General features: G+C 39.6%; 1 protein-coding gene and 3 long non-coding RNA genes across 7 annotated transcripts; 1 reads left to right on the top strand and 3 right to left on the bottom strand.

The window, feature by feature from the left end:
* Positions 1-4,230: 4,230 nt before the first annotated feature.
* Positions 4,231-11,337, bottom strand: LOC116576742. The gene is made up of 3 exons (XR_004280268.1): positions 11,258-11,337; positions 8,373-8,486; positions 4,231-4,642 (listed from the first exon to the last, which is right to left on the bottom strand). It is a non-coding gene; the product is annotated as an uncharacterized LOC116576742 (long non-coding RNA).
* A 42,176-nt stretch (positions 11,338-53,513) lies between these two features.
* LOC116576744 lies at positions 53,514-60,248 on the top strand. Its single transcript, XR_004280270.1, has 3 exons — positions 53,514-53,593; positions 56,367-56,480; positions 60,216-60,248. It is a non-coding gene; the product is annotated as an uncharacterized LOC116576744 (long non-coding RNA).
* A 4,144-nt stretch (positions 60,249-64,392) lies between these two features.
* LOC116576743 lies at positions 64,393-72,989 on the bottom strand. The gene is made up of 3 exons (XR_004280269.1): positions 72,926-72,989; positions 64,707-64,709; positions 64,393-64,408 (listed from the first exon to the last, which is right to left on the bottom strand). It is a non-coding gene; the product is annotated as an uncharacterized LOC116576743 (long non-coding RNA).
* Positions 72,990-83,605: 10,616 nt separating this feature from the next.
* Positions 83,606-250,347, bottom strand: PLA2G4A (phospholipase A2 group IVA). 4 transcript variants are annotated; one of them, XM_032317888.1, is made up of 19 exons: positions 250,228-250,347; positions 250,057-250,136; positions 216,081-216,182; positions 200,181-200,262; positions 177,969-178,117; positions 176,963-177,076; positions 164,245-164,282; positions 159,327-159,468; positions 141,454-141,590; positions 133,645-133,867; positions 132,790-132,904; positions 126,232-126,369; positions 126,053-126,145; positions 121,988-122,059; positions 114,389-114,631; positions 106,360-106,544; positions 94,540-94,735; positions 92,907-93,064; positions 83,606-84,434 (listed from the first exon to the last, which is right to left on the bottom strand). In XM_032317888.1, exons 3-19 carry the CDS (start codon positions 216,111-216,113, stop codon positions 84,303-84,305), a joined length of 2,250 nt encoding a protein of 749 aa, XP_032173779.1. In that variant the 5' UTR covers positions 216,114-216,182; positions 250,057-250,136; positions 250,228-250,347; the 3' UTR covers positions 83,606-84,302. The 4 variants fall into 4 exon arrangements, with proteins under 4 accessions (XP_032173779.1, XP_032173782.1, XP_032173781.1 ...); XM_032317891.1 differs by lacking the exons at positions 250,057-250,136; positions 250,228-250,347 and adding exons at positions 213,732-213,877; positions 240,714-240,833; XM_032317890.1 differs by lacking the exon at positions 250,057-250,136.
* Positions 250,348-288,358: the final 38,011 nt, after the last annotated feature.

Genomic DNA, 288,358 nt, shown 5'->3' with positions numbered 1-288,358 from the left:
CTGGGGTATCCCCCATTAAAGAGACCTGTGAGGGCCTCAGTTGCAGCAGAAACTTGGGACCTTATCAGGTAGTCATTCTAGATGGGGCTGAACTGTTGCTCCTTCAGCGGATGACTCAGAGCCATTTTGGGGGTTGGGCTCCCTCTGTCCTTGAGGCAGTGCAGGTTTGGGGATGGGCCCTATCTCCACAGGTTAGAGGGCCCCAGCTGTGCAAGAGCAGCTGAATGGGTGATCTGCATGATATATGTGTGATATGTGTGACATATATATGAGCCATGCAAGTGCAGTAGTTAGGGACCTAGAACAGGGCAAATATCAGGAGAGGGAGGGGCACAGGAGTGGGCTCTTCTGTGTATAAAACATCAGCCCAAATGGCAAGGCCTTCTCACCCTTTGTGGACTATTCCCCCCGAAGGAAGAAGTGGTATAGGTTTACAACTGCTTTTCCAAGGAAAAGCAAACAAGACAGAGTGTCCTCCGTAAGGAAATGCCTGAGTCCTGTTTCCTGGAGAAGTCCTGGACCCACCAGATAGCAAGTTTACATATGGAGCCACTATTGTCTGTTTGGAGCTGTCCGCTCAGACTGATTGTTGGAAGGTGACGTCCCTCCATGCTGGAGGCTTTACAGGTAGTTTGTGTCTGGTTGGAGCTCCACGGGCGTGGAGCACCAGGTCTGCACAAGGCTGGCTTCTAGGTGGTAGGTACTGCCCATGTGCAGGCCGTGCAGAGCAGGGTCGGCAGGAAACTGGAACAGAACAAGCATCGGAGGCAGAGTCCTAGAAGTGCTCTGTCGAGGTTACAAGGCATCTGCCTAATCTGAAGTCTTACTCCACACAAAATGGGCATAGTCCCCCTGATGGCAAACTAGGAGTAACTGGACTGTCTTGCCAGGGTGGGGCAAGGTGGGATGGCCAGGGCACCCTTCGGGAACAAACACATGGGAACCTTGATTGCTAGTGAAGTTCTCGACCTCATCAGGCAGCCACTACAAATGGGGACAGTTTGTCAACAGTTAAAAAGCTGCTGCTTAAACAAGATGTTCAGGGAGAAAAAGCTTTCTCCATCCTAAGAATTTTCAGGATGGGTGTGGGCTGAGTGGCACAGGCCCGTCAACGCTCTCTGCCGACGGCTGGCTGACAAGGTGCAAATAGCACCTGCGTGGGAGGTGCAGGTCAGGACAGTCTGGGACCTGGAACGGGCCAGTGTCCTGCAAGGCTGGAGACGGACCCGAGATCCACAGGTCTGGAGGACCCCCCCCTGGCCAAGGGCCGTTGGCAGGATTCTGACTGCTCGTGCCCACCAGGAGAGGTCAGGGGATCCAGGGACCTGGAACACGGCAATGGCAGGCAAGGACACAGGCTGGGTGGGGGTCGGTGGGGGTACTGGGGGTACCTGGCATCTGCCTTCTTCCAAGCCTTAACCTATACAGATGCCTGTATTTCCCCTGAAGGAAGAGCCACAGGAATCCAAGCTGCTTTCCCATGGCTGGATTGGGTAGGCTGGCCCAGGCATGCCCCCAAAGGGACACTGAGGAGCTTGAGTCCTGCAGAAGCCCAGGCTCCTTCCAAACAGTAAGTGCCAGTGGAGACTATCACTCATTGCAGTGGTCCCCTCAGAATGATTCTGGAAGAGTGGGCTTCCTCCACCGTTGAGGCAAGGCAGGCGCTTAGAGAGGGACCCTAGATTCACAGGCTTGGATGGCCCCAGCAGACCAAGAGCAGTTGGTAGGGTTCTAGCATCGGAGGTCAGGGTAGGTAGCCAGGGACCTGGAACAGGGCAATGGCAGACAAGACCAGGACACAGGAGCAGGCTGGTGGCAGTAACTGGCAACCTAATTCTAGGTCCTGTGGTCAACGCAAGAGTACGAGTCTCCCGTTGCTAGAGCACATTGCTAAGGACTGACAGTGCCGGTGTAGACAGACAAGATGACCGTCGTCAAGGGGTGACTGCGTAGCTCTTGCCACTGCAGGTGAAGGAGTTGCCTTTACCAGGCAGGAGCTAATTACTCCCTGGCCTTCAGAGAGCTATTTCAGACGGGAGAAGTGTAGCCTCGCGCGGACTGAGCACGCTCTCCGCATCCTCAGAAACCCTTATTTACAGCCTGATGGTGCCTTGCACGGTTGCTGCTTCATAGGTTTTTGTTTGTTTGTTTTATTAACAAGCCCCCAGCAGGGCCCCTCCTGAGCTGAGCTACAGAGTTCTTAGGGGTGAGAACAGATGAGAAGGACAGCCAACACAACTTACTTCATTCTTGTGTCAGAACAACTTTAACCCACTTTTTGTCTTTGCCACAAACAAGCTGATTTGAAATCCTATTAAACCAATACATAATATCCACTCTGTGATTTTCAGATCTTCCCCACTAAGGGCTTAACGCCCAATACAGATCTTAGTTCACAAAAATCTTCCACCTTGTGGTTCTACATCACTTACAATCTTAATCACAAACATTTTGTTAAACATTCTCTTTAACTTCCTTGACCAACATGTTTCTAAATCAAGATCACTTTTATAAAGCTTCAGGGGGTGCAAGCTTGCATCAAACCCTATCAAGGGCGTGCCAGTTGCCGTAACATGAGAATTCAAGGCAATCTTATTTTAGGGAATGTGTGTTTCTGTTCTCTTTTCAATTCCTGACAAGTCACTTTGACTTTATTAGTCTCATCTTTCAAGTATGCCTTAAGTTTTCTAATATAGAATTTTCATTTATTAGATTTTAGGAGGTTCCGTGTGAAGTATGTCTCTGGTTATTTTCATAGTTCCTTTATCTTCCATTGACCACAACCAACTTGTTTTATCATCTATGGTCAGAGTCACTACCTTGTTTTACACATTCCATCATGTTGTGTTCTTTGATTTGCCTTGATTCCAGTAGCTTAGGCTGAAAGCAAATGTTCTAATCCAGCTTCCTCCTGGTTGAGGAGGCATCAGGGCTACAGTTATGGGTACCTGTACCACAGTCTAGTGGGAATAAAGGTATTTTGGTTCTGCTCAACAACACATCCTTAAGAACAGGCTTTCCTTCTATCATAAGGAGACTTTCTGTGGCCTTAACTCTCCCTTTTGATATTACAGAACCTCAAAAGTTTGGTAACCCATGTCCTATTTCCTCCTTTAAGTGCCAATATTCATGTTACAGCTGCCCAAGGAATCACAGTCATTAGGATGTGTGGTATCTACTTGACTTCTGGTGGTGTGTTATCTCAGATGACCAGTGTTGCCCTCAGATTATAGCTGTTCTAAGGGTATTCCCCACATCAACCAAATATTAACTGCAACATTAACAACCTGCTCTTTTAGGGAAGCATCTTTAAAATCCTTTCTTACTATTTCATTATTTTTAGTGTTTTATGTGACTGCTTTATGTCGGATTTCTACTGCTCTGTTTCCTCCAGAGTGAAATTCATTTACATTGCCTATTATGTCCACCAATATACCCAATGATGACAGAGCTGTTAATGCGTGTGTGTTAAACTGAAGCTGTTTGGTTTCAATATTTTTTTAATTTATTAGGTCAATTTGGAATTCCAAAAAAGTGGCTGTCACTGTTCCTCCAATGGAACTCCTATCAGTGGTATATGAACAGTAAGGTTTTTCCTTCCTTTTGGTATAAGTTTGGTTTAAGTTATAAATTGGGCACAGATGAAGGTGGATAAAACTAAGCACAGATTGGAGATCTATATCTGAATCAAAGGTCAGGTACACTAAATGTCAAGGTATTGGCTACTGTTGCAGGTTCCAGTATAACCAGGAAAAGTTTTACTAACAAAGGTTCCCATATTCTTAGGGTAGGAATCTGTGGTATGAGCTAGGAGTCTGATGTATTCTGAGTCCTCTTTACCTCTTGCAAGGTGTCCCTGTTCTGTTAAGATCTGGGCATACAGTCCATGGATCTATTCATTTCCTAATAGGTCACTATGGATAGTGTAAGTCAGAAGTATAGTAAAGAATCATATTTTGCCCATTTAAAGATATAATCGCCCATTCTGTGTATTCAGCTTTTTTTTTCTTTAAACAAACTGTTCAATTACAAAGTAAATCGGAAATTAGTCACATGTCCAGTGCTATACTCAATTCAGTAAGATAGCAGGGAAAAAGCCAGTACCAAGTTGTCTTGATATGTATGCTGGGCTCTACTGCCAAGAGACTTTTCATAGTACAGACCAGTCATCACCTCCCAAGTCAGTGTCTGTTGGGCATGGTGTTTGGGATCCATGTTACGTCTTGCAGAGATTGAAGTGGAGGTTTCCACTTCAGCTTCCCTCCATGCTTGGTTTCTCCATTGGTTGAAGGCTTCCCAGGGAAAAGATGGTGCACATAGTGAAGAGTGGGGCGAGAGTTGGGCTAGGACACACTGGTGATGTTGACAATGCTGTTGAGTCCTCAGGTACAAGAAGGTGACCGGGATGGAGGAAGTAGAGGATGTCACAGACAGTGGAGTTATACCTGGATCAGAGGGTGGCATCCCACTTTGGAATGACGGCACAGCTGCTGTGGCTGAAGCTGTCACCAGTACCCATGGCTGCAAAGAATATGGTATCCAATAGTGAGCAACAGGCAGGCCAAAATAGCCAGCAGGCAACTTACTGGACTGACCAGTTTACTAATCTTGGCAGGGTCAAATATGCATAGCAGATTCATGCCTGCAAAATAAAGATAGTGTCCTATAAATATTTCTTTCTTGTTCTTTCTATTCTATGATATCTTAGTTATTGTGGACATTATTGACAGTATTTCCCCAAGTGTAATAGCCCTAAATAGAGCGAGTCTAAATATTAGACATCTAGTGTTGATACAATGAAAGTTAGAGTTCAGGCCTGAAATTTTTATAAACGCATCTATTTTAACTGGATGTAATATGCTTTTTCCTTCAGTTACCCAGTAAGTTCTATTAGTGACAGGTGCTATAATTTCCCCAAACTGTATGTATCATTATTTTTAAGTTAATGCCTTTCCTTTTAACATCTATTCTGGGCTGCTGTTAGTGCTAATGCTTATTTCTGTGGGTGCCTGAAATGTGAATGCAATAGGAGTTTTTCCAGTTTTTCCATAGCTAGGGTTTAGATATTTTGATGTAATCCAAGCTTTGATATCTAGATTATTAGTAAGCAACCTAAGCTTTTGCTTGAGCAAGCATTAGACCTTTCAATGAACCCGAAGCAGTTGGGTTGTAGGGTAAATAGAAGTTCCACATTATTCCTTTTTCCTTAGCATATTTTTTATGTTACCTTTCATATGAACTGGGTACCCTGATCTAATTTTATAATGGTCAGTATACCATAGCCAGCAATCTAGGTGTCTAATGCTCTGATGGTGGACTTTTGATCATTTTTCTTGCAAGGATTGGGTAGTCCTATGCCTGACCCTGTACCTACAGTTGTGTGGGCACATAGTTTATTCTCTGAGGTAGGTAAGGGTTTTATCTAATCAACTTGCATAATTTGGAAGAGTCCTATTTTCTAATTTATTATTTTTTAATTTTTTATTTTATTTATTTTTATTATTTTAATATACTCTTTATCAGAGTATATTCATTCGTGACCTACAAGCTTTAAACATTTGGCAGTTCTTACATTTCTTAATCCGAAATTGGGGATGTTTGGTAGGCATATACATACATGTTTTTTTTCTCTAGCTGAGTTCTGCAGCCATGTGTGCAGCAAGACCTGCTTGGTGATGTGCCCATGCAGTGATCCTATCTACTGGCATGTCTGTGGGTTCAATGTATATGTTGCATTGCCCCTCTTGTATAGGTGTGGTTCTATTTTGTGCTGGTTCCCTCCTTAGCAATGAATCACTCCCCCTTTAAATTTTAGGAATCTTTGCCTCTTTAGTTTTCCTTAGTGAATTTGTCTACCTGGTTACTAAATTGGGGTACTTCAGCATTGTCCTTTTGATGTGTGGAGACTTGTGTGATGAACACAGAGATGTCAGCCTGTGCCATGCATTCTGCCATATGTCCTTCTCCCATATATTCTTCTCATTTTCCAGTCATTTCCTCAACATGTTCCTGACCAAAACTGTTCTATGAGCTACTGCTCATTTGTCTGAGAAAAAATAGACCACATTCTGATTTTCATTAACAGATCATTCAATGCTTTGTCAGGATGCTCTGTTTAGCCTATCGTGCTGATTCTCTGAGCTTGATTTTGTCAGGATCAGACTGTCATTAGTCCTCAAGGCCACAACTGCCAACATAATTCACATGGTGCTATGGAGGTGATCTATTCATAGACCTGTGTTGTTGAGCCATAAGTCGGGGTGCTTCTGATTTCCCAACTTCTTGAGCTTGGATGGGCTCACCCCTTGAAAATTCTGGCACCACTACTGGCTTCACTCATGAAGGATTGAGGTTACTTCAATCCATGCAGTAGGTTGATCCTCCATTCACTTGTTCCATCGAGAAATAGACCATTTCCATGTTAAGACTTTATGGTCAGGAATAGTTTCCCTCTGCCAGGAGCATTTTACCCATTCCAGAATAAGGTGTCGATGTTTAATTGGTTTATTTTCTGTTAGTGGCTCTGTATTCTGTAGGGCCTCCTAGATCACCCAGGGAGACTTTCAATTGACTGATAAGCAATCTATGCTCTTTATGACTGCGTCTGATATTTTCCAATCATGCCTATAAATTTTACTGTACTATGGGGTCCTTGGACATTGGATTAATGACCATCCTCAGGGGGATGGAATTCAGTTAACTATTTTTGACCCTTTCTGTTCTTCCATATAAGGATGTCATTCACATGGGAAATGCTGGTTTATGTGTGTTATGTTTTCACTGAAGGCCTGAATGTCTTGTGTTAGGTGGTTCTGGGCTATCACTGAGCTATTAAGGTATCATTGTGGTGCACTAGTAAACCTTTATTGTTGGCCTTCCCATGTGAATGCATTCATGGGTTGGCTCTCCTTTTCAATTACAATAGTAAAGAACATGTCAGATAAATCTATCACCAGGTAATCAGTTCCAGATCCAGTGGTGATATCATTTGTGATAGCACCTATATTTGAGAGTGCTACCTCAATTTGGGGAGAGGGTTTGTTTAATTCTGATTTCAGGCTGATTTCATGGGTGATCGGAGTTTGGTAGGTAATCAGCTGACTTTGGGGTACCGGCTGAAAAGGCGCCTCCTCCTACTCCCCTGCCATCTTGTCCCAAGAGAGGGTTTGTTTAAATGCATATCCTCTATTGTAAATTGATATGATCTGTCTTTTTTTTTTAAAAGATTTTATTTATTTATTTGAGAGAGAGACAGTGAGAGAGAGCATGAGAGGCGAGAAGGTCAGAGGGAGAAGCAGACTCCCCATGGAGCTGGGAGCCTGATGCGGGACTTGATCCCGGGACTCTGGGACCGTGACCTGAGCCGAAGGCAGTTGCTTAACCAACTGAGCCACCCAGGGGCCCTGATCTGTCTTCTTAACAGGCCAGATTGGGTTAATATAATATAAAACTCTTACCAGTTTGATAATTGACTCTCTCTGCTTGACTTATTTCACTCAGCATAATCTCTTCCCAGTCCTGTTCATGTTGCTACAAAAGTTGGGTATTCGGGGGCGCCTGGGTGGCTCAGTGGGTTAAGCCTCTGCCTTCGGCCCAGGTTGTGATCCCGGGGTCCTGGGATCGAGCCCCACATGCGGCTCTCTGCTCAGCGGGAAGCCTGCTTCCCCCTCTCTCTCTCTGCCTGCCTCTCTGCCTACTTGTGAGCTCTATCTGTCAAATAAATAAATAAAATCTTAAAAAAAAAAAGTTGGGTATTCGTCCTTTCTGATGGAGGCATAATACTCCATAGTGTATATGGACAAATAGCATGGAGGACATGGGGAGATAGAGAAGAGAAGGGAGTTGGGGGAAATTGGAAGGGGAGGTGAACCATGAGAGAGTATGGACTCTGAAAAACAATCTGAGGGTTTTGAAGGGGCGGGGGTGGGAGATCGGGGTACCAGGTGGTGGGTATTATAGAGGGCACAGATTGCATGGAGCACTGGGTGTGGTACAAAAACAATGAATACTTTTATGCTGAAAATAAATTAAAAATAAAATTTTAAAAAAACTGTTACCAGTTTAAGAGTGTGGGGTCCCTTTGCCCTTTTTTACCCTTTTCCCTCCAGTCTATGTAGGTGGTTGGGAACTGGCCTCAGTTCCACAGGACCGGAGGGCCCTAGCTACCCTTCGTGGACGAATGGTCTGCATACCAGCCAGCACCAGCCATGCAGGTCAGAGTAGCCAGGAACCTGAAACTGGGTAATGTTGGGAGAGTTCAGATCTCAAGAGTGGGCTCTTGGGTATGCATGACATCTGCCTAATTCTAAGCCCTAACCTACACAAATGTTCATATTCCCCCTAAAGGCATCATTGAAAGAAAGGAGACTGACCTTCCAGAACAAACTCAGTAATGAAAACTCCTAGGGGTGTCTCTTATTGGAGGATACCACAACAGTCATCCAGTCCACACCTTGCCAAGGCAGTTCAGTTTCCTCCAGTTCCACCTTCAAGAGGAAAACACACATTCAGGTAGGATAGAGCTTGCGATTAAGTGGATGCCTGCTACCATCCTACAGCCCATTCCTGTGACCCAGCCTCTCGTGATAGATGCTTGCCTTTAAACAGGTCCCTGGCTACCCTAAGCTCTGTGGCCCATACTTGTGCAATGCAAGCCTTGGGCAGCCTACAGCCTTCAGGGATGTGTAGTACTGGTCATCCCAGACTCTCTATACGTCCTTCAGAGCACAGGGAGCCCTCCCCCTAAAAATTTTTCTGAGATGGCAGCATTAAACTGGCAATAGTCTCCATTTGGTCTGGCTACCTGCTGGAGTCCATTTGGTCTGGCTACCTGCTGGCTTTCAGTGTAGGGACTCAGAGGAGGCCACCCAAAACATTTCCACAGTAGCATATTATTTTGAATTAAAGTTACCTAAAAAATGGCCAGTGAACTTCCTTCATTTCTTGAAAACAGTGAATAAATCTCCCATGTGAATGATAACCTCCCTGCACCAGGAGGAAGAGAGACATCCTAATCCTCAAAAACAGGTAATTTTGGGCTAAAAAAAACCTGCATAAACAAACCGTTTTACTAATTTATTACCCCAGCCCAAATCTTGTTTAGAATTCTTTACTAATTGAAGCTCTTGAACATAAGTTTTGTCTGTCCTGTCCAATCCTCAGATTTATATTTGTGTCTAAAACATTTTTAAAAAACTGCCTGCCTTAGTCATTTCTTTGGCTCTATGCACACATAATTTGACATTTTTTTCTCCTGTGAATCTTCTCATGTCACTCTCAATGTCAATCGAACTCTTAAGCCCCCTAGAAGAGTCTTTAAAGATAGAGAAAAAAAATTACCTCCCCAACAGTTTGCATAGGGGCAGGATAATTTTCCAGGCTGGACACTGTTTATTTTGAGGCTGCAGTAGCTGAGACATCCCAGCTCATCTGACAGACAACTAGCAGAAGGTAAGAATCTACCCCATCAGCCTCCTGGCTCTCTGCCTACAGCATCTAATGGAGCAAGAATGGGGGGAGGGTGCTTTTTCTCTTTCTAAATTTAGATCAGCAGAAGAAAATATTTGTGTAACTAGTTCTTTGGGCTTAGCCACTTTTGTAAATTTGATGGACTACTCTTGGTTTGAATAATGCATCTCCTCCTAAAGATGGAATAACTCTTTTGTTTGTTTGTTTCATAAAAAGGAATTACCATACAGAAAGAATGCAGGTATAGGCCCTTGTAAGTCTGCTGTTTGAGTCAGCCTTACAGGCTGGGGAATTCATAGTTCTCATCACATTAGTATCTGTTTAGACAAACTTTGCTGTGGGTCCTCTATGGGAAAAAAAAAATCTGTGAAGATTTTCCTTTTGTCTTGTGTTCTAGCATTGAGAGCTTGGCTTTGTGACTAGTGGGAATACTCTCTGGTTTCCACCAGCCAGAGAATGCACTTAAGTGTACCTTGTGTACACTTAATGCACCAAGTATACTTTGGTGGCCAAATAGATTGAGGTTTGAAGACACGCAATTACAAGAAGCATTCTTTTTCTGGTCATTCCAGCTCTCAGCAGAGTTTCCCCGTAAAGCACATCTTTCATCTCACCTTTTGTTGATATTTATGTTAGTGCTGGAATGTACCCTTCTAGTGGTGCCTGTTCAGTATCATAGACTAGCATGTCTGTGACTGGAGAGGTCTCATATTTTCACAGGAGACCAGAGACACTATCTTGACTACATCATTTTTACTGCTTGTGCAGTGAAGGCACAAGCTTTCTTATACTATTTTGGGGAATAAAATTTTTAATAATGTGGGTCAAGGTCTAAGACTGGAAAGTTGCCTCAGTCTTTCCATTAAAAAAGTGTTTATGGGTTTGAATCACTATTAAGATTAATAAGATCCTAGTCATCAATGGCCAGATGATGGATGCTTTAAAGAAAAAAAGAAAACTTTTGTGGAATGGCTGGCCTTAAGGACTCCTTTAATAAGTCTAATGTCTGTTTTTTTTGTTTTTTTGTCTTAATATCTACAGTCAATGTAAATTCTCCTATTTTAAAAAATCTGGCCTCCAACTGCCTTTTCCTATAAGATTTACAGAGAGCACTCTGGTCTAATCTTTATGCCAAGGTTACTCAGGTAAATGCTGAAAGTCACAAAGTGAATTTAACAGAAGCTGGTCCTCAAAATTCCTCCTACTTTTCAGGGCTCTGTAATCAGGTTCTGTCAGCTTTAGGCATTCCTATGCAATGTCCTTTGCAGATAAATCCTAGACGCCTCCCTAAAAAGAAATTCGTGTCCCCTGGAAAGCAGATCTTTTACCTGCACTTTCAGAAGATCCTACAAAATTTAGAGAAAAATCAGAAAGATTTGTGACCATTCACAACACCCCCCTAACAGAGAAAGAGTTGACCAAAATTCCTCCTAGGCCCTCCTACAAATGATCAGCCAAAGGCCAATATCTGGAGGCTGATAGAAGCCAAGGCTGAATTGTGTACTTAAAATGCTCTAAATAGACTTTACAAAGGCATAAATCTTATATATCCTTGATATAAAAAAGTTAGAAAGGTGGGTTAGTCCCTTGAGGGGTTGTAATCCAGGTTTTTTGCCTTGCAAATCCCTACAAAACTGGAAATGCAGATCTAGGAGAAAGGTCAAAACCCAGCTATCTTTACCAATCCCTAAATGTGACCCATTCCTCTCAAAATGCTTATAGATATTATAAGAGATCAGGATTTTGAAACAAAATTGACGTGTACTTAAAGGAATACTTTAACACTCACCTTAAAACACTTAAGAAAACACAGATTCCTTCCTTCTCCATTGTAGAAATTTGATTGCATCTTTGAGGCGTGAACACAGCCCAGAACCACCTGAAAGAGCGGGGTGGGGTGGGTGGGGTGGGTAGGGAGTGCGGGGAGCAGCCTTGTTAAAAATATAAAGTACATAGTGTCTTGTACATAGTGTCTAACTCTAGACCACAGTTTCCTTAAGATTACTTCCAGGGACAAACACAAATCTTAACAGTCCTCTCCAAAAATAGTGAAAGACTTGAATCATCTGAGTAAACTTAACTTACTCTAACGACTGTTCACAAACTAGTGAGTTTTATATTGTTTTAAAACCGAAGCTATGAGATGTTTGGCTAGATGTATATGTGTGTATGTCATTTATAGATATATTTTTATTGCCGAAATCTGTAAAAGAGTTCTATTTAATTGGCGTAAAGAAAATTCAAGCATTTATATAAATTCAGTATTCATAACTCTCAAAACTAAAATAAAAACTTAATCCAAATAAATTTCAGGTTCATGATCTGTAAAAACATGGTATTAAAAGTAATTTAAGGTTTTTGATTTAAAGTAAGCATGTCTTATAGTTATCAGATTTAAAATGAAAACCTCTCTGCTTAGTTACTAAAATTTAAATTCTTATTATAAAAACAATAGCTTAGGAGAATGGCTGATTTTGTCTGATAGCTCATGAGGTTTTTGTGGATGATTTAAATATAATTGTTAAGAACAAGTAAATTGAATTAGGTATAAATAAGTTAAAAAACTTTTAGGTTTCAATAGTTTCCCAATGTTCCTGGTAAGCTGAAACTGTAAGGTTTTAAGTATCAATTAATTCATTGAATATCTAGATCATTTCTAAATAAGATAAAATATTAATTACTGAATAAAAGTTTACCTAGTTTTGGCTTCCTTATTAGAGATTAAAGATTAATTTAGATCTGTTATGAAATACTTTTTATGCTTTATTGAAAGATTGTATTAAGAAGCATATGTTTCTGCACCACACCCAGTGCTCCATGCAATGGTGCATAAATGATGAATTCTGTTATGCTGAAAAGAAATAATAAAAAATTTTTAAAAAAGGATTAAAAAAAGCACGTTTCTAGAAAATATATTCATAAATTTTCAATCTAAAGAATGCTGGCATAAGAGATTCACAATTGTTTGCTATCTGGATTTTGCCAGAAGTTAAATTTCTAAGGGTTAAATATTTGATTAATATATGTGGTTAAACCTAAAAAAATAATAAAGGAAACATATCCATATGTAAGAAAAGTAAAATGTGTGCTTTTGGTAGAAGAAGTTATGAGGAATGGGAATGTATTTTTGGTTGGAGAAAAAAACTAATCTTGTCCTAACATGAGGCTGGTTATTTAAAAAGGAAAAAAACTTAGGACAAATCTGAACACAAAACAGGAAAGTTACAAAAAATTTGTGAAAAGGGAATCTTAATTTTAACATGTAGCCAAGTTAGTTAAGATTAAAATGAATTTATTTAAAAATGAGTTTAATATCAAAAGCAACCTGGACAGGCTCTGGTTTAAGAATGCTGATGTAAGATGACCCTGAACTCACCTCATCCATAGACACACCAAATTTACACCTATTTATAGATTAGTTCTTCCTACATCCAGATGGCCAACAGACACATGAAAAAGTGCTCCACATCACTCGGCATCGGGGAAATACAAATCAAAATCACAGTAAGACACCACCTCACACCAGTCAGAATGGCTAAAATTAACAAGTCAGGAAATGACATGCTGGCGAGGATGCAGAAGGGAAATCCCCCTACACTGTTGGTGGGAATGCAAGCCGGTGCAACCACTCTGGAAAACAGCATGGAGATTCCTCAAAAATTTGAAAATAGAGCTACCCTATGACCCAGCAATTGCACTGCTGGGTATTTACCCTAAAGATACAAATATAGTGATCCCAAGGGGCACGTGTACCCGAATGTTTATAGCAGCGATGTCCACAATAGCCAAACTATGTAAAGAGTCCAGATGTTCACCAAGAGATGAATGGATAAAGAAGATGGGATATATATATATATATATATATATATATATATATATATATACAATGGAATACTATGCAGCCATTAAAAGAAATGAAATCTTGCATTTGCGATGGTGGATGGAACTAGAGGGTATTATGCTGAGTGAAATAAGTCAATCAGAGAAAGACAACTATCATCATCTCCCTGATATGAGGAAGTGGAGATGCAACGTGGGGGGTATGGGGGGTAGGAAAAGAATAAATGAAACAGGATGGGATCAGGAGGGAGACAAACCATAAGAGAATCTTAATCTCACAAAACAAACTGAGGGTTGCTGGGGGGAGGGGGGGTCGGGAGAGGGTAGTGGGGTTATGGACATTGGAGAGTGTATGTGCTATGGTGAATGCCGGAAAGTGTGTAAACCTGGTGATTCACAGACCTGCACCCCTGGGGCTAATAATACACTATATATTTATAAAAAAAATTTAAAAATTATTAAAAAAAGATTAGTTCTTCCTGGAGAACTGAGGGCTGACTCAACAGCTAGATTGAAAGAATGGCAGACACCACATGAAATGTAGTCCCACCTTGATGCTAGAAATTGGAGCAGGGAAGAATAACACCAAGGGACTAGGAGCAGATCTCTTTGCCCTGGGGCATGGTGGGGGGAACTCAGTTTAAAAGATCAACTACAATATAAAGGAACAAGCCCTGGAACCCTGCCAAATGGTGAGGGATCTGCTGGAACTCTCTGGGGTGACAGGCTGTCAAGCACCATGATATACATTCCCACATCTACCTTGATAATGCAGATGGAAGCAGGGTCCAGGGCCATAGCTGGTCTGCTGCTTCAGCGAGCCCTGGGCCCTAACCACATACCAGCCCTGGATCCCCTGGAGTATTGGCAAAAAGCTGTGATTTAAAAGAACAACTAGAATATAGAAGATCTAGTCTTAGAACTCAGCCAAATGGAAAGAGAGCTGCTAGAATTCTGGGCCAGAGGGGCTGTCAAGTACCACACTTTATGTTCCTCTTCCACCTTGACAGCATAGAGGAGAACAAGGGTCTGGGAGGCATACCTGGCCTGCCACATCAGCCCAAGGTACCCTGGAACATAGAAAAAAACCCTACATTTAGAAGAGCAACTAGAATACAAAGGAACTAGTCCTAGAACCCTAGTAAATGGTTGGAGAGCTGCTGGAACTCTCCCTGGGTCAGAGGGACTGCCAAGCCATAGTGTATGTTCCCCCTCCACCTTGACAACAAGGATGGGAGTACAGGGTCCAGGTGCCCTGGCTGGCCTACCACCTCACTGAGCCTTCAGCCCTGAGCCCACACCAGCCCCAGTCATCTCACTAAGGGACCCCAGTGTCACACACACCCCTGGTAGTGTTTACTGCAGTTCTACCCATTGCACCAAGGTGGCACAGATGCAAAGCATTCCAGAGCACTCCAAGATCATACCACTTTGGCTCCAGTTGGCTTATAGGGCTCCCCTAGTGCCCAGCATTCTGGGACCTCCCAGCTTATGCTTGCCTGTGCTCCACCTGCCCCATCAGGGCACCCTCTGCACAGAGAACGCCAGGACCACCAAGCCCATACCCACTTCAGCTGTGGCCATCCCGCCAAGGCAGGCTCAGAATGGTGTTCTGGGACCCACCCGCCATAGTTCCAGCCAAAGTCACCAGGCACACAGTCTACATAGAAGTTGACCGTACATAAGACCACTTTCTCAAGTTTAAGAGATGTACCTGTTCCATCTAATTCACAGAAGCAAAACAGAAAGTGAGGCAAAATGAAGAGAGAGAGGAATGTGCTCCAAATGAAAGAACAAGACAAAACCTCAGAAATAAAACTAAATGAAATGGAGAAAAGCAACATGCCTATAAGGCATTAAAGTAAAGATCCAAAGATGCCCACTGGACTGGAGAAACGAATGGAAGTACTGAGCAAGAGCTTCAACAAAAAGATGGAAAATATAAAAGAATTAATCAGAGTTGAAGAATACAGTAACTGAAATAAAAATATTCAAATGGGAATCAACACTTTAGCAGATGCAGAAGAATGGATTAGTGATCTGAAGACAGGGTAATGAAAACTCCTAAGCTGAACAGTGAAAAGAAAATAGAATTTTTTAGGGCCCCTGGGTGGCTCAGTGTGTTAAGCCTCTGCCTTTGACTTAGGTCATTCTCAGAGTCTTGGGATCGAGCCCCATGGCAGACTTTTTGATCAGCAGGGGGCCTGCTTCCCCCCCCCCCAACCTCTGCTCCCCCTACCTGCTTCTCTGCCTACTTGTGATCTCTGTCTGTCAAATAAATAAATAAAATCTTTTTAAAAAATAGAATTTTTAAAATGAGGATAGGTAAGGCATCTCTTGGACAGCATCAAGTGAACAATTATTTGCATTATAATGGTTCCAGACAGAGGGGGAAAAAAGAGGCAGAAAATGTATTTGAAGAAATAATAGCTGAAAACATCCCCAATTTGAAGAAGGAAACACATCCAGGTTGAGGAAGAATAGAGATCCAAACAAGATAAACCCAAAAGGGCTCACGCCAAGACACATAATAATTAAAATGTCAATGGTTAGGCTATCTTGCATCCTCATGTGTGCACCTAATCTCAGCTGGTCTACCTGAAACCCCTGAGCACCAATCCTACCTAGTCCCCCGAGGGACCTCGTTTCCACCCCAAGATGGAAGAAACTTGGGGAAACTTGAAGAAACAAGAAACTTGCCTAATTGCAAGCACACATGCACATTGATGGGAGGGGGTAAAAGCTGCTCACTGCGAGAAGGTAGTTCATAGACTGGCTACAGCAGATGATAAAAAATTTCAGTTCTCCTTAAAGAGGTTGGGGCAAACAATATTTCTGGTATTGAAAAGGTGAATATGTTCACAACCCAAAGACAGCGATCCACTTTAACAACCCTGAAGTTCAGGCATCCTGGCAGCAAACACTTAGAGGCCATGCTAAGACAAAGCAGCTGACAGAAATGCTAACCAGTATCTTAAACCAACTTGGTGCAGACAGTCTAACTCCTTGAAGATGACTGGCTGAAGCTCTACCCACACAATCTGTGGATGGAAAAGTATCACTTACTACCAGGAAGGATGATGATGATGAAATTCCAGACCTTACACAGATTTTTGATGAAGTTTCCAAGAATAAAGCAAATTGAACTGAGTCAACTTCTGAAGAAGGTAAAACTTGAAGTTACTGGGAGCTGCTATTTTATATTATGACTGCTTTTTAAATGTTTGTTCATGGATCTGATACAGTCTAGATCTCCAATATTTTTAAAGTCCAAACTCCTTGGATATTATAGCTCTTTTCAGTTTTTGCTTATACACAAGTCATTCTTTGCAGGGAATAAAATTTGAAACAAAGTTAATTGAGTTCTTTGCCTAGTTAAAAAAAAAAAAAAAAGCCCAAGGTTAAGGAGAATTTTACAAGCAGTGAGAAACAAAAGGTTTTGTACAAGGGAAACCCCATAAAGATATAAAAAATGATTGTTTTCAGGGGAAACTTTGCAGACCACAGCGGAGTGACTTGATATAGTCAAAGAACAGAAAGAAGAAAATCTACAACCAAGAATACTTAGTTAGCATTGTTATCATTCAGAAATGGGTAAATAGTTTCCCAAGCAAAAATTAAAGGAGTTCTTAAGGTAGAAAAGAAAATACTGTAATTAGAAGAAAAATCTGAGTAAAAAGATGTGAAATATGACAACATATACATAAAACATAGAGGGAGAGTTAAAAAAAAGTTTTTAGGGACGCCTGGGTGGCTCAGTTGGTTAAGCGGCTGCCTTTGGCTTGGGTCATGATCCCGGCATCCTGGGATCGAGTCCCACATCGGGCTCCTTGCTCAGCGGGGAGCCTGCTTCTCCCTCTGCCTCTGCCTGCCATTCTGTCTGCCTGTGCTCGCTCACTCTCCCTCTCTCTCTCTGATAAATAAATAAAATCTTAAAAAAAAAGTTTTTAGAATGTGTTCACACTTATGTGACCATCAATTTAATAGAGGCTACTATAAACTTAGGATGTTATATATAAACCTCATGATAACCACAAACCCCAAACCTATAACTGATACACAAAAAATATTGAGAAAGCCAAACACAACACTAAAGAAACAAATCAATCACAAGGAAAGAGCAATAAGAGAAAGGAATAAAGACCTACAAAAAACAACCAGGAAACAATACAATGACAATAGGAACATACTATCAATGACTTTAAATGTAAATAGTCTAAATAGTCAACTCAAAATTCATAAGATGGTAGAAAGATAAAAACACATGACCCACCCATCTAGTGTCTCCAAGACACTCACCTCAGACCTAAGACATGTACAAACTGAAAGTAAAAGGATGGAAAAATATTTCTTAAAAATGAAAGCAAGGGAGGAAAATCCAGGGTAGCAATATTTATCCCAGACAAAATAGACTTTAAATCAACGGCTATAAGAAGAGAGAAAGAAAACGTGACATAATGATAAGGGATCTATCCAACAAGAAAGTATAATAATTATAAATATTCACCCAACATTGGAATACTAAATACATATAGTAAATACTAACAGACCTAAAGGGAGAAATCGGTAGTCATAAAATAACACTAGGGGTCTTTAACAGCCCACTTACCTCAATAGATGGACTGTCCAGGCAGAAATCAATAAGGAGGGAGGAGCAAGACGGCGGAGGAGTAGGAAACCCAAATTTCATCTGGTCCCAGGAATTCAGCTAGATAGTTTTCAAAGCATTCTGAACACTTACAAACTCAACAGGGGATTGAAGAAAAGAATAGCAACAATTCTATGAACAGAAAAGTGACCACTCTCTGGAAGTTTGGGTGTGCAGAGAAGTGAATCTGAGGTGATTTACAGGAAGACAGACCACAGGAGGAGAGAGCTTCCATCAGCTGGCTACTGGCAAGTGAGAGCAGCAAAGCACAAAGAACATTTAGAAGTCTCCTCCATGAGGGGACATTGCTCCAGTAGCTAAGTTGGGGGGTGGGGTGGAATCCTTGCTGGGTCAGTGTGGTCTTGGGACCCTCAGGGTCACCAAAAGACTGGGGGTGCCTGAGTGTGGCAGAGCTCCCAGGTGTCAGAGCAGGGAAGCCAGCTGCAAAGATGGAATCAAGGAATGGGCTCTTTGGGTTGCCATAAACTGCGATCCCTGGCACAGTTGGGCCACTGGCCTTTGAGCAGAGACCCTACAAGTGGCATTTCCAGGGAAACTACCCCCACAACCCCACTTCCTCCACTGGGATGAGTGGCACAGGAGCATGCTGCAGAAATCTCTCTAAACAGAGCTATGTGCCAGAGATAGAAATGCTCAGTCACAGGCTGGGTGAGCTTGGGGTGTGGCCAGAGACCAGGGAGACAGGAGTAACTGACTGCTCTTCTCTGAGGGCTCACTGAAGAGGGGGCCCCTGAGCTCTCAGGAAAGAATGAATGAATGGAAAGGATGCCCAATGGAGAAAAGATAATCTTTTCAACAAATGGTGTTGGGAAGCTTGGATAGTCACACGCAGAAGAATGAAACTGGACCATTTCATTACATCACACACAAAAATAGACTCGAAATAGATGAAAAGACCTCAATGTTAGATAGGAATCAAAACACTAAGGGAGGACACAAGCAGCAACCTCTTTGACCTCAGCCACAGCAACTTCTTCCTAGAAACATCGCCAAAGGCAAGAGAAGCAAGGTCAAAAGTGAACGCTTGGGATTTCATCAAGATCAAAAGCTTTTGCACTGCGAAGGAAACAGTTAACCAAACTAAAAGACAACTGACAGAATGGGAGAAGATATTTGCAAACGACACATCAGATAAAGGGCTAGTATCCAAAATCTATAAAGAACTTATCAAAACTAAAAGACAACTGACAGAATGGGAGAAGATATTTGCAAACGACATCTCAGATAAAGGGCTAGTATCCAAAATCTATAAAGAACTTATCAAACTCAACATCCAATGAACAAATTATCCAATCAAGAAATGGGCAGAAGACATGAACATACACTTCTGTAAAGAAGACATCCAAATGGCCAATAGACACATGAAAAAGTTTTCCACATCACTCAGCATCAGGGAAATCCAAATCAAAACCACAATGAGATACCACCTCACACCAGTCAAAATGGCTAAAATGAACTAGTCAGTAAACAACAACTGTTGGCAAGGATGTGGAGAAAAGGGAACCCTCCTACACTGTTAGTGGGATTGCAAGCTGATGCAGCCACTCTGAAAAACAGTATGACGTTTCCTCAAATGTTGAAAATAGAGCTACACTATGACCAAGCAATCACACTACTGGGTATTTACCCTAAAGATACAAATGTAGTGATCCAAAGGGGCACATGCATCCCAATGTTTATAGCAGCAATATCCACAATAGCCAAACTATGGAAAGAGCCTAGATGTCCATCAGCAGATGAATGGATAAAGAAGATCTGGTATATATATGCAATGGAATATTATGAACCCATCAAAAAGATCTTGTATTTGCAACAATGTGGATGGACCTAGAGGGTACTTTGCTAAGTGAAATAAGTCAATCAGAGAAAGACACTTATCATATGATCTCACTGATATGAGGAATTTGAGAAACAAGACAGAGGATCATAGGGAAAGGGAGGGGGAAATGAAACAAGATGAAACCAGAGAGGCAGACAAACCGTAAGAGACTCTTAATCATAGGAAACAAACTGAGGGTTGTTGGAGGGGAGGGGAATGAGTGGGTTGGAGTGCTGGGGTGATAGACACTGGGGAGGGTATGCGCTATAGTGAGTGCTGTAAATTGTGTAAGGCTGATGAATCACAGACCTGTACCCCTGAAACAAATAATACATTTTATGTTAATTTAAGAAAAAAAATCAACAAGGAAACAGTGTCTCTGAATGACACATTAGACCAGGTTGACTTAAGAGACACATAGAACATTTCATCCAAAACAACAGAATACACATTCTTCTCAAATGCACATGGAACATTCTTCAGGATAGATCACATATTAGGCCACCAAAAAAGTCTCAATAAATGTGAGAAGACTAAAGTCATATCCTACATCTTTTCCAACCACAATATATAAAACTAGAAATCAATCACACACACACACAAAAAGCATGTGAAAGCTAAACAATGTACTACTAAACAATCAATGGGTCAATGAAAAAAATCAAAGGGGAAATTAAAAAATACATGGAGACAAATGAAAGAGAGAACAGTCCAAAAACTTTGGGGCATGGCAAAAGCAATTTTAAGAGCAGTTTGTAATGGTATAGTCCTACCTCAAGAAATTCGAAAAATCCCAAATAAACAATGTAACCTTACACCTAAAGGAACTAGTCAAAGAACAAGCAAATCCAAGGTTGGTGGGAGGAAGGCAATAGAAAGATTAGAGTAAAAATAAATGCAATAGGGCTATAAAAACAATTTTTAAAAGATGAATTAAAGCAACAGCTGGTTCTTTAACAAGACAAAGTTGATAAACCTTTAGCCAGACTCATCAAGTGGGAAAATAAATGAAATCCAGAATGAAAGCGAAGTAATAACCAACACCAGAGAGATACGAAGGATTTTAAGAGACTATTATAAAAAATTATATGTCAACAAATTGAATAAACTCTTCCTCAAGGAGATTCAGGGGAAAGATTCTGACAAGTACTATATAGTACAGGTAATAGGTAGCACCTTTAAGATCATGCTACTGTACTGTATAAGGATTTATAGACCTCTAAAGAAGAAACTGATGGCTTCATACAACTACTAACAAAAAATCAAAATCAAATACACAGGATTGCACAAACTGAGGAGGATGATTATACTTTTTATGACTTTTGCTTGAAATACTGCTGGATCTTTAATCTTTTGTTTCTTAAATATAAGAAAATCTTTCATCTTAATCTAATTATGACTTATACTAATCTGGTAAATCATACCTTTGTAAGCAGGATTGAAACATTTATCTTTCTCCCTACCTGATCCCTCTAGATTCAAACTCCAGAGAATATAAATTTTTATTTATTTCAGGATAATATATTTATTTCCATGTTCAATTAGAATCTCTTCTCTTTGTGACGGACACAATTGGTAATATTGGTTATATAACCAAGGCTTTGACTGGAATGTCATATTTGAAAGAGATACACCATTTCCTGCCTTCGTTCCATATAAAAATACTTTGATACTGAGGGAGACAAACCATGAGACTCTTAATTTCACAAAACAACCTGAGGCTTGCTAGGGGTTGGGGAGTAGGGATAGGTGGTTGGGTTATGGACATTGGGGAGGGTATGTACTATGGTGAGTGCTGTGAAATGTGTAAATCTGATGATTCACAGACCTGTACCCCTGGGGCAAATAATACATTATATATTAATAAAGATGATTTTTTAAAAATACTTTGATCCTGACATCTGGAAATCTCCTCAACTGGCTAGCCTCAGAACTTGGGATCTGGTTCATAATGTGCTCCAATCATTAACCATTGTTTTATTTTATTTCCATTGACATGTCTCTTATTTAATAAGATTACTTATTATTGATTACTTGAACCATAGGCCTAACTTTGGAGAAACACCTGGACACTGCCTCCTGAATTGAGTTTAACTGAACTGACCTCTTGTCAGGACTAAGGGACTGGTTCAACAAGAACCAATATTAGTATGAAAAACTTCTAGGGAAGTTTGAAAAGAGGGAACCATAGGAATTAAAGGCAGGCTATCCCCCAAAATGTGCCCCTTTGGCAAACTGATTATTTTGAACTAAAGTTACTAAGAGAGACTACTGTATGGACACTCTGACACTCCTTTATCTCCAGACAGCAAGAAATAAATCTCCCATGTGAGAGGTACCCTCCCTGTACCAGGCAGAGATATCTGAATCATCAGAGCTAAGGAATTCAGAGTCAAAAAGGCTGTATTATCAAACTTTGTTACTTTTACTAATTTACCACATCAGCCCAAATGTTATTTAGAATTCTCTACTAATTAAGCTCCAGAACATAAGTTTTATTTCTCCTGTCAATTACTCACATATTTTATGTCTTTTTGGATAAAAAAGTTGCATAACCTGGTCATTTTTTGAGCCTCAATTTCATCATCAGGCATCTATATACACATAATAAAGCTTCAGGTTTTTCTTCTCCTGTTAATCTGTCTCATGTCAATTTAAGTTTTAGATCATTTAGCAGAATATTGAAGGGTAGGGGGAAAAATTTCTTCTCCAAAACCAGTAATCAGTGCTCTCAGGTATCTCTTAATGAAGGTTGCCCTGACCGGCCTGCTCAGCAGTGCCCTGGCAAGGCAGTTCAGTTTCCTCCAGATTTGCCTTTAGGAAAAATATACATATTTATGTATATTAAGGCTTAGATTTGGCAGAAGTCACAGGTGCCCAGGATCCTGCTGTTGAAACTTGGACCCTCATGACACTTGTCCTCTTCCAGATCCCTAGCTATTGTGTCGTACACAGGCCATGCATGCATCATATACACCTGTTGGCAGCCCTGGGAAGCCAGAAGCCCCAAGGCCTGTGGAACTTCAGCTGGTCCCCAACCATCTGTATCACCTCTTGGGAAGTGGAAGTCAATCTCTGACAATATTTCTGAGGCATCAGCTTTAAATTAGGGACACCAGTCTACATTTGGCTGGCTTTCTGATGAATTCTGGAGTTCAGCAATGGAAGCTCCCAGACGTCCCTTATCAGAGGCTGCACCAGCTGGTCTGCCTGCCATTATCCTGGTAAGTCAGTCCAGTTTTCTCCAGTGCTTCTTTGTTGTGAATATACACATTTGTATAGATGAGGGCTTGGAATTAGGCAGATGACTTGTAGTGCTCCTATCACCAGGCTTCTACTGGAATGTTCCCTGTAATAAGTGCCTGGCTACCCTGACCTGCATGGCCCACACATGCACTATTTGCACAAGCTCTACAATAAAACATTTAAAATACAGGTGTGAACAACAGGAGAGTAATTCATAGGACTCATTCACTGACTTTACCAAAATTATCTGTGAGGTGATTTAAGGGTAGAATTGATTATACATTTATTTCTGAGGATCACTGGAGACCTACTGAAGACTTATCAAGACAAAACTTAAAATTAAAGAATCTCCAGATGTTGGCCTGATTACACAACCCAGGGAGTTATATTCTAATAAAAAGAGCAACTAAGGAAAACATCTCAATACCTTTATTAGGAGCGTGAAGTAACACAGATGCTGACAGGCAGAAAGGAGAAGTACCTGCACAAAACAACATCTCCAGAGTAGGAAGAAACCCAAAACCCATTGCTTCCAAGGGCACCAATCCACACCCCAGGACAAAGATTATTTCCATGCTTTTGACCCTGGTAACTGTAACTAGAAACTAGGGCCAAAAACAAACAAACAAACAAACAAACAAACAAAAAACATAGAAAACCATAACAAATGAGAATATAGAACCAATCAGATTCACTGAAGAACAAGCTTATACCAGACAAGAAATGATAAAAATTAGAATTCCAACAAATTTAAATGGATGCAGAAACCCAGTGGCTATTAGATTTATGGTCCAAAGACAGCCAAAACATGGTGTTCAAGGAGCAGAGATTGTACAACTTGGATCTGTCACCATTGATGCTAAATTGAATCAACACCTTATAGCATTTGGATAAATTAATACTATTTTACAGAGATCTTTGTTTAGGTAGCACCAACCTGGAGATCAAGATGGCCTGTGTGTAATATATTACCTCTTAAAACATCTTCATGGATGTTAGAACACAAGATGCTGGTGGAGTAGGAGGACCCTAGGCTCATCTCATGCCATGAACACATCTAAGTAACTATCAAATCATCCCAAATACCCCAGAAATCAACCTGAAGACTAATAAAACAAACTCCACAACTAAAGGGAGAGAAGAGGTCACATCTAAGTAGGTGGGAAGTATGGAAACATGGTTTATGGGAGAACCGTACTGCAGGTGCTGCAGAGGGGAGGGAACCATGGTCATAGAGGAGTGAGAGAGGGGATCTCACAGGGGAATGCACAAGGAGAAGGTTTCCCCAAAGCCATTGGCTTGGAAAATGAGAGGGGCTGGGTTTCTTGAATTCTTGCAACCATCAGGGCTTAAAGCCTGAAGTTCTAAAGATCAGCTGGCTTGGCTGGGGTAGAGCCCAGAGAGTACTGCCTTGCTCCTTGGAAGAAGGCAGACAAACAACCCAAGGGACAGACAGTGTGGAAACAGCAATCTGAAGAGCACCTGGGACACACAGCAGAGAGATTATTTGCTCATCTCAGCATCCCTACAAGGCAACGAGGCAACGTTCATAGAGACATCTCTCTGGGAATAAGGGAGCTGGCCAGTGCCATTTCCCTTCCCCGCCTATCAACATAAACACAGAGCCACTAGCAGGAGGCAGCATAGAGCCAACACTGGCTGCTTCACTTGCTTACACCAAGCCCCACCCCCACTCCCCTGTATACTGGCATGACTGCCCTTCTAGGGCAAACATGCCTCAGTCCAAATGCAGTGCTCACCCTCCCCCCCCAAGACCAGCACAAACCCCTATTCACACCCCATCTCCTGACCAGAGAGTTTTGCAGGCCTCATTTCTAGTGGAGTTGGTGTCAGGTATCATTTCGCAAATAGACCAGAGCACACCTAGTTAATACGTGCCACATTCAGGCCAGGGACTAAGCACTTCCCACAGGAGGCAAGGGGAGTCTCTGCAGATAACTGGACTGAAGGACAGAGCAGCTAAAACACAATAGCAGGGTGCACACAACACACCTCAGAGACACTCTCTAAAGTGCCAGACTCTGGATACTACAGACAGTTCCCTCGGACATTTGAAGTGTTTTGAGCAGAAGACGACACTGTGGAACATCACAGGTGGTGAACTTCCAGTATGTGTCTTAGAGGCCTAAGTGCCTTACCCTGACCTTCTCTAACATATTCAACCTTCCCTCTGTACGTCCTTGTTCTATCTTCTTTCCTTCACTGGTAATACACTGTCAGAAATGAGAATCCGCCTGAAGGAGTTTCCCTGAAACAGAACTTCCTATATTCAAGGGGTTGGACATCTGAGACTAGAGCCCTATATGCGCCTATTCCAGTTACCACACAGTCAGTCCCAACAGCTTCCTTCGTTGACAGACTCAACACTGCCACAAATCCCTCCTAAAGCACACTTCCCTCACAATGTTTGAAGCGTTTTTGACACAGAAAGACAGCGTGGATGACCACTGGTCGTGAACATCCAATATGTGTTTGGGATGCCTAAGCGCCATAGCCTGCACTTTACTCACAGTACCTAATGTGCCCATAGTCCGTCCGTGTTCTATCTTCATTCCTCAAAGGAGAAGACACTGTTATGAATGAGTATAAACCTGAAGTAGTATCCCTGAACTGATACGTTCCTATGAATCACCTGTCAGGGGCCTGGATGCGACACATCATGATTTCAACACAGACAGGTCCCACAGCTTCCAACTTTCCACAGACTCATCCCTGGCGTGAGTACGTCCTAAAGCACAGTTCCCTCGGACATTTGAAGTGTTTTGAGCAGAGGTAGACACTGTGGAACATTACAGGTGGTGAACTTCCACTATGTGTCTTAGAGGCCTAAGTGCCTTACGCTTACCTTCTCTCACAGTATGCAACCTTCCCTCTGTCCGTCCTTGTTCTATCTTCTTTCCTCCACTGGAAAGACACTGACAGAAATGAGAATCTGCCTGAAGGAGTTTCCCTGAAACAGAACTTCCTAAGTAAGGTCAAGGGGATGGACGTCTGAGACTAGAGCCGTATATGCGCCTATTCCAGGTACCAAACAGTCAGTCCCAACAGCTTCCTTTTTTGACAGACTCAACACTGCCATGAGTCCCACCTAAGGCACACTTCCCTCACAATGTCTGATGCATTTTTGACACAGTAAGACAGTGCGGATGATCACTGTTCGTGAACATCTAATATGTGTTTGGGATGCCTAAGCTCCATAGCCAGCACTTTATTTACAGTACCTAATGCGTCCATAGTCCGTCCTTGTTCTATCTTCATTCCTCAAAACGGAAGACACTGTTATGAATGAGTATCCACCTGAGGTAGTATCCCGGAACATATACCTTCCTAGGAATCACCTGTAAGGGCCCTGTATGCGACACTTCATGATTTCAACACAGACAGGTCCCACAGCTTCCCACGTTCCACAGACTCATCCCTGTTATGAGGACCTTCTATAGCACAGTTCCCTCTCGACATTTGAAGTGTTTTGAGCAGAGGTAGACACTGTGGAACATTACAGGTGGTGAACATCCAGTATGCGTCTTAGAGGCCTAAGTGCCTTACACTGCCCTTCACTCACAGTATGCAACCAGCCCTTTGTCCGTCCTTGTTCTATCTTCCTTACTCCACTGGAGAGACACTGTCAGAAATGAGAATCTAACTGAAGGAGTTACCCTGAAACAGAACTTCCTAAGATCAAGGGGATGTACGTCTGAGACTAGAGCCTTATACGCGCCTAGTCAGTTTACCACGCAGTCCCAACAGCTTCCTTCATTGACATACTCAACACTGCCACGAATCCCTTGTAAGTCACACTTCCCTCACAATGTTTGAAGCGTTTTTGTCCCAGAAAGACAGTGCGGTTGACCACTGGTCGTGAACATTCTGTATGTGTTCGGGATGCCTAAGCGCCATAGCCTGCACTTTACTCACAGTACCTAATGTGCCCATAGTCGGTCCTTGTTCTATCTTCATTCCTCAAAGGAGAAGACACTGTTATGAATGAGTATCCACCCGAAGTAGTATCCCTGAGCAGATACATTCCTTTGAATCACCTGTAAGGGGCTTGTATGCGACACTTCATGATTTCAACACAGACAGGTCCCACAGCTTCCAACTTTCCACAGACTCATCCCTGGCATGAGTACGTCCAATAGCACTGTTCCCTCAAACATTTGAAGTGCTTTGAGCAGAGGTAGACACTGTGGAACATCACAGGTGGTGAACTTCCAGTATGTGTCTTAGAGGCCTAAGTGTCTTACCCTTACCTTCACTCACAGTATGCAACCATCCCTCTGGCCGTCTTGTTCTATCTTCTTGCCTCCACTGGAAAGACACTGTCAGAAATGAGAATCCCCCAAAGGTGTTTCCCTGAAACGGAACTTCCTAAGGTCAAGGGGATGGACGTCTGAGACTAGAGCCCTTATGCACCTAGTCCAGTTACCACACAATCAGTCCCAACAGCTTCCTTCTTTGAGAGACTCAACACTGCCACGAATCCCTCCTAAGGCACACTTCCATCACAATGTTTGAAGCGTTTTTGAAACAGAAAGACAGTGCGGACGACCACTAGTCGTGAACATCCTATATGTGTTTGGGATGCCTAAGCGTCATAGCCTGCACTTTACACACAGTACCTAATGTGCCCATAGTCGGTCCTTGTTCTATCTTCATTCCTCAAAGGAGAAGACACTGTTATGAATGAGTATCCACCCGAAGTAGTATCCCTGAGCAGATACGTTCCTATGAATCAACTGTAAGGGGCCTGTATGCGACACTTCATCATTTCAACACAGAAAGGTCGCACAGCTTCCAACTGTCAGAAAGGAGAATCCGCCTGAAGGAGTTTCCCTGAAACAGAACTTCCTATGGTCAAGGGGATGGACATCTGAGATTAGAGCCCTCTATGCACCTATTCCAGTTACCACACAGTCAGTCCCAACAGCTTCCTTCTTTGACAGACTGAACGTTGCCATGAATCCCACCCAAGGCACACTTCCCTCACAATGTTTGATGCGTTTTTGACACAGAAAGTGCAGATGATCACTGGTCGTGAACATCCAATATGTGTTTGGGATGCCTAAGTGCCATAGGCTGCACTTTAATCACAGTACTTAATGTGCCCATAGGCCGTCCTTGTACTATCTTCATTCCTCAAAGGGGAAGACACTGTTATGAATAGTATCCACCTCAGGCAGTATCCCTGAACAGATACGTTCCTATGAATCAACTGTAAGGGGCCTATATGCGACACTTCATGATTTCAACACAGAGAGGTCCCACAGCTTCCAACGTTCCACAGACTCATCCCTGGTGTGAGTACGTCCAATAGCACTGTTCCCTCGAACATTTGAAGTGCTTTGAGCAGAGGTAGACACTGTGGAACTTCTCCAGTATGCGTCTTCGAGGCCTAAGTGTCTTACCCTTACCTTCACTCACAGTATGCAACAAGCCCTCTGTCCGTCCTTGTTCTATCTTCTTGCCTCCACTGGAAAGACACTGTCAGAAATGAGAATCCGCCTGAAGGAGTTTCCCTGAAACAGATCTTTCTAAGGTCAAGGGGATGGACGTCTGAAACTAGAGCCCTATATTTGCCTAGTCCAGTTACCACACAGTCAGTCCCAACATCTTCCATGTTTGACAGACTCAACACTGCCATGAATGCTACCTAAGGCACACTTCGCTCACAATGTCTGATGCGTTTTTGACACAGAAAGACAGTGCAGATGATCATTGGTCGTGAACATCCAATATGTATTTGTGATGCCTAAGCTCCATACACAGCACTTTATTTACAGTACCTAATGGGCCCATAGGCCGTCCTTGTTCTATCTTCACTTCTCAAAGGAGAAGACACTGTTATGAAAGAGTATCCACCCGAAGTAGTATCCCTGAACAGATATGTTCCTCTGAATCACCTGTAAGGGGCCTGTAAGCGACACTTCATGATTTCAACACAGACAGGTCCCACAGCTTCCCACGTTACACAGACTCATCCCTGTTATGAGGACCTTCTATAGCACAGTTCCCTCTCGACATTTGAAGTGTTTTGAGCAGATGTAGACACTGTGGAACATTACAGGTGGTGAACATCCACTATGCGTCTTAGAGTCCTAAGTGCTTTACCATGACCTTCTCTCACAGTATGCAACCCACCATTTGTCCATCCTTGTTCTATCTTCCTTACTCCACTGGAGAGACACTGTCAGAAATGAGAATCTAATGTAAGGAGATATCCTAAAACTGAACTTCCTAAGATCAAGGGGATGTACGTCTGAGACAAGAGCCTTATATGCACCTATTCCAGTTTACCACGCAGTCCCAACATCTTCCTCCATTGACATACTCAACACTGCCATGAATCCCTCCTAAGGCACACTTCCCGCACAATGTTTGAAGCGTTTTTGACACAGAAAGACAGTGCGGTTGACCACTGGTCGTGAACATCCTATATATGTGCGGGATGCCTAAGCCTCATAGCCTGCACTTTACTCAGAGTATCTAATGTGCCCATAGTCGGTCCTTGTTCTATCTTCATTCCTCAAAGGAGAAGACACTGTTATGAATGAGTAGTACTGTTTCAGGGTAACTCCTTCCGTTAGATTCTCATTTCTGACAGTGTCTCTCCAGTGGAGTAAGGAAGATAGAACAAGGACGGACAAAGGGCTGGTTGCATACTGTGAGTGAAGGGTAGGGTAAGGCACTTAGGCCTCTAAGACGCATACTGGATGTTCACCACCTGTAATGTTCCACAGTGTCTACCTCTGCTCAAAACACTTCAAATGTCGAGAGGGAACTGTGCTATAGAAGGTCCTCATAACAGGGATGAGTCTGTGGAACGTGGGAAGCTGTGGGACCTGTCTGTGTTGAAATCATGAAGTGTCGCTTACAGGGCCCTTACAGGTGATTCCTAGGAAGGTATATGTTCCGGGATACTACCTCAGGTGGATACTCATTCATAACAGTGTCTTCCGTTTTGAGGAATGAAGATAGAACAAGGACGGACTATGGACGCATTAGGTACTGTAAATAAAGTGCTGGCTATGGAGCTTAGGCATCCCAAACACATATTGGATGTTCACGACCAGTGATCATCCGCACTGTCTTTCTGTGTCAAAAATGCATCAAACATTGTGAGGGAAGTGTGCCTTAGGTGGGATTCATGGCAGTGTTGAGTCTGTCAAAAAAGGAAGCTGTTGGGACTGACTGTGTGGTAAACTGGAATAGGCGCAGATACAGCTCTAGTCTCAGTCGTCCATCCCCTCGACCATAGGAAGTTCTGTTTCAGGGAAACTCCTTCAGGCGGATTCTCATTTCTGAAAGTGTCTTTCCAGTGGAGTAAGGAAGAAAGTACAAGGACGGACAGAGGGAAGGTTGCATACTGTGAGTGAAGGGCAAGGGAAGGCACTTAGCCTCTAAGACGCATACTGAATTTTCACCACCTATAATGTTCAACAGTGTCTACCTCTGCTCAAAACACTTCAAATGTCGTGAAGGAACTGTGTTATAGAAGGTACTAAACAGGTCAAGATGGCGGAGAAGTAGCAGGCTGAGACTACTTCAGCTAGCCAGAGATCAGCTAGATAGCTTATCTAAAGATTGCAAACACCTGAAAATCCATCGGCAGATCGAAGAGAAGAAGAACAGCAATTCTGGAAACAGAAAAACAACCACTTTCTGAAAGGTAGGACCGGCGGAGAAGTGAATCCAAAGCGACGGGAAGATAGACCCCGGGGGGAGGGGCCGGCTCCCGGCAAGCGGCGGAGCAACGGAGCACAAAATCAGGACTTTTAAAAGTCTGTTCCGCTGAGGGACATCGCTCTAGAGGCTAAACTGGGGCGAAGCCCACGCGGGGTCAGCGTGGCCTCAGGTCCCGCAGGGTCACAGAAGGATCGGGGGTGTCTGAGTGTCGCAGGGCTTGCGGGTATTGAAACGGGAAACCCGGGAAAGCCGGCTACAGAGACAGAGCTGACAGTAAGCTCACAGCTCGTTGTTGCCTTGAACCGGTCACAGGCTCGGAGAGCTCGGAGCGCGGCCGGAGGTCAGGCAGACGGGAGTAACTGGGCGCTGTTCTCTGAGGGCGCACTGAGGAGTGGGGCCCTGGGCTCTCGGCTCCTCCGGGCCAGAGACCAGGAGGCCGCCATTTGTATTTCCGTCCCCCGGAACTCTACGGAAAGTGCTCAGGGAACAAAAGCTCCTGAAAGCAAACCCAAGCGGATTACTCACCCTGGCCCCTGGTAAGGGCAGTGCAATTCCGCCTGGGGCAAAGACACTTGAGAATCACTACAACAGGCCCCTCCCCCAGAAGATCAACAAGAAATCCAGCCGAGACCAAGTTCACCTACCAAGGAGTGCGGTTTCAATACCAAGGAGAGCAGCAGAATTCCAGAGGAGGAGAAAGCAAAGCACGGAACTCATGGCTTTTTCCCTGTGATTTTTTTAAGTCTTGCATTTAATTTAATTTTTTTCTTTTTCATTTTTTTTTTCTCGCCTTCTGGTAAATTTTTTTTAACTTTTACCTTTTTCTTTTTTAATGTTTTTTAATTAGTTTATCCAATATATATATTTTTTCTTTTTTATATTTTTCTTATTTGTTTTCTTTTTTAAAATTCTTTTCTTTTCTTTTTTTTCTTTTTTCTTTTTTTTTCTTTCTTCCTTTTTGAACCTCTCTTTGTCCCCTTTCTCCCCCCTCACGATTTGGGATCTCTTCTAATTTGGTTAAAGCATATTTTCCTGGGGTTGTTGCCACCCTTTTAGTATTTTACTTGCTCCTTCATATACTCTTATCTGGACAAAATGACAAGACGGAAAAATTCAACACAAAAAAAAGAACAAGAGGCAGTACCGAAGGCTAGGGACCTAATCAATACAGACATTGGTAATATGTCAGATCTAGAGTTCAGAATGACAATTCTCTAGGTTCTAGCCGGGCTCGAAAAAGGCATGGAAGATATTAGAGAAACCCTCTCGGGAGATATAAAAGCCCTGTCTGGAGAAATAAAAGAACTAAAGTCTAACCAAGTTGAAATAAAAAAAGCTATTAATGAGGTGCAATCAAAAATGGAGCTCTCACTGCTAGGATAAATGAGGCAGAAGAAAGAATTAGTGATATAGAAGACCAAATGACAGAGAATAAAGAAGCTGAGCAAAAGAGGGACAAACAGCTACTGGACCACGAGGGGAGAATTCGAGAGATAAGTGACACCATAAGGCGAAACAACATTAGAATAATTGGGATTCCAGAAGAAGAAGAAAGAGAGAGAGGAGCGGAAGGTATACTGGAGAGAATTATTGGGGAGAATTTCCCCAATATGGCAAAGGGAACGAGCATCAAAATTCAGGAGGTTCAGAGAACGCCCCTCAAAATCAATAAGAATAGGCCCACACCCCATCACCTAATGGTAAAATTTACAAGTCTCAGTGACAAAGAGAAAATCCTGAAAGCAGCCCAGGAAAAGAAGTCTGTAACATACAATGGTAAAAATATTAGATTGGCAGCTGACTTATCCACAGAGACCTGGCAGGCCAGAAAGAGCTGGCATGATATTTTCAGAGCACTAAACGAGAAAAACATGCAGCCAAGAATACTATATCCAGCTAGGCTATTATTGAAAATAGAAGGAGAGATTAAAAGCTTCAAGGACAAACAAAAACTGAAAGAATTTGCAAACACCAAACCAGCTCTACAGGAAATATTGAAAAAGGTCCTCTAAGCAAAGAGATAGCCTACAAGTGGTAGATCAGAAAGGAACAGAGACCATATACAGTAACAGTCACCTTACAGGCAACACAATGGCACTAAATTCATATCTCTCAATAGTTACCCTGAATGTTAATGGGCTAAATGCCCCTCTCAAAAGACACAGGGTATCAGAAAGGGTAAAAAAACAAACCCCATCTATATGTTGCCTCCAAGAAACTCATTTTAAGCCCAAAGACAGCTCCAGATTTAAAGTAAGGGGGTGGAAAAGAATTTATCATGCTAATGGACATCAGAAGAAAGCAGGAGTGGCAATCCTTATATCAGATCAATTAGATTTTAAGCCAAAGACTATAATAAGAGATGAGGAAGGACACTATATCATACTCAAAGGGTCTGTCCAACAAGAAGATCTAACAATTGTAAATATCTATGCCCCCAACGTGGGAGCAGCCAACTATATAAACCAATTAATAACAAAATCAAAGAAACACATCAACAATAATACAATAATAGTAGGGGACTTTAACACTCCCCTCACTGAAATGGACAGATCATCCAAGCAAAAGATCAGCAAGGAAATAAAGGCCTTAAACGACACACTGGACCAGATGGACATCACAGATATATTCAGAATATTTCATCCCAAAGCAACAGAATACACATTCTTCTCTAGTGCACATGGAACATTCTCCAGAATAGATCACATCCTCGGTCCTAAATCAGGACTCAACCGGTATCAAAAGATTGGGATCATTCCCTGCATATTTTCAGACCACAATGCTCTAAAGCTAGAACTCAACCACAAAAGGAAGTTTGAAAAGAACCCAAATACATGGAGAATAAACAGCATCCTTCAAAAGAATGAATGGGTCAACTGGGAAATTAAAAAAGAATTGAAAAAAATCATGGAAACAAATGATAATGAAAATACAATGGTTCAAAATCTGTGGGACACAACAAAAGCAGTCTGAGAGGAAAATATATAGTGGTACAAGCCTTTCTCAAGAAACAAGAAAGGTCTCAGGTACACAACCTAACCCTACACCTAAAGGAGCTGGAGAAAGAACAAGAAAGAAACCCTCAGCCCAGCAGGAGAAGAGAAATCATAAAGATCAGAGCAGAAATCAATGAAATAGAAACCAAAAAAACAATAGAACAAATCAACAAAACTAGGAGCTGGTTCTTTGAAAGAATTAATAAAATTGATAAACCCCTGGCCTGACTTATCAAAAAGAAAAGAGAAAGGACCCAAATAAATAAAATCATGAATGAAAGAGGAGAGATCACAACTAACACCAAAGAAATACAAACTATTATAAGAACATACTATGAGCAACTCTACGCCAACAAATTTGACAATCTGGAAGAAATGGATGCATTCCTAGAAACATATAAACTACCACAACTGAACCAGGAAGAAATAGAAAGCCTGAACAGACCCATAACCAGTAAGGAGATTGAAACAGTCATTAAAAATCTCCAAACAAACCAAAGCCCAGGGCCAGACGGCTTCCCGGGGGAATTCTACCAAACATTTAAAGAAGAACTAATTCCTATTCTCCTGAAACTGTTCCAAAAAATAGAAATGGAAGGAAAACTTCCAAACTCATTTTATGAGGCCAGCATCACCTTGATCCCAAAACCAGACAAGGATCCCATCAAAAAAGAGAGCTATAGACCAATAGACTTGATGAACACAGATGCGAAAATACTCAACAAAATACTAGCCAATAGGATTCAACAGTACATTAAAAGGATTATTCACCACGACCAAGTGGGATTTATTCCAGGGCTGCAAGGTTGGTTCAACATCCGCAAATCAGTCAATGTGATACAACACATCAATAAAAGAAAGAACAAGAACCATATGATACTCTCAATAGATGCTGAAAAAGCATTTGACAAAGTACAGCATCCCTTCCTGATCAAAACTCTTCAAAGTGTAGGGATAGAGGGCACATAGCTCAATATCATCAAATCCATCTATGAAAAACCCACCGCAAATATCATTCTCAATGGAGAAAAACTGAAAGCTTTTCCGCTAAGGTCAGGAACACGGCAGGGATGTCCATTATCACCACTGCTATTCAACATAGTGCTACAGGTCCTAGCCTCAGCAATCAGACAACAAAAGGAAATTAAAGGCATCCAAATCGGCAAAGAAGAAGTCAAATTATCACTCTTTGCAGATGATATGATACTATATGTGGAAAACCCAAAAGACTCCACTCCAAACTGCTAGAACTTATACAGGAATTCAGTAACGTGTCAGGATATAAAATCAATGCACAGAAATCAGTTGCATTTCTCTACACCAACAGCAAGACAGAAGAAAGAGAAATTAAGGAGTCCATCCCATTTACAATTGCACCCCAAACCATAAGATACCTAGGAATAAACCTAACCAAAGAGGCACAGAATCTATACTCAGAAAACTATAAAGTACTCATGAAAGAAATTGAGGAAGACACAAAGAAATGGAAAAATGTTCCATGCTCCTGGATTGGAAGAATAAATATTGTGAAAATGTCTATGCTACCTAAAGCAATCTACACATTTAATGCAATTCCTATCAAAGTACCATCCATCTTTTTCAAAGAAATGGAACAAATAATTCTAAAATTTATATGGAACCAGAAAAGACCTCGAATAGCCAAAGGGATATTGAAAAAGAAAGCCAACGTTGGTGGCATCACAATTCCGGACTTCAAACTCTATGACAAAGCTGTCATCATCAAGACAGCATGGTACTGGCACAAAAACACACACATAGATCAATGGAACAGAATAGAGAGCCCAGAAATAGACCCTCAACTCTATGGTCAACTAATCTTCGACAAAGCAGGAAAGAATGTCCAATGGAAAAAAGACAGCCTCTTCAATAAATGGTGCTGGGAAAATTGGACAGCCACATGCAGAAAAATGAAATTGGACCATTTCCTTACACCACACACAAAAATAGACTCAAAATGGATGAAGGACCTCAATGTGCGAAAGGAATCCATCAAAATCCTTGAGGAGAACACAGGCAGCAACCTCTTCGACCTCAGCCACAGCAACATCTTCCTAGGAACAATGCCAAAGGCAAGGGAAGCAAGGGCAAAAATGAACTATTGGGATTTCATCAAGATCAAAAGCTTTTGCACAGCAAAGGAAACAGTTAACAAAATCAAAAGACAACTGACAGAATGGGAGAAGATATTTGCAAACGACATATCAGATAAAGGACTAGTGTCCAGAATCTATAAAGAACTTAGCAAACTCAACACCCAAAGAAGAAATAATCCAATCAAGAAATGGGCAGAGGACATGAACAGACAATTCTGCAAAGAAGACATCCAGATGGCCAACAGACACATGAAAAAGTGCTCCATATCACTCGGCATCAGGGAAATACAAATCAAAACCACAATGAGATATCACCTCACACCAGTCAGAATGGCTAAAATAAACAAGTCAGGAAATGACAGCTGCTGGCGAGGATGCGGAGAAAGGGGAACCCTCCTACACTGTTGGTGGGAATGCAAGCTGGTGCAGCCACTCTGGAAAACAGCATGGAGGTTCCTCAAAATGTTGAAAATAGAAATGCCCTATGACCCAGCAATTGCACTATTGGGTATTTACCCTAAAGATACAAACGTACTGATCCAAAGGGGCACGTGCACCTGAATGTTTATAGCAGCAATGTCCACAATAGCCAAACTATGGAAAGAACCTAGATGTCCATCAACAGATGAATGGATCAAGAAGATGTGGTATATATACACAATGGAATACTATGCAGCCATCAAAAGAAATGAAATCTTGCCATTTGCGACAACATGGATGGAACTAGAGCGTATCATGCTTAGTGAAATAAGTCAAGCAGAGAAAGACAACTATCATATGATCTCCCTGATATGAGGAAGTGGTGATGCAACATGGGGGCTTAAGTGGGTAGGAGAAGAATAAATGAAACAATTGGGATTGGGAGGGAGACAAACCATAAGTGACTCTTATTCTCACAAAACAAACTGAGGGTTGCTGGGGGGAGGGGGTTTGGGAGAAGGGGGTGGGATTATGGACATTGGGGAGGGTATGTGCTTTGGTGAGTGCTGTGAAGTGTGTAAACCTGGTGATTCACAGACCTGTACCCCTGGGGATAAAAATATATGTTTATAAAAAATAAAAAAATTAAAAAAAAAATTTTTTCAAGGCAAAAAAAAAAAAAAAGAAGGTACTAAATAGGGATGAGTCTGTGGAACGTGGGAAGCTGTGGGTCCTGTCTGTGTTGAAATCATGAAGTGTCGCATACAGGGCCCTTACAGGTGATTCCTAGGAAGGTATATGTTCCGGGATACTACCTCAGGTGGATACTCATTCATAACAGTGTCTTCTCCTTTGAGGTATGAAGAAAGAATAAGGACGGCCTATGGGCACATGTGTGTAAAGTGCAGGCTATGGCGCTTAGGCATCCCAAACACATATAGGATGTTCACGACTAGTGGTCGTCCGCACTGTCTTTCTGTTTCAAAAACGCTTCAAACATTGTGATGGAAGTGTGCCTTAGGAGGGATTCGTGGCAGTGTTGAGTCTCTCAAAGAAGGAAGCTGTTGGGACTGATTGTGTGGTAACTGGACTAGGCGCATAAGGGCTCTAGTCTCAGACGTCCATCCCCTTGACCTTAGGAAGTTCCGTTTCAGGGAAACACCTTTGGGGGATTCTCATTTCTGACAGTGTCTTTCCAGTGGAGGCAAGAAGATAGAACAAGACGGCCAGAGGGATGGTTGCATACTGTGAGTGAAGGTAAGGGTAAGACACTTAGGCCTCTAAGACACATACTGGAAGTTCACCACCTGTGATGTTCCACAGTGTCTACCTCTGCTCAAAGCACTTCAAATGTTTGAGGGAACAGTGCTATTGGACGTACTCATGCCAGGGATGAGTCTGTGGAAAGTTGGAAGCTGTGGGACCTGTCTGTGTTGAAATCATGAAGTGTCGCATACAAGCCCCTTACAGGTGATTCAAAGGAATGTATCTGCTCAGGGATACTACTTCGGGTGGATACTCATTCATAACAGTGTCTTCTCCTTTGAGGAATGAAGATAGAACAAGGACCGACTATGGGCACATTAGGTACTGTGAGTAAAGTGCAGGCTATGGCGCTTAGGCATCCCGAACACATACAGAATGTTCACGACCAGTGGTCAACCGCACTGTCTTTCTGGGACAAAAACGCTTCAAACATTGTGAGGGAAGTGTGACTTACAAGGGATTCGTGGCAGTGTTGAGTATGTCAATGAAGGAAGCTGTTGGGACTGCGTGGTAAACTGACTAGGCGCGTATAAGGCTCTAGTCTCAGACGTACATCCCCTTGATCTTAGGAAGTTCTGTTTCAGGGTAACTCCTTCAGTTAGATTCTCATTTCTGACAGTGTCTCTCCAGTGGAGTAAGGAAGATAGAACAAGGACGGACAAAGGGCTGGTTGCATACTGTGAGTGAAGGGCAGTGTAAGGCACTTAGGCCTCTAAGACGCATACTGGATGTTCACCACCTGTAATGTTCCACAGTGTCTACCTCTGCTCAAAACACTTCAAATGTCGAGAGGGAACTGTGCTATAGAAGGTCCTCATAACAGGGATGAGTCTGTGGAACGTGGGAAGCTGTGGGACCTGTCTGTGTTGAAATCATGAAGTGTCGCATACAGGGCCCTTACAGGTGATTCCTAGGAAGGTATATGTTCCGGGATACTACCTCAGGTGGATACTCATTCATAACAGTGTCTTCCGTTTTGAGGAATGAAGATAGAACAAGGACGGACTATGGACGCATTAGGTACTGTAAATAAAGTGCTGGCTATGGAGCTTAGGCATCCCAAACACATATTAGATGTTCACGAACAGTGATCATCCGCACTGTCTTACTGTGTCAAAAATGCATCAGACATTGTGAGGGAAGTGTGCCTTAGGTGGGACTCATGGCAGTGTTGAGTCTGTCAAAAAAGGAAGCTGTTGGGACTGACTGTTTGGTACCTGGAATAGGCGCATATACGGCTCTAGTCTCAGACGTCCATCCCCTTGACCTTACTTAGGAAGTTCTGTTTCAGGGAAACTCCTTCAGGCAGATTCTCATTTCTGTCAGTGTCTTTCCAGTGGAGGAAAGAAGATAGAACAAGGACGGACAGAGGGAAGGTTGCATACTGTGAGAGAAGGTAAGCGTAAGGCACTTAGGCCTCTAAGACACATAGTGGAAGTTCACCACCTGTAATGTTCCACAGTGTCTACCTCTGCTCAAAACACTTCAAATGTCCGAGGGAACTGTGCTTTAGGACGTACTCACGCCAGGGATGAGTCTGTGGAAAGTTGGAAGCTGTGGGACCTGTCTGTGTTGAAATCATGACGTGTCGCATCCAGGCCCCTGACAGGTGATTCATAGGAACGTATCAGTTCAGGGATACTACTTCAGGTTTATACTCATTCATAACAGTGTCTTCTCCTTTGAGGAATGAAGATAGAACACGGACGGACTATGGGCACATTAGGTACTGTGAGTAAAGTGCAGGCTATGGCGCTTAGGCATCCCAAACACATATTGGATGTTCACGACCAGTGGTCATCCACGCTGTCTTTCTGTGTCAAAAACGCTTCAAACATTGTGAGGGAAGTGTGCTTTAGGAGGGATTTGTGGCAGTGTTGAGTCTGTCAACGAAGGAAGCTGTTGGGACTGACTGTGTGGTAACTGGAATAGGCGCATATAGGGCTCTAGTCTCAGATGTCCAACCCCTTGAATATAGGAAGTTCTGTTTCAGGGAAACTCCTTCAGGCGGATTCTCATTTCTGACAGTGTATTACCAGTGAAGGAAAGAAGATAGAACAAGGACGTACAGAGGGAAGGTTGAATATGTTAGAGAAGGTCAGGGTAAGGCACTTAGGCCTCTAAGACACATACTGGAAGTTCACCACCTGTGATGTTCCACAGTGTCGTCTTCTGCTCAAAACACTTCAAATGTCCGAGGGAACTGTCTGTAGTATCCAGAGTCTGGCACTTTAGAGAGTGTCTCTGAGGTGTGTTGTGTGCACCCTGCTATTGTGTTTTAGCTGCTCTGTCCTTCAGTCCAGTTATCTGCAGAGACTCCCCTTGCCTCCTGTGGGAAGTGCTTAGTCCCTGGCCTGAATGTGGCACGTAGTAACTAGGTGTGCTCTGGTCTATTTGCGAAATGATACCTGACACCAACTCCACTAGAAATGAGGCCTGCAAAACTCTCTGGTCAGGAGATGGGGTGTGAATAGGGGTTTGTGCTGGTCTTGGGGGGGGAGGGTGAGCACTGCATTTGGACTGAGGCATGTTTGCCCTAGAAGGGCAGTCATGCCAGTATACAGGGGAGTGGGGGTGGGGCTTGGTGTAAGCAAGTGAAGCAGCCAGTGTTGGCTCTATGCTGCCTCCTGCTAGTGGCTCTGTGTTTATGTTGATAGGCGGGGAAGGGAAATGGCACTGGCCAGCTCCCTTATTCCCAGAGAGATGTCTCTATGAACGTTGCCTCGTTGCCTTGTAGGGATGCTGAGATGAGCAAATAATCTCTCTGCTGTGTGTCCCAGGTGCTCTTCAGATTGCTGTTTCCACACTGTCTGTCCCTTGGGTTGTTTGTCTGCCTTCTTCCAAGGAGCAAGGCAGTACTCTCTGGGCTCTACCCCAGCCAAGCCAGCTGATCTTTAGAACTTCAGGCTTTAAGCCCTGATGGTTGCAAGAATTCAAGAAACCCAGCCCCTCTCATTTTCCAAGCCAATGGCTTTGGGGAAACCTTCTCCTTGTGCATTCCCCTGTGAGATCCCCTCTCTCACTCCTCTATGACCATGGTTCCCTCCCCTCTGCAGCACCTGCAGTACGGTTCTCCCATAAACCATGTTTCCATACTTCCCACCTACTTAGATGTGACCTCTTCTCTCCCTTTAGTTGTGGAGTTTGTTTTATTAGTCTTCAGGTTGATTTCTGGGGTATTTGGGATGATTTGATAGTTACTTAGATGTGTTCATGGCATGAGATGAGCCTAGGGTCCTCCTACTCCACCAGCATCTTGTGTTCTAACATCCATGAAGATGTTTTAAGAGGTAATATATTACACACAGGCCATCTTGATCTCCAGGTTGGTGCTACCTAAACAAAGATCTCTGTAAAATAGTATTAATTTATCCAAATGCTATAAGGTGTTGATTCAATTTAGCATCAATGGTGACAGATCCAAGTTGTACAATCTCTGCTCCTTGAACACCATGTTTTGGCTGTCTTTGGACCATAAATCTAATAGCCACTGGGTTTCTGCATCCATTTAAATTTGTTGGAATTCTAATTTTTATCATTTCTTGTCTGGTATAAGCTTGTTCTTCAGTGAATCTGATTGGTTCTATATTCTCATTTGTTATGGTTTTCTATGTTTTTTGTTTGTTTGTTTGTTTGTTTGTTTGTTTTTGGCCCTAGTTTCTAGTTACAGTTACCAGGGTCAAAAGCATGGAAATAATCTTTGTCCTGGGGTGTGGATTGGTGCCCTTGGAAGCAATGGGTTTTGGGTTTCTTCCTACTCTGGAGATGTTGTTTTGTGCAGGTACTTCTCCTTTCTGCCTGTCAGCATCTGTGTTACTTCACGCTCCTAATAAAGGTATTGAGATGTTTTCCTTAGTTGCTCTTTTTATTAGAATATAACTCCCTGGGTTGTGTAATCAGGCCAACATCTGGAGATTCTTTAATTTTAAGTTTTGTCTTGATAAGTCTTCAGTAGGTCTCCAGTGATCCTCAGAAATAAATGTATAATCAATTCTACCCTTAAATCACCTCACAGATAATTTTGGTAAAGTCAGTGAATGAGTCCTATGAATTACTCTCCTGTTGTTCACACCTGTATTTTAAATGTTTTATTGTAGAGCTTGTGCAAATAGTGCATGTGTGGGCCATGCAGGTCAGGGTAGCCAGGCACTTATTACAGGGAACATTCCAGTAGAAGCCTGGTGATAGGAGCACTACAAGTCATCTGCCTAATTCCAAGCCCTCATCTATACAAATGTGTATATTCACAACAAAGAAGCACTGGAGAAAACTGGACTGACTTACCAGGATAATGGCAGGCAGACCAGCTGGTGCAGCCTCTGATAAGGGACGTCTGGGAGCTTCCATTGCTGAACTCCAGAATTCATCAGAAAGCCAGCCAAATGTAGACTGGTGTCCCTAATTTAAAGCTGATGCCTCAGAAATATTGTCAGAGATTGACTTCCACTTCCCAAGAGGTGATACAGATGGTTGGGGACCAGCTGAAGTTCCACAGGCCTTGGGGCTTCTGGCTTCCCAGGGCTGCCAACAGGTGTATATGATGCATGCATGGCCTGTGTACGACACAATAGCTAGGGATCTGGAAGAGGACAAGTGTCATGAGGGTCCAAGTTTCAACAGCAGGATCCTGGGCACCTGTGACTTCTGCCAAATCTAAGCCTTAATATACATAAATATGTATATTTTTCCTAAAGGCAAATCTGGAGGAAACTGAACTGCCTTGCCAGGGCACTGCTGAGCAGGCCGGTCAGGGCAACCTTCATTAAGAGATACCTGAGAGCACTGATTACTGGTTTTGGAGAAGAAATTTTTCCCCCTACCCTTCAATATTCTGCTAAATGATCTAAAACTTAAATTGACATGAGACAGATTAACAGGAGAAGAAAAACCTGAAGCTTTATTATGTGTATATAGATGCCTGATGATGAAATTGAGGCTCAAAAAATGACCAGGTTATGCAACTTTTTTATCCAAAAAGACATAAAATATGTGAGTAATTGACAGGAGAAATAAAACTTATGTTCTGGAGCTTAATTAGTAGAGAATTCTAAATAACATTTGGGCTGATGTGGTAAATTAGTAAAAGTAACAAAGTTTGATAATACAGCCTTTTTGACTCTGAATTCCTTAGCTCTGATGATTCAGATATCTCTGCCTGGTACAGGGAGGGTACCTCTCACATGGGAGATTTATTTCTTGCTGTCTGGAGATAAAGGAGTGTCAGAGTGTCCATACAGTAGTCTCTCTTAGTAACTTTAGTTCAAAATAATCAGTTTGCCAAAGGGGCACATTTTGGGGGATAGCCTGCCTTTAATTCCTATGGTTCCCTCTTTTCAAACTTCCCTAGAAGTTTTTCATACTAATATTGGTTCTTGTTGAACCAGTCCCTTAGTCCTGACAAGAGGTCAGTTCAGTTAAACTCAATTCAGGAGGCAGTGTCCAGGTGTTTCTCCAAAGTTAGGCCTATGGTTCAAGTAATCAATAATAAGTAATCTTATTAAATAAGAGACATGTCAATGGAAATAAAATAAAACAATGGTTAATGATTGGAGCACATTATGAACCAGATCCCAAGTTCTGAGGCTAGCCAGTTGAGGAGATTTCCAGATGTCAGGATCAAAGTATTTTTAAAAAATCATCTTTATTAATATATAATGTATTATTTGCCCCAGGGGTACAGGTCTGTGAATCATCAGATTTACACATTTCACAGCACTCACCATAGTACATACCCTCCCCAATGTCCATAACCCAACCACCTATCCCTACTCCCCAACCCCTAGCAAGCCTCAGGTTGTTTTGTGAAATTAAGAGTCTCATGGTTTGTCTCCCTCAGTATCAAAGTATTTTTATATGGAACGAAGGCAGGAAATGGTGTATCTCTTTCAAATATGACATTCCAGTCAAAGCCTTGGTTATATAACCAATATTACCAATTGTGTCCGTCACAAAGAGAAGAGATTCTAATTGAACATGGAAATAAATATATTATCCTGAAATAAATAAAAATTTATATTCTCTGGAGTTTGAATCTAGAGGGATCAGGTAGGGAGAAAGATAAATGTTTCAATCCTGCTTACAAAGGTATGATTTACCAGATTAGTATAAGTCATAATTAGATTAAGATGAAAGATTTTCTTATATTTAAGAAACAAAAGATTAAAGATCCAGCAGTATTTCAAGCAAAAGTCATAAAAAGTATAATCATCCTCCTCAGTTTGTGCAATCCTGTGTATTTGATTTTGATTTTTTGTTAGTAGTTGTATGAAGCCATCAGTTTCTTCTTTAGAGGTCTATAAATCCTTATACAGTACAGTAGCATGATCTTAAAGGTGCTACCTATTACCTGTACTATATAGTACTTGTCAGAATCTTTCCCCTGAATCTCCTTGAGGAAGAGTTTATTCAATTTGTTGACATATAATTTTTTATAATAGTCTCTTAAAATCCTTCGTATCTCTCTGGTGTTGGTTATTACTTCGCTTTCATTCTGGATTTCATTTATTTTCCCACTTGATGAGTCTGGCTAAAGGTTTATCAACTTTGTCTTGTTAAAGAACCAGCTGTTGCTTTAATTCATCTTTTAAAAATTGTTTTTATAGCCCTATTGCATTTATTTTTACTCTAATCTTTCTATTGCCTTCCTCCCACCAACCTTGGATTTGCTTGTTCTTTGACTAGTTCCTTTAGGTGTAAGGTTACATTGTTTATTTGGGATTTTTCGAATTTCTTGAGGTAGGACTATACCATTACAAACTGCTCTTAAAATTGCTTTTGCCATGCCCCAAAGTTTTTGGACTGTTCTCTCTTTCATTTGTCTCCATGTATTTTTTAATTTCCCCTTTGATTTTTTTCATTGACCCATTGATTGTTTAGTAGTACATTGTTTAGCTTTCACATGCTTTTTGTGTGTGTGTGTGATTGATTTCTAGTTTTATATATTGTGGTTGGAAAAGATGTAGGATATGACTTTAGTCTTCTCACATTTATTGAGACTTTTTTGGTGGCCTAATATGTGATCTATCCTGAAGAATGTTCCATGTGCATTTGAGAAGAATGTGTATTCTGTTGTTTTGGATGAAATGTTCTATGTGTCTCTTAAGTCAACCTGGTCTAATGTGTCATTCAGAGACACTGTTTCCTTGTTGATTTTTTTTCTTAAATTAACATAAAATGTATTATTTGTTTCAGGGGTACAGGTCTGTGATTCATCAGCCTTACACAATTTACAGCACTCACTATAGCGCATACCCTCCCCAGTGTCTATCACCCCAGCACTCCAACCCACTCATTCCCCTCCCCTCCAACAACCCTCAGTTTGTTTCCTATGATTAAGAGTCTCTTACGGTTTGTCTGCCTCTCTGGTTTCATCTTGTTTCATTTCCCCCTCCCTTTCCCTATGATCCTCTGTCTTGTTTCTCAAATTCCTCATATCAGTGAGATCATATGATAAGTGTCTTTCTCTGATTGACTTATTTCACTTAGCAAAGTACCCTCTAGGTCCATCCACATTGTTGCAAATACAAGATCTTTTTGATGGGTTCATAATATTCCATTGCATATATATACCAGATCTTCTTTATCCATTCATCTGCTGATGGACATCTAGGCTCTTTCCATAGTTTGGCTATTGTGGATATTGCTGCTATAAACATTGGGATGCATGTGCCCCTTTGGATCACTACATTTGTATCTTTAGGGTAAATACCCAGTAGTGTGATTGCTTGGTCATAGTGTAGCTCTATTTTCAACATTTGAGGAAACGTCATACTGTTTTTCAGAGTGGCTGCATCAGCTTGCAATCCCACTAACAGTGTAGGAGGGTTCCCTTTTCTCCACATCCTTGCCAACAGTTGTTGTTTACTGACTAGTTCATTTTAGCCATTTTGACTGGTGTGAGGTGGTATCTCATTGTGGTTTTGATTTGGATTTCCCTGATGCTGAGTGATGTGGAAAACTTTTTCATGTGTCTATTGGCCATTTGGATGTCTTCTTTACAGAAGTGTATGTTCATGTCTTCTGCCCATTTCTTGATTGGATAATTTGTTCATTGGATGTTGAGTTTGATAAGTTCTTTATAGATTTTGGATACTAGCCCTTTATCTGAGATGTCGTTTGCAAATATCTTCTCCCATTCTGTCAGTTGTCTTTTAGTTTTGATAAGTTCTTTATAGATTTTGGATACTAGCCCTTTATCTGATGTGTCGTTTGCAAATATCTTCTCCCATTCTGTCAGTTGTCTTTTAGTTTGGTTAACTGTTTCCTTCGCAGTGCAAAAGCTTTTGATCTTGATGAAATCCCAAGCGTTCACTTTTGACCTTGCTTCTCTTGCCTTTGGCGATGTTTCTAGGAAGAAGTTGCTGTGGCTGAGGTCAAAGAGGTTGCTGCTTGTGTCCTCCCTTAGTGTTTTGATTCCTATCTAACATTGAGGTCTTTTCATCTATTTCGAGTCTATTTTTGTGTGTGATGTAATGAAATGGTCCAGTTTCATTCTTCTGCGTGTGACTATCCAAGCTTCCCAACACCATTTGTTGAAAAGATTATCTTTTCTCCATTGGGCATCCTTTCCATTCATTCATTCTTTCCTGAGAGCTCAGGGGCCCCCTCTTCAGTGAGCCCTCAGAGAAGAGCAGTCAGTTACTCCTGTCTCCCTGGTCTCTGGCCACACCCCAAGCTCACCCAGCCTGTGACTGAGCATTTCTATCTCTGGCACATAGCTCTGTTTAGAGAGATTTCTGCAGCATGCTCCTGTGCCACTCATCCCAGTGGAGGAAGTGGGGTTGTGGGGGTAGTTTCCCTGGAAATGCCACTTGTAGGGTCTCTGCTCAAAGGCCAGTGGCCCAACTGTGCCAGGGATCGCAGTTTATGGCAACCCAAAGAGCCCATTCCTTGATTCCATCTTTGCAGCTGGCTTCCCTGCTCTGACACCTGGGAGCTCTGCCACACTCAGGCACCCCCAGTCTTTTGGTGACCCTGAGGGTCCCAAGACCACACTGACCCAGCAAGGATTCCACCCCACCCCCCAACTTAGCTACTGGAGCAATGTCCCCTCATGGAGGAGACTTCTAAATGTTCTTTGTGCTTTGCTGCTCTCACTTGCCAGTAGCCAGCTGATGGAAGCTCTCTCCTCCTGTGGTCTGTCTTCCTGTAAATCACCTCAGATTCACTTCTCTGCACACCCAAACTTCCAGAGAGTGGTCACTTTTCTGTTCATAGAATTGTTGCTATTCTTTTCTTCAATCCCCTGTTGAGTTTGTAAGTGTTCAGAATGCTTTGAAAACTATCTAGCTGAATTCCTGGGACCAGATGAAATTTGGGTTTCCTACTCCTCCGCCGTCTTGCTCCTCCCTCCTTATTGATTTCTGCCTGGACAGTCCATCTATTGAGGTAAGTGGGCTGTTAAAGACCCCTAGTGTTATTTTATGACTACCGATTTCTCCCTTTAGGTCTGTTAGTATTTACTATATGTATTTAGTATTCCAATGTTGGGTGAATATTTATAATTATTATACTTTCTTGTTGGATAGATCCCTTATCATTATGTCACGTTTTCTTTCTCTCTTCTTATAGCCGTTGATTTAAAGTCTATTTTGTCTGGGATAAATATTGCTACCCTGGATTTTCCTCCCTTGCTTTCATTTTTAAGAAATATTTTTCCATCCTTTTACTTTCAGTTTGTACATGTCTTAGGTCTGAGGTGAGTGTCTTGGAGACACTAGATGGGTGGGTCATGTGTTTTTATCTTTCTACCATCTTATGAATTTTGAGTTGACTATTTAGACTATTTACATTTAAAGTCATTGATAGTATGTTCCTATTGTCATTGTATTGTTTCCTGGTTGTTTTTTGTAGGTCTTTATTCCTTTCTCTTATTGCTCTTTCCTTGTGATTGATTTGTTTCTTTAGTGTTGTGTTTGGCTTTCTCAATATTTTTTGTGTATCAGTTATAGGTTTGGGGTTTGTGGTTATCATGAGGTTTATATATAACATCCTAAGTTTATAGTAGCCTCTATTAAATTGATGGTCACATAAGTGTGAACACATTCTAAAAACTTTTTTTTTTAAGATTTTATTTATTTATCAGAGAGAGAGAGGGAGAGTGAGCGAGCACAGGCAGACAGAATGGCAGGCAGAGGCAGAGGGAGAAGCAGGCTCCCCGCTGAGCAAGGAGCCCGATGTGGGACTCGATCCCAGGATGCCGGGATCATGACCCAAGCCAAAGGCAGCCGCTTAACCAACTGAGCCACCCAGGCGTCCCTAAAAACTTTTTTTTAACTCTCCCTCTATGTTTTATGTATATGTTGTCATATTTCACATCTTTTTACTCAGATTTTTTCTTCTAATTACAGTATTTTCTTTTCTACCTTAAGAACTCCTTTAATTTTTGCTTGGGAAACTATTTACCCATTTCTGAATGATAACAATGCTAACTAAGTATTCTTGGTTGTAGATTTTCTTCTTTCTGTTCTTTGACTATATCAAGTCACTCCGCTGTGGTCTGCAAAGTTTCCCCTGAAAACAATCATTTTTTATATCTTTATGGGGTTTCCCTTGTACAAAACCTTTTGTTTCTCACTGCTTGTAAAATTCTCCTTAACCTTGGGCTTTTTTTTTTTTTTTTTAACTAGGCAAAGAACTCAATTAACTTTGTTTCAAATTTTATTCCCTGCAAAGAATGACTTGTGTATAAGCAAAAACTGAAAAGAGCTATAATATCCAAGGAGTTTGGACTTTAAAAATATTGGAGATCTAGACTGTATCAGATCCATGAACAAACATTTAAAAAGCAGTCATAATATAAAATAGCAGCTCCCAGTAACTTCAAGTTTTACCTTCTTCAGAAGTTGACTCAGTTCAATTTGCTTTATTCTTGGAAACTTCATCAAAAATCTGTGTAAGGTCTGGAATTTCATCATCATCATCCTTCCTGGTAGTAAGTGATACTTTTCCATCCACAGATTGTGTGGGTAGAGCTTCAGCCAGTCATCTTCAAGGAGTTAGACTGTCTGCACCAAGTTGGTTTAAGATACTGGTTAGCATTTCTGTCAGCTGCTTTGTCTTAGCATGGCCTCTAAGTGTTTGCTGCCAGGATGCCTGAACTTCAGGGTTGTTAAAGTGGATCGCTGTCTTTGGGTTGTGAACATATTCACCTTTTCAATACCAGAAATATTGTTTGCCCCAACCTCTTTAAGGAGAACTGAAATTTTTTATCATCTGCTGTAGCCAGTCTATGAACTACCTTCTCGCAGTGAGCAGCTTTTACCCCCTCCCATCAATGTGCATGTGTGCTTGCAATTAGGCAAGTTTCTTGTTTCTTCAAGTTTCCCCAAGTTTCTTCCATCTTGGGGTGGAAACGAGGTCCCTCGGGGGACTAGGTAGGATTGGTGCTCAGGGGTTTCAGGTAGACCAGCTGAGATTAGGTGCACACATGAGGATGCAAGATAGCCTAACCATTGACATTTTAATTATTATGTGTCTTGGCGTGAGCCCTTTTGGGTTTATCTTGTTTGGATCTCTATTCTTCCTCAACCTGGATGTGTTTCCTTCTTCAAATTGGGGATGTTTTCAGCTATTATTTCTTCAAATACATTTTCTGCCTCTTTTTTCCCCCTCTGTCTGGAACCATTATAATGCAAATAATTGTTCACTTGATGCTGTCCAAGAGATGCCTTACCTATCCTCATTTTAAAAATTCTATTTTTTAAAAAGATTTTATTTATTTATTTGACAGACAGAGATCACAAGTAGGCAGAGAAGCAGGTAGGGGGAGCAGAGGTTGGGGGGGGGGGGAAGCAGGCCCCCTGCTGATCAAAAAGTCTGCCATGGGGCTCGATCCCAAGACTCTGAGAATGACCTAAGTCAAAGGCAGAGGCTTAACACACTGAGCCACCCAGGGGCCCTAAAAAATTCTATTTTCTTTTCACTGTTCAGCTTAGGAGTTTTCATTACCCTGTCTTCAGATCACTAATCCATTCTTCTGCATCTGCTAAAGTGTTGATTCCCATTTGAATATTTTTATTTCAGTTACTGTATTCTTCAACTCTGATTAATTCTTTTATATTTTCCATCTTTTTGTTGAAGCTCTTGCTCAGTACTTCCATTCGTTTCTCCAGTCCAGTGGGCATCTTTGGATCTTTACTTTAATGCCTTATAGGCATGTTGCTTTTCTCCATTTCATTTAGTTTTATTTCTGAGGTTTTGTCTTGTTCTTTCATTTGGAGCACATTCCTCTCTCTCTTCATTTTGCCTCACTTTCTGTTTTGCTTCTGTGAATTAGATGGAACAGGTACATCTCTTAAACTTGAGAAAGTGGTCTTATGTACGGTCAACTTCTATGTAGACTGTGTGCCTGGTGACTTTGGCTGGAACTATGGCGGGTGGGTCCCAGAACACCATTCTGAGCCTGCCTTGGCGGGATGGCCACAGCTGAAGTGGGTATGGGCTTGGTGGTCCTGGCGTTCTCTGTGCAGAGGGTGCCCTGATGGGGCAGGTGGAGCACAGGCAAGCATAAGCTGGGAGGTCCCAGAATGCTGGGCACTAGGGGAGCCCTATAAGCCAACTGGAGCCAAAGTGGTATGATCTTGGAGTGCTCTGGAATGCTTTGCATCTGTGCCACCTTGGTGCAATGGGTAGAACTGCAGTAAACACTACCAGGGGTGTGTGTGACACTGGGGTCCCTTAGTGAGATGACTGGGGCTGGTGTGGGCTCAGGGCTGAAGGCTCAGTGAGGTGGTAGGCCAGCCAGGGCACCTGGACCCTGTACTCCCATCCTTGTTGTCAAGGTGGAGGGGGAACATACACTATGGCTTGGCAGTCCCTCTGACCCAGGGAGAGTTCCAGCAGCTCTCCAACCATTTACTAGGGTTCTAGGACTAGTTCCTTTGTATTCTAGTTGCTCTTCTAAATGTAGGGTTTTTTTTCTATGTTCCAGGGTACCTTGGGCTGATGTGGCAGGCCAGGTATGCCTCCCAGACCCTTGTTCTCCTCTATGCTGTCAAGGTGGAAGAGGAACATAAAGTGTGGTACTTGACAGCCCCTCTGGCCCAGAATTCTAGCAGCTCTCTTTCCATTTGGCTGAGTTCTAAGACTAGATCTTCTATATTCTAGTTGTTCTTTTAAATCACAGCTTTTTGCCAATACTCCAGGGGATCCAGGGCTGGTATGTGGTTAGGGCCCAGGGCTCGCTGAAGCAGCAGACCAGCTATGGCCCTGGACCCTGCTTCCATCTGCATTATCAAGGTAGATGTGGGAATGTATATCATGGTGCTTGACAGCCTGTCACCCCAGAGAGTTCCAGCAGATCCCTCACCATTTGGCAGGGTTCCAGGGCTTGTTCCTTTATATTGTAGTTGATCTTTTAAACTGAGTTCCCCCCACCATGCCCCAGGGCAAAGAGATCTGCTCCTAGTCCCTTGGTGTTATTCTTCCCTGCTCCAATTTCTAGCATCAAGGTGGGACTACATTTCATGTGGTGTCTGCCATTCTTTCAATCTAGCTGTTGAGTCAGCCCTCAGTTCTCCAGGAAGAACTAATCTTTTTTTAATAATTTTTAAATTTTTTTTATAAATATATAGTGTATTATTAGCCCCAGGGGTGCAGGTCTGTGAATCACCAGGTTTACACACTTTCCGGCATTCACCATAGCACATACACTCTCCAATGTCCATAACCCCACTACCCTCTCCCGACCCCCCTCCCCCCAGCAACCCTCAGTTTGTTTTGTGAGATTAAGATTCTCTTATGGTTTGTCTCCCTCCTGATCCCATCCTGTTTCATTTATTCTTTTCCTACCCCCCATACCCCCCACGTTGCATCTCCACTTCCTCATATCAGGGAGATGATGATAGTTGTCTTTCTCTGATTGACTTATTTCACTCAGCATAATACCCTCTAGTTCCATCCACCATCGCAAATGCAAGATTTCATTTCTTTTAATGGCTGCATAGTATTCCATTGTGTATATATATATATATATATATATATATATATATATATATCCCATCTTCTTTATCCATTCATCTCTTGGTGAACATCTGGACTCTTTACATAGTTTGGCTATTGTGGACATCGCTGCTATAAACATTCGGGTACACGTGCCCCTTGGGATCACTATATTTGTATCTTTAGGGTAAATACCCAGCAGTGCAATTGCTGGGTCATAGGGTAGCTCTATTTTCAAATTTTTGAGGAATCTCCATGCTGTTTTCCAGAGTGGTTGCACCGGCTTGCATTCCCACCAACAGTGTAGGGGGATTTCCCTTCTGCATCCTCGCCAGCATGTCATTTCCTGACTTGTTAATTTTAGCCATTCTGACTGGTGTGAGGTGGTGTCTTACTGTGATTTTGATTTGTATTTCCCCGATGCCGAGTGATGTGGAGCACTTTTTCATGTGTCTGTTGGCCATCTGGATGTAGGAAGAACTAATCTATAAATAGGTGTAAATTTGGTGTGTCTATGGATGAGGTGAGTTCAGGGTCATCTTACATCAGCATTCTTAAACCAGAGCCTGTCCAGGTTGCTTTTGATATTAAACTCATTTTTAAATAAATTCATTTTAATCTTAACTAACTTGGCTACATGTTAAAATTAAGATTCCCTTTTCACAAATTTTTTGTAACTTTCCTGTTTTGTGTTCAGATTTGTCCTAAGTTTTTTTCCTTTTTAAATAACCAGCCTCATGTTAGGACAAGATTAGTTTTTTTCTCCAACCAAAAATACATTCCCATTCCTCATAACTTCTTCTACCAAAAGCACACATTTTACTTTTCTTACATATGGATATGTTTCCTTTATTATTTTTTTAGGTTTAACCACATATATTAATCAAATATTTAACCCTTAGAAATTTAACTTCTGGCAAAATCCAGATAGCAAACAATTGTGAATCTCTTATGCCAGCATTCTTTAGATTGAAAATTTATGAATATATTTTCTAGAAACGTGCTTTTTTTAATCCTTTTTTAAAAATTTTTTATTATTTCTTTTCAGCATAACAGAATTCATCATTTATGCACCATTGCATGGAGCACTGGGTGTGGTGCAGAAACATATGCTTCTTAATACAATCTTTCAATAAAGCATAAAAAGTATTTCATAACAGATCTAAATTAATCTTTAATCTCTAATAAGGAAGCCAAAACTAGGTAAACTTTTATTCAGTAATTAATATTTTATCTTATTTAGAAATGATCTAGATATTCAATGAATTAATTGATACTTAAAACCTTACAGTTTCAGCTTACCAGGAACATTGGGAAACTATTGAAACCTAAAAGTTTTTTAACTTATTTATACCTAATTCAATTTACTTGTTCTTAACAATTATATTTAAATCATCCACAAAAACCTCATGAGCTATCAGACAAAATCAGCCATTCTCCTAAGCTATTGTTTTTATAATAAGAATTTAAATTTTAGTAACTAAGCAGAGAGGTTTTCATTTTAAATCTGATAACTATAAGACATGCTTACTTTAAATCAAAAACCTTAAATTACTTTTAATACCATGTTTTTACAGATCATGAACCTGAAATTTATTTGGATTAAGTTTTTATTTTAGTTTTGAGAGTTATGAATACTGAATTTATATAAATGCTTGAATTTTCTTTACGCCAATTAAATAGAACTCTTTTACAGATTTCGGCAATAAAAATATATCTATAAATGACATACACACATATACATCTAGCCAAACATCTCATAGCTTCGGTTTTAAAACAATATAAAACTCACTAGTTTGTGAACAGTCGTTAGAGTAAGTTAAGTTTACTCAGATGATTCAAGTCTTTCACTATTTTTGGAGAGGACTGTTAAGATTTGTGTTTGTCCCTGGAAGTAATCTTAAGGAAACTGTGGTCTAGAGTTAGACACTATGTACAAGACACTATGTACTTTATATTTTTAACAAGGCTGCTCCCCGCACTCCCTACCCACCCCACCCACCCCACCCCGCTCTTTCAGGTGGTTCTGGGCTGTGTTCACGCCTCAAAGATGCAATCAAATTTCTACAATGGAGAAGGAAGGAATCTGTGTTTTCTTAAGTGTTTTAAGGTGAGTGTTAAAGTATTCCTTTAAGTACACGTCAATTTTGTTTCAAAATCCTGATCTCTTATAATATCTATAAGCATTTTGAGAGGAATGGGTCACATTTAGGGATTGGTAAAGATAGCTGGGTTTTGACCTTTCTCCTAGATCTGCATTTCCAGTTTTGTAGGGATTTGCAAGGCAAAAAACCTGGATTACAACCCCTCAAGGGACTAACCCACCTTTCTAACTTTTTTATATCAAGGATATATAAGATTTATGCCTTTGTAAAGTCTATTTAGAGCATTTTAAGTACACAATTCAGCCTTGGCTTCTATCAGCCTCCAGATATTGGCCTTTGGCTGATCATTTGTAGGAGGGCCTAGGAGGAATTTTGGTCAACTCTTTCTCTGTTAGGGGGGTGTTGTGAATGGTCACAAATCTTTCTGATTTTTCTCTAAATTTTGTAGGATCTTCTGAAAGTGCAGGTAAAAGATCTGCTTTCCAGGGGACACGAATTTCTTTTTAGGGAGGCGTCTAGGATTTATCTGCAAAGGACATTGCATAGGAATGCCTAAAGCTGACAGAACCTGATTACAGAGCCCTGAAAAGTAGGAGGAATTTTGAGGACCAGCTTCTGTTAAATTCACTTTGTGACTTTCAGCATTTACCTGAGTAACCTTGGCATAAAGATTAGACCAGAGTGCTCTCTGTAAATCTTATAGGAAAAGGCAGTTGGAGGCCAGATTTTTTAAAATAGGAGAATTTACATTGACTGTAGATATTAAGACAAAAAAACAAAAAAAAACAGACATTAGACTTATTAAAGGAGTCCTTAAGGCCAGCCATTCCACAAAAGTTTTCTTTTTTTCTTTAAAGCATCCATCATCTGGCCATTGATGACTAGGATCTTATTAATCTTAATAGTGATTCAAACCCATAAACACTTTTTTAATGGAAAGACTGAGGCAACTTTCCAGTCTTAGACCTTGACCCACATTATTAAAAATTTTATTCCCCAAAATAGTATAAGAAAGCTTGTGCCTTCACTGCACAAGCAGTAAAAATGATGTAGTCAAGATAGTGTCTCTGGTCTCCTGTGAAAATATGAGACCTCTCCAGTCACAGACATGCTAGTCTATGATACTGAACAGGCACCACTAGAAGGGTACATTCCAGCACTAACATAAATATCAACAAAAGGTGAGATGAAAGATGTGCTTTACGGGGAAACTCTGCTGAGAGCTGGAATGACCAGAAAAAGAATGCTTCTTGTAATTGCGTGTCTTCAAACCTCAATCTATTTGGCCACCAAAGTATACTTGGTGCATTAAGTGTACACAAGGTACACTTAAGTGCATTCTCTGGCTGGTGGAAACCAGAGAGTATTCCCACTAGTCACAAAGCCAAGCTCTCAATGCTAGAACACAAGACAAAAGGAAAATCTTCACAGATTTTTTTTTTCCCATAGAGGACCCACAGCAAAGTTTGTCTAAACAGATACTAATGTGATGAGAACTATGAATTCCCCAGCCTGTAAGGCTGACTCAAACAGCAGACTTACAAGGGCCTATACCTGCATTCTTTCTGTATGGTAATTCCTTTTTATGAAACAAACAAACAAAAGAGTTATTCCATCTTTAGGAGGAGATGCATTATTCAAACCAAGAGTAGTCCATCAAATTTACAAAAGTGGCTAAGCCCAAAGAACTAGTTACACAAATATTTTCTTCTGCTGATCTAAATTTAGAAAGAGAAAAAGCACCCTCCCCCCATTCTTGCTCCATTAGATGCTGTAGGCAGAGAGCCAGGAGGCTGATGGGGGTAGATTCTTACCTTCTGCTAGTTGTCTGTCAGATGAGCTGGGATGTCTCAGCTACTGCAGCCTCAAAATAAACAGTGTCCAGCCTGGAAAATTATCCTGCCCCTATGCAAACTGTTGGGGAGGTAATTTTTTTTCTCTATCTTTAAAGACTCTTCTAGGGGGCTTAAGAGTTCGATTGACATTGAGAGTGACATGAGAAGATTCACAGGAGAAAAAAATGTCAAATTATGTGTGCATAGAGCCAAAGAAATGACTAAGGCAGGCAGTTTTTTAAAAATGTTTTAGACACAAATATAAATCTGAGGATTGGACAGGACAGACAAAACTTATGTTCAAGAGCTTCAATTAGTAAAGAATTCTAAACAAGATTTGGGCTGGGGTAATAAATTAGTAAAACGGTTTGTTTATGCAGGTTTTTTTTAGCCCAAAATTACCTGTTTTTGAGGATTAGGATGTCTCTCTTCCTCCTGGTGCAGGGAGGTTATCATTCACATGGGAGATTTATTCACTGTTTTCAAGAAATGAAGGAAGTTCACTGGCCATTTTTTAGGTAACTTTAATTCAAAATAATATGCTACTGTGGAAATGTTTTGGGTGGCCTCCTCTGAGTCCCTACACTGAAAGCCAGCAGGTAGCCAGACCAAATGGACTCCAGCAGGTAGCCAGACCAAATGGAGACTATTGCCAGTTTAATGCTGCCATCTCAGAAAAATTTTTAGGGGGAGGGCTCCCTGTGCTCTGAAGGACGTATAGAGAGTCTGGGATGACCAGTACTACACATCCCTGAAGGCTGTAGGCTGCCCAAGGCTTGCATTGCACAAGTATGGGCCACAGAGCTTAGGGTAGCCAGGGACCTGTTTAAAGGCAAGCATCTATCACGAGAGGCTGGGTCACAGGAATGGGCTGTAGGATGGTAGCAGGCATCCACTTAATCGCAAGCTCTATCCTACCTGAATGTGTGTTTTCCTCTTGAAGGTGGAACTGGAGGAAACTGAACTGCCTTGGCAAGGTGTGGACTGGATGACTGTTGTGGTATCCTCCAATAAGAGACACCCCTAGGAGTTTTCATTACTGAGTTTGTTCTGGAAGGTCAGTCTCCTTTCTTTCAATGATGCCTTTAGGGGGAATATGAACATTTGTGTAGGTTAGGGCTTAGAATTAGGCAGATGTCATGCATACCCAAGAGCCCACTCTTGAGATCTGAACTCTCCCAACATTACCCAGTTTCAGGTTCCTGGCTACTCTGACCTGCATGGCTGGTGCTGGCTGGTATGCAGACCATTCGTCCACGAAGGGTAGCTAGGGCCCTCCGGTCCTGTGGAACTGAGGCCAGTTCCCAACCACCTACATAGACTGGAGGGAAAAGGGTAAAAAAGGGCAAAGGGACCCCACACTCTTAAACTGGTAACAGTTTTTTTAAAATTTTATTTTTAATTTATTTTCAGCATAAAAGTATTCATTGTTTTTGTACCACACCCAGTGCTCCATGCAATCTGTGCCCTCTATAATACCCACCACCTGGTACCCCGATCTCCCACCCCCGCCCCTTCAAAACCCTCAGATTGTTTTTCAGAGTCCATACTCTCTCATGGTTCACCTCCCCTTCCAATTTCCCCCAACTCCCTTCTCTTCTCTATCTCCCCATGTCCTCCATGCTATTTGTCCATATACACTATGGAGTATTATGCCTCCATCAGAAAGGACGAATACCCAACTTTTTTTTTTTAAGATTTTATTTATTTATTTGACAGATAGAGCTCACAAGTAGGCAGAGAGGCAGGCAGAGAGAGAGAGGGGGAAGCAGGCTTCCCGCTGAGCAGAGAGCCGCATGTGGGGCTCGATCCCAGGACCCCGGGATCACAACCTGGGCCGAAGGCAGAGGCTTAACCCACTGAGCCACCCAGGCGCCCCCGAATACCCAACTTTTGTAGCAACATGAACAGGACTGGAAGAGATTATGCTGAGTGAAATAAGTCAAGCAGAGAGAGTCAATTATCAAACTGGTAAGAGTTTTATATTATATTAACCCAATCTGGCCTGTTAAGAAGACAGATCAGGGCCCCTGGGTGGCTCAGTTGGTTAAGCAACTGCCTTCGGCTCAGGTCACGGTCCCAGAGTCCCGGGATCAAGTCCCGCATCAGGCTCCCAGCTCCATGGGGAGTCTGCTTCTCCCTCTGACCTTCTCGCCTCTCATGCTCTCTCTCACTGTCTCTCTCTCAAATAAATAAATAAAATCTTTTAAAAAAAAAAGACAGATCATATCAATTTACAATAGAGGATATGCATTTAAACAAACCCTCTCTTGGGACAAGATGGCAGGGGAGTAGGAGGAGGCGCCTTTTCAGCCGGTACCCCAAAGTCAGCTGATTACCTACCAAACTCCGATCACCCATGAAATCAGCCTGAAATCAGAATTAAACAAACCCTCTCCCCAAATTGAGGTAGCACTCTCAAATATAGGTGCTATCACAAATGATATCACCACTGGATCTGGAACTGATTACCTGGTGATAGATTTATCTGACATGTTCTTTACTATTGTAATTGAAAAGGAGAGCCAACCCATGAATGCATTCACATGGGAAGGCCAACAATAAAGGTTTACTAGTGCACCACAATGATACCTTAATAGCTCAGTGATAGCCCAGAACCACCTAACACAAGACATTCAGGCCTTCAGTGAAAACATAACACACATAAACCAGCATTTCCCATGTGAATGACATCCTTATATGGAAGAACAGAAAGGGTCAAAAATAGTTAACTGAATTCCATCCCCCTGAGGATGGTCATTAATCCAATGTCCAAGGACCCCATAGTACAGTAAAATTTATAGGCATGATTGGAAAATATCAGACGCAGTCATAAAGAGCATAGATTGCTTATCAGTCAATTGAAAGTCTCCCTGGGTGATCTAGGAGGCCCTACAGAATACAGAGCCACTAACAGAAAATAAACCAATTAAACATCGACACCTTATTCTGGAATGGGTAAAATGCTCCTGGCAGAGGGAAACTATTCCTGACCATAAAGTCTTAACATGGAAATGGTCTATTTCTCGATGGAACAAGTGAATGGAGGATCAACCTACTGCATGGATTGAAGTAACCTCAATCCTTCATGAGTGAAGCCAGTAGTGGTGCCAGAATTTTCAAGGGGTGAGCCCATCCAAGCTCAAGAAGTTGGGAAATCAGAAGCACCCCGACTTATGGCTCAACAACACAGGTCTATGAATAGATCACCTCCATAGCACCATGTGAATTATGTTGGCAGTTGTGGCCTTGAGGACTAATGACAGTCTGATCCTGACAAAATCAAGCTCAGAGAATCAGCACGATAGGCTAAACAGAGCATCCTGACAAAGCATTGAATGATCTGTTAATGAAAATCAGAATGTGGTCTATTTTTTCTCAGACAAATGAGCAGTAGCTCATAGAACAGTTTTGGTCAGGAACATGTTGAGGAAATGACTGGAAAATGAGAAGAATATATGGGAGAAGGACATATGGCAGAATGCATGGCACAGGCTGACATCTCTGTGTTCATCACACAAGTCTCCACACATCAAAAGGACAATGCTGAAGTACCCCAATTTAGTAACCAGGTAGACAAATTCACTAAGGAAAACTAAAGAGGCAAAGATTCCTAAAATTTAAAGGGGGAGTGATTCATTGCTAAGGAGGGAACCAGCACAAAATAGAACCACACCTATACAAGAGGGGCAATGCAACATATACATTGAACCCACAGACATGCCAGTAGATAGGATCACTGCATGGGCACATCACCAAGCAGGTCTTGCTGCACACATGGCTGCAGAACTCAGCTAGAGAAAAAAAACATGTATGTATATGCCTACCAAACATCCCCAATTTCAGATTAAGAAATGTAAGAACTGCCAAAATGTTTAAAGCTTTGTAGGTCACGAATGAATATACTCTGATAAAGAGTATATTAAAAATAATAAAAATAAATAAAATAAAAAATTAAAAATAATAAATTAGAAAATAGGACTCTTCCAAATTATGCAAGTTGATTAGATAAAACCCTTACCTACCTCAGAGAATAAACTATGTGCCCACACAACTGTAGGTACAGGGTCAGGCATAGGACTACCCAATCCTTGCAAGAAAAATGATCAAAAGTCCACCATCAGAGCATTAGACACCTAGATTGCTGGCTATGGTATACTGACCATTATAAAATTAGATCAGGGTACCCAGTTCATATGAAAGGTAACATAAAAAATATGCTAAGGAAAAAGGAATAATGTGGAACTTCTATTTACCCTACAACCCAACTGCTTCGGGTTCATTGAAAGGTCTAATGCTTGCTCAAGCAAAAGCTTAGGTTGCTTACTAATAATCTAGATATCAAAGCTTGGATTACATCAAAATATCTAAACCCTAGCTATGGAAAAACTGGAAAAACTCCTATTGCATTCACATTTCAGGCACCCACAGAAATAAGCATTAGCACTAACAGCAGCCCAGAATAGATGTTAAAAGGAAAGGCATTAACTTAAAAATAATGATACATACAGTTTGGGGAAATTATAGCACCTGTCACTAATAGAACTTACTGGGTAACTGAAGGAAAAGCATATTACATCCAGTTAAAATAGATGCAGTTTATAAAAATTTCAGGCCTGAACTTCTAACTTTCATTGTATCAACACTAGATGTCTAATATTTAGTACTAGCTCTATTTAGGGCTATTACACTTGGGGAAATACTTGTCAATAATGTCCACAATAACTAAGATATCAGTAGAATAGAAAGAACAAGAAAGAAATATTTATAGGACACTATCTTTATTTTGCAGGCATGAATCTGCTATGCATATTTGACCCTGCTAAGATTAGTAAACTGGTCAGTCCAGTAAGTTGCCTGCTGGCTATTTTGGCCTGCCTGTTGCTCACTATTGGATACCATATTCTTTGCAGCCATGGGTACTGGTGACATGCTTCAGCCACAGCAGCTGTGCCGTCATTCCAAAGTGGGATGCCACCCTCTGATCCAGGTATAACTCCACTGTCTGTGACATCCTCTACTTCCTCCATCCCGGTCACCTTCTTGTACCTGAGGACTCAACAGCATTGTCAACATCACCAGTGTGTCCTAGCCCAACTCTCGCCCCACTCTTCACTATGTGCACCATCTTTTCTCTGGGAAGCCTTCAACCAATGGAGTAAACCTAAGCATGGAGGGAAGCTGAAGTGGAAACCTCCACTTCAATCTCTGCAAGACGTAACATGTGGATCCCGAACACCATGCCCAACAGACACTGACTTGGGAGGTGATGACTGGTCTGTACTATGAAATGTCTCTTGGCAGTAGAGCCCAGCATACATATCAAGACAACTCGGTACTGGCTTTTTCCCTGCTATCTTACTGAATTGAGTATAGCACTGGACATGTGACTAATTTCCGATTTACTTTGTAATTGAACATTTTGTTTAAAGAAAAAAAAGCTGAATACACAGAATGGGCGATTATATCTTTAAATGGCAAAATATGATTCTTTACTATACTTCTGACTTACACTATCCATAGTGACCTATTAGGAAATGAATAGATCCATGGACTGTATGCCCAGATCTTAACAGAACAGGGACACCTTGCAAGAGGTAAAGAGGACTCAGAATACATCAGACTCCTAGCTCATACCACAGATTCCTACCCTAAGAATATGGGAACCTTTGTTAGTAAAACTTTTCCTGGTTATACTGGAACCTGCAACAGTATCCAATACCTTGACATTTAGTGTACCTGACCTTTGATTCAGATATAGATCTCCAATCTGTGCTTAGTTTTATCCACCTTCATCTGTGCCCAATTTATAACTTAAACCAAACTTATACCAAAAGGAAGGAAAAACCTTACTGTTCATATACCACTGATAGGAGTTCCATTGGAGGAACAGTGACAGCCACTTTTTTGGAATTCCAAATTGACCTAATAAATTAAAAAATATTGAAACCAAACAGCTTCAGTTTAACACACACGCATTAACAGCTCTGTCATCATTGGGTATATTGGTGGACATAATAGGCAATGTAAATGAATTTCACTCTGGAGGAAACAGAGCAGTAGAAATCCGACATAAAGCAGTCACATAAAACACTAAAAATAATGAAATAGTAAGAAAGGATTTTAAAGATGCTTCCCTAAAACAGCAGGTTGTTAATGTTGCAGTTAATATTTGGTTGATGTGGGGAATACCCTTAGAACAGCTATAATCTGAGGGCAACACTGGTCATCTGAGATAACACACCACCAGAAGTCAAGTAGATACCACACATCCTAATGACTGTGATTCCTTGGGCAGCTGTAACATGAATATTGGCACTTAAAGGAGGAAATAGGACATGGGTTACCAAACTTTTGAGGTTCTGTAATATCAAAAGGGAGAGTTAAGGCCACAGAAAGTCTCCTTATGATAGAAGGAAAGCCTGTTCTTAAGGATGTGTTGTTGAGCAGAACCAAAATACCTTTATTCCCACTAGACTGTGGTACAGGTACCCATGACTATAGCCCTGATGCCTCCTCAACCAGGAGGAAGCTGGATTAGAACTATTTGCTTTCAGCCTAAGCTACTGGAATCAAGGCAAATCAAAGAACACAACATGATGGAATGTGTAAAACAAGGTAGTGACTCTGACCATAGATGATAAAACAAGTTGGTTGTGGTCAATGGAAGATAAAGGAACTATGAAAATAACCAGAGACATACTTCACACGGAACCTCCTAAAATCTAATAAATGAAAATTCTATATTAGAAAACTTAAGGCATACTTGAAAGATGAGACTAATAAAGTCAAAGTGACTTGTCAGGAATTGAAAAGAGAACAGAAACACACATTCCCTAAAATAAGATTGCCTTGAATTCTCATGTTACGGCAACTGGCACGCCCTTGATAGGGTTTTATGCAAGCCTTGCACCCCCTGAAGCTTTATAAAAGTGATCTTGATTTAGAAACATGTTGGTCAAGGAAGTTAAGAGAATGTTTAACAAAATGTTTGTGATTAAGATTGTAAGTGATGTAGAACCACAAGGTGGAAGATTTTTGTGAACTAAGATCTGTATTGGGCGTTAAGCCCTTAGTGGGGAAGATCTGAAAATCACAGAGGTGGATATTATGTATTGGTTTAATAGGATTTCAAATCAGCTTGTTTGTGGCAAAGACAAAAAGTGGGTTAAAGTTGTTCTGACACAAGAATGAAGTAAGTTGTGTTGGCTGTCCTTCTCATCTGTTCTCACCCCTAAGAACTCTGTAGCTCAGCTCAGGAGGGGCCCTGCTGGGGGCTTGTTAATAAAACAAACAAACAAAAACCTATGAAGCAGCAACCGTGCAAGGCACCATCAGGCTGTAAATAAGGGTTTCTGAGGATGCGGAGAGCGTGCTCAGTCCGCGCGAGGCTACACTTCTTCCGTCTGAAATAGCTCTCTGAAGGCCAGGGAGTAATTAGCTCCTGCCTGGTAAAGGCAACTCCTTCACCTGCAGTGGCAAGAGCTACGCAGTCACCCCTTGACGACGGTCATCTTGTCTGTCTACACCGGCACTGTCAGTCCTTAGCAATGTGCTCTAGCAACGGGAGACTCGTACTCTTGCGTTGACCACAGGACCTAGGAATTAGGTTGCCAGTTACTGCCACCAGCCTGCTCCTGTGTCCTGGTCTTGTCTGCCATTGCCCTGTTCCAGGTCCCTGGCTACCTACCCTGACCTCCGATGCTAGAACCCTACCAACTGCTCTTGGTCCTGCTGGGGCCATCCAGGCCTGTGAATCTAGGGTCCCTCTCTAAGCGCCTGCCTTGCCTCAACGGTGGAGGAAGCCCACTCTTCCAGAATCAGTTCTGAGGGGACCACTGCAATGAGTGATAGTCTCCACTGGCACTTACTGTTTGGGAAGGAGCCTGGGCTTCTGCAGGACTCAAGCTCCTCAGTGTCCCTTTGGGGGCATGCCTGGGCCAGCCTACCCAATCCAGCCATGGGAAAGCAGCTTGGATTCCTGTGGCTCTTCCTTCAGGGGAAATACAGGCATCTGTATAGGTTAAGGCTTGGAAGAAGGCAGATGCCAGGTACCCCCAGTACCCCCACCGACCCCCACCCAGCCTGTGTCCTTGCCTGCCATTGCCGTGTTCCAGGTCCCTGGATCCCCTGACCTCTCCTGGTGGGCACGAGCAGTCAGAATCCTGCCAACGGCCCTTGGCCAGGGGGGGTCCTCCAGACCTGTGGATCTCGGGTCCGTCTCCAGCCTTGCAGGACACTGGCCCGTTCCAGGTCCCGGACTGTCCTGACCTGCACCTCCCACGCAGGTGCTATTTGCACCTTGTCAGCCAGCCGTCGGCAGAGAGCGTTGACGGGCCTGTGCCACTCAGCCCACACCCATCCTGAAAATTCTTAGGATGGAGAAAGCTTTTTCTCCCTGAACATCTTGTTTAGGCAGCAGCTTTTTAACTGTTGACAAACTGTCCCCATTTGTAGTGGCTGCCTGATGAGGTCGAGAACTTCACTAGCAATCAAGGTTCCCATGTGTTTGTTCCCGAAGGGTGCCCTGGCCATCCCACCTTGCCCCATCCTGGCAAGACAGTCCAGTTACTCCTAGTTTGCCATCAGGGGGACTATGCCCATTTTGTGTGGAGTAAGACTTCAGATTAGGCAGATGCCTTGTAACCTCGACAGAGCACTTCTAGGACTCTGCCTCCGATGCTTGTTCTGTTCCAGTTTCCTGCCGACCCTGCTCTGCACGGCCTGCACATGGGCAGTACCTACCACCTAGAAGCCAGCCTTGTGCAGACCTGGTGCTCCACGCCCGTGGAGCTCCAACCAGACACAAACTACCTGTAAAGCCTCCAGCATGGAGGGACGTCACCTTCCAACAATCAGTCTGAGCGGACAGCTCCAAACAGACAATAGTGGCTCCATATGTAAACTTGCTATCTGGTGGGTCCAGGACTTCTCCAGGAAACAGGACTCAGGCATTTCCTTACGGAGGACACTCTGTCTTGTTTGCTTTTCCTTGGAAAAGCAGTTGTAAACCTATACCACTTCTTCCTTCGGGGGGAATAGTCCACAAAGGGTGAGAAGGCCTTGCCATTTGGGCTGATGTTTTATACACAGAAGAGCCCACTCCTGTGCCCCTCCCTCTCCTGATATTTGCCCTGTTCTAGGTCCCTAACTACTGCACTTGCATGGCTCATATATATGTCACACATATCACACATATATCATGCAGATCACCCATTCAGCTGCTCTTGCACAGCTGGGGCCCTCTAACCTGTGGAGATAGGGCCCATCCCCAAACCTGCACTGCCTCAAGGACAGAGGGAGCCCAACCCCCAAAATGGCTCTGAGTCATCCGCTGAAGGAGCAACAGTTCAGCCCCATCTAGAATGACTACCTGATAAGGTCCCAAGTTTCTGCTGCAACTGAGGCCCTCACAGTTCTCTTTAATGGGGGATACCCCAGCCAGCCTGCATGGCCATGCCCTCACAAGGCCGTCCAGAATCCTCCAGCATTATCTTCAGAGGGAATATGTACTTTGTGTAGGTTAGGGCTTGGAATTAAGCAGATGCCATGAACTCCCCAAGAGCCCATTCCCATGACCAAGCATCTCCCAATACTTGCTCTGTTTTAGGTCTCTACCTAGCCTGGCCTATCTGGCTATGCACACTCAGTACCCACCTAGTTTGCAGCCATGGCAGCCGTCACCCTCCAGGCTGGTAGACAAACACCTGCATAGATGTCAGGCCCAAAGCATCTTCAGAAAGAGAGAGAGAGCAGACACTTGGACAGATTTTTCTTGTTTATAGTTTGACTGTCTCTGGTGATCTTCTTGAGTGGCCTATAGACCAGAAGGCATGAAGGCAGTCTATATACCAGCTGAAGTTTCTTGAAGTTTCTTGAAGGTTACATGAAGCCATTCATATTCAGTTCGCAGAACTTCAGGATAAAAGGAAGTTTTAGGTTTTCAGTGATTCTAAGTCAAAAGGATGGGAGAAAATTAGAAAGGTTATTTTGAAGACCTGTAACCAGACTATGGTGGAAACTAGAATTTGGAACTTAGTCTAGTTTACAGGTAGGAAACAAAACCTCAGGGACAAAAGAACCATAATGTAATACTCACAAAGCTGTGTTACTGAGACATAATTTTTCTCCCCAAAGTCACCCTATTTTCAGAGTTAGCCAGATAAAGACTCATTTGTAAAATAAGTTTAGATTTAGCAAACTTGATCTGATTATTTATAAAAATGCAGCAAGAATAGCAACTGATCATACATGCTTTTTTAAATCTTTGCTAGAACTTTTCATAAGGAAAGTTCAGATTAAACTTTCAACAGCCTTTCTAGACTAAGATACCAAATACCCGTCATCAGGCTTTACCTGAAATAACTATAGATTTGGGTTACTTCCTCTCTTCATGGTCCCCAGGATATCCTGACACGCAAGGTATCTTATACCTGCCAGGAAATGGCTTTCTTTACTTACCTTTTAAGGCTTCTGGAATCCCTGCAAGCAAGATATTAGGCTGTTTTTCCAGGGGCTTTATTTAACTCCATACATTCAGTCTTAGCATTCTGGTCATATCTGGGTCCATCCATGTTTCTCTTAAATATGATTTTCTAGTCAAAGTTTTGGTAATATAACCAGTGTTTCCAACTGTGTCCTGCTGTAAGGAGACGAGATTCTTATTGAACGTATGCAAATAAATATATGGCCGTGGAAATTTAAGAATACTTGCTTAGTGTTTCTAAATTCTGGAGGGATCAGGTAGGGAGAAAAAGAGGTTTCAATTCTGCTTACAAAGGGGTAATTTACCAAGCTACTGTAAGTTAGTTAGCAGTTTTCTTAAATCTGGAAAAATAAACCATTTTAACAAATCAATAATGTTTCACACAAAAAGGTCTTAAGAATTAGAATCATCCTCTTCAGTTTATTTCATCCCAAGTAATTCTTGTTTTGTTTGATCCTGTTCTGTTAATTCTGGAAATTTTTACCCGCTTCAGTTTTGTGACCTTCAAGTTATGAGAAACCTGTATTCTTGCGTCTTTTTCATGAATCTTTTTGAAGATGAGGCATTTCTGCAAGAATACATTTGTAAAAGCATCCAAGTAAAATCTAACTGTCTATAAATGATAAAAGACTTAGTAACAGCCATGGTTAAAGATCTGATTCAAGTTCATTACAGTGCATTTGACAAGGAAATTCAGTTATTTCTGTTATACAAACAGAAGATAATTTGATAATTAGAATTAAGGGAAGTAATACACCAGGACTCATACGCGGAATTTAAGAAACAAAACAGAGGATCACAGGGAAAGGGAAGAAAAAAAATAAAATAAGACAAAATCAGAGAGGGAGACAAGCCATAAGAGACTCTTAACCAGAGGAAACAAACTGAGGGTTGCTGGAGGGAAAGTGGGTGGGAGATGGGGTAACTGGGTGATGGACATTAAGGAGGGCACTTGATGTAGTGAGCACGGGGTGTTACAACACTGATGAATCACTAAACTTACTTCTGAAACTAATAATTTACTATATGTTAATGCATTGAATTTAAATAAAAATATATATGAAAGAAAAAATAAAAATAAAAAAATATATACATATATATGTACACACACACATATATATGTATAACTCCAGCACACGCGCATGCACACACACACACAAACACACACACACGCATATATATGTGTGTATATATATATATATATACCCCCAAATAATGCGCCAGGATATACCGTATTCTTGGGAGTTTTATACACTTTTCAAAATTCATATTTCAACAAGATATATTTACACAAAAACAATCAAAGAAGGTTTAGCATCACTTATTTGACAATGCTCCCCATGTAATTTAACATACACAACAAACCTAATTAGTTTTACATCTTTCTTTTACGTGGAGAACAAATTCTTTCAGTTGTTACAGGGACCCTTTAGAAAGCCTCAAATTTAGTTTATTGTCAAAAAACTTCATTTTGGAATTTGATTTAGGGAAGTTTGTCAAAAAATATCAAAAGGTTCGGACACCTGATTAAATCATTCCACAGATTACAAAACATTACTTATTTAACCAAAGTGACAACAAAAGATTTCAAAGGCAAGTGCAGAAGTTTACACAGTTGTAAGCAAAACTCAGGTCTTGTAATATTATGAGGGTTAGTTTTCTTAAGTAATCAAAGACCTGATAGTAAGGATAGCATGAAACACAAGAGATCATTTTGATAAAACATAAAATTTCTGTTTCCTGGGCAGATAATTTAAAAAAGTAAAGAAACAATACAAAAGAAACCTTTTCAATCCTTTATCAAGAGCAGACCAATAATTTAACAAGATTACTCTTTCAACAAAGAGTAAACCCAGTTTTAACTTTGTACCAGTGTGCTTTTGATATTAAAACTCATTTACTGGGGCACCTGGGTGGCTTAGTAGGTTAAGCATTGAACTCTTGATTAAAGTTTAGATCATGATCTCAGGGTTGTGGAACTGAGCCCTGTGGCAGGTTCCATACTCAGTGCAGAGTCTGCTTGTTCTTCTCCCTCTGCTCCTCTTTTGCTCTCTCTAATAAATAAGACCTTAAATAAAAATAAAAATAAAACTCATTCACTTAGATTTATTCCGATCTTTGTCAGTCCTGATCACCCATACAATTCCTTTGCTAAGATTCCTTTTCTGTAAATCTTTTACAACTTTCTTTTTTAAACCTAGATTTGTCTTATATTTTCCCTCTCTTCTAAACTCTCTTTGTTTTCCCCTCAATAAAAATGTTTTTCTGTTCCCCATACCTTCTTTTACTGAAAATATATATCCTACTTTCCTTGCATATGAAAGTGTTTTCCTTATTTCTAGTAGCTTTAACAACACATATTAACTGGAATTCTTGGGTGCGTGGGGTGGCTCAGTTGCTTAAGTAACTGCTTTGGCTCATGTCATGATCCCAGGGTCCTGGGATGGAGCCCTGCATTGGGCTTCCTGCTCAGCGGGGGATTCTGCTTCTCCTTCTGCCCCTCCTCCCCTCTCATGCATGCACATGCTTATGTGCTCTCTCTCTCTCTCACTCTCTCTTATGAAAATAAATAAAATCTTTAAAAAAATAATTGAGATTCTTAACTGGTAGAAACTTTGATTTTTAGTGAAATCTAAGTAGTAAGTAATTGTGAACTGTTATGCCAGCATTTTTTTTGATTGGTAAATTTATGAATACATGTTATAATTTCTAGAATTATTTGTCTTTATAGTATAATCTTTTAATAAAACATGTTTCAACAGACCCACATTTTAGCTTTAGTTTCTCTGCAGTAGGAAAACCAAAAGTAGATAAATCTATATTCAATAATTAATGTTTCATTATTTTATTTGAAAAGTATCTATATATTCAATGAATTTAACTTAAGTCATCACTTAGCAAAACTTTAAAGTTTCAGGTTATTAAAAATGATTTTGCACCTATTCTTAAGTATACATACCATAAAATATAGTTGTTGCTAAAATGATTATCTACAAACTCTTATTCCACTTACATCTATCTAAAACATTTGCTCCCATGTCCACAATAGCCAAACTACAGGAAGAACACAGATGTCCATCTGCAGATGAATGGATAAAGAAGATGTGGTATATATATATACAATGGAATACTATGCAGCCATCAAAAGAAATGAAATCTTGCCATTTGTGACAACATGAATGGAACTAGAGGGTATTATGCTTAGCGAAATAAGTCAGTCAGAGAAAGACAATTATCATATGGTCTCCCTGATACAAGAAAGTGGAGATGCAACGCGGGGGTGTTGAGGGGTAGGAAAAGAATAAATGAAACAAGATGGGATCAGGAGGGACACAAACCATAAGAGATTCTTAATCTCACAAAACAAACTGAGGGTTGCCAGGGGGAGGGGGGAGGGAGAGGGTGGTCGGGTTATGGACATTGGGGAGGGTATGTGCTATGTGGTGAGTGCTGTGAAGCATGTAAACCTGGTGATTCACAGACCTGTACCCCTGAGGCTAATAATATATGTTAAAAAAATTAAAAATAAAGTATTTCTATAAAGAAAGATGTGGTGTGTAAGTGTGTGTGTATGTATATGTGTACATTATATATATATTTATGTATATGTAACATATATGTGATACATATATACATATATATTTGTGTATATATATACTGGGATATTACTCAGCCATCAAAAATGAAATCTTGCCATTGGCGGGGATGTGGAACAACTAGATGTGAAATAACTCAATCAGAGAAATAACTCAAGTGAAATAACTCAATCAGAGAAAGACAATTATCATGATTTCACTCATATGTGGAATTTTAGAAACAATACAGAGGATCATAGGGGAAGGGAGAGAAAAAAAAAACAAGAAAAAATAAGACTAGGAGACAAACTGTAAGGAAACAGACTGAGGGCTGCTGGAGGAGAGTGGTTGGGGGATGGGGTAATGGGGTGATGGACATTAAGGACGGCACGGGATGTAATAAGCACTGGGCGTTCTATAAGACTGATGAGTCACTGAACTCCATCTCTGAAATTAATAATATGCTACATGTTAATTAACTGAATTTAAATAAATTAAAAATAAATTTTTCAATAGTGGTATAAATAAGTAAATAAATAAAACATTTGCTCCCATCAGTTATATTTAGATCACCCGTGAAAACTTCAGAACAAGATAACAGATTAAACAAATCAGTTATCATTCTGTTGCTTTTGCTGACAACTTCTGTAACAGGGATAACATGAAGTTATTTGATTAGTAAACCTGGGTAGGATAAAGGTATTATATTTAACACTGATAACTCTAAAGATGTGTTTATTTCAATTAAACAAATAACCTTAAATTAGCCTTAATACCAATTATTTTCCAGATCATATACATCTGAATTTCATTTGGATTAAGTTTCTATTTTATTTTGGAGAATTTCTATGAATACCAGATTTATACATGCACTTAATTTTCTTTAAGCCAATTAAATAGAGCTCTTTTACAAATTAATTCTGGCAAGACCATCTGGAGGTAGAAAGATACCATATCTCTAATACACAGGCATGCAAATACATAGAGACAAACACAGACATCTTATAGCTTCCTGTTTTAAAACAATATAAAACTCACTAGTTTATAAATAACAGAATAAATTAAGTTTACTTGCTCAGATGGCTAAAGTCTTTTACTATCTATGGAGAAGACTTCTAAGATTTGTATCTGTCCCTAGAAATAATCTTAAGGAGGCTGTGCTACAGTTTGGGCACAAGAGGCCTTTCAGCAGTTTGTTTTTTAAAAAGTTCTCTCTTTTTTTTTCCCTTTGGTCTCAGGTTGACTGTGGGCTGTGTGAATAGTTCAAAGACATGGTAAAATTTATAAAATTAAGGGAAAGAGAAAGAATTCAAGTTTACTCTGTAAATCATGTAGGAGAAGGAAAGTAAAATCAGCAAATGGTGCCAGCCTGGGAGAAGAGGATTTTACACTGGAGGTACACATTAATTTTTGTCTTATATCTAATTTCTGTTCTTTCGTGTTGTCATGGGAGTCCCTAAGTGTAGCATTTCTACTAGTAAAGGAATTGTTATGGGGAAAGAATGCAGGCAGAGGCCCTATCAGCCTGTGGTTCAAGCCAGCCTCCCACGCTGATGTCTGCGACATGATTCTTGCCAAACTGGCGTCCGTTTAGACAAACTTTGCTATGGGTTTCATATGTAAAAACCAGATGAAATTTTACTTTCCTCATTTAGTAGCCTTTCCATTAACAAGACAATTGAATACACTCTCCGAAGAATTTCCTTTTTGTTTCAAATTTGGCCAATTTAAAGCATCCATCATTTAGCCATTGGCAAATGCAATCTTATTAAGGAAAAGATCTTCATCACTCAGGTGGTAAGGTGCGGAGAACAGTATTTCTAGTTGCCCATGAAAATATGAGATGCTTCTAGTCACAGACCTGCTAATCTGTGACACCAGGCAGGCACTCCTGCAGTGAGACTTTTCTAGCACTAACAAGCAATGCAGGTTAAGACAACTAAGATCCCTTATGCACTGGGACCTCTTATAACAAACCCCCTGGGAGCTGGGATGTCTGGGCAGAGAGGCAGCTAGTAAGGGCACATCTTGCAACCCCAGTCTACCTGCCCAAGTTGCATGCTGGTAAGTTTACCCTGTTGGTTGTGAAGGCCAGAGAATATTCTTCCTGGTAATAAAGCCAAACTCTTAGGACATAGAACAAAATTAAAGGGAAACCTCATCCAGATTTTACACAGAGGACCCCAGGCAAAGTTTGTTTAAGCAGATGCTAGTCTGAGGAGAACCTTGAACTCAGCAGTCTGTGAGGCTGGCTGGAACAGCAGGATAATGAGGTCTATGTCTGTGTTCTTTCCCCACAGTAATTCCTTTTTATGACAAGTGACACAAAAGACAAACAGTGACCACCTCTGGGAAGAAATGAATCATTCAAAGTAAGAGTACTTTACCAAATTTACGAAAGTTGGCAAACCCAAGGAACTAGTTCCATGGATATTTTTCTCCCGATGACCTAAATTTGGAGAGAGAAAAAGGACTCTTCCCACGCTTGCTCCATTAGCTTCTACAGGCAGGGAGCTGCCGCGGGTAGGAGTGGGGGTGTTTGCTGACATAATAAGGATTCCTACCTTCTGCTGGCTTTTGTCAGATGTCTCAGGGTCTCTCAGCTGCAGCAGTGTCCAGCCAGGGAAGCTTACCTTGCCAACTACAGCAACTTTTGGAGAGAAAAAATATTTCCCTACATTTCAAGGTTCTTCCAGCTGGCCTAAGAATTAAATCGATGAGACAGATTAACAGAAGAAAAAACAAAGTTCAATTAACTGGGGCCAGAGGCCCACTATTAAAACTGAAAGCCAAAGAAATGACAAAAATAAGCAGCTTCTATACTTTTTAGACCAAGAAATAAGAAATCTGTGAAGAATTGACTGAAGAGACAAAGTAGAATTAACAGTAGAAAGGCAGTAAGAAAACTAATGTTTGGGAGCTTTAACCAATATGGAATTCTACACAGAATTTGGGCTGCTTTAGTAAATTAGTAAAACTTACAAGGTTTTGGGGGGTGATTGGGTGGCTCAGTCAGTTAAGCATCCAACTCTTGATTTTATCTCAGGTCATGATCTCAGGGTTGTGAGATCAAACCTTGCATCAGGCAAGCATTCAGTGAAGAGTCTGCTTGAGATTCTCTCTCTCCCTCAGCCCCCCCACTCTTTCTCAAATAAATATTTTTTTAAAAAGTAACAAGGTCCATATATATATTATATATCTATAATATGTATGTATGTTTATACACACACATATAAACTTCTTTTGCCTTGAATTACTTGTCTGCTGAGGAATATCATCAAAAAGAAAGACTGCTGGGATGCCTGGTATCTCAGTTAAGTGTCTGTCTTCAACTCAAGTTGTGATCCCAGGGTTCTGGGATCAAGTCCCACATCAGGCTCCCAGCTCAGCAGGGAGCCTGCTTCTCCATCTGTCTGTCACTCCCCCTGAACAAGCTTGCACTCTCTCGCTCTATCTCCTTGACAAATAAATAAATAAAATCTTAAAAAAAAAAAAAACTTAAAAAAAAAAAAAGATAGGACCACTGATTGATCTATGAGCTGAACTGGGCTCTTGGAGGCTTCTTACCTCCTTGGAATGTTCTTGGAATGATTGGTTCCACTTGCCTTTCCCATTCCCAGAGGCTGCTCCAAGAACAGAGCCCTGAGATAGTAATGTGTTGAGTACACCGGCACTGTATATGTGACTTAACTCAATTAAGCCCTCTTTATAAGCTTTTAAGATTTGGTGGGCAAGTGTCAGGATTTTTTCCTCTTGTGGCTACCCAAGATAAGCCTCATATGTAAGAGTTCAAGGGCTTGAAACCAGGCAGATGCTTTTGTATCCCAGATTCGTTGCTCCCAGAACACAGAGTCTTCAGACACTTGCCCAGTTCCAGGTCCCCTGTTCTGATCTGTGTGTCTTGCAAGCACAGAGTACGCAGCCTGTCGGCCCTTGGAAAGTGGCCTGGGCCCTCCAGGCTTATGGAGTTCTTGTCTGTTTCCAATCACTTGTAGAGCCTCTTGAGTTGGGGAAATCCCACTCCTGAAAAATCTTTCCAAGGTGGCAGCTTGAATGTCTCCCAGGCGTCTCTTACTAGAGACTACCCAGACCATCCCGACCTGTCCCACCCTGGTAAGGCAGTCCAGATTCTTCCAGCTCTGAAAGCTTGGAATTCAGCGAAATAGCCCTCTCCCGTGAACCTGCCTTGTCGGACACTGACCTGTTGTAGGACTCGGGATTCCCTGCTCTGTCCCATCCCTGCACCTGCAGTCCCCACCTTCTCACAGGCCTCGGGCAGGAAGGGGCACCCAAGGCCTGTGAAGCTCTGGCAGGACCCCAACCCTCTGAATGGCCTCGGGGTTTAGATTCCATACCCTGGAAATATCCTGGAGGCTTGATTTCAAACTGGGATTTTTCGTCTCCGATTGGATAGTCCAGTGGTATCCTGGGCTCCTCCAGCAATAAAGGCTTCCAAGTGTCTCCTGTTGGAGGGTGTCACGTGTAGGTCCCCTCCGCCCCCAGGCAAGGCAGTCCAGATTGCCCTAGCTCTGTCTTCAGGGGGAGTATGAGCTTTCACGAGGGTTAGGGTTAGGCAGATGCCTTGCGCCCCCAACACCTCACTTTGTGACCAGGCTTCTCCTGTTTCCCTGTCACAGGTCCCCAGCTTTGCTGACATGTGTGGCACACACGCCCAAGGGGCACCCATCAGCTAGCCTCGGGCAGCCAGAGCCCTCCAGGCCTGAGGAGCGTGGGCCTGTCCCCAGTCACCTGCATAGCTTTCTGGGCACGTGGCGCCCCCCTCCAAAAATGTTTCTAAGGAGGCAGCTTTAAACAGGTTTAACACTGGCTGCCTGAGGGGCCCTTGGCTTCTATAGAAGGCCCTCAGGTGTGTCTTATTTCGGCTACTCTGGCCAGTCTGCTGGGCTGCTTCCTTCAGGGGGTAAGACAAACATCTGTGTATGAGAAGGCAGAAGCCAGGGACCCCAGCTGGCTTGCTTCTGTGACCCAGCCCTCTCCCAGCCCCTCTTCTGCCCTCTCCCAGCCCCAGGGTCCTCTGACTCGCACAGCGGGCACATGCCCAGGTTGTACCCCTCCAAGAGCAGCCAGGGCCCTCTGGGTCTTGGGCTTGGTGTCAGTCCCAGTCACCCGCATAGCCTCCAGCAAACAGAGCCCCCAGCCTCCACCCCAAATCTTTGTGTGGTGGCTGCTTTAAACTGGCAGCAATCCAGTCCCTATTTGGAGCAGCTGCACAAGGCGGGGGCGTGGGGGTGGGGGGTGTCCCAGACTTAGCAGCAATCTAGGCTCCCAGATGTCTCAGTGTGGGATATCCCAGCAGCCTGGTGGTCTTGTCTTGGCCAAGCAGGCCGTACACCTCCAGCGTCACCTTCAGGGGCAAGAGACGCATTTGTGCGGATTAGGGCTAGAGCTAGGCAGATGCCTTACACCCCCTTGTCAGCCTGCTCCTAGTACCAGGCTTCTCCAGACACCCCACCTGCAAAGGGTCCCTAGCTCACCCGACCTGTGCAGCATACGCATGCGTAAGTAAGCACCCGGCCCCCAGCCTTGGGTGGGGCCTGTGGAGTTAACATTCCCGGCCCCAAACACCTGCATAGGCTTTTGGGTTTATGGAGCCCACCCCTGAAAATCTTGCTGAAAAAGTAGCTTTAAAATAGTGATAGTCCAAATGTGGGCTGGCTTAATGATGGGGGGTCTCTTGCTTCTACAGAGATCCAGGCTCCTATGACGGTCTTATGGGGGCGGGGGGGGGGGGGTGGAAGGGAGATACCCCAGCCAGTCTGCTGGGCCAAACGATAGCAGGGCAGGGTGCTTTTCTCTGACTCTGCCTTCAGAGGTAATATGTGATATGTGCATTTTTGTAGAATGAGGCTTGGAATGAGGTAGATGCCAAAGTACCCTAAACTGCTTGCTCCTGCGAGCAGGCCTCTCCCTACCAGGGTCTTCCAGAGATCCCCGCCATCCTGGCCCGCGCGGCCTGCACATGCGCATTCCTCAGGTCGTCTGCCAGCTTTGGCCTATAGGGGGCACTCCAGGCTCGCGTAGCTGGGACAGACACTCAACCTCCTGAAAGTAATCAAGGAGGGAACTCACACCGGAGAACAATTTTGAACAAGATTGTCCGTCCCTACCCAGACAGACTGCCCAATGGGGTTCTGGGCTTACCGGTAATCAAGTCTCCCACGTGTCTCTCAGTGAAGGATACCTTGTCCGCCCATCAGGCCCCGTCCGGGCCAGGCGGTGCAGACTCCTGCAGATCTCTCTTGGGAAGAATACACGCGTTTGCACAGGTTGGGGCTTGGAACTGGGCAGACACCTTGTATTCCTGGGCTCCCAGGAACGCACTCTCTTTAGACACTTGCCCTATTTTAGGTCCCTGGCGACAATGACCTGCGCGGCTGGAGATGCAAAGCACAGACCTCATCAGCCAGCCAAGGGAGCTGGGTAGTCCCGAACCATCTCTGTAGCCTCCTGGGCGAAGGGAGCGCACCCTAGAATTCTTGCTGTGGGGGCAGCTTTACATGGAGGGTAATCAGTGCACACATGGACTGGCTGCCCGATGGGTCCCCAACTTCTCCAGCGATTGAAGCTCTAAGGTTCGTCTCATTGGAGCTTACGCCAGCCAGCGGGCCTGGCGGGTTCGTCCATCTCTGCTTGGGAGGAGATAAGCATACTGGTGTCGTTTGGGGCTGGGAAGGAGGCAGAGGCAGGTGCTTCAGCAGCGCGCTCCCATGCCCGTGCCCCAGCTTCTCACTGTGGCTGCTGTTGCAGCCTTCCCGACTTGCCTGACAGGGTCCTGGCTCTGCAGCTACCATGGCCTCCAGAGAGCCTTTATTAGAGGCTGTCCTGCCCAGTCTGCCTGGCTACCCCCTCGCCAAGCCATCTGGCATTCTCGAGCCCTGCCATCAAGGAACATGGGCATGTGTGTAGATTAGGGCTCAGAATTGGGCATACTGTCCTGCTCCTTCCTGTGACCAATACAGTCTGGCCTCCTTGCCCCAAGTCCCTGGCAACCCTGGACAGCTCCGCCTATACATGGGCAGCATGGATCCCTCTCCCAGGTCTGGGATGTCCTGTGCCAGGTCTCAACTCCCTGCAGAGTCTGGAAGGTGGAGGGATCCCCCACCACCACCACCACCACCAAAGAAGCTCTGTGAGGATGCAGCTGCATACTGGGGCAGAGAGTCCCCATATGGAGTTGCTGCCTGAAGGGGTCCCAGGATTTGCTGCCAACCAGCACTCCCAGGTGTCTCTTATTAGATCTTTTAGCCCATCCTTCCCAGCTCCCCCCTGGCCAGGCAGAGTCAACTGGAGCTCTGCCTTCAGGGGGAATAGCCCCTATTTAGTAGGTTAGGGCTTGTCCCCTAAAAGCTGCTCCTCTGAACTGCTCTCTGCAGACCTAGGCCCCGTTCCAGATCTCTGGCTACGCCTAAGTGCAGTCCATACCTCTTTAGGTGCCTTGGGTAGCATGGCCCCTCCCGGCCTGTGTACTCAGGCACAGACCCAACCACCCACAGTGCACCTAGTGTTGAGGGAGATCACAGCGGGAAGATTACTCTGAGGTAGCGCCTCGGACTGGGTGACAGGAGGCCCCATTTGGACTTGCTGCCTTATGGGTACTAGGTTTCTTCCAGGAACCAGGGCTCCCAGGTGTCTCTCACTGCCGTTTCCCCCCTTGTCCCACCAAATGAGGTTTAAATGCCAATATGTGTGTGTTCAGAATGATAAGGTCTTTTGTGTAGGTGTAGCTCAGACACAGAGATGCTGGTTCTTCCCCCCTCCCCCACACCCCCTCCCCCAAGAGTCATGATCCTGACAAAGACTTTTCATACCCTCCACATACTTAGATGATACCAGGGGAACACATGGAAGCTAGAATCCCCTATTTTTCTGCCCAAGTCATGTCACTAATTTAAACACTCTTTCAAACTTTACTCAGAAAGAATTATTACCAATTGTGTGCCAGGTCCGTTTCTAGGAGCATAGGGAGTATATTGCAATCAAAGCTAGAATTATGGTGTAATGCAAACGATGATGAATGAACTCCTCAGACTCAAGAAGTGAGGAAGGTACATAACAGAGCAAGTGAGCTTTCTAAGACTCCCAAGGAAGGGTTGTTTTATAGTCAGTAGGACAGGCATGAGGAAGGCCTTGCTGATGGAGTGACCAGTAAATAGAAAGGCAGGGAGTTGTGAACTAGAATAATGCAGACTGGGAGGCTGAATGTAGATTGGCAGGAAGGATAGGAGGTGATGGGAGAGGAGAGGGGGAAGTCAGGGCTAAATATGTAGGTAGAAACCAGACAGCCCCCAAGCTCTAGGTGTCTTTTTAAGTGTTTTGACTACGTTCTGCGTTGCATGAGGAAGCACTGAACAATTTTCAGTGGGAGAAAGACAATCACATTTGCATTTTTAAAGGAGGATCTGAAATTAGTAGGAGGGCTGGATTGGGGGATGATGAAACTGGCTTGTGAGACTTGTGAGGACGTGGAGAATCTGGCCTCCTGTGCTCTAGTCATCCAAGAGCATTCTAATGTAGACTTTTCCTTTTATTTTTCTAGGGGTGCTTTTATTTACCATAAGTATATGATTATTATTATTAACCTTATTCTACTAGAATTTCTTGGACTGATTAATGTTACCGCTATTTTCCTTGATGCTTTACAGTGTTTAGCATTGCACTTTGCCTAGGCATAACATACATGTATACCTAAACCACAAATTAAGCAAGTGCTTAGCTGACGAAAATCAGAAACTTGGCCCGAGATGGGTTTGCGGTCTCTTTGGCAGAAACATAGAACATGATACTGTTCTAGGGGCACGGTGGTGGGAGCAAAGAGGGTGGTGCCTAATAGCAAAGGGGAGAGGCTTCACTGAAAACAAGATTTCCACTGGGTCTAGGAGAAAAATCCAGAAGAAAAAAGTTGCCCAAAGGAATCATTAATGAGAAAAATGTAATTCATGATCAGAACGTGAGAAAGCACCTCTGAAGGTCAGCTAGAACGGGGTGGAGGTGGTGGGGGGAGGGAGTGGTGGGAAACCAGGCTAAAAGTTTGTGTGGCTGTGGATGTGAAGAGCCTCGTAAGCCATGCTACCTTTAGGTTCTTTTTCAATAGTATTTTAAATATCGAGTCATTACATTTACCATCTGCATTCTATCTTCACTCAGCATAATGGGGAGGAATAGAGGAAATGAGCTCAGGCTAAAACATTAGAGAAATGGATTGTTATTAAAGTTGCTATATTAGAAGTATAGACAATAATGTACATTATGGGTTTCAGCACATGGTAGTGGTTAGAACTCCGCCTAAAATCTCTCTCCAGCCAGTTACCTGGCCTAAAATTTCAGCATCTAGATTTCCTTTCACAGATGAATAAGCATCCTAATTAAAAGGCAAACAAGCTACAGAATTATATACTCTGCATTGGAAAGCACCACCAAGACTGTCCCCCACTACACACCTAGCAAGTAAAACTCTTGAATTCATGTGCTGTGAATAGGTAACTGGTGAGAAGGTGTGATTTATTCACATCAGTAATTTTATTCCATTTTTTTGAAAGATAGAATTGACAGAAACTCTTTCCTCTTTGCAGCTGCACAGCATTAAATTTCTCTCCCACAAGAAACCCCATGGTGGTTTTCAACTCCTACACTAATTCTTAACAGCTGGGTATGACTGATCTGGGACAGTACCCAGCAGGAATCTCAAACTTCCTCCAGATTCATCAGGAAGAAGGATGGTTCAATGGCTATGCCTGTTAGGTATTCTTGAAGGGAGAGGGGCAACGTACAGGACTTTATATTTTTGTTCCAAATGGAATTACTGGAAGCTAATAGCTTTAAAGAGCTCTGCCACCTGTGTGTTAAGTGGTTCCTGAATAAACACCTAGAATATAGAAAAATTTGAATACATGTCTTATCAGTGGGTTCAGGACATGGTTTCTAACTACCCCCTCCCTCTGAAGTCATCCTTGAATATTCTAGATTCTGTCTACCCTAAAACCTTGATGTTGTATTTCTCCTTTTCTACTGTGCTATTGGTTTATTGGATTTCAGCATGGGGTTTTCCATTTCCATTAAATTTCATCTGATTAAAGTTGTTGCAATGTATAAAAAAGTTTACTTGTCAAAATAATCTAAGGATTTAGGGTTTCATAAACTTAATACAAGTCAGAGGATTGATGTCAAAACAAACCCTAAAGTGGTATTAAAATTAAAAAGGGAGAAGCGCCTGGGTAGTGTAATCAGTTAAGCAGCTGACTGCTGGTTTCAGCTCAAATCATGATCTCAGGGCCCTGGGATCAAACCCTGCACTGGGCTCTGCGCTTAGCATGGAGTCTGCTTGGGATTCTTTCTCCCCTCTCCCTCTGCCCCCGTACCTTGCACATTCGCGCGCTGTCTCTCTCTCTCAAATAAAATTTTTTTAAGAAATATTTTATTTGAGAGAGAGCACACGAGAGAGTGAGACAGTGCAAGCAGGGGAAATGGCAGAGGGAGAAGCAGGCTCCCCACTGAGCAGGCTCAATCCCAGGACCCCAAGATCACAACCCGAGCTCATGGCAGTCCTTAACCGACTCAGCCACCCAGGTGCCCCATAAATAAATAAATCTTAAAAAAAAAAATGTATTGAGGGATACAGAATCCACAAAGAGGTATTAAACTTACTCCAGTAGAGAAATCACTTGTCTCCTAAATCCTATTTGAAATTCAACTTATCTTTTAAGAATCCATCTACATGCCAATTCTTGAAATTTTCCTCAATATCCCATTATCCCACTTCTAACGAGTCATCCTCACAGCAATTTGTATACATAATTTTTGACAATTTACAGGTGCTATTTTCTTTCTTACTAGTTTGTAAACGTGTAAAAGCAATCCAGTTTTAATGCATTTTGGTATCTAGCTTAGGTCAGGTTCTCTAGAAAGAGACTGAGAGGAAGGTTCTTGTGTAAGTAATACGTTGCAGGAGTACTCTTGGATGAACAGCAGAGAAGCTAAATCAAAAAAGGGGGGTTAACTATAGTCTTACCTCAGCCTGATCCTGAGAAGAACTTCAGGCAGGAAAAGAGTCAGAGAATCAGCCCATCCTGAGGCGAGGCAGCCTTTTGTAGCCCTACGTTAGTCAGTCAACTGGTTGCAGCCTTTCTCCAGGCAGAAGTCCTAACAGCGCAAGCGCATCCCCTCAGCTGAAGGCAGTCCTGAGGAGGCTGCAAGCTATGGGCTTTTAGGAGCCAATACTCACAGCCACTGGGGGGATGGGTGCCCCGAACAGGCAAAGGGGATCTGGGCCACCACCAACAGTGATCACAGTGATCAGTTTCTCTGCAGAGCCAAGCATGGCATCTTACACATACTGGGACACAATAAATGTTTATCAATCTGCACTGTTCGAAGTATTCAACCAAAAGAACGACTTTTCTATTAAACAAAACTTTTCTTATTGGTAACTGCTTATTTAGCTCTTCTGTTTTCTCAGCCAGTGATGGCCCTGATTGGATTTGTCATTTGGTATTAATGTAATGGAAGGAATAAAAAAAATTATTAAGACATCATAAAACTCTATTCCTTAAAATATTCAGTGAAAACAATTTTATAGAATTCTTAGCCTATGATTTACTTCTTTGGCCTTTATTCAATATAGAGAAGTCGAATTTGCTTTCATCGTCTGTAAGAAGAGTTAAAAGAAGAAAACGTGGATATGAAAAGGTAGCCACTCATGTAGACCTCTTTTTCTTTTTTTTTAAAGAATTTATTTGCGAGAAGGTGAGTGAGAGAAAGAGCAGGAGCTGGGGTGGGGGGAGGGGCAGAGGGAGAGGAAGAAGCTGAGAGAGCTGGATGCGGGGCTCCATCCCAGGATCCTGGAATCATGACCCAAGTCTAAAGCAGATGCTTAACTGAGCCACCCAGGCACCCCAACATGTAAACCTCTTTAATGATTTGCGAATCTTCTGAGATCCTATTGCCAAAGCTTTAGGTAATTTTAACTGTTTGAAACAGTGCCAAGATTACAGAAAAGTTGCAGGTAGAAGTTGAAGAGATTTTTTTTTTTTTTTGGTGAGCCATTTCAAAGTATGTTGCCAACATAATGTCTTATTACCTGAATATTTTAATGTGTATTTACTAGAAATAATGATAATCTGCTAATAATCACAATACAACAATCAAAACCAGGATATGAACACTGAAACATCACTATGATCACCAAGGCCAGCTCTATCTTGATACCAAACCAGAAAAGAACACTAACACTACTAGAAAAGAGAACTGCAGGCCAATATCCTGAAGAATATAAATGCAAAAATTCTCAATAAAATACTAGCAAACTGCACTTAGCATCTCATGCAAAGGATCGTTCACCATAATCAAGTGGCATTTATCCATAGGAAGCACATCAATCAATGTGATATGTTACATCAACAGAAGGAGAGAAAAGAATCATATGATCGTCTCAATAGATGCAGAAAGCATTTAACAAACTGAATGCCCATTCGTGATAAAAACTCCTAACAAATTAGGCATAGGAGGAACATTTATCAACATAATAAAGGCTATGTATGCCAAACCTACAGCTAACATACTCAATGGTAAAAGGTTGAAAGCTTTTCCTATAAGATCAGGAACAAGACAAATTTGTCTCCTCTTACCACTGTTATTCAACATACTACTAGAAGTTTTAGCTAGAGCAATCAGGCAAGGAAAAGAAATAAAAAGTATCAGAACTGGAAAGGAAAAAGTAAAACTGTCTCTCTTTGCAGATGACAATCTGCAAATTGAAAAATCCTGAAGACGCAACCAAAAAATAAATAAATAAAGAAGAAGAAGAGCTCTAATCAATGAATTCTACTGCTGTATACAAAATAAAGTTTCAGAATACAAAACAGATACAGAAATCAGTAGTGTTTCTATACATTAACAACAAATTTTCTGAAAAAAAAAAAGAAATTGATCCCATTTACAGTAGTATCAAAAACAATAAAATACTTAGAAATAAATTTAACTGAGGTGAGAAACTAACACTCTGAAAACTATAAGATACTGATGAAAAAAATAAAAGAGAAATAAGTAGAAAGGTATCCTGTCAATACTACCATCAGTAGATTCAGTGCAATCCCTATCAAGACTCCAGAAGTAGAAAACACACTCCTCAAATTTATTTGGAACCACAAAAGACTCCAAATAGCCAAAGAAATGCAAAGAACAAAGCAGGAGGCATCACGCTTCCTGAGCTCAAGCTATACTATAAAGCTATAGTTGTCAATACAGTATGGTACCGGTGTAAAAACTGACAAATAGACCAATGGAATAGAATTGAGAGCCCAGAAATAAACCCAAATATATACCGTCACCTAATATTTCACAAGGCCAAGAATACTCGAAGGAGAAAAGACAGTCTCTTGAATAAATGGTGCTCAGATGATTGGATAGTCATTCTTCTTTAAGTTACCTTTCTTTAACCTCTCTATTCATTTGTCTTTTTTTCCTCTCACCTTTTATTCATATTTACACCTATGAGGAAAGACAATAAACAACAGGGAACACGTGAATGCTCATTCTTTCCTTGGCCGATTTATGCATTCAACAAATTAGTGCCCACCACAGGCCATCAGAAATGCTGCAGGATCTGGGAATGTAGCAGTGGACAGAGTGACAAAAAGACCTGCCCTCAAGGACCTTACATTTCAGTGGAGGTGACCAACAATAAACAGGATGAGTACGTTTCCTTACTATGTTAGTTTCTCCTTATGTTTATGCCAACCCTGAACCTTCGCTGTTCAATGGTAATTGAAACCACAGTCATACAGAATAGACTGTCCCTAAGACATGTCTTGTGGATACAGCCCTTGCTACTCTTCTGGATTTTTCTCTGATGTCAACTGCTCTCGGACAAACAGTCCAACATAATCTCAAAGTAAAATGTTAAACTAGCAGAGGTTACATTTTTGTTTTCTCTACTTGCTGAATAGAGATAAAGCATATTTTCAAGAAATGATACATGTGTGGCTCGTTAAGTGTCTGGCTTTGGCTCAGGTCATGACTCCAGGGTCCTGGGATTGAGCCCAGCATCAGGCTCCCTGCTCCAGGGGATCTTGGAGCATCTCTCTGCATCTCCCTCCTTCTCCCTGCTTGTGTTCCCTCTCACTGTCTCTCTGTCAAAAAATAAGCAAAATCTTAAAAAAAAAAAAAAAATGATACATGCTTTCTCCTTTGAGAAAAATAACCATGATTTAAAATGTTAAGCTTCACATTACCATTTAGGATTAACAATTTTTGTGTTTGAAAGCCATGAGTCTGAGAATCTTTTGTAGCTACAATCCAATACTCCATTAAAAATAAACTCAATTATCTCATGCGAATTGCATATGGATGTATTTATTTCTTATATGTATATATGTGTATATAAATAAAAAATAGTGTTGTCTCATGGGTTGAATAAATCCAGTCAGTGAATAACATTTTACACAATGCAAAGTCGTACTTATTGAGACTGAAGTGTTAAATATTCTAAAAAGAAAATATTTTTTAAAAGAGGACATATAGTTGATAAGGAATATCTAAAATTACATATGTCCCTACATTTGCATCAAGAAATCTATACTGACAGAAAATGTAGCTGAGTATATTTTTACATAATCACATCATCTCTCAACCTAACAAATTTGTAACAGTACTATTCTCATGCAGCTAAATAACTGCAACTTTGAGTAGCAGCCAGTCTCTTGTGATATGTACTATGCTTTTAAATCCAGTTGTAATGGAATTTCAAACCGCCTCACTTCACTTGTAATGGAATTTCAAACCGCTGCACTTCCCACTGCACAAACTATGCTGCAGGTTTGCTTAGAAACTCTTTGTTGAAGAATCGTCTTGCTTCCACATTACTAAGGGAAACAGAGCAGCGAGATGGATTCTGTCTTCTGTATTCAATGCTTTCAACTATGGCGTTCTTTATCACCTGCAAATAGAACAGATGTATAATTAGCATTGCTCTAAACAAATATACACATTTATTTGGTCAAAACAAAATCTAACTGATTTTTTTTTTAAAGATTTTATTTATTTATTTGACAGGCAGAGATCACAAGTAGGCAGAGAGGCAGGCAGAGAGAGAGGAGAGAGGAGGAAGCAGGCTCCCTGCTGAGCAGAGAGCCCGATGTGGGGCTCGATCCCAGGACCCTGGGATCATGACCTGAGCTGAAGGCAGAGGCTTTAACCCACTGAGCCACCCAGGCGCCCCTAATTGATCTTTTTATTATAGTTTTCTTTTTGAAATAGCGAAATCTCTAAGTCATGCATGTGTATATGTAAATCCAACATCCCACCATTATACTCTTACTAAGCTCCTATCCAGACGGTCTTCCTTCTCCAGCCAGAGAAAGAACTATTCTGGGAATGTTCTGGATTTTGTGCTGATAAAATTGGAAATAAATTTTGTGTAATCTGGTAAATTTATATTTATTCTGGTTTTGAATGGGGGAGGTGATAAGAGGGAAGAATTAAGTAACTAATAACATTCTCAGCTAAACAAACACAGTTATATAACATGGATGTTCTCTAGAAAATACCACACTTTGTGATTTTATTGATGATGACTTTCTTATTCAGACTAATTTTCATATATACTCAAATTAATGGTGACTACAACCTCTAAGAATTGCTATTCCAATCATAACTTCTTCTGGTGTGATGTCAACCTAGTTAAGAACTTCTGGAAAGAAGGCAAGATTTGGAATTTGGTTGAAGCAGTTGTTGCAAAATGATGGAAAGAGCTTTGGAAGACAGGCCTGTATATTAATCTTGGCTCTGTTGCTTATTTGGAATGCTTTCAAAATCACGAAGTCTCCATTCCCTAGGACACGACTATAGGATTTCTTCTTAATCAATAAGCTAGAAGTTTGAGAGCACAGAAGAAAATCACAAGGACTATTTTATAATTCCCTTTATTCTCTACCCCAGGGATTGTTAAATGACATTAAAGTATTATCCACATGTGTTTCAGCCCTCTGCCATACTTGGCAAACCTGAGCAGCTTACGACCCAAGACACCCTCACATCCAGATCTAGAGTGGCTCACTTGGCCCTGGAGATGTGTAGAGTGGTTTTCCCCGTCCACATCTGGTGTCACCAGACAAGCCAAGTTCAATGCCAGGAGGAGAGAGATTCATGACCTGGGTGGTGCTAACTTGCAACTAATATTCTGTGGCTTTATGCTGGACCCGATGGGCAGGCCCATCTATTTCCCTAATGGTAACTTGAAACAACAAACAGTTATATTCTGGAAAGAGGGATTTATCACAGAAATGTGACACCTCTTTGCTTTATGATTTTTAAATTATACATAGAGAATAAATATAATAAAACATAGTATCATATATGTATGTACTTATAACTGTCTTATGGGCTCAAATGTTAGGGAGTCTTTTAAGTAACGCAGGTGTATGGTGAGCCCCTTTTTCCCATGAGTAAGGGAAACATAACGAATTCTATGGTGATAGAAGAGGCTTCAGATCTACGAAGGAGACCTTGACCAAGAATCTCCAGGCATAATTACTTCTTGGCTATGTGAGATCAAGGGGAATTAGCTGAAATCCTTGAACTTGTTTTGTCTTCTTTAAAGTGGGAATAACAATACTAGTATTGTTTTTTGTTTTTATATGAAGTACTTTGTACAACACCCAGCACCTAGGAAACGTTCCACAATTAGCATCTATTTATTGTTGTTATTTTCAAACTGACCATATGTATGAAAATTCAGGAGCTTTACTATGAATATGAGGCTATAAAGTTTACTAGAAATTAACACACAACGTATATCCAATTATGGACTTACATGGTAAAAGTCAGGAAATCAATCCTGCTATTAAATGTGTCCTACTACACTTTTGTAAAAGATTTTTTTAAGTTGTTTTAAAAATTATTTTGATTAACATATAAAGTATTATTTGCCCCAGGCATACAGGTTTTGTTTTGTTTTGAAGATTTGATCTATTTATTTGAGAGAGAATGTGAGTGAGCTAGTGAGCAGGGCTTGATCCCAGGACTCTGGGATCGTGACCTGAGTTAAAGGCAGATGCTTAACCTACTGAGCCACAGAGGTGCCCTCAACCCCACTGCATCTTCTTTTAATAATCTCCCTGCTTTCTAGATACTGTGTCAGCAAGTTTTCAGTTAGTTTCTCCTTCACCATACCAACACAAGACACAAGAACCCTCATTGCAGAGAAATACCCAAGTCAAATAAAAATCAACTCTTCACTTTCTAAATATCTAAAAAGCTTTAAAATATATAAACATACATACATGGGGGAATTATATTAATAATGACTGCTACCAATTTCTTTATAATGAATTAATAAGCACAAAAAACCTCAGCAATATCAATACCATGAACTAATAGTTTTCTCGTAAGTGGACCTTGGCAGGTGTTTCTAGTAAACATGCCATTATTATGAAGGAAATAAAACATTTGTATTTATTAACTGAAAAAAAAAAAAAAAAAACCGCAAATCGTATGCAATTAGAATGCTCAAGTTGAACCACTAGGTGGCACATTAAGACTGTGAAACCTTTGCCCCAATTTTTTGAATTTCTGCAGAACATAGCCATTGGTTGTGATTTATTAATTCTATAATATGAACAGAAGAGGCTACCCCGAGTCCCACATCAGTGCTAAAATCAAACCTCCCGGCATGATACATGGTACAGTTCCATGTATACAAAGAAGCAATATTCTGTCTTTGAATCTTCCTATTTTTTAAATAATATTAGGTGTAATCTTCAATAGTGCTTATACCTAATTTCCTCTTTCATTCCCCCCTGAAATTCATTGAGATTCTAAATCCTTCCCTTATGTGGTATCCTACAACAGCCCTCCTCTTTCAAACGTCTCCAACCCTCCTGTCCCCCGCCCTCCACGTCATCCTTCACGGGTGCCCTTCCATAGCCTCCTAACTGTTGGTCCAGGCTCTTTCAATCTATGGCAAGAAAGGTAGAGAAAAAGAAAAGGAAACATGCAAAATGTGATCGTCTCCCAAAAAGGAACAAATTTAGAGACATGAGATTGATTAGAAGCAGCCCACAAGCAAATACTGAATTCCCATAACAGAAAATTAAAAATGACCTCAAAGAGGAAGTTATCACATATTTTGAAAGAGAAATAAAAATTACAGATACAGAAGAATACAAGAAGATATTCTAGTCTAAATTGCCAAGAATCTGCCGGCAAATGTCTGCCTTTCCCATAAAAACATAAGTGTTTTTCAGAGTCCATAATCTGAGGGCTTTGAAGGGGCGGGAGGTGGGAGGTTGGGGGAACCAGGTGGTGGGTATTAGAGAGGGCACGGATTGCCTGGAGCACTGGGCGTGGTGCAAAAACAATGAATACTGTTACGCTGAAAAGAAATAAAAAATTTAAAAAAACAAAAAACAAAAAACAAAAACAGAAGTGTTGGGGCGCCTGGGTGGCTAAGTGTTAAACCTCTGCCTTCAGCTCAGGTCATGATCTCAGGGTCCAGGGATTGAGTCCTGCACTGGGCTCTCTGCTCAGCAGGGAGCCTACTTCTTCCTCTCTACCTGCCTCTCTGCCTACCTGTGATCTCTGTCTGTCAAATGAATAAATTTTAAAAATCTCCAAAAAAAAAAATAAAATAAAACCAACCCAACCAAAAAAACTTAAGTGTCATGAAAGGAGCCTTATTAGTCTTGTCAGTTTTGATCTCAGCACTCTCAGGAGAAAGACGATCCTGTAAAAAGCCTGAAGGTGGGAGATCATGGCATGTGTAGGAAGCATCTGGGAACTGGTCTGGCTGGAAAGGTGACTGTGTTTGGAAAATAGTAGGAAATAAGACTGCCTGAGAAACAGATGGCTCAAAAGTGAGGGAAAAACCAGCAATCCCATCTTGGCTCCCCACATGACTGTGTGTCGACCTCCATTACTCTTGACTCAGTTTCTTCACCTATAAATAAAGATACCTACCTCAGAGGCTAGTTTTGAGTGTTAGACAGTTGAGGAGAAAATATCTAGCTTATGTTAAACACTCAAAACTTTTTTTTTGTTCTTTTTCTTTTTTGCATGAGTGTATCCTTAGTTACTAAAACAGTGCCTTACACAGGAGATACTCAATATATACGTGTCGAATTAATGAATAAATAAGATGGAAAGAGATTATAGGCAACATTAAAGATAGATGAATTCGGGCCTCACATACCAGGCCATGATATAGAATAAGCTTCTAAATGACTTTTAAAAGATAAAAACTTTAACTTGTACCTAAATGCTATTATGAGATGAAATATCAATAAATTAAGAATTAAGTACCAGTATTTCTGGATATATACTTTTCCTCATTTATTTACTAATTAATTTATTTTTTGAGAGGGAGAGAGAATGCAAGCAGGGATGGGGGAAGGGCTGAGGGAGAGGGAGAGAGAGAATGTAAGCAGGCTCCATGCCCAGCATGGGGTTCACCTGGAGCTCACCGTGGGGCTCTATCTCATGACCCTGAGATCACGACCTGAACCAAAATCAAGAGTTGGATCCCTAACTGACTAAGACACCCAGGCACCCCACTTTTCCTTATTTTAATTAGCATCTAGTATTTAACACTTTATAGAAATTATTTGAGAAGGAATTTTAAAAGCTCATTATTATGTACCATTGGCATATATTGAATAAACCGTCACAACCTGTTCTTAGAATGTGCCTACTGATTTAATAAATTGAATGAGTGGGACTGCCTAACAGGACATTTTCCTGTGAGTGTTGCATCAACAAGGTCCTGGGAAAGGAGCTCTCAGAGCCATGTTCTCTCCAGAGCAAGCTGGTGATTTATGAGGAGAGCACGTAGCCACACTCTGTGCCCAGGCATACACGGCGTAGAGTCTATGTGGTCAGAAATCCTGCCCCCAACTCACAGACCTGCATCCTTGCTACCCCTTCTCCCTATCACCTCGAACCCTTCAACAATTTCAGCCAACAAGTCATTGGCATTTTAAAAATCATTCACAAAAATTTTATTGCGTATTTCTTTTAGGGGCCAGGTATTGTGATGAGGGTCTCTGGAGGATACAAGAGGTAAATAAGGCCAGTTATTGTTTTTAAAGGGTTTCAAATTTATAATTCAAAGCAGAAGACAATATGAACACTGATAATAATTGTTACCCTTATTGTATTAGCTGCTTCAATTTGTTGAGTATGTCTTACATGCCAAGCCCTTAAATTATATTATTTTTACTTAATCCTCACCCTGCTCTTGTAAGATATGCCATCACTGTTTCCCCTTACAAAAGAGGAAAGGAAAATTTGGAAAAGTTAGCCGAAGTGTCCACGGTTACTCAGCCAAGAGGGAGGAAGCAAGGATTTGAACACCCAATTTGGTCTGACTCCAAAGCTTCTGCATTTCCCGCATACCACATGTCTATTGGTGTAAGTCACTCTATGTTTCTACGTTAAGTTTTTTAAAACACTCATACGCAAACCAGCATCACTCTCCCCTCTGCCCCCCTCCCCCGCCATTAAATACCGCCATTGTAAAGGACTGAGGCAATGATCAGTGAGAAGGAATTTGGGAGGACTGAGTAAGTGCGGACACCTGATGCTGACGAGAAACCCAGGCTGCTGTCAGGACGGGAGCAGAAACAGAGTGAACGTTCTCTAAAGATGAATGAGAATTTGGGGTCAGCCAAGCAGGCCAGCTAGGATCTCTGGGGAAAATAAAGCAACAGAAGCACACAGCTGTGGGAGACAGGGTGGCCTTTTCAGAATAAAACCTTGAGCCAGAATGTTAACTGAAGATAAAAATTTGCTTTAAGCCACAAACGTGAAAACCATCTTCTCTGGAGTTGGCGGTGGGGATCTGCATTAGAAGAATTTATATTCCCGGGTTCACAGTCTATAAGCCTGTAGCAAGTGATTACATTAGCTGCCTTGCTGAGGTGTGAATTAGTAAGCTACTCTATTCAAATGGTGTGGGAATTAGTGATTTAGCTAATGACTGAGCCTAATGAGCTCTTCAGCATTTTACCCTGGCAGTTTTGTTGCTCTTTTATCATTTGTCAAGAAGCTTTTGATTCTGATAAATTATGTTTTCTTGGTTAAAAGTGAGGGTTTGGGGAGGGTCATCAAAAAAGAGACAAAATGTCAGTGAACACTGGAATTCCTACCTGGGTATGAAATGTACACTCACGCAGACATACACACATACACACGAATCACTTGAACACAAGTCTCAATGCTCATATAATCTAAGAGCAAGCTTACATTCATTCATGCCACCTCCAGCCCCCAAAATTTACTGCCTCAGCTGCTATTACCTGTACAGATTTGTCTATATTATTAATTCTGGGCATTTGCAAAGGTCTTGGGGTATATCCATCCTGGTATAGGGAATAGACACACATAGGTAAGTTTCCCATGTATCGAGCGGCTTCTGACTGTTCATACGTCACCTGATGATTCATTCTTCTGTCTTGACAGGTGCTGTTACACCTGTCTCAGAGATGAGGCAACTGAGGCCCAGAGAGTCTAAATAGCTTATTCCAAGTCACACACGTGGTCCATCTGATATATAAATGAGATATAAAGCCCATGACCTGACCTTGCTTCTACACGCTATGCCAGAGAATTTCTTGGATGCAATCAAATTTTGCTTTATTAATTAATGTTTGATGAGTGAGTTATTTTGGAATTCAGTCTGTTTTTGCTTGAGCTTTTACTTTTTCTTCTATGTGTCTGTCAAACAAACTACTTTGAAGAATATATAAATAGAATTGTATCATTCTTTATAGCAAGCAGCTTAGCAGGCTTTATATAAACCAGAACTGAAAAAAACAAGAAAAAGGTAGTTGTTTAAGTTACAGATATAGATATCTACCCACTCACACTCATCTATAATATACACAGATATGTACATATACAGATATATATATGTGTATATATATATATATATATATGTATGTATCCTCTTATTTTTTCAAGTCCAAGAGGATATTTATATATCCCTACAGTCTATTTTCTTTTTTTTTCCATTTGAAGACAACTGATCAAGTTTAGTATATTTCATCCCAAGGAATACATTGTTTTGAGTCTGTTAGTTTCATACTAGAAATAGGATTTTTCTGATATTACCCCTTATTTCTCTTTTGACAACATGGGCTTTTATAAAACACAAATCTCTATCTTGAGAATGTCTGTTCACTTCCTATAAATCATAGATTAAAATATTGATTTTCTCTTAAGAGTCTTTAAATTTTCAAGGGGCGCCTGGGTGGCTCAGTGGGTTAAAGCCTCTGCCTTCGGCTCAGGTCATGATCCCAGGGTCCTGGGATCGAGCCCCATATCGGGCTCTCTGTTCAGCAGGGAGCCTGCTTTCCTCTCTCTCTGCCTGCCTCTCTGCCTACTAGTGATCTCTGTCTGTCAAATAAATAAATAAAATCTTTAAAAAAAAAAAAAAGTCTTTAAATTTTCAGCATAGCATATGGATTCCAGATGACCACTGACTGAAGAAAAAGAAAAAAGAAAAATATTTAGAAAACTAATCCCATATACACAGACCCCCTCATCCATATATTACACTTTCTTTGGCCCCATTTGTAAAGTAGCAAAAAGACTGGCAAATCAGATACAGCATGTTTCCCTTTCCAATTAATTTCTTTTTTTTTACTCTTTTTTTTTTTTTTTAAATGTGCAAAATCCAGCTAGGCTAATGAACTTGGGCTTTCAAAATGGATAATAATTTGTCAGACACTGCGATTTGAAATTACAAGCCAACATGATTCCTGTTACATACACAACAGTGTTCTTAAATGGTGAGTTAGAGATTACAGAATTTCACACAGTCATGGAATCTTAGTAGCACATATAGTGGGGTTAGGGATGACCTAAGTGAAGAGATGACTTGTTTCTGAAGTTCCTAATACAAAGTGTACGTGTTATCTTATGGGCTAAAAATGGGAAGGCTGCTACTTTGGGCAACATTCCCAAGACCTACAAAAATAAAGGCATTTAAAAGCATGAGTGTATCTATGAAAACTTGTGATATTTTAGCAGCTTAACTACACTTCTGGTTATACGCACTTTCCTACTCTTATATTTCCTTTTTATCACTTCTCTTCCTACTCATAACTTATTTTTATCAGATGATGAATACATCAGATACCTTGGGAAAGAAGCTGAGTATTAACCAATCCTTCAATCAAATAATCATACAAAATATGGGCTCTGTCAATTTAGGGAGATTACTTTTTCTTATTTGTGAATTTTACAATGTTCTTCTGGAGAGTAATAAAATAATGTACAAAAATAAAATGGTATGATTTGGGTGGTATCGATCATAAATCTTATTTTCATTTTTAATGAATTAAAAATATATTGCTATGTTCATGTGATATGGAAGTATGTGACATTGTCAATGATCACAAGAGATACTTACATCAATGTTGTTCAGGGTATTGAAGTGCATGAGATCATGCAGCCTTTTGAATGCTTCATTTGGATATTGAAAGTTGAAGGTTGAAAATGGTGATTCAGGGTCATCAAAAATGTCAAAATCTGCTATTTCTTTTTCTTCTTTGGTTTCTCTTGGAACACCTAAATATTAAAAGAGTCTCAAATGGTGTGATTTTGAAAACAGCAAAGTATCTCTAAAACCCAAGGAAGAAAACATACAAATAGGTGTAAACATAGCATAGAGAGGCCCCACTGGGGTCATGGGATCTATAGTAAAGACCGTTATGCTCCCAGCCATATTGCCTGGGTTGGGATATCCAACTGTTCTACCTGGGAAACTTCCAATGGCCCGCATCTGCATCTTTCTACCCCATCCTGCAATGGGGCTGGGGGGCTGTTTTGCTAGCAGCAGGATGTAAATTCTGATAAATACACTGTCCCCCAGGCAGCAGTCAAACAAAGACTCTAGGAAGTTAGGATATAAATACCCCAGTTCCTTTGCTTTTTGTGGTATGAATAGGAAGGATGATTCTAGAACATATTTTCCATTCCATTTCCTAGGCTTTTTCAACAGGATCAAATGCACCTCATGGTAGTTGGCTCACTGACACATCTTTTGTTGTCTACCTTCCTTTATCACTTCCCTACATCCTCAGTAACATTCCCTAGGTCCACTCAAATAAACAGTCTGCACTTGAATTCTTTTCCTGGAACCTGCTTCTGGGGGAATCCAAACCAAAACATTATCTAACTGTGTTCATGCCACAGGAACCCTCTATGCAGTCTCTCCTTGAGAATTAATAGAAAATTAGATAGAAAATTGATAGGAAATTCTCTAGGTTTCAAGTACTCTACTGTTCAGTAGTAACTAAAAATGCCCACCAATTCTTCCTTCTCTTGTTTTAAAGTATGACTTGTAATAACCTCCTTTCTCTGTCTTCCATCACCATGTGGAAGATCCCTTTCTTCTCCATCGTCCCATGTCAAATCTACCATAACTATCTTTCATATCTTTTCTGTCATAACTGCACTTTCTGGTCCAAGGATAATATGATTTTTAGGCCTTGAGTATCCTGCCCATCAATCTCTAGATCTCCTTATTTTCCAGGATATAGAAGAATCTATAGACTGGATGTAATAAAGCAGGACAACCGTGCCTTGAACATGATTCTCTTTTTCTGTGAAATATAATGAAACAATCTGAAATGACTATCTATGTTGTATTGTTGGATTATATTAATCCTGTGGTCACTTAAAGTACCCAGATTTTTGCATGATTTTTTCTGAAATAAGGGCTCCCTTACAAGGGTAATTTTCAAAATATTTAATAATCCCTAATTCAAGGGTGCCAATTAATCAGAAGTAACATCAGCCCAGGTTTTGAGTAAAGCCCTAGAGATTTTTATTGAGCCAGTTGTTGACGAATCAGTTTCTGAATTATGAAGAATGCAGGGAATCTTGGAGTGAGAAAGAGGGAAAGTACTTGAGGTCTTAGGATAGTAGCATTCAGAATTGTAGTAGCTAGTACAGCAAGTGCCATTATAAACCTACTTAATAGGACTCTTGCTCCTTTACCAGATCTGTACTTTACAGAATATAATTTATTCCCCACGTACCTGGAGCTTTGTACTTTCTGAAGTTGATGTTGGCCAGAACAAAGTGGATGATAGTTGGGCAATCCTTCTCCATATCAGGATTCTTGGGTTTAAAGACATAGCATTCTTTCAGACCTTCTCGATCAAACACTTGAGGATCAATCTTTGGAAAGGGGAGCTTGTTCATTCTGGCCCACTTTTCTGCAAGCAGAAGTTCCTGTGGAGGAGAGGTAAAGATGCATTTGGGAATTTTCAGTTTTCATTTATTCATTTGGCCTAGCCATCATACCATATTCATCAGGTGTTAACTGTGTGCTAGCAATGTGCTCCTTGCTAAAATGAATAATGACCCTGTTCTCAAGAAGCTCATTAATCTGAAAACAAATCATAGAAGCACTCTATAAACAAACTCATTATTATGTTAGTTCTTGGCACAGAGCTCACTCCATAGAAGGCATATGAAAATTTACTGATGAATTGAACTGAATGAAATTATAGTGATGTAATTGTTACAGAAAAGAAAAAACATTAGGGCTCTGGCTATTTTATAAGCCATGTGAACATTTTTTTAACCCTTCAGAGTCCAAGAATGATGAAACAAAATGAGGAACACCCTGGTACTGAATTTTCACCTGTACCTTCTCAACACAACCCATTAAAAGTAGTAAATTTTATGTATACAAATAATTTGAATTACTCTGAATCAGCTTTTTTGTTTGTTTGTTTGTTTCTTTTTATGAAAAGAATTTAGCCTCTTAGAATCAGAATGTTCTATGTGTAGTGACCAAGAAGGGGCCAGATGGGGAAACCAAGAGTTTTGCTAATGGGCGTGGCAGATGGTGTGATGGTTTTCACCTATTAGCTTCCTTCCCAGTATGAGAATTTTACATCCCCACCAGAATGAGAGGACACCTAGACAGAGTGACAGCAGCTCATCTATAGCTGCTGACATGAAACATGACCAAGAAACATACATGTTTGTTGTTGGTCACTGAGATTTTATGTTTATTTCTGCATCAAATGTTGTGGGTAAGCATACACATACAGTATTAGATTTAAACAAGAAAGCATAAATCAATATGGAGATATGCCATAAATACAGCTCATTTATATTTATGTACAGCTTAAGGGGTAGTAGGAAAAATAAGAAGCATACTCTCAGTGGTTAAAGGGCAGACTCGGGGGGGCCTGATTGCTGGAGTTCAAATGCAAGCTGTGGGACCATGGGCATGTTTCTTAATGCCTTCACACTCAATAGCCTCAACTATAAAATGAATATGATAATAATAATGTATATCTCATGATTGCCATTAGAGTAAAATAATGTCCGTGCTGGACACCTATCACTCCTATACAGAAGTTTGATAAATAAATGTCAATGAAGAGAGGAAAAGAGGTGGAAAGGGAAAGGAAAAAGAAAGAGAGACAGGTACAGAGAAATTCCGATAGCGAAGAGGTTTTAGGGAAATGATGATTACAATCTTAAGTTATTTTAACTACTCTTTGTCATCACATCTATTTATTCATTGATAGCCGTTAGCTGCAAATCAAAGCTCCAATGCTAAGAGGTGGGGACATCACCACGAGTGAAACTCTTGTCATTATGGGATTTATAAGCCTGGTGAGTGAGAGATAATAATCAATTAACTCCTTTGCTTAAAACCATAGTAAATGCTATGAAAAAAGTATTCACCATGAGATTTGCAGTATATGTGGACTGTTTCCTCCGAGTGTACATTAATTCATTCTACAATTATTACTGAACACCTGCTATGTTCTAGACATAACTTGGCTGTCTTTGAATCCTGGACAATCATAAATCAGTGGGAAAGATAAATAATAGATTTCATCCTACAGTATGACAGAGGCAGAGGATGCAAGGGATGGCTTCATGCCTGGGCTGTGGAGTCTGAAAGGTCCAACTCAAACACAGACACTGATTTACTAGCTGGGTGGTCTGAGACACACTGTATAGCCACCACAAGTCAACAGGGAAGAAATTATTTTGTAGTGTGTATGTAGTGATAATCTCCTAATGGCATCATGGGAATCATAAGAACCAACCAATCAACCAAACAGGGACCAGGCTGTTCACTATCCCTGAAATAGTTATGCTCCCAACCCCATTTCACCTACATTCCACCTGTTTCTTATTTCTCAGCAACTCATTTTCTATCACTGCATGTAAAGTTAATACCATTATCTTCTTCATGATTGCTATGAGGATTAAACGGGGTAATGTGTTTTTTTAAAACTCAGTAATTTATATTTAACAATATTATTTATATTTTAAATATTTATATTTAAACAACACCTTAAATTTATAGAAAAATATACATTGAACTTTCACTGTTCTCGATGCTTCTGGAATGTTGTAAATTTTACATTGATCAACTCTTAGTACCATTTAAAATAAAAAACTGGGAGAACAAAGGATTTAATGTATATTAAAGCAGTTGTTGCATAAACTAGTAGGAAAAATATATTTTACTAAAAACAATATATTTTATTATATAGTATTATATTTATATATAGTCTAGTTTGAAACATGAGGAAATTTAAGGAAACTTTATCACTAGCTCCTTTTTTATTCTTTTATCACTAGCTCCTTCCTGTTCAGTTGAATTATTCAGCTTATTTCTTGTCTGGTACTTTCACAATTTTTCAATCAACATTATTCAACACCAAAATAAAACCAAAAGTTCATACTGTGGATCAATTGCGTGAGAATGAGACCAAAAAAAAGAGCTTTCTAGTGTTTACAAACATGACTCAGGATGACTAACCATGTGTGGATGTGTGGGGAAAGAGGAAAAGGGAACTTCGTGAGGTAAAAGACCAAGCTATTTTTAGATAGACAGCTCATGCTGGAATCAGGAAGCATAGAAACTTTCCCTTTCCTGATATGATCCTTCCATGGAAAAGGTTAAAAAATGATGACTGTAGAGATGGTGATTACGGGATGGAAAAACTACCTCCTTCCTAATGTCTCGTTTCTGTTTGTAAAGACTGAGAAACAATGACCCAGACTATGACTAGAGCAGACGAGTTTGAAAGGGGTATTTTGGAAGAATGCCATGAGCAAGAACATGGCTGCTTTGTAAGTTATGGCGATATGCCTAGTGTAAGCGTCCATTTTGGTTGCTGGACACCTCAGACACTTCAGACTTCCATAAACTAATTCATGGTAAATTTATATAGTACTAAAATGATTTTCTGTGGAGATTAAAATTTGATAGTACCCTTCACAGTGATAATTTATAAGATGTACTCATTTTTGAGTACTAAGACACTGTGAAGGATAAGAAAAGCAGTCTAAATGACACAGAAATATATTCAAACTATAGCATGATCATATATATGCCATTTTATTTATTTTTACATATGAATAAACATATATAGGTATTTTAAAAAATATATAAATATTTATATAATATATAGTTGTATATAATACTTTAGATTTTCTCAAGAGGAAATGAGCTTTTTCTCTGCACACACCTAGGGTATGTGCTTTCTATGATGTTTCTCAATATTTACAGTCTATTTTTGTTTTGTTTTGTTTTAAAGATTTTATTTATTTATTTGACAGAGAGAGATGACAAGCAGGCAGAGAGGCAGGCAGAGAGAGAGAGGAGGAAGCAGGCTCCCTGCTGAGCAGAGAGCCCGGCACGCGGCTCAATCCCAGGACCCTGAGATCATGACCTGAGCCGAAGGCAGCGGCTTAACCCACTGAGCCACCCAGGCACCCCATACAGTCTATTTTTGGATTGGGAAGAGGTAAAAGTATAAATATGCATGTGAATATGTAAATAAATTGAATCTTAAATAAATGAAGCAAGGTTCACCTGGGTGGCTCAGTGGGTTAAGCCTCTGCCCTCGGCTCAGGTCATGATCCTAGGGTCCTGGGAACAAGCCCCACATCGGGCTCTGCTCAGCAGGGAGCGTGCTTCCCTCTCTCTCTCTGCCTGCCTCTCTGCCTACTTGTGCTCTCTGTTGGTCAAATAAATAAAATCTTTAAAAAAAAAAAAAGTGTGTTAAAAAAATGAAGCAAGTAATAGAAGATACAATGGGACACAAACTACAATTTGGAATTCAGTATTTTGTGGGTATGGTCATCATCACTTCCAATAAAAAGTATGCTGGTATTAGGATCTAAGAAATTTATAATGCGACAGGTGTGAAAATAATTTTGCATATTTAATAATAATAATGGAATTTACATGGCACTTTATAGTTCTTGTTACTTCTTCACTAAAATGTTACTATACCTTCACAAAAGTATGTAGAGAACGTAATCTTGGGTATATCTACTCATCACAAGGCATCTTATCCTTAATGTCCAATACAGGTGTAGTGGTTTCAGTGGGGGCCTTCCAAAAGAGAAGTCCATGTTCTTACCCCCCTACCCAGCCCCAGGACATATGAATGTGACCTTATTTGGAAGAGGGGTTTGCAAATGTAATTAAGCTGAGGGTCTGAGGATGAGATCATCATGGGTAATATGAGTGGGTCATAAACCTGATGACAAATACCCTCACAAGGTATTTGGAACAGAGGAGAGGCCATATGGAACAGTGTCCAGGCTGACACTGGAGTTATGCAACCATAAACCAAGGAAAGCCTGGATCTGCCAGATGCTGGAAAAGGTAAGGACAAATTCTCCTGCAGAGCCTTTGCAGGGAGGGCTGCCCAGAGGAAACGAAACCTTGATTTCAATTTCTGGCCTCCCGAACTGTGAGAGAATACGTTCTGTTGTTTTAAGCTTCCCCCGTTTGTGGTAATTTGTGATGGCAGCCCTCAGAACCTCGTATTTGAAGTAAATCTGTAAATGCTACATTGAGCGAACAGGCAGTTCCCTTTATCAGCCATGGTGGATCAATGCCCGGAAAGCTAACACTTGGACCTTCCCCGCCAAGATGGGGAAACACAAGTCAGAAGTAAATTGTATTGCAGAGGCTCTAACACAAGGATCATGCCATAATCTTCACAAATCAGTCGGGTTCATGTGGGAAAATACAATTCTTTTTCTGTTTTGTGTATGTGTGTGTGTGTGTGTGTGTGTGTGTGTGAGAGAGAGAGAGAGAGAGAGAGAGAGAGTGAGTTTGATGGAATTTTGGCCTTAAGTGAAAAACAGAAAGATGAAGTCAATTTAGGTACATTACTTCCATCATTTGTGAAGACTAGCTCATCTCCAATTGTTCCTTCCTTCCCTCCTCCTCTTTTCCTTCCCTCATTGCCTCCTTCTCTTCTTTTCTCTTTCCTTCTTCCATTTTTTAAGAAAATGAACCCATTGTTCTGCTCATTAAGCCTTTAATAGAGCACTGAAAAACTGAGTTAGATTTATGTTCAATACATGGCAACCTAATATAAAATAACATTACTATGGCATAATAATTCTAATCTAGTACCCTCCATAAAATTTAGTAAAGCCAAAAAAAAAAAAAGAAAGAAAGAAACTCTAGTGGTAAACTCTGAAAATTCCTATACTACTTTCTGGTTCCTCACCAGAGCCAAAGCTTTCTTAAAAATGTTTTTTGTTTTATTTTTTCTAAAATCACAGTCTGTTTCTTTTGAAGACTTGAACAGGAAGACCCTGCTTATTTTCATGACCAACATTAAAGATAAATGCTATTAGAATTCTCCATGGATGGACCCTAAAGGTGAAATAAATTTGCATGGCATATATCTAGGGTATCAAAGGGTTAACAAAAAGAAACTTGACAAAATGAAACATAGAGCTGCTCTTCTTAAATTGATTACTAATAATATTATTTAGAATCATGAGGTTCTTTATAGCCAGATGTGCTCACAAATCTAAAAAAAAACAAAAACCAAACAAAACGAAAGCCCTCCTCCAGTATTACTGATGGTGATGTCATCAGTTTCCAAGCCTGTTACAACAGATATATTAAAAACTGTGATTGCTACTATCAAAAGCCACGATATCTATTATTAATATCTCCCTGACAAAATCTGAGACTTAATATTCTTATGAAATGTTTTTATCAGTAATTGTGAAATAAAGCATATGATTTTAATTTTTGGTCCAGCATTTTTGCCCTGCTCTTTTTAATACAAATGGCATTCATATTTCTCAAAAACAGAAAATTATTCACTATTTAATCAACTTAATAAAATCCTGTTATTACACTGGAGCTTCTTCCCCTCCTCTCAAAAACCTTCCTGTAGATTCCTCATCAACTTTTAAACGTTTTATCTAAAATAAGTATCCTAAAAACAATAAAAAATAAAATAAGTGTGCTACTTCAGCATTAATAATGTAGTGTCTTTATCTATTCATAAATTATATTTGGGGGGCACTGGGCAGCTCAGTCAGTTAAGTGTCCGACTCTTGATTTCAGCTCAGGTGATAATCTCAGGGTTGTGAGATTGAGCCCCATATGTCAGGTCTGTGCTGGGCGTGGAACCTGCTTAAAAATCTCTCTCTCTCTTTCCTTTTCCCTTTCCCTCTGCCCCTCACCCCTTCCTCTCTAAAAAAATTATATTTGGGTAATCTTACAGATTCATAAAGAAATACATATTTTATAATGACAGTCATAAACTCATTAGTTAAAAAATCATTTTCAATATTCCAAGTGAGCCTGAAAAATTCATTTTGTTCACTTTGAACCTCTGAGGTTCATTTTTTTGGGGGGGTGATATATAATATATTTCAGTTTCCTTTATATCAAGTCTCTGAAAATACAATTCACTACACCAGAGTAATGAGTTTTATGTGATACTAAACCAGTAATAAAAGGAAATATATATATATATGGGGGAGAAAGGTGAGAAGAAAGGAACTGACTAAATAATTCTAAAGCACATCTATGAGACTGCACAGCTGGAAATGTCTACAGAATTTATAACTCTATATATGGAGTGACTGCAGACTCTAAGATGCTAAAAACATAATAAAGTTATAGTTATTAAAATACAGTGTGGTATTGAGAAAAGAATTGTCAGATCGTCAGATGAGCCAATGGAATACAACAGATTAAACACAAAACACATCTAGGCATTCTACGCTAATAACATAGTAATGCAATAAAGGAAGCATCACAAATAATGCTTAAAAAGTCTTTGAGGGACTGTATTATTATATACCTAATGTATTGAAAAACATTGAATTAGAATATTTTAAAATATCATAAAAAGAAAAGTATCAATCTGTATGGACTGATCTTGTTAAATAGGAATTTCAAGAGTAAAACTAGTGAAAGAAGTGACTACATAAATACTGAAAATGTTAAAATCATCAGAAATAAAAATCGTAATACAAATGACTCATTAGATCATATTTGCAAAAATAAGACAAACTTTAACATCCTGAAGATATAAAGTAATACTTCTTCATGAATAGCAGCAATACAAATAATCCAATTAAAAAGTTTAAAAACATGAATATACGATAACCATGACAAACTATTTACTATCACAAGCAAAGGGAAAAAATTGAAGCAAAATGTTGTTCTCTTTCTGTCATATTGTGAATATTTTAACTTTTTTTTAAAAATATTTTATTTATTTATTTGAGAGAGAGAGAGAGCATACAAGTCAGGAGGTGGGGGCAGAAGGAGAGGGAGAAGGAGGCTCCTTGCTTTGACATGGGGCTCGATCACAGGACCCTGGAATCATGATCTGAGCCAAAGGCAGACGGATGCTTAAATGACTGAGCCACCCACACGCTCCAACCTAAGCAATTAATAAAATGTGTGCAACTACAGGGTGATACGGTAGCTATTTTTAATTTCTTAAGGAATCTCCACACTGTTTACCAAAGTGGCTGCACCAACTTGCATTCCCACCAACAGTGTAAGAGTTGTTCCCCTTTCTCCACATCCTCTCCAACATACGTGTTTACTGTCTTGTTAATTTTGTCCATTCTAACTGGTGTAAAGTGATATCTCAATGTGGTTTTGACTTCAATCTCCCTGATGGCTAATGATGATGAACATTTTTTCATGTGTCTGTTAGCCATCTGTATGTTTTCTTTGGAGAAATGTTTGTATCAACATGGACAGGACTGGAGGAGATTATGCTGAGTGAAATAAGCAGAGAAAGTCAATTAACATATGGTTTCATTTACTTGTAGAGCATAAGAAATAACATGGAGGACATTAGGAGAAGGACAGGAAAAGTGAATTGGGGGAAATCAGAGGGGGAGACGAAGAACAAGAGACCGTGGACTCTGAGAAACAACAGGGGTTTGGAGGGGAGCAAGGTGGGGGGATGGGTGAGTCTGGTGGTGGGTATTAAGGAGGGTACATATTGCATGGAGCACTGTGTGTAGTACATAAACAATGAATCTTGGAACACTAAAAAAATCAAATAAAATTTTTAAAAAGTGTGATTAAAATTCACGTGCAAGGATAATCATTAGAGAAAAAGTGACAAGATAGCAATAATCTGAAAGTTGAAAACAGAACATTGTTAAAAAATTCTTCCATATTCACATATAGAGATACCACACTATGTTTATAATTATGTTTAAAAAATATTTAATGGGGTGCCTGGGTGACTCAGTCGTTGGGCATCTGCCTTTGGCCTGGGTCATGATCCCGGGGTTCTGGGATCGAGCCCCAAATCGGGCTCCCTCCTCAGTGGGAAGCTTGCTTCTCCCTCTGCCCCTCCCCCTGCTTGTGTTCCCTCTCTCGCTGTCTCTCTCTCTCTCTCTCTCTCTCTGTCAAGTAAATAAATAAATAAATAAAATCTTAAAAAAAATATTTAACAACGTAGGAAAACGCTCACAATATAATTTTAAGAAGAAAGAAGCAGATTGCAAAGGAATATGATCCTGATACACACACACACACATACACAGAAGAAAGACTGAAGGAAAATGGTAAAACAGCAGCTATTGTTTATGAATAACAGAAATGATATATAGTCCAAATTTCCAAATTTTTTACAGTAATTATATATTCTTTTTAATTAGAAATAATCAATCAAAGTCCATTTTAAAACTACAGCAAAGTACAATGCTTCTTTTTAGAGGTACAAAGTGATATCCTCAAACCTTTCCAATATTAACTCATGAAGTAGTAGAGCTGTGATTCATGTATAGAATGATGGCTTTGACATTTTACACTCCCACTGGTGAAATGAATAATACAGTGTCTTCCACCTCCAGAACTAGCTTCTAAGCTATCATCTTAGAGTCATCCGTTGGAACTCACCTCCCCACTGCTGCTCATGGGTCATCAAATCCAGCTCTTGGCTTTCGTAGTTGCCTGTGCTGTACAGTACTTCATTATTCTATATCTGGATTATAATAAATCCCTCTTTTTAAAAATGTTTTAAAATTTTTCTTAAAATTCAGGACTTGAACTCATGACCCAGAAATCAGAATCTGAGCTGAGATCAAGAGTCAGATGCTTAACTGAGCCACCCAGGTGCCCTGTAATAAATCCCTCTTAATTTTAATCTTTTGTTCTCCATTCTCCAATTCGCCTTACTTTCCACTGTGGGATTAATCATCCTATAATTCCAATTTCATGAAGTTGTTTGTCAGCTGCAAACTCTTTACTGATTGTCTATTTCCCATCATCTGGCCCTAAAGCCCTCCTAATGGGAGCTTAATATTTATCACTTCTGATCAGATCACTCCATCTCCCCAGATGTGGTCACTACCATCCCTTTGCCATTTTTGTTCTGTTCTATTTATTTCCCTGCTCATCTACTCCCAGACAGACCAATCTATTCTTATATGGATCTCCCATAACACACATGCTTATATAAAACCAAGTAACTATTTAAGAGTAAGTTGTTCATTTTCCTTCCAAGTGATTCTCGTGTATAAGTCTTTCCCCCAAGAAAACTAAAATGTTCTGGCCATCAAGAACCATGGTTTATCATTAACTGCTACACAGAGTGCACAGCACAGAAAAAAAAAATACATGTACAATGTGTTCAATGGAGGCAGTTTGTAAAGGGGAAAGATCATTAGATTGTCCTTCTGGAGCTCTGAAGTTTGGTCCAGCTTGCCCACTTCTTAACTAGCACTTTCCTAGGTAGGTCCTGGGATATGTCCTGTTCACCCATTATCTTATTTAATTTGTTCATATGATGAAATTTCTCATCTCACCAACCCTTGTTTTCTTGTCAGAATACCAGTAACTGCCTAAAAAAAAATATCAAATGTGAAAATATTTTTTAAAAATGAGACTGTATATATTAAAGAGCTGTTATGATAGCTACTATTAGTCTTGAGAGCAGTTTCATCATAGTATAATGGGAAGGAAAGCAGATGTCAGAGGACCTGCGTTATCACTGACTTGCTGGTTGACCTGGGTTATCACTGGCCCTTCCTGGTTGACCTGGGTTATCACTGACTTCCTGGTTGACCTGGTTATCACTGACTCTTTCTGGCTGACCTGGGTTATCAGTGACTCCTCCTAGTTGGGAGATAATAACTTCATCACTCTCACAGCATTTCATTCATTCACTCACAAAAAAATGACCTATTCACACTTTGGCCACACATTTGGCCAAATGATTAAAACAAAACATACATTCAAAACAGTGTTCCAGTTCCCAAGGAGTTCACTATATATATATGTATTTTATATATATAACAAATACAGATACACCATGAAAAGTGCCATATTTAGAAGAATCTACTAAGTCCTTCGTACTGAAACTCTATCTGCAAAGGTCAAGAAAGATAACATTTGAGAGATGTCTAAAGAAAGTCTGAGGTTTCCAAGTGGAGGAAACAGTAACATTTGTGGTCTCCCTTGAGAGAGGCCATAGTGCTACTAAGGAACTTATGTTGCCAGTTCAGAATTTTTTCTCATTTCTTCAGAGGCAGACTTTCACTCTCCCCAGGATCCTGACTCCACCATTTCCACCCTCTCACTCTCAAAAGATAACAATGAATTCTAGTTTCTACAAGACTGAGAAGTCATCAGATGAGTACTTTCTTAATTTCCCCTCTCCATGCCTAACAATGACCTTCCATCACAACCATCATTTTCCTCTTCCCCTCTTGCCCCAATATCATTGTTTCTATATTACTCTCCGCCTGTATTTTTGTATCTCCTTTGCACTCCTCACCCAGGTAGCCTTCCAAGGGCTGTGACCCTACAATATATGCCATCTTTCCATTTTCCAACATCTTCATTAAGGCCTCCCCGCCATTAGCATTTAATCAAGTCTCTTCCATTAACAAGCCACCTCTCCATATACACAGTTTTCCTGCTCCCCACCTCTTGCACATACAGCACATCGCCTTCTTCCCTGAGCAGTCTACAGGATTATCTCCATTTTCTTTTCTTCCACTCTCCTTCAAGTCATTGCAGTACCATTTTCGCCCTTCCAATGTTATTGAAACTGCCTTTTTCCAGTTCACTGAAGATTTCCTTGTTAAAGATCTTCAACTGATCCTCACAACACTGAACACTTCCTTGATTTTCATTATTTTCCCTGAGAATTGCTGTCGAATCTTCAAAATAGTATTTTATGTCATCTTCTCCAAGTACAACTCCCCATGCATGGTTTTAATTATCTTTTACGTGCTAACATCCAAATCTCGCCTAATTTCCTTGAACTTCAGATACGTTGCATAATTCTTGTTCTGCTTAAGACTGTGAACTTTAATGTGGTCCATGGGAAATCATTTACAAGTTTTCTCTTTTTCTTTTTTTCCTCCTTTTCTTTTTACAAGTTTCTTTAAGAAGGGAAGTGATTGAATCACATCTGTGTTTTTAAAAAATGATTCACAGTAATGTAGAAAAACAGGCTCAAGGGATAAGAAATTGGAGGAAAGAGGACCAAAGTATCTACAAGGCATTCAAAAGAGCATGCTAGATAATGGAATGCTATATAAATTCTCCTTACCTTGAACGGAGGACTAGAGTCACTTGGTCGTGCAGAAAAGTCGAAGGAGATAATAAGATCAACTCCCCTCTGAGGTCTCAGGATCAAGGGGTATGGCAGGTTAAACGTGAGGCCACTGTCCACGACATGAATCTTTTTACTTTTGACATCCAGAGGCTCATATATTTGCTCAAATTCATCAGGATCTTTAAAAAGGAAAGAAACAAAAGAATTAATTAAGTGACCATTTAACATCATTTAGAGTATAAAGATATTTTTAATGTCAATTTGTGAGCATAATTTCATAGGCCCTCAGGGGAGTCAGACAGAACTGGGCATGTGTCCTTCCTGCTTCAGCAACTGTAAATGAATCATTGTCTTTAACTCAGAGTTTCCACTTTTAGGATAAAGATCAAATAAGGGTGCTATGAGGATGAAGTGGGATAATGCATAGATAGTACCTACTCAGGCCCTGGCATTAAATCTAAGCTGTGATCATGATTCCTTTAACACTGTTACTTCACTTTACCTAGATCTTCACTGGCTTAAAAACATTCCCTCAGACATGATCTTGTTTTAAGTCATAACACACATGTGAGCTAGATGATATCTATTAATGAAGGATGAAATAAATTCATCTCTATGGTGACAGAACAGAGGAGTGGCAAAGTCTGAATGGATCCCTCACTGCATCTCCCAAGGTAACAGGAGTCCAAGGAAATAATCTAGTCAACACATTCAGCAGACATGTATTTTCTGCTACGATGTGGGCTCTATTCTAGATGCTGAACAAGATGCAAACTCCACTCTGACAGAACACATGACTAATAAATCAGTGAACAAATAGCCAGTTCAGACAGTATTAAATACATTGCAGAAAATGACAGAGGGTCATATACAAGGAGTAACTTCAGTTGGATAATCAGTAGAGACCTCTTTGAGAAGAAGACCTTGAGCTGAGACCATAAGATTAGTAAGAACCAGCCAACCAAAGATATAGGGGGATATTTTTTTCTAAGAAGGGGAAAGAGTCAAAGCAAAGGCCCTGAGGAAGAATCAGACTTGGTATGTCTGAGGAACAGCAAGAAGCCCAGTGTGGCTACAGTATTGGAGGAGAGTAGAATAAGGTGACAATGGGATCTGGAAGAAATCAGGGTCTAGAATTCATTTGTTTTAATAGAAAATGGCAGCATGCTTCTCTTCATGTCTATGTGTGGAGCTCCTCATTCACTTCCCAGGAAAAAGAGATGTGACCAGAATTGAACTGATTGAGCTGAATGAAATGACATGCAACTCTCACACATGTTCCATTAAGAAGAAGGCTGGAAAGTTCAAGAACAGAGTGAAGATGTTCATATTAGACATGTGTTACAATCTCTGAGAAAGCTAGGCATTTCCATTTGTTAAGCCTTTTCACAGAGGCACTAGTAAAAATTAGAGGACTGAACTGTGTTTATAAAATTCCCTATACAAGGTAGTTAACACCTATTATCCAGGAAAATGGTCAGCACTAGGTGGGAATCCACTGTGTGTTAGTTTCATCCATAAATTTCTAAATAAGAAATTTAGAAATCTTATTTAGATTTCTAAATCTAAATAACTCAGAGTTTAGTGTTATAGTTCTTAGGTTCAAGTTTCTGTGACGGATAGAAATTTAGACTCTTGGCTGGTAGCAAGAGTCTGACTATAATTCTCTCATAGTGAATTTTATTATGTTTAAGAGCAAGGGATCCCAAAGAAAGGCAAATCTTTAAATTCTTCCTGTACCATTAAACCCACAATCCTTCTCATCATTAAAATATGAAACACACCAATGGAATAATTAGGCTTGATGTTTATTAGGTGTGAATTGAAACAGTTCTAAATTCAATCTAGGTTTAGTTACTTAGGAAAATGTTATTACCCTTTAAGTTTTACAGTTAACAGGGAAGCATGTGTTTTTTTTTCTCTTTGGTTTATTAAAATTTCTCACCCCTGGAATACTGAATAACAAGTGAATATTATAAACATATACCAGTGTGTTTAAGAATAAAGAGGAAAAAAGTTTACAGCTGAGGTGATTCGTACTACCCAGAGCTGGTAAATGAGAAAAGGTATGAATGAATGGTCTTAAAAAAACAAATATGCTAAAAAAAAAAAAAAGTATGGGGGAGTGGTTTATACAAGAATAAGGTCATACATTTGAATGTATGGCTGAATGGAAAGGCCAGGTTAAAAAAAAAAAATCTTGCTATATCTGAGGTGAATGTGTAGGCCAACAAGGAGAGAAAAGAGAAATTATTCGGTAAATAAATATCTCCAGGTTAATTCTCCTTTCTAATTAAGTATGTGTGGATTGTAATGAGAAAGTACTTTGCTACCAGCTGAGAGTCTAAATTTCTATCCATCACAGAAACCTGAACCTAAGAACTATAACACTGAAAAAATATATATATTCTCAAACATGATTTTAGTATTTACTCCTCTGAAATGTTTATTGTTTAAAAATTACATATGGCGGTGCCTTTCAAATAAATAAATAAAATCTTTTAAAAATTACATATGTAAAAAATTTTAAAAATACAAGATTACATATGTAAACTTTTTAAAGGTGAGCAATTGTGGGTCTTTGTCTTTTATTAATTTTAAATATTTGACTAAGAAGATGGATATTAATTACTTGGGTACTTTTATTTCTCCTAAAAGTAGCTTATTTATTTTGAGTGTCTCTCATGTATTAGAAATTTCATAGATGAGATTTAGTATCCTTCTAAGACTCTTACAAAAGAGGTATGATTAGTGTTGTTTGAAGGATAAGGAAGCTAAGACCAAGAGGTCCAGTTTTGCACAGTGAAAGTAAGGATTCCAAGCCAGGCCCAGGTCTAAACTGTCTGGACCATGTGTCATGCGGTTATTTCAGTAACTGCTGGGGCCATAGAACTGAAAAGGCTTAAAATGGCTAAATTAAGAAGCAGCGATTACAGTGTAGAGAAGCTAAACACATGCAGCTCTCAATCATTAAAACCACATTAATATGGGTCTTTAATCACAAATAAACACAAACGTATTAAAAACACATTAGTGACAATATTTTCTTTTTACAATGCAGTGATTTTCCCTAATATAATAAACTATAATGACAGTTCACAAATATTTTTCTTTGGCTTCCAACAGTAAGTGCTTTTTTTGAATTTTAGCTAAAAGATTTGCCAAAATAGACCATTTCTCTCATATTCTGTTTGTTATGCTCCTTCTCATCATGAAACTGGTCGGCACCTTTTCTCCTCTTTTATATCCAAGATAATATCTAAGAGACAAATCATGATGTCGCCAATTCCCAGCTCTGGCTGGTAGCTAAACACCATGGTTCCACCCTTCTAAATAAACTGACAGGAAGTAGTGTTTCTTCACTGTGTTGCAAACAACAGTTTTGCAAGATATTAACAGATGTTCTGTACACAAAATAAGAGCATCATGAATAGGTTTGATCAATAGCTTAAAGTAATACCCAGTGATATTGTGTGTTTCCTAGTCTCACTACGCTTTGGGCTAACTCCTCGTTCTAACGTAGATGCTACTTTAAAAAAAAAATGCTGTTTTAATCTTCACAAGAAGTCTCTAAGATAGGTTATTTCTATTATTTCTATTTTGTAAGGAAACTTGGAGTAAATAGCGAGGACTGTTGCAACCTCTCTGTCCAACGGTTCCAGGTTCCATCAGGACCAGGGGTGTTGGTTTTTAGTTTGGCTCTACTTTTCTATCATTGTTAACTCAGGTTTATGCTAAGTAACTGCTCAAGACTGTCCTGCTAATAAATGTCCCAGCCAGGATTCAAAAGTATGCCAGGCTGCTTTTCAAGTACTATCTTGAGGCACCGTGGGCAGGGCTGCTTGAATTCATCAGAGTATCCCACTGCATTGTGAAGAAGGGGATGGAGTTAGTTCTTCCAAATTTATTTGAACTTGACCCTGATTTCTTGTATGACGTCTACTAGAATGTCCGAGAGGGTCTGATAAATCCCACTATGGGAATATCCTCCCACAGTTTAAAGCATACAGGGTTTCTAAACCTGTAAACGAATTAATCAGGTTCTTTGTTAGGGATGGAAACATGCTGTGTTTTCTAATAATTATGTACCATTTCCTTAAAAGCAGTTCGCCTATGGATATTTGCAATGGTCATTTAAAAATATATATATATATTTATTTATTTGAAAGAAAGAGAGAGAGAGAGCACAAGCAGAGGGAGCAGGAGAGGGAGAACAGACTGCCTGCTCAGCAGGGAGTCCGATGTGGGGCTCAACCTGGGACCCTGGGATCACGACAGCCAGAGGCAGAGGCTTAACTGACTGAGCCACCCAGGCGCTCCTGCAATGGTCATTTTATAAATACCTCACATAGATTCAATTTACAATGTACAAAAACATTTGGATGCTTGTGTATTGAACTCTGGCCCAAATTAACACATGCCTGGATTTTTTATTCCAGATGGTATGTTTCACAGCAAGTAACATAAACACAAAAGTAAACAGGAAAGAAGCCACATAAATAATGCACAGCTTCTCCGAAATTAAGTTCTGAAAGGTATACAACAATTCGGAAGTAAACAAATGAGAGGAATTCCCTCATCTTATTATTTCTCTTATTTTCAAAAGATTGTCTACAAGGTGAAGTAATAGACACAACAATGGCACCACTTTTTTCTCATCTTAGGTGGAGAGATTGTTTTAATTCTAAGGTCCTGAAATTTTAATCTGTACAAGCAAAATCATCATAGGGTAAACTAAAATGTAAGATTTTTCTAATATAATATCTGGATAAGATAAAAATCTCTATTTCTTTATTGTGTGGTGGGAGTACAAAAATGAGCGAAATGACCTTAATGTTCTAATTGAACTACGGTATTTTTAACTATATAATAAACAGAGTTTTTAAAAACGATTATTTATTTATTTGAGAAAGAGAGAGAGAGAGTATGAATGGGGGGAGCTCGCAGGAGGAGAGGCAGAGAAGCAGACTCCCCATTGATCGCAGAACCTGATGCAGGGCTCAACCCCACAGCCTTGAGATCACAACCTGGCTCAATTGCCTGAGTCACCCAGGTGCCCCTGTATAATAAACAGAAGTTTTAATGAAGACTTTATGAACCAAGATGATTACATATTATGATAAATTTTTTAATGTTTAGCTCCACACACAGGGTTAGTCTAAAACTTAGAAATGATCAGGAAATAGACAGAGTCTACTCCATGAGGACCTGCCTAAGAGAGCACTAATCAATTTAGTAAATCCAGTCTAAGATACAGTCATTTCAAACAATGTTAGTCAGTAAATTCTAAATTTGAACGAACTCATGATTGACCTGACTAGACTCTTGATTAGCATCTATATGCATACAGATTTTTTCCCAATCAAATATATACAGAGTGAGTGAAACAGAATTTCTATGAGATACAACATTAAGAAATTAAATTTTATTTTATTTTTAATTGAAAATAATTTTAGGTTAACACATTCCAAAATAGGTCAACGAAAGAATAAATATTCTTTCAATGTAATATCATATTCCGAGATAAAATTTTCTACTTCCTCCTTTTACTTATGAGAACTGTCCATGAGGCTTCTTTCAAAGGGTACCCAATAAAGAAAGGAGTCAGACCAGGTGACATGGATCTATATTCTCCAAACATCATGGAGAGGAGAAGTGAGGAACGTGTCTTCACTGATCCACAGTTCCATCAGAATCGGGGTTGCTGGGTGTCAGTTTTATTCTACGTTTCCATTATTCTTAACTAAAATATATAAATCCTTCCAAGAATCAAAACTTCAAGAAAAGGTCAAGAGCTGATTTCAATTTTTATGAGGGCTAGGATTACATGTGTACTGTGGACGACTGGATCCTTCATACCAAATGCAGGGCAAGTCCTCTACAAACACTCCGTGAATGTACGAACAGACAAAAGAAGGAAGATGAAAATGAAGTACACTTTGAAAATAGGTGGAAATAATGAAAAGACATTCCTTAAGGTTGCCAAATTAATCCACTACAAATACAAGATGCTATTAAATTGGAATTTCAGACACATAACAAATAATGGTTTAGTACAAGTAGGTCCCAAAAGTTGCAAGGGCCACAGTTACACTACATACACACACACATATATATGGTTTGGAATTCAAATTTAAGTAGGCCTGCTGTATTGGATCCAGCAACCCGAACACCTCTCAGTCTGCATAAAATATTGCAAAACCACCAGGGAGTTGTTAAAATGCGGAGTGCAGGAGCAAAGGGGTACAAACCACAGGAGCTATTCTGGGTAATTCTATCAAAGTCCTAACATAAAACAGATGTAATATAGCACACAGAAAGGAAACTTCCATTTGACATCAGCAAAACAATGACTAACAAACATGGGGCTGTGGGGAAGGGAGCCTAGCAGAAAGGAAAAGCTTCTGAGCAACACTGAGGTCTGTGACCCCATTCTAGCTCAGCGGAGAACTGTAGGCAATGAGAATGACTTTCTTTGATCTCTCTTTTCTTTAGAGTAAAATGACTATAAAGATTCTTGCTAGTTCTAAGTGACCTCTGAGATGATTATTTTAATGGCCATCATCATTCATCCATAAAGCCTGAGTTTCTAAGGAAGACACATTTAATGGGTATCATAATGGCAGTAAGCATAATCATGAGCCTTAAGACAAATGAGGTCAATGATGAATGGGCAAGGGTGGTGTTGTTTTTTTTTTTAATTTTGGATGAATTTTAAAATGGATATTGACTCTATCATGAATAGACTTCTATCACTGTTAATACGAAAGGGTGTAGATTGCAGGTATATAATCATACCAATACCTTACATCCTAGACTTTGATGTCATAAACGCCATGCAAAGTATAGTGAGTTTCTATTCCTCTTGTTTAAACAACATGGGAAACCTTTGCTTTTTGCAATGTCCCTTAAGCACAAGCAACGAATGGAAACAGCACTACCAGAAACACCACCAAACCTAAAGCCACATCCTAATTTCCACAAATATTTTATAGGCATGATGCTTAACCAAAGAGCAGAAGAAAGGGTTTTGGAAAAATCCCACTTAACATTTTCAAAGCATCCTGTTGACGCCCTTAAGCAGAAATGACAGAGAAACAACAACTAGGCAGTTAACAGAAAAATGCTGGTTTGATGAAGTAGGAAGATTTTAGATGACAGGATCATTATAAGAAAGATTATTATGTATTGATTAGTCACAAAGGCAAATCAAACTTTTAATCCGAAACATGCATGGAACTTGAAGAATAAAGGGAATATTCCTTGGAATCTGACAAAGTAACAAACACGACAGTGAGGTTCTTACCATCTGGCCTTAAGGAAGTTACCTAACATTTCTGAGAACCAGAGGGACAAGTCCAGGAGCTTCATGGACAGAGACTGGTGAAGTAAAACTCCACTTGAAACCCTGCGTAGCAGGCATTCTCCAGCTGTGGCACACAGCTGGGCTAAGGACCACATGAACCAGAATCCCATACGTGCCAGTTCTGCTGAGACCTGCCCTTTGCCAAGGAAAAACACCCACAGGAGATTCAAAAGAGGAAATGAGACAGAGGCTATATTTCTGCCATTTCCACTGCCAAGCATGGTTGTGGGGGCGTCTGTGGGGGTGATTCTGAAGTGTTTTTGGAATCATTCCTGGAAGCTCAGCCTGGAGCTTGCTCTTCCAAGCCTTGGAACAACTTTGTAAACACCTAATTCTCTACTTTAAACCCCTCTCAGTTAAACAAGGGAGACGGCTTCCTGTTTTGTGAGTGAACCTTGTCCAATACAGAGAGGATCTAAGGTCCCTCCTCAGTGTGTCAGTGAAAATTTTCTATGCTGACATAACCATGCCATTTCCTGTCCAATGAATGTTTTTCTTCCAAAATAGAACAGTACTTTGGAGTAATTTTGAATTAAACAGATGTTGCTGTAAGCGAAAATAAATGGAGAGATACTGACAATAATCAAAAGGCTTCTCCCTAGAAAGGAATAAAGAGCTCCTCAATTAACTTCCATGGATTATGTTTTGCGTGCTTACCTGCTACAGCTGTATCCAATTCATCTTCATCCAAGGATTCCTGTGTCATGAAATCTTTTAGAGGAGACATTGGATAGGATGTATTGAGATTCAAGCCCAACATGAAGTTGTGCACTTTCCCAGCACGTCCTTCTCTGGTGTTGAATAAAGTTGAATCACTCACCAAAGCCATTATCATACGATGGACCCAACTTGCTTGATTATCATTGTGGTACTCCCTTTTAGCATCTTCATTTTCAGTGCCTAAGGAAAAAGAGCCAGAACATTATACAGATTCCCAAGTCCATTTAAAAACAAAAAACAAAAATCATAAAACAAAAAACTTTGAATAAATACCCAGTAGTATAATTGTGGGTCATAGGGTAGTTCTATTTTTAACTTTTTGAGGAACCTCGATACTGTTTTCCAGAGTGGCTACACCAGTTTGCATTCCCACCAATAGTGCAGGAGGGTCCCCTTTCTCCACATCCTCACCAACACCTGTCGTTTCCTGACTGGTTAATTTTAGCCATTCTGACCAGTGTGATGTATCTCATCATGTTTTGATTTGTATTTCCCTGATGCCGAGTGATGTTGAGAACTTTTTTCATGTGTCTGTTAGCCATTTGAAGGGCACAGGCACCCGAATGTTTAGAGTATCAATGTCTACAATAGCCAAACTATGGAAAAAGATCAGATGTCTATCGACAGATAAATGGATAAAGAAGATATGGTACACATATGTATAGAATGAAATGTTACTCAGCCATCAGAAAGAATGAAATCTTACCATTTGTAATGGCATCGTTGAAACATGGTTGAAACAGTGCATTATGCTAAGTGAAATAAGTCAGAGAAAGACAAATACCATATGATTTCACTCACGTGGAATTTTAGAAACAGAAAGATGAACATAGGGGAAGGGAAGGAAAAATAAGACAAAATCAGAGAGGGAAACAAACCATAAGAGACTCTTAACTATAGCAAACAAACTGAGGGTTGCTGGAGGGGTGGTGGGTGGGGGTATGGGGTAACTGGGTGATGGACATTAAGGACGGCACTGTAGGGACCTATTTTACTATCCCTGCTCCCCTTCCCCCAGGGGACTTAAAAACAAATCCCAGAAACCAGCTCCAGGTGTGGAGGCCAAGAAAAACAAGGCTGTACCCACCTCGAGTCTAGCCCTGACATAAGTACAGCCATCATGGCAAGGCAAAAGTTGGCACTTTGCACTGTAAGAGTGGGTTAGCATAAGAATAAGGCCGGGAAGTCATTTTACTGAGCGTCCCTAACCAGCCCACATGGCACACGTAACTTGAGATAAGAGAAAGTAGCTAAAATCTAAGAAACAACTTAATCATATACCACCAGGGCAGTTAGGCGAATGGCGTCACAGGGGCCAGATGTTCAAGAAAAACAAATAGTTAACTTGCAGAGATCACAATCCTGCAAGACAGGAGTCTCCCTTGGTTTGCAAATGTCCTGGTGATTTACAACAAAAAGGATACCTCTTCAATGGTCCAATTTCCAGAGACAAATGGCTCAGTTCCTCAAGGCCTAAGGTCGCCCTCCCCACCATAAAACTGAAGGAGGCTGAGGCAGAAGGTAATGTAAATAAAGTTAAATTTCTTCTAAACCTAAATCTCATTTAACCACTAGGATGGCTCCAGGGTGATGGTGGGGTGGCAAGAGGTTAAACAAAGTTAAACTGTCAAAATGGGGCTTAAGATATGAAGAAGTGCCTTGAAAATGCTATATAAACCCTTGGCTTTGAGTGCTCAGGGTCCTTGTTGAAACCCGCTGCGCCGGGCAGATACTTGGACCCCAGCTAGCTGGAAATAAACTTCACTGTGTGACTTGCATTATCGAGAATGTCCTCTGTCTAACTGAGGGGTGGTTGACTCCGTACCCTAACAGGCACGTGACGTAATGAGCACTGAGTGTTACTGGCAACAGATGAATCACTAAATTCTATCCCTGAAATTAATAATATACTGTATGTTAACTAAATTGAATTTAAATAAACATTAAAAAAAATATTTGGCAACTGAATGTTAAGATTAATAGTGAAGCTCTATGGCTTTTGATTCAACAAACATTTATTTGTCTAAATTAGTACAGCAAATATTTCAGTTAATCATTGTTGTTCTTAAGATGTTCTTAATTTACTCTTTACCTATAGTCAGTCTATAGGTTGTGTTCTTGATGTGTTACTTGGTCTATTCTTACATTTCCAGGCAAACTTCTACTTTTCCCTTTCTGTCCTCTAGTCCTTTCCTTCCTTTTCTCTGGCTATACACACACACACACACACACACACACACAGAAAAATTCCGTGTAGCTAATCCTCTCCTCTCCATTACTCAGTTTCCTCCCCTATCCTGTTTAGTAAACATGCAGAAATCACGCAAACGGAGACAACTGAAGGATTCAACACACGTATCTGCTGCTCAGTAAACACTCTGTGAACAATCATTTATTTCATCCTTGCTTATAAAGTCAGGAATTTAAAACCATGTAATTTAAACACATGCTTTCAACATGTCTTAAAATTCAGCAATCTTCCAGAAGAGGCAGTTTTAAATGGCTTTTCCCTTAAAACCTGTGCCCATATCACCACTGCTGGGAAGCTGCCCTGTGTCGTTGTTTAGAACACTGGTTTCAGAGTCAGATAGTCTGGATTTCAATCCTCTCTGCACCGCCTACCAGTTTCGATAACTCTTCTCCGCCTTCATTTCCTCATCAGGACACCTCGCCGTACTGGTGCGAGGATGAACTGAGACAGTCCACTCATGTACCTCTCTCAGGAAAATGCCTGGCCTGTCACCGATTCGTTAGAAACATGGGCTAGTAGTAGAGATACTGGTGGCACCGGCAGCAGCGGCCTCATTCGCATCAGTATTACTCATTCATAATCCAAGCTGAGGAACGCTGGGTGGTGGAGGATAATTTCACCTGCCAGCATCCCTCTATTCAGATTTCTGGGAACTCTGTATAAATAGACACGCATATATAAAACTGCATCTGTGTGTATTTGAGAAAAAAGAAAGTCTATGTTCAAATTTCATAATTTCTAATCCGTGTTAACTAGACATACATAAAATCGTAAGACATACCGACTTTTTTTAATCTAAAAAAAATCCAAAGATTGGCTTAACTGAGCTGAGTGAATGAACAGACAGACCTCTCAGTAGCCGATTCAGAGGACTACGTACTCACAAAAAAATATATATGTATTTTTCGGGGTGCCTGGGTGGCTCAGTGGGTTAAGCCGCTGCCTTTGGCTCAGGTCATGATCTCAGAGTCCTGGGATCGAGTCCCGCATCGGGCTCTCTGCTCAGCGGAGAGCCTGCTTCCCTCTCTCTCTCTCTGCCTGCCTCTCCATCTACTTGTGATTTCTCTCTGTCAAATAAATAAATAAAATCTTAAAAAAAAAAAAAATATATATATATATGTATTTTTCTACTCCCACACTTCTCTAAAGCAAAATATGACAAAGAAAATCTTTCACAAGAACAAATTGGGCTTTAAAGTGAATGATTCAGGGGTGCCTGGGTGGCTCAGTCGGTTACGCGACTGACTCTTGGTTCAGCTCAGGTTGCCATCTCAGGGTCATGACATCGAGACCTGCATCAGGTTTCGTGCTTAACTCAGTCTGCTTGGGACTCTTTCTCCCTCTCCCTCTGAGCACACATGCGCATGCACCCTCCCTCTCTCTCTCTCAGATAAATAAATCTTTTTAAAAAAATATAGTGAGTGACTTATATTTTCTGGTTACATAGGATACAAAGAAGATACCAATTATTTTCCAAGTATTTGGAGCTTCCTCCTCCTCCTCCTCCTTCCTCTCCTCTTCTTCCCTTTTCCTTCTTCTTCACCATCATAAGTATCATCATCATCATTGTTATTATTATTAAATAAGCCTCACTTCTCTACCAGAAGAAGATCTACTTTCCTTATGAGATATTTGGAAATGGCATCATTTGTGGGACAAACCCAGCATTCAACAGATAAATGATCTCACTGCTTTTTAGTTATAGTACCAAGTTAACTATTCTTTGCATAGCCTTTTACTTAAAGCTCTTTGTATGCATTTGAAATTTGATAATAATAACAATCCTGTGAGAGCCGGTAAAATGATGCCAGTATAGATTTAAAGAAACTAAAGTTTAAAATTCTTAAAGACCTTGCTCAAAATCATATGATGAAAAATGAAGATGTCTCAAGAGAAGGAGGAGACAAGCCACAGACTGGGAGAAAATATTTGCAAAAGATACATCTGATAAAGGACTGTCATCCAAAATACACAAAGAACCCTCAGAATTCAACAATAAGAAAACAAACATCCCGACTAAAAAATGGCCAAAGAACTTAACAGACATCCCACCAAAGAGGACACATAAATGGCAAGTAAGCATATGAAAAGATGCTCCATGTCATATGTCACCAGGGAAATACAAATTAGAACATCAATGAGATAACACCACACCCCTATTAGAAACACCAAAATCCTAAATACTGACATCACAGAATGCTGGTGAGGATGTGAAGCAACAGGAACACTCACGCATGCTCATGGGAATGCCAAACACGACAGACACTTTATCCAGCATTCATGTTTCTTGGTTTTTACCCAAAGGAGATGAAAACACATCCACATAAAAATCTGAACATGGATGTTTATAGCAGCTTTATAATTGCCAAAACTTGGAAGCAAATAAGATGTTCTTCAATAGGTGAATGGATAAATAAGCCGGTCCATTCAGACCACGGAATGTTATTTGGTGATTTAAAAAAAGGAGCCATGAAAAGTCATGGAGGAAACTTGAATGCATATTCCTAAGTGAAAAAGAAGCTGATCTGAAGAGGCTATATACTGTATGATTCTAACAATCTGAGTTCTGGAAAAGGCAAAACTGTGGAGAGAGTAAAAAGATCAATTGTTGCCTGACATTAGGTGGGGAGGTAGAGGAATAAATAAACAGACCACAGGGAGGCTTTGGGCAGTGAAACTGCTCTTATGAAGCTATAATGCTAGATACATGTCATTCCACATTTGTGAAAACCTAAAGAATGTATGATAGCAAGAGTAAACCCTAAAGTTTGGACTTTGGGTGACAAGGATGTGTCAATGTAGTTTCATAGATTGTAATAAATGTACCACTCTGATATAGGATGTTGACAGTGGGGGAGGCTCTCCATGTATAGGTATAAGAAATATATGGGAACTCTGTTCTTTTGCTCAATTTTGTTGTGAATCTAAAACTACTCTAAAGAAGTTGAAAATAGAGCTATCCTACAACCCAGCAATTGCACTACTGGGTATTTTCCCCAAAGATAACAAATGTAGTGATCCAAAAGGGGCACGTGTACCACAATGTTTATAGCAGCAATACCCACAATAGTCAAACTCTGTTAAGAACCGAGATGTCCATCAACAGATGAATGGATCAAGTAGATGTGGTGTGTACAAACACACACACAGTAGAATACTATGCAGCCTTCAAAAAACCCGAAATCTTGCCATTTGCAACGATATGGATGGAACTAGAGGGTATTATGCTAAGTGATATAATTCAGCAGTCAGAGAAAGACAATTATCATATGATCTCACTGATATGAGGAATTTGAAAAACAAGACAGAGGATCATAGGGGAAGGAAGGGAAAAATGAAACAAGACAAAACCAGAAAGGCAGACAAACCATAAGAGACTGCTAATCTCAGGAAACAAACTGAGGGTCGCTGGAGTGGAGGTGGGTGGGAGGGAGGGGTGGCTGGGTGACAGACACTGGGGAGAGTATGTGCTATAGTAAGTGCTATGAATTGTGTAAGACTGATGATTCACAGACCTGTACCCCGAAACAAATAATACATTATATGTTAATTTAAAAAAGGAAAAAAATGAATACTAAGAACTAATGAAACCCTAAGAACATCCTGAATCTAATTCTCTAATCTAGGCTGGTACTAAAACCAAAGTAGGCATGTTCAAAGGGCTTTTGAATTTCTCAGCCTTAAGATAAGCAGGGGTGTGGGGCGCCTGGGTGGCTCAGTGGGTTAAGCCGCTGCCTTCGGCTCGGGTCATGATCTCAGGGTCCTGGGATCGAGTCCCGCATCGGGCTCTCTGCTCAGCGGGGAGCCTGCTTCCTCCTCTCTCTCTCTGCCTGCCTCTCTGCCTACTTGTGATCTCTGTCAAATAAATAAATAAAATCTTTAAAAAAAAAAAAAAAGATAAGCAGGGGTGATCAAATGTACTGACGATCTACAGCAATTTTCTTAATAATTAACAAGCCATTATTACACCTACCTGACAGTCTCTCTATCAATACACATTAATTCTAGAAATGTTAGGCATACACTGTTTATCTCATTTGTATCACCAGTATCCTTCATTAAAAGGAAATTCAAAATTAAAAAAAAAAAAAAAGGCCTAAACAACTAAAAAAAATTAAAGTTAAATGTATGAAGGAGCCAGAATGAGGACAGAGTTCTTTCCAGGGCAGGGTTCCTTCAAGATTCCTGCCTAATAAATGGAATTAGGCCAATCATGGGCTACGTGAAGTAGCAGGCAGTGGGCAAACAGGGACTGATGGGGAGACTGGGAGCAGGGGCCAAACCTTGTGCCTGGCTGAAAGTTTTGTCTGCCTAGGACAGGGTTAATTTTTAAGAATTTTTTTTTTTTTTTTTTAACAAGAAACTACAGGCTAGCCAAGCTGTGGGCTTGTGTAGCTGTTTCCCAAAGAAGGTGCCTTTACTCTAGTTTATACAAACTCATTTTCATTTTAATGTTTGGTTCAGCAAGGATAAAACAGGCTCTTCCAATATCCACACTGTGGTGGGGGGAAATAATGAATTTGGAGCAAGAAAACCTTTAACATCTTCTAAAATCTAGATGCTTACATTCACAGGGTCATAGGATGTTTACCCAGTTGTTATATAACATAAAATCACTCCATTTTACCATATAACATTTGCAACAAATATTCCTGAACCTCACCTTATCCCTGACCCGACTTCACTGGTCCTGATCCACACCAAGCTGAAAACTGCCTTGTCAAAATGTGAAAGAACTCACTTACACTTACAAATAATGTCTACAATAAAAACTTCTTAATCTTTATTAAAAAAAAATTTCTTGGTAATTTCATCCCACTTCATTGTTGCCGACCTCTTCCTAAGAGATGGATTGCTGACAACGGGATAAGGCTCAGGGACGGACTGAGAATAATTTTTTACATGACACTGTATCAATAATAAAATTTTTACAGGTGAAATTTTAATTTTTAAAGCCGTGGGAGAATGTTCCCATATCACAATTTTCAAGCCAAGAAGCCTAGTGTTCTCTTCGGACTTAGAATTCGGTATTTCTACCATTCCAGTTTATTCTTCATTTGTTTCATGGATAGTATTTTGAGGTATTAAAAAAAGAGCATACAGGATATTTATGTTGGCATATTTTATTATACACACAGTATCAATTCTCTCTGTGAACCAAAAATGACAATTCTCTATCACTCAGGGGCTTAAGCAGAGACTATCATTAGCATCGTGAGGGACAGAGTCAGACACAACATGGAGTTCCTTTCCTGATGGACCTCTGCCAGAGAAGATTCTCTTACCTTTGGGTTCTTGTGATTCATCATCACTATCTGAGCTGTCATTACTCACAATATGCTCTGCTGTAATATTTTCTGTGGGGAAAAAACCAAAACAGTTGAAGGATCTCAGGTGTCAAGACTTAAAAATTTACTGCACAAAAGTAATCTCAGGAAAACCACCAAAGTGAAATCTACCAAGTTGACTTGTGTAATTTAGATCACTTTAGTACTTAAATTTATTAGTTTTACTAGTATTTTCAAATTTCTCACTGGACAAGAAAACCTCTAGGATGGGAAAAATTAGTTTAAAACTACTCACTCATGACTTAAAGGAAAGAACATTTATCTGTTTGTCTTAATGCTGACAGAAAGAAGAATTTGGTTATAGGAAGCTCTTTGTTGTACCAAAGGTGTATTTTTCTTCAATTAAATATGTTTAAGTGGTGTTTATGATGGGAAATGCAGGATAAAAGCAAAATACACAGAGGGTCCACAGAACAATTCCTTCAAAATGAACAAAAGCTACTAATATAAGGTATCTTTTGATTTTCAATAATACTGAAAATTGTTCATTGAAATGTGTCTTTTGGTGTCAAGAATTTACGCTTCCTCAGAACATATTAAGAAGGCAGTTATAGGGGCACCTGGGTGGGTCAGTGGGTTAAGCCTCTACCCTCAGCTTAGGCCCTGATCTCAGGGTCCTGGGATCAAGTCCCGCATCATATGCCCTGTTCAGCAGGGAGCCTGCTTCCCTCTCTCTCTGTACCTTCCTCTCTGCCTACTTGTGATCTCTATCAAATAAATAAAATTTTTTAAAAATGAAGGCAGTTATAAAAACTAAAATAGAAACCATAAATCCTTCACACATAAAGACAGGAGTAAAATCCAGATAATAACCAGTTTTTTTTTCAAGTAAAAATTACCTAAACTATGGAGTACACAGACTATTCTTATCATCAGCATTTATAGAAAAATCAAACTTTCTTTGGACATTTACATGAAACCACTTTCTGTATAGTGACTTTTTTCTTCTATCAGTCAGTAGAATTTTTTTATTTTAAAAAATATGACTCAATGTATAATTTTCACTGACAGAATCATTTTAAGGTTTTAAACTCAGAGAAATGAACTCTAAATTTTATAATTTTCAGTGACAGAATCATTTGGGGACTTCAAAAACTTGGAGAAATCTGTGTGTAACATTTAGTTTCCCCATATTATTCTGTATATGTTTACTATACCTACATAAATGTCATATACATGAATGACAAGGTATATAATGGAAGGGTTTTAAAAGATTGAGGTAGTAGGCTGACTTCAATTTTTAGATTTAACTTTACTGGCATGATTACACATATGGAATTCAATAAAAGATAATGTCATTTCATTTTGTGATTATTACACAAAGTAGTTTTGTTGTATAGAAGAGGGATGGTGTTAAGAAATGATCCGCTCTAGGTATCCTATACATTAGGCATGTCTCTGGTCCTTTATGTAATCGAGCAGAACAAAATTTTCTTCCCATATGCATTTTTTTCTTTGGTCTTATTTGATACTCTCATTTAAGAAAATGGTTCACAAAAAAATAAAAAAAGATTTCACTTCTCTTTTGTAAAGATATTTTTAAGAGATGAGTATCTAAATATCTGAGTATATCTATTTTCCATCACTATAGTAAAACATATAGCTCCGTCTGTCCAAAAGCACAGAATGCACACATTCCAAACTCCTTGAGCGTGTAAAGAATTTCATTCAGAGCTGTCAGATTATGGTCCAATTTATCATGATGTCTTTCTTCAGAAGGGAGGAAGCAAAAACAGAAACCACCTGTGAACACCCCTTTAAGAGGTAGACTTTGGGCAACTGTTGGACAAAAGCGTCACCAGGAGTCTTTGGATTCCCCTCAGTCACCTCTCTGGTCTCATTTCTGGAAACCCTTACTTAATCTGAGGTAACACGCATCCTGCTGACCGGTGGATCTCAAGTACACAATATTCCCTCTCAGTCTGACACACAGGCTGCCAAACCACTGGCCCCAAAGGAAACTTCTCCCAACAAAGAACATTCTGAAGACTATTTAGTATAAACACTCTCCTTTTCCTTGGCCTCCAGCCATTGTCTCACCTACCTCAGATCTGTTATTTCAGTCCTATTCTCTTCCTGCCATAGGAGGAAAAAAAATAACAAGCCCAAGGTTTATCTGGATTATTCAACCTAGAGGGAGCACAGAGAAGCGAGCCTCATGTGGTCCATCTGTCCCTTCTCTCTTTGCTTCTGAAATCTTCACAAGATTTCTCGAAGAGTCAGTTATTTCCATAAAATGAGAGTCATAAACAGGCTATTTATCCATTTCGGGTATAATGTTCATTAAAAAAAGTCAAGTCAGGGACGCCTGGGTGGCTCAGTTGGTTAAGTGTCTACCTTCTGCTCAAGTCATGATCCCAGGGTCCTGGGATCAAGTCCTACATCCGGCTCCTCACTGTGCAGGAAGCCTGCTTCTCTCTCTGCCTGATGCTCTCCCTGCTTGTGCTCACTCGCTCTTTCTCTTTCTCTCACAAATAAATAAATAAAATCTTAAAAAAAAAAAAAAAAGTCAAGTCAGAGCATTTTAGCAATAGACTCTTGGCCTCTTAGAGAAAATGGGGCTCTGTCATTAAGGCTGGAGCAGGCTCAAAAGTTCCAGCTACGTTGGCCTCTTGTTAAGTGAGTGCTTCTCAGAGGACAGGAGCAAGTTCAAGTGCACAGTGCTTTCCTTATTGTTTTTATTTTTATTTTAAAATCGTTGGCTCTAGTGCAATCGTAAGATCACGTCTCACTTCTCCATTACTTATGAAGAACGACCCCAAAATACAAGTGATACCACTGAAGAAAGTATTAAAAATGGTGGAAAATTTCTGTGGAGTTACTATCAATATCAAACAGCTAAAATCAATTTTGCAGGAGGAATGATAACACTCCTTCGAAGCCGATCTGTAGTGTATTTATCAATGTTACAATTGTGGGGTTTTTGTTTTGTTTTTTGGGGGTTTGTTTTGTTTCGTGTTTTTTTGCATATAAAGCTTAATTAAATCAACTGTCACTGCCTGGAAAAACTAAGGGCAGCTTGCCAAAACAAAAAACAAAAAACAAGAAACAAATCCTACATTAAGTGTTTTAGATGCAAGTATTTTTCAAATGAATTGATTGTTGAAAAAGTCCTTCATGTTATTCTGTGAACTCTATCCTCACATACTTGATACTTCACAGACAGAGAAGAGGTAGGAGGTAGTGTGCTGAGAATACACAGGACCCTCCACCATAGCCCTCTGCTGGGCTGGCCCCATCCTTCAGATTTAGCATGCACGGCTCCTTCCCGTAGTAACTGCCATAAGGAAACAGCTGGCAAGGTACTTGGGAGACATTGAATGTATGTTTCATTCTGTTTGCTTTGAGTCAAATTTACTCATTGATGAAAAGCGATCTTCCTGTCATTAATCTTTTAATGAATGGAAAACCTCTGGTCCTCAGTTGGGTCTGTCTACTTTTTCAAGTTTTGTAAATATTACTTTTTAATTTGTGATGGAAGGGCCAATGAGTTAAATTTAAAGAAAAGCATTAGTGTTAATTTACTGGATGTAATGTGAAATATTTTTTCCTCCTTTTTGGTATGACTCGGCTATAGGAAGCTAACAGAATTCTAGTGAGTTAGTATTTAAGAGGTAAATGAGTTGCAAGTATGAACTTAGGCATCACACTGTGTTCAACTGCTGACGAATCTAATCTTTTAAAAGAGACCCCTGTTTGAAAAAAGGAGTATTCTCTAATGCAAGTAGTACATTTAGATACATGATGACAAAGAGGAATGAAGATGCTCCAGTTAAAAATTATTCTTAGGAATCAACAGTTCTTACAAATTTCAAAACCTCAGTGTCAGAATAATACTTAAGTAATATACAGATGATTCTTAGGAAAATACTTGATTTAACCAAGTTACTGGTAACTTTAGAACAATGACAATCTTAATGGTGATTTAATTTTCTATACATTCATGTTAAAATTTATCAGTTTAGCACAATATGGTCAAACAAAAACATGTTTTAATAATACCTAATTCTTCCTCCATTGTGGAACCTTTATTTTGTGAGCCAGAAACTCCCAAGACTCTGTTGAACAATATAGAAAAGGCACTGCCCCAGACACCTAAAACAAAGCAAAAATGGAGAACAACTTAGAATGCACCAAGATTTAAAACAGTCACGCAAACAAACAGTATTTTGATCACTTACCCATTAGGAAGTGCAAGGGGTTTTCTTCATATTTCTTCACAACTGTCCCCATAAAAAATTTGCTTCCAAATAAGTCAGGAGCCATAAAAGTACCGTATTTAGCCATACCAATCTCATACGGGCTAAATTCAACCCAATCTGAAAGCATTTTAAAAATATATAATCCATTAATAGGAAAATACTACAGAAATGTGCACAGTTGAAGATCGCTTCTAACAATGCTTTATTTTCAATTATTTAAAATATTTTAAAAATTAATCAAATGCCTATTATGTATAATGCTCAAACTGAGTATCTTTTGCATTTAAAAGCTCAGACATCTTTTTGGAACCCACTTTACGAAGTCCATCTTAACTGTAAAGAATGTAAAACAGAAAACTGTTAGCTCAGATGTCAAATCTACAAAGTAGATAGAAGAAACTAAACTCTGATAATGCAAGCAGACTATGAAATGGAAGAAAGTATTTTCTAACATTTGCCTTTTATTCTTCTTTCTTTAATTTTGCTTATTAATCATTCTTCTGACTCAAGATTATAATGCAAAGTTTTTAATGCTGAATGTCTTAAGAAACACATTAATAGGGTCAAGAAAGCATACTTTCTAATAAAGGCTATGGAGCCCTGGGTTCAAATCCATTTTGCTGCTTACCAATTATGCAGGCTTTGGTAGATCACTGGTGTTCTTTGTGTTTAGGTCCCTATAGAATGTGAGTAATATAGAGGATTGTAAAATTGTTGTGAAAATCTGATGGGTATAGAAATGTAAAGAACTTAGACGAGGGCATAGCACATTTTAATCACTCTATAAATGGTAGCCACTATTAGATTCCATGTATATCCTTGACTATTACTATGTTTAATTATGTATCAAAAATGAATTCCTTGTTTCTGATTCCTACTTCCCACGCTTGCTACTCTCAGCACCCCCTTCCTGTTAAACAGGGCTACTTTTCAGATATTCATACCAAAATTTATACTTGATCCTTGACAGCTCTTTTCCCTTTACGTCTTACATATAAAACCTCAAGCTCCGGAGGCTCATTACCAGATATGGTTACACATAGGCCTGCTTGTCCATTTGTCCACCATGGACCACCATCCATTTGTACCCTACTGGTAGAAGCTGCCATACCTTCTCCCTGGATCTCCACAGTAGTCTTCCAGAACAGCTCTCCTCTATTCTCCTGCTATCTTTTTGATACTTGTGGCAAGAACAAATTTTTAAAAATAGAAATCACAGCACACTAATGCCAGGTGAAAACTTTCCAATGGCTCCCCATTATACTGAACATAAAAATGGAGTCAACAAGTCTTTGCAACAGTCTTGCCACTGCTCCCTGACCTCATGTCCTAACCAGTCTCCCATTATGTTGGTCTTGCTCCTTCCACTCTAGCCACACAAATCTTCTTAATTTTCCTCAAAGAGAAAGCTCCATGACACCTCAATGCCTTTATGCTTCCTATTACCTTGTGCAATTACAAGGCTTGCTCCTTCTCAACCTTTAGTTCAAGGTCCAATTTCGCTGGCCACCCTCTGTGAAGTCCCACAACCATCTACCCTTGCCTAACCCAAAACCCTCTGCACTCCTTTATTCCCCTCTTCTAAAATCATGACATGCCTACCCAAACAATCCAAAATCCAAGTAACTCAAAAATCCACAAATTGTTCTGCTATTCATTTGGTGGTAAAATCTGACTGAATTCATTCAGCAGAGAAAAAGTCTTGATATGAGGCTAAATTTTTATTTATCTCACTAAATATGAATACTGACACACTCTATTACAGAAATCACTCTATTTGATAATGAAATCTAGGGCAGTATTATGTAATAAATGATGTATTTTTTTTAACTTTAAAATCTAAAATATTCTGAACCCCAAAACATCTATCCCCAAAGTTTTAGAAAAGGGATTGTGGATGTGTATTTATTTTTTACTCAGTGGCAGATTGTAACATTCTACCTTTCTTCAAGGAAGTTATGAAATCACACTTGAGATGAGAACACATTATAATTCATTGGAAATCAAAGCCGAATGGCACATATACCTTTCACCAGAAAGTGGTGTGCTTTATAAAGATTTACATGGAGTTAGTGAGATATGACTAGCCATGACTCAGAGGTTGCTAGGAAAATTCTGTTCTCTCTACAAGTAATTTCCCATCTCCAAATTTTATCCCCTTGAGTATTGAAACACAATGATTTCTCGAGTAATGTCTTCTTTATTAATGCTGTGTGTGCGCAGACAGTAACTACAGACATTCTCAAGGTAAGCTTGCTCTCAAGGTAAGGTAAGTCCTTACTGAAGGACTCACTAGAGTAGTATGTAACTATTATTCTTTTTGCTGTTGACTCACACATTTCAAACTTGAACCTCTCTCTTGTACCTCCAGGTACTCATTTCCAACTTCCTCCTGAGCATTTACACTTAGACACACTGTCATCACATCCCACTGTGCTTACCTGGAAAGGAACTCATCATCCTTCCTCCCAGTCTACCTTACCTGCTTTCGTAAACCACATTATCATAGCCCCCAAAAGAAAGTTTTTTAAACTGAAACCCCTCTTTTACTCACAAACAATCAAACCCATTCATTACCACTTCTCACGGGTAACCTCTGGGCTTTTCACAACCATCTTCATCTCTTCTTTTCGGGATCTCCCTGGCTCCAGAACATTATTACGAGAACACCATGGTAGCACTGCTTCCTGTTTCTTTCCTTGCTAATCTACCCACATGAATCACGAAAATACATTTTTTTCCCAAACACACTAAACAATTTAATTGCCCTGCCCCCAAACACCAAATATTTCCCATTATCATAACTGAACAAAAATATTTCTGTCTGGAATTCAAATCTTTCTGTAACTTGGCACTAGTAGTTTTCCCAAATGTACCACCCACCTTCACCAACTCATACTAAGGCTAGTTTCTTTTTACTGCTCTACAAAACCTACTTTCGCTCCCCTTCTGAGCACTTTCTCATGCTATTTCGCACAAAGAGGACTATTCATCTCCCTTGATAGACCTTTCCATGTTCAACTGAAAACTGAGTTCCTTCACCCACATGAAGTCTTTCTTAGGACTGCATTAAATCTCTATGATATCTTACTAGTAGGTCAGTTCTACACACTTTAAGAGATCATAATGTTCTATGTGTATGGCTCATTTATTTTCCATGTTTTATTTTTGTCTTGTTAATGGGACTGTAACTTTCCCAAAGAATAATAAATACTATGTATTTACTCTTATAGTATCTGTCAAAGAATTTAACATGATGTTGAGCTTATAAATTGTGCTCAATAAACACAATTTATTGACCAATGGAAATGTAAAAATGAAAGCACTGTAGTAAAGTGAAGGAGTCAAAAAATATTTAACAGGGCGCCTGGGTGGCTCAGTGGGTTAAGCCGCTGCCTTCGGCTCAGGTCATGATCTCAGGGTCCTGGGATCGAGTCCCGCATCGGGTTCTCTGCTCCGCGGGGAGCCTGCTTCCTCCTTTCTCTCTCTCTGCCTGCCTCTCTGCCTACTTGTGATCTCTCTGTGTCAAATGAATAAAATAAAATCTTTAAAAAAATATTTAACAGTTTTAAACAAACTAATGTTTATTTGTTTAAGATCTTCAAAGAGGAAAATGTTTAAAACTATTCTACAGGGAAGAAAACATTCTCTGATATTGTGGAAATAAAGTTGATAAAAACTTCTGTAAGTTAAGATAATCTGGTTCTTTGACTTTTAAAAATATTATTCAGATAATATTTCAACTTTTTTCCCCCAAATATCCATTTTTAATCCAAGCAAACTTTAAAGTAATATAGACATCTCTCTTCGCCCCCCCCAATAACCCAAGCTACTTGAAGTTTCATAACATAACACCTTTGAATCTCTTATCTGAGTACAAGATCTACATAACTCATGCTTGATGGCTTTGTCCAACTCTGTTGGAAGAAACAGCTTTGAACCTCCTTATCGTAAAAGTTTAAAGATTTTATTTATTTGACAGAGGGAGAGGCAGGGAGAGAAGGAGCACAAGCAGGGGGAGTAAGAGAGGGAGAAGCAGGGCTTGATCCCAGGACCCTGGGATCATGACTTGAGCCGAAGGCAGACGTGTAACAACTGAGCTACCCAGGCACCCCCTTATTTTAAAAGTTTAGCAATGAAGGTTAGTTAAGTATCTCCCATCTCTGTAATAATATCACAGTGAGGCAGATGGCCCAAATCAGATACTTCAAGCTCAAAAGGTACATAAAACAACCTTTCCCACTCTAGTTGAATCCAAAACAGTCCTTTGTTCTTTAATGATCGTGGTTAGATTTTCCAATGAGAATGGCTACTGCCTCAAGTTCAGAATTTTAAAAAGGTGACTATGAAAATGACATAACAATCGTAACACTATTTTATGTCTCTTCTTGATGTTCCATCTTCTGCCTACCTCAGGTGATTGTCTTAATAGCTCTGTAAGATAAACCTGATGTTTATTAATATCCTTTTTTTTTTAAATAAGGAGGAAAACAAGAATCAGAAAGATTAAATGACCCACCTAAGGTATTTCAGCTTAGAAATAAGGCAGGGCTTACAAATCAGTCTAGTGCTTATTTGGCCACATCATAATGCTTTTGGGGTAAAATGGCTTATTTGGCTATGCACAGACTTGACTAGCATTCTAGTAGGATTTATCAACCTATTTGCAAACATTCCAAGACCTCACAAAACACCAGTGATAGGAAAGCAAAAACCAAACCAAACCAATTTCATCATGGCGCTTAAACTTTTCTTATATGAATGAATTTCAGTTCTCCCTATAAACTTCATTACAATCAAGATCTTGCTCCTTATTTATTGCTGGGCATGCTACAGTTACCCCAGACACCTAATGCATGCTCGACCCCCATGCAATAATTAAATATACCTTTCATATATAAAATCTGCTTATAGCTAAGATCCAGACCTCTGATTTCTTATACAGCTTTCATAGAGCACTAAATTTTTACGATTTACTTAAACTTAAGTTGGGTCTGACACCGTTTATGTACTATGCATACTTTATATCATTTTTTAAAAATATAAACATGTTGATAGGCTCATCCTTATTTAAGAGATGTAGAAGCCAACTAAAAAATATCATGTATCTTGGTCAAGAAACAATACAGAGTACCTTCTTTCTTGAGCCTTCACTTCTTTAATAATTATTGTAAATCTTTCAGATTATAAGTCCTGATAGAATGGGGGCAATATACTGTGGTGGGGGAGGGGAGTTCATGCTTAGCACCTGGCTTACTACGGTCTACACAGTCAGTAACCAGAGAAGCCAGTATTTTCATAAAACAAAGGATTTTCGAGAATAAATCTCAGCTCTGCTATTTACTTTCTGTGTGGCAATGTGCAAATAATTTAATCTTTCTGAGGTTTTGTTCTTTTTTGTCTATTGAACAGAGCTAAAAATACCTCACTTCCTGAGCTGTAGCAAAAGTTAAATAAAATAATCAATATGTTAAGTGATTTCTGAACCATCAGCATGATGGTTTTTAGTCAATATAACTGGTAAATAGTTGAATAGATGCATTCCAGCTGCACTGCTTTTTATAAATAATTTTCAAGGAGAGCTTGGTTGGCTCAGTTGCTAAGTGCCTGCCTTCAGCTCAAGTCATGACTCCAGAGTCCTGGGATCGAGTTCACTATCAGGCTCCCTGCTCAGCAGGAAGCCTGGTTCTCCCTCTCCCCTGGCTTGTGTTCCCACTCTCGCTGTCTTTCTCTCTGTCAAATAAATAAATAAAATCTTAAAAAATAATAATAATAATTTGCAAAGTTCTTCTTGCGTAAGAGTGGTCAGTTGAAAAAAGTAAGGCTTTGTAAAATTGGAAAAGGATTCGGGATGTAAATCTGTTAATTACATGCCATGCACAATTCTTTTCTTTCAAGCTTATGGTGTGACTGATTTCACTGAGGTCCTTTTCCTAAAAATATGATGAACCCTACCAGCTATAGTGAGAAGTGCTTCCACACTGCAGATTAAGACTGCCAAAGGCCCCCAGAAGCATGAGTTCACGGGCTTTGAGAGCACCCAATAAGAAGAAAAGCCACAGAAGAAACAAATATTTACATTTGAGATTGTAACAAAATGCGGCATTTGTTCACCAGCTGCCTCAAGTACAGACTAGTATTTTTTAAGTACTGTATTATAAAATTACAACAGGGTTTTGAATGATAAACATACATCATATTATCCTATTTAATGAAACAGCTGCATGGAAGCAAATAATATGCATTGCCTAGAAGCACTAGGCACACTATTTTGTTTAAAAGTCCCTGAGAAATGAGGAAAATTGAGATTGCAATCATGACTTTTTATAGTTTTTATTTCACTAATTTAAATGAAGAAATATAAGTTACTAACTTCATGGAATATATTCCATAATGAGAAAATCATCTAGCTTAATATTTTCTTATATCTTCCAATGTTTTCATGTTAGAGAAAATATATGAAAATGGACAACTAAAATTGCTTATAACCACAGTTCAAAGGTTCAAGGAAATGTTTTGAAAGAGGAAATTACATACCTGCAAACATCAGCTCTGAAACATCGGGTTTGACATGGAGACAAGTGAAGAGAGGTAAAGGGCATTGACCAGAATTGACTTTTTCCTTCAAGCTACTCAAGGTAGTGTTCATTCTCTGTCCACAGAAGAAATAAAGACATGATTTTAAATACAGAAGCAAACACAGATAGAAAGCTACTTAAAGTAGGACTTCCAATCGAGACACTTAAAATGCTTATAATAAAAATAAGTCATGTTTTCTAGAAATCTCTGGGTTTTAATAAACAACAAAATTAAGCTCTAGGGAGGTAATTATCTTCATTATAAAAAAACCCCACAACTTTAAAGGCTATATCTATGTTTGAGCTGAAGAACTTGGCAGCTACAAAACCATGAAAAAATAATCTGGACCCCGGATTCCCTGGAACTGCTCTATCTCCCCCGCTTTATTTTCCCATGGTAAGTCACACTGTAGTCATGTGTCAAATGGGCTTTTTCCATGTGACTCACTCCCTTTTCTGACTCTCTTTTAGGCAACCTCCATTTGCCTCTACCATTACAATATTACTTGTATTCATCTTAAAGAATGCCATTGAGTGGCCAGCTAAGGGTTAAAATGTGTATTTTTTTCCCCCAAAGAAAAAGAATACAAAAGTACTTCACTATACATCAAAACTGTTACACAGAATGAGTAAGCACTAGCCGGAAATGTACAAGTGTTATGCCTGGCATGGGGGTATGTGCTCAGGACACATTGTTGATTGGGTCAGTTGAGTCAAGTGATGTTCACAAAATACATCATTTTGTTTTATTAAAACATTATAACATACAGGGTCTACTTGTATTAAAAGGGCCATAGATTGAGTCATAGCTTACATTGTGAATTAGTGTTTCTCCTATTAACATCCCAAAGATATCGGTAAACGTGACAGGCTGTCCAGAGCTTTTCTTCTTCCATAGAGACTCAACATATCTTTTAACTTTCTGTGGTGTGAGAAGTAAAAGGGGGTTGTGGCTAACATTTTTCATTAGCTCTTCATTAATCTCCTCTGGCCCTTTCTGTGGAAAATCAGGGTGAGAATACAGCGTTGACATGTACCTGTAGAGAAACAAAGAGAAAGTGCATTGCATGGTAGTCTCCAAAGAAGGCAGGTACTCTTTGTCATAAAAATTAAAAAAAAAAAAATGAATGTTAGAAATAGTTGATTAACTTAATTATCTGACTGAAAATATCAATCCATTTAAGGAAAGAATGTATCAGTCAGAAAGAAGCTGGTCTACAATGGAAGCCAAGTAAAAGAGAGGTCTCAGAGGAAACACTGGATTTCCCATGCCCAATCCAGAGAGGAGGACGCTGTGCCAGGCTTACACCGTGTACTGTCTAGCCTCTAGAAATGGGTAGACCCTATTAGATTATCAGAAACCAATGAAAACAACATGTTTGAGTCATGTAAACAAGCTAACCTGTCTGGATGTAATAGTAGTCACATATGTAATCTGATGGTTGGACTTTCCATAATGATTATCTACAGGTAGGAAATGTGCTGCTGTCTAACCTATTCTGAATGCCTAATTTTCCTGACAAATGTGGCGTTTGTTTGTTTGTTCTGTCCACTGCAAACTGGGCAGAATCCTAAGTCTTGAGAATTATAGGTCTCAGAATTTCTGCGCATCCAAATCTGATGGTAAAATTCTGGAGAGAAAGAAGTCTTTGAGGTAAATGCTTTCTTGTGGAGATTCTTGGCCACCAGCCATTTGACCACTTCTAATGAAACTGGAAATCAGCAGACACTACCCTGGTGTTTGATATTTAGACCATAAACATGGTCTCATATGTGAGATCACCCTCCTTCCCGTGCACCCTCCTTCCCGTGCACTCATATGTGAGACCACCCTCCTTCCCGTGCACCAATATCTCTAGTATTGTAGTTCTCCACACTGAATATGAAGTATGACTGTGTATCTGTCTCCCTTACTAAATTATGACATCCCCCAGGGAAAACTGCTTATTCAACTTCTCTAGTCTCAATGACTAGCAAATGCCTGGCGTGTGGAAAGCATGGTTTTTTGAACTACTGAACAGAGAATACAAAATAATGAGAGAAAGAAATAACCACCACGTCATCTAACCAAAGAGTATATAAAATAGCACCACAGTTTAACTTCCCTGTTTCCTTGACATTCAAATAAAATACCTATTATAATGATTTATCTTTCCTTTAGAGAGAGGAAAAAACTAACCCTTAATGGGCCCCTGCCATGCCCTAGGCCTGTGCTGGCTAACTGGGCATAAGCTGGTGCCTTAAAGACCCACAACAGCTTCCAATTCTTCTAAGAGAGGACTGATGCATTTAAACCAATGTTCACAATTCCCAGTTAATAAAAGAACTAGAATTTAAAATGTGTCCTCTCCCCCAATAGGTTTATTGTTTTTCTTAATCTCTTAATAAGATTTTCAGTTCTTAGAAACCAAACTACTTCTACTTTACATTAAAGTAGAATTTTTATTGGATTCAGAGGTTCTTTGGAGACAAACTGAGAATCATTTTAAGTCAACAAATGGAGTACTGATGAGAGACCTAACATGGAACACATGCTCTGAAAAACATGTTTTTTAAATAAAAATTCTTAAAAGATCTTTATCCTAATATTTCCCAAAACTTGTGAGAAAGTAAATCAAAAGATTTACTCTGAACTCGAGCCTGGTATAATCACCAATTATCTAGAAAAATACAGCTTAGACTGTTTGAGAGATACAGGATCTATCCATTCCTGTAGTTATTCCAAGGTCTATCACATGATTCATTCAGACCAACGAAGACCTGACTTTCTGGACCTTATCATTCTTTTCAATAATTGCACACATTGATGGTATGTATTGGTTTACACTAAGAACATAAAAAAAATAGGAAAATAAAACATCTTTTTGAGCCTCTGAGTAGTTGGTTCTGGAACTATTCATGATATACTTCATTCTCTAGCTCTAAGAAGAAGTTATTTACTATTCTCATTAACAAGAATAATTTCTACCTCCATGGGCCACTGGCTTTCCCCTAACTTATTAAAAATTATATTATGTCACTGTGCATAGTTTGGATTTTGCCTTGGATTTTAGAAAGCTTAAACCCAACCCTGTGTTTCATGCTTCTCAGAGCTATAGGTTATAGCATGAATTTTTTTTAAGGTTTTTTATTTATTTGATAGAGATCACAAGTAGGCAGAGAGGCAAGCAGAGAGAGAGGGGGAAGCAGGCTCTCTGCTCTGCAGGGAGCCTGATGCAGGGCTCGATCTCAGGACCCCAGGACCATGACCTGAGCCGAAGGCAGAGGCTTTAACCCACTGAGCCACCCAGGTTCCCCGTATAGCATGAATTTTTAATTTAGCTGGTCTTTAAATGAACCAAATTATGATTCTAGTAAGTACCTCTGCCCCCATGAATTGCCTCCAGCAAGATCTGAAGGCCCTTGTCTTCTCTTCCTTTCTTCCCATTGGCTTTAGATCAAGCAGTTCTTCCCTCTGGGGTTGGGGGACTGCTCAAAAGCTAGGACTTGTATCAGAGCTTCAGAGGTTGATTTTTTTTAAGTGGTCAAAATGTATATGGATACCAGCCCAATCCTCTCTTTTTGTTCCACGTAGAATGGTTGTAGTCCATTTCTGCCCTCTAAAGTTTGAAGTAAAGCCATTCACTTGGATCAATCTCTCTCTCCCCCTTTCACTCTCTCATTCTTTTCCCATCATGAAGCAATTGGCTTGAGGATACAAGCCCCAGTCAGAGACCTAGAATACCTCAACCACTGGCACCAGGTTAATGTTCTCCACGTCAGCATTTATGACACCATATTCCTTAGAATTTGCAAGCGTGAGTTGGACAGACCTATCACGGCATCATTGTGGGGACATCTAAGACCTGAGTTTTTGCTTTGGTGAAGATAAAGATGGAGTGATGGGGCAATGGCCAATTTTCTTTAAATAGCTTTCTTTGTTTCCTTGGTGACACCAAGGCAAGATTCGGCTATTACTAGCTTCTGTGGACATGCTACCATCTAAAGCACATAGACATCAATCCTCCAATACTGAAGTCCATAGTTCAGCCTTAATTTTCATCTCTTTACTAATACATGACTCCTAATTATACCAATCAAGTTTCCACAACTAAGTTTCTTAGACACAGGAGGGCCTCTATAAATAGTTAAGTAATGAACGAAATGATCCTCAATTTATTTCTCTATAAATCTGAAAATATCTGCCTCTAATTTTTTTGACACATTTATACAATGGGACACATCATTCTCTCCATATGAATGCATTCTAGGCTAAGTGTGAAATGTTAATAGCTAAATCATGTCAAAAGTGCACAAGGAAGGGTTCCTGGGTGGCTCAGGCAGTTGAACAACTGTCCCACCCTTGAGTTTGCCTCAGCTTATGATCTCAGGGTTGTGAGACTGAGCCCTTGTGGGCTCCATGCTCAGTGCAGTCTGCTTGTCCCTCTCCGTCTCCCCTTCCCCTCCCCACACCTGCCCAAACATGTGCTCCCTCACATGCGCATATGCTCTATCTCTCAAATAAATAAATAAAATTAAAAAAAAAAATCCCACAAGGAATTCTCAGTACAATCCTTTCTTCCACATCACACAGCCAATGTTTTAAAAGACCAGTACCAGGCCTCTAAGGACTTGCCAAATCAGCAACATCAGGGTTAAACATATAGAACTTCTATGCCTAGTAAGTGTCAAAAGCCAAGTCTCAAAAGCATTTCTTGAGACTTGACATTTGCAAACAGCCTAAAACTCTAAAGAAATCCTTAGATTCATTTCCCCCTCAAAATGGTTACTTTTGCAAAGCTTTAGTCATTAAATATGTGGTAAGTTGGAGAGACCCACTAAAGAACAAGACAAGCACAGTTCCACCACCCCCCACGCCAAACAACGTATTTTCTCTAACTTCCATCTTGATCTTTTTCTGTTGATCTTGATCTGTCACCTCTTATGAGGCAACGTCTCCTAAAACTGTTTCATTTTTCAGTGCGGCAGGAATTCTTCAGACTGTCCAACTGAAAGTTCTCATTCTTGAATTCCATTTTAGTCAGTTTAATGAATTGAACCCCATGGTTACAGATGTAGAGCTGCTCTCAATTCTCTTTAGATGATAATGCCATACAAACATGGTAGTCAAGACACTTTAACCCCTCAGGATTCTACAAATGAAGCTATACTGGGAAAGAGAGTTGTGCTGACCGGTTGGCTAATACAAGCAATGAATAATAAGTATCATACAAAAATAATTTCAGAAATAATTGCCCTAAAGTTAGTAACAGTTACAAGGGAAGGCTTTGTCCTACATAAAATTCTCTTTTGTGATCACAGAAAACTTTTTGGGAGGTCCAGGCTTCTCCAAATATTTCCGTATTACCTCATTTGTGCCAAGTAATGGTCATGTGTCAACAGAATATAAAAACTTACACAACACAAGAGTGTAATTTGTTTATCCAAGTCTTTCTGAATTCCTTCCTTTGAACTTTTTTACCTTCTCACCTATACTTTTCAGAGAAAATTAATATGAATCATCCGACCACCTTTTCTTCTGTCTCAGGAAGTATCTCTCCTCTCCATGATGAACAGCTTTCACTTGTACTTTTCAATCTTGTCCTGTCCTGTCTCAGTCTGAATCTTTTTCTATCCACGAAGCATCTATTCCTTTATCTTTCGTCTATCCGTCTACACTGTTTCCTTTATCTCAGACTCCTACACAAATTTCTAAATTCTGGAAACAAAACCACACCAAGATACTTTCCTGAGTCCTACATTCCCTTTCTTGAAAGAATAGACATTTCCTAGTAGGTTTACCAACTACCCCCCCCCACTCTTTCTTTCATCTTCTCTTTACTTCTTATTTGCAATTTCATGATCAAAAGTGCTCTTTATTTACTTCAGTGATTCTTGTTAAAACCAGTAAGGATTTCCAAGCCCAGTTCTAAGCTAAGCTATTCACAGATGTTTCATTCTATTAAAAGTCCCACTACTTCTTGAAGTACTCTCTACCCCTGACCTCTGGGTCATCTTTTACTTGATTGTCTTCTTCAACAGCTACTTTGTATTGTCTTTCCTTTTTTGGTCCATTAGCTTTCAGGATGTTCTAGAGTTCCATGAACTAAATTATTGATGGTAATAACTGAGGTGGTAGAAGCTGGTGAAATTGCCAAGGGAGTGGTGTGTAGATGTAACAGAACAAAAGAGAGGTCTTGGAGGAAAGCTCACATTAAGGAGTAAAGCAGTGAAAATTGTAAAGACATTACGGAGGGCAGAGCAGTCAGAGAGGATGAAATAAAATCCAAAAGGCAGAAGAGAGGGGCACCTGGGTGGCTCAGTGGGTTGAGCCTCTGCCTTCGGCTCAGGTCATGATCTCAGGGTCCTATGATCGAGCCCCATATCAGGCTTTCTGCTCAGCAGGAAGCCTGCTTCCCACTTTCTCTCTGCCTGCCTCTCTGCCTGCTTGTGATCTCTCTCTCTCTGTGTCAAATAAATAAATAAAATCTTTAAAAAAAAAAAAAAAAAAAAAACAAAAGGCAGAAGAGAAGGGAACTGAAAGAGGGATAGTTACTGTGTGAAATGTCTCAACCCCGAAATTTATCCTCCTGGACTCCACCAAAGAGTCAAGGAGGAAAAGAACTTCAAAAGACATGATTATATTTGGAAATTAGGTGGTTGCCAGGTGAAAATCTATTGTTAAGGCTTTTAGGAATGAGTGGCCTTGAAGGAAATGAAAGAAATAAGGGACGGCTAATCTTGGAGAAATTAGGCAACGAAGGATAGAGCAGAAGTTTATGTACGTATAAATGTGAGGCCTGTGGTATTTAAATGATTAGCCTGTAACATCTAAAATTCTCTTAATTACACTTTGCAGGACTTGTTTTTAGAACCTTGACAGCAGAATCTAAGATGCTGCCTCAAATCCATAACTAAAGCAATGACTGCAGCCTAATAAACACACACTATTATACCCTCAAGTCAGCACCCCAAATCATATCTGTTCTGTCTTTATTAGGTGAGTTTAAGAAAATAAGCTTCTTGCAATGTATTAGTCAGTGATGGACCACAGGAATCCAACAAATAGTGAATTCAGAGAAGGAAAACCACTCGAAGAGTAATAACAGAATGCTCGAGTAGGCAAATTAATCTTAGGGCCCAAGTTTTTCTGTCATATTACTCATTAAACAGGCAGGTGCCTGCTCTTTCCTTCAAGGGAAAGAATAGTAATGGGCTACACCCTTCTTTCAAAAAGATAAGTCATTTTGAGGGTATATAGAAAGAAGGTAGCAACCATCATTCTAAGTTTTTGTTTTTTAGTTAAAGAATCTGATATTTAAGATTTAAGATATTTAAGTTTCTTAAATATTTAAAAACTATACATTCTTTATATGTGAATTTCTGTGTAGAACATACAGCTGTGCAAGAAAAGATTATGGTTTAGTTCCAAGAATCCTAGACTAGAGGATCAAAAGCCTGACTTCACATGCTGGTTCTGCTAGTGATCTTGGACAAATCCCTTGGCTTCCGAGTCAAATTTTCTTTAGCTGAAAATGAAAAAAACTCAGATCCATCTCATACGATAAGAAGGTAGAGAAATATTCAAATGCTTGACATATATAATATAGCATTATGACAGATGAACTTTACTATGGCTGAATGATTAAAAAGACTTGTAAGTCAAAGTCAGGCATTTTGTAATAAGGTGACACAGTTGAGACATTTGAGGAAGAACTAATATTTTATTTTCTTTTTTTTTCTAATATTTGATTTTCAATGTACTTCTGTGGGTCAGGCAAACTAAAAAGTACAAGGTAGATTCTTTGAACATGTTTCATAAATGTTTGTGAAACGACAAAGCTATGGTGTACAAATATTTTATGTACACATGTTTTACGTCTCTCTCCAAATTTAGCTTAAGTGCATATAAAGGATTAATTTGATAATCAGATGTGAATCAGTGAAACATTCCATTTCTACATTCAAAAGTTGTTTTTCCTCTTCTGTATACTGAGGTATCTTGCATCTCTTTCTATTTGCCCTAGAGAAGAAAATGAATACCTAGTGAATCATGTAGACTTAGACACGATTGCTGAAAGATTACAAATCAGCAAATTATAGGAAGATTAAATTAATTATGGGTGGAGCATGTTATTTCACCTCTGTGATATTTATATAGAATTTCGATTGATCTATTTTTAAGATTTTATGTTTAACTACATTTTAAGTTACAAATCAGCTTAAAAGGAGTAAATTTATGATAAGGGGCATCATTAGGTATGAATCTGCCTTGAAACACATTTTTAAGAAAGATTTTTTTTAAAAATATTTTATTTATTTATTTGAGAGAGAGGCAGTGAGAGAGAGCATGAGTGAGAAGGTCAGAGAGTGAAGCAGACTCCCCGTGGAGCTGGGAGCCCGATGTGGGATTCGATCCTGGGACTCCGGGATCATGACCTGAGTCAAAAGCAGTCGTCCAACCAACTGAGCCACCCAGGCATCCCTCATTTTTAAGAAACATTTTTAAGCATCAAACTGGAACACTTCAATAATTTGAAATTAAGGTTCAGTTTTCTAAATCCTCCTTTCTTTTCAAAGGTTTGAGGTAGATAAACCCCAAACTTTTAGCATGATATAACTAAGATTTAAAATGCATACTAACCATGTGGAGCCAGAAAGACCAGCGATGTAGGTAGCACAATCTAAAATTCCCGCCTCATACAGGGCCTTGATCACACCTGAGAATCCGACCATGGCTCGGAAGCCTCCACCTGAGCCCAATATGGCGACCACAGGCACCTAGAGTGATGAAACACAGAGATCATTTGTAAAGGCATAAAATATATTCCCTTTTAGTTTCAATTTTCATGTTATGTGCTCCACATTTGGTAATAAAGAATTGTAGTTCACTCATACCTTGATAATATATCTATTTTTTTAAAAGAATATGTTTCATATAAGAAAATTAAGAATTAATGTCTATTAGAAAGCAAATGTGACTAAAATACCAACTAACTCTATTTAGAAATAACAACCATAACTCTGTATTAGCTTAACCCTTTGCAGTTTTTGGCTTGCTTTTGGGTGCAATTTTTTTGGGGGGGAGTCTCTCAAAAATCCTGTAAAGTGAGCAAAAATGTCTTTGCTCATTTTGTAGATGGAAGTTCTAAAATGCTGATATTACCTATGTAAAATCTATTTGCTGATATCTGGAGTTAAGTAAGCACTATGCCCTCTTGGTCCAGAATTCTTTTTTTTTTTTTTTTAAGTATAATAAAGCTTTATTTTATTGCCTTTCCTTTATATGGCCTTGGTCCAGAATTCTTAATTGCTCCTTTATACTGACTCATTTAAAAATATATACTATTAAAAGTGACAGGAGCTACAGAATCTATTTTTTCTTTAATCTATTAAATATATCTGATTGAGTGGTCTCTATCTTTCAAGCATCACAAGTAGATCCAGGGAATATAGTTTAAGTGAGGCAGAAATGTAATAATAATTATGACAATATGGGCACCTGGGTAGCTCAGTTGGTTAAATGTCTGCATTCAGCTGAGGTCATAATCCCAGAGTCCCAGGATCAAGTCCTAGGTCTGGCTCCCTGCTCAGTGTGGAGTCTGCTTCTCCCTCTCCCCCTCCTCCCCACCCCCTGCTCAGGCTCTCTCTTTCTCTCTCTCACTTTATCTCTCTCAAATAAGTAAAATCTTCAAAAAAATAATTATTATGACAATAAAAAAAATAGGGAGAGATGACATTTCTTGAGCTCTTACTCTGAGACAGAGAGAGAGAGAGAGTGCACAAGTGGGGGGAGGGGCAGAGGGAGAAGCAGACTCCCTGCTGAGCAGGGAGCCCACCATGGGGCTCAATCCCAGGACGCTGAGATCATGACCTGAGCTGAAGACAGACGGTTAACCAACTGAGCCACCCAGGTGCCCCAGAAATTGTTTCATTTAATCTTCACATAATCTCTATGAAGTGTCTATTTTAAGAGATGAGGGACCAAGGCACTTGGAAGAAACACCTTGAAGACTCGCTCAGGGTCACACAATCAGTAAACAGCAGTCAGGGATTAAACCCCAAGCTCTTATATCCAGGCTCATGCTAATATGTCTTCCTAAAATAAAGGGCTGTAGGCTAGGAGTACATGAGGTCCAGAAGATGTGGTCAATTCCAATCAGAGAAACTGAAGTGGTGGAGAAAGCTTCATAAATTAAAAAGAAACCCAAGCTTAATTTTAAAGATGCACAGTTATTCAACAGGGACGGACGAGGGCAGGGAAGGAGGCTGTTCTGGAAATGGAAGCAACATGAGTCAACCAAGAGTTTTTGCAGGAGAGAAGCAAAGGCTGTCTGCAACATGACTAAAATACAAGTGTTTGTTTGTAGAGGAAGAGATTGCCATTTTTTCTGTGGTCCTGAACCATTATTGCTCAAGAGAGCGGGTGGTTTCTATATACCCCAGGGCCTAGTTCTTAAATTGTACACAGCCGTCTGGGTGTCCACAAGGTCAAAACTATTTTCATGAAAACAGTAAGATGTTATTTGTCTTTGCTCATTCTCATTACTTCATGAGTCTATGATGGAGTTTTCTAGAAATTATAGGATGTGTGATACAGCACGAGATTGAATTCAAAAGCAGATAACAAAAATCCAGCTGCTGTCTGTTAAGTCAAACAACAGAGATACTTATAAAAATGTAAAGCAATGCTGCCCTTCTCACCCTTTTTATGTTCTTGAAAATATGGTTATACTCATAAAATGTCATTGATATTAATATGACAATGATTTATGTAAAATAAGTATGTATTTTGATAAGTTTTCTCAGCTTTCACTTTTCATATGGTAGATATTCATAGATATAACCCATATAAATAAAACCTCTTAGGAGTTCTTTTTTTTAAAAGATTTTATTTATTTATTTGACAGAGAGAGAGATCACAAGTAGGCAGAGGGGTGGGGGGAAGCAGGCTCCCGCTGAGCAAAGAGCCCAATGCAGGGCTCAATCCCAGGACCCTGAGATCATGATCTGAGCCGAAGGCAGAGGCTTAACCCACTGAGCCACCCAGGTGTCCCTCTCTTAGAAGTTCTTTATATTTTTTTTAATGTAAAATAGATTTCTCAGATCAAAAAGCTTAATAACCACTGCTCCAGAATTATCAGGCATGTGGTGAGTACAATCCAATATCTACCAGGAAGATTCTGAGCCTGTTGAGGATGGGGGGAGTGTGGGGGTGGAGACAGACAAGGGAATAGGGAGTGGATGGATGGAAATGTTTACTGGATAGACAGAGGCTGATGTGAAAGAAAAGTCAGACTGCTGGGGAGAAAGAGTATCTTTTGTTTGATGCTGTTTCCCAATAACAATTACTAGCAAAAGAAAGTTAGAGATTGAAGACTGAGCAAAGATGGAGCAAAGATACTAGATCACGAAGCAGTTCAAAGCTTTATAAGAAACAAAGTGAAGAAAGAAATCCGCAGGGGTGGAAAAGCAGAAGCTGAAGCGAGTAGGGATGCTCTGACTAGAGTACAGTTCTCTACTACTGAGTGGCCCCGAACTGAAGGAGCCTATGCATCCTAATTAGATGCAGGTTGGAGAGCTCATTCATGCAAACACACTCCAGCATTCGGTACAATGGAGCAAGTTAAATGCTTTGAACCTGTACATGTTTAGATGTACAGAATGCTTTCAATCATATATGTTTAAATTGCAAATAACATAAAATACCTAAGTTCTTAAAAACCTGTCTGGAGGGGAAAGAAAGCTAGGATAGGAAACAGAACTGGATTATAAAGCAGGTGAACAGAGCACACTACAGTAATAGCTGTCAGAGGAGCTGTTAAGCAAGCCAGATAGGAAGTTAGAAGGAGGAAGCATCTGAATTAGGCCTTGAAGGAAGACTTGAATTTATGGACAACGTAATAAGAACAGTGAACATTTCCTGTTGTCAAGCACTGAGCCTAAATTCAAGCCAAGACACTCACAAGCTGAAAAGGACATGTGACATTGCAACAGTCCTCTAGGGAGTCAGGAGAAATACGATTAAGAAGAGCTTCATGGGGGAAAAAAAGTATTTCGGTTGATATTATAGAAGGAGGAAGACTGTTTATATTAAAAAATCATGTAGGAGCATTTGAGCCTGGTGATTTGGTTACTTGTAATGCTGCATTATTGAAAATAACGTTAAATCCAATACAAATCCAACAGTCTAGAGTAAGAAAATTCTTAGTAACACATCTCACTGTTCAACACGCAACACGGAACTGCACTGTTGTTCAGTAAGATTTAATAAGAAAAGTTGGAAGACTGAACATAAGGCTTTCTCTAATCCTGAGAAAACAGCTCCCCAGATGTCCTTCTTCATAAGCCACTAGTCCAACACATACTTACGAATATTTATGTTGTTAGGAATTTTCTGGAAATAGCCACTTACGAAACTGGAATTTGTTACTTATATAACCCATTGTTTTCATTATTGCTTTACAGTAAATTCTTAGAATTTTCAGGTAAGATTTTGAAGTCAGGTATCTGAGCTGCTAGCAGGTGAAAGAAATATCAGATACTTGTACATAAAAACAGAATAATCAAATACTTGAATGACTATGTAGATTACAATTCTCACCTGCATTTGCTACACATGAATTAATCTGTTTTATGTATATCCTTTAATTTTCACAACTAATTTTCACAGTGACATTTTAAAGATAAAATAATTGAAACATAAGGAAGTTAACTTTTCTTATCACAAAGCTAGAAAGTAATGTCCTGTGGACTCAAAACTGGATCTGTTAGCCTCCAAAGCTTTTAATTCCCTCTGCTCCATGATCTCTGAAAGCTTTCCCTCTAACTAACTTTGTGATCTGGGGCACAGAAAATCCTCTTTGGACTCTGTTTCCTTACATGCAGAAGCACTGGGTAGCATTAGCAACCTTGAGGCCTTTAGCTACTAGTAACACTTGATTCTATAACTCATACAGAATATGAGTTATAAAACTATATAAGTATATACTTTTTATTAACATTAAAAAAGGGAGATTTGACTTATCAAGAAAATATGTCTCTCTGGCACAAGCCTGGGCACTTTCATTCAATTTATTTCATCTAATTTTCCCAGCCCTCAAAAGGAGATCATTTCCATTTTTCAGACGATGAAGTATTTAATCCACACAAATACCCTGTCCACATACAGACACAGCTAATTATTCACAGAACCACGACGTGAACTAAGGTGTCACCGACACCGTAATTCACTCTTTCCTTTTAGTCACTATTGAGAAAGAAAGAGTACTCTTTGCTAAAAGAAACCATTTGATATTTAGCTAATTTATATTTCAGATTCATCTGTTACTTTGGATGGTATCAGCCCAATTTTACGTAATAAATGAAGGCTAAATTTGGATGTTTTAATAACCTTGGTCATTCTGAAATAACTTTCAAAGAAGTAACTGAGGAGTTATAAGAAGCAGCTGTTAGTGCTGACTCAAAATCTAAAAGAATCAAAGAAATGTGCTGTTGACAGGTTTTAGCTTATATTTAGACCTAAGAGCATTAGTATTTGTGCATAAATGATATCAATGAATATCTCTCATATGATAACAGGAAATGAATCTTCATTTACCAAAAATCCTGTGGTTTTGATTAAATTAATTGATACATGGGCTTATGGATGTTATTAATTTCCTCCCTTGCAAAAGAAAATTCTCAAGTGCTTAAGGGTTTTGGGTTTTGGGTTTGTTTTTTTTTTTTTACATTTTCATAGGTTTTTAAGGTCTGAAAATTATATAAAGACTTTTGCCTCCTTGGCTCCTGTACTAGTCAGGGCTCTCCAGAAACACAGGATCAACAAGATGTACCTAGCTACGAACCTGTCTAGAAAGAGATTTATTTTATAGAATTGGCTCGCGAATTTAGGATGAATGGCAAGTCCAAATCTGCAGAATGGGCCAGCAGGCTCCAAAACCAGGAGAGTCAATAATGTGTTACTAGTCTGAAGGCCAGCAGTTGGAGACCCAGGAGAGCCAATGGTGCAGATGAAGAGAAATGGAGTCTGTTGGAGAACTCCCTCTTGCTCAGAAAGGCTGATCTTCTTGTTCTGTTCAGGCCTTCAAGTGATTAAACAGGGCCAACCCACATTATGGATTGTAATTTACTGATCTGAGTGTTAATCTCACCTAAAATCACCCCATTTCACGTTTTAAAGAGGCAAGAGAAAAGGATGTAGTATCTCAGTGCCAAAACTATCAAGTCTTAAAAACGATACTCGAAATTATGAAAAATACAAAAAGAAAGTTTTTTTTCTTGGGAAATTATTTATTTAACAAATACTTTTCACTCAAGTGGGAAAAGGTGCTTTTAATATATAACTCTAGTGATATGATATGGAAGTTCACTTCATTATTAAGTATTTAGTACGATACTGACTTAAAATACTTTACTTGTGGTACATTTTTAAAGCACCTAGTGCAGTTGATTAAATACATTTTTTAATTTCTAAGAGAGTTTATCATTTTCTTGACAGGTAGGAGGAGGGACTACAAGTCAAAAAAGTTAAGTATTAGAATTTCCTACACCAGTTCCTCGCTAGTATCGTAATAGATGGTTATAGTCATTTGAATTGTTATGTGTCTGGGTTTGGGTTTTGTTAGCAGTATCACTTACAAATTATTCCTTTTTCTCTTTTTGTGGATAAAATCAGGCAAATAAAGGATGAAGATACCATAAACTCCACATTATTGAAATTGATTTCAATGCCCTTTACTTTGCCTCAAATCATCTCTATTTTTGCCAGTTTGGAGAAAAATATGGTACAAATGTCAAATCAGAACTCTTTCTTCCTCTATTTACTAAAAGTCAATTTTCCTCTGTTTATACTGAAAGTGAATTTTCCAAAGTGCCAAGTAACTGCCATCCCCCAGCTCCCCAAAGCATGAGTCAAAACACCTAAAGATATACTGAAGGAGGTAGCCAAGACCTAGTTTTGCAACCCTCAACTGATTATCCCCCACCAATTTATAAAAGGGGTCAGAGAAACTGTATTGAAAATGAGAGAGCCAACCCTATAAGTATAAAGGAGAACCAAATAAGGAGCACGGATTCTTTTCTTTTTAGAAGATTAAATAATCACATCACAGTGGTTATCCCAATATTAAAACTGTTTATAGGCTTTAGACTGCTTGCTTGTGCATCCTAGGTTTTTACTCATAATTATTATCATTATTAATGATTATTATTTTTTTGGATTAGAAGATGGGAGCAAAGATGACAATTACAGAGTCTGATCTGCTCATGTATCTCCACAGTATCCACAATGGTAGGAGCAGTCATGGCTGCCTGGACTGGGCAAATGGTAATACCTGCAGTGGGGTTTGCCTCCCCACCATCCTGTGCCCAGCACCGGCCCTCTCAAGGTGCTGTCTGGTCCATTTCTGGTCAGGTACATAAGCAACACCTTTGTACACAAAGGGAGGGAACTCACTAACTTGGTTTGCTTCAGGAAATGTATAAAAAGTAGTATATATTATCTCATTTCAGTATATTTACAATTTTTTCCAGCACAGCCATCATTTCATATGCAAAATTTAAGAAGTGAGTTTACATGAAATTAAAATGCATTATTGTTAGTAGCATTTAGATTTCATCTGGTCCCCCGCCCTTTCAACCCAGTAAGATCCCTCACCGAATGCCCATTTGCTTTATAAAACAAATTTAAACCTGTAGCAAATCCAGCGCCTGTCCCCATCTGCCGCCTCCCTCCCTGCTTGGACACGTGTGTTTCTGCATGCCTCCCCCGAGCCTGTTTCCCTGGGAGCTCGGTAGTCTTCAGCAGTCATGTGCCTTATAGTGAACAGCGCTACTGAGTGGAGTCTGGGCCTCCTGGACGTCTACTTTGTAGACCAACTCCAGCTCTCTTACTCCTTGGCTCTTCACATCCTACCACCACCTCAGATGAGAAAACCTCAAAGTCCACCACATGAGTCCTAAAACTTGACCCTTGGAAGCCCACAGCTCAGCACACCTCCCTGTCCTCGGCTATTAGGAATTCTACACTGTCTGTCCTGCAATATTTGCAATCTAAGAGGGGAATAAGTATTGACAGTAAGGGGCACCTGGGTGGGTCAGTTGGTTAAGTGTTTGCCTTTGGCTTCCGTCATGATCCCAGGGACCTGGGATCGAGGCCTGCATCAGGCTCCCTGCTCAACGTTGGGAGATGGGGTGCGTTCTCCCTCTCCTTCTGCCCCTCCCCCTGCTCCTCCTCTCTCTCTCTGTCAAATAAACAAAAACTTTTTTTTTTAATGTATATATATTTTTTTAATTTTTAATTTTTTATAAACATATATTTTTATCCCCAGGGGTACAGGTCTGTGAATCACCAGGTTTACACACTTCACAGCACTCACCAAAGCACATACCCTCCCCAATGTCCATAATCCCACCCCCTTCTCCCAAACCCCCTCCCCCCAGCAACCCTCAGTTTGTTTTGTGAGAATAAGAGTCACTTATGGTTTGTCTCCCTCACAATCCCAATTGTTTCATTTATTCTTCTCCTACCCACTTAAGCCCCCATGTTGCATCACCACTTCCTCATATCAGGGAGATCATATGATAGTTGTCTTTCTCTGCTTGACTTATTTCACTAAGCATTATACGCTCTAGTTCCATCCATGTTGTCGCAAATGGCAAGATTTCATTTCTTTTGATGGCTGCACAGTATTCCATTGTGTATATATACCACATCTTCTTGATCCATTCATCTGTTGATGGACATCTAGGTTCTTTCCATAGTTTGGCTATTGTGGACATTGCTGCTATAAACATTCGGGTGCATGTGCCCTTTGGATCACTACGTTTGTATCTTTAGGGTAAATACCCAATAGTGCAATTGCTGGGTCATAGGGCAGTTCTATTTTCAACATTTTGAGGAACCTCCATGTTGTTTTCCAGAGTGGCTGCACCAGCTTGCATTCCCACCAACAGTGTAGGAGGGTTCCCCTTTCTCTGCATCCTCGCCAGCATCTGTCATTTCCTGACTTGTTTATTTTAGCCATTCTGACTGGTGTGAGGTGATATCTCATTGTGGTTTTGATTTGTATTTCCCTGATGCCGAATGATATGGAGCACTTTTTCATGTGTCTGTTGGCCATCTGGATGTCTTCTTTGCAGAAATGTCTGTTCATGTCCTCTGCCCATTTCTTGATTGGATAATTTGTTCTTTGGGTGTTGAGTTTGCTAAGTTCTTTATAGATTCTGGACACTAGTCCTTTATCTGATGTGTCATTTGCAAATATCTTCTCCCATTCTGTCAGTTGTCTTTTGATTTTGTTAACTGTTTCCTTTGCTGTGCAAAAGCTTTTAATCTTGAGGAAATCCTAATAGTTCATTTTTGCCCTTGCTTCCCTTGCCTTTGGCGTTGTTCCTAGGAAGATGTTGCTGTGGCTGAGGTCGAAGAGGTTGCTGCCTGTGTTCTACTCAAGGATTTTGATGGATTCCTTTCGCACATTGAGGTCCTTCATCCATTTTGAGTCTATTTTTGTGTGTGGTGTAAGGAAATGGTCCAATTTCATTTTTCTGCATGTGGCTGTCCAATTTTCCCAGCACCATTTATTGAAGAGGCTGTCTTTTTTCCATTGGACATTCTTTCCTGCTTTGTCGAAGATTAGTTGACTGTAGAGTTGAGGGTCTATTTCTGGGCTCTCTATTCTGTTCCACTGATCTATGTGTCTGTTTTTGTGCCAGTACCATGCTATCTTGATGATGACAGCTTTGTCATAGAGCTTGAAGTCCGGAATTGTGATGCCACCAACTTTGGCTTTTTCAATATCCCTTTGGCTATTCGAGGTCTTTTCTGGTTCCATATAAATTTTAGAATTATTTGTTCCATTTCTTTGAAAAAGATGGATGGTACTTTGATAGGAATTGCATTAAATGTGTAGATTGCTTTAGGTAGCATAGACATTTTCACAATATTTATTCTTCCAATCCAGGAGCATGGAACATTTTTCCATTTCTTTGTGTCTTCCTCAATTTCTTTCATGAGTACTTTATAGTTTTCTGAGTATAGATTCTGTGCCTCTTTCGTTAGGTTTATTCCTAGGTATCTTATGGTTTTGGGTGCAATTGTAAATGGGACTGACTCCTTAATTTCTCTTTCTTCTGTCTTGCTGTTGGTGTAGAGAAATGCAACTGATTTCTGTGCATTGATATTATATCCTGACACTTTACTGAATTCCTGTATAAGTTCTAGCAGTTTTGGAGTGGAGTCTTTTGGGTTTTCCACATATAGTATCATATCATCTGCGAAGAGTGATAATTTGACTTCTTCTTTGCGATTTGGATGCCTTTAATTTCCTTTTGTTGTCTGATTGCTGAGGCTAGGACCTCTAGTACTATGTTGAATAGCAGTGGTGATAATGGACATCCCTGCCGTGTTCCTGACCTTAGCGGAAAAGCTTTCAGTTTTTCTCCATTGAGAATGATATTTGCGGTGGGTTTTTCATAGATGGCTTTGATGATATTGAGGTAGTCCCCTACTATTATTTTATTATTGTTGATGTGTTTCTTTGATTTTGTTATTAATGGTTTATATAGGTGGCTGCTCCCACGTTGGGGGCATAGATATTAAAAATTGTTAGATCTTCTTGTTGGACAGACCCTTTGAGTATGATATAGTGTCCTTCCTCATCTCTTATTATAGTCTTTGGCTTAAAATCTAATTGATCTGATATAAGGATTGCCACTCCTGCTTTCTTCTGATGTCCATTAGCATGATAAATTCTTTTCCACCCCCTCACTTTAAATCTGGAGGTGTCTTCGGGCTTAAAATGAGTTTCTTGGAGGCAACATATAGATGGGTTTTGTTTTTTTACCCATTCTGATACCCTGTGTCTTTTGACAGGGGCATTTAGCCCATTAACATTCAGGGTAACTATTGAGAGATATGAATTTAGTGCCATTGTATTGCCTGTAAGGTGACTGTTACTGTATATGGTCTCTGTTCCTTTCTGATCTACCACTTGTAGGCTCTCTCTTTGCTTAGAGGACCCCTTTCAATATTTCCTGTGCAGCTGGTTTGGTGTTTGCAAATTCTTTCAGTTTTTGTTTGTCCTGGAAGCTTTTAATCTTTCCTTCTATTTTCAATGATAGCCTAGCTGGATATAGTATTCTTGGCTGCATGTTTTTCTCGTTTAGTGCTCTGAAAATATCATGCCAGCTCTTTCTGGCCTGCCAGGTCTCTGTGGATAAGTCAGCTGCTAATCTAATATTTTTACCATTGTATGTTACAGACTTCTTTTCCCGGGCTGCTTTCAGGATTTTCTCTTTGTCACTGAGACTTGTAAATTTTACCATTAGGTGACGGGGTGTGGGCCTATTCTTATTGATTTTGAGGGGCGTTCTCTGAACCTCCTGAATTTTGATGCTCGTTCCCTTTGCCATATTGGGGAAATTCTCCCCAATAATTCTCTCCAGTATACCTCCTGCTCCCCTCTCTCTTTCTTCTTCTTCTGGAATCCCAATTATTCTAATGTTGTTTCATCTTATGGTGTCACTTATCTCTCGAATTCTCCCCTCGTGGTCCAGTAGCCATTTGTCCCTCTTTTGCTCAGCTTCTTTATTCTCTGTCATTTGGTCTTCTATATCACTAATTCTTTCTTCTGCCTCATTTATCCTAGCAGTGAGAGCCTCTATTTTTGATTGCACCTCATTAATAGCTTTTTTGATTTCAACTTGGTTAGATTTTAGTTCTTTTATTTCTCCAGAAAGGGCTTTTATATCTCCCGAGAGGGTTTCTCTAATATCTTCCATGCCTTTTTCGAGCCCAGCTAGAACCTTGAGAATTGTCATTCTGAACTCTAGATCTGACATATTACCAATGTCTGTATTGATTAGGTCCCTAGCCTTCAGTACCCTCTTGTTCTTTTTTTTGTGTTGAATTTTTCCGTCTTGTCATTTTGTCCAGATAAGAGTATATGAAGGAGCAAGTAAAATACTAAAAGGGTGGCAACAACCCCAGGAAAATATGCTTTAACCAAATTAGAAGAGATCCCAAATCGTGATGGGGGAGATAGGGGATAAAAAGAGGTTCAAAAAGGAAGAAAGAAAAAAAAAAAGAAAAAAGAAACAAAAGAAAAGAAAAGAATTAAAAAAAAGAAAGCAAATAAGAAAAATATAGAAAAGAAAAAATATATATATTGGATAAACTAATCAAAAAACGTTAAAAAAGAAAAAGGTAAAATTTAAAAAAATTTACCAGAAGGCGAGAAAAAAAACAAAAAATGAAAAAGAAAAAAATTAAATTAAATGCAAGACTTAAAAAATTCACAGGGAAAAAGCCATGAGTTCCGTGCTTTGCTTTCTCCTCCTCTGGAATTCTGCTGCTCTCTTTGGTATTGAAACCGCACTCCTTGGTAGGTGAACTTGGTCTCGGCTGGATTTCTTGTTGATCTTCTGGGGGAGGGGCCTGTTGTAGTGATTCTCAAGTGTCTTTGCCCCAGGCGGAATTGCACCGCCCTTACCAGGGGCCGGGGTGAGTAATCCGCTCGGGTTTGCTTTCAGGAGCTTTTGTTCCCTGAGCGCTTTCCATAGAGTTCCGGAGGACGGGAATACAAATGGCGGCCTCCTGGTCTCCGGCCCGGAGGAGCCGAGAGCCCGGGGCCCCACTCCTCAGTGCGCCCTCAGAGAACAGCGCAAGTTACTCCCGTCTGCCTGACCTCCGGCCGCGCTCCGAGCTCACCGAGCCTGCAACCGGTTCAAGGTAACACCGAGCTGTGAGCTTACTGTCGGCTCTGTCTCTGTAGCCGGCTTTCCCGTTCCAATACCCGCAAGCTCTGTGACACTCAGACACCCCCGATCCTTCTGTGACCCTGCGGGACCTGAGGCCACGCTGACCCCGCGTGGGCTTCGCCCCGGTTTAGCCTCTGGAGCGATGTCCCTCAGCGGAACAGACTTTTAAAAGTCCTGATTTTGTGCTCCGTTGCTCCGCCGCTTGCCGGGAGCCGGCCCCTCCCCGCGGGGTCTATCTTCCCGTCGCTTTGGATTCACTTCTCCGCTGGTCCTACCTTTCAGAAAGTGGTTGTTTTTCTGTTTCCAGAATTGCTGTTCTTCTTCTCTTTGATCTGCCGATGGATTTGCAGGTGTTTGCAATCTTTAGATAAGCTATCTAGCTGTTCTCCGGCTAGCTGAAGTAGTGTCAGCCTGCTACTTCTCCGCCATCTTGACTCCTCCCCCCAAATAAACAAAATCTTAAAAAGAAATAATTGATAGTATAAAGTTCTGTCATCCCAACGAAGGTAAGAAGCAAGAGGGAGCATATTCTGGAAGACGGAAACAACATACACAAGGAATACACATTCTCTAGGACCACTCAAGCCTGACTTCTATTACCTCCTTCAGGAACTGTTCTGCTTTGCCTCCTCCTCTGTCACCAGACGGGCTCTCTTCTCTAGAATTTTCACTTAATTTATATAACAAACTTAATTTATATAACTTAAATTTCACTTATTTATATAATTTATAATTTCACTTAATTTATTCACTTAATTTATATAACTTAATATATTATTTACTTAATTTATATAACAAACAAATTTCACTTAATTTATATAACAAACAAATACAGATTAGCACTCATAATGTGTATTATTTAAGGTCCACTTTATACTTCACCCTAAGGCTTCTATCTGTTTAAACTGAAGTTATTTCATATAGTCTGCCTTGAAACACGTTTCTCTTATATTCTCTGATGAAGGTTTTAAGTAGAATTCCCGTCTCTTGCTTCCCCACTATTCCACTTCCAGATTTTAGTCCCCCAACCCACCTGGCTTTGTTACGGTCAGTTACTAGGGAACAGAAATGATAGATTAGCATTTCCCTTCGCATAAGACTGTAATCTAGAAGCTTCATCTGACCAAAAGCTATTTTCAGACAAGAAAATTTATAAGAATGGCCTCTAAACAATCCAACTATGCCCAAAATCCCCATGTACACAGTCTTACAGATCTTACTCAGAAAAGATTCCAGGCCTCTATTCATAGAGAAATTACACTAATCAGAGACACTGTTCTAACAACAAGCTTGCTTATCAGATTTGAATTCCACAACAATTAAAGCTGAAAAAGAAAGGAGTGGTTTGAAGAAATTACTTCAAGGAAACACATAAAGTATGGAGAAATGGCAGTTGATTGCAAATGAAACAGACACGAGAACATGCAGATCAGTTCAATCTGGACAAGGAGTAACATATTTTAGAAAGACTTCTCTTCAAATGATTCAAATCTATAAATTAAAAAAATATATATTCTCGATGATAAAAAAAAGTTTTAAAAAGATTTTACTTGTTTATTTGAGAGAGAGAGTGAGAGAGAAAGCACAAGTAGGTGGTGGGGAGAGGCAAAGGAAAAGGGAGAAGCAGGCTCCCCACTGAGCAAGGACCCTGATGTGGGACTCGGTCCCTGCACCCTTGAATCATGACCTGAGCCAAAAGCAGATCCTTAATCGAATGAATCACCCAGATGTCCCGAGAACACATTTTTTAAAAGTCTTAGTATTTCAAAGAATAAACTCTTGGGTTATGAGGCACCTTAACTATTTGACTAATTCATTATATCAGACAGAAAAGCTAAGATTTTATTAAATTGGACAATGACTGCCCTTGGGCGTTATGCAGCAGAACAGAAACACTCAAGTAGTACAGTCACTATTTTATTGAGCAACTACTATGTGCCCTTACAGATTGTGCTGGAAACTTATAAGCTAGTACTTATCCTTTTACTTAATAAGAGACACAGTCTCCATTTTACAAGTGAAGCATAGAAGGGAACGAATGTGTCCAGGTTTATACTACCCAAATTTATTCAACATTTTAATTTGACACTGAAGTCCCAAGCTGGATGTTGTCTTATTTGTTGAACACTGGGAACAGGACAAGCAGAGTCTCTCCACCGAGAATTAAGCAGGACTGTTCTTTCTTCGTCAAACCGCCATGACAGCCTGTCCCTCGTATCATAAGGATGATTAGCCAGAACTGACTAGAAAGTGAAGTCTCATCAGAGAGCAAGGGAGTTGGGAGCTTAAGAGATCCCTGACTGAGGAGTAACATAAAAATAGGAAACTATCACATGTTTTGTGGGAATGAGTGGTTCTGAATATATTTAAAGTAATTATTTTGGACAAGAGAAAAAACTCTAGACGGAAAAAAAAACAACTACAGTAAAAGCTTGAATTCTAAGAACGACTTCCAAAAATATGAATTTAATATTTTTTGAAGAATATTCCAGACAGAAACATAATTACTTCATTCTCTACCCATTGCAGAGAAGCCAATTTGTATGAATATTGGGCCAAGTTTCATCTTCCCAGAAAGACTCCTTTTTTCCACAGAACAAGGAGTGCCCCGGAGGGGTTGCAGCAGCAACTTTCCCTTTGCAAAAGGAAAACCTAAGGACAAAGGTCAACAGGGCATCTGGATCAATGTGTCCCACATACATTTCTCACAGAACAGTTCCAACTGGGATCTTTTCATCCAAACCTCCTCATCCTGTGTCTTCTCCCTAACAACCCGACACTGTGTTCCTCAGTTCTGAGTCCCTGATCCCTCTCCCTAGCTAAGGCATCCCCAGGGCGCAACGCCAAGCAACTGCCCGAATCTGTCCCCTGACCCACACAACACAAGATTTACTGAGCATCCACATGTGCTAGGAGCCAGGCCAGGTGCTGGGAATGTGAACATAAATAACACAGACACTGTCCTAGTCTTCATAAAGCTTATATTCCACTGGAGAAAACAGACACTAAATGAGTATCTGTATAAGTATGTTTTAAGTCTGAGTGTCATCAATGCTGAGAAGATAATGCATGTATTTGTGCCACAGAGAATATAATGGAGACCTAAGGGACATGGGTGGGGGGGGGGGGAGGTGGTGAAGGAGACAGTCTCAGAAGAAGCTACGTATCTACTGCTTAAAGAACGGAAGGGAGGGTGCTAGCTACCTGAAAAGCAGGTGAGGTGGGGAGAGGGCAGGTACAGAGGAAGCACACTACAGGGAGAAGGAACAGTGTCTAGAAAGGCACCAGCTGGGGAAGGGTTCTGAGGAGACATGGAGCTAAGAGGCAGCACCCAGCGAAGGAGCGCGGTGTGAACTGGAAAAAACGGGAGTTGGAGAGATGCTGGGAAGCCAATCCTGAGAATAGTGGAAGGATATTTTCAGCTCTGGTTTGGGAGCAAACAGAAGGTAGGGAGAGGGAGGACAGGCAGAGGTGGAACTACAGAAAACAGAGGTGTTGTGTTCCCTTTTAGTTCCCTTTAGATGGGAGGGATACCAGTTAAGAAATCAAGCAGGTGCATAAATGTTCAGCTCTGAAGCTCAGAAGGGAGGTTTTAAGTCCATGATCTACATGGGGAGTTCTTTGGACATAGGTGCTGGGTGACATCATGGAAGGGAGAGAAAATTCTTTAAAAAAAAAAAAAAAAAAAAAGATTTTACTGATTTATTTAACAGAGAGAGAGAGAGTGAGAGAAAGAACCCAAGCAGGGGGAGCAGCAGAGGGAGAGGGAGAAGCAGACTCCCCGATGAGCAAGGTGCCCGATGCAGGACTCGATCCCAGGACCCTGGGATCATGAGCGAAGTCAAAAACAGAAGTTTAACCGACTGAGCCACCCAGGTGTCCCAGGAGAGAAAATTCTTAAGAAGAATGCAGAGTGAGGAGACAGAGTGTCTAAGGCAAAGAACACTTCTATTTAAAGAATGTACAGGGGAGGATCTGCTACAGGACCCCGAAAAGGCAGGATGAAAACGGGAAGAGGAGGCAGTCGGTGAACGGCAGAGAATGTTTCACAAGGTAAGGAGACACGGTCATTTGCTCCAACAGGGTCCAGGGAGACAGGGCAGGATCTTTTGCACTTATTAGTACGGGTGACTGGTGAAGCAGCTGCAGTAGAATCCTAAGGTCAGAAGCCTGAGAAAGTGAAGAAAGAGGACGAGAAGGTGTCGGAAACGTGGAGAAGTCTGGGAACACAAGGAGAGAACTGGAGAGACAGGAGGAGGGAAGGTCCATTCCAGGCAGATTTTGTGGTTGTTCCTCTTCTCCCCTTCCTATCCAAGTTGATATTTCTATAGCAAAAATTCATAAAGAGGTAGAGGCAGACAAGTCGGGAGGCAGGGAGTGGTCTTTGGAGGACTGGACAATTGAGACAGTTGCTATATTGGGGCTCCTGGCCGGGGCTGGCAATCTGTATCTGCTGTTGGACTTCATTTGGAAGAGAAGGAGCTGTTTCCTCCATGGAATTCGAGAGGGAAGCAGCAAAGGATAGCGTAATTTAGGGAACAGAGCAATCCTCTGGCAAGAAAGGAAGGCTTTGTCATCTGATGCCTGTTGACCTCTCTTTGATTAGGAGGCAAGTGTCTCAGCTGTGAGGGCAACAAAGGGTATCAGCCGCAGGGAGTGAAAGAAATAACAGTTGCAAATGAGTGGAAAGCAGTGAGGCAGCAGGGGTGGGAGGGGTGGGCGGGGACAGATTGCAAAAGAGCATCTGGCAAATGAAACTGATGGCCAGGAATTAACAGAGGTATCCATGTCTTGCTTTTTTCTTTTTCTAACAAACCCATTCCTTCCTCCAGGTCTGACTAACAGTCTTCAATTCCAGGAGGACCTGCCCATTACAGGGAGGGAAAGGTTTTCCTCAACCCTCTTAAGGTCTCTGGCTGGGTCTGAAAATTAAACTGACAAGAGAAATTAACAGGAAAAAAGCATACAGATTTATTTAAGGTAAGTTTTATGTGACATAGGAACCTTTCTAAGAAAATAAATACCAAAGAAACAGTTACAGGGACCCCTGGGTGGCTCAGGCAGTTAAGCCATCTGTATCTGGCTCAGGCCATGACCTCAGGCTCCTGGGATCGAGTCCTGCATTGGGCTTCTTGCTCAGCGGTGAGTCTGCTTCTCCCTCTGCCTGTTCCTCCCCCTGTTTATGCTCTCCCTCTCTATCTCAAATAAATAAAATCTTTAAAAAAAGAAAAAGTTCATTCAATGATCCTATGGGGGAGGGGGTTTGAGGGAAGGGCAAAAGGGGTGAAGGGGGTGGGAGGTATAGGTTTCCAGCTATGGAATGAATAAATCAGGGAAATGAAAGGTACAGCAGGAGGAGTATCAAATAGTCAGGGGTACTATAACTGTATTGTGAGGTAACACGTAACAGACACACTTGATGAACTAACGTAACCTTGTATGTCAGCTATACTTCAATTATAAAACAATAAAAATAAAATAAATTTCAATGATCCTTTTACATCCAAACCTAAACTTTTCTTACTAATAAACATCTTGTTTGTGCATAAGTATGCCTATGCATCATCTTTTTAAAACTATATCTGATCAGTATTACTAAATATGGGCAGCACTTCCTCAAAGAATTTGTATTTACGAAACACCTTATCTTAAAAAGCTGAAGATACGACAATCAATCTCAGTATTTCCATATTTGGGTGCACTTTGGGAGACAGTGACTATTAAATTGCAGTAACATTTGAAACATTTCCAACTCACATCGCGTGTAGAATATAAACCTTCACTATTCTCTGGACCCAGGAGTTTCTTCATGTTTTCCTTTATGTTTTCTTTTCTCTGTTGTCTGAAAGTTTTCTCCTGATCACACAGAGCCATACTGAATCGGAGGTCTGGGGATGAACTGTATATGAAACAGAAGGTTATGAGCCAATGTCCCCAGCAGTCTTGTTATAAATCACCCAGTTCCCAGCACCTTCGCTGATGTATGCTTATTGCTCCCCTCAAGCCATTTCCTAGAAAGGGACGTGAAACAAATGATGGCTGGCTTAAAGCTGCAGGTTCCAAGGCATGTTTCCAGAAAATAAGAGGAGATGTTTTTTAAAAAACAAAAACAAAAACAAGCAAACAAACAGCCCCTGATAAGTTCGTTTTATCATAGCCAAGATTTTGGGAAGTGCTTCAGAGAATAAACCTGTTTAGATCTGTTTGGCACAGTATTTCCAATGTTGACGTGATGAGGAAAGCCTTCCCCTGGCTTTCCATCCCCCGCTTCTCCATGATGCAACACTAACATTCCTAAGAGTCTGTGTTCTGAGGAGCACACCTGTAGAAATACCATCTTTAATAAAATGCCTTGTCTAAGAGATGTCCCCCTGTGACCAAAAAAGGAACTTCTAATGGTAGGACTTTAGACAACCGCAAATAAGCCAAGAGCTGGAGGATTTGCGGATCCTTATGTTGTACAGCCTTCCTTTCTAATAATGGCAGCAGCAACTTCTCCGATCCCTGTACTAGGTCAGAAACCACACTAGATGTGTAGGTATATATCACTGTTGAAATAATGGGAGTAAATCTTACACATTATTATACAATGTATTATTTTTATAACTCTCTATCACAGATCAAAACCACTGAAGCTCTGAAAGGTTAGGATCACAGAGCAAATATGTGATGTATTTTCCACAATGCAACAATGCCTCGCAAATGAGGTCCAACACTGAATTCTGAAACCAGCTACTGAAATTAAAAAAAAAAAAAAAGAACAAAAAAACCCTAGAAATCCATGTTGCGATGTGAAGAAATCCAAATGTACAAAGCAAGAAGTTTCCTAATCAAATATTATCTCTTTACTATTCATAAAAGTGAGTCCTTCCCTTTAGAATGAATTAAGTATCATTTCTGTTAATTCAGTGTATTTCTTTTTTTTTTTTTTAAGGTTTTATTTATTTATTTATCTGAGAGAGAGAGAAAGAGAAAGCCCAAACAGGGGGAGAGGCAGAGCAAGAAGTAGGCTCCCCGCTGAGTAGGGAGCCTGACATGGGGCTCGATCCGGGAACCCTGAGATCATGACTTGAGCCGAAGGCAGATGCTTAACCCACTGAGTCCCCCAGGCACCCCTAATTCAGTGTATTTCTTCCAATGTATTTCTTCCAGTGCATTTCTTTCTTCTTTTGGTGTGTAGACCAAAAGAAGACACTTAGTAGCCTCTGGGCCATGTACTCTAATGATATTTGATCACTGCAAATATTTTAATTACTACTTCCCAAGGGACAAATATGGGTAACTAAAAAAAAAAAAAGCATATATGATTAAAAATAAAGAACAGAAGAATATTTAGTTTCACTAGCAAATTTTTAAAATATTGCTATTATTAATAATTTTTTTTAAAACTTTATTTTATTTATTTGACAGAGAGAGATCACAAGTAGGCAGAGAGGCAGGCAGAGAGAGAGGGAAGCAGGCTCCATGCTAAGAAGAGAGCCCGATGCAGGGCTCGGTCCCAAGACCCTGGGATCATGACCTGAGCTGAAGGCAGAGGATAAACCCACCGAGCCACCCAGGTGCCCCACTATTATTAATAATTTTTAAGAAACATTTGAAGTATCTATTTTCTAGTTCCTGGGAAAGGCAAAGTAACACTGTTGTCATATATTCATTTTGGGAATAAAAATTTGCACAATACTTTTGAAAGTTGTTCAGTGATAAGCACCGAAAATAATTAAAATGTGTATTCCCTTTGAGCAATTCTATTTTTGGTCATCTATTTTAAGAAAAGTAACTGTAGGGGCTCCTGGGTGGCTCAGTGGGTTGGGCCTCTGCTTTCGGCTCAGGTCGTGATCTCAGGGTCCTGGGATAGAGCCCCGCATTGGGCTGTCTGCTCAGCAGGGAGCCCGTTTCCACCCCCGGCACCTGCCTCGCTGCCTATTTGTGATCTCTGTCAAGTAAATAAATAAAATCTTTAAAAAAAAAAAAAGAAAAGTAACTATAAATTTTGAAAATATCATTTAACCACATTATCCAATATAAAAATGATCAGTATAGTATATCAAAGTATGGATCACACAGTTATTAAATTTGACTATTATGAGGCTTAGGCAACAAGGAGGAAACAGATCAGAATGAATGAGTGATTTTTAAGTTAAGCCTTAGGATAAACTCTCTGTTATTTTTTATTATAACATCTTAGGTTGGGTACCTTCTAACCATTTTAATAAAAATCTCACCTACACAGTTGTCTCTGTGAACTCATCTCAAAATGTGTTTCCTTTTCTGCTCCTAAGAGAACCACTACCTTAGACTTGCTCTTTAGTCTTCCAAGGTATTAATTTATAATTTTACAGTATATATTTATATCTCTAAATTACAGAGTCATTTTACAGTTTTTTAGGTTTTTTTTAATGGTATCAACTGTATGTATTCTGTAATTTCTTCTCCATGAAACATTTTGTTTTTGAGATTCACATAAATAGATATATAATTAGAAATAATTCAAACATTTTTACTATTATGGAGTATTTCCATGATTAGAATATAATTTATTTATCTATGAACATTGGGGTTAGTTCTAATTTCTCTAAACTATTACAAACAGTTTTACTATGAACATGTGGTGCACATGTGGAAAACTTTTCTTATATCATATTTATATAAAACAATATATGCTTTTTCTAAAGGACATCTCATTAAATCATCACAATATGCTTATAATGCACTTTCTTATTTTACAAATGAATAAAAAAGTGATTAAAAATCTTTCAGCTGTTCACATAATTAGCAAGAGGCAGATTTAAAACTAGGACTTCTCATTCTGGAACTCATGTTCCTTATAATAGACAATGCTGATCACTATCTTACATTAAGCACAAGGAGTTTCATTTTTTAAAAAAGATTTTCTTTATTTATTTAACAGAGAGAGAGATATCACAAGTAGGCAGAGAGGCAGGCAGAGAGAGGAAGCAGGCTCCCTGCCAAGCAGATAGCCCGACACAGGGCAAGATCCCAGGACACTGAGATCATGACCTGAGGTGAAGGCAGAGTCTTAACCCACTGAGCCACCCAGGCGCCCAAGAGTATGATTTTTTTTGAGCAATAAATACAGATGTTTAGAAGATATTAGTATAAACTCTAAAAGAAAATTCAATATATTGAGTAATTTTATAAATATAGTAAGAGAAGTTTGGTTCATTTATTTCCTCTTTCATGTATTATCTTTTTTTTTTTTTCAAAGTTTTTTTTTTTTTTTTTTTTGACAGAGAGAGAGTGAGAGACCACAAGTAGGGGAGTGGCAGAGAGAGGAAAAAGCAGGCTCCCAGCCAAGCAGGGAGCTCAATGCAGGGCTCAATCCTAGGATCCTGGGATCAAGACTTGAGCCAAAGGCAGATACTTAACTGACTGAGCCACCCACGAGCCCCTCGCGTATTATCTTTAACTCTAATTTTCTTTCTTGATTTTACTTTATATCCAATGGAAGACATTCCATGGAAAGTTGACTTTTTCTTTAAAGAACATTTCCATTTCAGAGACAAAACAAATGAACACGTAAAAACAGAGTTTGATTAAAAGTCATTATAAACGTATAGTAAGTTGCTTCTCGACAATGTATCTTAATTAGCTGAGTTTTTTCCTACATTTTTTGATAATTATGGTTTGCTACAGTGAATTTCTTTTACATGCTAGTGGCCTAATTACAGCACTGAAGACCATTTCCCATTAAGACAAATATCATGATATCCTTGTCAAATAATAAAAATTTTTCTAATTTCATGCTATAAAATATACTACTTTGAAGCAAGAATCAACACAATGCAGAGTAACACAACTCAATTACTTGGACTGCCCTTTGATACTTCCTGACATATCTTCAGGGACAGTGGTAATTTATGTAGTAATTTACTAAGCTCAATCAACATGTTACGGGAACCAAAATAAGAGAAAGAAATACCTAACCCAATGTCAACATATCCATCCTCACTCATTTGGCAAATCACACAACAGGAGAATATTACACTGATACATGTGGTGTACTAGTGACTTTGGTAAAACCCATTTTCACAGGGAAGTTCAAGGAGACAAAGAGAGTTTGAGGGAGATGGGATGTAGTGAACTCAGCGTTAGATCTGGCTCATTCTCCAGGTAGGCCTGCCTCCTCTAAGAGGTACCATTTGGAAATAAATAAATAATTTCCCAACATGTTTTTGGAGACAACTTCGAAAGAGCTTCTTGAACTTTACTACTTGCCGTCCTGCTGATCTCCATGTACAAAAACAGTCTCAATCTTCATTTTTTGTTTTTTATAGTTTCCTGTTTCTGTTTACTTTCATGTTTTTGAATATCTATCTGAATCAACAATGAAAAAGAGACTTAAATAACCATATTTGTTCATTTCTGTGGGAAATGAACCTCAGGGAGAAACTCTCTAAAAGCTCTTATTATTGACTTTACAAGCCCTAAACTCTATTACTTAAAGACCAAACTACAGGAAAATTATGCAAAGATATTATATTTACTATTATTTTTTAATGCAGTAGCTAACAGGGAAGAGCTAAAGAAAAGTCTAATACATTTTTTATACAAGTTTCAGAATAATTTTATATTTTAAAAGTTTACCCTTTAAAAATTAAAATAAGTCAGTGGATCACTCACAATATTTTCCACCCAATGAAATAAATGTACTTACCAAACTTCAAGAGACATTTCCAGAAACATTTCAGTGACCTAGAACAGATGTATTAATCAGATTAGGCCATAAAATGGATGTGTGTTACATATAACGCAAACAAGGTCAAAACATTTTTTGAGTGCCAGATAATTTTTAACCTAAAAGAATTCTAAAAATAAAAGTAATATAGCATCATGAAGACCCTAAATTATGGGTGTATTTTAATTTTTATTTATATATAATTTTATTTATATATAATTTTTATATATATATAATTTTGCTATTCTTCATGATAAAGCCTATTTAATTAGTCATTTTAGTGAATGTAAGAATTGCCTCTATACAGTTGTTTTCCTCTTCCGCTAAAATGAAGTAGTTCAATTCTATAAACATTATGCATGAAATCTAAAAATTGCCTCTGAAGGTGTGCCTATTACTCAGGAACTATCCCTGGGCCAAGAAAGCCTGGGTGAAAATGTACACAGGTGCATTTGTGACAACTGTGGGCTGGAATAAACTGGAGACAGAGCACCTATCCAAGATGGCAGTAGGACCAGGGGCCGGCCAACTATGGTCAGCTCAGGAAACATCTACAGATGTTTCCGTAGATGTTTGAGTTGGTGGGGTTGTCTGAGTTGGTGGGGCTCAGGTTTTCATTTTTTCAACACTGTGAGCCAACCAAATATATCAGAGGACTCTGTCCTGCCAATGGGCCAATTGCGCCTTAATGGAAAAGAGAGTGATTAATATCTACAGAGAAGAAGAGGTATTAAAAGGTGTCTTTCCGAAGACTATGCATCTGTTGTATGGAAAGACCTTCTCTGTACTAACCCCTGCCACTACTTATGAATAATGTAATTTTATACTATTAGGAGAACCAAATGAGAAAATGTTTTGCAGGTTGCTGCACCCATAAAATGGTGCCTTTTTTTTTTTTTTTTTAATATCAGTTACCCTAGAATATATTTAGAGTGAACCTGCCCAATACCTTTGAATAGAACAGAATTCGGATATTCCTCTTAAAAGGTGAAGAGGATATTTTTGGAAGCAACACAAAATGCTATAGATTATTGGCTTTGTTTTCTCTTTGGTCAGAGGATGGAAAAAAACAAGCTAGGAGGAGCTTTCCAAAAGGTTAAAATAAGTTCATGGCTAACTCTCAGGACTACATTTTATGAGTAAGAAAAAGGTACTGAACTCATCTGTACAAGAATTTGCCTCTCCCACTAGACTGTGAGCTTTATCTTATATAGATCTCTATTACTAGCTCATTGCACAGTCTTTGGTATTCAACACATAATCGATACATACCTGTTGAATTACTGTGCATGTGTGTGTGAGGGATCGCACAAGGTGGTCTTTCCTTATCAAGAAACATTTCATCGCTTCTAAATATACAATCATGGGTTGGTCTAACACATACAGCAGTTCCTCTGAAATCCCATGACCTTTATTCATCAAGGCAGCATATCACATTACTTTGAAGTTAACAAAACAATCAAGAACCCCAGTACAAATGGAATTATACATACCCAGATGAATCAGAGTTCAGTTTATAAGTAAAAAAGGTGACTGGCTTCTAAATTAATGTAACTGCTGTCCGTTCTACCAATGGTAGCCCTGCTCAAACCACATCCCAGTACCTCGTGTCAGTACCCTATTTCTAAATTTCAAATGGAGTCTTTCCCAAAGAGAGCTTAGAAAATGTTATAGTGAATGAGGCCGCTTTGGACATTTAGTGAGAAAAACAAGATGTGGGTAAAACATGGTCTGTTTCTTTTCCCCCCAAAAAAACATGAAAGCTGGTATTAAAATGAGACCAGATTTACTGTTTTTGTCACCAGAGGGCAAAATCACCACAGGAGAATGGAAACTCAAAGAACATTACGACTCTTCGTGAAGTTTTCTAACAAATGGAAAGATTCGAAGCTGGAATGGGCTTCCTAGTCCAATGTGCCTTGCGATGACAGACTTGAGAAAAAAGATGGCTCCCCAACAGGAAGGTCCCTAAGCAATCCAGGTGTTAAGATAATCAATGCCTGGTTGTACCTAATGCCTACTTGTCCCAACAACTTAATAAATAAAAGGAAAATCAACTACGCTATGTTCATAGTCACATTTGTCTTTGCCACAGAATGTCCCTTCTATAACCACCCACAGTGCTTCTTGGCTAAGACATCCCTAATCCTAGACTGACAGGTAAGACTTCCTAAATGAAGGCAGGAGGGGAGAAGGGAAGACACAGGATTTTCCTGCCATGCAGGGTAATACAGAATGTGTTGTGGTGGGACTTGTCACATGGATGGGATCCTCATTTCCACATGTTGCCCAGGTGGATCACCTACGATCTGGAGGAAATTTTAAACTCTCCCACCTGATGTGCCATGCTCAGACATGCTATGAAAACTGACATTTACAATCTCGCTGCACCTTTTAACCTGAAACATGTCATTCAGATGCGATAGCCACAAAAACATGTACTTCCTGTGAGGCATGAAACAAGTCTTGTAAATTCCTCCCCACCCACCACATCACGGTCTTCCACACAGCTCGCAGTCTCACAGCAATCTGAAGGAAAGGTGACCGAGTCTCTCTGGCTCTCCCCAACCCCGTAACTGCCTAGCTAGAAACCAGACAAATGAGAAGAGCTCCACCTCTTCTAGGAATTATAAAAGTAAGAAGCAGACTGTACTCAGTGTACGTTCTTGTGGAAAACAATAATCTCATCTTTGAATTCCACAGAGGAAAGCAACTGTAAATGCTTACAATGGGAGATGTTCACCTGGGGGGTAGGGAGATGGGGAGAAGGTAAGGATCTAGAGGAGAGAAACCATATCAAGAAGCCATTTCAGATTTTAAAATAATTTACTTTTTAAAAGATTTTATTTATTTATTTGAGAGAGAGAGAGCAAGTGGGAGAACACATGGGGGAGAGGAAGAAGCAGACTCTCTGGTGAGCAGAGCGCCCAATGCTGGACTAGATCCCAGGACCCCGAGATCATGACCTGAGCCCAAGGCAGAGGCTTAACCCACCCAGGCTTCTCTTAAAAATAATTATTTAAAGTACCTAACTGGGGCACCTGGGTGTCTCAGTGGGTTAAAGCCTTTGTCTTCTGCTCAGGTCATGATCCCAGGGTCCTGGGATCGAGCCCTATGTCGGGCTCTTCTGCTGGGCAGGGAGCCTGTTTCACGCCCCCTCCCCCACCTGCCTCTCTGCCTACTTGTGCTCTCTGTCTGTCAAATAAATAATAAAAAAATCTTAAAAAAATAATAAAGTACCTAACCCACTAATTTACTTGCAAACTTTCCAGTATCATTTTGAAATGATAAAGCTAAAGTAACAAGCATAGTGACTGCCTGGCATTAAGAGGTTGTTTAAAGTTATTATCATGAGGGCACTTGGGTGGCTCAGTGGGTTAAAGCCTCTGCCTTCCGCTCAGGTCATGATCCCAGGGTCCTGGAATGGAGCCCCGCATTGGGATCTCTGCTCAGCGGGGAGCCTACTTCCCCCCACACCCCTGCCTGCCTCTCTGCCTTCTTGTGATCTCTGTCAAATAAATAAAATAAAATCCTTAAAAAAATGATTATTATGAAAAGACACACACAAATGATTTGAAGCTTGAGAATCTATCCCATTAGTAAAGAGCTCTTCAAATATGCTATGCCTTTGATTATTAATACAGTCCAGCATTTACAACCTTCACTTTCAAAAAAACATTACTTTGAATTCTGATCCCTCCTGAGTCTATGGACTCTTCCCCACCAACCCTCAGAAAAATAAAAAAACAGCTGATCCCCAGGCAGATTTAATAATCATTTACATCTTTTGAGAGAATAATAGCATATTTTCTGTTTTATCTGTATATACCTGACCCATACAAGATAAAATAAAATTATGTTTCAAAAATAAGGGCCACTTTTACTAAAAATCATGTTTCCATATGCTGTAACCCTATCCAGTGAAGAAGGAAGCGGATGTGGATCTCACAAGAGGCAATTCAAGGGCAGAGCAGAAATTAACAATTCCACCAATACAAGCCAGATCATGTCTAGGTAAATTTTGCAAGTTTAAAATTGAACAAGATACTGCTAAAGTCACTTTTTAAAATATATATGATGTTTATTTTTTTAAATTGAGATGTAAGTAACATTTAACATTATATTAGTTTCAGGCACATAACACAATAATTTAACATTTTTATATATTGCAAAATGATTACCACCATGTACTGTCTAGTTAAATATACAACTTCTTAATAAAATAATATTTGCATTTACTACCAGGAATCATCTTAATCCATTCACCTAAGAATTCAGGATAATTGCTTCCCTCCCCCCCAATATCACAAATGGTCTTAAAAGATTTGAACAATTAAAAAATACACCATTTCTCCTATAGTCATGTTCTCCTCTATCATGCAGGGTTCCTCCCTACATTTGAGGATCATCCCTCTTTCCTTGATTTAAGCTCCCTTTCCCTCCTTATGTAGAGACTGGAAATTCTAAACCAGATTTCCTAGAGCAATATTACCAAACCAAAATGCTACCTCTTTTTCTCCAAATGGGAATGTCTCAGACTCTAGTTTCTCCTTTTAAACTTAATTTACTTTCATGATTCCTGTCTGAGTACTTCCCAGATTTTCTGTATTTCTCGTAAGTGCATTCATTTATCCTTTCATCCAAAAGTGATTCAAGCATCTAATGTGTATCAGGATAGGTATGCAATAATAATCAAGCTGAATGTTGATGGAACTTCAGGCCAGTAGAGGACCCAAGGAGACAAGAACATTCCTAAAATGCCCTATAATTTTAAAGTTATAAATTGTGAAAGTGTCAAAAAAGACTCACTTACGTTTCCATTGCTAGCATCCTCAAATGCAAACGTGTTCTCTCCTAAAGCCAGGAGTTGTTTGACCTGTGTTTGAACTCTGACCTGTACCATCTGATGGCATTCACCTCCTAGCCAAAGATCCCCCAGACTTCTCATAAAAGAATAGAGTCCTCTTGCTTCCCCTCCAAACTTTGCATTGTCTCATTCACTTAGCTAAACTGTAATCTTAGTCTTCACACATGAATACGTAGTTTTCCAAAGAAATCATCCTGACACATTCTGAACTCAGCATCAAAACTACCAAATTTTTAGAGCTTTGCCACTCTCTCTTCTATAGAACGACCCCATTCATCTTCCAGCTTGTAATCATGAATAGGCAACAATCAAAGAAAGCAATCAGTCAGAAGCAGATGACACTGGAGCCAGGAGACGTGGCTATTTTTAAACAATACCACTAACATCTAAATAAAGACGGCAAATAACACCACCACACCACGTCAACCTGAGGGGCTATCTTCCTCAAAGTACTGGCCTAAACAAACAAATTTCAGCTAGAGAATAAAGAAGTGTAATCTTTCTCTACTGTCCCTCAGAACCTCAGCATTTTTAAGATTCTCTGGAAGAGGCTACTTTGTTTATACCAAACACAGCAAAGGCTGAAGATGTTATATCTTTCCATTTTAAAATGGGATTCTGTAACCCACTGTCACACATGATATATTCAGTAATGGGTGACTGGAGCATTTTTGAACTATGTTAAATGATCACTAAAGAAATCACTAAACTATATACATATGTGTCTGTGCGTGTGTGTGTGTGTGTGTGTACATACTCATTTTGTTAAGTTCAAACAAATAAGTAAGCACATGACAGATAGTTAAATCTGGCCAGTTACCATGAGAATATCTAGTATTTATTAAGTGCATACTGGGCCAGGCACTGTTCAAAAATTTTCCATGTATTAATTAATTTAGCCATAACCACAACCTTAAGAGGTAGGTACTATGTATAACCCTGTTTCACTGATGATGATGCACGGAAAAGAGAAAGAAAAAATAAAAAAAACTTGTTTAACATCACATGGGCCATTAAGTAGCAGGATCATGATTCCAACCCAGGCAGTGACTGACTGACTCTGAGCTTGGGGTCCAAAACATCAGGTCCTGCCAATTTCTTTCAAATGACAACTGTGATGCTCTCTCACTTTGTGACTCCAATAAACACAACCTAACCCTAAAGGCCAGGGAGAAAACAAAACAAAACAAAACAAAACAAATGTGGACCCAGCCCTAAGACTGGCTTTTTCCTAAAAACAACAAAAAAATAATAAACAACCAAAAAAGTTCAAAAATCGAGTGATAAATCAGTCTTGGGAAGAGCCAGATGGATCCAGTGTAAATTCCCACTCTGCAGGTCCAGCTGGTCTCACTGTCCCGAGCAATCATTCCACTCAGCTCCTGCAGACCCAAGAAAGCTGCTGTCGCACTCCTCATACTCGTCCCTGGCCACAGAAGTCTGTTAACAGCGGATTCAACCTTTTTGTTTCCACTAGGAAACGTACCCTGTCTCTTTGCCTCCTAACCCGCTGCTTCCTAATACATCTGAGGAAGAAGCCAAATCCTGTTTCTCGAAATTCCCCATTACCGGGTCAAAAACCTTCCATAATTCACTGCTGTCAGTAAGAAAACGTCCAAATTCTAACATCTCAAATTTGAGCTCTGCCATAGCTTTACCCCTGTGTACCCTTCTTCCTATATGCACGAATGCTCTGCTCCCATCACACTGGTCTAGAGACTGTTTCCTGAACATGCATGTCCTTCTGAGTCCCATGACTATGAGCAAAGGCCCAGGCTATTCTTTCTACCAGAAGGGTCTTTCAACCCATTCATGATCCAACTACATCTCTCCTTTAAGGACAAGCCTAAACTACTGGTATCCACTGTAACTCACTGAAAATCCCATCCCCCTTCCCCTCCCCGTTTTCATCTCCTACCACAATCCCTACTACTCTCTCAGTATGTTCCAGCATATTCTCTTCAGCGCTGTTACTCAACATGCCAGGCAAACTTCCATTGCCGGACTCTTCTTGGAGCAACTTCTGCCACATCCCCCACCCCCCAGTATCATCAGAGATGCTCTTAGCCACGTTTTTTGGAACTGCATTTGCAACTCCCTTTACATACATAAACTCTTCTTTCCTCCTTCCCTGGTTTATTTAGCACTTATTGCTATCACTACCTAATGTAAGGAACTTTTGTTTATTTATCTTGCTTCTTGTCTCCTTTACTAAGTAGATTAGAAGTTCCGCAAGGGGAGGGATTCTTAGTGTTTTGCTCACTGCCGAATAGGTAGTATCTAAAGACTGTCTGACATACAGTAGGTGTTTAATAGTTGTTTGTGAAATGAATGAATAATTCCATCTTATAACTCTCACTGTGTATATTATCTACACTATCTATTTGGCCTTAAAATTATACAATGTAAATACTAAACTCTACTTAATGATATGCTAAATCTTTAGGGGTGAAGGACAGTGTTATCTGCAATTTGTTTGTTTGCTTATTTATTTAGAAAGTGCATGAGTGGGGGGGGAGCAGAGGGAGACAAAGAGACAGAAGCTCAAGCAGACTCCCTCCTGAGGCAGAGCCCAACCCAGGGCTGGATCCCCTGCCCCCAGCACCACAGCCTGAGCAGAAACCAAGAGTCAGATGCCCACTGGACTGAGCCATTCAGGCAGCCTCTCAATTTGTCCTTAAATGCATCAAAAAAGTAAGATGGTTTGGAGCACGGGGTGGCACAGTTGGTTAAGCAGCCAAATCTTGGTTTCAGCTCAGGTCGTGATCTCAGGTTTGTGAGATTGAGCCCCATGTAGGGCTCTGTGCTCAGTGAGGAGTCTGCTTAAGACTCTCTCTCCTTCTCCCTCTGTCCCTTCCCGCCTCACCCACTCTCTCCCCACTCTTTAAAATAAACAAATGGTATTTAAAAAGTAAGATGGTTTGATGGATGAATAGAAGGACAGATACGTGGCAAAGTAAACATAGTAAAACATGAATTGTAGAGTCTATGTGTCAGTTATATAAATCTTTCAACTTTTTTCCATGCTTAAAAGTTTTTATAATAAAATTTGGAGAAAAATATAACACTTTAGAAAGCCCTTCCCTGACTATATAAACTTCAGTTGCCCACCAACCATTCCTCATCATATCCCTCTGCTCTATTTTCTTCACAGTATTTCTCTCTAGAGAATATTGTACTGACTGTCCTTTGCTTTCTGTTTCTATATACCTCCCCCATTAGAATGCAAGCTCTCTGGGAACCCAAACATCATCTGTCATGTCCTCTACTGTTTGCCCATCACCTAGAATACTGCTTAGAATACAAGTGATTAATAACTCCTAAGTAAGTAAATTAATGAACAGATGCTTCATGACAATACTTACTGTATTACTTACCAGTTTACACATGAATATTTTACTCCTTTCCAAACAGATTCTAGTTTCTTGAAGATGAACTTGTTGTAGCTTTCTTAACATTTAGCAAAGTATTAGCTACAAATTTTAGCTGCTCAAATTCTCATATTAAAAAATAGTCTACTGGGGGGCTGGGTGGCTCAGTTGGTTAAGTGTCTGTCTTTGGCTCAGGTCACGATCCCAGGGTTCTGGGATGGAGCTCTGCATTGGGCTCCTTGTTCAGCGGGGAGTCTGCTTCTCCCTCTCTATTACTACTACTACTATTCCTCCCCTCTGCTACTCCTTACTGCTGCTCATGCTCTCTCTCTCTTTCTCTCTCTGTCTCTGAAATAAATAAAATCTTTAAAAAAAAATAATCTACTGGGCGCCTGGGTGGCTCAGTGGGTTAAGCCGCTGCCTTCGGCTCAGGTCATGATCTCAGGGTCCTGGGATTGAGTCCCGCATCGGGTTCTCTGCTCCGCGGGGAGCCTGCTTCCTCCTCTCTCTCTGCCTGCCTCTCTGCCTACTTGTGATCTCTCTGTGTCAAATGAATAAATAAAATCTTTAAAAAAATAATAATAATAATAATCTACTGATAGGTCAGTATTTTAAAATCATATAATAAAATTTTTTTGGCATCCCTGGGTGGGCACAAGATGAAAAATTTTTATTATTGCATTATTATTGTTTTGTTTCCATATCTGTAAAATATGAAGAATTAAAAATTCTTGAATGAAAATGGTAATATAAAAAAAAGGTATTCTTTCTTGATCATAGAACTTTATAAATTAGAAAGGCTCTTACAGATCAATTAATCAAAAATTCTATTTTAGAGATGAAGAAAATAAGGCAGAAAGAAAGAGTGACAAATCAAACACTGTAGAGGGAGACTAGTGACCAAGACAAAATGAGAAAATGGATCTCCCAATTCCCTGAGTGGATAGTACAAGCCCGTGGGAATCTGGCAATCTCCCTCTGGAGACTCCCATTCTTTCTCTAGCTGGCTGCTGGCCACAGAAATCACTCTCTGTTGACTCAGTATTGACTTCTGGATGACAAAATTTTGAAGAAGTTTTTGTTAATAATGTCTTGGCAGGAAACCTGTGTTCTCTCCTCTCTCTTGGTCAAATCCAAGAGTTTTTTTTTTTTTTTTTTTACTGTTTCAGACTGCTATAATCAAATTCAAGAATTGTTTAAAAACTTCTTTTTCTCACATTATTCCCTCGCAGTCTGTTCTGTCTCACCTCTGTGAACACTGTGGAAAGAAGCCTGTGCTCCTCTGAAAGATGGGATGTAGAGGTGAGGCGGGGCTAGAGAGCATGCAAAGGGTAATGCTGCCGAGCAGGGGGGCTCTCCACCCAGTCATATGCTTCAAAGGACTCTTAAGAAAAGAGTGATCTAGAAAAGCTGTTTGGTCAACTGTGTTCTCAGGCTCACTAAAGAAACTAATTATGTAAGCTACTTTAAATGCAGGAATGTAGAAAGTCTTTTTTAGAGCCCGGAGGTTACACAGCTAACCATAGGAAATGACAGGAGAAGAGGAAATGCATGTTTCCCTCCAATATCTTCTCCCATGATCAGAGTGAAGACGGGGGAAAACATACTTTGGAGAGGCCAATCCATGCTTACAAAGCTCTCAACAAACATTTATTGAGAACCAGTCCTAGCAACTCGCTTTAGGAAGGTTGGGGGATGTTAGCCTCTAAACCTTACCCCACCACACATCGACATGTGCCTGCAAAGCCTCCTAACTTGCCAGGCCCCGACTTGCTTTCAAGACTCCATGCCTTTGCATTTACATCGTACTTAATATGTTCTAAGCACTCTATGTATGGATGGATACATCTATGTGCATACAGAAGTGATATATATTTCTATAACCAAACATCATTATATACTTAATATGTAATAAATTCTATACTTAATAAATACATAAACTAAGCACCACATTGGATCTTATGTAAAAAACTACATAAAAGTATAGTTATGTATAGATACATCCATGTGCATGCAATAATTTTTTTTTAAGATTTACTTATTTATTTTAGAGAGAGAGAGAAAGAGAGAGAGTGGGGAGGGGCAGAGGGAGAACGAGAGAGAAACCTTAGCAGACTCTGTGCAGAGACTGTGCATACAGTATTGATATGTATTTCTATAACCAAGCATTATTATATATTTCTTTTTTTAAAGATTTTATTTATTTGAGAGAGAGAAAGAGAGAGAGAGCATGAGCAGAGACAGAGGCACAGGGAAAAGCAGACTCCCCACTAAGCAGGGAGCCCAGTGCAGGGCTCAATCCCAGGACTCCGTTTGAAGTTAGACGCTTACCCGACTGAGGCACCCATGTGCCCCTCCATATATTTCATATGTAATAAATTTTATACATAATAAATATATAAACTAAGTAATATATAATCTATATCTTATGTAATATGCTATAAAAAGTACAATTAAAAATTACATCTGAATGTATTTAAAATACATGCATATGTAATATAATTATACTATATGTTATTATACGGATATATTATATATAAGTAATATTAAGTCATTTAATCATAAATGAATTATCATAAACTCTCTTATGAGATACTAGCTCCATTCTACAGATGAGTAAATCAAGACATGAAAGAGACTTCACCAGGATGAAACAGATAGTAAGGGACAGAGTGGGCATTTAAACACCAACCTAGCTTCCAATGCCAAGGCATTAACCACTATGTTCCCTGTTCAACCTATTCAAAATCATCTACTCATACGCTGCGGTCACTGGCTTCCTCTGACAACACCACACATTCCTGATTGATGGCTTCTCTCACCGTAGGGTGGTTCCGTTTCTCACATGTTTCTATCTCCTCTGCCCACTTCCTGTCCCAACCCCCACCTCACCTCCACCCCCTCAAAGAGGTAACTGAGGGAAGAGGCTCCTGTGTCTTATTCTTTATTTTCCTTGCACCAAGCACAGTGGCTGGTACACAGCAGACTTCAAAAAACATTTGCTAGAGGAATGAACACCAGAACTTAAAAAAAAAAAAAAAAGGCAACAGAACTATGGACAGTGTATCTCTTAGCACTGGAGTAAGACCTGTAGAAAACACTTCCTGGAGCAGCTGAAGGAGTCAGCAAGGCGTGTGGGACTGGAGTGTCCCCAAGATGGCTGGGCTGCCCCGCTTGCATGAACTGGTGAGGTAGCCCTTTGGGCTTAAGTTGGTTTCTAAACAGGCATACATTCATCTGGTAAATACAAACTGTGTATTACCTCTGTGACTGGGCGTGCATAACCAGTATTCCTGACCTACAAGATTTTGGTTTAGGGTAAGAGGGAGGAGATAAGATAAGAAATTGAACAATTTAAATGACTCAGTCCCAATGAATACCATACATAATTATCTTAGGGCTTCAGAGAAGGAGGAGGTCACTTGGGATAGCAACAGAAAGGAGGTGAGAGTTAAGGAACAGTCAGGTTTGCGTGAAGACAGCAATTTGAAGTCACTCCAAGGATGAGCAAAAACAGGGTGCCTCTTCCAACAAGAAATTAATACATTAACCAGCTTTCTGGATCCTGGTCTGTCGGTCGTTTACATTTGTCACTGTAAACTTCGAAAATAGTTCCTTATGAAATTCAAAATCTAATGTTTGCTCTGTATTAATAATCCTTTTAGGGCCTTGTGATTCCTAAATTATTGAAATTACAGAAACACAGCAAACCTAGAAATGTAAAAAAAAAAAAAACCAAAACCTATCCCTTCTGACTATTCCTGCTAACTTTTCATTGCTGTAGCCCTAATTATTTGAGGATTATTTGAGACAGAAATATCCCCCCATTGAGGCTTAATTTACTGCTAAACATGTAATTTTGGAATAGTTTGGATGTTCCAACAGTTTTCTTCAAAAAATTATTTTTTAATTTAATTTTTTTGAGAGAGAACATGAATGAGGGGGAGAGGTAGAGGGAGTGGGAGATAGGGAATCCCAAGCTGACTCTCCGCTGAGCAAGAAGCCTGATGTGGGTCTTGATCCGATGACCCTGAGATCATGACGGGAGCCCTGAAATCAAGTCGGACACTTAACTGACTGAGCCACTCAGGTGCCCCCCAAAAGTTTTCTTTTTGAGTTCTCTCTCTCTCTGCCATTCCTCTCAGATTTTGTATCTTCCTTTATCCTCTCAAAAGTTTTCGTAGACCTCCTGGGGTCGGGGGAGAGGGGAGTCCAAAGCCATTGCCTCACTTAGAGCAACAACAGAGATTAATGTCTCTATATTATTTAGTGGAATACTTCAATCAAAGCTTATAAATATCAGAACAATAAAAAAATTTGGACAGGAAGTAAAAGGGAACACGAAATTTTCTCTTTAAAAAGCACACATTCAAACAAACAAATAAATAAAAAAGATTGCAGAATAAATAAGAGTTTTATCTGACATAAGGTTGAAAAATAATCCTGTTGCGTCACTTACTTGGTTGAAAATAAAAGGAACCTCTTTCTTCTCTCCCACTTTCATAGAGGAAATGGGGAACGTTGCTGTCCCTAAAGTTTCATCCATGACATAATTGGCATCCATTAGTGTGACCTGTAGAGATTAAAAGGTATAGTACAGGAATACAATTTCTCTTCTATCTGTGGAAATTGTATCCAAAATTTCTACCACACTTAACAAAATGAGAGTTCTCAAATGATATTTAATAGCCAATCGAGGGACGCCTGGGTGGCTCAGTTGGTTAGCAGCTGCCTTCGGCTCAGGTCATGATCCCAGCGTCCTGGGATCGAGTCCCACATCGGGCTCCTTGCTCCGCAGGGAGCCTGCTTCTCCCTCTGACTCTGCCTTCCACTCTGTCTGCCTGTGCTCGCTCTCGCTCGCTCTCTCTGACAAATAAATAAAATCTTTAAAAAAAAAAAATAGCCAATCGAGGCCCTCAATATTCAACTGGCTATAATACTTTGTCTTTTCTTTCTGACACTAAAACAACCATAAACTTTTTCATTTTCCTGACTGACTTATTCATTATCGTGTTTTCAAAAATGGAAACTTGTCATTTTGGAGTATGAGAAATAAATTAATGTAGAAAATCCACACAACCATTTTGGGAAAGATCTCTCTTAACTTATTTTCAGGTTACTTATTTTCAGTTAGAAACTTTAGATTAACAAAGCTAACTTATTTTAAAGTTGGAATCCTGTTATTCTGTTGTACTTGGACCTTCCTCAATATAACAGAAAATATGTTTTCTCCAAAGCACACGAGGAGGATAAAAGATCCTTCCCAACCCTACCTAACTCTTGTGCTTCCCACTGGACACTCACATCACTTCACATAGACCATCCACAGACCCGTGTTCCGGACTGCACAGCTGGACCCCCACCTACACCTGCCCGAGGCAAAAGAGGGCACGAAAGGGACAAGCTCAAACACCAGCTTCAACATGAATGATGACCATTGAATGGTCTTCAAATGATTCACTGACCTCCAAAACATTTTCCTGGTTAGGATCCAAAATAAACTCAAAGGTCTCATTCCACACAGGGTTTATGTCATTATTAAAGTGTCTTGTTCTCTTCCTGCTGTCAGGGGTGGAGGAGATGAAAAGTTCCACATATGGATCTGGAGTGTCAACTGTAGACAGTAAACACAAGTGAGAAGGATGCAAAAATGTGATTCATAATGCCTAATTTGTTTTTATTAGTATGTGTTGTCAGATTATTTTTAGTGAATCTGTAGGAACATATTTAAAATAGCTGAGACGACATACTCTACAAGGGAAGAACACCATAGTTTAGCTACTTCTTATGTGTTATGTCCCTGCCCATCATAATAGTCCTGAGAGAAGGAATCGTTTATGAGGTGATTGACTCAGAATTCCTCTATTCACCTAAAGGATATGTTCAATCAACACCTCAGGGGAACTGCTAAATGATGAGAACAGTCTCACCCAGCTAACTACAGTAGAACCTTCACCCTGGAAAATGATGGTGACAAGACCATGGGTTCAGGATCACGGTGCTTGTCTACATTAGAAAAATCATCCTAATTACTTTATTTGCCAAACAAAACAATGAAAGTCAGTGTGAGATAAATATTGCTTGTAGTTATATGTTTGCCTTGTACAGCTGTACAGGTTGTACACTGAACACTCTTAGTGGGCTGGCATTTATATTAGTGATCAACAGATATTTCTATATTTATTATAGAAATATGCAGTCAGATGGAAGTGGGTATCTCAAGGAAGTGACAGCTTCTCTCTTGTATATAAAGACCTGCTGGAGTCAGGGCATGGTGTGGGCACCATTTTAAACAGAAGGAAACAATGGCAAATAAAGGAACTATTTAAATTCTTCCCATTATATATTCAGATAGCAACAAGGCAACTGACACATAGCAGTAGAAACCCTCATCACTCCCTCCTTAGTGGTTCCACTGAATCCTCCACCATCTTACAACATTTCACACACTATATTTTATGGATGTAATTATACATGTATCTGTCTTTTCCTACAAGACTCAACAACTTGAGGACAGTGATCAAGTCTTACTCATTTTTATCTCTTCAGAACCTAACAACTATCACAATACTCAAAAACCTCCTAACTTTTCTCTTTAACACATCCTTTCCCATGTAATCATTGCAATTCATAACTATAAAAACCAACAGTTGAGTAATGACTGCTAGGATCTCTGTTAAGCCTTTTATACACACTAGGTTGGTTCAAATCTCCCAAAGGTGGTAGAGTAAGTGCTCTGTTTTAGTGTTGAGGCCACAGGAACTGAGAGATGTTAAGCAATCTGTCTAGTATCATCTAGCTAGTAAGTCTCAGAGAAGATCCAGCTGCAACAATTATTCTCTTAATGACATCATGCTCCTAAGTGCTAAAGATGAGATCGTAAGGTAGGCATTAGTGTCAAAAGAGGAGCTGAACTTAGTTATGGAAAAGGGGGGGGAGGATAGAGGGAAGAAGTTATGAGGGAGGAGGGAGAGAGAGGGAGAGAGGAAGGAATATATGCAGTGAGGTGGGGAGGGGAAGAGAGAGGGAGAGAAAGTGAGAGAAAAGGTGGTGCAGAGGTCCACACAGAAGGATAAAAATTGAAAACAAAGGAAAAGCAAAAATAATAGTTCTCAATTATGCTCTTCAAAGAAAAATTTTTAGAAAATATATTTTGTCTTTCAACCATAGTTATGGTCATCAAACAATTTAACCAATGCCCTTCACTTAATTTTTAAGCACTGTTCATAGTTCTATGCGGCGATCACATTTTTTAAGTATGGCTTTTTATTGTAAAGTGGAATGATCTACCAACGAGGTATATGCATTTGGAATTGTCCTTTATTTAATTTTCTCACTTGGACTTAATGCACCGTTGGTCAAGGGCAGCTGAGCCTCAAAAGAGTACAATATAAATGCGTAAGGTTGGTTAAAAATGTAGACTCTTGACCCTTATCCCTAAGACCTATGATCGGCAGGGCTGCAGAAGGCCTAGGAATCTGCATTTTAAACAAATATTATAGCTGGCACTGATGTAGATCACCTCCTGTTCATACTTTTGATATCCTGTTTTAAGAGAAAAGGAAATAGGCATTTTGGGGAATTTATTTATTTATCATTTATTTTCACAGAGGTATAACTGGCATGTAATATTACGTGAGTGGAAGGCATCCGACTTGTTGGTCTGAGACACATATGGCAATCTCTAAGTCAACGCTTCTCTCTCTCTCAAGAGGATCACGGAAGACAAACTAGAAAATAAGAAGACTGAATAGGGAGGAAGGCAAGAGGAAATGGGCCCAAGAAGAGAAGGGCATGTGAAAAAGGGACCCTTCCCACCTCTTCAACCAACGAGGAGACGTTTCTTTGCCTCAGCCATATTTCTGCCATGGTGTCAGAGCTCAAGATTGCAAATCAGAAATAGAACAACATATTTAGAACAGCAGGCAGTGAAAGATCATCAAGAAAAACATCTTTCCCCTTTTGAGTAGAAGTCAGCACATGATTCAAGGAGAAGACTCAACTGCGACTTCACGTTAAACGTATAAAACTGTAGCTCTTCTTCATCCCACAGGGCAGGTTCTTTCTCATGGGGCTAATGCTCTTTTCTATCTGTTTCCCCAAAACACAAGAAAACCCAAAACCAAGCCAACAAAAAAAATCTGGAAAACAAAAAAGTGTCTGGGAAGACGAGGCAACGCAAATGGTAAACATCACTCATTCATTCAACAAGCATCTGAGTGCCGACTTTATGCCAGGAACCTGCTGTCAAGCAGCCCAACATGAAACTGCAGATTTGGACGATGGGAGTGAGTCAAATGCTAACAGCCTAATTTTAGAGGCAAGAGTAAATGCGAGGCAAGCAGATACCTACGCCAGTGACTAGTAACTCAGTCACCGGGTTATTACCCACAAATAAAAGTCAAACTGTAGGCGGAGAAATTGCCTTTGAGGCTTGGTCTTCATTTGAATCTGAGGAGAGGAGGGGGAGATTTTCTCAGGCCAAACGAGAAGGAGAGAGCGGAAAGGTACGCTCCTTGGGAGAAAGCATGTTGGAAAAGAATGTGGCAAAATGAGGAAGCATAAGTCAGTCAGGGAGGGAAGCAGCATCCAAGCATTCTGGATGTTCCATGCAGATCCTATACTTTGGCAAATTCTAACTTTGACCGAATGATAAAGAAAAAAGCATACAAGACGCCAACACTATGCTTGGTATCAAAACATCCACAGACAGATCTTTTTTGGGGGGAGTGGGGAGGTAAAGGGATAGAAGTATTTTAAGTGAACAGACAGAAAAAGCTCTCAAGAGTGAGAGGGGTCCCCACGGGGTTGGCCCTGAAGGCCTTTGGGGCTGGTCTTTCATAGAACGCTAACCAGGGACCTTAAATCCTTCTACCATCTCTGCTGGTATCACATCGAGCAAGGACTAGTTGTAACACCTTCAGTGGCTTACTTCCTTTTTTTTTTTTTTTTTTAAGATTTTATTTATTTGACACAGAGAGAGAGATCACAAGCAGGCAGAGAGGCAGGCAGAGAGAGAGGGAAGCAGGCTCCCTGCCAAGCAGAGAGCCTGATGCGGGGCTCAATCCCACGACCCTGAGATCATGACCTGAGCCAAAGGCAAAGGCTTTAATCCACTGAGCCACCCAGGCGCCCCGACTTCCTTCCTTTTTAGGGTCTGGTTATTCTTTGCTGGTCACAGGTGATTCTCATAAAAAGACACCCATCCCACACGCCTAGGGCAGGGTGGTCTGGTTTGTTCCCTTATCTCTGGTTTCCCCACAGCTCCACATTTTTGGGATTTCTGTGAGCCTGATCACCTAGCCACCTCTCTATCTCTCCCTACCTAGCCACCTGTCCCTTACTCGTTCCTGTCCCTGGAACAGTAATCTTAACTGCCCTTAGGGAACGGGACGATGACGGCTAAAATGGGTAGGTGGGCTGTATGGCAGTTAGAATCTATCCAGGGGTGGCTCCAGGGGCCCGCGGGATGGCTCCACAGGGGTCCTGATGGGCAGCAAATGGTACATACATCAGCACATGCAAAAGGATGAACATAAAACATGATGAGCCCCAAATCATGATCCGTCCCTTAACTAAGATCCCCAATTACCAATTTTGTCAAACACATCAGTGGATATCTTGATCAGACAAATCTTTTTTATTATTATTTTTAAAAATATTTTATTTATTTATTTGATAGATTACAAGTAGGCAGAGAGACCAGGCAGAGAGAAAAGAGGGGGGGAAGCAGGCTCCCGGCTGAGCAAAGGGCCCAATGCGGGGCTCGATCCTAGGACCTGAGACCATGACCTGAGCTGAAGGCAGAGGATCAACCCAGTGAGCCACCCAGATGCCCCAAGACAGACCTTTTTTAAAAGCAAATTAGAATCCAGGTCAATTGTTACTCTGGATTTCGCTTTTAACTTTTAAATACAGTCAATATTCCGCAACTCTGGTCAAGAGGGGTAGTTTTGTGAGTTTCTCCCCTTGCTTCATTAGCAAGAGACCTTGATGTGAAGTTGTCAAAGGGTGCTGGGCAGTCGAAAACCACAGCCAGCTGCACGCTCCGATCCCGCCATCAGCATCACAGCTGATCTTTGCAAGCTGGGAGAGACATGGTCAGCAGCGGCGGACGCTGCAGGGTGAAAAGGAGTTTTAGGACCCGGGTTTAACATCGGATTACGATCATCACGGAGCTGACTTTCTTCATATCATCTATAATCTTCATTGGCTTTGGAAAGAGAAAGCTTCAGGGAAGCTTTGGAAAGGGAAAGCCGTCCATTTTGACAACAAAGCTAAGCCCAGGGCTTTAGATATATCCATAGAGGGGAGAATAAAAAGGCAAATGCAGGAAAAGAAATGTTCATTGGTTTTTTTGGGGTTGTTTTTTTTTTTTTTTGGTCCTGTACACTTACTTCATTTTTGTGAATTAAGGCCTATAGGGTAACTGAGTGTTGAGTCACCGATTTGACTTCACCTTGATTCGTTCCAGGCAAACAGGTGGTAACCCAAAGAAGGTGTGGGCAAGGAAGTTCTTACTCTCGTCCTTTTATTTAAATCCTGACAAACAAAACTGTTGCAAGTGTGGGATACAGATCTTCGTTTGCTCCTGTGAGATGACATGAAACTACATGTACCAGAAATAGCTTCAGAATTCCTGGGTTGTAAAACCTCTCCTAAAGCAGTTATGATCGTAGTTTAAGGAGTGCCTAGCTACATTAATAACAGGTCCATCTGTCATTTCAGCTTTGAGCAAAATACTATGTGATTCATGACAGGGGCTGATGGCGGCTTCTGCACTCTCTTAAGTTCTATTTTAAATGTCCTCCATTTGCTTTCTTATATCCACTTTGCTCAGCAACTTAAACCCTCTGCTTTAAATAACGATGACCTACAACCTGTCATAATTATTGTAATAAGCAGAAAAAAAAAAAATCCCCCAAGGGGTAGTTCTCCCAAATTCACAGTCAGAATATCACTTTCCAAATAGCTCTTACCGCTGATGGTGGGCTTAAAGTGGGTTTCTCAACATGCGTTCCTCTAAAGCACCTTTACAGAATCATCTGGAGTATCGAAAATGCTTGACGTCTTCAGTAACTTACCCAGGTGATTCTTATATACACAAGTTTGAAAAACATGGTTTAAAGTATATATTATTAGGGGCACCTGGGTGGCTCAGTCATTAGGCATCTGCCTTCGGCTTAGGACATGATCCCAGGGTCCTGGGATTGAGCCCTGCATCTGGGCTCTCTGCTCAGCAGGAAGCCTGCTTCTCCCTTTCCACTCCCCCTGCTTGTGTTCTCTCTCTCTCTCTCAGTCAAATAAATAAATAATCTTAAAAAAATAAAGTATATATTATTAGAATAGACTAAACAACATTAATATGAGTAACAGCCACAGAAAAGCAGAAACACTTCGGCACTAAGAAGTCAGCAGGCTTACTGACCTTCTGTCATGGAGTTATTCTGCCCATAGGCCATATTAAGCACAATCCAGTAACTCACTTCCATTTCTTTCCAGCCATTAAAGACATTTCCAAGTGGTCACATGAAAACAAATCCAAGAATAAGGTACGTGGGGTGTGTTAGTTGGCAATCTATTGGAAGGTGACGGGCTGATATTCAAGCATTCTGCTTCTGTCACCACCAAAATAGGAATACCACAGTCACGACCAAAAATTAAATAACAATTTGTTGAAATAAATGAATCTGAATTGTCCTCAAATGTCGTCCTTCCTTTGAAATATTTATGATTTCATGACAATGCTAATTATGTGGAAAATTTAAATATTTTTGACTTAAAGGTTTAAAAACTTAAAGGGTTTGTGATGGCCAACGTTTTCACTTTTCCTGTACCACGCTGGCCAAGTGGCTGGCCAGGAACGGGATTGTTAGCCTCATAATAAATGTATGCATATCAATAGCAGTTTAGTTCTTTTTTTAACATACAGTTTTTGTCGAAGGATAATATACAGGCTTAAGAGTTAGCAGATCATAACTGTAGTCTGTTGAGTTTTTAGGTCAAGATACGTAACATTACCAGCATTCCAGAAGCCTCCCTCAACTCCCTCCAGAAGGGTGACTACTACTACCCTGCCTTCTATCACCAGAGAATATTTTTTTTTTTTTACCAGAGAATATTTTTTATCATTATATAAATAGAATCAATACACAATATGTACCACCATTATGTTTGTGAGATCCATCCACGCTGACATGTGTAAAACAACGTGTTCATTATTATTGATATAAGCTATTCCATCGTATAAATGAATATTCCATAAAATATTTATCCATTTCACTGTTAAAAGACATTTGGATTGTTTCCAGTGTCCCCAATGGTGCTGCCAAGAACATCCTTGGACATGGCTTTGGTTACATACAAATTTGTATACACATGTATGTATCTGCTACAAGTTCCTATGAATTGGATTACTTAAAAATGAAATTATTATGCCATGGTATATATCCCCTGGTGTTAACAGTCACAGGACAGCACATCTTTCCCATACTTAATACTCTCAGTCTTGTAATTTTAACCATCTGGTGGATCTATAATGGTATCTCTGTGGATTTATTTCATAGATCTTTGATGACTATGAGATTGAGTACTTATTCACATTTTTTTTTAAGATTTTATTTATTTATTTGACAGACAGAGATCACAAGTAGGCAGAGAGGCAGTCAGAGAGAGGGGGGAAGCAGGATCCCCACTGAGCAGAGAGCCTGATGCGGGGCTTGATCCCCGGACCCTGAGATTATAACCTGAGCTTAACCTGATTATAACCTGAGGCTTAACCCACTGAGCCACCCAGGTGCCCCTTGATCTTATCTTTTGGAACACCTGGCAATTCTCAGCAGAATGCCAGGCCGTTTTATGAAACCCTGTGAGGCAGCTAGATCTACCTCCACAGAGAGCGCCGAATCCTAACCACTAGACCACCAGGGAGCGTCAATCTACCTCCACAGAGCATCCGGCTTATCTTCTGGCAGGCAGTGAGAATAGGACGCGTCTCCTCAATTTAACCCCAAATCTCAAATTTGGGATTGACTCAAATCCTTGCAAGTTTCAGCCTACCTCTTGTTCATTCCCACTGTGTAGTAGACTTACATTTGGCAGTTCTGATCTCCAGTATTTTTCCCTTTTAGCACCGTGAGCCTCCAATATCTCTGCTTTGTTTTGGGGTGATTTTATGTTTGCTTCTCAGCCTGTTGCCCTGCACAGATTAAGACTTTGGCTAGTGGACGTGGTAAAGGCGCTCTCTTTCAGCTTCTCTAGGCTTCCCTTCTCTCAGAGATCTTTCCCCATCAAATTCTAACTGGCTTTAGAAATTTTCTGAAATGCAGTTTTTGTGTTCCCAAGTCCTTCGAGATTGCCAAAGCTCTGTTGGATTCTCTGCCTCTTCACTGCCTAGCTACTTCCCTCATCCCTGTGTCCCTGTTACCTGCCAAACCCACCTAGATCCAGTAGTGGATTGAGGGGGGAATCGGCTTGCCAGAACCCTGGGCCTACTTTGGTAACTTCTTTTCTCTGCGATATTGGTCCTTCAGATTCCAGTTGACAAATGCTTTTCAACCCTTCAGACATTTTAAAAATTAATTTAATCTGTGGCTTCGAAATCACACTTAAGGAAAATGAATGCTCTGCTCCTAGTTACATCAGCCCATTCCAATGACCACTGAGTCACCAACCCGACCCAACATATCCTAATCCTTTATTCCTTTTATCTTCACTCCTTCACTCCTCCTTCACTCCTCACATGACTGTCCAGAAGTTTACTGCACTGCTCAAGTTCCCTACCCACTCCTCCTCATCCAAGGACACAACTCAGACTCATCCTTCCCTGGGAAAACAAAAGGAGAGGATTAGATGTACTCATTCAATGTCCCTTCCACATACCTCACAACCATAAAGCAGTATTTGTAATAAGAAAATGTATTTATTCAACTTAATGATCTATTTAAAATGATTCATACTAAGACCTTCAGGTAGGCTCTATACCCTCTTCTTTCAATTTCATAGTATTCTCTACTTCTTCTATTTCTCATTTATCCCTAGCCCCAAATTGAATCTGTAATTATTTGCTTTGCCCCGACCACATCTTCTCAACCTATAAACACATACAGATCAATAACAAGATAAACAAAATTTCATTAATTTTTGCCAGTTTTTCAAGATCCTTCCTACCCTCAGCAAAGAGTCTAGAAAAATAAATGTAGTCTATACTGGGGCAGCTGGGTGGTGCAGTCAGGTAAGCGTCTGACTCTTGGTTTCAGCTCAGGTCATGATCTCAAGATCTGAGATCAAGCCCTGCATCAGGCTTCGCGCTCAGCAGAAAGAGTCTGCTCGAAATTCTCTCTCCCCCTCTCCCTCTCCCCCTCCCGCTATGCTCTCATTCTCTCTCTGTCAAATAAATAAATCTTTTTTTAAAATGTAGTCTAGGGGCACCTGGGTGGCTCAGTGGGTTAAAGCCTCTGCCTTCGACTCGGGTCGTGATCCCAGGGTCCCGGGATTGAGCCCCGCATCGGGCTCTCTGCTCAGCGGGGAGTCTGCTTTCCCACTTCCCCTGCCTGCCTCTCTGACTTCTTGTGATCTCTCTCTTTGTCAAATAAATAAATAAAATCTTTAAAAGAAAATGTAGTCTATACTGTTTCTAACCCCATCATCTTGTAAAATTCTGATGCATTGTGCTCCACCTCGTTCTATTACTTAATCAGTTATTCTCCCTACTGTAACTTTTTTCTCGGCTTTATTGAGATATGAGATGTACAACATGATTATTTGATACACATACTGCCAAGGGATTGTCACAATAGGGCAACTCTATCATGTCCCACAAATGCCATTTCTTTTTGTGATGAAACCCTTGAAGATCTACTTTCTTAGCAACTTCCAAATTGCTAATATTCCAAATACTCTATTACTCCAAATACTGCTAATATTGTCATTAGCAATTGTTAACTATGATAACTATGTATTGTTAACTATGTTATTGTTATTGTTAAGTACTGTTCACAGTATTTTTTTGTTGACATATTGTTGACGATGTTATACATGTTAACATATGTTAACTATGTTGGGATTGTTAACTATGATCACCATGTTGTAATTAGATTCCCAGAACTTATCCATCTTATATCCTTTGACGGACATCTCTCTATACCCGCCTCCCACTACCCGAGTTCCCAGCAACCATTGTGCCCCTATTGTAGCTTCAATATAGAACTCAATGAGCTTTTTCTCAATGCAATAGCCTTTGTGCAAATAAAAGATATCACTATTTGTGATTTCCTACCTAGTTCTATAAATATTCCCTTAGCATACCTTTCTCTACCATTTTCCCCCTCAGTTCACACTGACTTGTGGGCTTTCGTGTCACATTGCTTAGAAACCCCTCAAATGAGCCCTTCGAGATGAAGTGAACCCCTTTAAAAAAGTGAATGCTCATGTAGTCAAAACCAACTTGTAAAGGAATAACCCCGTTATTTACAGTCTAAAAAAACACACTCAAAATGTATTCCTCAGATCATGTGACACACATGAATCCTGCAGTTCAATTAATCTCAGATCCTTTAAAACTGATAGTCTTCAAGGTTTAAAGTGCAGTCATAATGCATTCATTCACTCCGTCAAGGCTGCAAGAAGGAGGTGGTATAAGTACAACAAACATGAGATTCTTGATCACATGTCCATATAAATCCCGTTGCTGAGTAATACATTTTTAAAGGCTTCCATATCTTTTTTTAACCATTCTGAATCAATTCTGGAAGTCCTCTCATCCTCTCTTGACTCTAATTTATGCATAAATAGGACACGCTCCCTAATCTACAGCTCTGAGCCCCTCTGTCTCCTGAGATTTTGAGTCTGTTCTTGAAAACCTTGAAAATACCTCAAACTCAACATGTACGAGACAAATCTATTTCCTTTCCCTATTTCTTTCCTTACCTTCAAGGAAAAAGAAAATCAAAAAAATAAATAAAATAAATAAAATAAATAAAACAAAACCCTAAAAGTAAAAAACTTGTTATTTTTCCTGACTTTCCTATTTTACTTCATGGAGCCCCTCACTCCCAGCCATCAGAGCTGGAAACACGAGACTCCTTCTCTTTTCCTCACAGCTCCTGTATCCAATCTGTCTCACGGATTCTACCTCTCACATGGCTGTCACCTCTGCTTCCTCAAGCCCACTCAAAACATCACCACCCAGTTCAACTAAGCAGTACCTCTCACCTGGACCCATTCCACAATCTCGTAGTTGCTTATCTTCCCCACATTCAAACCACTCTTTGTAATGCCTCCACCAAAAAGCCACAGTCCTCTTCATGAAACACACTATTGTCCTTCACAGACTAGGACTGGGAGGGCAGGCCTAAGCGTGGTAAGAAAGGGCTTACAGAAGGGTGCCTGAGTGGTTCAGTGGGTTGAGCCTCTCCCTTCAGCTTGGGTCATAGTCTCAGGTCCTGGGATCGAGGCCCATGTCGGGCTCTCTGCTCGGCGGGAGACCTGCTTCCCCCTCTCTCTCTGCCTGCCTCTCTGCCTACTTGTGATCTCTGTCTGTCAAATAAATAAATAAATAAAATCTTAAAAAAAAGAAAAAAGAAAAGAAAGGGCTTACAGAGCCCCCCTCCCTGGACCCCAGGCTCTCCTTCCAGTCAGTGACCCTCCTCCACCATGCAAGCAGCGTCACTCTCAGGAGTTAACACTTAAGCCATGAGGCATCTCTGGAATCCACACATTTCGAACACTCCATACAGTCACACCGATGGCAGAAGCATTGGTTCTGAGTAAGAAAACATGGGTTCTCTTCTACTTGTGCATATCCTTATGCTTTCTTTTCTTTTTTTAAGATTTTATTTATTTGTGAGAGAGAGAGAGAGAAGAGAGAGAGATCAGTGGGAGAAGCAGACTCCTTGCCAAGCAGGAAGCATGATGCGGGACTCGATCCTGGGACTCTCGGATCATGATCTGAGGCGAAGGCAGTCGTTTAAACCAACTGAGCCACCCAGGTGCCCTCCTCATGCTTTCTTCTGACATTTTAGCTGATAACTAAACATTATTAAGTTGTGTCCTTGTCCTAAGAATTTTCAAGGGTCCAAATACTATACACATAAAAGGACGAGTGGAATGAGATATTCTATTTTTCCCTTAACCAGTTCACACATCCCAAGTTGACTAGTTGTTCTGTTTTCTTATCAGGTTAAGATTGTCCACTACAGGTCATGTTCCCTAAAGGCCACATCTATATCCATCTCTGTAAAATAAAAATAATTCTACATCAAGCTTCAACTTGCTGACTTAGGAATTATTATTCCCATGATGTAGGTGAGGAAGCTGAGACTTGGAGGCCTTTAGTAACTTGAGCAAGGTCATTCGGAGACCGGATTTTAGCCTAGTCTTTCTGAAGCCAAATTCCTTGCTCTTTCAAATACACCAACACTATTTTGCCTCTATTAACCCGTAAGCTCTGCGATAGCAGGAACCACACCTTTCCCATTCACTACTAGAGTCTAGCATAAACTCTGAGACATACAGGAACATATAAATATTGTTGAAGTAATGGGCGATGGACTAGCTCCGAGCAATACTGCAGAAAAGGTGATCTTTACTTTAGGTACACCAACCTTCCCTCTAACTTCTCTCTACTCGTGGCTAGTATGTCTCAACTTTCCTGAAGCTCTGCCCCACCCCATTCATTTGTATTTTAATGTAAGTCAATGCCAGTCATTTCTTCCAAATGAATTTGCATTTAACCTTTAATTCCAAGCTCTAAATGCAAATATAATAATAAACCTTTGAATCCCATCTTGCCTCCCTTAATAACTCCAAGGAACAGGTAGAGTGTCAAGGGACTTGTTTGCAGACAGGAGTCCCTGCTTCCTCCAGAAAAGGCTTAGAGTTGGAATTGTCAGGAGGACAAATGTTGAAGGAGAGTCCCTGCAAATCGCTAGAAATGCAGGAACTAGAAAAGTTAGCGAATTCAAAGTGGTTTCGTAAAACAGAACTTTCAGCCATGATTCTGGATACACTAGAGAGAGAGGAGCAAAGCCCTTAAAACGAGAGCAGCATCGTCTAGCAACTCAAAACATCATAGAATACCTTTCCCTCATCTGAAATTGCAAAGCACTTTGCCACAGTAGCTGGACTGTAGCCAGTGAGGCATTTTTTTTGTTTTGTTTTGTTTTTGTCTTTTGTTTTTGTAGCCAATGAAATTTATCTGAGGCACAGTTATTGCTAATTGAAATTACAAAGCGGTTGTGTTAACACTATTTTTGAATCCCTTGATCAGGCAGAGTCTCCAATTTGAACTCTCCCTATTTTTTCATCTTTCTTTTTCTCACAGCCTCAGATCTATAAAAGCGGTTTCTCAGGTCACATGTTTCCTTCTGTAAAGGGACATGAAACCATCAGAATGTAGCGTCAGCCAAACGGACGGCAGGAAGCAAGCCCAGTGGCATCTACACACAAATGACTTGGTACTGCTGGGAACCAACCGTGGACTCGGTACATTGAGGACATCGGCTACCATCCGGCATATGGTATAACAGACAGCAGCAGCAACAACAAAATTACTGTGAAGAATGTTGATATTCACGAGAAAACACAGAAAGATCAATTCAAAACAACCCAAAGCCAGCAAATGTCAATCTAGAACAGAACTGAAATTTCGCTTGCTACCTGCCCTGCCTTTTAGCTTCAATCTCTGTGATACCTTCTTGGAAGGAAACAAAAATAACTGCGTTATCAGTGTCTATGTCTGGATGTTTTTATAAGTTTAGAATCTAGGAATGTATCTTGGCATCTGTTTATGTTGGAGAGGAAGGACCTGTTCTCCAAAAATTCTTACGTAGTATTAGAAAACATATTATTTATATTGTTAAAGTTAGCTATATGGATTTAGCCACAGATACGCAGTCTACACTACAAAAGAATGATTCTTATTTTTTATTAACAAAGGAGTTCTCAACCTTGACACTACTGACATTTTGGGTCAGATAATTCTTTTTTAAAAATTTTTATTTTATTTTTTAAATTTTTTTAAAAGATTTTATCTATTTATTTGACAGAGAGAGACCACAAATAGGCAGAGAGGTAGGAGAGAGAGTGGGGCGGGGTGGGAGTGAAGCAGGTTTCCTGCTGAGCAGAGAGCCCAATGTGGGACTCAATCCCAGGACCCTGAGATCATGATCTAAGTCAAAGGCAGAGGCTTAACCCACTGAGCCACCCAGGCACCCCTTGCATCAGATAATTCTTTTTCTGCAATGCTTCCTGACCTCTACACGCCAGGTGCCAGTAGGATTCCAACTGTGACAGTTAAAAATGTCTCTAGATTTATAGCCCAATGTACACTGGGCAGCAAACTCAACCCCCACCCCTGTTTAGAACCACTATACTCAAACAAGTTATTATCCTTGGTACTTGATGTTTATTCTCTAGCATAAACCATTAAAAAACGACCAGATTCCCTAATAATGTATAGTATACATACTCTGTCCCATGTTTAAAACTTTTTATGATTTTTTTCTAAATCAAAATGTCAAAACTATTTAATAATAACATAATAAAATTCTACTTAGTTTTAAAACCTATCTCAATCTCCATTCAAGCTGTGAAGTCCTCTGGGAAGCTTACTGCCAACACTTTTCAGAATCAGCAACATCACATAGCCTAGATACACAATTCCTGAGTGCATATCTTCTTGGGTTGGTTTCCCAGAGTTATTTATACCTATTTCATCTTCTCATTTAGACCACAAATAGCTCAAAGGCAAAGCCATTGTATAAGTAAGCATCGGAATGAGATAGGTTTAAGTTGTAGCCATAAAACCTAACAGCCGTGTGATTTTAGATTATTTACTTAATGTCTTTTTAAAAAAATGTTTGTACCTATAAAATTAAAATAAAAACAGCACATATCTTCTGTTAGTGTTACTAAACTGAATAAATGAAGTATAATGTTAAGTTCTAAGAACCTCCTTAGCATTTTATTTATTTATTTAACATGTATTGTATACACTCTTTATCAAACACCTTTCTAAACACTTCAGAATTGTATTTAATCCTCATTAAAAAACCTATGAGGAAGGCATAACTATTAGCCCCATTTAACCCCTAAGGAAACTGAGGCCTAGAAAAGTTAAGTAACTTACCCAAAATCATGGGGTTAGTAAACAGAAGGGAGATTGGAATCCGGATCTCTAAGCCATGAACTCCAATCTCTAAGCCATGCTTCCTCCTGAGTATGGGACATGCCTTCAATCGTTACCTACCACACGTATTATGTTTATTTCTTTTATATTTCTCAAGGCACTGAGTGAGCAGGAGGTATAAATAACAGAAGTTCAGCATTTATTGATGAGGACGTTAATAATGGACATTAATAATGCATTACATATTTCTTTAACATTTCTTATGCAAAGTTAAAAGCTCAAAGCTGTTATTTCATTTTGTACCTGCAGATTTCAATTAACCTTGTACACAACTTAAAATAATTCTGTCTAGAATGTTATCTAAAATATTTCATAAAAAATATATTGATGCATTAGGAGGAACAAGAATGGAATAATACTTCTAAGGAGTCAGTAACATTTACAACATCCCCAGACTATCCCTTGGCTAAGTTTCATTAGTCATTTCCTTCCCTAGTCATTTCAATCTCTACATTATATACTTTCCATTTTTTAAAAAAGATTTTATTTATTTATTTGACAGAGAGAGATCACAAGTAGGCAGAGAGAGAAGGGGGAATTAGGCTCCCCGCTGAGCAGAGAGCCCAATGTGGCACTCGATCCCAGGATCCTGAGATTATGACCTGAGCTGAAGGCAGAGGCTTAACCCACTGAGCCACCCAGGCACCCCATATAAACTTTATATTTTTAAGAAAAATTTTAAAATATGGAAATATACTAAAAGAACATATATGATAAGTGTTTTCACATAGATGTTTAAACTTTTAGAGCAGCAGACGTATTCTCTTTGACATAAAATATTTAAGAGCATACTTTTTTGAGGAAATTTAAGAAACTTATTTAAATAAATAAAAAATTTATTTAAATAAAGATAAAAAGGACTAACTGGACTCATAAAACCTTTGGCCACTTACTAGACTACATGACATTCGAAATGAAAGAAGAACAGTAGTGCCCTCCTAACCCAAGCTATTTCTCAACTTTACAGAAAATACAAGATAAGGGATCTGAGACAGGCATGTTCTGGAACATTTTATTCATCTTGAAATTATCTCCCATAAAAGTCCCACTGGGAAACAGTTTCATTATACATAGAATTTTTAAAACCTTGGGTGGATTCTCAAAAACATTCCAAAAATATTAGTAAACCAAAACTCGTGTTCATCATTAACTTAAGGGCTAATGCTAGGGAAATGTCTGATTTCAGAAAAATATACTTAAGGGTAGCAGGTGGCCACAGGCCAACAGCAGTGCCATTTATAAAAAATATATATTAATCTAAGAAAAGATTGATTCTATTAATCCAAAGGTGTTATAAAGTTTCTGTACATTGAAACCCAGGAAGATTCTAGATAGCTATGGATAGAAATAACAGCAGCCTGGGTCGCTCAGTTGGTTAAGCCTCTACCTTCGGCTCAGGTCATGATCCCAGGACCCTGGGATCAAGTCCCACATCAGGCTCCTCGATCAGCAGGGGTCTGCTTCTCCCTCTGCCTGCTGCTCTCCCTGCTTGTGTGCTCTCTCTCTCTCTCTCCAACAAACAAATAAATAAAATCTTTTTTAAAAGATGGAATATATATGCATATTTTATTTTATATTATTTTATTTTAATTATCACTTAAGAGAGGCAAGTGGAGGAAGTGGCAGAGGGAGGGAGAATCAACAAGGGGCTTGATCTCACCAAAATGAAATAAAAACCTGCACCCAAATCAAAAGTCAGACGCTCAACCGACTAAGCCACCCAGGCACCCCAGAAATTATTTTTAAAATTCTCTCTTTAGGGCACCTAGGTGGTTCAGTGGGTTAAAGCCTCTGCCCTCACCTCAGGTCATGATCTCAGAGTCCTGGGATTGAGCCCCATATCGGGCTCTCTGCTTGGTGGGGAGACTGCTTCCCTCTCTCTCTCTCTCTGCCTGCCTCTCTGCCTACTTGTGATCTCTGTCAAATAAATAAATAAAATCTTAAAAAAAAAAATTCTCTCTTTAGGAGGCCCAAAGAAAGCAATATCCGAGACGAAAGGTATAATCACACATATTTGTGTATCCTGTTCATTCATCCAAAATCCTCTGAGATCTAACTACTAGGCCAGACTCAAGGCTAAGCACCAATTTTCTAAAAAGTGAGTAAGACACAGGTTTTACAAATGCTTCATTAAGATGTCCAGGTGACAAAGTGTTAAACAGAAGTCCAAACCGATATCAGAGAAGTACAGGAGTGAACTATGCCCAAGGGTATCAGAAAAGACAACGGAAGTGCCATTCCACGATGGAATGCCATTCCATTCCATTTCTTTCTTCCAAGCTGAAAAAAGAAGGATCCAGCAATTTGCTCAACACATTCGCCATGGACATTTCCTGTCTCCCAAGATGAAAAAGTGAAAATTATCCCAGTGCCAGACTATCCCCAAAGAATATTCTTTAGCTCACACAAAGATTATATTTAAGAAATAAATGTCTTCTGATTTTGGTATCTGAAATAATTTTAACCATAGTAGGTAATAGTTATTGAGTGTGTACCACGGTTCAGGCATGAGAGTACTTCACATTAGTCAACTCCTTGAATTCTCCTAACATCTCTATGATGAAAAAAGAAGACAGAGAACTAGGGACTAGGCAGTAGTTGTGTTTTGCCTCTGGAGACCACGTTCGTTCATAAATATACTCTGCCTCCTCCCTAGAGATGTGATCACTGCGATACCCAAGAATGTCTACCAGAGAGTGATAATTAATACATTTTCAGTCATTTCTACATTGTTCTTACTGCTGATGAAGATTCTTAAAAAACTGAATAGACAATGTTTCTGGACATTCACACCCAACACCCTGCCTCTCAGGCAAATGTTTACAATTTGGAAAGTTGAGTTCTAAACTCCTTTTGCAGGGAATCAGTAACACTATGTGTTGAGAGTCATGTCCCTTAAAGACGCTAAATCTTCTTGGTGTTCCTAGAGGTGAGGGGATCGACGCTACTGCTTGGGAGAGAAGACTGGAGGAAAGAGGAAGACCTTTCCTAGACCTACTCAATCAGAATATGCACTTTGACCAAGAACCCCTGGAGATTCATATGGACATTAATGTTTGAAAAGTACTACTTGGGGAGATGAGGTTAGCCTTGAAACTGCAAATGGCATAGCTACTTAAAAATTAGGAACTTGGTCTAGATCTTGCTATGAATTTACCTGCAATAAAACATTACTTACCCACAGACAGAGACATTATGAAAAATAAAAGCTTGAGGTTCTTAAGAAAAATGAGTACCTTAAGTTATTAAGCAATACAATCTTATAAAAATTGGCTTCAGTACAAACAGTTCATAATTCTGTCAAATGTATGTATTTTTTCTTAAAGTTTAAATGTTGGAATTAAGCTTTGTGTTCTCCTGAATACTTAAGGAAAGAAAATCCATCTACTATCCCACAACTGTCCTTGAAGATCCTAATGTTGATGATGATAATTCTGTAAAGTCAAAGAGTTCAGTGTCCATTAAGACCAGCCAAGAATCCTTAACATATGTACTTAATTCGGATTATTAAAAATATCTAACACTGGTGGGGCACCTGGGTGGCTCAGTCGGTTGAGCATCTGACTCCTGATTTCGGCTCAGGTCATGATCTCAGAGTGGTGAGATCGAGCCCTGCATCGGGCTCTGTGCTCAGCAGGGAGTCGGCTTCAGAGGGTTCTCCCTCCTCCTCCCGCTGCCCACCACCACCCTGCTGGCTTACTCTCTCTCTCTCTCTCTCAAATAAATAAATAAATCTTTAAAAAGCACATAAACAAAAACACTATGTTATCCACTTTCTGATTTCATCTTAGGGAATGAAACATGACTCTAATTCTAGTTCTGAATTCTGAGACTAGCCTCCATTATCATATGTGATCTGCGTTTTCGCCAACACTTTTTAAAAGGAGCAGAAACTCAGTGAGGTAGTTAAAACATTTTTTTTTTTTTCTAGCTATTTCATTCTGTTTTAAAATCGGGTTTGTGGCCAGGGTTATGTGTTTTTTGTTTCACATACGTGCAAAGGAAATTTTATGGTCACTGTAGTCATTTTATGGTCACTGTAGTCATTCTGCAAATAGGTAACTTCTGCTAGAAGAGGAAAGGAACAAAATAATACAAAGTTTAATACAAATCCATCCAACACCTGCGCCTGGTGCAATGTTAACATGCCCCTGGCTACATGTCAGATCTAACTGCAACTTCCTCTACCTTTAAAAGGGAGAGTTATGTTAATACTGCCAAATTAATGCAAAGTACTTGTTTTAGAAATAAGACTATGGTGAGTCAGGCACAAAAATGAACTTCAAACTACCTCTTCATGGGACAGGAGCATAAGAAGGCAAGGAAGGGCTGTCCCTGGGATACTGGTCTGAATGAAATAGTTGGGCACAAGCTGAAATTAGCAACCAGGACCAGGAAGGGGTTGTCCTTTACTTGGCTGGCCTGGGGCCCTCAGGTAAAAACAAAGACATGAGTCAAATGTTAACGATTCAAATGTCAGCTCTGACCCCTCAAAAGACAGTTCATGAAGTGCTGCTAATTTTATGATGTTTTAGCAATTTAATACAGTATTTTTAAGTGGAGATAATTAGAATAGGATGATTTATCAAGGGACAAAATTAAAAAATTGATATAATCTTAATATTATCTCAAAAAAGGAAAAAGGTGGATATAGGTATTTTACTGGCAATCAACCACTTGATATGTGTGGTACCCTTGAGAAGACCCCCACATACACAGACGAAACCAAAAAAACCCAATAGCAAGCTGTCATTCTTCTTTACCAACATGTAAAACTTTATGGAAACTTGCCTTTCTAAATAAATGCAGACACATTGTATCAATAGCAGAAAAGAGTGTGGGTTTCTGTTTTCGTGGTCTTCACAGACTTTAGGACAATTCCTATAGCTTAATCCTTGTCCATACTAAAGGAACTTCTATATACAAGATCCCAAATTCAGTTTACTTGGTAATTTGTATAAGTGACAGTTAATGCCAATACCTTGTCTCACTGTAATATCCTACAACTTCTCAAAAATAAAGTGCTTGGCACTGTATATCATCCTTTTACTTTTTCATGCTACCCTTCTCCATGAATTCATTTCTCTGAGACTTTTTCTTTCTTCTTATCTCCTCCTGACTTTCTATAAACTCACTAAGGTGACATAAAAGGCTGGCAACAACACCCTTCCCCACTCCAAAAAAAAAAATTATGTAATAACTCAGTGAAATAAAGTCAAATGTATCTGTTCCGCGTTTCATGAGATGAATTAACATCTCATTTTAATTTGTAAGTATTATTATCAATGTCACTCATCTATGTTTAAAAGGACACTTCCTGTACCACTGTCTCCTCTGCCTTAATTCTACAAACCACAGGCCAAGTGCCTGTACTGATGGGGGGAGCTGCTAGGAAAACAGATCCATACCAGTTGAAGGCAATTCAGAGAGCAGAGAGTTTTAACTGCTGTTGGGCTCATCTTAAAACACAGCAAAACCCACTGTCTGCTCGACAGAGTCCTGCACTATAGGAATCCTCCACTGTGTACGTTGCTGCTTTGTATAAGAACCTAACTATATATTTTTTAAAGTCAAATTAGGTCATTAACTTGCATGTGTGGCGAGTTCCTGACACAGGCTTCAGTGAATTAAGAACAGCTTTTCTAACAGTCAACCTCTTGAATTATAAAGCCTATGCCTTTTCCCCAGGTCATGAGGGATATATCAGTTTTTAAATATGGCTTTTGATGTGACTTCTCTTTCTTCTGGTGAATTCTCATTAAAATAATGAAAATGCAGGGGGTACCTGGTTGGCTCAGTGGGTTAAGCCTCTGCCTTCGGCTCAAGTCATGATGTCAGGGTCCTGGGATCAAGCCCTGCATTGGACTCTCTGCTCAGCAGGGAGCCTGCTTCCCCCTCTCTCTCTGCCTGCCTCTCTGCCTACTTGTGATCTCTCTCTGTGTGTCAAATAAATAAAATCTTTAAAAAAAAATTAAAATAAAATAATGAAAGTGCAAAAAATTATAAAAAACAAAATAAGAATCAACTCAGAACACTGACAAAAGAGTGACTGGGTTGGACTGAAGTAGGAGATAAAATTTAGAATATAAACCACTGGTCCAGATTAAAGTTGAAGAAACTGTCCTTGTTCCCTCACCTCTCATGAAAACCTCTCTCAGCCAAAGATTCTATGTCCTGTTTCCCATTTTACTTCTTTTACCCACTCCCCAGACGTTCTTTTTCATTCATCAAAGGCTTGAGCACCGATCTTCCATTTTTTTTCTTAGTATTTAACCCTTCTTCATTAGCCCATTTTTGGCATGATTTTAGCAAGTTCATTTTTATTCTTATATTCACTATTATTTTTATTCTTATAGTATTATTTGTATTCTTAAAAAGCATATTCCGCACTTGCTCCCAACCTATTTAACATAAAATGGCCAGAATAAACATTTTTTTTTTTAAATCAAATGAAGATCCAGTCGTGTGACTTGTGAGTCAAATATCATCAAATTTTTCTCCATCGCATTTCTGATGAAATTACAATCTTGGACTTTGTTCTATTAGTTCTCATCCCCTTTCCCTTTGCTCTCTCTTCTCTGTCAACACTGGACTCATTCTGGGTCCTCACAAGCTCTCTGTTCTTCTCTCACTTTTGAACATGCTGTTTGCTCTGCCTGGGACTTCTCACTCTCACCACCAAGATTCCCTTCCTCTGAGTACCTGTAGGGCAGACGTCCCTGTTTCCCAGATCCATTAACTGCAACCTCCCTTCTTTCTCCAAAACCCCTTCTGAGGGGTTAACTGCCCATTCTCACATTTTAACAATAATTTAAAACTTTGCCAGATTCATCATCATCATCCTTATCTTTCCTTGGATCCCCTTCCCCCTTGATAGCTGCCCCCCGCCCCCCAGCCATTTGAGTAGGGAGATTAACCAGGAAAACTGCTTTCCAAAGCCAGGAGAAAGACACTGCCAGAGAGCTCATTCAACATGATCCTCCTCAGGCTGTGTGGCTCAGGTCGCTTCCAGCTGTGCTACCAACAGTTTCTATGGCTATTTCCATACATAATAAACACACTCAAAGGCTTAAGAACTAGAGAAACTGCATTTTTTTTTTTTAATCCTGTAGGTACCCTGCCTCAGAGGCAGCTTGTGTGAAGTCTTGAGTCTTCCAAAATAAATAGCATTTATTTCCAAAATAAATAGCATTTAGTTCCAAAAATCCATTTGTCCTGAGACAGTCGTTTCGTCGGACTCCAAGTACTCTCAATTAATGTAAAGTAAAATGTAAAAATGTTAAAAAAAAAAAAAAAGTGAAATACGATTCGCACAGAGACCAGAGCACCAGAGAACTTAGCAAAATGTTATCATTTAAAGATCTAGACAAAGATAACCACATTTGAAAGAGGGACAGCCCCCCAGCCCCTGCTTATCACAGAACTAGTGCAACTAAAGAGTGAACCACAATTACTCATTTTAAGCAGAAAAGCAAATAAGGACACTTACGCATGTCACCGAAGGCCCCCTTGGTCACTTTGGTGGCCCGTAACACCACCACCGTGAATTTGTGGGAATACTGGTGCTCCACCTGGAAATAAATAGTAGTAAATTAAAAACAAGCTTCAAACATAGAATCCAAGCAAACTGTCCTCACTGTTTCCTCGAGACTAGTTAAAAAGATTCAGGCTGAAGGGAAGTAACATTCATACCAGAAACATCCTTTGATCCCAGGGCTGTTACTTATTTGAGTCTCTCCTCTCTCCCACCACGGAATTATTGAGAAGTTTAGACCATGCTTCACTACAGTTGGACTACTGGAAGTTTTCCTGTCAGGTTTACCAAGCTTGAGGGAAAATGTAAATGAGGACCACAGGCCTTCTAGGAAGACAATCAGGCTTTGTACCGGAATGACAAGGAAGCCTGGGCTTAGAGAGGCAAAGTCTGAGCAAGATGTTTGCATTGTTTGTTTTTATTGTTACTGTTCAGTTAAAGTTTTTTTTTTTTTTTTTTTTTGGCAAGACATTTCCACAGCAGTATTCAAAATCCTTTGGACCTAAGGCCATAACCAGAGAACTACTGATATTAATTTTAATGCATTTGTTATAAACCATATGCAGCAATGTTAAAAGTTTTTCTGGAAGACTTTAGTAAATACTTCACCTCACTAGAAAGTAGCCAACAATGCTATCAACTGAAGCCGAATAAGGAAGCAGGAACTCACAAAGTTCTCTGAGCAACTGAAAATTGCGAAGTCCTTATCTAAAGCTGAAGCCTGTCTAATCTTAGAAGAGGCCCACATTTATTAGCCATTCCTATCTTTCCTAACTTTAGCAGACTTGTTTCACTGATTAAGAAGTCCATAATTGATTTTAAAAAGCTAAGATACTGGCAATACTTATAAAGGAGTAATGACAGTCTAAAATCAAGGAAGCTAGGAAAAAAAATTCTAAAAACATAGATTCATATGCACCAGCAGTAGTGAGATAGACGATCAACAGTTAGCACTCCACAGTTTCTGAAGGTATCACTCTATCATTAGAATAATTTATGTTCAGATTTTATAACACAGCATCAGGAAGTGGTGAAGACTTTAATGACAAGCATACTTTGTTTAAAAAGACAGAGAAGCTTGTGAAATGTTTTAAGATAACTCTTATTTGAGTTTATTATTGAAGAGAAATACCTTCTATGTCTAGAGGTGTTCTGAGTAGCTAGTTTTACTCCATATAAGTAAAACTATCAATTATAAATGAAACGAATGCTCACAAAAAAGCATGTTGCATGGAAGTGGCCAAGCTAGGCTCTCCTCTCACTGAGTATAAGAATGAATCTCGTGGACCAGAGAGAGTGAGTCACGTGATGGATGTGTGTTAAGTGAAGATACAGAAAAAGCTCTCAAGAGTGAGAAGGGTCCCCACAGGGTTGTCACTGAGGGCCCTTAGGGTTGGTCTTTTATAGAAAGCTAACCAGGGACCTTAAATCCATTTAACATCTCTAATGGTATCACCACTGAGCAAGGACTAGTCATAATACCTTCAATGGCCTACTTTCCACTTAGGGTCTTGTTAAGCTTTGCTGGTCACAGGTGATTATCATAAGAAAGACACCCACCCCACACTCCTAGGGCAGGGTGGTCTGGTTTGTTCCCTTATCTCTGGTTTCCCCACACCTCCATATTTTTGTAATTTCTGTAAGCTTGATCACATAGCACCCCCATCTATCTCTCCCTACCTAGAGCCACCTGTCCTATACTCAGCTTTATACAACCAAAAATCACACACACATTGTCCCCACCAAAAAAAAAAAAAAAATCCGCTATCATAGTTGGAGACTTCAACACCCCTCTATCAGAAACAGATAGACCTGGGATGCCTAGGTGGTTCAGTCAGTTAAGTGTCTGCCTCCGGCTCAGGTCATGATCCCAGAGCCCTGGGATCGAGTCCCACATCAGGCTCCTTGCTCAGTGGGGAACCTGCTTCTCCCTCTGCCTGCCACTTTCTCCTGCTTATGCTCTCTCTCTCTCTGATAAATAAATAAAGTCTTAGAAATAAATAAATAAACAAATCTATCAGGCATACAATTAGTAAGAATACAGCTGAACTCAACGGCACCATTAGTCAACTAGATAAAATTGACGTCTATGGACTACTTTGTTCAAGAGCAGAATGCACATTCTTCTTCTTTTTTTTAAATTTGTTTTCAGCGTAGCAGAATTCATTGTTTTTGCACCAGAATGCATGTCCTTCTTAAGATCACATAGAACAATCATACAACATGTCCTCTCTGACCACAAAAGAATTAAACCAGAAACCAAACAGGATGATGGCTGAAAAATCACAAGTACTTGGAGATTAAATAACACACATGTCAATGAAGGAGGCTCAAGAGAAACTTTTAAATACCTAGAACTAAATGAAAATGAAACTACAGCTTAGCAAAATTAGGGGGAATGCAGTGAAAGTAATGCTTACAAGGAAATTAAATAATATGTATATTGACATACATATTATTTCATACATACATATATTTCATGTATTATTTCATGATATGCATATATGAAAAGAAGAAAGATCTAAAATCAATCATCTAAGAGTCTACCAGAAAAAGAGAAGCAAGTTAAATCCAAAGTAAGCAGAAGAAAAATGGTAAAGAGTACAGCAGGAATGAGTAAAACTGAAAATGGAAAATCAATAGAGAAAATAGATGACATTAAAATTGTTTCTTTGAAAAGGGGCAACAAAATCAATAAGCCTCTAGCTAGGCTACACAAGAAAAAAAGATAGCACAAGTTACAAATATAAATAAATGAGGGATGTTCCCTCTAGATTCTGTTCACATCAAAAGAATAATAAAGGAATACTATGAACAACTCTAGGCCCCCAATTTAATAATCTAGGTGAAATGGACCAATTCCTTAAAAGACATAATCTGCCAAAACTGACACAAGTAGAAACAGACAATCTAAATAAAGAAACTGAATCAATACTTAATCTTCCAAAACAGAAAGCACTAGGCCTGGATGGATTCCTTGATAAATTCTACCAAACACTTAAGGAAGAAATTACACCAATACTGTCCAGTCTCTTCCAGAAGAGAGAAGCAGAAGAAACAGTACCTAGCTCATTTTATGAAGCCAGCATTACCCTGATAACAAAAAGCAGAGAGAGACCTTATAAGGAAAAAAATAAAAATAAAGAACACTATAGACCAATATCTAACATAAGCATAGATGAAGAAATTCTCAACAAATTATAGCAAATAGAATCCAATAATATATAAAAGGAATTAAAATTACAGCCAAGTAGGATTTACCCTAGGTATGCCAGCCTTATATAACCTCTCAGAATCTCACTCCATCTTGGGGGTTGTGAGTTCAAACCCCACTTTGGGTGTAGAGAGTAGCTAACTAAAATAAAATCTTAAAAAAAATTGCTCTACATTATAAAAAAAAATAACACATATAGAGAGATGATAATGTTATAAGGATTCATTGAGTATGAACCATATGTTACACATTCTTCTAGATGCAAATTCTCATTTAATTTTTGCAACAATCTATAAAATAGGTATGATTTATATGTGATTAAAATGAGATTCTGAGAGCTTAAATAATTTCCCAGTGTCTCATAGACAGTAAAAGTTAAATATGAATTAGAATCTATTCTTGCTGCATTCAAAGTCTTCGCTCTCTGTACGTTCCTTTAGTTACACAGAGAATAATACCAACTACCAATACCTTAATAGTGAAAAAGGCTGTTTCCATTTATTCAAGTGGTATAGTTATTATCTGGTCTATTATATCGCTTATTGATCTGAAGTTCCTCTGTTAACTGAGTTATTTCCTGTATCATTTAGCTCTGTTTTTTTTTTTAAGATTTTATTTATTTGCCAGAGAGAGAGAGAGTACACACAAGCAGGCAGAGACGCAGGCAGAGGCAGCGAGAGAAGCAGGATCCCAGGACCCTGGGATCATGACCTGAGCTGAAGGCAGTGGCTTAACCAACAGAGCCACCCAGGTGTCTCATTCAGCTCTGTTTTAATCTGCTTTTATTTCCCTTAGCCTCAACTCTGTCTTGATTATAAAGAATGAAATACTTGCATACTCTTCACAGGAAATAAGGGGCAAATCAACTACTTACTTGGTTTTTATAAGTTAACTTTGGAACCATTGCCAATCTTCAGATTACCTATAAATTATTTTCAGAACATGCTCATTTCTTTCTTAGCGCTATAAAGATTATAGCACCTATAAAGTAAGTATAAATTCTTGGAGAAAAATGTTTAGTGTCCATCAGTAACTATCCAAATATCTTTGGATAATTCTTTTGTTTTGTGGGGTCAGTATCACATGTAAACTTCAAACTAGGATGGACTAGGCTAACTTCTGACTTGGATGGGAGACTTTTGGTTATATCTCCAGGTGGTACCAGAAGAAATGACATTACTGAATCCACAGCCAGTGTTCTCTGGAGGAAACTAATGACTCAGCACAATCCCTGTTGGTAGCTGGCAAAAAGAGATGCCATATTTCAATTGAGATGTCAAATATAAGCTCAATATACTGACTCAGCCACAGGTTTAAGCTTTGCCTACAGGTATTGGATTAACTTACTTTTTTCACCCCTAATCTTTTCCACAGTAAAAATCACAAGCTTTTTTTTTTTTTTTCCCTGCAATTACAATTTCCCAGTCATTAGGAAAATAGTTACTGTATTAAATTCATTCTGAAAAATTACATTACCATCTATAACTGAAATGACTGGGCATTGGAAAAAAAGACTAGTCAGCTTGTACAGAATCAAGCTGAAGATTGTTCTAATCTGCTGAAAGTTCTGCTGCTACAGGGAAGAACCAAAAAAAAAAAAAAAAAAAAAAAGGATCATAAAACAAATCTGATGTGAGAGAAGGTAGATTCTACATGCAAATATCTTTCTTTCTCTATTTAACAGCCATTGCCTAATTTTAATTCAAACTAAAACCATAGGCTGTTCGTGTGATAAAGACTGGAGAATCTCACTACTGAACCCAGAGATTGCGATCATCACAATCAGCAATAGGCAATTTCAAACAGATCTCAGAAAATGTTTTAAAAGAATTTCTTCACTGATGTCATCTAGGATTTAGGAGAGTTTTTTAGATAAGATACCTGTTTTTAGTTTCACTTCCTGGTGTGGAGTTTCATTCTAATACTTTGAGAGGCACAGGCACTGTTTTATTATTCTCTCACATTTTTTATGAGCAGCCAGATTATCTATTTATAATCTATAATGCTACCTAAACTTGATTTAAGAATTCCCAGTCATAAATGTAGTGATCCAAAGGGGCACGTGCACCCCAATGTTTATAGCAACAATGTCCACAATAACCAAACTATGGAAAGAGCCTAGCTGTCCATTGACAGATGAATGGATAAAGAAGATGTGGTACATATCTACAATGGAATATTATGCAGCCATAAAAAAAACCCCAAAATCTTGCCATTTGTAATGACATGGAGGGAACTAGAAGGTATTATGCTAAGCGAAATAAGGCAATCAGAAAAGGACAATTATCATATGATCTCACTGATATGAGAAATTTGAGAAACAAGACAAAGGATCATAGGGGAAGGGAGGGAAAAATGAAACAAGATGAAACTAGACAGGGAGATAAACCATAAGAGACTCTTAATCTCAGTAAACAAACTGAGGGTTGCTAGAGGGGAGTGGGTAGGAAGGATGGGGTGGCTGGGTGATGGACACTGGGGAGAGTATGTGCTATTAATTGTGTAAGACTGATGATTCATAGACCTGTACCCCAAAACAAATAATACACTATATGTTAATTAAAAAAAAAAGAATTCTCAGTCATGGAATGCCATATACATAAATTATCTTAATGTCCCAAACACCTAATTTGTCAACAGAATTTGTTAGCTCTAGCAGAGCTAGATTTTTCTTCATTAAAAGAAAATCATAATAAGAAATCTGACTTGAGTTTCTTCTCTCTCATGAACAAGAAGTTTTCCCCACTTATACAACAAATATATATCTAATACAGTAATCATATATATCATAATAAATATGTACATATCTTTAAAATTAAATATAGAGTTCATTTTCAGTGAAGTTAAAAGATTTTAAGTCCTATTTTAATTAGGATTCTGAGATTGCTGAAAAGCAGTACAAAAAAGAAATTTGATGGTGCCAGCCTGAGTCTAAAATACTCATTTAATGACATACTCACCATAAATTTATAGTAACTATAACTTCATCAAGATACCTAAAATTCAAGTCACCCAAATTTTTAGCATTTTTTTTTAAAGACTTTATTTATTTATTTGTCAGAGAGAGAGTGACTGAGAGCAAGCATAGGCAGACAGAGTGGAAGGCAGAGTCAGAGGGAGAAGCAGGCTCCGGGCAGAGGGCAAGGAGCCCGATTTGGGACTCGATCCCAGGACGCCGGGATCATGACCTGAGCCGAAGGCAGCCACTTAACCCACTGAGCCACCCAGGCGTCCCAATTTTTAGCATTTAAATTTTAATTGAGATGTAGATTCTAACCCAATGGTAATTGAGTAGCCATAGTACCACACACACACAAATTTTTTCTGAACATCAGCTTTTTCTCTACTCAATACCCTTGAAGAAATCTATACTCTCCTTGGAGTAACTATGGCTCAGTTAAGGACCATGACGTAGAGATGTACTTCGTTCTCCTGGAAGTCCTCATCAGAACATATAAAGCACCAGGCAGACCTGAACATTTTCCCCACGCATTCTTAAAGATGCTTTTGATGGCAGAAATATTTATTTAGGGACATCTGGGTGGCTCAGTCCTTAAGCGTCTGCCTTCTGCTCAGGTCATGATCCCTGGTCCCTGTGATAGAGTCCCACATCGGGCTCCCTCCTCAGGGGAAACCCCGCTTCTCCCTCTCCCTTTGCTCCTCCCCCTGTTCATGTTTCCTCTCTAGCTGTCTCTCTCTGTCAATAAGTAGATAAAATCTTTTTTTTTTTTTTTAATTTATTTAGGGCACTTAGGTGGCTCAGTTGGTTAAGCGACCGCCTTTGGCTCAGGTCATTATTCTGGAGTTACAGGATTGAGTCCCGCATCGGGCTCCCAGGTATATGGGAAGTCTGCTTCTCCCTCTGCTCTCCCTTCTCATGTTCTCTCCCTCTTTCTCTCTCTCGATCTCACAAATAAATAAATAAAATCTTTGTGAAAAATTTATTTAGGTTAGAATTACTGACCTATGTCATGTTTGCCATGTTTGTTCAAATCTAAGAGTATCTTCGCAATGATGATTTTCAGATGTGTATTTTTTTTATAAATACATATTTATATATTTTATTTTACTTATTTATTTGACAGAGAGAGATCACAAGTAGGCAGAGAGGCAGGCAGGGGTGGGGGGAGCAGGTTCCCTGGAGCCCGATGCAGGGCTCGATCCCAAGATGCTGGGATCATGACCTGAGCCGAAGGTAGAGGCTTTAACCCACTGAGCCACCCAGGTGCCCCCCTCAGATGTGTATGTTAAGTCTAGTAGATCCAACAGACTTGAAAATATAGACATATTTACAGATGTCCTTTCAGGTAATTTACCCTTATTTTAAGGGACTTCTTCAAAACCTTCTCTTGGTCTCAATTCATCTTTGCTATTAAGAAGTAAGTGAGGGGCGCCTGGGTGGCTCAGTGGGTTAAGCCGCTGCCTTCGGCTTGGGTCATGATCTCAGGGTCCTGGGATCGAGCCCCGCATCGGGCTCTCTGCTCAGTGGGGAGCCTGCTTTCTCCTCTCTCTCTCTGCCTGCCTCTCTGCCTACTTGTGATCTCTCTCTGTCAAGTAAATAGGTAAAATCTTAAAAAAAAAAAAAAAAGAAGAAGTAAGTGAAAGCTTCATAACTAAAAGACATGGACATAAGTCAGAAGGATACTTATAACAGATTGCCTGATATTTCAACTCAGTTTTTCTACCTTGGTTTCCACATCTGTAAAATGGTAATTGTATCACTAGTGACATGGGATTTGTCAAGGGTCCCCTGAAACCAACCCAGACTCCAACATTAGAATTTCACACAGATCCTGGGGCGCCTGGGTGGCTCAGTGGGTTAAGCCGCTGCCTTCGGCTCAGGTCATGATCTCAGGGTCCTGGGATCGAGCCCCGCATCGGGCTCTCTGCTCAGCGGGGAGCCTGCTTCCTCCTCTCTCTCTGTCTGCCTCTCTGCCTACTTGTGATCTCTCTCTGTCAAATAAATAAATAAAATCTTTAAAAAAAAAAAAAAAAAGAATTTCACACAGATCAATATTGAATGTCAACTAAGTCTGGGGGATAATTTTACCATCTGTGGAAATCTTTCAAGATGAGACTTTTTAAAATCAATCTTCTGGGGATTATCTAGAGGCATTACTGATCTAGAGTAAACACAATGGGGGAACTCCACCTGTAGTAATGGTAGGTTAAACAACTGTAAGACACTTCCCACATATACTTCTCACAGAAAATAACTATAAACTGAATAAGGTTTTACAAAATAAGTAAAGATTTTTGAAAGACTAACTGTGACTGACCCCAGGGTGCTCAGATTAAACACTACTCCTGGGTGTATATGTGAGGGTCTTTCCAAATGAGATTATCATCTGAATCAGGGACTCAGGAAAGTAGGTTGCCTTCCCCAGTGTGGGCTGGCATCACCCAATCTGTTGAGGGCCTGAATAGAACAAAAGGAAGAATTTGCCTCTTTTCTTCCAGTCTTATTGCTTGAGCTGAAACCCCTCACGTCATTTCTCCTGACCTTGGATTGCTATTTATACATTAGCTCCCTGGGTTCCTAAGCCACCAGAAGTGGACTGAATCATACCTCGTCTTCCGTGGCTCTCCATCCTGCAGAGGGCAGAATGTATGACTTCACAGCCTACATAACCACATGAGACAATTCTTCAAAGTAAGTCTCTGTGTCTAGATCTAACTGCTATGGTCTGAGTGTTTGTGTCTCCCCCCCTCCCCCCTCCACCAAATTTATATGTTGGAATCCTAACCCCTCAAAGATTATGAAATGAGACTTTTGGGAAGTGTAAGGAACCCCCACGAATGGATTCGTGCCTTTATAGAAGAGAATCTAGACAGGGTCCTTGCCTCTTCTACCTCGTGAGGACAGAATGGCTACAAACCAGGGAACAGGCCTTTGCCATAGGCAACCATGGTGTTGCCTTTACCTTGGACTTTCCAGCCTCTGGAACGCTGAGCTATAAATTTCTGGTTATTTATAAGCTAAATTAAGACTCTATCTATCTACATGCCTACCTCTCTATTGCCTATTGATTCTGTTTCTCTGGAGAACACAGACTAACAGAGTAACCAAGAACTAACAGGATAGAAAGGCCTTAACTACCAGGAAAGAGATCGAAAATCAAAGAGTTCACGGAAAACTAGAGTGGTAAGCAGCGTTTGTGCTTGTTAAGAGAGGAGGAGGCTGAGAATGAGCAGCCTTGAGAATGTGAGCCCTCTAAGGGTTAGTACTCTCATAAACCATCCCTGTTTTAAGTTAAAAATTTCACAGACTGAACCCTAAGGAATGACTGGTATCTGGGAAAGATTAGAAGATCACTAACCACCCTCTTTTTCACTTTTCTAGAATAACAGCAACAACAAATGTGCTATTTGCCATAAAACTCCTTGTCAGTTTTCCACAGTGCTCGGCTTTGCCAGGTGGCGTTTTGCCACCTTGATATTTTTTTATTTCTCTTTTTTTTTTTTTTTTTTTTTTTTTAATTTCTAGTAGCAGCGTCTCACCTTATGACCTTATGATGTCCCTTGGCTGGAAGTACCTTTCCTGACTGTGTCTAGAGAATACTTTTATACACACAGCAATTTATTATTTATAAAAGCCTTGGGAAGCAGACACAGCAGGTACCATTCATGCCCTGTTTTTCCACACGAAGCAGCTAAAACTCAGTTTCAGTGCTCAGGAGCACGTAAGTGAAGACGGGAACTACCACTAGAAAACTAGCTCTTTGATTCCTTACCCTGTGTTGCCCCGTCCCCCCCACCCCCTGCCACCATGTTACCATAATAATCTAGAATAATAGCTTTCTACTTTCCTGGCAAAATTTCCAGTCACTCCCCAATGACGGTTTTCAAAGATCCTGTGTTTTAGCAGGCAGTCACACTGGCTTACCCATGCGGTTGACTGAGCCTAATGTGAAGACAACCTTGGGTTCTGTGGATGTGAGACAGGGGCCCTCCCCTGCTAACAGGCAGTGAGAAGAGGTGTGGATTCTTTTTTACTCCAGGAAAGTGACTCATTTTCAGAGTAAAAAGATGGAAATTTTTATAAATAATTTATTCTTGACCTATCCTTGTAAAATTGGTCCAAAAGAATTTCAGTAGATTCTGGAGACACAAACATCCTTCAGGTTAGAAAGTACCTCATGAGGACTCTAAACATGGACGCCGAATTCTGCCATATGCATATTGCTCCATTTTCTACCAGGTCTTACAAGCCAGCCCTGTGGAAAGCAAGAGAACTTGCTGGCTGTGAACTGCTGTATCAGCCCACGGGATTCCCCAACATGTCACTGCATCACCGGTGTGGGGAAAATAAGGCCAATCTTCTGTGCCTTGAGGCAGCCAAAACGGTGTTGGCCCGTCTGGCACCACTCATTACAAGTTAGCTGACTTAGCCTTCCCCATCTTTCCTTTTTACTAAAATTGCGCTGTGTTGAGTATGCTCACTTATATATTTTGAAAAGTATCTTTCTGTGAAAACTAGAGCAGGGAATTTTGTCACTAAAATAATTTACATAAAGTCTCTGTAGTGCAGTTGGTTAGCACATTTGGCTGTTAAAATAATTTACATAGACGTACACATGCAGTCTTTTCCACACATACACAGAAAGAACAAGAAGAACAAAACTATAAAGCTCGCAGGAATCCTCACTTAAAAAAGTGCTATAAATCGGAATATGAATAAATGTCCCACTCTGATGCTGGGGAACGGAAATGAAAACCATGATACAGATATGTGGTTTGCGGGCTTCATCATATTGAGACACCACATAGGTAATCACTATGTCCTTCATATTTAGCTGTAGTTAAAATTTGCAAGGAAAGGTGACAGGAATGAGTTTTAAAATATCCAGAGTGCAGTTTGATTTTTAAATATACTCTGCCATGTTAAGAGAAGAAACTAAAAGGCCAGCTCACAAGGTCATCTGAAGGAGACAGGTGGGGACTACACAGCGGTCAGTAAGAAGGCCTGCTCAGATTTAAGTAGGAGAGGGAAGTGCATTTGAAATAATGATGTTCTTTGAAATGTATTACACTCCAACCACCCTGAACTTCTTTCATTTCCTTATAGGAACTTTCTCATCTCCAGAATACCTCATATTTACTTTTCTCTAATCCAGAAAGTAATTTTCTCCTTCTTCCCTTCCCTTGTGCTAAACCTTCAAGTCCAGGCTTACAAGTCAGTCCCTGTAGGAATGTCAGGATTCCTATCATTCATTATTCATGTTGTATATTCCCAAAGTAATCCTCATTGTCTCTTATCAGAGCCCTTTCTGAACATTATAATTAGTATGTAAATAAATGGTTTTTCTGCTAGGCATAAGCTCAGCTCAGGGACTTAGTCTGAATCACTTTTGCATCCCCAATGCTTATCGAAAACTCACTGGGAGTGGTACACAATGGTCATTCAATAAATAACAATAAGTGCTCAGAAAAAAAATAAATAAATGAAATAGATTTAGAGGTAATGAATTGAAAGTCCAAATGCTAATATTCAGAATTATTGTTGGTTTCTTTGTCTTAAGCCCAGGGTTATAGATCTTAACTTTATCTTCCTTCTCCCTTTTCAGTTGCCAGGGCCAAATTTCAGGTTAAAGTTTAAGAATGAACACTTTGATTCAATTCTCTGAGAGTTATAGGAATTACTGGTGGGATGAAAAAGAACTAATCTGTACATAATATATAGAAACTTTGTTAATATGAAAAATAATTAATTCATTGCTTAAGCTATTCTACAATTTCATTGTAGAAAACCATAATTGTGGAAAGTAGGATATTGTTTCTGAAAACAAAGATATCTCATTTTAAACCTTGATTTTTTTAAGGTTTTTAAAAATTATTTGAGAGAGAGGGAGAGCACAAGTATGAGCAGGGGGAAGGGCAAAAGGAGAAGCAGACTAGCAGGGCTCGATCCCAGCACCCTGGGATCATGACCTGATCTGAAGGCAGACACTTAACCAACCAAGCCGCCCGAAAGCCCCTGATTATATGCTTTTCCCAAAACCATACTTTAAATATAAGGAAAAATGGGGCGCCTGGGTGGCTCAGTGGGTTAAGCCGCTGCCTTCGGCTCAGGTCATGATCTCAGGGTCCTGGGATCGAGTCCCACATCGGGCTCTCTGCTCAGCAGGGAGCCTGCTTCCCGCTCTCTCTCTCTCTCTGCCAGTCTCTCTACCTACCTGTGATCTCTCTCTGTCAAATAAATAAATAAAATCTTTTAAAAATAAATAAATAAATAAATAAATAAATAAATATAAGGAAAAATACAAATTGAACATAAAAGGATGCATACACTAAAGAAACTGGAAGAGGTCAAATTAATAAAAGACAAAGTAAAATTTAGAACAAAGAGATAAAAAAGGACTTACAATGATAAAGCATCAGAGAAATATATATATCCAGAAGTTATATGCACTAATAACATATCTTCAAAATTCATAAAGCAAAAGTTGCAAATGGAAACATGTTCTTATATATGGAACAGTTGCCAAAATAGATAATAAGCAAGACTGTAATTATATATAAACATCTTACAAAAAACAAAAATCATGCAAGAGTATGTTCTCTGAACACAGTGGAATTAAATTAGAAATGAAGTTCAAAGACAAAAGTTTGAAAATTAATATACACATGTCTCAGTACCCCATGAGTCAAAGCTCAATTCAGGGACTGAGTTAGGAAAAAGTTAGAACATATTTTTCATTAAGCAATTATGAAAATGTGACATCCCCAAACCTATGTGCTATACCTAAAGTAGATGGTGTACAATTAATAAAGCTCAAAAGATAAACATTTAAAAATTTATAAAGAAGTAAAATTGGCATTATTCATAGATACCAGGAATGTGTAAGTCAAAAATCCAAAAGAGCCTACAAACTATCAGAATTAATAAAGAAATTCAGTAAGTTTACTAGACCAACAAAAATCAGTTGTATCTTGATATAAATGCAAAAACTAACTGGAAAATAAAATTTGTAAATAATGACACTAAAACATCAACTACCAAGAAATACATCTAAAAAAAGATATTTAGTAATCCCTCTTTCACCACAGGGGATACATTCCAAGCAACCTTGGACCTGCCACTATGGGTTCCTGAAGCCATGGATAGTACAAACTCCCCGTATACTGTTTTTTCCTGTACATACATACCTATGATGAAGTTTAATTTATAGGTTTGACAGAGAAAGTGATTAACAACAATAACTAATAATAAAAGAGAACTAAAATAATATGCTGTAATAAAAGTTATGTGATTGTGGTCTCTCTCTCAAAATATCTTGTATTATACTCACTTTCCTCCTTGTGATGATATGAGACGATAAAATGCCTAGGTGACGAGATGAAGTGAAAGTGACGTAGGGTTAGGTTACTACTGACCTTCTGATAGTATGTCAGAAGGAGGATCATCTGCTTCTGTATAAAGTCTGACCACAGATCACTGAAACCACAGGTAAGGGGGGAATCCTATAAAACATTTATTACTGAAATCTACAACACACTCCTGAGAGAATTAAAGATAATCTAAGTAACATTACTTTTGGATTAGATTCATGGGTTATTAATGGGTGAAAAGATTCAATATCATAATCATAGCATCTCTCCCTTCACTGGTCTATAAAATCATTAAGGGTCAATAAAAATTTCAGCAGTTTTGGGTCTATGTGTGTGTGTAGCAAAGCGACAAACGGGTTGCAAAACTTACAGGGAAATGCAGAGGGACTGAAAATAGCCAAGACAATCTTGAAGAAGAAAAAGCTGGAAGATTTTACACTACCATATATGATATATTTCAAAGCTACAGAAATTAAGATGGGACACCTAGGTGGCTCAGTCAGTTAAGTGTCTGCCTTTGGCTCAGGTCGTGATCGCAGGGTCCGGGGGGTCGAGTCCTACATCAGGCTCCTTGCTCAGAGGGGAACCTGCTTCATCCTTCTGCCTGCCCCTCCCCCTGCTTGGGCTCTCACTCTCCCCCGACAAATAAATAAATAAAATCATTAAAAAAAGAGAGAGAGAAATTAAGATAGATATTTGTACAACTGGCATTATTTAACAAAGTCTAATGGACCAATAGAACAGCACAGAGATCAAGCCACACACACAGATGGGGCTTCATTTACAGTAAAGGGGTCTCTGCCATTCAGTGAGGAGATGGCGGTTACCAGGGCATGAGAGTTTGTAGTATACTCAGGTAATACTATAGGGCAATGTAAAAGTGTGGAATTCTGCTGTTTTACAACAACATGCATGAATCGCACAGATGTAATGTGGAATGCAGATATCTATAAGAAGGTCAAAAGCAGGCAACACTTATCTACGGTCATAGAAGTCAAATGTTGGTTACCTTTGTGGAGTTTATTGACTGGAAAAAACATGAGCAACTCTTCTGTGTTACTTTTAATGCTGTGTGTTTTTATTTGGATGATGATGAGAGGAATACATAGGTTAATATCCATCAAGTTAAACAATTAAGATTTATGCACTTTATATATGGTGTATGTTGATTAAAAAAACAAACACTCAAGAATCCAACAGGAAGAGCAGCTTGCAAAGAAAACTGAGAAGGAAACAATTGCAAGAAAATCTGAAATAGAACCACAGAAAAATCGAGAAGAGTTTTTTTTGTTTAAGACTTTATTTATTTATTTGAGAGAGAGAGCATGAGTAGGGGTGGGAGGGAGAAGGAGAATTAGGCACCCTGCTGATCAAGGAGCCTGTTGTCGGAACTTGATCCCAGGACTCTGGGATCATGACCTGAGCCAAAGGCAGATGCTTAATGCTTTTGCATTAAGAAGAGTTTTAAGAAAAGAATGATCAGTGGGGGTGGTTGAGGGCAGGGTAGGGTGTTAGGGGATGAGGCTATTGAAGAGTCCACTGAATTCAGCACCAAAAGAGGCCCTTGATGAGGCTTTTTGTGAAGTGGGAAAGCTGAGTCTAGTTTTTAATGATTCGAGCTATGAACAGAGGGGAAGAAGGCACTAGAAAACACTTGTAATACGTTAATCCTTGTTCTCCAGGCAGGAAAAGACAGAGGATGGTAGCTAGAGAAGGATGTAAGGTAAGAGAACAAGTGCTTCATTCAAAGTAACAATAAGGCTCTGGATTATTCCTTAATGTTCCATAAAAGCTATTTCTAGTCCATATAAACCTAACCGGATCTCAAGTGTTGAATTTAGCAAAGAGATCCCTGGGGTATTTTTTGGATCAGAAGAGAGGGTGTATGCTTCCAACTGAGTTTGGAAGAATACTAAAATTTGAAATTACTCTTTACTAAACTAAGCGCCTATAGAAGAACTGGTTTAAGCACACAGAAGGGAAAGTTACAGAATGCTTTACCCTGCCAATGCATACCCAAATAATAGCCTTCAATTCAAGAATTCTTTTGTCTCCTCTCCACCAATGCCTGTGAAGGGTAGAACTTACCCAGACTGGTAACTGCTAAGTGGTTAACTACATTTCTTACTGTTCTGTTAAAGTTCTGTACTGTTACACATGTTTTGGTACTTTTTTTTCCCCTTCCAAGTACCTCTGTTGTGGATTTGTCCTTTAGAGTTGTACTTTATTAGCCAATGCCAGCAAAGCTCATGCACAGATGTATATCGGCCTCCCTCCCAGCAAGGATATATAAACAGTAAATGACTTACTATGATGTGCTGATACGGATCTATAAATGACATTTTGATTTCAATTACAGGAAATCTCTTCACACTTCAAAGGTCTTCTCGGCACTCTAGCTTCTTTAAAACCTACAAAATAAACAATCACTATTGTTAAGCTTCCTCTTGGATGCAGTTCCAAGATTTAAATCATGATGAACATGAACCTTCGGAAGTCAGAGTCCACCCAAGGAGACCAGAGAGATTAAGTTTCCAATTGTTTATAGGTGTAGTGTATACATATAACTTAGGGAAAGGGTAAACATAGTTTGATAGTACTGTTTAATTTCCACATTTATTTGTTCAAATTTATTCTGTTGGTAATTATTAGGAAACCCCAGAATTTTTTTTTTTTTTTTGCATTTGCCAAGTATCTTATGAGAAGGTCACTGAACTTATGAAAAATTAAGATTATGCTGTACTGTTTATAATTAAACAGCCATACGCCATTGTTCATTTTCTCGACTGGGCTAGTGTTATACAAATCCGTGATAAGAAAGGAACATTTTTACCTTAGCTATTTGTTAAAACCTTTAAAGATACATTCATGTTAAATTTCAACTTCGGTGTGGATATTAAAAACAAAATAAGTTTATTCATTCTAAAATACCAGCTGAATTTAGAACCAGTTAACTAAAAATAAATAAAAAATAGGAAAAAATACTTTCTATATTTTGCTTTACTCTATGACTCCATGTTATTTAAAATCAAATAAAAAAATCAAATCCTCCATCATAGATTTTTTTTTCCCTTGAGACTATAAAACAACATATACTTCTAGGTCAGTATTCTATATGTCACATCTAATTTGGAACTTCTCAACTACCTTTATTACTTATATAAATAATTTTTATTTGAATTTTTTTACACAAATGGGATCTCATGAAATATCCTTGAATTACTAAACCCATTTCCTTCATGATTTTTTCAGCAAAAAGAACAGTATGTATGTATGTATTTTTAAAGACTTTATTTTTTTAGAGGAGTTTTAAGTTCATAGCAAAATTGAGAAGTACAGAGATTTCCCCCACATATTCTCTGCCCCACACATGCATTCTGCCTCTACCTGACCCCCATCCCCTACCACAATGGGACATTTGTTAGACCTGATAAACCTACATCAACACATCATCATCACCCAGAGACCATAGTTTACCTCAGGGTTCACTCTTCATTTTCTATGTTCTCTGGGTTTTGACAAATGTATAATGAACTGTGCCCTTTATCCCCTTTATCAGGGTATAATAAGACTACTTTCACACCTTAAAAATTCTCTTTGTTTTTGCCTATTCATCCCTCCCTGTCTCCCAACCACTGGCAACGACCTATCTTTCTACTATCTCCATAGTTCTGCCTTTTCCAGAATGTTACATCATTGGAAATCATATAGTATGTACCATTTTCCAGAATGGCTTCTTTCACTCAGTAAGCTGCATTTAGGAAGTTTTTTTCCGTGTCTTTTTATGGCTTGAAAACTCATTTCTTTTTAGACCTACATAATTTTACATGGTCTGGATTCACCATAGTTCATTTATCCGTTCACCTACTGAAGGATGTCCTGGATGCTCCCAGATTTTAGCAACCATGAATGAAGCTGCTATAAACATCTATGTACAGCTTTGTGTGTGGACTTACAATTTCATTTCCTTTGGGTAAAGATCAAGGGGCATGGATGCCGGATCACACAGTAAAAATAGGTATAGTATGATAAGAAACCACCAAACTATCTTCCAAAGTATCTGTACCATTTTGCATTCCCACTATCAAGATTTAATACTTCTGTGGCTCACATATTCACCCACACTGGATATTGGCAGTGTTCCAGGTTTTGGCCATTCTAATAGGAGTACAGTGTTACCTCACTGATTTCATTTGCATTTCCCTGATAATGACATATGATGCAAGCGTCTCTTCATGTTTGTTTGTCACCTGTATATCCTCTTTGGTGAAGTATCTATTAAGGTCTTTTGTCCATTTTTAAAAATCAGGTTTTTTTTTTTTTTTTTTAATTCTTAAGCTTTAGGAGTTCTTTGTATATCTGGGATAACGGTCCTTTATTGGATGTGTCTTTTGCAAATATTTTCTGCCAGCCTGGCTTCATTATTTTGTAATATCAAAAATATGAACCAATATTGTAGGAAAGATAAAAGTCACTCACAGTCCCCTATTTAAAAATTATATAAAATGAAATTCTCCCTTCTTCTTTGTTCTGGTTCATCAAGTCATTATTTTTACTGGAGGAAAAAAATTTTTTAAATTTATTTATATATTTGTTGGGAGGAGAGAGAGCACAAGCAGGGAGAGCAGCAGGCAGAGGAAGAAGCAGGCTCCCCGGCAGAGCAAGGAGCCCGATGTGGGACTTGACCCCAGGACCCTGGGTTCATGACCCGAGCCGAAGACAGATGCTTAACTGACTGAGCCACCCAGGTGTCCCAAGAAAAAAAATTTTTAAATAAGACATTTGTTTATTGTAGTCACTTGGTAAGTTCCTAAAGTTGATTTCTATCTTCTCATAGTACATTTTCATCAAGATGAAACAATCTACATTTCCTTTATATAATTAGCCCTTAGAAATGAAGCAATTTCTTTAAAAAAAATTTTCTTTTTTAAATTTACTTATTTGAGATAGAGTGAGAGAGAAAGAGAGAGAGCATGAGCAGGGCAGAAGGAGAGGGAGAAGCAGGCTCCTTGCAGAGCAGGGAGCCCCATGAGGGACTCAATCCCAAGACCCTGGGATCATGACTTGAGCTAAGGCAGACACTTAAACAACTAAACCACCCAGGTGTCCCAGTGAAGCAATTTCTTAAGAGAATTCTTCTTTCAAGTACATGACAGGCCATGTGAAGCCCCTGGGGCCAAGAGCACAAGCCTTTATGTTGCTGCAGCAATGGTAATCCCTGAGAAGCACATGTTCCCTTTCTAGAAACTGAAAAGTCCATATGGTTGTACAGCAATGCCAGGGTACTATTATTGGGGATTCCATGCCTGAGGGAAAATCAGATTATTTTCTTTATTGAAGTAGCATAATTTGGTAAAAAAAAAAAAAAAAACAAAAAAAAACAAAAAACGAACAAACCAACAAAAAAAAAATTGGATAAAGGATCAGAAAGACCTTGATTTAAACTCCAGTTTCACATTTTAAGACTCCGTGTATTCCACCGTAAGTGGAACAGTACTACCTTCAGTGTTGTAGTGAGGACTGATGAACTGATTATAGCGAAAGGTGCCGCCCCCATAGGAAATACGAGCCATATGTAAATGCATGCAAGCTTCCGTTTCTAAAAACATTATTTTAAGTTTCATTTCAATTCCAATTAGTTAACATGTAGTGTCATGTTAGTGTCAGGTTTACAGTACAGTAACTCAACAATTCCATACATCGTCTCATCCTCCTCAGGACAAGCGCCCTCCTTAAACCCCATCACCTATTTCGCCCTCCCCCTTCTTGGTCATCTGGATGTCTTCTTTGGAGAAATGCCTGTTAATGTCTTCCAAACAAATAATTTGGATTATTTGTTTTTCGGGTGTTGATTTTCAGAAGTTCGTTTTTGTTAGAGAAAGAGGGAGAGGGAACAGCAGCAAGAGCAGGGGAGGCGGAGGGAGCAAAGGGACAGGGAGAGAATCTTAAGCAGGCTCCATGCCCAGAGCAGAGCCCAAAGTGGGGCTCCATCTTCTAACACTGAGATTATGACTTTAGCCAAAATCAAGAGTCAGATGCTTCAATGAGTGAGCCTCCCAGGCACCTTGAGAAGTTCTTTTTTTATTGTGGATACTAACTGCGCTTTATATCTTTTCCCATTCTGTGCCTTTTAACTTATGGGTTGTTTGCTCAGCTGTGCAGAAGCTTTTTATTTTGATGTAGTCCCAACAGTTTATTTTTGCTTTGGTTTCCCTTGTCTCAGGAGACATATCTAGAAAGAAGTTGTTATAGCTGAGATCAAAGAGGTTACTTCTTGTGTTCTTCTCTCTAGGATTTTTATGGATTATGGTTTTTATGGTTTTAGGTCTCCCATTAATCCATTTTGAATTTATTTCTGTGTATGGTGTAAGAAGGTGGTCCAGTTCCATTCTTTTGTATGTTGCTGTCCAGTTTTCCCAACACCATTTGTTCAAAAGACTATCCTTTTCCCATGGGATATTCTTTCCTGTTTTGTCAAGGATTAATTGACCATACAGTTATGGGTTTTCTATTCTGTTCTATTGGTCTGTGTGTCTGTTCTTCTGCCAGTACCATACTGTTTTGGTCACTACAGCTTTGTACTATAGCTTGAAGTTTAGAATTGTGATGCCTTCAGCTCTTTTCTTTTTCAAGGTTGCTTTAACTATTCAGGGACTTTGTAGTTCCACATACATTTTAGAATTGTTTGTTCTATTGGTATTTTGATAAGGATTGCATCAAATGTATAGATTGCTTTGGGCAGTATACACATTTTAACAATAATTGTTCTAATTGATGAACACTGAATACCTTTATATTTCTTTGCATTGTTTTCAATTTCTTTTATCAGTGTTTTACAGTTTTTAGAGTACAGGTCTTTCAACTCTTTGGATAGGTTTATTCCTAGCTATCTTATGGATTTTGGTGCAATTGGAGATGGGACTGATTTCAAATCAGTCCCAAGAAATCAAGAGATTTCTCTTTCTGCTGCTTCATTTTTGGTGTATAAAAATGCAAGAGATTTCTACACATTGATTTTGTATCCTGTGACTTTACTGAATTCATTTATCAGTTCTAACAGTTTTTTGGTGAGTCTTTGGGTTTTCTATACAAAGCATCATGCCATCTGCAAATAGTGAAGTTTGACTTCTTCCTTGCTAATCTGGATGCATTTCTTTTTATAGTCTGGTTGATGTGGCTAGGACTTCCAGTGCTATGTTGAATAAAAGTGGTGAGAGCAGACATCCCCATGTTGTTCCTGACCTTAGGGGAAAAGCTCTTAAAAAAAAAAAAAAAAAAAAGCTCAGTTTTTCCCCATTAAAGATGATGCCAGCTGTGGGTTTTTTGTATATGCTGAACTATGCTCCCTCTAAACTTACTTTGTTGGGGTTTTTATCATGAATAGATGTTGTACTTTGACAAGTACATATCTTTGTCTATTGAAATGATCATACAGTTCTTATCCTTTCTCTTATTAACATGATCAATCACTGACTGATTTGAGAATATTGAACCACCTTGCAACCCAGGAATGAATCCCACTTGATGTGTTAAATAATGATTTTTTTAATGTATTGTTGGATTCGGTTTGTTAGTATTTTGTTGAGGATTTTTGCATTTATGCTCATCAGGGTTATTGCCATGGATTTAAAAAGTGGTAGCGGGGCGCCTGGGTGGCTCAGTGGTTTGGGCTGCTGCCTTCGGCTCGGGTCATGATCTCAGGGTCCTGGGATCGAGCCCCGCATCGGGCTCTCTGCTCCGCAGGGAGCCTGCTTCCCTCTCTCTCTCTCTCTCTCTGCCTGCCTCTCTGCCTACTTGTGATCTCTGTCTGTCAAATAAATAAATAAAATCTTTAAAAAATAATAAAAATAAAAAATAAAAAGTGGTAGCTATCGGTTTGGGTATCAGGATAATATTAGCCTTGTAGAAGCATTCTGAAAATTTTCATTCCTCTTTTATTTTCTGGAATAGTTTGAGGACAGCAGGTATTAATTCTTCTTTAAAAGTTTGGTAAAACCTCACACCAGTCAGAATGGCTAAAATTAACGAGTCAGGAAATGACAGATGCTGGCAAGGATGCGGAGAAAGGGGAACCCTCCTACATTGTTGGTGGGAATGCAAGCTGGTGCAGCCATTCTGGAAAACAACATGGAGGTTCCTCAAAATGTTGAAAATAGAGCTTCCCTATGAGCCAGCAATTGCACTACTGGGTGTTTACCCTAAAGATACAAACATAGTGATCCGAAGGGGCACGTGCACCCGAATGTTTATAGCAATGTCCACAACAGTCAAACTATGGAAAGAACCTAGATGCCCATCAACAGATGAATGGATAAAGAAGATGTGGTATATATAAACAATGGAATACTATGCAGCCATCAAAAGAAATGAAATCTTGCCATTTGCGATGACCTGGATGGAACTAGAGGGTATTACGCTTAGCGAAATAAGTCAATCAGAGAAAGACAACTATCATATGATCTCCCTGATATGAGGAAGTGGAGATGCAATGTGGGGGGTCTGAGGGGTAGGAAAAGAATACATGAAACAAGATGGGATCAGGAGGGAGACAAACCACAAGAGACTCTTAATCTCACAAAACAAATCGAGGGTTGCTGGGGGGAGGGGGGAGGGAGAGGGAGGTGGGGTTATGGACATTGGGGAGGATATGTGCTATGGTGAGTGCTGTGAAGTGTGTAAACCTGGCAATTCACAGACCTGTACCCCTGGGGCTAATAATACATTATATGTTAATTTTTAAAATTAATTAATTAATTAAAAAAAATAAAAGTTTGATAAAATTTGCCTGTGAAACCACCTGATTCTGGACTTCTGTCCATTGGGAATTTTTTGATTACTGATTAAGTTTCCTTGCTTGTTATCCGTCTTTTCAAACTTTCTATTTCTTCCTGTTTCATGAAGTTTTGGTAATTTATACATTTCTAGGAATTTACCATTTCTTCTAGGTTGTCCAATTTTTGGCATAGTTTTTCATAATATTCCCTTATAGTTGTTTATATTTCTGTGGTGTTGGCTATTTCTCTTCTCTTGTGATTTTATTTACTTGACTCCTTTTTCTTTTTTCCTTGGTAAGTCTGGCTAGAGATTTATCAATTTTATTGATTTTTTTCAGAGAACCAGCTCCTGGTTTCCTTGATCTGTTCTATTGTTTTTTAGTTTCTGTATCATTTATTTCTGCTCTAATCTTTATTATGTCCTTCCTTCTGTTGGTTTTAGGTTTTGTTCATTATTCTTCCTCTAGATCCTCTAGGTGCAAGGTTAGATTGTTTGAGATTTTTCTTGCTTCCTGAGGCAGGCCTTACAACCACCTTTGCGGCCTCCCAAAGGTTTTGTACCATTGTGTTTTCATTTTCATTTGTTTCCACGTGCTTTTAAAATTTCCTCTTTTTTGTTTTTTTAAATGTTTCTCCAGAATATAATGTGAAACTTAAAGTTTGTTTTTTTTTTTTAATTATTCTCATTTCCTAGACATCGAAGGGGCTAACAGTGGTTGTGCACCCTGCTTATATCAGGGTAACTTGGGGGAGCTTCATTTAGGAACTTTATTTTATTTTTTTAAAGATTTTATTTATTTATTTGACAAACAGAGATCACAAGTAGGCAGAGAGGCAGGCAGAGAGAGGAGGAAGCAGGCTCCCCGCTGAGCAAAGAGCCTGATGCAAGGCTTGATCCCAGGACCCTGGGATCATGACCTAAGCCGAAGGCAGAGGCTTAACCCACTGAGCCACCCAGGCATCCCTTAAATTTCCTTTTATTTCCAGGTCAACCCATTCATTGTTTGTAGCATGTTATTTAACCTCCATGTCTCTGTGGTCTTTTCAGATTTTTTTCTTGTGGTTGTTTTCTAGTTTTATTGTGTTGTGGTCAGAGAAGATATATGTGAGCTTATTGAATTTGTTGAGGCAGATTTTGGGGGCTAATATGTGATCTATTCTGGAGAATATTCCATGTGAACCTGAAAATGTGTGTTCTGCTGTTTTTGGACAGAATGTTCTGAAAATATCTGTGAAATACATCTGGTCCAGTGTGTCATTCAAAGCCACTGTTTCCTTCTTGATTTTCCATTTAGATGAGCTGTCTATTGAGATAAGTAGGGTATTAAAGTCCCCTATTACTACTATATTATTACTGATTAGTTCCCTTAGGTTTGTTATGAACTGTTTTATGTGTCTGAGTACTTCTATGCTGGGTGCATAAATATTGACAGTTATTTTATCTTCTTGTTGGATTGCCCCCTTTGTTATTATATAGTGTTTTTCTTTGTCTCTTATTATAGTCTTTGTTTTAAAGTCTATTGTGTCCAAAACTAATATTGCTACTCTGGGTTTCTTTTGACATCCACATTCATGATAGAGGTTTTCTCCATCTCCTTACTTTTTTTTTTTTTTTAGATTTTATTTATTTATTGAACAGAGAGAGAGATCACAAATAGGCAGAGAGGCAGGCAGAGAGAGAGGAGGAAGCAGGCTCCCCCCTGAGCAGAGAGCCCAAAGAGGAGCTCAATCCCAGGACCTTGAGATCATGACCTGAGCCGAAGGCAGAGGCTTTAACCCACTGAGCCACCCAGGCGCCCCACCATCCTTTTACTTTCAATCTGCAGGTGTCTTTAGGTCTAAAATGAGTCTCTTATAGGCAACACATAGATAAGCCTTGTTTTTTAATCCATTCTGTCAACTTATACCTTTGAATTGGAGTGTTTAGTCAATTTACATTCAGAGTAATTATTGACAGATATGTATTTATTGCCATTTTATTATTGGTTTTGCAGCTGTTTCTGAAAACATTCTCTGATTCTTCCTCTCTTTGATTTTTTCTGATTTTCTTTATTGATATATTGGATTTCTTTCTCTTTATTCTTTGCATGTGTATTCGTGGTTTTGATACATGGTTACCATTAGGTTTGTATGTAACCTCTTTTGCATATAGCAGTCTATATTAAGTTGATGGTTATTTAAGTTTGAACTCATTCTTTTTCCCTCCCATCCCCACATTTTAGGTATATATTACATTTTCTATCCCTTTTTTGTGAGTTCATTGAACTTTCTACAGAAATACTCATTTGTACTGCTTTTGTGTTGCACGTTCCCTTTATAAAATCAAGATTACATAGACCAACCACTAATAACTATACCTTTGCTTTGAAAGGCGTACTGTTTGCTTGTAATTATTGTTGAAAATTAAAACATATTGATGGAGTCATTGTTCAACAAACAACAAACAAGTACCTACCATATACCTATAAAACACTCTGTCCTAGGAAGCAAGTAGTGAGACAGACCATTTGTGCTCTAGACTTTTTACATTACATTACCCACTGTGGAATGCTGAAAGGTCATCAGGACCATAGTAATTATTCTCACCAAAATCTGCATGTCGGAAGCAGTACGAATGACAGTGACATGACAAAGAGTATCTCCTCTACAGAAAGTTGTATAGCCTTTCAATTCACAAACAGTAGCTTTACACAAGAGATCATCTGCCTAGTCTACGCTAGCATAGACTAGCGTAGAATGCAAAGGTGAATAAGGCATGATTCTGCCTACAGTAAGCATAAGGTAATGCAGGGATGGCAGTAACTACAGCCTGGCCTGGTACTTCATGCTCACATGTTGCAAAAGCTACACCCCTCTCTATAATTAATGTCTAGAGTTGGAAAGGACTCTTGAAACTCACTCCTCTAAAAAAATATTTCCAGTGGTTTCCTATTCCTTTATTCTAAAGTTAGAAACCTTTCTATCTCTTCCATACCTATTATGTGGCTTTCATACCTATTTATGGCAAACCAAAGTAGGAAAACCTTTTGATATCACAACACACAAATGTATATACACACATATATCAATAAAATATGGAAGCAAATTTGATTTGACAGTTTTACAAAGAACTACAAATCCTAAGTTTTATTCTTTATATTCTAAGTTTTATTTATTAAGATCATGTGTTTAAATCTGATAGCAGCTCACCAAATTGATATCACGACCCATTCATGGAAGTTTGAAATTAGTGGTCTAATGACTTCAAAACGATTTCTATCAACTTCCTCTGTCTTACCCCCCAACCCTCCCCTTTTCTTTCTATCCTATGACCACACTGTTTACTTTCCTTTCTTCAATGGTGTCTTCAATGGTGTCATACTCTTGTCCACTCAGGGCTGTAACTTACATATTGTTTGTCTCTCTATCCATTTATCCAACAAATATTTAAGACATAACTCCTGTGTGTCAAGCACTATTCCAGTGTCTGGAGAAGCAAAAGTGAAATGAACTCCCACTCTCCCATCTTTTTTTATTTTTTATTATTTTTTTTTAAACAGAAAGCAGAACTGATACTTCAGAAGAGAAGAGACTTGTACTCAAAATATTTAGAGGAAATGTGTTGCTGGCGCCCAAAGTTTGGAGTCAGCAACTCTATTTCCTTTTCTCATGTTCAGCAACTCCATTCATGATCACTGGGCTTACCACCTAACTCCTAACTATTCACCACCACTGTTACTACTGTATCCAGCAGCAAGATCTGGATAGAGGCACCCCCAACATTAAAGCCAAAAGCAAGAAATAGGTTTATGACAGCTAACTGTCCATGTCTATTAGGTTAGAAATTAAAAGGTAAATAGATAGTAAACAAACATAACTCATGGCAGTTAATCCTAGAGCAACAGGCTTTTGCACTTTAATTCTATTCAGGGCTATGTCTTCTCCAATCTTGGTGAAACCTCGGTCAGTCTCAGGATGTTTCTGTTAAAAACTTATATACAGGGGCACCAGGGCGGGGGCTCAGTGGGTTAAGCCTCTGCCTTTGGCTCAGGTCACGATCTCAGGATCCTGGGATTGAGCCCCACTTCGGGCTCTCTGCTCAGCAGGGAGCCTGCTTCCCCCTCTCTGCCTGCCTACTCTCTCTCTCTCTCTGTCAAATAAACAAATAAATAAAATCTTTAAAATACATATATATATCAGTTTTATATATGATTATATATATCAGTTTTTATATATCATATATATGTGATATATATTGATATAGCAATATATATCAGCTTTATATATAATTATATGTAATATATATCTTATACATGATATATATAATTTCTAAATATATATATTTAGAAATTAAATTATATTTAGGCCCATGTATTCATCCAAAACTATACTTGATTTAGAGTTGAAGTTTTTCTCCTCCTTAAACTAGAGCTTTGGGAAAGGTAAGGCCATTGGCTTCTCTCCACTTCTGTCTACAGTCTAACCCTTCTAACTCGTAAACACAGGTTTTTAACCCCTCATGGCTGGCTGGCAAAGATACAGGAGCAAAAAACTTACTACTTCACTCTACTCTCATAAGCAGGCTTTGTGATCTCTGGGCCTGGCATATATTAAAGTTGACTCCTTGTCTCATAAATACATGCTTTTGTGAATTCTTCTGAGATACTCTACTTTCAAGATCTCTTCCTTGTATTTGCTGCCATGTGGCAATGCACCTCTATTGTAGCTGGGGGCTTGTGCTTTCTTCGAAGTCCCCACGCATCCTGTGGTCTATGTCCATAGGTCTTCTGAGGTTCACTCACTCTACCAGGCAAAACCGCTGTGTAGGATTTAAGATCCTTTCCCACGGTTCTCTTCAGTCCACAGAGAATAATCATAACTGCTTCCTTTCTTTAACAGACTGAGAATGCAACTGCTTCCCAGATGAAACTCCGTATCCCGTTGCCTGTGACCCTTCATCTTTCTTAAGTCTAACTAGACACCAGCCTACAGAGGAGACAGACGCATGTTAAAGTCTCTGAAAAACTTTCTGAGTAGTCTTTTTAAAGGCCCCTCTCTTGACTGGGGGTTAGGAGGTATATTCCTCCTAGATCTCCTCAGCAAAGGAAGGAGTCTAAAGAATTCTATTCCAAGCAGTTCTCTCCACAACAAACAAACAAACACATACCACAGAACTCTCTCAAAATCCTCCTCACACCTCTACCATTCTAAGCTTTAATACCTGTGAAGTAGGAAGTAAGTTAGTATGTTATTTTAAAGTTAAATACTGTTCATGTCCACATGCTTTTTTTCAAAGAGTAAAAGGATAGGCTGTATCACAACCTATTTTAGTATTTGATATTCTAGGTCTTATACCTTAGAGTCTTGACCAAAACTTCCACTTTAAAGTTTCACCTTAAAGTGTAATACATAGTAGGTGTGCCAACTTCCAAAATGGCAGAATGAGGAACTTAGGAAATCCTCTTTCTAAAAAGCAGCTAGAACTGGTCAGTTATAAACAAGTCTGGAAACTAACTGGAGAAGTTAAGAGCACTTATTTTTTAAAAACCTATGAAATCTCTAGTCAGTGGTATGGTAATAGCATTATATTGGTGACAGCTGGTAGCCACACTTGTGGTGAGCAGAGCATAACACTCAGACTTGCTGAATCACTATATCATATACTTGAAACTAATGTAACATTGTATATCAACCACACTTCCATTTACAAAAAAAGAAGTCTCAGTAAAAGCAATGAGAATCTGTGACATTTTACCAAGAAGTTGCTCCTACCATCCTACAGTTTCCCAGCATAGAAGTTCTAGCTGGGAAGATAGGACAGTCCTGAGATTCATAGCTCTGTTGCCTTTCTCTTTGGGGGAGAGAGGTGGTAACTGTATTTTAAACAAAGCATGGGAAGTTCCATGACCAGAGATGTTGATAAAACCCACAGAGATACAGTAAACAACATGGGAAGTTTAATGCTAGCATCAGGTCATACTGGCTGGGCAAGCAACCGAACTGCAGACCATTCAGAAATTTCAGAACAAGATTTGGAGGAGGAGATAAAACAAAGAGCACCTTGAAAAGGCCTGCTTACTCCTAGTCTGGAAGGCTGTGTGTATATGCAAGGCTGCACCTCCTATGAAGAAAGCTAAGAGGGCTCAGGGAACTACTCCCCAAAAGTGACGACTTGCAAATGCAGAAAGAAAAAACCAGGGAGGACTCGTAATTTCCCTGTATTCTGAAAGTATTCTCCAGGCCACATGATGATTAAACAGGAAAAGGTAGACTTACTTGGTCAAGATGTGTAAGTAAACCTTTGGCTATCACTGGCTGACAGCAAAACCACGCTGGCCCAGGGGCAGTGCTTAGGAAACCAGGTCTGCCTTCGGCTCAGGTCATGATCCCAGGGTCCTGGGATCGAGCCCCGCATCGGGTTCTCTGCTCAGCGGGGAGCCTGCTTCCTCCTCTCCCTTTGCCTGTTTCTCTGCCTACTTGTGATCTCTGTCTGTCAAATAAATAAATAAAATCTTAAAAAAAAAATACAAATGAAAAGTGAAAACTGAGCTGACACATCAGACTTCAGAGTCTGAACACTGGAGGAGAAGGCTCAATGGACAGAGCTGAAGAAGTCACTGAAACAAACCAGCCACACAAACCTCCCAAAACAAACCTCCCGGAGGAAGGGTGAGATTCCCTATGTGCTACAGTATCTAACCAAGAAGTTTCAGTTTTCAACAACAGAAACCAACCAACCAGGAAAATGTAAGCCAGACACAGGAAAGAAAAGCAACCAATAATAACCATCCCTGAGAGACTCCAGATTATGAACCTAACATATGTCACAGCATGTGTTACACATATGTTCAACACAATTAAAGGAAACCAGAAGGAATGAAAGGAAAGTAAGACATTATAACATAGCAATAAAGAGGTACAGACATTAGAAAAAATAACCAAGTGGAAATTCTGGTGTTAAAATATAACTGCAGAGCGCCTGGGAGGCTCAGTCTTTAAGCATCTGCTTTCAGCTCAGGTCATGATCCCCGTATCCTGGAATCGAGCCCCACATAGGGCTCTCTGCTCGGCAGGAAGCCTGCTTTCCCTCTACTAGTCTCCCTCTCTCACTGTCTCTCTCTCTGTCAAATAAATAAATATGGGCGCCTGGGTGGCTCAGTGGGTTAAAGCCTCTGCCTTTGGCTTGGGTCATGATCCCAGGGTCCTGGGATTGAGCCCCGCATTGGGTTCTCTGCTCAGCATGGAGCTTGCTTCCCCCTCACCTCTCTCTACCTGCTGCTCTGCCTACTTGTGATCCCTCTCTGCCAAATTAAAGAAATATATATTAATAAATAAATAAATAAATAAATAAATAAATAAAAATCTCTAAAACAAACAAATAACTGAAATGAAAATTCACTACAGAGGATAAACGGCACACTTAAGCTTTCAGAAAAATCAGTGGACTTAAAGATGCACGAAGAGAGATGATTTAATCTGAAGAATAGAAAGAAAAATAAAAAAAAGAAAGAAGAAAGATGAACAAAGGGGTGCCTGTGTGGCTCAGTGGGTTAAAGCCTCTGCCTTCGGCTCAGTCATGGTCTCAGGGTCCTGGGATGGAGCCCTGCATCGGGGCTCTCTGCTCAGCGGGGAGCCTGCTTCCCCCTCTCTCTCTGCCTGCCTCTCTGCCTACTTGGGACCTCTCTCTGTCAAATAAATAAGTAAAAATCAAAAAAAAAAAAAAAAAAAGGAAAACGAACAAAGCCTTAAAGCCTGGGGGCAACATCAAGTGTACTAATTTGCATGCCAATGGAATCTCAGTGGAGAAAAGGGGGGAAAAAAAGGAAAGAAAAAATATTTGAAGAAATAATAGCTGAAAATTCCCCCACTCTGAATAAAACCATGTCGAAAAGCACAACCTATTTCAAGTCAGATAAACACAAAGGAATTCAAACCGATACACATCATAGTCAATCCACTGAGATTTCAAGACAAAATCTTGGAAGTCACAAGAAAAAAAAAGGTTCATCGTGTATAAGGTGACCACGATAAGAGGAAAATCTGAACTCTCATCAGAACGGAGGCTTGAAGGCAGTGTGAGGTCATATTCGAAATGCTGAAAGCACCAAACTATTAAGCAAGATACTGTATACAACAAAATAAAGAGAAATAAAGACATTCCCACATTAGTAAAGCCTGAAAGAATTTTTTGCTGGGAGAGAAGCATTCATGGGAATAGTGAGGAAAACTTCGGTTGGAAATAAGTGACACCAGACAGTAAGTCAAAAATCAAACAAAGAAACTGAGAGCCTACAAATCATAGAAACAATTTTACAAGATGGTGAAATACAGCTTTCTTTTTTCTTCTCCTACTGATTTTGAAGTCAACTGCATTAAAATGATAATTATAAAATTGTACTGTTGGGCTTATTCGAAGATGTCATATACAGAGATGCTTCGGTGGCTCCATCTGTTGAGTGTCGGCTCAGGTCATGATCCCGGGGTTCTGGGATTAAATGCCACATCAGGCTCCTTGCTCAGCGGGGAGCCTGCCTCTTCCTCTGCCTGCCGCTAACCCACTTGTGCCCTCTCTGTCTCTCTCTGACAAATAAATAAAAATTTTAAAAATTAAAAAAAAGATGTCATATATATGCAAATAATAGTCCAAAAGAAGAGGGAGGATATGCCGTTATAATGGAGTAAAGATATAATACCAGATGATAATTGATATAAAATATTCTACATAGTTTGTCTCTTTTTATTCTCAAGCTTCTTTAAAAGACACTAAATATATAAAGCAATCAATCATAATACTGTATTATTGGGCTTATAACACTTACAGACTTAATAGGTATGATAATATGATAGTAACTGCACAAAGGAGAACTGGAACTATAGCACACCAAAGTTTCTATATTTTACCTGAATTAAGTTATTATTACATAAAGTAGATTATAATAAATTAAGGAGCATCTAGAAATAATTCCTAGAGAGAAAGCACTACAAAAATCACTCAAAAATACAGTTAATACATCAACAAAGGAACTGAAACAGTTCACTGGAAACTACCTCCTTAACATGAGGAAATATAGGAACAACAAAGAAATGAGACATAAAGAAAACTGAAAGCAAAATGGTAGATGGAAACACAACCATAACTATAACAACATTAAATGCAAATGGATTTAACACTCCAATCAAAAGGCAGAGATTGCCATCCTAGATAAAACTGAATACTTACAAAAGAACAATGGAATTCAAATAAGATTTGTAGTTTCGTTAATAGCCTTATGCAGATGTCAGTTTCCTGAGTTTGATAGTGGACTCTGGTTATGGAAAATATTAGACTGGGGAAATCTAGCTAAAGGGTATATGGGAACTCTGTGATATTTCTACAATTTCTTATCTTAAATGATTTCAAAATTAAAATGTCATTTAAAAATCCAATACATGTGGATGGATCTAATTTATATGTGCAATTTTCATTCCAAAGTTAACTTCTAAAAAAGTCACTAAACAGTCTTATGGGAAAACTGACTAAAGTCTACTTCCTTCAGGGTAAAATTACTGGTCATTATTGTTAAGACAGTGACAGCATTTTCAATTCCAGTTACCAACAGACATCCTTTCATCCTTTTTTCCCCCTGGTAGTAGTAGTAGTAGATATTTTAGGTTTTTGTGAAATTAAGGCATTCTGTCCAGCTAGCCACATTAAACACTGGGAAAATGTTTTTTTTCCCACAACTGGTTCAGTCCTGGAAATCTTACTGCAACTAGGTTGCACAACCATTATCATGAATGCTCATAAACCAGTAGTTTCGGGGGTTTTTTGTTTTGTTTTTTATAACTACGCTGAATGACCAGTCTTGGTGAGTATACAGTCTTTTAAGTCTGAAGTGAGAGACAGAAAACTCATGTTTTCTTTAATTTCTTTCTTTCTTTTTTTTTTTTTTTTTTTTTTTTTTTTTTGGCTGCCCTGTCATTAAAAACTTTCTGGAACACTAATGAGAGGGAAATTTGGATACGTTTTTTAACATACTTGCCTGTGCAATGCAACTTTTGGCTTTCCATGAATGTTTAATAGTATGAGATCTGTCCAAAACCCTTTTAGTCATGTTGTCAGGCAAGACGGGCTTCTCTGGGGAAAGTAAGCAAGAACCCAAAAGACAGACTGGAGTGCTTGGTCAATACTCTTTCCTGCATAGAGCGACAGGACAACAGGTAGTGAAGGCAATAGTACCAGGTTTGTGGCATCTGTTGGAAAGAAGGATAGAAAAGCAAAGGATCCTCTCCTCTTCCCTGTCATTTCATTGTGTAAGAGAACCCAGGAGGTAATAAGGGGCCCTGCACCAAAGTGGGAGCAGGCTTCCCTGCCGGAGCCAGACCAATCTAAGTTCAAGCTTGTCTTCTCCTTTCTCTAACTGTAGGATCCTGATCCTCAGATTCTTTATGGGTAAAATGGGGGAAATGTCCCCCACACCTCACAGAGGCAGTCAGATGATGAAATGAAAGACCGTTTGTCAGTCATTCAGCACAGTACCTAGTGTTATAACTGCACAAAATTATCATTTTGTTATTATTGTTGTTGCTTATGAAACCGCTGCTTTTCCCCCAAATTGCTTCAATTTCCTGAGATTTATTTGGCTTGTTAGAAATTTCTTAGAAATTCAAGTAGGGAAATTTGTTAAGTATGTCTTATGTACTTTTTCACTCAATAATGAGGTTTTTTTTTTTTTAATTTTTAAAGATTTTATTTTTTTCACAGGGAGAAAGAGAAAGCACAAGCAGAAGAAAAGCAGGCAGAGGGAGAGGGAGAAACAGACTCCCTACTGAGCAGGGAGCCTGACGGGGGGCCAGGTCCCAGGACTCTGGGATCATGACCCAAACTGAAGGCAGCCACGTACCCAACTGAGCCACCCAGGTGCTCCTCAAAAATGAGTTTTTATAAAGATTAAGAAATACTCCTGTTGCCGATCTGTTAAAATTTTTAAAAAAGAACAAAAAACAAAAAACAAAAAAACAAACACAACTCTGGCCACTTGCTTTTCTGCTTCCAAACTCAAAACAGGAGACAGAAAGAGGTTCCAAAGGCAAAAAGAGCAGTGCACTATCGTTCCCACCATCTTCACCCTTGTATAGATATACAGTCACAATGGCATGACTAAAGTTTTAAATTCTTGCATTATTTGGCTAGAATTTTTTAAAAACTTGGGCCAAGCAAGAGTTTACTTCATTAACAGGCACAGAGAAATAAACAACAGGAATTAAGATAGGTAAATGAGCTGTTTTGTATTAGAAATGTCTCTCGGGGCGCCTGGGTAGCACAGTGGGTTAAAGCCTCTGCCTTCGGCTCAGGTCAGATCTCAGGGTTCTGGGATCGAGCCCCACATCGGGCTCTCTGCTAAGCAGGGGGCCTGCTTACTCCTCTCTCTGCCTGCCTCTCTGCCTACTTGCAATCTCTGTCTGTCAAATAAATAAATAAAATATTAAAAAAAAAAAAAAGAAATGTCTCTCAAGCCATATTCTCAGTTCAGTATGGAAAACCTGTTAAGAGAACTTCCCTATTCCCAAGGAAATCGAAAAGCGTGCCACCAGATACAAAGATGCAGAATAATGAGTTACATCTGTTTCCCGAGCCAGGAACCCAATGGTATGGAACTTGCCTCTATATCCCCCAGAGAGACACCCAGTTTCTGTGGCTAATGTCCATGCTATTCCTGTTGAATTGGCTTTTTCTGCTGTTTTTATTCCTAGGTCTCTGACCCTGCTTCTTTCTCTCTCAAATTTCTATTATTGGAAGTTCATTATGTACATACACGAGTATATAGGGAGAATATCAGCTAGAGTTTCAGAGAAGGAAAAGAGTCGGTGGTTTCAAAGAGGAAAAAGGGCTTGAGGGCAAAGATACTGGCTAAGCTGATACTTGAACTCATGATCAAGCTTCGATGTACAGAAGAGGGAAACAGAAACAGTTCCTCTAGGAAAAGGACGCAAACAGAGAGCCGCACCCGCGTTGGAAATGCTCTGTCCACCTCAGGCTCCCCAGGTGCTGCCCCCTGCCCTCACCTTCTCTATGGGACAGTCTTGGCCTGTCTTCCAGGTTCTGCCGTAAACTTACTCTCTGAAGCAAGCCATCTCTTTTTCTACCAGGTTAGGACCCCTGTATTTCTTCTTGATCTCTCTCACCACACTGTTGTACATTACATTTCCATCACACGCAGCGTGTGCCGGCCCTCACTGTGTGCAATATGGTAAGTTCCAGCGCCTTCTCCCTGTATTCCTGTCTAACCCAGATGATCACTTAGCTACTATGAACTGAAATGATGAATGAACAAACTTGGGAATTTGTATGGTGTATGGGGGGATGGGGGGAGGAAACCACAGGGTCTTGTGTTGAGAAATAAGGGGAAGCAAAGCCTATTTATAGATCATAGAATGACAAACTGGAAGATATCTTAGCAACTGCTAATTTGCTTACTTAATTTTTAAAAGTTCACACTCAGGAAATACTTCCTAGGGGTCAGGTACCATGCTGAGTGCTTTATATATACTACCTCCTTTCATCTTCATAACAAGAGAGGGATCATATCACCACTTAAGCAATTAAAAAAAAAAAAGTACTCTTTAGAAAGCTTAAGTGATTTGCCTAACTGACAACTTATTTTTTTTTTAAGTTTTATTTATTTATTTGACAGACAGAGATCATGAGTAGGCAGAGAGGCAGGCAGAAAGACAGAGGGAAGCAGCTCCCCGCTGAGCAGAGAGCCTGATGCAGGGCTCTATCCCAGGACCCTGAGATCATGACCCGAGCCAAAGGCAGAGGCTAACCCACTGAGCCACCCAGGCGCCCTCCCTAATTGACAACTTAAATGGAGGCGGACAGTCTCCCTTACAAGGCTCTACAAGAGAACACGGGTCTCCGGGGAAGACTAGGAAACTTTCCCACGTCATCTGGAGTCACAGGGGCTGAGCTGGCCCTAGAACCCTGAAACTCTGCCTCCTATCAAATTCTTTCTTTCTCTGCCATTCTGCCACTCCATGAAAGACCCTGAAGGACAGGTAGAGCTTTGGAGACATTATACAATAGCAACAGCCTATGACAGAATCTTAGCAGGGAGACGGCACGATGGAAGGGATGCCCTGCATTAGTTTGCTGGGGCTCCGGTAATGAGATAACATAGAGTAGGGGGCCTAGACAAACAGGAACTTATTTTCTCACAGTTCTAGAAGCTGGAAGTCTAAGATGGATGTGTTTGCGGGTCTGCTTTTTTCTGAGGCCTCTCTCATTGGCTTACAGATGGCCACCTTCGCCCTGTGACCTCACACAGTCTTTCCTCTGGGCCCACAGGTCGCTGGTGTCTCCATGTGCGTCCAAATTTCTTCTTAAAGAGAACCCAGTCTGGGGACCACTGGTGGCTGCCTTCGGCTCAGGTCATGATCCCAGCGTCCTGGGATTGAGTCCCACACTGGGCTCCTTGCTCGGCAGGGAGCCTGCTTCTCCCTCTGCCTCTGCCTGCCACTCTGTGTGCCTGTGCTCCCTCCCTCCCTCTCTCTCTCTCTGACAAATAAATAAATAAAATCTTACAAAAAGAACCCAGTCAGACTGTATTAAGAGCCATCCTAAGGGCATCATTTTAGCTTTCCTGCCTCTTTAATGGCTCTATTTCTGAATGCAGACGTATTCTGAGATATGGAGGGTAGAGCTTCAATATATCAACGGAAGGGGAGCACAATTCCATTTAAAACACCAATAATATTGGGTGTGTGGGTGGCTCAGTTGGTTAAGCATCTGCCTTTGGCTCAGGTCATGATCCCCAGGTCCTGAGATCAAGTCCCGCATGGGGCTCCTTATTCAGCAGGGAGCCTGCTTCTCCCTCTGCCTGCTGCTCCCCCGGCTTGTGCTCTTTCTCACAAATAAATAAAATCTTAAAAATAAATAAATAAAACACACCAATAACATAAACACAGCGGTTAAATAAAGCAGCCTGCAACTGCTAATAGAAAAATGTGGTGCTAGGAGAGGAAGGGACACAACCAGCCAGAGAGTTCGGAGGGGACAGGAAATACACCTAAACAGAATTGTGACCATGACAAAGAGGAAAGACCACAGCATCTTTTAGATGGGCCCAACTTCCTCATCTGGTTATTTTAAAAAAGCGCACATGCACATGCAGACACACACACTCTAAACGAAACACAATACCTAACAGTTTGTTCTACCTCTTCACAATTGGGAGGTACTAATCCAGGTGAACCTATTTTAAGGGCTAGAAAACTGGCTGGCCCAGTTTCACACGCTGCATTACAAACAAAGCAAGAATGTCTCCTCATGCCTGAGCCAGTTTTTGATTTTTTCTTTCCTTGACTATCTGGTTTGCTCTTATTTTCCTCATTTTACCTCTTGGTGGCCAAAACCAAGCCACCGTTCTCACTATATTTTAAGTTCACAAAATTGGAAGGAATAGTCACAACCACCCACAGGCAGAACTTCCTTGTACAAATATATAAGCTGAGACCCAAAGATGTACACAAACCTAGTATAGCAGCCAAGAGCAGACTGCCTAAAAATGTTGGCATGTTGGCAAAATTGGCTTGTTGATTATTTTAAATAAAAGTTATGTAAGGAAGAGCCAATGCACAAAGAACACTCTGACCCCCCACAACCCACCCTCCCATCCCCACCTTTGTCTCCAGAAAGCGGGAAATAAATCTCCCAAGTGAAAGGTATGCTCCCTGTACCAGAAGATAGGAGACATCCTTATCACCAAAGATGGGGAATTCAAAGCTGAAAAGGCTGTATGAACAATGCTTGTTACTTCTATGAATTTAATACCAAATTAGTTTAGGATTCTTTATTAACTGATGTACCTGAACAGAAGCTTCCTTGTCCTGTCAGCTCCTCACAGACTTACTGTCTGTCTAAAAAGTATAAAAACTCCCTGTCTTGGCCATTTCTTTGGTATTGCTTCTATGCAACACATAGTTAAACCTTTGGGATTTTTTTCTCCTGTGAATCTGCCTCATGTCAATTTAATTCTTAGACCAGCTGGAAGAACTTTGAAGGGGAGAAAGAAATTTTTCCTCTCCTATACGAGTCAAGTTCACCCAGTAGGAGAAAGAGCTAAACACGGCCCTTCACTGTCAACCAGGTCCTCCTTCTCTAACCTTACCACACTTCTTCCTCTTCCCTGCCCCTCACACTCAGGCTAAAAAGGAAATACAGTCAAAATGAAAAGGACACATAAATATATAAATTTTAGCTCGACCAGAATTTGAAGTTACTAGTTGGTGATGCAGAGTAGACTCAAGATATACATTAGAGAGAAATGAAAAACTGAATTTATATTTGGTCAAATAAAACTTTAAAAGAGTCATTTTCATCTTCTACACTTTTATAGGTTTGAATTATAGTTATAAGATGATTACCTGCAAATACCAGATGCACTGTTTTAAAAATTCCTCTTCCCGCACAGGCATTTATGAAGTAATACCACACTGACAAGGGTTAAGTACATAAGTACATTATGCTCATTTCTGAAAATGTTAGAATAATGTTCTATCTTTTCCTTAGGAGAAATGGGTAAGAATTTTGCACTTGGTGTTACTGCTTTTTATTTTATTTTATTTTTCTTTAAGATTTTATTCACTTCTTTAAGAGAGGAGAATCAGAGAGAGCATGAGCAGGGGGGAGGGGTAGAGGGAAAGACAGAAGCAGCCTCCCCACTGAGCAGCCTCCCCACTGAGCCCCATGCAGACTCCTGGGATCATGACCTGAACCAAAGGCAGATGCTTAACAGACTGAGCCACCCAGGCACTCTTATCACTTTTTTAAATATATCTAACAGTGTGACACAAAATGCTAGGGAAAAAAAAAAAAAGATAATGTTTTGAGAAGCATATTTACTTCTACAGCTTTCTTTCTCCAGACCAGACAGCTTACAAAAATGCTCCCTAGGGAATATCTGGTTTTTGGTTGAGGGGTCCACTCCCTTCTTAATTGCTGCCTTTTTTTTTCCATGACATACTCGAGATTGCCACAGGAGGGAAAGCCATATCTTTTCGTCTAAAGGAAGCCATCCCGGGGAAACCCCCAAGAATGTCGTCATCCTGACTTAAATACTTCATGAGAACTATTTTATTACTGAATGAAATTATCAACATTTTGGGTTTGTTTTACTTTTCAGCTAACACGATAACCATTTCAGGAAGCTAGTGAGGTTGACCCTGCAGTAAAAATAGGGATGTTGACTAGGATTTTAGAGTGGAGAGAGGACAAATAAATACTGTGGAGAGTAGCAAGACTGTGCAGGACAGAGGCGCTGTACCCCCACCCATCCCAGGCATTACCGAGAAGTTAAAACCACTAACCTGGAGATGAGGATTCCGCATGCCCTGAATTGTGTTACTTGCAACAGGAGTTCAAATTCACGGTTCTTTTCTCAGGTTTTAAGAAACTTTAGAAAGGTGCTTCCAGAAACTGTGAATGGTAGCTCACATTGGAAATGAACAGGAAATCCTGTCTTTTGTAGGATTAAGAGCTGAGTAAATGTGCATTTGAAAAGAATATTCTCAGAAGTTCTTAATCTTTTCTATGCCCTGGGAAAGCCAAGGGACCCCTTAATACGTATGACATTATGAAATTCGTGAAATAAAAACACTGGATTATGAAGGAAACCAATCATATTGAAATACACGGAGTCCGTGCAGTCCAGTAGAGCCTTATACGGACGGTATTTATACATACTTTAGAGCCCGGAGGCACACTTTTCTCTTTCTACCTCTGTGGAGTGCACCTATTTGGTTTTTAAAGTTCAGTGTAAAATTTTTGAGGACAGAAGAATTAACAGCACCATAAAGGGTAAAATGATTCAAATCTAAGTTCTTTTTTCTACTGTCTACCTCTGCTAGCACCATAATGAATGTGTTAATTCCAGCATGAATTTTTAGACGTTACATGTAATAAACACAGGTTGGACTAAATTAGAAACACTGTCATTGGCTTCAAAATATGAAATTTACATTTTCTCAACCTTTGACAACACGCAGGAGAACAGTACCATGGACATTAATAAAATCTACAAGAATACCCCTGTTGCTCTTCTGCTGGTGACATAAGATGTCCCAGTGGGTTTGTAAAAACACGACGTTAACAAAAACAGCGCTAGACTGTCCCCTTCAGTTTGCAGGTGTCCCTTCATTTTGGACGACAGGAAGAAGTAAGATAACTATATTTAAGCCACAGCCTCACAGATATGGGTAGAACCAGGAATAAAGTACAGAATAACTTCCCAGTTCCCGGCATGTCTCACTGGGGTAGGAGGACAAGAGGACAGAGAAGAACTCTGAGCAAACGGCAGTGCGTCGGGGAAAGGCTGGAGTCAGGAGCAAACATTTCCGCCACTAGGAGCTTCCCCTCCTTACCTTACTGCTCCGCTGAACCCCCACAGACTTCATAGCTTTCATTCAGGAGAGCCTGTGGCCCTAATGGTAAGAGAATTTACAAGGGGCCTCAATGGCTCAGTCACTGAAGCATCTGCCTTCGGCTCAGGTCCTGATCCCAGGAGTCTCACGCTGGGGCTCCCTGCTCAGCAGGGAGTCTGCTTCTCCCACTCCCTCTGCCCTCTTCTCCCTTACTTGTGCTCTCTCCCATGCTCTCTCCCTCTCAAATAAATAAATTTGTTTTTTAAAAAGAGGATTTATGAAAAATAATGAATAAAAAACACAAGATTTACTTTTAAACTTTGAAGAAATGCACGAGTCAATATTTCAGTCTTATTTTCACTCCTGAAAAAAACAATTTTGATTATAGGAACCAGCTGTTCTCCAAATCTCTAAGGATTGAGAAAGAAAAAGAAATGACTTTTAGTTGCAAAATGAAAGGTTTATGTCAGGTTGAAGAAAAAACATCCTGATACCAAGGCTGTGAAAGAAAAACCTTTCTGATGGTCAATTACTATTATATGTTTTCACCATCTTTATACTACAGAGCTGTAATGGTTTAAATTCTATCAAGCACTATCTTGAGGGAGGACTGACGGCTTCCAGGAGCCTGGAGAAGTAAGCAAATGCCGAGGAAAGCAGGAGGGGGGGTGACCTACCGCAGACACAGGACTTAGCTAGGCACCCCACAAATGCAGATACACTAACTGTCAATCCAAATTTAAAATGGCGACAACAATTCTAACAACCAGGACAAGAAGAAAAACAAACCCAGCGTGACGGTGAAGTCTCCTGGGGCAGGTTCCAGCAACTGGTACAGTAAAAATTCAACAGGCATAAAAAAAAAGACTCAATCGCTTCCCCGCTGCCCTCCTGCACTCAGGCCAACTTGTAACCACTCCCTGTTTGTTAATAATTACCTTACATAAAAGGATCTGCATTCTATAAGCTCCTGAATTTCTCTGCATTTTTGTTTTAGGTGCTTTGCTTCTGTTTTGTGTTTCTGGGTACTGGGTATTGGTTGTTCCTCTTGAGCATTTCCAGATTTGCTTGCTTGTTTGCTCGCCTGCTTTCAGAACCCCCACCCTGGAACAACTCAGCCATTGTAGCTTCTCTGAGTTTGCTCCTAGTGTTTAGCTGGAGAACCACCACATAACCTGGCAGACGGGTTTTATTTTTGGTTCATGTTCTCAACACTCAGAGAGGCCCTGGATGGGACACAGCATCTTTCTCGGTTTCTCTGTGAACTTGCATTCCTGTTCTAGAAAATGGCTTCCTTCTCGAGCTCATCTCTCACCATCGCCCTCCTCCTCTGGGGCGGGCTTCCTCATCTCCCTTCACTACAAAAGCAGCCCCAGAGGGAAGTTTCTTATCTTCCCACCACCCAATCAGCAAACTCCCTGTACTTTTGGGTTCCCCTCCTGTCACACTGGAGGCAGAATTTCTCCACCTGTTACAGACCTGACCCCACCTGTGGCTCTCTGGACACAAAATCCTTCTCTCTGCTGCAAGTACAGGGTAGTCATGCCTTTCTTTTCTGCACCAAACTTTCTCCTAGAGGACCTGCCTGGCAAGCCTGTCAGAGTCCCCCTGCTCCATATTCCTCTCCCTCCCTTTCTCATGTTTCTGCCCAGTCGACAGATCTCTCTAGAGGGTCTGATGCTCACACAGTGCTCCTGTCTCCAGATCCTCGCCTCCCATCCACCTGCCACCTCCCGTCCACGTCCTTCACACCCTGTCCCCTGCCCTCCACTGAAACAGCTCTGAATCAAGATCACTGATGACCTCCGAGTTTTCAAATGAAGTCACTATTTGCCTGGAACACTTTCCCTCTCTCCACCCATGGCATCACCCTAACCCCTGGTTTTAAACCACCCAGCTCCCTTGGTTGCTTTCTCATCGGCTCAGATACAAATGCTCTGCATGGAGCCCCCAGTTTGAGCCACAGCCGCTCACACCACTCACCTCCCACGCACGGCTCTCATCCCTCCCAGCGCCGCTCCTGGCTCATCTTAGCCAACCCTTTCCATCCTTCCACTCCCCAGGTTATTCCCAATTGTTTGTTTGTTTTTAAAGGATTTTATCTATTTATTTGAGAGAGAGAGAGAGAGGTCACAAGTGGGCAGAGAGGCAGGCCGAGAGAGAGGAGAAAGCAGGCCCTCCCGTTGAGCAGAGAGCCCGATGCAGGGCTCGATTCCAGGACCCTGAGATCATAACCTGAGCTGAAGGCAGAGGCTCAACCCACTGAGCCACCCAGATGCCCTGGTTAATCCCAGTTGTTGAAACCAGTTTGCTTCCTTTATTATCTGTTTACTGTTTGCTTCATTATTGCTTCTCTCCTCCACAGGGGGTATGAACCATCACTGCTTTATTCACCCAAGTATGCCCCAAAGGTTGCATAGTGCCTAGCCAGTCATCAGTATGAATGAAAACTTCCTGAACTGGTGATGGAATAAACATGCACCTAGCCCAGTGATCAACAATTCCTGGTTGATATTAGTATCTGGATTTTTTTTTTTTAACCCAACAGGTAAAATTCGTAAGTGAAAGAGCACAGATTTTCTAAACTGCTTCCTATAACACCTGTTCTTTTTCTGTGTATTAAAAGGATACATTTTTTCCACTATTTTGCTAGGCACGCTATATCCTATATTAATAAAGAACTGGAAATTATTTTTTCCTCATGGAAAACTGTAATTTATGAGTGGTCTTTTCACTCTAACGATAGTGTACAAGGTATTACTCAACCAAACCAATCTGTCAATCTAAAACATAGTAAACAGTAAGAATTTTTGCAAACACTGAATGAATCTCACAAAATGGATTCTTTTTTTTCCACTGACAGCAGAAGCATAGTTCATGATGAGGATAAGAAGGAAAAAAATCCCATATAATTACTGTGAACTTTTATGTATTTTAAATATAAATTCTTAGTGGTCACCACCTCAAAAAAAAAAAAAAAAAAAAAAAAAAGAAGTACCAAGTAGGGGCACTGGGTGGCTCAGCCAATTAAGCTTCCGACTTTGTCTCTTGATTTTGTTTTAGATCATGATCTCAGGGTCAGGGGAGTGAGCTCTGCACCTGGCTCTGCGCAGAATGGGCTTGGGCTTGCTCTCTGTCCCTCCCCCTGCTCTCACACACACCCACTCTCTAAATAAATAAATAAAAATCTTAAAAAAAAAAACTACCAAATAGTAGATTTTAAGTAATCATCTTAAGAGAGTGCAATTAGTCTACGGCCATACCACCGTGAACACGCCCGATCTCGTCTCTCAGAAGCTAAGCAGGGTCGGGCCTGGTTAGTACTTGGAAGGAAGAGAGTGCAATTAAATTTTAACTAACCCAGAAATCTCTTTAAATTAGAATTTTTGCTTTGTGGAATCTTCCTAAAATGTTATTAGCATCTTCTTCTAAGGATCAAGGATCTAACAATACTTTGAAGCCATTACCTGAACATGAATTCCCATTATATATTAAAAATAGGGATTTAAAAGACTCTGTCATGAACTACAGAAATACTCTAGTGTTATCTCTTTAAGATCTAAGTGACCTCAATCAATTTTAAATTCATCTGCCTTTTCTTCATGACAGTTGAATGGAAAGGAATTCAATACCTGTTTGAGGTTTGTGGTATATATACCAAGGGACTGACAGATATTAAGAAATGTTCATTAGAGATGTAGGTGTCTACACAGCAGGTCCTCATAACTATATGTACCTTTTGGCACTTTTCCCCAAATTGCTTTTCTATAAATTCTTTAAGAATTGCTTTAAGTTACTTTTCCCAATACTTGAACCAAATACAGGTAAAAAGTCTACAAAAATGGGTTACCCTCTTGTTTCAATAAATTAAAAATGTGAAACCAAGGAAAACTAAAGATACTATGAGTCTGTCTGCCTCCAGCCTATCCCAAGCAGACATAACCTCTTCTACAACGACCCACCCAGAAGTCAGCAAGAATACCTCCTTCCATAAGGGGTCTCACATCCCAGATGCTACACTCAACCAGCTCACCTTGTTAAAGCTGTGGCCATTCAAGTGTGGAGCCAACGGCAAGCATGTCAGTTCACTGACTGAAATGCAGCTCCTTGCTGACCCGAGTTTCCAGCAGCCCAGCTGCATCCCACAGTCAAACCTGCCCCACTCTGTGTTAGTTACTATCAAGCTAAGCATATGCACAAGAAGCCATTTTGTAAGTAAAGTTGGCTTTCAACCCTGAAAAGTACCTGGTTTACCATAAGCTCTTGGATTGTTTGGAAAGGTAAAATAATAAGGATTTATTTAAACCTGCAGTGAGAGTAACCACTTTGAGACAAACACTTTAGGCCAACTTCCAGGATTAATAAGAATGGGAAAGAGCAATAGGCTCTGTGGGTCATACTTAGAATATTCTAAGAGAACGTTCTACTACCAAATCAAATCAAAGTAAAATCAAAGGAAAAAACCTTCACTAAAATTAGTATTTACATAACTCATAATGTTGTCTATTTTATATTTTTGGCTAAAACTTCATATTCTTTATTTTCTTGAAGTGACATATATCCATATAAAATGCCACATAGTTCCAAGACAAGCAATTCTAAGATACACTACTTTTCCAATTGTTTTTTAAATGGTTGTGCAACTTCCTCTATTATGTTAATCAGTAGCCCAGTTATAAGAGCAGAACAATTGAGTTAATATGGAATTGCGTTGTATATTTTCTGGTTCTTCCCCTATGATTTTTCTGATGTTAATAAAAATTAGAATACGTGGACAGCCTTAATAGCATGCACCAAAATTGAAAATATAACTCAATCAATTAATCACTTGAGGCATACAAAATGCATGAAAACGGAAATGGTAAGACTTGGGCATTAAACCATTTCCCTTTTTGATATCTCTCTTTTCACATCTGTAGAATGTAAATACCTGCTCTGCTAACATAACATGGTTATTGTGGGAACGAAGTTCTTAAGCAACCTCTTTATAACCCACAAAACACTATGAAAATGAAAGGTATTTTGGGGGCAGCACCTGGGTGGCTCAGTGGGTTAGGCATCTGTCTTTGACTCGGGTCACGATCCCAGAGTGCTGAGATGGAGCCCTGAATCGGGCTCCATCCTCAGTGGGGAGCCTGCTTCCCCCTCTGTCCCTTCCCTTGCTCCTGCTCTCCCTCTCAAATAAATAAATAAATAAAATCCTAAAAAAAGAAGAAAGAAAGAGAGGATAGACGGAAAGAAGGAAGGAAAGAAAGAAAGAAAGAAAGAAAGAAAGAAAGAAAGAAAGGTAGTTTTTGTTGACCTGCTGATATGTTTTCTGACTGAGTAATCAAAAAACAAATTGTAAGGTAAATAGTAAAATCAAAACTAAGCAAGATAAGCTAAGTACTGTATATACATGAATTTTATGTATTGTAAGATCATGAAACTACCCAGATGATGGATATTTGCTTTCTAATTTGGAACCTCCTGTTACCTAAAATGCCTGAATTTCCCTGCACACTCCAGAAGTCAAGAAAATGGGGAAGAAGATTAAGGGTGGGATCAGGTCTTCACTCCACCTGACGCTGAGAAGACAGTAAACGAGAAAACTGGGAGCAGCCTCTCCTCTCTCCCAGGGGCTGTCAAACGTGGATAAGGATAACATACCAGCTTGCTGAGTTTCTCTCAGGTCATTTAAATTCATTAAATAACTAATTAGACTGGTAGTGCAGCCTTCCAAATCTGCTTAGGGTGAGCCCTGAATTATTTCAGCTTATTTTATATTTGCACAAAGGGGAAATAAACTGTATTTTCAAAGAACACTGTAAGGCTGAACTAAGAGTCAGAGAAGATCAAAACACCAACTCAGGGAGCAAGCATAGCCTCAGGTTGGCGCATCTCTTTTTTTTCTCAGGCAGGTGAAGATATCAAACGATCAGAACACGATTTGCTCTATTTTCTGTCTTCTTTGGAAAGGATTCCAGAACCAACCAACCTTTGGGTTTCCTCAACTGTCACTGCCCTAATCGTCCAGGAGTAGGAGATGAAGAAATGCTGATAATGAAATTCATTTTCTCTGAGTCGGTTCTTGACAAGACTAGGCAGTATCTTTCTTACGAAAGCTTTATAAGGAATCATGTAACCCTTAGTCCTATCTTCGTCTTCTCTACATGTCAAGAGTCTGGATGTCTCCGGAGCTGTGGGAACTTCTACTAGGGTTTTGGCCTCATCTCTGAACCCTCTTCAATTTCTCTAATTTTGCAGACTATGACAGTCTGTAAGAACAAAAATGACTTGCTTTAATTTATCTATGAATCTCACCCAGCTTCAAGGAACAGGTTTCAGGCAAAATAAGAACAATCTTCCAAAACTGAGAAAAGCAGTAGTAGAATTTCTACCTCCAGTTTAACATTTAGTCTTTGCTATTGAGACTGCAAACACTTCAAAATTATTGAGGACCTTAAAGGGACTTGGATTAGGTGAATTATTTCTATTGATATATACCATATTAGAAATTAAAACTGAAAAATATTTAAAAATCGAAAAAGGCAATTCATAAACATAGACACACCAGTGGCGATTATAAAATTGCCCAACCTTATTTCTGAACAAAGTATAAATTTAAACAAGAAACTGTCTTATACAACAACTGACTATGTTTTTGAATCTGTTGTTGTTTGTTCTGTTGGTGTGATTACACAGTGTTAGAGCAGGGAAATTCTCCTCTTCCGTATGGCTTATAAACTGATACAATTTCTCTCAAGGGCAAAATGGCAAAAATATTTCCATGACATGCTGTTAAATATTTCTGAGAATCCTCCAAATACTCTACTATTATTATTACTCTTATTTTACAGTTGAGAAAAGAATGTTTTGAAAAACAACTGGCTTATGATCTCACATCATGTAAGTAGTGGAGCTTTTTTTAAAACATGGGCATACACTTTTAAGAATCTATCCAAAGGAAGAACAAAGATGAGTACATACATTTATATAAAGGGTCTTAGCCGAAACATTACTTACAATAGAAAACTAATCCACCTAAACATCCAACAATTTATAATCAGCCAATGTAACATTTCCACAGGCTAAAAATTACATCATGGTGAGAACCACTCTTGTTCATGGATGGACTGCCATTACTTGTATAGCACCTGACATGTAGTAGCGACTCAATAATATTTGTTTCAGAGATGAATGAATATAAAATTATACACGAGTATAAAAAATCATGCTTTAACAGAAAATTTCATGACTGAGAGTAAGCGTGTTACAGAATGGCAAAGAGTGGTATGTGAAACTAGTGAAACAAGGAGGCCATTTGACAAGCTGACTCAAATGTCTCAGTGGTCTACACAGGCAAACCAAAATCTAAACCAATCTAAAAACTGACCCTCCAAAATTGAAATGTAAGGACAGCCAATCACAAACGGCCAACTAGCCTTTAAACTATAGACAATCAATCATTTTGTTAGGTTGACTCCACTTTCTTTTAAAAAATCTCCCCTTGGAGATCCTGCCAGGGAAGCCACTGTCCCATTCCAATCGAGTTTTATTCAAATAAACTCTTAAAATTTTTGATAGGCCTCAGTTTACCTTTTAACAAATACCACAGTTTTGTAAAATCCACATGTGGGTGCATGTATATAGAAAAACGCCTGTAAGTATAAACAGATGTATACACATGAATTTGTGTCTCTTTGTCTCTGTACTGATGTGTAACAGTTACTCAATAAATATTTGTTGATATGGATGATTGACACAATGAATGACATAACAAGAATTATCCCTTGAGGGGATTATAGGTCATTTTTTCCTTTCTTCCTTTGCGATTTTCTATATCTAAGGAAATCTAAACAGAGAACAGGAATTATCTTTTTTTTTTTTAAGATTTTATTTATTTGACACAGAGAGAGAGAGAGAACGCACACCAGCAGACAGAGCAGCAGAGGCAGAAGGAGAAGCAGGTTCCCCGCTAAGCAGGGAGTCCGATGTGGGGCTCCATCCCAGGACCCTGGGATCATGACCTGAGCCGAAGACAGACACCTAACTGACTGAGTCACCCAGGCACCCCAGGAATTATCTTTGTAATAAGCAAGAATATTATAAAACAATCCTAATGGGAAATATTATTAGGAATTATGGAATGAAGGCAGTAAATACAGACATCCCATAATCCAATAAAATACAACTTGTATCTTATTCTCCTATTTGTTTTACTTACTGCATTCAGCAAAAAAGAATATCAGAGGTTACAGAAAAGGCAGCTTAATATTGTGCAGTTAGTTATTAGAGGCCTTGAGTGAAGAATCTAGGTCACTTGGCTCTCAGGCAGATAGTTTTTTCTGTTACACCAAATTGGTTAGAGCTCCAGAACACTAATAAATAAATGACACTATGGGCACTGCAATACTCACCGTGCAAACAGTTCTTAAAAGCAACATGATTTGCTAATTATTTGATATTAGCAGAAAACTCCAAAGTTCTAAAAAATACTACATGTTCATGTTCATGAATTGTTTCAGAGGGTATGTGATCCTCCTACTGGTCTATCCAAATCTGTGGATCAGTACGCGTATTGGACAGCATACGTGTATTATTCAGGGAAGGGGTCTATCTATAGCTTTCATAAGATTTGTAAAAGGGTCTGTGAGCTTAAAAATAAGTGAGAATATCTAAAGCTATGAAGTCTGCAAGCAAGAGGAGGGAAACAAACTGAAGGTAAAAAAAAGGCTTATGAGAGGAAAAAGAACCACAGCTAACTCTGTCTTCCTCTTTTTTATTCCTGGAACATGTTTTAATATGCACATCATTTAGTTTCATGATTTTGCTTTCTAAGTAGTAACACCAGGAAAGATAATGATGGGTTAAAAACACAGGCCAAATTATCTCTACGGAATGAACTTTATCAAGTCCTAGGAAATCTATTTAATAATTTTCCTTTGCCTAATTAAATGCAAAAGCAAAATACTTGCAAAGTGTGCATCTTTTTGACACTGTAAGTCACTACAGGAGTATTTTGCATTTATGTTAATTAGAAAAGGAAAATTATTTAAAAAGATTTCTTTGTTTCTTGTCACATAAAAAGTGCTGTCCTTTCAGGAAGTTTGTAAAGCTGCTTTGGACAAATGCAGAATACACACTTCTCTGTGCATTTCACAATTGTTGCTTAATTTAAAATTTAACTCTTCCTCAGCTCAATGACAGAAGCAAATACTTTTTTCTTATGCCAATATCAAACTGCCAATGTCAAGGTTTAGGGACCTCTGGAGTAAAATTTTAAAAATCCTTAACAGGGTTTGTTTCACTACTATTCCCTGAAAATATCTCTTGGGCTACAATTCCAAATTTCTGCAACAAATAGAAACGAAACACAATACAAACTCTCCTTGAACTCAAAGGTTATATATGCAAATATCGTAAATGAGAATTGATACCCATCCAAATAAGATGCTTCTAGTATATCTTCAACTGCCTTAGCTGAATAAATGCTTACATCATCAACCATTGTGAAGAGCATGTCTTGTTCTAGCTTTTGAGATGAAAAATCATTCTTTTTAACACTACCTTGACTATAAGTTGTAGGAACTTCAGATAAGTTAAGCCACTCTTATTCCAAATCCAAATGCCCTTTTAAACTTCTTTTTCTAAAACAAAATGACCAAAATAGCATTCACACTCAAAACTTAACTTTATTATTGGCTCACATCTTTCTCAGCATCTAGTCAGCAGCTCTGTCCTCCCAGCAGTCCAATAACTGAGGGCAAGGCGAATTGGCACACCAGGCAGTGTACAAGTCTCTTTTCAACATTGTCTTTCTTTTCGCCCAGCACCGCAGCATATGAAACACCCAGGAATGTTTTGCATAAGTAATCGTTAACCACTATTTTTTTTTTAATTAAACCATCACGGAACCCACAAACTCCACCGCTAACAAGGCACAAGGGCTGCCCCACAGCATGCCGCTCAAGTCTGGGATGGGTCACCACGGGGTGGCATCACGTGGAGCTCTCACAGGAACCAGCTCAGGGCAATGCTCGCTTTCTTTCGGGGCTCTAAGTTAGGGACACCCCTGATCGTCCCACTCCCCTGCACCGTCAGACCCCGGAAAGCAGCTGACATTTGTTAGAAAGACATTAGATTCCCTGACCTGTGTCTCGTTCCCAAAAGGCAGAGGAGACGCAGACTTGGTCAAGCAGAGAATCCCAGGTGTGCCTCCGTCCCTTCTCCCTGCCAAGCAAGATACAAACTTAAAACAGCTCAGGAGGATGGGGGTGGGGGAAGGGAAATGCAGTGGGGCAAGAGTAAATATATTGCTTACTGTTCCCAGAGTTACATGAGAATCTTCTGGCTCCTTTTTGCCTCTAGCTTTCAATCGGGATCCTTTTTTCAGCTGGGACTACAGAGAAGTTCAAGTCTAATCCTTGCTAGGCGGGGCTAAAATGTGGGCTGGTTTCCTTTAGACTTTGCAGCTGTTTTTAAGGTGGAATGAAAGAGGAAGCGAGGGAAAGCAGTATTCAGGAAGAAGCGGATATCTTAAATGTAAATGTTTACTTATCAGCCTGAAGTCACAAAACGTGCCTAAAATGATCTGTACATTAACTGGTGTAAATCACATGGATACTCCTGGAGCTGTCTGTGTGTGGCAGCACATCTTGTCCTTAAGCCGTCACTGCTTCTTCCTCTTTCCTTCCCCCACAAGAACAAAATAGAAAAGATGAATAACCTAAAGCATTTTTGCCTTCTTTTAAAAAAACAAAGTTTATAACAAGCCCAAAATAGAAAATCTGTACATTCTGAAGATGAATGATATAAGAGCGCTTTAAAAAAAAAATCTAATCTCTTCAAATATTTCCTCCCCAAACTCAGAACACCTGATAACCCAGTGTTTGTAAATTTAAGATTAAAGGCATACCAATGGCTGTAATGCATATTCTGAGATAGTGAAGGAGACATCAAATCACATCGAATTACAAGTTGGCAATCCAAATTCAAATACCCCATATCACTGTAATAAAGGTGTACAGTCTAAATGTATCCAAATGCCACAGGAATGGATCAGTGTCTTTCAAGATTGATGTATTCATTCAGGATAGCTTGTTTTCAAACATAGAATCTTAGAATTTTGCGTTTAATTAGATGCTGGGGGTATTCTCCTAGCTCTTTTATAACACTGTCGAAGAAAGTATTTTCTGCAGATTCCATCATGAAGTCTGATGGGTTGTCTGCTTTCTGTTGCCCAAGAATCAACTCCTTTTTTTCCCCCCATAAATTCAACCTGGCATATTATAAATCTCTCCTTCCTAAATTAAAAAAAAAAAAAAAAAAGGCCTGTAGTGTCTCATCGGATCCAGATCTTTTGGTTTTCAAAGAAGACCCCGAATTTCTTGAAAGGTGGGGTGTGTTCAATAGGGAAGCAAAGAGCACACCGCTATTTTTGGCCCCTTCCCCAGACACAACCAGTGAAAGATATGTTTTACAGGCATGTTCCTCCTAAGACTCAGGCAAGAAAGACTCTTTTCATTAGCTTCCTAGTGTTTGAGTCAGTTTGATAATAAAAAATAACAGCTTTCAATATTTGGAGAGGAAGGATTTCTAAAATGTCACATGTTAAAAACAGAAAAATGTTTTGATTAAAGGCTTTTAAAGAATATTCAGTCTATGCTATGGCTAGGGTTAAAAACACATGGGGAGATGTTTGCCTTTTTCCACTTACTAAATGAGACTGACTTATCTCCATACTTGTAGTGAATAAAAGCTTCTGCAAGTATGTCTCACCCTCTCTGTAACTGACTAGGACCACCTCCCATTGTTTCATTCTGTGGCCTCCATGCCTACCTCCAGTTTGGCTTTTCACCTATGATTTCACTATTTGCACAGACCCCTAAATGGATGGTGCAAGCTCAGATTTGCTATCTTTACTTTGTCATATTTTCTCCAAAATGATATCCAGTATTAGCTCCAGGGACCTCTGTTTGCACCTTTGGTAAGAGAGACACTGCATTCATAGCCTGCCTCAGACTATAGGACCAATTAGATCTGAAGAACTCTCTTCCCTGGGTTTGTGATCAGTGAAGGCCGTTTAGGAGGATTACATGTGAAATCCCTCTGAAACTGAGTAGAATGGTAACAACCACTTCAAATCCAGTCCCTCCTTTGCATAATTACTAGTCATTGAGTCTCATACCTTTTGTTACTAATCAATATCATTTTAGACTGAAAACAAATAAGCCCTAATAATAATTAGCATTGGATAAGTAAGCAAATGGAGCAGTCCTAAAACTAGCTGAATTAATTAACAAGGAAGTAGGGGCACCTGGGTGGCTCAGTGGTTAAGTGTCTGTCCTCAGCTCAGGACAAGATCCCAGGGTCCTGGGATGAAGCCCTGCATTGGGCTCCCTACTCAGGGAGTCTGCTTCTTCCTCTCCCACTCCCCCTGCTTGTGCTCCCTCTCTCACTGTCTCTCTCAGTCAGAAAAATAAATAAAATCTTTAAAAAAAGAAAAACATTAACAAGGAAGTACCTACTTGTCAAAACATGTGGCTCAAAATATGGAAAAGAAGAACTTGATGTTAGGTGCCTGGGTGACTCAGCCTGTTAAATGTCTGCCTTTGGCTCAGGCTATAATCCCAGGGTCCTGGGATTGAGCCCCTTGTTGGGCTCCCTGATCAGCAGGGAGCCTGCTCTTCCCTCAACCTCTGCCTTCCCCCTACTTGTCATTCTCTCTCTCTCTCTCAAATAAATCTTAAAAACAACAACAAAACCTTAATCTTCTTATGATTGATTTTTCTTCCTTTATATGAAGTTGCTTTCCATTCTCTTTTTACAAAATCTACTTCACTTATCCTGTACTCTAAATGCACGAAAGTGATTTGCCTGCTGTGAGCTTGGGCACGAGGAATGAGATACTGTTGTAGTAAAATCCATACATTCAATGAAAATGATTCACTGGTATGCTAAGTGATACTCTCTTAGAACACTAAGAGAGTTGAATAGGAAAATCTAATCCAGTTTGCAGACAGACACAGAGAAGAATCTAAATGTCCAACAGTAACTGATTTGCTGATAATAAACACGCCCCTCTTGTGCACTGCTGTGCTTGAGTATTCTGGTCCATATTGTGACTATAGTTATAGTAAAACACTAAATTGGTATCCTTACTATTTATCTGTATAGGAATATCATTCATGTGAGTTCTCTCTTTTTTAAAAGATTTTATTGATTTATATATTATTTATAATATTTTAATATATAAGATATATTATATATATTATATATTATATAAATTATAGTATAATTTATAATAATATCTTATATTTATAATAATATAATATAATTTATTTATTGTCACGGCCAGCACAACAAATCAACCAGGAACGTGAGGGTAAGAGGATGAAGAAAAGAAGTTAAGAGACAAAGAGATGGGGGCAGGAGGAGCACTGAGGAGGATGTCCAACAGTGCTAAGTTTATTCAAAACACTAAGGCCCTATATAGTGATAATAGGAGAAGCAATACACCTGTGTCTAGTTAAACAACCACAAGTTCCCATAAAAAGTTTCACATTTAACTATAAGCAGACCTTGTGACACCAAACAGCTGATGCTAGTACAATTATTCTGTATTGATACAGCAAAACTGAAAGCAATTTATGGGCTGTACTAGGGCAGCAAGGACCAGCAATGAACTTATGACCCCAACCGAATTGTTCTCAGTTGTTTAGCAAGCGTGTGGGAAGTCACATAGGCGAGCTCACAACACATAGCACAGACCCTTTTTCAGTGCTACTCAACTTTTCCCATCCTAAAACTTTTGTTAGTTATTCGGACTTTAAAGGAGGCACAAGTCAGGGCCTGGTTTGGTCCTTGTCTCAAGCCTTATCGTGGCTTCCCACAATTTATTTAGAGAGAGCATGCACACATGAGTGGGGAAGGAGCAGAGGAAGAGGGAGGGACTCTGAAGCAGACTCTGCACTGAGTGTGGAGCTTGATATGGAGCTCCATCCCACAATCCCTGAGACCACAACCAGAGCCAAAACCAAGAGTTGGATGCTTGGGACACCTGGGTGGCTCAGTTGGTTGGGCAGCTGCCTTCGGCTTGGGTCGTGATCCCAGCGTCCTGGGATCGAGTCCTACATCGGGCTCCTTGCTCGGCAGGGAGCCTACTTCTCCCTCTGCCTCTGCCTGCCATTCTGTCTGCCTGTGCTCGCTCTCCCCCCCGACCCCGATAAATAAATAAAATCTTTAAAAAAAAAAAAAGAAAGAGTTGGATGCTTAACTGACTGAGCCACCCAGGTGCTTCCAGCCATTCCTCTCTTGAAGTATTAATAAAAATCAAATTAGTAAGGCACGCGAATCAAAGCAAATCAAAGTTATTTTTGCCTGTGAATTTTTTTGGCACCCCACTGGTTGACCCGCACCTTTCTCTTAACACAGAAACTCATTCTCCTTGCACACCTTTCCCTTAAATTCCACCTAAATAGTCTTCATCCTGAAAGGCTTAACTCAATTACCACTTTGTCTGGAAAATTTTTCTACCCACTACGTTCTCCAGCATAAATAATCTTTCCACTTGAGAAAGAACGTTCGTATGAGCACTAATCAATTTGTATTATACTTGGCTGTAAAAGAAAAAAATGTTTTATGTTCTACGATGACGGGAAACAAGCCTTCTTCATTCTCGTCAGCCCTCTCCCCCACTCCTGACGTCCATATTAAACTAGGAGCTCAAAGGATGTTTGTTGCATTTGTTATCTATGATGGTGGATTCAGAGATATCTTTTTTTTTTTTTAAGATTTTATTTATTTATTTGTCAGAGAGAGAAAGAGAAAGAGTGCACAAGCAGGCAGAGGCAGAGAGAGAAGCAGGCTCCCTGCTGAGCAAACAGCCTGATGCCGGACTCAATCCCAGGCTGCTGGGATCATGACCTGAGCTGAAGGCAGCCGCTTAACGAACTGAGCCACCCAGGCGTCCCGGATTTAGAGATATCTTAAACCTGACATCCAGATAACATTCTACTTGCAGCTGTTGTTTTCATCATTATTAAAAAAGAGAGAGTTTAGTTCTTTTACTCTTCATCTCCACACTGGTAAAATTCCTGTTAATTAATATGAAGCTAATCAGAGATTAGGGGTGGAATAAACTCTAATTAAGATATATTTATAATGAGGGGCACCTGGGTGGCTCAGTCGGTTGAACACTGGATTCATGGTTGGACTCAGGTCACGATTTCAGAGTCATGAGATTGAGCTGGGCATAGGGCTCCATGCTCTGAAAGGCTTAACTCAATTACCACTTTGTCTGGAAAATTTTTCTACCCACTACTCAAGGAATCTGCTTGAGATTCTCTCTCTCTGATCCTCTCCTCCACTCACACACACTCTCTCTCCTCAAATAAGTAATAAATAAATAAATAAGTAAATAAAGTCTTTTAAAAACGATAGATTTATAATGCATTTAAAAATTAAATGTTATGATGAAAGCACAGATCTAGAGAGTATTTATGAACAATAAGAACTATATTTTAGGGACACTTGGGTGGCTCAGTCATTAAGCATCTGCCTTCGGCTCAGGTCATGATCCCAGGATCCTAGGATCGAGCCCCGCATCGGGCTCTCTGCTCAGCAGGGCGCCTGATTCTCCCACTCCTACTCTCTCCCCCTTGTGTTCCCTCTCTCTCTCTCTATCAAATAAATAAATAAAATCTTAAAAAAAAAAAAAAAAGGCATCCTAGACTTCATTCCCAGAAAAACTTTCCTACAAGTCAGACCATTTTATTGTCGGACTCACACCACACAGTTTTCTCCACTGCCTATCGACTTATATTCCTATAACTTAAAATATTTCTTTTTCTTTTGTAGACAAAGTAGAAGTGAAATCAAATCAGGATCCCTTCAGATCTTATCACAAATTGTTAATTTATATTGTATAAATGGAATGGGTCATACAGTCAACAATTAAAATGACTTAATATATAATAGAAAATTTTGACTATAGATAAACCATGTTCAGGAACTTCTGACAAAGCTGTGTTGTGTTAATTCATTTAATCTAATGGTGGAAATAATTTAGCAAGTTGTTTTCTGCTCTCCAAGATCCCTCTAAATTTGGTAAAGCAAGTGCATGTCTAGTTTTAGCAATTCGGTCAGAGTGGGCACCAGTCCAATTACACAGCTCATAAACCAACTTGCCAGCACCTGACAGAATTTTTTAAATATTTGTATCTTAGAATTTTGATGTGCTGATGCCCATGATAGAATCTAAGCCCGTGTCCTTTGCTTGAAGGTAATCTTGAGTAGGAAGAATTACTGCTAAATGAATGTCCAGAGTTCTTCAAGTAACTGAGCTCTGATACCTGTCAGTAGTGTTTTCAAAACAGGACCAAGATAGTAACGACATTTCATTATTTATGTTTATAAAACCAGTGACTAAACATCTTCATAACATGTCATCTAGCCTTTAATCTCAGTTTGCCCCAAATCTGTTTTTGAGGGTAGAGAGAAATTTAGGTTAATTCACAACAACTATAACAAAATTCCAAAAACTGCTACAAAAGAAAAAAAAAAACACTCATCATAATCAAGTCCATTCCAAATTAGCAATATGATCCAATTATTTTATTTATATAGTTAGGACCATTAAAAAAACATTGCGGACACAAACAAAATTAATTTTTTTTTTAAAAAAGATTTATTTATTTATTTATTTATTTATTTGACGGAGAGAAAGAGAGAGAGAGCACAAGCAGGGAGAGCAGCAAGTAGAGGGAGAAGCAGGCTCCCTGCTGAGCAAGGAGACTGACATGGGACTCAATCCCAGGACTCTATGATCATGACCTGAGCTGAAGACAGAGGCTTAACCAACTGAGTCACCCAAGTGCCCCAAATATTTCTTAATTAATATCCTACTGAGATATTTTTACTGTCCTGAAAATAGCAGACCAGTCCAAAAACTGAATTAAAAAAAAAAAAGACTAGTATCCTAACCAACTGTATGTCCATTCGTGTTTATAATTTGCTACCATGAAAGAAAACACTATAATATCAAATAATATTTTATCACTAAAATAGGAATAAAGCAAAGGGTATAACTATTTTACTCTAAATAGTAGTTCTAAAAAAATAATTTCCCTTTCATTTGGTTCTCTAGATATTTCTATTTTCCTTACCACCCATTCTGATATTTGTAATAAATTCATGGTTTAAGTTATATATATGGTCATTTGTTTTGGAATATTCTACCAACCCTTACACAGCATTCTCTTTGGATATAATAAATACTTCATAAGTAGCATCCATTCACCCAGTAATAAGATTCATTCATTTTATCACTCACTTAAACAATGATTTTTAAATATCTATACTGAAAAATCCTTTTAAAAATCCATAAATTAGGGACGCCTGGGTGGCTCAGTTGGTTGGGCTGCTGTCTTTGGCTCAGGTCATGATCCCAGGGTTCTGGGATTGAGTCCTGCGTCGGGCTCCTTGCTTGGTGGGGAGCCTGCTTCTCTCTCCAACTCTGCCTGCTGGTGCATGATCTCTCTCTCTCTCTCTCTTAGTTGGAATCAGTTTTGCCACCTGAAAGTTGTGAGCAACAATTTAGGAAACAAGGAAATTTGGGATTACAAAACGTGTCTTTTGTCTAAGTAGTACTTAGAAAAGTCCTGACAGAGGCACACATGAGTGTTTAAGGAAGAAAGTCTTCCCAGCCTATGGGAGTTGCTAGTGACCTCTGGGATGAACTGGGGTCCTAACAGCATTGCCCCAGCCTACCTCATTACCATTCCAATGGAAGAATAGAACACCATGGACTCTCAGAGAGTGGGTGATTTACCCAAGATTGAACAAGGTCAGAGTTTAAACCAAACCTTTGACCTCAAAATATGTGTATCTTTTTAAGCCATTTCCCATGGCCTACTCACAGATAAATTAATTGAGCCAAAGAAAAAGCTCCCAAGTAAATAGGAAATGAGAAAGTTTGGAGTTTTTATATACACATGCTTTTTTTCTTTCCTGCTAAATTATTGTTTTTTAAAAAAAATTCATATTAGATGTGTAACAAGCTTATCATTAAACATTTTGAAAATGCACACGTCATCTTACTATATTTAGTTCTCCTGGCTGTGGGTATTTTTTCCTTCTCCATTTCAAATCATGACTTTGTGTTCCATTGACAAAGAATTTTTCAAGTTGTAGGACTACTAAAGCAGCCGGTACAAAGCATGGAGAAGATCACTAACCTTACTTCCCTTCATCTCCCCTCCCAATTACATTTGCAAAAACCGAATTCTTTTTTTTTTTTTTTTGAGATTTTAAGATTTTTTTTAAAGATTTAATTTATTTAAGAGAGAGAGAGAGAAATGGGGGGAGGAGCAAAGGGAAAGGGACAAGCAGACTCCATGCTAAATGCAGAGCCCGACGGAGAGCTCAATCCCACAATCCTGGGATCACAGCCCAAGCCAAAATCAAGAGTCAGTGATTCAAAATTCGGAGTCAGAGAGTCAAAATTCAACTGACTGAGTGACCCAGGTGCCCCTGTAAAGCCCAAATTCTTATAGGGGATTATGAGAGAAAGCAAACATGGAGGCAAGGTAGAAAGGATCCAGGTGATTTGTTTTTAGAGTATTTTTACTCTACAATTTTACTCTGTTTTTAGAGTGTTGGAGAGTATTGGTAACCCCCATCCCTCAGATGAAGAGCAGGTGGCAAGACTTTCAGGAGAATGGACACCCCACTATATGGTAGAAGATTATTTGTATAAGACTGATAATTCATACAATCTAGTAATTCTGTTACTGGGTATTTATCCAAAGAAAATTAAAACACTAACTTAAAAATATATATATACCCCTATGTTTATTGCAGCATTATTTACAATAGATACGATATGGAAACAACCCAAGGGTCCATCAATAGATGAAAGGATAAAGAAGATGGGATAAATCTATACAATGGAATATTACTCAGCCACAAAAAAGAATGGGATCTTGACATTTTTGATAACACAGATGGACCTAGAGAGCATTATGCTAAGTGAGAGTAGTCAGAAAAAGACCAATACTGTATGATTTCATTTATATGTGAAATCTGAAAAACTAAGTAAATAAACAACAACAAAACCTAGAAACGGACCATAAATATAGAGAACAAATTGGTATTGCCAGCGGGGAGAGTGATGGGGAAATGGGCAAAATGGTCGAAAAGGAATGGGAGGTATGGGCTTTCAGTTATGGAATGACTAAGTTATAGGATAAAAGGTACAGCACTGGCAATGTTGTCAGTGGTCCTGTAATACTGTTGTATAGTGACAGATGGTAGTTACAGTCATGGTGAGCACAGCATAATATACAGAGTTTCATATCACTTGTTATACCCCTGAAACTAAAGCAACATTGTGTGACAACTTACTTCAATTTCTTAAAAAGTTACTAAATGGATGGGAAAAAGATTGCTAGTTCAGAAAATCCATTTAAAATTAAGGAATTTTGGATGTCTGGGTGGCTCAGTTGGTTAAGCACTTGCCTTTAGGGTCCTGGGATCAAGTCCAACATTGGGCTCCCTGCTCAGCAAGGAGTCTGCTTCTCCCTCTGTCCCTCCCCCTGCTCTTGCTTGCTGTCTCTCTCTTGCAAAAATAAATAAATAAATAAATAAATAAATAAATAAATAAATAAATAAAATCTTTAAGACTGGTTTTGTTTTTCATGTATTAATTCTTGAAATAAATGGTACTTTGAAGGTTAAATCTTAATAAGTATTCTTAAATACTTAATATGTATCTCCATGTATCACTTATGTATTACTACATAGTAATATGTATTACATACTATGTAGAAGGCACAAAAGTCCCTAATTTTATTTCATTTTTTGGGAAGATTTTATTTAGATTTTCTATGTTGACTAGAGTCATCATGTTGTACATTCCATCCCCAGTAGTATTTATCTTATAGCTGGAATTTTGTACCTTTTCACCCCTTTCATCCAATTCCTCCCACCCTCCACCCCCTACCTGTAATAAGCACAAATTTGATATCTTTTTCTATGAGTTTGGGAGTTTGGGGTTTTTTTTATTTCACATATAAGTGAGAAAATACATTATTTATCTTTCTCTGACTTATTTCACTTAGCATAATGCTCCCAAGTTCCATCCACGTTGTCACAAATAACAGCATCTCCTTTTTTATAACGGAACCATATTCCATTGTATATATATGACTCACAACTTGTTTATCCATTTATCTGTTGATAGACAACTTAGGCTGTTCCTATGTCTTGACTATTGTGAATTATGTCGCTACACACATGGAAACGCAGATATCTGTTTGATGTGGTATTTCTGTTTCCTTCAGATAAATACCCAGAATTAGAATTTACTGGATCATCGAGGCGCCTGGGTGGCTCAGTGGTTTGGGCTGCTGCCTTCGGCTCGGGTCATGATCTCAGGGTCCTGGGATCGAGCCCCGCATCCGGCTCCCTGCTCCGCAGGAAGCCTGCTTCCCTCTCTCTCTCTCTCTCTCTCTGCCTACCTCTCTGCCTACTCGTGATCTCTGTCTGTGAAATAAATAAATAAAATCTTAAAAAAAAAAAAAAAAGAATTTACTGGATCATATAATAGTTCTATTTTAATTCTTTTCAGGAACTTCCATACTTTTTCCATAGTGGCTGCACCACTTTATAATCACACTAACTGTGCACAAGAGCTCTCTTTCCTCCACATTCTTGCTAACGTGCGTTATTGCTTATCTTTCTGAAGACAGTCATTCTAACAGATGTGAGGTGACATCTCATTGTCGTTTTGACTTACATTTCTCTAATGACTAGTAATGCTCATCACTTTTCATTTACTTATTGTTCATTTTCATGCTTTCTTTGTCTATTCAGGTCCTTGTCCATTTTTTAATTAGATTTTTTTTTTTTTTGCTATTGAGTTATATGAATTCTTTATATATTTTGGATATTAAGCCCTTAGCAGATATGTGATTTGCAAATAATTTCTCATTCCATAAGTGGTCTTTTCATTTTGTTAATTGTTTCTTTTGTTGTACAGCTTTTAATTGCATGGATTCCCATTTGTTTATTTTGGAAAAACTCTTCTTGGTATGCTAGTAGGTGTGCTAGTGTTACTCCTCTCCAGGTTAAGATTATACTCACAAACTCTCTCACGTCTGCTCTCTATAGAGATCGAAATTATATTTTCCTCTTACTAAAGCTCTATTCCACCCTGAGACCTATTATACTTCAGAATGAAATGAAAAAGAAGCCATTACTCATCAGGGTTTCTCATGGCCCTGTCCCTTCACTCTCCTAATTGTAAAACTAAAAACATAATGTTTATGATACGAAACATTTTCAGAAATGTTCACTGTATCTTTATTTTCTAAATATTTTCTTTTTTTTTCAAAGATTTTATTTATTTGTGGGGCACCTGGGTGGCTCAGTCAGTTAAGTGTCTGCCTTTGACTCAGGTCATGACCCCAGGGTCCTGGGATCGAGCCCTGCATCAGGCTTCCTTCTCAGCAGGAAGCCTGCTTCTCCCTCTCCCAATCCCCATTTGTGTCCTACTCCTGCCAAATAAATAAATAAATAAATAAACAAAATCTTTCTAAAAAAAGAAAAATTTTTTTAAAAAAAGATTTTGTATATTTGAGAGAGAGAAAGTACAAGTGGGGAGAGGAGCAGAGAGAGAGAGAGAAGCAGTCTCCCCACTGAGCAGAGAGCCGGATGTGGCACTCCCTCCTAGGATCCTGGGATCAGGACCTGAGCCAAAGCAACTGAGCCACCCAGGCTTCCCTTTCTAAATGTTTTCAATTTGAATTAGTATATATACAGTGAATTTATTTCGTGTATATCTTCCTTTAAAAATTGCCTCAAATCAGGGAAGTCTTAAAATAGGTTTTCAGTTTCTATTCCTATTCTGAGATTACTTTTCAGCATCCTTATATGAAACTAGGATGACTCATCAGAATTGGGTTTTTTCTTCCAGGGGTACATTTACAAAGCTAGTAGCCATCAAGCAGAAGGAATATTCTGAGAAACATTTGTCCACCTTCAATGAATAAGCAAATAATCATGCTTTGTCAGAGAGCTTAAGCCTTCTTCTGGTCCATCCTAAAAGGCATCCTAAAATACACTTTAATTGTGGAATTAAAGTGTATTTCAACTCTTAAATGACCTCGGATGTAATTAGTTCAAGGGTAAATACAGTACCAGTTTTTGTCCTGTCTCTGTGATAGGTAGAGCTAAGGTTTACAGAATTCAGTCTCTGGGACTGAATTGTGGATGCGACAAAATGTTATAGCTTCGTGGACAAACTAGAAAAATAAGGAAAACTGCACAAAAATGTTTCAGTCCTTATGGGGGAATTAGAAAGCTTACATTTACTGAGAAATTATATTCTTCTTAAATTATGATGCTAAAATGTCATTACAAATTTTTATTTAAGTTATTAGGTTTGTTGGGGTTTTATTTTTGTTTTTGTTTTAAGGAGAGAGTGAAGTGATTTCCTGACCCTGATATTCAAGTTTAGAAATTATGATTTTCCAGAAAGTTTAGAGAAGCTTGCTCTTGAAGCCCTTCCAGCTGTATAAATGTTTGTCATCTCCTAGCAAGGGTTGTCATCAAGGAAGAAAACTTCACCAGGCTGCCTAATGATGTGACAAACCATGATCCTAAACTTCTCCTTGCTCCCTCTTCAGTTAATGCAGTCTCCCAAATAGCATGTCCTTACCGCCTCGATTTAGGGCAAGTAGACATTATTTTCTGTGAGGCTACATGTACACACATATTCATCTCCTACTCTCACTCTTTCCCTTTCAACAGTGGTTGACATGATCAATTCTTTGTCACTTCCCTTCCATGGCTCACTTCTTCCTTTGAGATGCACCCATTCTCTTTGAATTGGCCTCAAAATATCTTGATTAAGACTCCTCTGTTCCTGAAAGAAAAAATGGACTTCTTTCAATTCCAAGAATATCTCAGATCCTAACTGTCTAATTACCTTCACACTTATCCTATCCCATTTCTTTCCCAACATTTCTGCCTTGCTAACTAACACCTACATAACCTTCAATTTTCAACTTAAAGATTACTTTTTCCTAAAAGATCTTACCAGGCCAACTATATCTCCCCTTCCTCTGTCCAAAGTCAAGTTCCTTTTCTTTCCGTTTCCCTTGCAGTTCTCCATTTTAAAACTTCTAATCATTTATGTAATACCTACATTCCCTATAGCTTTGTACTCTATTCTGTAAGCTCTGGAAGGGCAGGGACTATCTGTTTTGTGCTCTGCTATAGCATAATGTCTAACATGATGCTTCCATATCTTAATAACTGGTACTTGATAAATATTTTCAAATTAATGAATTTCCTCTGCTTTGCCTTCTAAGTTCTTTTGTTACTTTTTTTTATTCTGGCTATTAGTTTCAACAACACATCCCAATTATTTCAAAAGACAGTTTACAAATCAATATTCCAATTTCCAAGGCCCCCACTGCTCTGGATTTAATATATGATGATAATAATGTGTTTTTCCTACAATGTTTCTCCTTTGTGCTACCGAATCATGCTTCTCAAATTCTGGTTGAACCTTTTTTTTTTAAAGTAAGGTACAGTGAATTCTAGGGCATGATTAACACAAACTGGTATGCCGCTACTGCCCATACTGAGATTCTAGAATGAATGTCTAAGACTCTAAAACATACTTTAACAAGAAGATTGATGACAGCAGGGTTTCATAGCCATTTCTGGGTGTGCTACAGTGAAATGATTGAAAGTAAGGTAAACAGAAGAAAAGCTTTATCAAATGGAAAAATCCATGATAGAAAACAGCCCCATCCCAAGCAATTAAAAAAGGAAAGAAAGAAAGCAGGTGGTTGTTCTAAGCAATGCTTACTAAATGCCAAGAAGCCGTCACAAACATTTCCAGGACTGGCAAACCAAAAAATGCACTTTGTGTGTACAAAACTTGGGACAGATTTCTAATTATATACTTGCTTTAAACATATTTGTTCATCTAGATAATGATTACTTTCAGGGCTATCATTTTGAAATAAGAAGAGGGAAGGAAAGGGAGGGGCATCTAAAGGAAAGAAACTGCTCCAATTGAAGTCGTTGACCCTGAAAATCATCTAAGAAAACTCTTACTAGTTTCTAGATGAGGAACTGAGACATGAATGGCACACTGATTTACATTCACCCACTCCATGATTTTTTTAGTGGGCCATTAGGGTATCTAAAAAATGTAATGAATTTTTTTTTTTCATTTCTTTCAGCAGTATATATTTTTTTTTTCCAGCATAACAGTATTCATTATTTTTGCACCACACCCCGTGCTCCATGCAATCCGTGCCCTCTATAATACCCACCACCTGGTACCCCAACCTCCCACCCCCCGTCCCTTCAAAACCCTCAGATTGTTTTTCAGAGTCCATAGTCTCTCATGGTTCACCTCCCCTTCCAATTTCCCCCAACTCCCTTCTCCACTCTAAGTCCCCATGTCCTCCATGCTATTTGTTATGCTCCACAAATAAGTGAAACCATATGATAATTGACTCTCTCTGCTTGACTTATTTCACTCAGCATAATCTCTTCCAGTCCCGTCCATGTTGCTACAAAAGTTGGGTATTCATCCTTTCTGATGGAGGCATAATACTCTATCCCCAGGGGTACAGGTCTGTGAATCACCAGGTTTACACACTTCACAGCACTGAATTTTAAGCAGCATTTAGCATATGCCTTAAATTAGGTGCCATCCCAAACTCCTAGATGCCCTTAGGATCTAGGAACTTGAAACCCTACTTACAGCTGAATGAACTCTCTCCTTGTTATCTCACATCCCATGAGACTTTTTTAGTTCTGCTTTCTTTTTTCCTCCTCAATATACCCTAAATTATTTTTTTCTTTCTTTTCTAGTTCCAGGGATACACACAACTGTAATTCTTCACAGCTCCACAGCTGGTGGACTATGATTAACCCCTAACATGTCTCTCTGTAATTCGGCCTGTACAGAGTAGCCAAAGCAGTGAGAATCATTATCCTGAAGGTCATGTCCATCATAGCATAATACATTTTATCCTATCACTCAGAAGCTTAAATGATTCTCCTTCGCCCTAGTAAGTTAAAGAAGTTCACGGCAATCAGGAGCTGTGTGCTCCCTGGCAGGAAATTTTCCTTCTTGCATAGATATCTGAGTTCAACACCATCCATGCTGTAATTCTAGGCAAACTGGAAAGAACCAAGCATCATTTCCCAGCCTTGCCCATCACTAGGTTTACCACCTTGTTGCTGATCTTTATGGATTCTGAACTGCAGTTTATTTGTCTCTAAAGGATAGATGATTACACTCCCTACCACATTGACTTGTTGGGAGAATTAACAGACATGGTTTAAGTAAAGATCCTGGCATATATCAGACATAGCCATGCACTTTACTCTTTTTTTTTTTTTGAAGATTTTATTTATTTATTTGACAGACAGAGATCACAAGTAGGCAGAGAGGCAGGCAAAGAGAGGAAGGGAAGCAGGCTCCCTGATGAGCAGAGATCCTGATGCGGGGCTCGATCCCAGGACCCTGGGATCATGACCTGAGCTGAAGGCAGAGGCTTTAACCCACTGAGCCACTCAGGTGCCCCATGCATTTTACTCTTACTTTATACATTTGCCCTGCCTAATTTCACAAAGGATTTGAATAAGCTATCATCTACTCATTCTTTCATTCATTTACTCAATCAAAAAATGTATTTTGAACACATCCTGGTGCCCCACACTATATTAGCAACTTGGGATATGAAGAAGAATAAGATACAATTGCTGACCCTGAAAAAACCTCACACAGTAGCAGAAATAAAAATATAAGCCTAAAGGACTGTAACTTATGGCAACAGCAATAGTGTGTTCAGGGATCCCTGAGTAAGGACTCCTCAACCCTACCAAGACTTGGGAGTTGAGTCAAGGATGATGGGACACCTGATTTCAACCAACAAGCAAAAATGAGTAAAAGTTATGAAGGCAAAAAGGAAATAAGACTGTCACAGGTAGGTGGTAGATCACTAGAAAAATTATTGTGGTTATTATTATTGTAAAGTCCTACACCAGAAAACACACTAATCCAAGCTAATTTCTGGTTCCTTACTTACGGCAAACTGTCCTGAATTCTTTGTTTCTTTTCTTTGTTTATTTTTTAATTTAATTTAATTTATTTATTTAAGAGAGAGAACATGAGTGTGGGGAGGAGCAAAGGGAGAGGGAGAAGCAGACGCCATGCTGAGCACAGAGCCCCAAGTTCGGCTCCATCCTAGGACCCTGAGAACATGACATGAGCCAAAATCAAGAGTCAGACACTTAACTGACTGAGCCACCCAGGCACCCCAACTGTACTGAATTCTAACATTGCTCAGTTTATCCATGACTGAATCACATGTGTGCCCACACCCAGCCCTTGGACCCCTCCTCTTTGATCTAGCTCCCGACTATTATATACCTCAGAATTGTGGTTTAAGTTCCTGAGATCCTTCCTCATAAGATCCTCATTGTCCCTTATCCAGCTTGCTTACTTAAGCCATTTGTTTCTTGTCTACTCCTTCTTGACCACATTGGCCTCCCAGGGTTTTGGATTTAGTCTGTCTGCTGGGAATTGCTCCATCAGACTCTGCTCATCCCAGCCACACACCCCTGGGTATGTGCGTGTGACTCCTTCTTGACTTCAGGTCTTTGTTTAAATGTCACGTCTTCAAAGAGACCTCTCCTATCTCCAGATCTTCCCCACTCCCAAATATAAAAGAACAATCAGTTTCTCATCCATATGATTCCCTTTAATGTCTGCATTACAATTATTATCAGGCAATATTTTCATTTGTTTATTTGTTTATCTGTTTGTTTCTGACTTCTTCCTCTAGGATGTAAGTTTCATAAGGCTTCAGGGCTTATCCAAGTGCTTAGAACATTTCTTGGAACATAGTAAGTTGTTAGTAAACATTAGATTAATGAATGAGTAAATGAATGAATGAATGAATGAATGAATATCTCTGCTTTGCCAGTTGATCAAATTCCTGCTCCCCAGACTCTCAGAACCACTAGATTCCTCTGCTTTCAGCACATTCCTCATTCTAAACTCTTATGATCTTACAGATCCAAATGAAACCACATATGTCCACATGAGTCTCTAATTCATTATCTTTCTAAGCCATTATCTTTCCCAGCCCAGCCCCTAACTCATATTCTATTAATTAGCATTTTGAACCCTCTGCTTTGGCCAACAACATTTCATTGTCCTCCTTCAACCAGACTTTCTAATGTTTGTCTTTGGGCCTTGGGACAAGTCATTACCTAGTTAACTATGGGGTAAGAATTTCTATCATTACCTTCAGGTTCTGGTTAAAAACTACTCTCAAAGGCGGTGCCTGGGTGGCTCAGTCAGTTAAGCACCCAACTCTTACTTTTAGCATAAGTCATGATCTTGGGCTCCTCGGATCGAGCCCTATGTTGGGCTCTGCACTCAGCACGGAGTCTACTTGAGTGATCTCAAATGAGGTCTCCCTGTAATCACGTACTGTTAGTTTATTCAAGCTGTACCATATTGCCATTTTTAGTGTTGATTTTAATTTTTTATATCACTGAGCATTCTATTTGTTTTTCACTTGCTCCACTCCAAGTGTTTTAAACTAGTTATCATTTATCTCTCTTTTTTTAAAAAAAAAAAAAACTGTGCCTCCCATCACAGTTTCTTATTTCTCCTCAGGAGATAAAAAGTAAGGAATTTCAAATAAAATTGTGCCCTAATTATTACTGACATTACACAATTTTACTTGTAGTGACTCTTCAGAGTGGTTCAATGTCACCAAATCCCAAATCTTCTCACCAAGGTTTTTTTTTTTTCTAAAGTTTCTTGTGATGCATCATTCAGATCCTTCTCTCCACCAACAGCTCAGAACATGGTCCTGAAATGCTGGCTCTACTGCTTCAGCTTCTGTGAAATCATCATGAAGTTTGCCCCTTGCTGAATGAGTCGAGTGCAAATGGCCTGTGTCTATGGGGTTTGTGCTTCAGTACCCATATGTAACCTTTTACTTGTTAACTTCTTTTACTCTTAACTTTCTTTTAATTGTTACTATGGAAAGTCCATTCTTTCCTCAATGGAAAGAAAATTAAATTTATCATATTTAAGGTGCTTCTTCAATGTATCTGGTTTATGGTTTGAAAATTTAGGGCACCTGGGTGGCTCAGTTGGTTAGGCCCCATGGTCCAGGTGGTCCAGGGATGGACCTCCAGGTTGGGGTCCCTGCTCCGTGGGGAGGCTGCTTCTCTCTCTGCCCAACCCCTGCCCTCACTTGTGCTCTCTCTCTCTCAATTAAATAAATAAAATCTTTTTTTTTTTTAAAGATTTTATTTATTTATTTGACAGACAGAGATCACAAGTAGGCAGAAAGGCAGGCAGAGAGAGAGAGAGGAGGAAGCAGGCTCTCCGCGGAGCGGACAGCCTGATGCGGGGCTCGATCCCAGGACCCTGGGATCGTGACCTGAGCCAAAGGCAGAGGCTTTAACCCACTGAGCCACCCAGGCGCCCCAAATAAATAAAATCTTTTTAAAAAAGTTTATTTTCCTATATCGCGTAGAAGGCAAAAAGGGCCTGACTTAGAAAAAGCAAGTGACGTTTGTGACAAAGAGAAGTGATGAAAAGTAGTGTGGTACTGAACAGATGCCAAATTAACCAGGGCTTAGGAACAAAGAAAACAAAGGAGGGACTTTCTTTGATCATGTAAGAGGCAGAAGGTAAGAACTAGGTAAGGCTCAAAGTCAGAGAGGGATTAGTTAACATCTTTTATTTGAGGCTGAACCTGCAAACTACTCACTAGGGTTCATTATGCTTCCCTTGATTTGGTTCCAGAGTCTGAAGCTGAACGTAGGGCTCAAGTACGTCCAGATATAAAGGTTGGAGAAAAGCAGCGAGCAGAAGACAGGCAGGACGTGATCCCTTACATCGCCCCCTAATTTCATCATACTCACTGATCCTTCTGTTTATGAGGCTATTTGCTCATAAATGCACATGTGTGGTGCTACAGTCCTCTTCCTACCAGCTATTCCTAACCTGGAACATTCTCATTTACTCAGATTTAACTTTACTTACAGTATGTGGAAACTCAAGTCAGCATGTGGTTATTAAAAGTTTAATAGCATTTCTTGTAATTCTGGAAGCACCAAAAGTTTATTAATTTTACATAGGTTTCCTTGTAGCACCATAATTTATCATATAAGCTGCCAACCCTTCAGTTGATTGAACATCAGAAAATTAACTATATAGATGACTTAAGCTTTAATCTCTGTGATAAGTTATTTTGTGTAAGAGGTTGAACCACCTTCCCAGAATTTGCCAATCTTATTTTCTGTTTTAGTTTTATTTTGCATGTTGATTCATCCTTAAGTCTCTGCTCTTTTGGTTCATTCCTTCCCTACAGAATTTTAACCTCATTCTCCCTTGAGGAGCTATAAACTATTTATCTTGGAATCTTCTAAAAATGCTTGTGGTTCGAAATTTTTTGGTAGTAAGACTATCCTCGTCACTATGAGACAATCCCTCAATAAAAGCAGAATTAAGCTTCACATTGCTAATCTTCCCCTACATGCTATTTTTCTTAGCAAAACAAAACTTTATTTGTGGGTTACCACAACCCTTCTAACTTCTCTTTCTGTAAACATTCATTCTTATATTCAGATCCTTTGTTAATAAGGGGGAATTAAAAAGTAAAGAATGACTCAACACTTCCCTTTTAAAACCTTATGTCCTAATTAAGGGCATGAAAATACATACACATATGAGGGGTGCCTGGATGGCTCACTCAGTTAAGCCTCTGACTTGGTTTTGGCTCAGGCCATGTTCTTAGGATCATGAGATCGAGCCCCGAGTGGGTTCTGTGCTCAGCCCAGAGTCTGCTTGTCCCTCTCCCTTCTCCTCTGTCCTTCTCCCCACTCTTTCTTTCTCTCTCTCTCAAATAAATAAATAAAATCTTTTTAAGAATAAGGAAAATACACAGACACATTAAAAAACGGCAATAATAGCAGTAATAATAATCATAGTAGTAGTAGTAGTAGCAGTAATTAGCAATAATCAACCTTATGGAACTTTGCCATTTTCAACAGACATTTTCTTATTTGATCGTATAATGACCCTATAAGATAGATATTATTATCATCCCCATTTTACTCATGAGAAAACCAAGTACAAAAAGTTGATATGACTTGTCCAAGTTTTCTTAACCATAATCAGAGTTTGAAATTGATCTTCTAACTCCAAAGATTATTGCTTCCACACTGTGGATGCACACCATTGATGATGAAATAATACAATTTTCTCTGCCTCAAGTCACTCATATCATATAGCATTAGGATTTGAGGTACAGAGGAAGCACTCTAATTGTATTATTAATATTTTTATTTCTAAACTCTATAAGAAAGGGAAGAATATTTCAAGGAAAATTTGGGACTTGGACTCTGGACAATGGGACCTATAACTGGAAAGGGAAAGGGACATTCCTGTCTGTAGGGTTGCAAAAGTAATGCTCTAGTTTCAATAACAGGCAGGTCTTATGCAGGACATTGGGAAACCTTCCTCACCTGACGGGCTGTAGTGAATGACCTTCTGAATACAAAGTCTGGGGACAAATAGTAATATTCCATGCCCCCAAATGCTGGGCTGAGGAACTATTTCATTCATAGGCAATAGTGAGCCTCTGGAGGATTTTATGCTCAAAAGTGACAAGATCAAATAAATCCCTGCTTTAGTCAGATATGTGGACTAGTGGCACTTAGTGGCACAAAGATCAGCTACGACACTGCTCTAACAATCCAGGTTTGGGTGACAATCATCCGGACTAGAGGAGGGCAGTGGGAGGGAGAAGAAAGGAACAAATGTAAAACAAATCTGAAAAGAAGAGACAGTACAATTTGGCAGCTGATTAGAAACAAGGTAGGGTGTCTCAGTTGATTAAGCGACTTACCTTGGGCTCAGGTCATGATCATGGAGTCCCGGTATTGAGTCTCGCACCGGGCTCCCTGCTTGGCAGGGAGTCAGCTTCTCCCACTGACACTCCCCCTTTTCATGCTCTTTCTCTCTCTCAAATAAATAAATAAAATCTTTACCAAAAAAAAAAAAAAAAGAAAAGAAAAGAAATAAAGTAGGAAAAAGAGTCAAAGACCTCATCGAGCTTTCAAGCGAAGAACACAGAAAGACTGGTGAAGCAACTCAGGCTTGTAGAGTAAAGAAAGAAATATAAGAAATGATAAACTAGCAGGAATGGGCATGTTCCCAAGTATGTTAAAAAAAAAAAATTCAAACTCACTGAAATCAGGATGCCTGGGTGGCTCAGTCAGTCAAGCATTTGCCTTCAGCTCAGTCATGATCCCAGGGTCCTGGGCTCGAGTTCCACATCAGGCTCCTTGCTCAGCAGGGAGCCTGCTTCTCCCTCTGCCTGCTGCTCTCCCTGCTTGTGCTCTAGCTCTCTCTCACTCTCACAAATAAAATCTTAAAAATAAAACAAAAAACTTACTGAAATCCATTATCCCTCTGTCGATATCCCCAAATCAACAGATACTAAGAATATTATCTTGGGCATTTTGTAAGATTATAACTTCCTTTGTATTGACAAGAAGAGTAAATAGCTGCTTGACAACTTTCCAGTTGAAATCAATTCATAAATAACGTCTCAAAAACATTTCATTCATTAATTATCATATACCTTTAGTCAAAATAAAGTGTTCCTTTCTCCTTATTGTAAAGCAATTTCTAGAATCATGTTTGATTACCATATTATCCCTTTGTTCCAGTTTATTTTATGTATAGAATTATAGTCCTCATTCTGTCTCCTAGACTGTCCTAGACTGAAAGGACTAATGGTGCAAAAGACCTACCCAATAGGCATTTATTCTACATCAGTGGTTCTTAAACTTCTTGGTCTCAGGAACACTTACCATTCTTAAAAATTACTGAGGACCCAAGAAAGTTTTTGATTATATGGCTTATAGCTACTGGTATCTACTGCATTTGAAATCAAAATAGAAAATGTTTGGAACAATTATCTATATAACCATTTTTAAATAGCAATAATAAAGTCTCCTGGGTGGCACAGTTGGTAAAGCATCTGACTTTTGGTTTTGGCTCATGTGGTGATTTCAAGGTTGTGAGATTGAGCCTCATGCCAGGGGCAGTGTCTGCTTGGGATTTTCTCTCCTTCTCCTTTTGTCCCTCTCACTCATGCACTCTCTCTCTCTAAAAATAAATAGAAAAAATCGTTTTTAAAAATTAAATAACAATAATAAATTTATTATAAATTAATGTAAACATATTTATTTATTTATTTATTTATTTTTAAGATTTTATTTCTTTATTTGACAGACAGAGATCACAAGTAGGCAGAGAGGCAGGCAGAGAGAGAGAAGCAGGCTCCCCACTGGGCAGAGAGCCTGATGCGGGGCTCGATCCCAGGACCCTGAGATCATGACCTGAACTGAAGGCAGAGGCTTAACCCACTGAGCCACCCAGGCATCCCGTAAATATATATTTCAAAGAAAAATAACACTTATCAGCTAAAAAATTTTAGGGAGAAGAGTGACATTATTGGAGTCTTTTACAGATTTCTTTAATGTCTGGCCGAAGAGAAGTAGCTGGATTCTCATACTGCTTCTATGTCTAAGTCTATTGAAATATATCATTTCAGTTAAAGTCTATGAAGAAAATCCAACCACACACAGATATGCTACTGGAAAAATAGGGATATTTTAATAGTCTTCCCAGAAATTACCATTGATACTATACATGGTATTGATAACAACTGTTAATTGCTTTAAGGTGAGCTGAAATGTGAAAGCTGAAACAAAATATCAATAAACTTAGTCTTCTGTCTTTAAATAAATCCATTGGTCTGTCTTACCCAGATCTTTTAGCCATGCAGGATTTTGGAATGTCTGTCATTCAGAAAATATAAGTTCATTGAGATTATGCAACTCTTTAAAATGCCAGTATATTTCATTATAGAAAATAAAACATCACATTTGTTACTATTACTATCAACCTCATTAGAAAAGTCTTTAAGTATTTGGAAGTTCTCAAGGTTGGGGTGCTGGATATATTTTCCAAAATTCTAATTTTCATGTGAATCTTCAAATGCTACTACTATTGGCAACAAACACCTGATGATTTCCCCTGAAGTGATAGGCTCACTCCCCTCATTTTTGAGAAAATGAATGTGTAATATTAAAATCTAAATAACCAAAATTTGTCTGTAATTTGGTCTTTCAATTAAAAATGTATTTCATGGGCACCTGGGTGGCTCAGTGGGTTAAAGCTGCTGCCTTTGGCTCAGGTCGTGGTCTCAGGGTCCTGGGATCGAGTCCCGCGTCGGGCTCTCTGCTCGGCAGGGAGCCTGCTTCCTCCTCTCTCTCTCTCTCTCTCTCTGCCTGCCTCTCCATCTACTTGTGATCTCTCTCTGTCAAATAAATAAATAAAATCTTAAAAAAATGTATTTCATGGAAAATGTGTGTAGTTTAACTCACAACTCAAAAAAATTGCACATGTGATTTTTCTCAACACTGTCATACTTCAGGGTGTAGAAGTGTTTTGTGTATTCTTCTCTTTGCATCATGCAGAATAATAAAAAGATATATACTCAAAAGTTGAGATTTACTTATTTTTTAAAAGACTTTATTTATTTATTTGAGAGAGAGAGAGAGTATGAGCAGGGGGGAGCAGCAGAGGAAAAGGGAAAAGCAGACTCCGCACTGGGCAGGGAGCCTTATGCAGGACTCAAACCCAGGACCTTGGGATCATGACCTGAGCCAAAGGCAGACACTTAACTCACTAAGCCACCCAGGCTCCTAATAGTTGTTAATAAAATTTCTAAGTTTTAATATTTCATAAAGGTCATTCTTATGTGACACTGACTTTTTTTTTTTTAACTCAGATTGCATGGTGATAAAATATTCAGTGACAATAGTGCCAGTGCCGGTACTAATAGTGAAGAGTACAATGACTTATAGTAATGGTTACATAAATAATTAAAAATAATACCTTAGTACTATTAAGAGTATATTGTCTTGTTGACCTGCTGATGGCATTTTAGGGAACCATGGGTATCCATGTATCACATCCCGGTTACAATTGTTCTAGAGCATTCTGATAATAGCTAATGCCTGCAGTCTCTTCCTATGTGCCAGATCCTGTTCTAAACACTGACTTATTTAAAATTTGAACTTATGTGTTGAAGGGCATTTTGGCTCCTTCCACACTTTGGTTATTGTTCATATTGCTATGAACATTGGTATGCATGTGTACGTCTGTATCTTTGGAGTAAATAGCTAACACTGCAATTGCTGGGTCATAGGGTAGCTCTATTTATAACATCTTGAGAAGCCTTTATACTGTTTTCCAGAGGGGATGTACCAGCTTACATTACCACCAACAGTGTAAGAGGGTTCCTCTTTCTCCACATCTTCACCAACATTTGTTGTTTCCTGTTTTGTGGATTTTTCAATGGATTAAGAAGATGTGGTCCATATATAAAATGGAATATTATTCAGCCACCAGAAAAGATGAATACTCACCATTTACATTGGCATGGATGGAACTGGAGGGGATTATGCTAAGTGAAATAAGTCAAGCAGAGATAAACAATTATCATATGGTTTTGCTCATATGTGCAACACAAGGAATAGCACAGAGGACCATAGTGGAAGGAAGGGAAAACTGAAGGGGGAGAAATCAGAGAGAGAGAGATGAACCATGAGAGACTATGGACTCTGGGAAACAAACTGAGGTTTCAGAGGGGGGGGAGGCTGATGGGATGGGGTAGCCGGGTGATGGGTATTGAGAAGGGCATGTTGTAATGAGAACTGGGTGTTATATGGAACTAATGAATCATTGAACACTACATCAAAAACTAATGATGCACTATACAGTGGCTAACCAAACAGAATAAAAAAATAAGTAAGATAAAATCCAAATTTAGCATCTTTTTTACTTTAATGAGATACATAAATGTCCCAGAGTGGAAGAAGAGATAGACTATAATGTTGTGATACTTTTCTACAGAAAACATTGAATAGATACTCTAAGTAACTTGAGATCTAAAGTACAGTTGAGGGCACCTGGATGGCTCAGTTGTTTAAGCATCTGCCTTTGGCTCAGGTCATGGTCTCAGGGTCTTGAGATCAAGGCCCACATTGGGCTCTCTGCTCAGTAGGAGTCTGCCTCTCCCTCTCCTTCCCTCTCTCTCTCTCTTTCTTGAATAAATAAATAAAATCGAAAGAAAGAAAGGCAGACAGACAGACAATAGTTGATCCTTAAACAATGAAGGGTTTGGGGTGCTGACCCCCCACATAGCTGAAAATCTGTGTGTAGCTTTTTTTTTAATGTGATGTACCACACTGATTGATTAGCAAGTATTGTACCACACTTGTAGCCCTGTAATAAATCCCACTTGATCGTGGTGAATGATTTTTTAAAGTACTGTTTGATTTGGCTTCCTAATATTTTGTTGAGGATTTTTGCATCTATGTTCATCAGGGATATTGGCCTATAGTTCTCTGTTTTTGCAGTGTCTTTAACTTTGTGTGGTATGAGAACAATGCTGGTCTTATAGAATGAATCAACAATAAAACAAAGCTGGAAGAAATCTACAATGTAAATATTAAATACTTAATATAAAATATTAAATAACAAACTACTGCACAAACAATGGGCCAAATGAGAAATCAAATGGGAAATCAAAATATGCCTCGCAAAAAGAAAAACACAATATTTCGTAAGGGATATAGCAAAAGAAGATGTTAGAGTGAAATTTATGCTATGTTTATATTAAGAAAAAAGTTCAAATAAACAACTCAACATTACACTACCAGGAACTAGAAAAAGAAGAAACATAGCTAAAATTTGGTAGAGGAAGGAAATAACAAAGAAAAATAACAAATAAATAAAATAGAGCCTAGAATAAACAATAATCTAACATCGAAAGTAATGGCCAACTTTTCCAAAAAAATAAACAGAATTGGCAGTGCTTTAACTACATTAACTGAGAAAAAAAGAGAGAAGACTCAAAGACCAAAATGAGAAACAGGAGAGAAAACAATACAACAGATAACCATAGAAATATATAGCATGATAACAGAGTGTTAATAATTATAATAATTAACAATTATTAATTATATTAATTATATAATTATATATTAATTATATTAATAATTAATTATTAATTAATAATTATATACTAACAAATCAGATAATGTAAGAAAAAAATCAGATAATTTCTAAAAATGCACAAGTTACCAAGATTGAATCAAGAATCTTGAATCCAAGAAATAAGAAACCTTCTTAGACCAATAACAAGAATGAAAGTTAAATTGAGAATCAAAAAAATCTTAGGGCAGAGTGGCTCAGTGGGTTAAAGCCTCTGCTTTTGGCTCAGGTCATGATCCCAGGTTCCTGGCACTGAGTCCCACATCGGGCTCTCTGCTCAGCAGAGGCATATTGGTTATATCTGTTTCATTTAGCTCTTTTGCTATGATTTTGCTTTCCGCTCTGTCTCTGCCTGCCTCTCTGCCTACTTGTGATCCATGTCTGTCAAATAAATAAAATAGATAAATAAAATCTTTAAAAAAAAAATCAAAACTCTTCCAGCACAGAAAAGCCCAAGATCATATGATTTCATTGGTGAATTTTATCAAACATTTAAAGAAATAATAATAATGATGATGATCACCTTTATCAAAATCTTACAAATAATAGAATAGAGTGAACACATTCAAAACCATTCCATGAAGCCAGTACTACCCTGGTACTGAAGCAGGACAAAAATAATACAAGAACAAAAAAGTCTAGCTCGTTGGATATAAATATTTCCACTCTTTCTTTTGACATCCATTTGCATGATAAATGTTTCTCTACCCACTCAGTTTCTTTTCTTTTCAAGATTTTATTTGTTTACTTGAGAAAGAGAAAGAGAGCATGAGCTGGGCTATGGGGGGTTGGGCAGAGGGTGAGGGAGAAGCAGGCTCCCCACTGAACAAGGAGCTCCAATGTGGGGCTCAATCCCAGGATCATGGGATCATGACTAGAGCTAAAGACAGAGGCTTAACCAACTGAGCCATCCAGGCACCCTACCCTCTTGACTATTTTTAATTTTGGTTACTGATTTCTTCATCTCTGGGTGTTTTTGTTTGTTTGTTTTGTTTTTGTTTTTATTTTTGTTTGTTTTTTTTCCTATCTCTTACTGAAGGTCTTACTGAGATCCTCCACTCTTATCTCAAGTACAGTATCTTTATGACCATTACTTTGAATTCTCTATCAGGCATATTGGTTATATCTGTTTCATTTAGCTCTTTTGCTATGATTTTTGTGTGCTCTTTCATTTGGGACATATTCCTCTGTCTCCTCATTTTGTCTAACTCTCCGTTTCTCTGTATTAGGAAAGTCAGCTATGTCTCTTGATCTTGAAAATAATGGCCTTATGAAGAAGAGGTCCTGCAGTGTCTTGTGGTGCAATGACCCCTGTTTACTAGAACCTGGAACTTCAGTGGTGTCCCCTATTTGTATAGTATGCCCCCTACTGTTGTGGCTGAGCCATACATGCCTTTAGTCCAATCAGCTACACTGGCCCTCTTTGCCTGTTGTAGGGAGGGTTTGATCTCTGTGCTGATAAGCAACCAGTGTAGGGTCACCTTGTGCTTGAGGTTGGGTCAGACCAGATGCCTGCCTTAAGCCTATCTGATGGAACTATGGTTACACAAACTGTAGGGCACTCACCCTGCAATGCCTCCTAAGAGGCTTTCATAAGTACGGCTAGCAGTCAGACCAGATGTCTGTCTTCAGTCTGTCTTTTGGGTTGCAGTGACCCTGAACTACAGGGCTCTCTCTCTGTGCTGCCCTCTGTGAGCTTTTCCATGATGGGTGGAGCTAGCAGTCAGATTAGATGTCTACCCCCAACCCACTCTTGGGGCTGTAGTCTAACCTGTAAGTATGGTTATCTGCCCTTTCCACAGGGCAAGAGTAACTTTGGAGTGGTGCTATTCACTGTTGCAGAAAGAGGCACACCAGACACTGTTTTGGAGGGACACCTGCTGAGCAGGGCAGGGTGGATGGGGCACTTTTTAACTTGAGCTATGTATCACTTTTGACTCTCCAAAAACTTAACCTTTCAGAGCCTACTGTTGACTGGAAGCCTTACTGATAACATATTCAATTAACACCAATTTTGTAAGTTATATGGATTACATACTGTATTCTTACAAAAAAAGTGAGGTAGAGAAAAAAATGTTATTAAGAAAATCATAGGAAAGAGAATGAACACTTATAGTACTAGACTGTATTTACTGAAAAAAATCCACATATTAAGTGGACCTGCACAGTTGAAAACCTGTGTTGTACAAAGGTCAACTGTATGTGTTTTATTTCATTTCATTTTAAGATTTTATTTATTTATTTGACAGAGAGAGAGACAGTGAGAAAAGGAATATAAGCAGGAATAGTGGGAGATGGAGAAGCAGGCTTCTCCCGTGCGGGGCTTGATTCCAGAACTCTGGAATCATGACCTGAGCTGAAGGCAGACACTCAATGACTAAGCCACCCAGGCGGCCCAACTGTATGTATTTCAAATGATATGCAGTAGTAAACTATGAAAAGCTAACATTTTTATGGGACTGTAAATAGAATAAGATTTTCCCAATTCTTCTTCTTCTTTATCTTTTTTTTTTTTTTTTTAAGATTTTATCTATTTGCATGAGAGAGAGAGAAAGCACAGAGGGAGAGGAGAAGCAAACTTCCCTCTGAGCAGAGAGACCGAGGAGGGGCTCTATCCCAGGACCCCAAGATCATGACCTCAGGCAAAGGTAGACACTTAGCCACTGAGACACCCCAGGACCCCAATTTCCCCAATTCTTAACACTAATTCCTCCAACTGGCAAGGAATTAACAAAAAGTCCTAGAGGAAATTACGCCTACTTAGTGGTATAGCAATTTTAGGAGGACCTAATTTCTCCCTTCAAGAAGTTTTACAAGCTGAGAATCAAATTCCAATTCCAGCTTTGTTATTTTTTCTTAAGTGTTGCTGCATAATATAAACCAATAATTTTGGGGGGGGGTGGTTAGAGAACTAAAGGAAAAATTTTAAAGTGTACAAATTGACCTCAGGCCTGTGTCCAGTAAAAGAAAACCTAGAGTTGTATCAAATTCTAAGCCAAGAGTTATTTAGAAGGGCTGTTGGGATGGGCGCCTGGGTGGCTCAGTGGGTTAAGCCGCTGCCTTCGGCTCAGGTCATGATCTCAGGGTCCTGGGATCGAGGCCCGCATCGGGCTCTCTGCTCAGCAGGGAGCCTGCTTCCTCCTCTCTCTCTCTGCCTGTCTCTCTGCCTACTTGTAATCTCTCTGTCAAATAAATAAATAAAATCTTTAAAAAAAAAAAAAAAAAAAAAAAAAAAAAAAAGAAGGGCTGTTGGGTTAGACGTTCCTTCTGTGGAAGTGGCCAGTAAGTGGGCCTTTGGTACCAAGTTATAGGCACTGCAATATAGAAAAAACTTTTAGACACTATGGAGACATCTGTGTGCACCAATCACACTAATCTAGATGGTCTAACCAATGAACCAAAACCCAAAAAATGAAACACTAGTTTCTCTAGACTTAGCATTATATCATCTTATCTCTCTTGTTTACTAAACTTGGTTTTTGTATCTGTAAAATTGGCCCAATAATTTAGGATTATCCAGAGCTAGCAATATGGTATAATTCCAAGATAGTGTGTTCATAGCTAGAACTAGTTAATTTACAAGACAGTTTTGGTGTCATAAAATCTAAAAGTAAAGGATGAGAGTGTTCAAGGGTCTCAAACCAATTTCTTTTTTTTTTTCTTTTAAAGATTATATTTATTCAATTGAGAGAGAGAGAGAGCATGAGTGGAAAGGTGAGGGAGAAGCAGTCTCCCTGCTGAGCAAGGAGCCTGACACTGGGCTCCAACCCAGGACCCTGAGATCATGACCCGAGCTGAAGGCAGAGGCTTAACCGATTGAGCCACCCAGGTGCCCTGTCTCAAACCAGTTTCTAAGATTACCAATTTTCACTGTAATCTGGGATGAAGGAATATAATGCATCATTAGTTATCATCATGACTGATGGGAAAAGGCCTGGCAATGTGTCCTGTTGGTAAATGTTGAAAGGTAAGGACACAGCATTCTCTCACAGGTCAGCAGGGGGTGTCAGGCCACCAGACTTCTTGCTCTAATGGTAAACTCCTGCAGGTGCAGAAGAAATCTTTCAATGAACAAAGCATTCAAATGAAATTCATCCTTGACGGCTGTAACTGTTACTTCGTTTCCTTCCATTTTTTTAATATTTTGATTTTCAGAACTACTTTCCTAGACATCTGTAGAAAATGAATACATTGCCTCATAAATAAATTAGGTTCCTGGACCCAATTCTGATGTGTTTGTGGAAGCTTCCCCACACCAACAAGCAATTCTTAGACACTAGCAGGGTGACCAAGAATTCAACTCCATTCTGACACTATCTACCTGGAGACAGAGTCAGATGCTACTCGCAAAGAGCCCAGTCCCACAAGATCACCCATCATCCCCCACACCAACTTGTTACCTGTGCTTCTGACCTATAGGCTACAAATTGAAGGTTCCAACAACCCCTGGGGAGGGGGGTTGATTAATTTGCTAGAATTGCTTACAGAACCCAGGTAAACCCATTTACTCACTAGATTACTGATTTATTTCAATGGATGTTAAAAGATACAAGTCAACAGTCAAATAAAGAGATAGATAAGTTGAGGTCTAGAACAAAGGAGCCTCTGCCCTCATGGAGCTTGGAGTCCAACCTGGTGGCATGTGGAAGCACTCTGGTACCCCAGTGGGAGGCTTTATTGTGGTAGGCATGACTAATTAACTCACTGGCCATTGATTCAACCTCCAGCCTTCCTTACCGCCCAGAAATCAGAGGGTAGGACTAGAAGTTCCAAACCTCTAATTCCAGCTGGTTCTCTTGGCAACGAGCCTCCAAGCTTCGGTGCTTTGCAAAAGTCACCTTCATTAACATAAACACTGTTCTGGTGGAAAGGACTTGTTATGAATAATGAGACCCTCATTTTACCTTTATGGCTCTGAAGCAACTGAGGACAAGAGACCAAATATTATGACAAAAGTTGCTTCCACTGCTCTTATCGCTCTAAGAGTTTGGGGAGCTGTGAGCCATACGCAGCTTACTTATAAGCTTATATATATATGTATTTTATATGTTTATATTTATATCTTTTTAAAATTTTTTTTATTTATTTGAGGAAGAGAGCATGGGGGTACATGGAGAGGCAGAGTGAGAGGGAGAAGCAGACTCCCTGCTGAGCAGGGAGCCCTATATGGGACTCGATCTTAGGACCCTGAGATCATGACTTGAGCTGAAGGCAGACACTTAACCAAATGAGCCACCCAGGTGCCCCTATATATTTCTTATAAAGCACAATATTGTAATAAATATATTAAAAATTCTTAGCTTATATTTTATAAACACATGCTTATCACTGCCAGAAAAATCAACTCCTTTAAAAATATGATTGAATCTAGTTTCTTATGCTTTTTCCAAAGATACAAATAAACAAAAAAAAATCAACTCAGGAAGAACTGTAGAATCCTCGTGTAATGAGGAGGATTGCAGAATGTAATGATATAAGAATTTCGAGAAAAGTGGTTATATTACTAACAAATAGGCAGCATTTTCCTTGATGAAATTCAAATCACACACTAAGAAATACAATGATACTCTACAGCTGCATCTTGACATGACATATGGAAAGCTGGGAAAGGCTCACATAATCAGGGCCAGTATACCAAGGCAGCCTGGTACGTGGAGACAACAGATGGGTGGCGAGATAAGATTGAGAAACTGAGGCTGTGGGAAATCTTTTCATTTTAAATGTAAAACAAAATTAAGAACAAATACAAAAGGCTTAGCTGGGGGGCCCCTGGGTGGCTTGGTCGGTTAATCTTCTGCCTTTGGCTCAGGTTGAGTCCCTCATCGGGCTCCCTGCTCCATGGGGAGTCTGCTTCTCCCTCTCCCTCTGCCTTCTGCTCTCCCTGCTTGTGCTCTCTCTCTCTCTCTCTCTCAAATAAATAAATAAAATCTTAAAAAAGAAAATGCTTAGCTGGAGGCAAATAAAAGATGAAACAATTAGCAATTTTAAAAATTATTTTTATTTATTATTTTTATTTTTTTTAAAGATTTTATTTATTTATTCGTCAGAGAGAGAAAGTTCAAGCAGGGAGAGCAGCAGGCAGAGGGAGAAGCAGGCTCCTGGCTGAGCAAGGAGTCTGATGCTGATGCCAGACTTCATCCCAGGACCCTGGGATCACGACCTGAGCTGAAGGCAGACATTTAACTGAGTGAACCACCCTGGGGTCCCTGCACTTTGTTTTTTTAAAACCTGAACAAATTACAGTAGTCCCCACTTATTCATGAGGGATACTTTCCAAGATCCCTCAGTGGATGCCTGAAACTGTGGGTAGTATTAAACCCTCTATAGACTCTATTTTTCTTTTACATATATGCCTCTGATAAAATTTCTTTCATAAATTAGGCACTGTAAGAAATGAACTATTGTTCATAAATAATAAAACAGCACAATTATAACAGTAAACTGTACTAAAAGTTATGTGAATGTGGTCTCTCAAATTATCATATTGTACTGTACTCACCCTTCCTGTGATGATGGCATCAGACGATAAAATGACTAAGTGATGGGATGAGGTGAGGGAAATGACAGGTTTTGTGATGTGGCCTTAAGCTACTATTGACCTTCTGATTATCCATCTGAAGGAGAATCACCTGCTTCCAGACCATTGGCCCAGGTGATTGAAACCTAAACAGCGAAACCACTGATTACGGGAGGACTACTGTTGTGGAGGTAAACAAACAAGCAAACACTCTTTGAGGGAAAATAAGAGAGGGAAAGCCTACATTCTTCTCATTCTGTTTGTATACCCATGGAAACTAGGAGGCTGGGCTTAGCATCCTACGTGGATACACCTAAGATCTAGCTATGTGTCCTCACCTACTACCGATTCGCCGATGATTGATGATTGCAACTTTAGCAACTCGTGTGTTTTGGAGGCTGTCGAAAGTAAACTAGTTACGTAATGTTTTCTGCACTAACAAACATAGGTTCTGACCCAGGACGCCTGGGTGGCTCAGTTGGTTAAGCACCTATCTGCCTTCGGCTCAGGTCATGATCCCAGGATCTTGGGATCTGTCCTACATCTGGCTCCCTGCTCAGTGGGGAGTCTGCTTCTCCCTCTGCCTACAGCTCTTCCTGCTTGTTCTCTCTCTCTCTCTCTGACAAATAAACAAATAAAATATTTAAAAACAAATATACAAAAAACACAGGTCTGACCTGTATGCAATTAGTTCTCATCAGCTTGGTGATTTCACTCCTCAAGTGGTTCAGGCAATCTGGATTTAGGGGACAGATTAGGACTGTTCATAAACTTTTGAATAAAGGTCGATAGTTCTAAAGGAAAGGAATCTAAATGTGGGAAAAAGTGGAGGTTTCTGTTTGTTTAACCTAACTCTGCATCCAATTATTCACCTCTATGTCTATGGCCTACATAAGTAATATATATTTTCTACCTGTTTAACACAGAGAACAAGACCTGAAAGACAAGTGATGTCTAAATATTAGGTGCTTGGTGACATTTCAATAATGAGTTGATTCACTCTGTGTTGTCAGAGAAGGCTCCAAGAGGAAGCCATTGATGTCCACGGCGCTGGAACACAGTTATTCTGAAGCATTTATATCGCACTAGAAAGTTCCCCTGTTCTGTGTGCTTGATGTGGAAACTGGTTAAAAACAATATTGGGGGGTTAAGGGAAGTAGGTAATCGAGAGGCAGTAGTATGAATAACCTTGTATGCCCTTCAGAAAATGCGTAATAACCGTGTCCTGCCTCGAAACACCATAGTTCATTAGGTTTCTGAATACCCTATTCAATCATTTCAAAGCTTGTCCATGGTTAAAGAGTAACAACGTGATTATTTCCCTTTCCCCAAGGGAATTACCAAATTGCAATATCCTGTTATGGAGACCCAGGCCTCTGACACACATACTGAATATTAAAGCCTCACTCACTCAGAATAATCGCCATGCGTGCAGTGGCATTGTTCCGAGTGGGGTCTCAGGTGTGCTTTCACAAGCACTTCAATTTATAGACTCTATTGAAAAAACAAAAAATGTGGCTTGTTAGTTTCTGGAACATTTTGTAATGCACCAAGATATCAGCGAGTTCTGCTACTTGGAGTTCATGCTTTGGTTGAAGCCATATTATTGCAGAAGAATCAGACAGAAACTGATCTTTTCTCCAGGAAATAATAGCAAAGAGCAAAACCAGCAAAATTGTCAAATTTGAAACTCAAGATGTTGGTTGTAAGGATCTACAACCGCTCCTTCATCGCTATCCTCTCTTCTTCAGCTGCATCCACTCGTCCTTTTGAGGCCCACTGGGACCGCAGTTTTCACTCCCATCACTCAAACATAGCCCTGAAAATAAGACAAGCTCTCATTCACACCATCCTCTTAACTTGTAAGAGTAACCGGTTTAATACACAGACGACCCGCTCTTTGAAAGTAATTGTGGACAAGAAAAAGCAGAATGCAAAAGTCTAGGTTGAAAAAAGCCCAAGACTACACGGAAGTTTTGCCTGGGCCAACGCCCTTCTCGTCTCTACCCACCCCTGCTAGCCTCTGCACGGGGAACTTCGGACTCCAGAAATCCCAAAGGTGCCCTCGTTTCAGAACACTCCAATCCCTGATCTGTGGGTCACTGAATAGTCATTCTTGCTGATTTACAGAATATGACAGTTTTCCACATGAAAATTTGTTAGGAGCTGGACCAGGCTGTAGCAATTACGAATAAACAGCCAATCCTGGACACCTGCCTTTCACAGTAGGATCCTGCTTATCCGAAGAATGTTGCCCCAAACCAAGCCCTTGCTGTCAGGCACTCAGAATAGCAACTGCTCCCTAAGGGTGAAGAGAGGGCAATCAGAGAGATAGAAATGTTAGCTTGGAAACCCTCTCAGCCAGGGCGGCTGGAGGCAATGTAAACAGAGGCTAAAACCCAATGGAAGAGATATTCCCCAGCATTGGGATTTAGGAATGTCTAATCTCCACATTTCTCAACTGGGAAATATGCCTGAAGACCAGCAGAAAATTCCATCTAGGAGATAATTAGCAATGGCCTTGGACATTTGCTCTCTCTCTCAATTCGACTTTTTCATCTGGAAGAACAGAGCATTGCACGTTGCCACTCGTTGTTACAATGTTTCTATTAGAGAAAAGCAGAAGCCTTCCTGCCAAAGGAGGAGTTGTAAACTGGTGACAACTGGTTGGAAAAGAAAAAACCTTTCCAGCAAAGAAAGCTACCCCGCAGGCAGAGAGCTAAGCAATCAGTGGGGGTGATGTTTGATAATTATTCTTAATTTTATCTTGAGTAAATTATAAAGGAGACCTTGGTGAAAAATATTTGTGCTTGCTATCTTTTTATCAGTGTTCTTAAAATTTTGTTATCTTAAAAAAGCAAATTAAAAAAAAAAAACAAATAAATTCCTTTGGTTTCAATACAGAGATGGGAGTCTCTCCTGATTTTTTGTCAAATATTGCATTAAAAAGCAAGTTTAGAACACATCACAAGCTTTCTTTGGATCTGTGAGGCCAAGTAAAGAATCTAAAGAAAAGACATCATTAGTGTCTTTTGGCGTTTTGAAATCAAGATCATGAAGTTGCTTGATTTTAGGTGCTTTTTGTGAGTGTCTCCATGTTTTGCCTATAATAACTTCTTCTCCATTCAAGTTTTTTATTCTAATAAGTAGCACAGTAAAAGGAAGAAAACATATTGATTGGCAGTGTGGCTCCAAACTCACTAGTCACTGATCTAACTTTAGCTTTGGACACTAATTATTAATTAGCTAAAATTTTTCTCACTTGTTTCGTCTTCTGTGTTTTATGGCATTCTTCAACAGTGGGCTTGGTCAAACTCCAGAAAGGTGACCAAAGAATAAGTTGCAATAAATAATTTTGATGTTTTATAGTGTATTAATTTTTATATTAAAATATAACACTGGTTATTTTTTTATCCCACATTTTGCTTTGGTTATCTCAGATGCAAGTATCTGATATATATTTATTACATATATGTGTAATATTACCCCTTTATATACTATAATATGTAAATATCTGTAACTTTTGTAGAGTTTATGAAAATAACTTATTTTAAAATAATAATCAAATAAAGTTAATGCAATAATTTCCAAGGTCTGGCGTATTCAGACAACTAATTAAAAATGAAATATACTTCCAAATCCCTAAAGACCAAAGTTAATGCAACTGTAATCTTAGGAATTCATTCTTTGCTGTTAGTTTCTAATTCTCCCCTGAAACAGTGTCTGCTTGCAGCCAGAGTTGAGGAGGAAGGGGGTTTGGGAGGTTGAGGAAGGTAGGACATAACATCTTGTTGGAAGTCTGCCACATTAAAGCTGTGCACCTAAGTATTCCCCACATCAAAATATCATCAGCCAAAAAAGTACAAGTTAAAATCAGTGAGTAATAACCTCTTGTCTGGCAGGAGCAAGAAAAACATGAGATATTGTTTTAAAAATATATGGTTTATGGGTGATTAGGGGGCTCAGTTGGTTAAGCATTTGTCTTCCACTCAGGTCATGATCCCAGGACTCTGGGATCTCTGGGATCAGTCAGTGTGGGGCTCCCCGCTCAGCAGGGAATCTGTTTTTCCTTCTCCCTCAGCACCCCGTCCCCCACAGTTCCTGTGCTCGCGCTCTCTCTCTCTCTCTCTCTCTCTCTGTGTTAAATAAATAAATAAATAAATAAATAAAATCTTTTTTAAAAATACGGTTTAACTGAACACAGTGTGATAACATGTTTAGACAGATCAATTTGGAGGCAATGTGTGAGTCCACAAGTGAGCAGCATGGATGTCTGCAATCCTAAAACCGAGTGAAGGAAGGCTGCGGACTATGAATGAGGATTACGGCAACACAACAATGGCCTCTCATATGCACAATGCATTTCTACACTTTTCCTCCAGTCTAATTGTCCTCAAAGCAGTAGCTTGGGAATGCTGGTAGCAATTGCAGTGAAACAGCCTTTGTGATGCTTTGATACAAAGGTTGGCAGGTCTGTCTAGCATGATGATGTATGTTGCTATGCTCTACGTACCATGCGATATTACATAACACTGCAATCGCAAGAGTCCTATCGTTAAAAATATATATTCATCAATCACCTACTATTTATGAAATACATATAAATGTACGGGTTACGCTAAAGGATGATAAACCCATTAGGTGATAGTATTCTTACTTGCATCATAACTTGAGGACACACCTAATAAGAATATCTGCTCTTTTGGGAGATGCCTGGGCAGCTCAATTGGTTAAGCATCTGCCTTCCGCTCAGGTCATGATCCCAGAGTCCTGGGATCCAGTCCCACATTGGGCTTCTTGCTAAGCAGGAAGCCTGCGTCTCCCTCTGCTTGTTGTTCCTCCTGCTTGTGCTCTTTTTCTCTCTGATAAATAAATAAAATCTTAAAAAATTAAAAAAAAAAACCTACTCTTTTTCTTTCTTTTTTTTTTTTTTTTTTAAGAGTGCCTGGATGGCTCAGTGGGTTAAAGCCTCTGCCTTCGGCTTAGGTCATGATCCCAGGATTCTGGGATCCAGCCCCGCATCGGGCTCTCTGCACAGTGGGGAGCCTGCTTCCCTTGCTCTCTCTGCCTACTTGAGATTTCTGTCTGTCAAATAAATAAATAAATAACCTTTTCAAATAAATAAATAAAAGACTATTTGTGATTTTTAAAATTTTTTTTTAATTTTTATTTTTTGTTTGTTTATTTATTTATTTATTTAAAAGATTTTATTTAGCAGGCAGGGAAGCAGGCAGAGGAGAAAGCAGGCTCCCTGCTGAGGTCTCTGGGATCATGACTTGAACCGTGTGATTTTTTTTTTTTTTTTAATAAAGGGAAAAGCTGGAATGCAAAAAGAAAAAATTGTCTTTACTTTAATATCTTTCACTATGATACTTTCTGAATATGGGAAGGGAAAATGTGGGCAGACGACCTGAACAAGAGTCTATGAGTAGACAAATGACTTACATGGTGATTGTAAATCAGTTCAGGAAAGGAAGGCAGGAGGCAGAAAGGAGAAGGAGAGGGAAAGAGAAGACATGTAAGGAAAAGAAAAACTGAACACTTCAGAAACAAAGATCATCTTAAAAGGGCAGTTACTTCATAATACTATAAATTATAATGTTATTAACATTATAACACTATGAGTAAACAAAAATGTATTATTTACCCAATGCCTAAGGTAAACTTTGAGAGTTTAAAAGGAATTAGGCAACTCCTGAATTTTCCAGCTCAGTAATTACTGGTATCATT

This window comes from Mustela erminea, chromosome 17, assembly GCF_009829155.1.
Source record: "Mustela erminea isolate mMusErm1 chromosome 17, mMusErm1.Pri, whole genome shotgun sequence".
Lineage (NCBI taxonomy): Eukaryota > Metazoa > Chordata > Mammalia > Carnivora > Mustelidae > Mustela > Mustela erminea.
The sequence above is the reverse complement of the archived record's forward strand: the minus strand, read 5'-3'. Positions and strand labels throughout refer to the sequence as shown.

Coding starts and splice junctions, on each gene's coding strand:
- PLA2G4A (XM_032317888.1), bottom strand. CDS start 216,113: ATGTCATTTATAGATCCGTATCAGCACATCATA. Junction 132,905..133,644: donor GAGAAACACTAATTCACAAT/GTAAGCTATGAC, acceptor TTCTGTGGACAG/AGAATGAACACTACCTTGAG. Junction 94,736..106,359: donor ACTCTAGTCCTCCGTTCAAG/GTAAGGAGAATT, acceptor TCTCCTCCACAG/GAACTTCTGCTTGCAGAAAA.